This window comes from Dermacentor silvarum, chromosome 11 (assembly GCF_013339745.2).
Source record: "Dermacentor silvarum isolate Dsil-2018 chromosome 11, BIME_Dsil_1.4, whole genome shotgun sequence".
NCBI lineage: Eukaryota > Metazoa > Arthropoda > Arachnida > Ixodida > Ixodidae > Dermacentor > Dermacentor silvarum.
This window is the reverse complement of record NC_051164.1, coordinates 74,018,358-74,306,715: the sequence shown is the minus strand read 5'-3', so window position 1 is coordinate 74,306,715 and position 288,358 is coordinate 74,018,358. Positions and strand designations below refer to the sequence as shown.

General features: G+C 47.8%; 1 protein-coding gene, 3 long non-coding RNA genes and 1 other non-coding gene across 5 annotated transcripts; 3 read left to right on the top strand and 2 right to left on the bottom strand.

Moving 5' to 3' along the window:
* Positions 1 to 13,765: 13,765 nt before the first annotated feature.
* Positions 13,766 to 19,965, bottom strand: LOC125941475 (uncharacterized). The gene is made up of 2 exons (XR_007464360.1): positions 19,630 to 19,965; positions 13,766 to 16,076 (listed from the first exon to the last, which is right to left on the bottom strand). It is a non-coding gene; the product is annotated as an uncharacterized LOC125941475 (long non-coding RNA).
* Positions 19,966 to 25,423: 5,458 nt separating this feature from the next.
* Positions 25,424 to 30,278, top strand: LOC119433456 (multidrug resistance-associated protein 1). The gene is given in 2 exon segments (XM_037700665.2): positions 25,424 to 25,760; positions 25,762 to 30,278. Coding segments are annotated over 2 exon segments (4,389 nt in total). The 5' UTR covers positions 25,424 to 25,547; the 3' UTR covers positions 29,938 to 30,278.
* A 49,779-nt stretch (positions 30,279 to 80,057) lies between these two features.
* On the top strand, positions 80,058 to 176,296 carry LOC125941393 (uncharacterized). Its single transcript, XR_007464233.1, has 4 exons — positions 80,058 to 80,103; positions 99,941 to 100,062; positions 175,336 to 175,417; positions 176,235 to 176,296. It is a non-coding gene; the product is annotated as an uncharacterized LOC125941393 (long non-coding RNA).
* Trnat-cgu (transfer RNA threonine (anticodon CGU)) lies at positions 106,362 to 106,433 on the top strand. The gene has a single exon. It is a non-coding gene; the product is annotated as a tRNA-Thr (tRNA).
* On the bottom strand, positions 116,488 to 286,111 carry LOC119433166 (uncharacterized). Its single transcript, XR_005188290.2, has 3 exons — positions 285,183 to 286,111; positions 175,359 to 175,448; positions 116,488 to 116,863 (listed from the first exon to the last, which is right to left on the bottom strand). It is a non-coding gene; the product is annotated as an uncharacterized LOC119433166 (long non-coding RNA).
* Between the last annotated feature and the right edge of the window lie 2,247 nt (positions 286,112 to 288,358).

The window sequence follows — 288,358 nt, the reverse complement described above, 5'->3', positions numbered from 1 at the left end:
GAAATAAAAAGAATCTAACAAGCCTCTAGCTTATTCAAAGAAAATATAATTCCTAATTATATTTAAATATATGTGAAGGATGATTGGATATATTTTCAGTATCAATAAGCATATATTTTTATTAGCGCCGCGTGAAGGAAAAAGGGGGCGTTCACGCCGCTGTAGAAAAGCACGCTTGTAAAGTTGGTGTACTACGATACGCCCCCTTCAAGTGTGTTGTTGTGTTACTCCTCCGTGTGGTTGCTGAATTCCAGTGGCGCGAGTTTTTACGCTTGCTGAGCGCGGTGTTCTCGAGGTGCGTTACATCGTGAGCCACAGTGCTCCGGGAAATGTTTTCACGTGAAGTGAGAAATGAACATCCGGGGAAGTGTCGGCTTCAGCGGTCTTCGTGCGACTTCTGTGACCGGCCGGCTCGCACTTGCGTTTATCCAGGGTATACGCAAGGGGTTCGTAAGAGAAGTAAGGGATTCGTAAGAGAAGTAAGGGGATCGTAAGAGAAGGACTTCAGCTGATTTGTGAAAGGTTGGTTGTTTCCACGTACGGCTCCGTATTTTCCCTCCTCATCATGACATGCTTCATGCAACTGATTATTTAATTGATTGATCAAGTAATTCAACGATCTTATTTATTTATTTACTTATTTATTTATTTATTTATATTTGTTTATTTGTCGCAGCCACATTGTCACTCTGCACTAGAAAGCTTTCGAAAGCACAACAGGTTGTGTAGTGCGTACAACGCCAGATAAATTAGTGCTGAGATATATCGGCGCCAAGTTTCGCGCGCCCGCATCTTTCGTGCGATCCTGAAAATTGACGGAATATATAACCAGTTTTTAGTTGTTCGAAGCAAACGTCACTTCTGTTTGAACAAGCTGTGGAAGCTAACTGAATCAACCGGAATATAAACATCGACTCTAAAGATGAATCTAGACCACTCCCACCGGCCTGCCGATCAAAACTAAATGAAAATGAAAAAAAAAGGGAATAAAGGTGTGTATATTTATGAAAGATACGCAAGGCAAGAATCAACTTCTGAGGTTTGAACAAAAGCTGCATTTATGTTCTGGTTGTTACGCGGTAGTTACGGTGTGTCCAACCTCGCAATTGTTTAAGAAATAATCTCGAGCGAGCGTTGATCGCACAGTGTTTAAGTGGCCTTATAGCGGCGCGGGGCAGGGGGTTTGGCAACAGTGTGCGCGAGTGCGCAAGGCGATTTCTATTTTGAATGCCCTCTACTGTCCTGCTTGCTTCAGGAAGGTCCCACGCCGCTGCCAGGCCGCTGACACGCCATGCCGCATACCCTCGCGCGATAAACATTCTAAGGATGCACGTACGTTCTCTAGTCAATCTAGTACTGACGCAGTTATGCATCAATGTTGATCGCGCATTGCTATCGTTATGCGCAAAGTTTCTTGTTGATGCAGATATTGTTGATGTGCGGTTTTTTCCCGTTGTCACAATTGGTGCGGACAGCATCCCACGCAGTAAAATTTTTCTGCTATTGTTTTCAGCCAATAAAAGAACTCAGTTGTTGAGAAAAATTAGGGCATAAATAGGAATAACTTTGTTTCGACGCGAACTCGCTGGTATACGTGGAGCATCGCTCTGCGCTTTCAATGAGTCCCCTACATACCTGACAAGCAATGAAATAATACAAAGACATATGGTACGTTGCCGTGTGAGCTCAGCCGGCTGAGAAATAAATATTAATCAAGGGCCAAGTTAATCCCATGGTCACGAACACACAGAGTACTTATTCTCACAGCGAAACCAAAGAGGAGCGGCAGTATGTCTAAATTTAATTGACTTGCCAGTAGACATGACTCCAATACGTCCACAGTTCGACCAGGTTTTAGAGAGAGAGAGAGAGAGAGAGAGAGGAAAGGCAGGGGGGTTAGCCAGATTCGAGTTTTAGGTTTGCTACCCTGTACTGGGGGAAGGGAAAAATGGGTTGGAAATAGGGTAAAGAACAGGTAACAGGAAAGGAATTGCAGTTACATGCGTTCACACAGGCCGGTTGATCTCTAGAAGCGCAGTAGCGTTTTGCATGGCCTTCTGAAGCGATGCCAAGTCCCGTCGATGTTGTAACATTCTTTCTTCCGATAGAGGCTGATCGTCCAACCGGTTCAGCACCACGAAAAGCGGTTGTCTCTGCACGCTGTATTGTGGGCACTGACAAAGAACATGCCGAATAGTTTCCGCGTCCCTGCAATCGCCACATGCTGCGCTGTCGCCCATCCCTTTAAGGAATGCGTAGGCTTTGGTAAACGCGACGCTCAACCATGGCCTGCACAAAAGGGTCGCGCTTGTTCAGGAGAGTCTCGGTGGAAGTCGAAGACATAAGGTTGGATCCAAGGTGTACAATCGGGCGTGCATAAAAACTGGTTCATTCCTCTCTGATGCAGTGAATTGACGTGAAAATAGGTGAAGTATCCTTGCAGCATCTGTCCTATAGATAGCGGGATCGATAGGCGGTTGTCTTCTACATGAGCTAAAGGAGCAGCTTGGTCAGCATTTTCATTGACTATATTCTAACAGTTACTTGGTAGCTGTTGAAAAAAAATCGATTTTGCGTCCTTTCTCTGTCAGATGTTGTACGGCCTCTGTAATTTCGAACAGCATGCGGACCGCGCTGTAAGGCAGACAGTAAACACTGCAGTGTCGTCTTCCAGTCGAAAAAAAGAAAAGAAATGGTCTATGTGGGCGTTGGTTCGTCATTAATAAAGTGTAGCTCGACACGAAGCGCCGCGAGTTATGCTGACGCCGACGTTGTGAAGTGAGACGTTTTGATCTTGATAATGGTGGCTTTTGCGGGAGTGACGACAGCTGCGGTAGAGCTGTTCGGCAGTCATAGACCTAAAGCGCCCATCAAATGGAGTTTGAAATTTAACAATGCATAGTCCACAGTGTACTCGTGTCGAGTTGTAGGGTGTTTAAAAATGCCTCCCTCATCGCAAAAAAGAAAAGAAAAAAAAGATAAATTACAAAAAGACATCACTCCTTTTCTTACCAAATATGGCGTCACTTCCGCTTTATTGTTTCTTCCGCTGGAACTGTCCCTCCTTCCCCACATCGATGGCACTAAGCCCGATAAGCCGTTGATGAACCGCCATTTTCTGAACGAATGGGGTTCTATGAAAGCTTCGCTACCATGTACGCATTTAACTTTGTTAACCTTGCTGGTATGAGCTAGTTGGCTAGCTTTGCCGGCATTAGAGCACTTGCCGATTGCACCACCAAATTTAACGGTTCCCATTCTTTGCAGTGACCAAGCATTATGATAATATCTGAGGGGGGTTTACTTTTTACAACCCTACTGGGTACTACGTAAGCTATTTCCGACAAAATGACGGCAATCTGGCACGATTTTACGTCGTAAGGAAGCCGGCGTTGTGAGACGTCCTATAGAAAAAAAGCCTGGAGTAATAATAATAATTTCATTCTCACACTGATATTGGCGAAAAAAAATAAAAACAAAATGAAATTAACAGGGGGAACAATACAGAAGCTAAATATGCCGAAGCCAGTAGGGACAACGAGCGAACTGCGCTGGTCATGATAAGCAAGAAATGGTAGCGCCCTTGGCGACAGCGAGCCTGCCGACCCCCCAACTGCAACCCCGCATCCTTCCTATTTTTTTTTGTCCGCCCCGTTTATCTTCAGCTGAAAACGAACTGCGTGGCCTCACAGAGCCGGAACAGCTCTCTTCTCCGGCTGTAGTGCTTCTTGGAACACGCGGATGTATCTCAAGAAGAGGGAGAGAGTTGGGGGCGAACGGGCCACAAACTAATTGTCGAATGGTTTCGAGTTTCACCAATTACGCCCGCCGGAGATTGCCCGCCCCCGGAGGCCTCTTGGGTCACAAAAAGACCGCACTCGGCTTCCGGACTTGGTTGAAGGTCCCAGAAAGCCGCGTCTACCGCCGCCGTCGAAACTGAAAGCTCCTCATCGGCGCGGAAAGGCGGTGGTATACCGTCAACCGGAAAAGTTTGCAGGACACGGTTTTCCCTGCAAATCTGAATTCCTGCTCTGCTAAGGCATGGTGCTTCTAATTGAATTAATTACTGTGTAGGTGGCGAAGGCCACCTACACAGTAACATTTGGAACATGCTGGAACACTTGGAACATGCTGGGACATTTAATTTGAGGCTGTGTGACCGCCCGTGGCGAGAATTCAGCTTCATGGCAGATCCTGTGTCCCGCAAGCTTTTGCGGTTGCGTGGCCATTGTCTCGCGAACGCGTGTCTTCATTGCGCACGCGCCGACTGCTTGCGTAGCTTTGAGACATGCAGTTGCAGTGACGTCCCGTATAGACTGGTTTACAAGGAGAACTAACCGCCGTGTTCTCAAACGATCCTCGGCTCGCAGTTCTTCCACCACTCCACCTATAGGGTGCCTCGATGCGCGCCCTACCCACCGAGTTGAGCGCAGCGCCGCCCCTCGACTGAAGAAGCCACTACGCATCTCAAGGATGGCCGCGGAGTGTCAATGAAGCGCAGTAACCAATTCTGTCGAAGGGCGGCGCAGCCAGCAACGCAGGCTTCGCCCCGAAACTCCGAAGCGGATTGGTGATGTCGCACAGCCGGACGCCGGTGTCGGTAGAGACGGCGCAGTATGCAGAAACGCGCCCCGGATACAGCGGAAAATGTAGAAGCATTAGGCTCGGTTATAGCGAAGCACTTGAAAAGGCTCAGTTATAGCGAAGGCATTGCACTGGCTTTAGTGAAGCGTTTGCAAGATCTTGGGTAGATTTCGGGCTGCGCGAAACATACCTCTAACACTTCCGAAGGGTGCGAGAACTATCTCGTGCAGCTCCGCTCTCTTTAAAGTACGGGTAGCTTGGATTAGCGTACATCTGCAAAGTCTTTATTCTTCATTTCGACTATGATTCGGCCATACGCGTGCGAAAGGCGTCCTACCGAACGATTTGCGACTATATCCGCGTCACTCGCGCACTTTCGTCGCGCGCGCTCAGAAGTTCCTTACGTCGAAAGAACGAAAACAAGAACGATGGGAATAAGAAAGGCACACTGCGAAAGGCGTGGGAAATATTTCTGATTCCCGACACTTTTTAAAGAATTTCCTCTATAGTAGGCGAAGTAACACCCGCCTTTATGTTTTTTTTTAAACTTTGGTTCTTCGATTCTTACTCTCGAAAGGCGCCCACCGAGCGCGGAAGCGAGGGCCTTGTAAGACGCTCGAAACACTCCGTCATGTTAGAGCGGGCGCCCACAGGCTCGCCCAGCCGCGTCGCCGAAATTCTTCATCTCGTCGCGCCATATAGATATCTACCCGCTCCCTTCGCACTGGTGCGTTTCCTCCCCCACGCCGTCCCGCCCGCCCGCCCCTGGCCGCAGGAGTTTCTCGCGTCGCGCCCGATCTATTTGTCCGGTAACATGGTTCGGCGCTTCGTCTCCATAATTGAACGGCGCGCCGTTCCTTCTCCCCTTTCGCGTCATTTACCCACCCACTCAGCAACTTCCGCGGCGGCATACGGCGCTCGCTGGCGAAGCGCCATTTTTTCCCCAGCCTTTTTGTTTCGTTTTAGGTACGTCGCTGAACGCGCACTGTAGGATTACGTAATCCCATCGAAGCCGCCTTCCGTATCCCCGAACCCCCCCCTTCCCTTGTCCCGATGGTGGTCCCTCCGCTTATCACTACGTGTGTATGCGTGGTGCGGTTGAGAAAAGCTTGTCCGAGAAGGTTTTTTTTCCCCCTAAATCCTCTCTCCATATGGGTAGCGCGCGGTGTATTGAAGGGGGCTCAGCCGGCGAGAGGAGCAGGGCGAGGAAGTGGAGGAGGAGCGTCGCGCTCCAAGACGGCGGCGGCGGATGCTACGACGACGCCGACGACGACGGGGTGATGCGGAGGGGCGCGGCAGCACTTGGCGCAACATGGGAAACCCATATCGCCGTCGTAGATTGATCCGCCGGCCGTGTGTGCCAAGCGCTTTAAGTCCACCGTTTCATCCTTTTAAAGAGTTTCCAGTATAACGTCGCCCCCTTTGACATGCGCGCCTAGCTTCTACAAACTGAAGAGCACCAGCAGTGTCTGCGTTCGGGGTGTGCCGTGTATTGAGGTAGTGCATTTTTATAGTAACATTTTTTTTTTTTTGGGGGGGGGGGGGAGCAGGATTTCTTATTTCTCGGGGTCTTTGAAAGGAGTGATGATATCACAGATCCTGCGAGCTTCAGTCACCCTGTATACTATTTGCGACACCATAAACGGCGTTTTAGGTAGGTTATGAGGGATCTAGTGTCGAAACCCGTTTCTTCCTTACGTGCATTCTATCGAACCAGCGCAGCTGTCTTTGCTCGGTGGCAAAGCAGGAATTTAATACAAGCTGCGTCTAGAAAACAGGACTGTACATCCCCTCCGTGCGGCCGTGCTCCAAAACTCAGCTCCACAAATATTCTGGTATTGAAAAAAGGCTCGCCTCCACGTTGAGCGATCACAACTGGCTGACAATGGTTCGTTTGCCGCTATATTCTAACGATGGTGCCGTGGCATCTTGAATTCCATCGCAAGCGGCCGACCACTGATAGATTATACGGCGACCATCACGTTTGTTCGAGAGGCTTTCGACACTGTCTGAACCATTGGAAACCGAGGAGGTCGTCCCGTCGTTTCATATTTCTTGCCCCTTTTTTTCTGCTATTCGCTTCAACTCTTAAGCAACGGGGTATAACCTAAATGATTCGCTGCTCAAGCATTTCATGTAGCACGCTTATCGTGCACTGCTCGGTTGCTAGACCTTGACATTTTTATGTCGAAGCATTCTTTGCCTCATGCCGGGCAGATGGTGATAGTGCGGTAGGTAGGTTTCTCAGGGGAAGCAGCGTTGACCAGGAGGAACTACGGCACTTTGAATCTGCTACTGAACTTTGCTCACACGGTCCGGATTGGTAACCACGAAGATGACAGGACACGTTTAACGATAACAGACACGTGCCTGCCTCAACGCTTGCTTTAGCCCGACGCATCCAGCCAAGCTCTGTCGATGACCATGCGCGCTGTGAGCAGCACATGCGCGACCACGTTTTGGAACGTCGGTGCCCAGTCGGGACAAAAGGTGGACACATGTGGCACAAGATGAGCAGTGAATTTGCCGATGCAAAATCGTAGTATATATGCACTCTGTGAACTGTGTACACCGCTCGCTAGGCTGCGCGTTACGGCGCTGATGTTGGCGAGGGAGGTCTCCGCGCTGGTTGCCTGTTGGACACCTCGTTTCGGGCGTCAATAATAATAATAATAATAATAATAATAATAATAATAATACAAGTTCACCGATGACTACGATACTCCTATAATGTGAAGTCTGAGCGCAGCTCCATACGTGTTTTAATTTCGCGATATATTGGCTGGCGCGGACAATCTGTCTCATGCGGCACGTTGCAAACGGAGCGAAGTGCGGCGCGAATGCCTCGCTAATTGCGATACCACGAGAGCCAGTGTGTGGGTGACGCGTGGGCGCGATTCACAGCAGTCGCCGCCGCCGACAGACCTCCCAGACGACGAGCGCTACTCTGGCGCCATCTTGTAGCCCTCGTCGCCGCACTACGCTTACTTCTCACCCTTTCGCCATACCCTCCTCCTCCTCTTTCCTCCTCGCGCCTTTTATCACCCCCCCCCCCCCCTGCGCTTCGCGTTCGCTTTTTCGTCTTTCGCTGTGCTCGTTCGCTCGGTTACGCCGACGCCGACGCTCGCCCCAGGAGCGGGCGCCCAAGAGCTGCGCTCTGAAAGATCACGTCTGTGATGACGGGATTGAGCGAGTGAACCAGGGTCCCCCAGCGCCCCATTCCGATGCTCCGGGGTGCTCTGCGCCATTGTGCCGTCTGCGGGACCAGCGCATGTTATGAAGGAACAGGTTGTAGCGTTTCTTCAGCGGAGTACTATAAATCGTTCGTCATGCCATTGACATCATACTGTCGTCGTCGCCTTGCTGCTGTTGTCACACACGCATTCTCCTGTAACACGCATGGTTGTTTGCCTTACACAAATATGTGAGAGAGCTTTAGTGTAGCGTAAGAGCACCTGCGTTAGCATTCGCTTGCGACGCAACGCTAACGCTAAGATAGGATGCACTGCGCCTGTCTTCCATCATCTTTTAGAATAGCGGAACGGAGCGAAACGCTAAAGCGAACAAGTACGGCGTAATTTAGATGTCTGTTCGAATGGAATTATGGCATACACCTCCTTCAGGATGTTGGTGTCTTATGTCGTGAAGCGCAGACACATCGTGCCCAGAGCAGCGACCGCACTTCGCATTGTTTTGGCGCGGAAAACGTGACACGTCTCGGCTTGACTTGTGGCCGTGCCCATTGAAACGGCCGAACGAACGAAAAGCTAGATACAGGCTTTGGCGCGATCGCGACGCGGCTACAGCAGACACGAGCAAACTCTCTCGTTAGACCTAGAACGTATCTGGAAAAAAGCACAAATTTTTCAGCAGTACGCCACTGCCGAAGCATAATTACTTATATCTAAAGCAAATACGAGCGTTAGTCGGGAATGAATGAGCCGAACAGCCAAGGACGACGACTCGATAGATCTAAAGCGGGCGGCTCTCATTTCGACGGGCTCCGCCATGTTGCCCTAAGTAAAGCTCCCCTTGCGTGATGATGATGATGACGACGATGATGATGATGATGATATGTGTTGTTTTATGGCGCAAGGGCCAGTGATGGCCAATCCCCTTGAGTAAATTAGCGTTGAACGCTAAACACTGAAAATAGCGTACATACGTAAGAACCCCAGCACCGTTTATGTACAGCGCACGCGCAGTGTGGAGCCCGCAATGCTAACGCTAACTCTTTGCAATTGCTGGTATACGCTATACTAAAGACTCTCTGTTAGTCTATCTGGCAACACGTTGCCCACCGCGGTAGCTCAGTGCTCGTGCGTTCAGATTTAGGTGCACGTTTCAGTACAGTCCATAACAAAATTTTACGGGCCACGGGATCTCAGAAAACGTTCAATTTCCGAGCAGCCTGTAGCACCAGTCAGTAGAACCGAACATCACTATCTCGTTCGCATATACTGGTAGAGGCTGTAAATATAAATACCAGGCTGCGTTGCGAGGGTGCGCACATATTCAGCGTTTTCTCAGATCTCGTGTTCCGTAAAGTTTTGTGGTTGACTGTACTACCTGCAAAACGCTTCGCGTAACATCGATTCCCCGCAGTGCGTGTGATCTGCAAAAGTTCTTGGTATTTCAGTTTTCGTAATCCTTTCATTAATCATTTTTGGGCACCCTGGGGCTTAGTGACACTCAATGAAATTAATGGCTGGCGAAATTAGAAGACCCTATAGCACGCCGAGGGGCGGCCGGGGATTCGAACGCGCGACCTGCGCTCGGCAACAGAACGCCGTAGCAACAGAGCTATTTATTGCAGCGGGTCAAGTTTGTTTGTGCCGCACTTGCGCCTTTCAGTGTCTCATTTTTCTTTTCGCGCCGTTGCTAATAATGGATGAGCAACGGCTCGCCAAGTTCTCTGTCCTCGAAAGAATATTAAAAGCCGCAATACGGCGAGGATCAAGGGATGACATCGACGAAAAAAAAATACGAGAGGACGGTGGAACAAGAGCGTTAGATAGTCCGAGTTTAAGCGCCCGACAGCGACGCGGAACCGCCGTGTGAGGGCCTGCAGCACTTGCGGTGTAGAACCAATCCCGTTTGTGTACAAGACCTAAATCGCTTGTCCCCTTTCGAAGGCTTAGCGCACGGCAGCGAAGGGGCGGGACATAAGATTGTCGGTACAGCGCCTTCGTACTTTCTTCGAGGGAAGGCTTTGAGCGCGTGGTCCCTTTAGATCTCAGGACAGCCGAGTTTGATGCACCATCGTTTGTCTTTGGGAAGGTGACGAAGAGAGAGAAAGAGGTTAGCTGTAGCCCGTCAAAAAAAAAAAAAAAAATATTCGGTGGCGTGGATAACTTCAATGCGTGGTCAGGCCGACAAGAGATAGTGCGCCGGAGAAAGTATTTCGGTGCTTTGACGACGTCTGTGCTGTAGTATACATTCCACTCTAGAAAGAAAGAGACAGAGAAAAAAAAAGTACATTCTTGCAATAATGTTCTTTGATGCTTATCTAAGACCATGGCGATATCATTTATTGAGCGCTTCGGTGCATTATGACGCGATTTATAACTTTCGATACCGACGTTTACGGGGGTTCTATCTCAGATGATTCACTGCCCATGGCAGCGAGTAACGGACACCGGTGTTTGATACACATCTTCTCAATTTAAAGGTGTGTAAACTTGTTCAGAAGAAGTAATCAGTTACACTTCCAGACCTTGCGTGGTAGGCATAAAGTCCGAGGTTAGATTTAGATTACGTTAGAAGAGATTTCATACGCAACATTGAATGGTGACCAGTCGGAGCAATTTTATCGACCACCAGAGTACCTTTACGACACAGCTTTTCTTTTTTTCCGGGCAATGCAGTGCGATGGCAGAGCGTTAGTGTCACAGGTGTGTGTTTCTATGATGATGGTGGTGACCATGACTGTGACGACGACGATGATGATAAGCCGTAACGCGTTTTCTGCTGCTCGCAGGTATACCGAAAGCTTTACACGTCTCCACTTGCGACCGGCTCGCGAGAGCCTGCGGCTTCTATAACGCTGTACAGCATTACCGTGAGTGCAGCCGCTCCTGCGATCACAAGTGCGGGTTTCTTTTACCCGGCGTCATCGCCGTGAGCAAAGGGCGCATGGGAGGGGGGCAGAGATGGAGCAGCAGGAATGTGAAGGGGAAGCGAGGCGGAGTGGAAGGAGAGGAGGAAATCCCGCCGCACGCCCTGTGTCTATCGCCGGCGCTGCCTGCTTCGAGCGCCGAATCGAAGGCTTAAGGCACGGGTTACCGCTTGACGCGACGTGCTGAGGCGCAGCCGCTGGCCAAGGCCCAGGGGGGGGCTAAAGGTTTTTCGGTCGCGGCGCGAGGAACGACGATGAGAGGGCAGCAGTCCATCAATCGGCGCGCGGGCGCCCGAGCGCGGCCCAACGCCTAATCCCGCCGCCGGCGCACACGTGTACCCACGTATACGCGCGCACACAGGCACGCGGACGTAGCGGAGACATCTGCCGCTCGCCGCGGTAACCCCCTTCTTCGCCTGTGGGGGTTTTGAGTTTCCCGAAAGAAGCTTGCTCTTTGGTTGTTCTTCCTTTAAGCAAAAGTATCGGCGGCGGTGGTCGTGGTGGTGGTGGCGGTGTCACGCTGAAAAGTGGGCCGATCCTGGCGATGTGCAGAAAGGGTCCAAGCTCATGGGCACATACCAGGGACGAAAAAGAAAGAGTGAAAGAGAGGGAGAAAGAGAGAGACACAGAGACAGAGAGAAAGAGAGAAAGAAAGATAGAAAATCACCACGAAGGTCAGAGAAAGAAAGAGAAGGAGAGAGAGAAAGAAATATATAGAGAAAGAAAGGCAGACAGAGACAGAAAGAGAGAGAGAAATAAACAGAGAGAGAAAGAAAATTACCACGAAGGTCACAGAAACAAAGAAAGAGAGAAAGGAAGAAAGAGATATGGAAAGAGAGAAAGGAAGAAAGAAGTAGAGAGAGAGAGAAAGAACAAAAATCACCACGAAGGTCAGAAAAACAAAGCTAGAGAGAAAGGAAGAAAGATATATAGAGAGAAAGAAATAGAGAGAAAGAAAGAAAATCACCACGAAGGTCAGGTACACACACGACAAGCTTCGCTTACCGCCATTTTCTCGACAGGTGAAGGACTAGTAATTTTTTTCTTTAATCTTCGTTGCTCTTTTGTGGCTGGATAATCAGTGTTGAAGTGACGCGCATTATAATGCTCAGCAGAGCACGTCGCCGGCTCCGGAAAAAAAAAATTTTGCTGCTTTACGTAGTACAATCATCATGCGATTATGAGGCATGCGCCGTTGTGGGAGACTATGAATTAATTTGAACCAACTGTGGTTTTACCCGCCGTGGTAATGGTGTTGAGCTGCTAAGCACGAGGTCACGAGATCAAATGCCGGTCACGGCAGCGGCATTTCGATGGGTGCGAAATGCAAAAAAAAAAAAAAAAAGAACCAACCCGTGTACTTAGATTTAGGTGCGCGTTGAAGAGCCTCATAATCAGATGGGGGTTGCGACACCTAAAACCGGATACTTTTTTACGCTATGGTTCTTTGACGTGCATCCGATGCAGGCTACATGAGCGGCTTTTCGTTTCTTTGTTTTTATTTAGCCCCCATGAGACAGCGGCCGCTGTGGACGTCATCGAACCCGCTACCTTATGCTAGCGTCACAACGCCACTGAGCTACCGCGGCTGTTATACGTCACCTATGTGACTGCCACTAAGGGAGAGAGTGTAAAAGTGAGAAGGAGTTGCCACTGGGCTCGTTGAGATATCCGCGCGAAGCAGGGACACAATAGAGCCATCGAACAGAGGACGGGTATGTTCTGTCTACGTCACAATGATGATGACTTGAACATCCCAAAGGTGCACGCTGAGGGACGCCGTACAAGTGGACGGCTCCGGATCAACTTAAGCCAGCTTTGCGTATTCAGCATGCGCTTAGGTTTAAGTACGTGTTACCAAAGCTAACACGTGTCCGAGCAAATTCTTTTAGCATTGGCTGTGCATCGCATTCCTGGAAACAAAGCGCAGTGCTTTGACTTGTGACTCGTTACCTTTGCGCAATTTTTGGTTTAACCAGAGCTTGGCCACCTGTAAGACCCGAAAAGCCGCGTGAGGTCAATGGTGTGGACCGACGGGCGGGTAGATAGAGCACTAGAACTAAATATTTGTAAGCATAATGTAGAATCAGTGGTTTTGGGCAGATGCAAACAAAGCATGTGTACTTTTCGTTAGCCACATTACTCCATTGTTTGTACGATTGCCGATTGCCGATTAATGATTGCCGAGGAAGAAAGATGCTATTGGTGGCGGCAAATGATAATGGTGATGATAATGATATATGTGGTTCTTTTTCGGCAGCAAAGACATCTAATTAAGGCCATTTTGTGCCAGACACAAGAGAGTGACGAATGGTTAGGTAGGTTCATGAGATTAGAAAATTTTCACGCAGTGCTTGGGGTGGTTTGATGTATCAAGCCATAATTTGGGATCATTTTTCATATTATTATTTCTTTATGCTTTTTCTGCACAACACTGAGGAATAGAACAGCCGAATATCTCCTTAAAGCAACCGATCTATAACAAAACAACAGGATTTCTGGGATAGACTTACGAGTTGCAGTGGCCTCAAGATAGGCGGATGGCTTTGAAACATGGTCGAAATGCGAACGGTTGGATTTTGGCTTCGACCAGCAACAATGTGGGACATGAGTCAACCAGGAGAACGGCACTACGGCATGCCAAAAGTCAAAGTTTATTATTGTCAAGAAAAGTAATACATGTAATTATAATGTAGATCATAAATTGTGAGAGCGAGCATAGAAAGCATCGACAATACTCATATGTCACAAGAACGAATCCACGGCAGTTGACAGAAACTGCATTCACGCAGTCGCAGCGTAATTGCCACCGGTGTTTCTGCGAAAAAATAAATCCGTATCGCTGTCGCGTAAGCAAATTTGTTGCGCGACAGCTTGTTTCCTGACAACAAAGAACTGACCAACTCCGTAAATATGTCGTTTCACGATGCGTTTGTGTACCTGATCAAGGAAATCATGTGTCACGGTTGACAAATCGCCAAGCGGGCTGAATAGAAATCATTTTTTTTTACGAATACTCGGTGACGCGTTTTCGTAGAAGTCGTAGGGTGTGCCGACGGAGCATTTAGCGTATACACTTATCCTCCAACGTGCGCAAACGCAAATGACTCAGGAACGCTAGGTTACGCCCAGGTTCGCGTTGTTCTATAAATACGTAGGCTGTGAAGAGGCTTTCAGATGCAGGCAAAATTGAAATGTAATAAGTAGGCTTGCCTGGCATTTGTACGTACACAGGTCCGTTACGAACGTCTTGCACAAGAAAAAGAAAACAATACAGGCGCCGATAACGCTCAACAAGAATATGTCGCAATATTTATTTGCGCAATCTGCCTACGTAAGCTAGACAGATTGCGGGGGAAAAGGACGCGATCGCGCAAAATACGTGAAACTATTAGGCCACGTACAGCTTTCAACTGGTCAGTAGGATATACAGGCATAAATAAAGGAGCAAGATTAGATTTTGAGCCATGAAATACACGAACTTTGCGAGAACAAGCGGGAAAGGCATGCACGAAGAAATTGAGAAACCTTACGTGCAAGAAACGCTCGAACTCACGCTAACTGGCGTGTACCACGCTATATTTAAACAGTTGAAACGATTAGTCGGGTTAATGGTCGTTCATTAACTTGCGTTTAAACTTTCGATCAAGCGGTTTGTGTGGTCCGCGCTAACCAGTTAGGTGCCTGCAGTGCTTTACCTAAGGATGGCTGAGCAATGTTTGAAGGAAACAACGCGTGCGGACAAAACGAGTCAAAACGGAGCTCCCATAGTTTAGTATGTTCTGATTGTAAAGTGATACACTATGGCAGTGAGTTCATTTCCCCTTTGAGGCTTTCGAGATCTAAATATTTCACTTGACAAGTAGCAATCAATCAGCAGGTGCCAGTGGAGGGAGTGCATTCACGGAAGACACAAGATATTAATTGAGTAATTATTGAACCACTTTTATAAAACTGTGTGCTTTCAGTGAAAGGTAACCTTTCATGAAGCCCAAGTACAGAAAAGAACCGACTACACAAAATAACTCAACGTTGGCTCTAAAATTTGCGTCTCTATTATTGCTTTATGGTGAAGTAACATCGCACTTCGTGGCGCCACATTACCGTCCAGAAAAGAAACATAAACCTCCCTTTATTATAAAAGGCACTTGAAATGTGTGAGAGATATAGTATTATTTTGAGTTTGTTTGATTAATTGATTGGTTGATTGATTGATTGATTGATTTATGTGTATTTTTTATAAAAACAAATTTTGCAAACACTGAGGGGATCCATAGGCTTGTTTTGGGCCCAATGAAATATTTTTTTGCAATGGCGATTCGGACAGGCTTAACAACCTTGCGCAACTTCAAATATACAATAAACTATCAAATCAACACTTCATCAATTCATCAGCAACCAAATATCCAATCAACTATGCGTTCTGTGCATGTGCAATACACGCACACACAAAAATAAATAATAATTTTGAGAAGAGAAAATTATTAGGCAGGCGAGGAATCCAAATGAGTCACATATCTTGGTACTTTGTTTACATCAGAGACATGGTTAGAGGTGAGTTTTTTTTCTTTTTCTTTCATTTGCCCAGAAGGCATATCGGGCATTACAGCATTCGTCAAACGCTGACCGGCATCTGAGCTCTCGATGATGGTTGCAGTGTCCGTGGGTGTGTCGTACTGCGGTAAGCGAGACGCGGATTCCTCGACGAGAATTTGGAGACATTCGCTCCCGGTGCTCGCGGTATCGCTTCCTTCGCAATCGCGATATTCTTCGACACTTTTAGTGTCCGGATATGTTTGCCGCGATGTTTCGTTACCGGCGTCCAGAGGAGACGAATTTTCTTCAGTCCAGCAGCAAGTGCACCAGCAGCAGTGACAAGCGGCCCTTCCCAGAGGCACCAGCAATTGGTGAGCCAGCCAAGTCGCGGGTCGTTGGACCAGTTTCGCAATCCCATACACAGATAAGAACACAATCCCGCCGACGATCGCGCAGCAAGCAAGCAAGCATCCAATCAAGGAATACGCGAGAAATTCACTCAGCGACTCCCACGTCCTTACAAAGTCATGCCATAAACGCGCAGAAATTGTATCGCACAGCTTGAGGCATACTGCCACCATCCAGAAGAACGCGCATAAAATCTGCAGCACAAACGCACGCGCCTTAGGAACCACGAGCAACATTAACAGAAGAAACAGTACGCTCTTGATAACGTGCGGTATCGCTGCCGGTAGAAGCAGCAGAAGTGCCAAATATGGCGCATCTGTCGGGTCGGATGGCACGGTCATCGACGCCCACGACGGGAGTGGTAGTGAAGACGAGGTCGGCACAGTGAAAGGGCAGACACCGGATGTCAGGGCCGCAGCTCGAGACGGTCCTGCATTGGTCAGGGTTTGTTTGTTACATACGGTGGCGTTGACAGAAACGTGCGCTCATTAGAGCTGTAATGCAGGCTGGGAACGTTTCGTCGGCCACACGTATTTTACACTGAAGATGGCAAAGAGGAGACATGAAGTGACACACACACACACGTGGCAGAGATCACGAATTCTTTAGTGCACATAAACACGCGCACGTGACAATAACTGTGGTGTCTCGTTAAGGCTATGTGCTGAGATCTTTGATTTGATCCCAGCGAGACGACATACGCAGCTGGTAGAAATATTTCGGGGAGCATTCCCATCGACTATGCTCCGGTGTACCAGAATGAGCACCCGCTGTGGTGGCTTAGCGGCTATGGCACTGCGCTGCTAAACACGAGGTCGCGGGTTTGTATCCCGACCACGGCGGCCGCATTTCGACGGGGACGAACTGCAAAAGCGCCCGTGTACCGTGCTTTGGGTGCGCTTTAAGGAACCCCAGGTGGTCAAAAATGTATCCGCAGTTCCCCACTATAGGGCGTGCCTCATAATCAGATCGTGGTTTTGGAACGTAAAACGGCGGAATCTGAATTTCTTTTTACCAGAATGAGCTCAGTGACGTCAGTCCCTAGTTTGAGTACAGGAGACAAAGAAATAAATAAAGAGTTATTTTAAGAATCAAATAAAAAAACGACATGTCGCGTATACCCTGTTGTACCGTACACGCCGAGGGAGTCTCCAAGCGTTAGCACTTTACAAAGCGTAAGCGTCGACGCGTGATGCCAAGACGAACCTCGTTCTCCTCTTTTTCAGTCCTTTGGTCTGCCACACCATGTGGCAATATTACAATAGAAAAGTACGCGTTTTGGTGCTACCTATACGAGTCGCGGATTTTCGCTTAATTTCCAGGCGTTCGTGTACACCGAACAGTATTCGACCTTCGTTGGTGGGCAGTACGTTTCTTATCCTTTTTTTGCCCTATTGCGTTTGTTCTTTGTGTATTGTTTCTTTGGTGGGTCTCTCTATTCATCCGTATCACCCCAAACCAACCTCCCCTGAGATAATAGCAATGCCTGTAAGCGTCTCGTTTGATATCGGCAGTTTGTATACGGGGTGATTATTCTTAAAGGGACACTAAAGCAAAACAATAAATCAACTTAGACTGATAAAGTATTCTTCGAAAACTTTGTTGTCGTTCATTACAATGCATGCAATAGGTCAATTATTAGAAGAGAAAATGAAGCTCAAAGTAATTTTTTTTGGAAACCCCGATGTCAGCACTTGAGTGTGACGTCATGACTTCTACAGTAATTTTTCGTATTTGGGCCACGTTGACTCAGTAAAAGGTCGTGAAACTTGCCTTATTCAGTCTTGGGTTCCTTTAGAACACAATGTAGTCAATCGTTACCGCTAAAGAATTAACTGGGATCTAGAAGATGGTGTCAAAATTCATGACGTCATGGTGAGCTGGTGCGGGAACTTCAAGGTGGCGTTGCCACTCGCCTTCAGTCTTTTTCGTTTCTTTCTGGCTTACCAAGCGGCTTCTCGCGATTAGAGTGGTGTTTTTGGTATCGTGGAAGGGTAATCTACTGAAACAGAAGAAATCATTTTTCCCTTTAGTGTCTCTTTAAGCTTTACGGAATTTTCAAAATGCGCCTGTGGCAGATAGCATAATTCTTGTCCTCAAGCTGGATTATTTGAAGAGGCCCACATTACTAGCAGAAGAAATTGAAACGCATATCGAACTAACTGACGAAAATAAATTAACTTCTTAAGCAATTACTTTACGGCACATATGGCAATTTACGAATTGTGGCCGGCGAGTTTCTTTGTGCGACCTTCTTCGTGGGCGTCAGGAGCCGGTTGCGGGGTGTGGGAAGCTTGCTTTTGAATCGCTGCTCGTACGGAGGCAACCACCACCCGATGTACCGCAGCCGACATTGCCGGGACCTAGAGTCACTGTACAATACGGTACCAAAGGTACCACTTTTGGTAACACGTACAGTAACTCTGCCGGGATCTTCTTACGCGCGCCACCTGGCTCAGCGCAGGCAATACGCGAGAATCGGAGGCGAGAGTCGGATGACGGAGTTCAAATGACGACGATGCCGCCACCAAGCCGGCAACGTGAACGCGAGCATATTCCCAGCAGCTCAAGTTGGTAGGCATCGGCAGCCCCGGCCGCTAGCTAGCGAGAGATAGATAGATAGATAGATAGATAGATAGATAGATAGATAGATAGATACCGTAGATTCGATTTGCCTGATTTGGCAAAGAATGCTTCGAATCAAAGGTGCGAATACGACCTTTAACAAAGTGATCTCTGCTTCACCTTGCGCGCGAGACTAGGGCTGGCATTCACAGAGGATTTAATCCTCAAGACTGATAAGTACGTTCTTAATCTTGCTCCACATAGCTTCTGGCAACTAAGTGTAACATATTTGCCGAATGTATTCCACCTACTAAGCCGAAACTTTATGGAACGAATGCATTAGAGCTTAGGCTCTTCCTTCGGTTAAGCTTCTTGCTGATGTTTCACTTCTAATATCGTTGCACATCAGTTTCAGCGAGTAAAAAATTGGCACATACTAACGCCCTTCCACGTAGGTTCAAACGACTAAGTAAAACTTATTTGCGAGAATGCTACACTATACTGAGTGGAGCTCGTGGAACTAGATTAAAAGCGTAAGAACAGGCACTGAGCAATCTTAATGGCAAGTTTGATTAACAGCGCAGGGAGGGACATCACAGGGTACAGAAGAGAGCGTTGAACACCGAGTGCTCTGTTGTTTCTGTCCCCTCTGACGTCTCTGCGCTGGTAATCAAACTCGAAAGCATGTTTTACCAACAAGCGCCCAGTCTTTTTGCATCCTTCTTAATGGCGAGCATGTCAGAGATGGCGACGGACCGCTTGAGAGTTTAGCCCTATCTGTACATAGGTATCTGGAATACCGGAACATCAAAGAAGTGGACGATAGTGGTGATGATGATGGCCACGATGATATGAGCATCCCCTTTCAAACTGCGTGGTGACACATGACACCAAGCTCGTTCATATCACTTTCTTTTTTAGTGCATCTAAATATTCGATTATTTTGTGCACATAGCTGCTACATTGCTGGGAAAGCGAAAAGAAATGCAGATTCAACGCACATGTAGGAAGAACTTGTGAGGCGAAGCTTTATACTGAAGCGGTTAATTAAATGCTAAAGAACTAACGGCGATGCATGCAATTGTGTGTTTAGTTTCATTTTATGCACACTACTGATTGATGCATGCACGCGATGAATGTCAGGGAAGAAAAATTACGCATGTAATATGTCATGCGCACGTGCACCCACACTAACAGCAACAGCAATAACAACAACGACGACCGATGACGACAACGACAACAACAATAATAACACTGATTATAACCACCCCATTCATGGCCAATCCCACACTGTGGGTGTGCGCAACAACAACAACAACAACAACAACAACAACAACAACAACAACAACAACAACAACAACAACAACAACAACAACAACAACAACAACAACAACAACAACAACAACAACAACAAATACCTCCTTCTACGCGCAGCAGAATTTCTCAAGAGAGCTCATGGCTGCAGCGCCGCTGTAACTCCAGTCAAGCCAGCTAGAGAGGTGTCGTTCAGGAGGTGCAGTTCGCTTTCCGTTTTGTCGTCGCTCTTTCGAGTTGGGACCCTGTAATGCCGCAATGGCACGTTGTTGCCGAAGGCGCTCTGTCGCACAGCTGAGCACTTAAGGGTGCCACTCACAAATTTCCGTAGCCACGAATAAGCTTGCGCCGAGCAGTCTCTGGGTCGAGTGCACGCAACAAAGACTGGAAGTGCTTCGCGGAGGAGCGGCTCGGGAATGAGAGCAGAGATGGCGCGTCGAGACGCGCCCCGATGCGAACTGCCGCATTGTGTGTGACGCGGACCGAAGCTGACGCATGTGTGTCTCCTATTTCGCGATCCGCGGCTGGCCGGTTTCTGCGGCGGCGCAACTGCACGTAGCATGGCACAACAAAGTGCGTGCGATTCGGTTGCGCGGGCTCGCTCGCAGACAAAACAAACAAGCGCTGGTTGCATGTTCGGGGCACTCGTCGGTGCTATTCGAGCACGCTCAGTGAGAGAAAGCCTAGACGAAATTTCCATGGTATTTGAGCGTGAGTTCATCTCGGCAGTAGAATAATGAAGATGAAGACATAGTGAAGTATACACATTTAAAGTTATCGGCCGTCGCGCAAGCAGAGGACGCCCGTCATTTGCTGTGGCTGTGTTCAGGGACAAGGGCCACGCGAGAGAAAGTGATTAGAAGGGCCTGGATACGGACAGGCAAGTAAACAGAATGCGAGCGGTTAATTATGGAGAATGAGTTCTAAAGGACCGTTACGCAGCTGCGAAAAGCGCCTGCCCGCATTCGTTTAGGTATCTTCCGTCGTGTGGCAACCCTTGCGAGAAAAACAACGAAATATGCTCAATCTGTGAGCATAAATGTTCGCGGGCTACGTACAAGCACGTACAGCTTGCCATGCGTGCTTCATGTAGAGGCGGGGCGGCAGGCTTGCTGAAAATAGCATTGCTAACGAAGTAGAATAGCAAGGAAGACACAACTACAGGTGCTTACCTACAGCTAAACATGCGTACTCTTCAGTGCTTGCCAGGGAAGGGCGCAGTGCGCGATGAGAAGACACACAAAGGCGCAGACGGTCACATGGATGTTAATTCGCGTGCGAAGGTATTATAGGGTTGCAACGTATGTATAATGGGTGGATGCGTTTCTCGCGACTATACGCTATATTTATAGAAGAATAAGGAGAGCATTGATATCACTGCATAAGGAAGAAGGGGCAATAACAAAATTGGTTGATCCTTCTTTCAGGGGAATCGGTCATAACACGAAAGTGAAACGTGTATTCTAAGAAGCAGTGGCAGCTTTGAGAAGAAGAGAAAAGTGCCTGTGAGTGACGTCATAATGGAGGGAGTGGGGACAAGGGGCGGCGCGTTCATTTGGACTGCCGGTTGTCGTCGTGTGCCCAATGCGCGGCGCATGTGAAAATAAGACTGTAGAGTGTGTCCCGCATTTGTGCAGCCACGCGTACGCACTATTTAGATGACGAATGGACTCTTACGCCACCGCAGCCATAAATGTTCTGGGCCCGAATCCACAAAAGCTTACGCTAGAATTTTTCATAAGAAAGAATTTCAGCAAATCCGGATACAAGACATATTATTATCTAGGGCGAGCGGCCAATGGCAAGGAACACTTACGAAAGAAAAGCTTTGTGAATTTGCCCCCTGATTCTTAACTTTTCAAATGCGTTATCTTTCTTGCAACGATCCAATCCTTCAGTCAACGAGTGGTCGGTTGGTTTCTGAACGCGGACGCTACAAGACAGAATGTGGTGCACATATAACGAATCGACTTATACGCGCAGATGTGCTGGTGACTAGTTCCGTTATCTACGAAATTTCGCAAAAAAAGTAATAAAGCAATCGGTACCTAAATATCTTCAGTTCAGCAAATATACGCCTTCAGGTGTGTGATTCCTCTATTAAAGCGAAAGTTTCCCTACCTTCTTCCCCGGCGCGTCTGCTCAGTCGATTTCTCGACTTGTAAAGCGGCTCGATCCCTGAGGCCTGCAGTATAATTAACAACTGGGCTGATCCAGGAGATGATGTAATGAAAACTGCGCTGATTTCGGAGGCAGTATAATCCTGCGGTAGCATGGGTCACGTGGTAAAGTCACTGCGTATCGCGCCACTCTCTACGTGTGCTCGCCCTTGCACTCACAGTTGCCATTGCTTCGTCCCTAAGGCGGTTTATATATGAACCACATCTCAACGTATTTCCAGCGGGTTTTAAAGAAGCTGGCGCTGTCCTTGATAATCATAATCTATGGTTTCATAGTCTTCTCCCTGTAGAACAGAGCGAAGTATAAGGTAGCCGAGGTGTCTTGTTCCTCGGTCTCCCGACAGCAACCTAGTTATAACAGAACACAAAAGAAAGGAGAAAAAAATATCTTAGTGTAGGAAGAGTAGCACGTTTTCTGTCTGCTACAAGACATGCGGTGATGGCTTTTATTTTTTCAATTTCGTTTTTGTTCGTACTTCCGCGCCAAGTGAAGCCCAACACTGAAAACGGTTGCGAGAGCTGCACGCAGTTGCACTCGGCGCGCTATCTGGCACTCAATACGGAAACAGGACGCACATTCTCTTGTAGCCCACGGCGAACGCGGCGACCGCGTGCAGTTCCTTATCGTCGGGCGAGCCACGCACGTCCCTCGTACGCGCGTAAACATATCAAAGGCTGCGCGTGCAATCATCACATCTGCGCGAGGGTCGCACTGAGGCCCGGCGCTGAATTCGGCGAGGACGTCACCGGTCATTGGACTCTTCCCATGGATAACTCTTTCCGCTGCATTTGATGATGCCTCTTGAACATTTTGCTTTAACATCTTTCTTAGTTATTTAGCGTTAACAACCCTTTAAGCTGTTACAAATAGGGATAAGGCACTTCCGAAAGGCTGGCCTACGGTTCGACAGGTGGGCCTATTTTTGTCAAAGGCGGCCTTGTCATCCTCGGGCAGGTTAGAACTGAGGGGGCCTTACCCCTGTTTTTGTAACTTTTACACCACAACGTGCTACTCCATCTGTCGCCCCCCCCCCCCCCCCCCACGTCATTTTGGAACCATTTAACTGGTATCTTAGTCACCATTTATATGGATCAATACTGTGAGTTGCGCGATGAACTCACGGACAAGAAAGGAGTGTCCGGATGACCCACCCACAGTAGCAATTAATACCAACATGCCCAACTTTCAGATCTCCTGTTAAGTAATCTAGACCCCGTAATAAGGTCTACACAACACTAATATCTAAACGAGTAGAGATATGCGTCTCAATTTGTTTTCTCTTGGAGCTCTCTCAGAGATGCCGCCTACGTGGATTGAGGATTGTGCAGGAGACGCTTGATAATTGCGACGCGCGCTAAACACGGCGTGCGTCGCAACTAACTAATTCAGCGGCACGCCTTCGCAGACCATGTTGAATTGAATGTTGTATGCAATATATTGTAAGTGTCATTCATTTCAATTGTTCTTGCAATTATTTAAGCGTTCTCGTCGTGTACAAATTGTAGTCGCAACGCCTGCAGGCGACACCAGAAGCCGGGCGTACTTTGAGCCATGACGTCACGCGGGCTGTGCAGAGCTCACATATTTCAATGAGAGAGACGAGGGATATTTAGAGCGCTAATATTATCTAAATACATTAGTTGCAATTAGAGCGTTGATCTTCCGAGATCGCATAGCATTTAATGAACGCAAGCCTTTGGTTATCCAGGAGGGGTGGGGATCATGTGTGCGTACAATCAGCGGGATCGAAAACTGATTGTACGCTGTCATGAGGGCGTCAGTCGTGAACTGGTTTCGTTAGCGGAGGCCAATCGCTATAGCCGGAACGTCACTATAACGTCACTATAGCCCTCGTGACAACTTGCCCTAATGATGCCCTAATAAACATGCAGTTTTAGCAGACCGTTTTCTAGCACCGCTAAAATTTGGTTATACGGGAACAGGCATTTTCTAACAGCATTGTTGAATGGAGAGGAAATCCATGTTTGCAGTGCCATATGACATGTGAAAAACAAAACAAAACACACACACTCGGACAAACAAGAATGATCTGTTTTGGTTATATCCATTCGAATAATTGACTGAGACAATATAGCAATGGGACACATTAAATCAGATTTATGCTTATAAATTGCAAGCTGTGGCTCAGAAATACTTTCGAAAGACGGTAGTGTTTATCTGATCATCTGAAAATAAAAGCATAGCATCCGTTGCTCATCTGCCACACGACGGTTGGGTATGGGTAAGGTGAACTTTCGAAAGTGTCTCAAAAGTTGGATTTAGAATGATGAGCCACATAATGGCTCCGAAATGCTTACTGACGCTCACAAAAAATATTTTCCGGCTTTTTTTATGATTGCTCAACATCCCAAAACGAGCGGCAGGAGGTAGAAGTGGACCTGATTACCTTGAATAATGGGCGATTAGTGAAGCTTGATCTACGCCCTGATATAAGCGAGCCGAAACAAAAGGCAGGAACTCGATAACGTTCACAATTGCGCTCGCAAACACCACGGGGAAGGAAACAAAGCGAGACGCTTTGATCTGATAACACACTATATCTACTGGCGTACACAGTCTGCACTCGATGGCAGCGAACACTGCGTGCGGCATGGACTCGCACAGCCCAAACGTACCGATGCTTATCAATCATGGCATGCCTATTGTAGGTGGCTGAGTTGGCACTTGTCCATGCGGATGGACGCCGCTTCTGTTTTCTTTCGACCAGCGCCATAGCACGGGTGCGATAGTCGAAATTATCGAAGGTGTGTTTGGTAACCTTAAACAAGTGCGTGCGAACGCACGCCGAGTGACGGTACTTGCGTCATTACTCAGGTTGGTTATCAGCACAGTGGGAAGAACTGGGACAGTGTGCCACGCATTGTATTCCAAGGGTGCACCCTCAGGTCTAAGCGCGCCACAGCCACACAAACCAGTGCAGGTCATCTACAGATGTTAGACCTCTGGCGTAATCTGCGACTCTGATTACGCGCGGACATATCCCTGAAACAAATATTTTTGCGAGTAAATTGATTAAAATACTTCCAATAGCAAGCTAAGGATTGCGATATAAGTCACGACACAGGCATAAGGGACCTCTATCAAAATAACTGCAATAAAGAGAACATCGGCAAGTCATGTTAGCTCAGCCGCTGCGGCTAGCTGGCGTGAAACATAACGGAGTGTGGCGGATTGGGGTTAGTTTTCTTTTCACAGTGGGAGGAGGGAGGGGGTCTTTATTGCGCCTGATTATTGGCATCTCTGCTCATGCGCATGATTAAACTATGGCCGTTGATAAGTATTGTATGAAGCCTATCGCTACTGCGTGCCTCAAATAAATGAGTTATTTAGCATCTCCTACTGATTATCAACAACGGCTTACAACTTCTTACAACAAAATTGCTGGGTCCATAGCAAGACGTCATGACAAATTTCAAGACCAGCTTGGAACATTAATATCAAGCAGTCATCAGTACTGACGTCTTAAGGCTGAAAAAACAAAGCAGCACGGGTGTTTGGCGCCACGGCTACTGGAAAAGTCGTTTGGGACGCTATCGACAGTCTCGCCTATAGACAACAGCGGGAACGGAACAGCTGATAAGGTGCACCCGCATGTCCTCACCAAATGTCGTGAGAAGCGTAAAGAAGAAAAAAAAGAGAGAGTGTCACTAGGAGTTGTCTTATCTGCGCGTCGGGGGGTGGTCTCTTCTCGTCAATTGTCTACGGTCCGCCCGTGCGATTGCCGCGCTGTGTTCTATCTGAGAGTGCCCTACGAACAGCACGATCCGCGGCTGCGCCCGCCGGTGACCGTTCCATCCTCGTCGGGCATCGGGCGGGCAGCATGGGGTCTTTTTTCTGCCTGACGCCCGTCTGGGACTGGGACCTGACCTGGAATTCGGCTTACCCTCGCTTTACCGGCTGCTTCGAGTCGACCGTGCTTGCCTACCTGCCGGGAAGTGTGCTGCTCCTCTTCGGATTCGTGCCATGGATTCTGTGCGACGCCGGAAGCAAGAAGTGTCCCGTGATGAGGACAAAACCCTTGTCCCTGACTCCTGTTGAGCCTCCTGCGCTTCCTGCTCAGCCTCCTGCTGGCCCTCGTGTACGGATTCTCCTTCATCTGCAAGCTGACCATGGACGTGCCGTACTCCTCTTGGGCGTCGCTGACGGCAGACCTGGTTCGCTGCGTCACGTTCGCGATCACGCTGATCATGCAGGAGCACAACCGCCGGCAAGGCGCCGGGTCTTCGAACTTGATGATGTTCTTCTGGTTCGTGGCGGCGTTCTTTCAGCTTCCCGAGTACTTCCACTACCTCGAGGACGTCTTCCGAGACGACGTGGACCTGCCGGATGTGTTCCCCATTGAATTTGCTGTCAGCATGTCGGCCTACCCGATTGTGGTGGTGCAGTTCGTTCTTTCCTGTCTAACCGACGTCCGTCCTGACACCAAAAGGCCGTATCTGACCGCCGGGCCGCTTTCTTCGTTGATGTTCACGTGGATGACGCCGCTGATTGTGAGAGGTTTCCGGCGAAGCCTGGAACTTATCGACCTGTTCAAAGCGAGGCCGGAGTTAGTGACGCGGGTGAAACATGACGAATGGAGTGTCTACTGGAATAAGGAGCTGGATTCAGCGGGCTACAAGGCGCAAGACGGCTCTTGCGAGTATGAGAAGCCGACACCATCGCTCTTCAGAACCATGCGAAAAGCCTTCTGGAAGCCGGTTCTACTTGGTTGTACCCTGGCTATGATTCGGACACTTGTGAGGACTGCTCCTGCGTTGCTGCTTCACCTCATTACGGGCTACATGGCTAGCGACGAGCCCACGTGGAAAGGTGTCATGTATGCGGTCGGAATAGTAACCGCCAACTTCATAACAGCCATGTTCGTGCGCCACATTGACTGTACACTTTCCCTGACTGGTCTCGGCATGAAAGCTGCTGTCATTGGTGCTGTTTACAGGAAGGCGTTGAAGATTTCTAGCGAGGGGCAGCAAGATTACACAGTCGGTGAAATGGTGAATTTGGTTTCTGTGGACGCTGACCGTGTCTTTAGACTGGCAGCGTCTTTTGGTTTTGTTGCCTCCGCACCACTGCTAATCATTATCTCCGTAGTGCTTCTATGGCAGTACTTGGGCGTCGCCTGCCTGGCTGGGATTGGCGTCATGGTCGTTATCATGCCTCTTGTTCTTGTCGTGATGAGCCTTGGTCACAAGTACCAGGCAGCACAGATGAAGCTCAAGGACAAGAGAATCAAGAGCATGTCGGAAATACTAAACAGCATTAAGATCCTGAAGTTGTTCGCCTGGGAAAACCCATTCATGGGCAAAATCGAAAGTCTACGTTCGCAAGAGGTTTCTTTGCTTAAAAAGTACTCGTACCTTACCGCCTTCAGTTGCTTTTGCATGACTTGCTCTTCCGTGCTCGTTGCCTTGTCGAGTTTTGTGACATACGTGCTGATCAGCGACAAGAACATTCTGAACCCAACCGTGACGTTTGTTTCTCTGACGCTCTTCAATCAGATGCGCTACTCTATGTTCTTAATCCCGGACTTCATTTCGAACGCAATACAAACCAACGTGGCTTTTGGCAGGATAAGAAAATTCCTGATGTCATCTGAAATAGACCGGTGCGCGGTGTCCCGAAGACCGAAAGATGGCGAAGACATCACAATAAAAGGTGCGACAATGTCTTGGTCGTGGGACAAAGAATGTGTTCTTCACGACATCAACTTATCTGTGAAAACTGGCGAGCTTCTTGCAATTGTCGGTCCCGTCGGGAGTGGGAAGTCATCACTTCTCTCCGCTCTGCTCGGAGATCTTAGGATCCGGTCTGGATCAGTGGACTGCATTGAAGACGTAGCCTACGTTCCCCAGTGCCCCTGGATTCAAAACAAAACAGTGAGAGACAATATTCTGTTTACAAAGAGCTACGATGGTAAACTCTACGAAAAAGTTCTGAGAGCATGCTGCCTTGAAAAAGACCTCGAAATATTGCCGGGTGGTGATCTGACGGAGATAGGCGAGAAGGGCATCAACCTCAGTGGTGGCCAGAAGCAGAGAGTAAGCTTAGCGCGAGCCGCTTATCAACGCAAAGGCCTTTATCTTTTCGATGATCCTTTAAGTGCCGTTGATGCTCATGTTGGCGCGGCCATATTCAAGGACCTTATGGGTCCGCGAGGCCTTCTGAAAGGCGTGACGAGAGTCCTGGTTACTCATAATCTTTCAGTCCTGCCTGACGTTGATCGAATTGTCGTTATGAGAGGAGGTTCGATAGTCGAGAGTGGCACCTACCAAGAGCTTAAGGAGGAAGGCAGCGTTCTGTCAGAACTGCTCAAGGAATTCGTAAAGAAGAAGAAGAAGCGTAAGCAGTCAGAACACGGAGAGGATTCTGGCCCCGAAACGGACGCCAAGTCGGAAGGAAAACCTGAGAAGGAGGAGATGAATATTATCCAGAAAGAGATAGTGGAGGAGGGCTCTATCAAGATGAGAGTGTACCTGAACTATATCAAACACGCAGGCCCGCTCCTCGTTTTCACGCTTCTTTTCTACGCCGCCTTCAGGGCCATCGACATCTACACTGGCATCTGGCTCAGTGAGTGGAGCACAGATCCTCCGCTTCCAGATGGAACTCAGAACATTCCTTTGAGAAACTACAGAATAATGGTCTACGCCATCTTGTGTGTCTGCCAGAGTCTGACGGGCTTCGTTGGTGTGGCGCTGCTATGGAGGGTCGCTCTTTCGGCGTCAACGAGGCTGCATGGCTTGATGCTTTCCGGAGTCATGAGAGCTCCTCTATCTTTCTTTGACGCCACTCCGTCGGGTCGCATTTTGAACCGGTTTGGCAAAGATGTCGACCAGCTCGACGTCCAACTTCCCATGGTGGGCAACTTTTTTCTGGAGTTTCTCATCCAAATTGTCGGCATGATAGTGCTGATTTCCATAAACCTTCCAATATTCATTCTTATTGCCATACCGGTCATCGTGTCATTCGTTCTGCTGCGACAAGTGTATGTCAAGTCTCTACGCCAAGTCAAACGACTTGAGTCAGTGACCCGATCGCCCGTGAACAACCATCTTGCCGAGACCGTGACCGGCCTATCGAGCGTACGGAGTTACGGCGTGCAACGGATCTTCGTCGACGACAATGACCGCAAGGTCGACGTGACGCAAAACTGCACCGTCAACAGCCTGCACTGCAACTACTGGATGCAGATACGGCTCGAAATAATCGGCGACATTCTGCTCATCACAATGCTCCTGCTTCTAGTTACCAACAGGGACAACATCGATGCCGGCATGGCTGGCCTTATGGTATCTTACTCGCTTAACACGATTGCGCCATTTAACTACCTCATTTACTTCTCGACCGAACTGGAGGCAAACCTGGTCTCTGCCGAGCGCCTGGACGAGTACAGGAGGCTCACCCCAGAAGCTCCTTGGTGTCTCGGCTGGAGTCCTGATCCTGCGTGGCCGCGAGACGGAGCCGTGTGCTTCAGGTCTTATTCCACTCGTTACAGAGAGGGCTTGGATCTAGCGTTGAATAATATAAACCTCGACATACGAGCAGGCGAAAAGATTGGAGTCGTTGGCCGAACAGGAGCCGGGAAATCGACCATGACCCTCAGTCTCTTCCGGATTGTGGAGAGGTGCGAGGGCCAAATTGTTGTGGACGGCATCGACATCTCGACGCTCGGTTTGCACGACCTACGCTCCCGGATTACAATCATTCCGCAGGATCCAGTGCTGTTCCACGGCACGCTCCGTTACAACCTGGATCCTACCGGCACCCATGGCAGCGAAGAACTGTGGATCGCTCTGGAAAGGGCACACCTCAAAGACGCCTTCGAGGAAGCAGGCCTCGACTTCCAAGTGACCGAAGGTGGACTGAATCTGAGCGTGGGACAGAGACAGTTGGTGTGCCTAGCCCGCGCCGTCCTAAGAAAGACAAAGATTCTGGTTCTGGACGAAGCCACGGCCTCGGTGGACATGGAGACCGACATGCTGGTGCAGCAGACGCTGCGCGAGCACATGGTGGACTGTACTGTCATCACGATCGCGCACAGGCTACACACGGTGCTTCACTCGGACCGGGTCGTAGTCATGGAACAGGGCTGCATCGTGGAGGTAGGCGAACCGGCCAAGTTGCTCGCCGACGGCCACACCTCGTTCCATTCGATGGCTCGGGAGGCGGGACTCGTGTCGGACGGAAGGTCCGCCAGTGAACCCGAAGCTTGAACCTCCGTTTGCCGCGCGTGCGGAGGTGCCTCACATTTTGCGGTGCGTTTTTGCCACACCTTGACTATTTATGACACTTGTCGCTGACCTGTCTTCAGTGGGCTTCAACGACGACTCATCTGTGTATTAGTTGCGACTCGTCTCCAAGCTGACCTGTTGAATCTGGTGACGGTGAAATACTCTTATGTGCCTGTTTCCCTCACGGCGTGTGTACTTATACTCAGTGCCGCAGTAATATCGATGCGTGTGTGCAAAGTCTAAATCTAGGGTTCGCCTCTTGTTCGGCGCCTTGACACAACGACTTCTGAAGCACTGTATAAAATACCATCACAACTAAGTTCCATTTGACTTCATGTGTTCATTTTCACGTAGGCTGACCATGATGCACACTGCTGCAAACTGTGCATCATGTACTTATTGATGTACGTCGTTACGTCTCAGGGCTGATGAATGAAATCGAGTCCTCAGCAGTGGCTTTTATCTCATTTATCTACTGCTGCTCATAAATGTTTCGGCAACCCAGGCTACATAAAAGCAGCAGATTTCTTGAGGGATTTGGCGCACAGTCTGCAATGCAAGAGTTATTTTTTAAAGATTGCTCAATGCAGCGCAAAACGGCATGCTCTTAGTTCATTTAGAAAAAAAAAATGTCGTGTCACGAAATTCGTCCTACTCGTGGGTTAATCTTTGGAAAGCTTCACTAATAAGAACAATGTTTTATTTCGAAATCTAGCGTTACGAATGACTGCTTCAAAAGTGTCGAATCGTTTTTATCAATGCAGGCATTAATTGGTTCGTATCCTTTAACCATGCAGTTCTTCACGTGCTCAGGACAACACTGGATTCTGCCTTACACGTAGCGTGTAATTCGTTCGATTACCGTTCGATTCGCATCTACACTAGGTTCGAGAAACAGACGACTCATCTAGGATTCGCCTTTGGTAAGTTTCACATGAAGCAGTTCTACATTAAGTTTGCGTCATTCGTATGACTAAGCCTTACTTTGTCGAGGCAACCTCGCTTCATATTGGAGCACGGGAGCGACGATGCTATAAAGTGCGACGCGTGCTGCCATTATAGAAGTAGCATTTGGTGGCAAACAGTTAACTGCTGAAAGGACCAGCAGTGGTCGAACAATTATAAATAACACATGTCGCTGGGACCATGATTCATTGTTCGGTCACTGTGGGCTCCTTCAAGACTCCATTAAAGAAATCGAATTCTAGGGCGTTACTTCTAATACTGCGATATGATTATGAACCAAGCTATAGTAGGGAACTCCGGATTAGTTCTGACCACCTGGGATTTTTTATTGTGCACTTAACTCTAAGTACTCGAGTGTTCTTGCCCTTCGCTCCCATCGAAATAGAGCCGCCGCGCCCATGTTGTAGCCCGCGATCTCAAGCTCAGCAGTGCAATTCTATTGCCACTGATATACGATGCGACGGGTTTCAAGTCTCCACCTTTCTTTGGATACCCGCCTTATTTACCCGATGAACAGGCACTTCCCGTGCTAGACTGAGTAGCAGTGCCGAAAAACAGTCGTGAAACATGCGCATTGTGATGTCTCAGCATCTACTATCACCGAATGAAGAAGAGTATGAGAACCGTTCTCATAGGGACGGGGTGGCTCAGTGGTCATGGCCTTGCGCTGTTAAGCTCGAGGTGACGGGTTCGATTCTCACCCGTGGCAGCCGCATTTAGGAGGAGACGAAATGCAAAAAAGCTCGTATACTTAGATTTAGGCGCACACTAATGAAAACCACAGGTGGTCAAAATTAATCCGGGGCCCTCATAGCCCACCATGTTCATCATCATCGTCAGCCTATTGTTATGTCCACTGGCAAGGACGAAGCGCAACACATCGATCACCGCTGTGTTGCGCTAGCTGTTTTCAGGTAGCTTCTGCGAATTTTCTAATTTCGTCACCACACCTAATTTTCTGCCATCCTCGAACGTTCTGTTACGGGTCGTTAAACCCCACAATTTAATTAGTTTTTACGAACATTTTTACTCTTCTCGCGTGTGGTACCTGCGATCATGTGTCGCTGCTGCTTAACTGCTTTTGTATACGTATGTATAGGTCTTAATGCATAACGTTGCTTATATGCTCGTTGAAGGTGTATTTTTCTGTACGAAAAAGGCCATTTTGAGCATTTGAAGAGCCATGCCTCAAAAAATAAAAAGAATACATTAATGTTGGCATTTCATTCGCATGTATTGTGCTGCAAGCTGCGACACACTGCGCCTCGCGTGATAGGCGCTGATATGAAAGGTTACACCGTCGTCTCGTATCGGGCTCTGCCGAACGACCGGAGAAGCCCTTGGGGCACTCTTTCGTATCAATTAATTTCATTTTCTATTCTTCTCGGCCGTCGTGACCGACTCGTACGATGCCATGCTGACACTATCGTCGGGACGGGCCATTCGGTGCGACTGGTGATACGAAATGAAAATAATCTCGGGAAATTAATCCTTACCAAATGTGCCGTATTTGCTAATTATACATCTCTATTTCCATTCTTAACCCCCTGTGATCAGTGATTTGAATACCGCCGCACCACTTTTGTCGATGGGATCGGCCACTCGGCATAACGTATGATAAGCGAAGAACAGAAGTAAAATGAAAAGGAAGGCTACAAAAATACGGACGCACGTGTTATGCTGGCAAATTTGCCAGCGGAAATGGGTACAGGAAAGTGTCTGTTTGTGCAAACTCTTTAACCATCGATCAGGAACTACTCAATGGCGTCCGTCTTTCGTTATCGTCTAAGTTTTGAGAAATGGGCAATGCCAGTTTCGTAAGCACAACTGCCAGTGCAAGGCATTAAAAGCCATAATCTCTCGCCGTCGCTTCAAAACGTAAATGGCATCATGATTGACCGATCGATGACCTGCATCGTACCGAAACAACGTCTGCGTTATGATGGACGGGTATTGGAAGCCGCCGGATTAATTTCGGCCGCCCGGGTTTCCCTAACGTGCACTTAGATGTAAGTACACGACGAACGTTTTCGCATTGCGCCAGCATAAGCGTAAAAATCGACAACCATTGTCTATCCTGTGCAGATAGCTCCACGAACGTGGCAATGGAGGGGGGGGGGGGGGGGCGTCCACCATTGGTGCGAAGTTGGCCATAGCTGGCTCCGGCCAGTGCGGACCGTGTAGGGAGCTTCCGTGTTGGCGGCCACATCCACCGGATGAGCCGATAGTCACGAACGGCCGCTCGACAGAATGTGGACCATTTCTCTCCCCGCTCCTTTGCTAAGCGTGCTTTCCTCCTCCCCCCATCGAAGCTTCGCCTGAAGAGAGCTGAGGCATGGAGCGGCGAGGAGAGCGGTTGGGGGAAAGGATATATTGAGAAAGTGAGCGTCACGCTCGGCGGCTATGATGACGGGGAGGGAAATCTTTCGTTGGCAGAAACGTTTGTTTCAAAATGCCGCCGGGAGCGGAATCCCGGACAAGTACGCCTGTATGGACACGGCGGCTTATCGGCGAGGAATGAAAGGGCGAGGGGGGGGGGGGGGTTGTGACGAGCGGTAGCGGTGGGAGGAACGTCGGGCCAGGCCGCGACGACAGACAAAACGCTTTTCTAATCTGCGTCGAGCACGGCGAATAACGGCGCTCTCTGTACACGGAGGAAAGAGCGTCGGTTGCCGGCTTCTTCCTACTTAAAGCTTCACCTTTTTTTTTTTCTTACCTAAATTTTTGTCGCGTGGTACAAAAGCAGCTTTCGGCCTGCGTTGAAACACGGTAGTGAGCTACCAGCGGCGTCCTGGTAAACGCCGTGTTCTAGTAAACTGTCAAAATCGAGAATAGATTGGCTTGAGTGTAGAGCATGGTGTAAGATATATATATATATCTTACACCTTGGTGTAGAGTCAACTGAACCTCAGCGAGTTACTACGATGTTGTGGATAGTACCTTTATGTGAGGAACTACACAGGCTGTTCTTTGCTTGAGGTCGATCTGGCGTGCATATAGTGCCAGAGGTTCTGAGGCCTACCTTGGCTTGCCACATCGGCTATTGTATATCACGAGTTTTTTGAGCGTGAACTGGTGACGGTGACAAGAACTTTTATTGGTCCTGAGAAACTGGCCAGGGGGATCCGAAGGTTCCCTTAGGTCAAGTCGGTGGCTCCGCCCACGATGGCACCGGGAGGCGAAATCCCGTTGCGATGTCGTGGGCCCTCTGGACAGCCTGGAGTTGGATGTGGTGGTGGTCGCTTCTTAGGAACGCCCCCCCACTGTTCCTTTGTGGAAAGTATAGAGTTTTCTATGGCTGGGCACAGCCAGAGCATATGATCGAAGGAGCATGAATCGGCCCCGCACGTACCCCACTCCGCGGTCCCTTAGCGTGAACTGGTTTCGTCTGAGTATTTGCGTGTTCCTTCTTATTAGAAAGAGCATAGTACCCCAGGTGGTCAATGCTAATCCGGAGCCTTCCACTAGCTGCGCCTCTGAAGGGCAAATTGTGGCGCACCTAAAATAGCACGAAACTTCAATGCGATCTCTACACGTTCCATTATAGCTTACGAGTGTATCTACACAATAGTGGATTGCTGTGCTAGTTGGTGCTATATTTTGGGCTAAAGGGAGCCCTAAAGTGTTAAGGAAGGGAAGAAGAATGCATGAACAGGAACGACGGTCTTCCTGTACTCTTCTCTTACGTTCCACTTTTGCACTTCCCTTGTATAAAATGTATCTACAGAGCTTATTTGCTTAAACCAGGGACGCAGTAAAGTGCATCTCATACTACTTTTCTCTCAACGTTCTACTGACGTCTAGGTTTAAGAACATATGCCTAATTAGACAACTATCGTAAATGAGCGGGAAAACGTTAAAAAAAGAAGTGCGCCTAATTATTGAAGCTCGGCAGATTTAACTACACGTGCGTACAGGCTATGTTTGGACAAGTAACAAAGCTGGAATGGCACGCACGTATTTCGCACGAGAGGAGGAAATCCAGAAATACGAAAAGGCGGTTATTTGCGGCACAATACGAGAGGACGGCGTGGCACTTATTTATTTATTTATTCTTGAAACACCCCGCCCCTTTAGTTATATTTGGTTTTATTGTACCATAAGTGTTCTTTTTTGTGCCTGTGATTTCGCATAAGATTTTATTGCGTACATTGTCTATGAATTACCACTTGCAGGTAGTTTCCCAGTGACATGTATCATTTTCCTTTTGCGTTGATTTGGGGCGCTTGCAGCAGTTTGTCATTACGACTTCTCTTATCATTACTGCAATTTTGATAACTGTTGTTATTGTTGTATCATGCTTTGTATTCTTTCTGCTGCTTGGGTCCTCTGTCCTGCATTGTTAAATAAATAAATAAATAAATAAATAAATAAATAAATAAATAAATAAATGTGCTGGTGGTTTGCGTAAAGGAATTAGACTTCGTTGTCCGGGTTGACCAGGCTTCTGAAGCGGTGAAAGACGATAAGCGGCAACGGAACTGAGATCAGTGCGTCTCCCTCTGCTGATTATTCGGCCAACAAAGACAGAGATAACAGGTGCCACGCGCTCTCTTGAGCAACACTTCGTTATTGTTTCTGTAAGCGCGAGAAAGCGGTTTCCTTGCTCGTATACAACCGACGACTGGAGGAAATGGCAATGAGAATAAAGAGATAGTCTGTGCTGTGGAAATGTGGAATAAAATATCAGCAAGCCTATGGTAAAGCCGACCTGCGGCCGTGTAGCCCAATCGCCATTGGCAGTTACGTCATGGCGACGACTCTTACCGCCTTCTTATCGTCTCCCGTTCGCACCCCTTTTTCGCGTCTCTTGAGAATATCCATCCAGCTGGACGCTCTTGTCTTGCCACTTCAGGTAGACGCGAACAATGATATCAACCAGCGCGACATGCCACAGAGAGAGAGCAAACATGCATGCACAATGCGCAATTAATAGATATCGCTTCTTCGCGCAGTTGCCACTGGCTCGCTCTGTTCCATCTAGGTCAGTGCCAAATATAACGAGCTCGCGCTGCATTTCGCCAACAAGATTCTTCTGCACCCACATTTCTCTGCTGAGCTTCAACTTCGCTTATCTGTGGTCGTAAGCACGCATTCGCACTGCCTCTCGTCAGTTTGAAAAGAGTTGAGCGTTCGCAAACCCTGGAGACACGAACCTTGCTCTTACGTGTACCGCCGGTTTTCTTAAGGCTGTTTACGATACATTTGTGTAAACTATTCCCAACGCCCAAAGGGAACTCGTAACCGATAATTAAATCAGGATAATTGTCAAAAATGACAACGATGGAACGACCATGACGGCATCACGACCACGAGTACACGCCTAGTGGTCGAAGCTATTAGACAACTGGACCCACTGGGTCGGCGTAGAAGGCGTGACGTCACAATGACGGCATGACGAGAGTCGGATGAAAAGCTGGAATGACGACGATTGAACGACCACGACGGCATCACGACCACGAGTACATACCTAGCGGCCCAAGCTGATAAAAAACTTGTGCCACTGAATCGGCCTAAGAGGCTAGATAAGTAGATAGGACAGATGGACAGGCTAAAATGACTGAAGTAGGTAAAGCATGCTAATCGCATTCATATGATAGGCCTTCATGGCAAATCGCAGCCGTAATACATGGCGGAATATACCAGTTTGGCGTTCTCTTTAAGAGTTATCCATAGTGCAATAAAAGAAATCGGGTCATGAGACCCGATTTATATTATTGCCGATTTATATTACTGCCGGTTCTCGGGTCATAGGACCCGAGAATTGGGTCACGCACTCAAAGCCGTGCAAATAATCAAGCTTGTTTTCGGCTCATCTGTGCAGTCTCGAAATTAGTCTCGCTGTGTGTTGGTAGCGCCCAAACAAACCTAATGTACCAGTCACAGTACCAGTTAGAGCGCTCGCAAGTTATCATCGTTATGTTCAAGTGAGCTTCGTTTTTTTCACGTTTACTGAATACTGTAAGCATTTGCGATCGTTGAACAAAATAAGAGAAGATAATTTACTAACTTCAAAAGGGTTTGGAGCTTCAAAAATTGCTGGCATTTACCAAGCCAGGATAAACCGAAACGAAACGGGAACAGTAAAACAAATAAAGCGTGACACTTCGCACGTGTAATTATTTCAAAATTTCATGTGCCATTTTAGCGTAACCATTCGTTAAGCATGTCACAGTCATAAACACGTTCATCTAATAATGGGACCTCGCTATTAGTGTATTCCCTTGTGCTAGCACGTGTATGTGACGGGATCCCGGCCGTACTGCATAGATAAGTGGCGCTTGGTGGAGTAAATGCGGGCAACTTTTGCAGGAAGAAGCACTCTTCCTCCTGCTCCTCCCCCTCCTCATCATCGTAACCCCCCCTCGGCAACCTCACCAGCGATGAAGGCACTTATGTATTCGCGTTTCAGTGCTGAGAGCCGCTCCTTTAGTTTTGCTGGCGTCAGCCTTCTAATATGCATATGCACAGTACCTTCAGTTCAGTCCTGTCTCTTAAATAGTCTGGGCACGGATTGCGCTAAGAGATACTGCAGAACTTATCCCGCAACACCACTCTCAAATGATGGCTTTTATCAATTACGCGAACGTCAATAAAGTTTTAGCGAATGTGAAAGTTGCAGTAGTTCGAACGTGTATGGAAAAGGCGCAACATTCTTTAAGCAACCGAATAATAAATACTGTAAAATCGTGTAAACGTATGATCGAGCGAATCGTCTGCAGAAATGGGCTTTTCTGGAATCCTTGCGGCATTATGGACCCTCGGCTTCGAGCCGCCAGACGTGCTTCAGGAGTTCGTCAACAGGGCATCGCTACTGATATTTTAAACAGCGAAGACAATTTAGAAAGAAATGTTTCTCAGGCGCGTATGCTGAATTAACAGAGTTTTAAAAAACTAATTCAGAACCGTAGAAACAGGTCGAGTGAAAACGTTTTTTTTAATGCGATAAAGACTTGCCCTTAAGGCATAATTCTTGATGTGTATATGTATTATATGTGTTCTGTGAGGCTTGTGTTGTTTATGAATTGAAGCAGTGTTTTGTGGAATCTGTTATGTTTCCAGCGGTAATAGTGGGTTGTGACACTGTAGCGGAGGCCGGTTTGCTTTCAGTAGGAGACGCGAGCGTTCCGATTGTAAGCCTGCACATGTCCCCATTAAGGTGGTACGCATCTGCCTCCATCACTGGGACGGAGCAGTATGGACACGTAACACCCAGTGGTGAATGCGTCCAGTTCCACCTTGAGATTACAGCCGGTGTCAGGGCAGGCCCGGCCCGAAGCCTCCTAAGCACAACTTCCTCCGCCCTAGTAAGCTGAAGGGGAAGGGAGCAGACACACGGTGGGATAAGAGTGCGTGTGTCCGGCCGTAGGAAAATTTTACGGGCACGGATAAGGGGTTGAGGTGGGAGGGGGAATAGGCGGAAGATCTGGATTAGGTGCTCGTGTCTAAGTACTTCTCTTCACTGCACCCGAATTTGTCTAGAATTGTGCTCTTTGGTTTTGTTTGGTTACTTGTTTACGGGAGGGGGGATTGATTGAGTGATTTCTTGTCATCTCGATTTATGCAGGGTGATGGTAAGTTCGCCGTAAATGTAATTTATAGAGAATAACTTACTGCACTGCAATTGCACAATTTGGTAGCCAATACCACTTATTAGCGTTGGTGCCTTTATGTTTGAACAAATTCGGCCAGGTTACAGCCCAAAAATACATCATTTTTAGCGAAAGGTTGCTAAGTGATTATGATAATGATGATTTGCTCAGAATTTGTAATTTTTGCATTTTAAATGTTCCGCCTCGACGTCTTACATAATTTTTTTCAGCTGTGGCTTTGAATAAGCTCTCGCCATGGTGAGTCAATGGAAAAACAGCTCCCGATTTTTAAAACGGTATCACATCTCAAGAGTTCGGTTTTCCTAGAAAAGCTATCTGACGCACCTAGATAGCTTAGTAATGAGCTCTTCAGTATATTTTAGGAGTAGGGAGAAATTGAGGCGCATACATCCCCCTTGGGACACGTTCTTATTGGTCGGCGCGAAAACAACTGAGGACACAGAGGTAGAAGGACAGAGGACGAGCGCTGTCTTAGGATAGAATGGGGGTGAAGTAATAAAATAGCACGGCTAGAGTTCCTTGAGAAATTCTACCACGGCAATTTCCAGGAAATATACGTCACCAAGGCAGTGCCTGTAAATAGCGCTAAGACGCCAAAAATGCAAGAGAGAGAGAGAGAGAGATAGAGAGAGAGAAACGAGAGTGAAAAGGTAGGGAAGTTAACCAAGGACGTGCCCGCTTGGCTACCCTATATATATGCTTGGGGAGAAGGAATGGGGAAGAATAGATGAGGAGCGAGAATATAAAAAAATAATAAAGAGTAAGTCATTCACACAGGCAGTCGCAGAGGAAGGTCCACTGTCACAAGCGCTCATACAGTCCAGTCTCCTTCAAGAAGTGAAGAAGAGCTTTTGTGACCTTTCGCATGCAAGAATGCGTAGGCCATGGTCCCAGAATCTTTTCCTCTGAGAGCGCTCTGCTATCTAACATGCTGAGTTGAGCTTGAAGAATCCGTCGCTGAGCGTCAAAAGCTGGGCAATGACACAGACGGTGCTCTAGCGTCTCATCGCACCCGCACGAATTCCAAAAGGCGTCAGCTACCCAAAAATGAAAAGTTGCCGTTAAGGAGAATACAAGCTCTGTAAATTTAGCAACTTCCTCGTTAAACTACCAACATTGCTAATGCCTATATCCTCCGTGCAGCCTATTCCAGAGGCCGGTTAGGAAGATGAATTACTTCTCTGGACTGTGCAGTAGTGCAGTATTGAAGTAGCGCATGCCACTGGTATGGCAGAGGCTAGTGATCACAATGGCCGCCACTTGAAAACGTCGGCAAGTCAGAGATTGCAGTTGAAAGGATCATCTCTTGCAACCAGGGTATCGAACCGGAACTGGACCGAATGCCGGTAAAAACTGTTATTTTTGCTGCAACCGGAACTGAACCGGAACTTTACGAATTTTTTCACTCCGGAGCGAAACCGAAAGAAAAGTATAACGGTAAATAAACAGCATGTTTAGGTGATTTTAAAAGTAGCAACACCGTTAGTACAGTTTTGAGCGTATTGTGTCAGGGGACAGACTAGGTGTTGTGTTAACGCGGCAATACTTGCATCGCATCAGACGTGCAGATTTGCCAAACTTTGATGCGTGCAAAGTATCTCAGACAGTGGCGCGCATATACTTGTTGCTTGTCCCAAATATGGCTGTGAACGGATCTCTTCGTTTGCGAAAATTAAGCGGCCGTTAAGCGAAAAAAATATTACTGGACCATTGACCGGATATATCAATGACGCGAGCCACCAAAGCTCTCTTAGAATTTTTAGTTAACGCAAGCCTAGTACACGAACGTGCATATAATCGCCAACTTACTGCTTGTCCTCATCACTACTCCTCAGTCTCCTTCATTTCTAATCTTCCCTTTTCCTCTGAGCAGAATAGCACACTGGGGTACTCCCTGCATTTCCTCTATATATTCGCCTCTCTGTCGTCCTGAATAAAGCTTCGCTTCAGATAGACTCTAGCATTGGTGTTGGATCTACATGATTCTTATGTAACTACGTGCGACCTGAAGAACAAACAACTGGAGTAATCTTTCAGTGCAACTAAGTAGCAGCGTCGAGTATTGCAAAAAAAAAAAAAACACGTTTCTGCTGTTTTCCTGTAATTATTCTTCGTTTATGCAAATGTACCTTAGCCGGTTTGAACCGGTTTGAACCCTTATTTTTTCGCTCCGGAGTTGAACCAGAACTGAACCGTTTTTTGGAGAACCGAAATAAAAACCGGCACGAAAAACGTTTCGGTTCCACATTCTGCTTGCAACCCACACGCACGCACGCACTCACACGGACGGACGGACGAACAGAAGGAAAGAAAGAAATCTGGAAAAGCAGGTTAGCTGGGGCGGATATATTGAAACGGGCGTTTGTTAAAACGAAACATTATGGCAGAAAAGACACCCAGATATTTGCATACAACCTAAAAAAAAAGAACAATCAAATTTTCTGAGGCCACCATTTCGGGACCGACAAGTTTTTCTGCCTGCCCCCTTTGCGTTGGGGTCGTCAGGCGACAGATGGCGCTCGGTGCCGGGTGGGTGCGCCGCGTGCCTCGAACTGCGAGTGGAACGCACAAGACCGCAGATGGAGCCCGTGTATGTGCTCTTGTGTGTACACCTACTCTACCACCGCGCGGTCTCGCAAGCGTCCAGTCATGGAAGAGCACAGGCCGCGACAAGGGTCGGCATCGCTATTGTGACCAATGAGTGTTTGACACGAGCCACTTTGGCTTAACGAGCCAGGCTTTCTCCCTCGTCGACTCGTGCCTCCTTTGTCTTCACGTTGTGGCCAGAGTGCCGTGGCATGCGAGACCCCGTAACGTTTCCCGCGGGGTTAGCCGGGCAGCACCAGTTTGTCAGCGATGATGCTTAGCATGTGCGCCGGCGCCGTCGGCTCGAGAGCTGCCGCGTTCTGGGCCTCGCAGACGCCAGTGCGCGGCTTGCCCCTCGAACAGCATCGATCCGGAAACGCCACCGGACAACCATGGCTTGCGCGTGCTTGACTCGTATTTCTCTTGTCCTTTTATCCCGTGTCACGCGACCAACAGTTTCGCGGGGACGAAGAACGGGAAAATGGTGCTGCCTTGAAAGAACCGTTTGCGACAGAGTGTACTGGGGCCCACATTACGTGAGCTAACTGAGGCAGCTGAAACTAGAGTTGCTATTTTTTTCAAATTGCGCCGTATTTTCATTTCGTCTTATGAGAGAATGCAATCGATGGAGCGGTGAAGTGTGGTTCGTGCCACTTTTTGCAATGTCACACAATGCACTAGCTTGCTTAGTATCTGGGCTGCGTCAGCCGTCGATAAACGTACGGAAACAAGGTTTGTTCCTTCATGTTCTTTTCTAGCTGATCCGTTGGTGAGGTCATTGCCGGAGATGCTAAATGACCTGGCAGCCACTGATACACGAAGCTGTGTACCTTCGCGATCACCCGGTGGTACGTTTCTCGTACCTGCGACTTGAGTCGTTCACAGGAATAGCTGACAAAAGACACTCTAGGGCCGCCGTTGAATCGCAAGATATTTTCTGATTAGCCGGCTGTTGGTTAATATAATCAGTGGTACCTCGGAGGATAATGAGCTCTGAAACCGTCGATGTGGTGATGTGAGAAATATTGTATCTGATACTTATTGATCGTGATGGGATCACCACTGCGCCGGTGAAGCTGGTTTGTGTTAAAGAACCATACGTGTATGTGTAGACTCGGCCAAAGCAGAAAGTGTGCAAATAATGCGGAGTTGCTTGCTTGAAGTCCAAGGTAGACGACTGAGTGTGGTCTATGTGGTCTATGGTGAAATAAAGATGGAATTCGCACTCCGGCGAATAAACTTTAAATCCTGTTCGACCTGGGCGCATCGTGAAAGCGGTACATTTTGCATAGCTTCTACGAAGCTTTAGCGGCTATAACGAAAGGGCAGAGGAACGTGGACCGATCGCGAAGGTGGTGAAATATAACAGCGTCTGAAAGCGCTAGTTGTCACGAGACAAGGATGCTAGAAACTGGCATGTGGCGCACGCACCAAACGTCTGAAAGAGCTAGTTGGCTTTGGCACGAAACAAGTGTGCGTGTGGCTTTGACCTAATGGTGCGTGCATCGGGTTGCTGTGCTGGAATAAAGAAGTTACCCCAGCATCGAACATATGAATTCTTTTACAGCGAAGCTCTTAAGGGCTAGTTGCCCCAGGATCGTGTCCGCGTGTAGAAAAGCCACGTGACCTAGCGGGAGAGGAGAGGAAAATAAGAGCTCAACCCTGTGAGAATACTGTGAGAGGGTGTTGGAGGGGGAGAGTGTGAGGCGCGCCAACCAATCTCGGAGTACGAAAAAAGTAGGTCAACGGAAGAGAGGGGTGTGAGAGGAGTTCGCGTTAGCGTTGGTTGTATATACGGAGCTTTGGTCAAGGACTCTTGTCTGGGAGCGTCGTAGAAAAGCGTGAGGATCGTGCTAGGAACGCCGTCACCCGTGGATGCCGACGTGTCCCATCGCCCACAACACGCTAGGAACGCCATCGCCCGTGGACGCCGAGCCAGTTCTTTCAGAGCCGGGCATTGTATAGCCATCGTCTAGGTATTAAAAATAACCCGTTGTGCTACTCGGAGCCGGCACGGAAGCCTCTTTCCCGAGTACCTAGCGAAGGGTTTGGTTTATAATTTTGTAGCCAAATTCAACATAGCAAAGCCCCAATATGGCTAAACTCCAAGATAGCAAATCCCACTAGAGCGCCAGCTTCGCTCGACTTCCCTCTTCACAGGGCGGAAGGGCTCACACTTTTTTTTTAATTGAAGCTAGGATGAGCCAAACAATCGTTATCATCATCATCATAATTCTTTGGCGCATTCTAGCTTCAATAAAAAGAATGCTTCTCATTAAAAAAAAAGGGGGGGGGGTAATGTTTGCCTCCATAAGCACTTATCGTAGATACTTCGAGTTATTCAATGCATTAGGCTATACCGTGTGCCCCAGCTAGCGTTAGCCAGGCTGGTCAACGAAAAAAAAACGAGGAAAACAGTCCAAGATAGAATTATAAAACTTACTGTGTTTGGTCATCGTAGGTTTGACGACCAAGTACTGTAGGCCTTACGATTGTATATTGCATCGTGTTTCAATCTTCCATTTTTATTTTTTTTCGGTTGCTGGGATACCTTATATAAATGTTCTGAGTAATCGAAACCGCACTGTTAATCGAAAGTTTAGTGGCATCTGGTACCGTTATATTGATGTGTGACTGCATTTACTTTAATGCATTTAGCATTCCTTGGGAATTAGCTGCGATTTCTTGACTTCAATTTTAGTGGGCCGATTGCGAACGAAGATGGTGCAGTCTAACACAGCGATAAAAAATCCAAGGATGGCTAAGAACTTCTTAAGAGTTGTGAATGCGAAAGCATTAATGTCCAATTGAGCGCCTTTGAGCGGTCCTTGGAATTAGGAACTCCTCGCGGGCAAGCGAGCGCGTTGAGACGCTCGACGCGTTTTGATTTGGCCTTGCCGAGGCGCACTTAGGGTACAGTGTACTAGAATGTGTTCAATTCTAGCCAGCATCGGGGGGAGACTGTCTACGTTTCAAAGTGAGCCTCTTGGATTATCTGTCCCTGACTGTCCCGTACTGCCCAAGGCGGTGCTTTCCGCCAAGGAGCGTTGCTTATACAGTGCCTCGGGCATGTCCTAGACAGTCCTGGACGAATTATCTAAGAGGTCAAGAATTTTTTTATTTTTATTTTTTTATATTAGGAACGGGCTCGTGGTTCAGCAAAAGTTCTTGAAACTTGTGATGCTCAATGTTTGGGCCTTTAAGAATAGAATGCAGTTGATCTGTACCGATAAAAAGCTTACCTAGGTCCCAGCAGACGCCGTCAAAATCCATGACGTCACAGCTGAATGGTGCGCGAACTTCAAGGTGGCGGCACCACCTGTCTAGCTTTTTGTGTCTTCTTTAGCATACGAAGCCTCTTTTCACGGTAATAGTGTTTTTTTCTAATATTTCAGAGGCATACTTTAGCAAAACCGGTCGAATAATTTTCCTCCTTAGTATCCTTCTAACTTCAAGTTCAAACACGGTGAAACTTCAGCTCCCTCTCGGGCCTCCCTTTTCTCAGCGCGGCGCCTCGTTTGCTAAAGTCTCTTCGAATGTAGACTTGCGCGCACGAGAGCTATAGCAACTCCAACGTGTCCTGCTACACTGTGCTGGGCCAATGGCAATGCCGAGGACGCTGTTGCCAGTTCCGTGGCATCTGCAAGCTCGCAGGGTCGGCTGTTTACCGTTCCCGTTAGGGAGGCTGCCTGAGGAAAAAAAAAAACCGGGACGTCCTCTCCTGGGAAGGGAGAGCTTGGCCCGAACGGAAATGAATGGACGGCCGGCAGCGCACCGATGGTGTACTTAATGCCTCACTTGTCGGGTCCCTCACGGCTGTGTACAGAGCACGTCGTTTGTCTTAAACACTTCTAGTGCAAGTCCAGGAGACACGCTGACACTGGACGCGTTTTAATAATACAGATGAGGTAGTCATGCGAAAAAAAATAGGCTACTCTACATTCAGTCTGAGGTTACTCTAAAGCTAATATATTGTCATTTTTATATATTTTTTGGTGTGCCTGCTTTCTGGCGTACTTTCCGGTCATATTTATTTATTTAGAAATACCTTACAAGCCCTTTACGGGATACTGAGTAAGAGGGACGTCAAAGAACGAAAAAAAGAAAAGACACAACTGGAGAACAATCAAAGCAAAGTATAAGTTAATATACCGGTGTACAGATAGTCGATAACCATAAAAATGTGTGGAAAACATTATTTCAAAACATGGTAGTGAAGAAATTAAAATAAGTATATACTATGAATAACCAGATAACAAAAACACACTGTTGAGGGAAACGTACAAAACATCGGATCATTTACACGCATATTGCTCGCGCACATAATCAAACATCGTATAAGAAAAATTGGCCTTTCAGAGCTTGGGAAAAAATGTTAGGCTGTTGAGGGTTTTTCAAGCTGTTTCCTTGCGCCTGTATATGCTACGTGGGGACCAATAAACAAAAATGAACAAATTGTACCGACATATTCTCTGTATCGACCCTACTTTGTCTACGGCAGCATGCGGACTTATGCCTGTACGCCTTTTGTCGACCAATGGCCATAAACCTTCCGCAGGCAACCCACTCGGGGATTCTGAAAACCACAATAGACGAACTAAAATACTTGTTAACTACGTTTGCCTAGAGAGCTTAGTATATGGCCGTTATACGATGAAAACGGCAAATCTATAAAAAAGCGGCATGGTCGACAAGAAGTGTATGTCCATTAGAGGCGGGAACTTAAGGCAAAATGCCTTTTTTTTCTCTTGTCCTTGTCGTCCCTATTTAACATTTAAGCACGAACTGTGGGTCTAGAAACATTTTAGAGGTATTTTTATTGTGGCTATAAATGACTACTTCTACATTTGTGCCAATGTCGTACTTTCGTAGCCTAGAAATGCCTTTTCCCGTGTTTTGCTTTAATTTTATTGTATTTGCAATGTTTCCAACCACTGGGGAAGGCCAAAGGCAGCTGATTCTTACGACAAGCACTTTTCCGGGGCAAATGTTGTTATTAACAGCTTTGCAGCAGACGAGAGCATCAATGTGAGAAGAGCTCAAACGGCGCTACTTTACTATACGCTTAAAGAAGACTTAGCCCATTTGTGTGCACACTTCATGTTTTTGAGCCGGCATCACCAAGGAACTTGAGTGCTCGGGCGTAACTCTAACCCCGAATGTGGGGCTCATTTCCTCGTTCAGGAAAGGGTCGGCACCATCCACAATGGACCTGTTGGTGATAGAGTGAGTTTAAGACTTCACTCTGCCTCGGACGATTATGCCGGGTTTTCGCTACTGAAAGAACTGCCAAAGGTCCTAACCAGCGAACATTCTAGAATTCCGGAGGGCGTTGGATCATCGAACGTTTCGAAGTACAAGTTTGCGCTGTACAAAAGCCTTCCTTTTTCTGTATACAAACCATAACTCTGCGAAATGACCCCAACACGGAACCCGAAAATCTTGAGATGGACCTTGTTTGTCACTGCATTCGAAATTTTTTTCCTTGTGTCTAGCAACACTAATGTCCGATAAATCTCGTAAATAATGGTGACGTTAAGAGCATTGACCAACGTCAGCAGCATCCCTCTTTTGAGGGGAGACCAGCGAGAAAGCGCTCTGCCATGACGAACGTCGGTGACTCGACGGTAACGGGATGGTGACGTGACGGTACGGGATGGAATATGTGACAGTGCTCTTAATCAGGGTTAAGTGTGTCAGCGTTTGCTTATCTTTGCGGCCGACACCATAACACTGCCTCTCACCGCCTAGACCACTGAGTCCTCCAACTGACTACAGTCCATTCTTTCTCCCCCATTGGGCTCACGAAACCGCTGTAACCCTCTTCAGAGTAAAAAAAGAAAAAAATTACCCCCTAATAGTGTATAAGAGCGTAAATCAGTCTATAACCCACACTCTTACACCCTTTTGGGTGTAAGGTTGGAGTTATAAAGCCGATTTACACCCTTATTCACTTTTAAGAGTGTTTAATATTTTACAGTGCTGAATGTCAATTTTAGGGTTCTCTACTACATTGCTCACGGTAGTGCAGCGCTCAATGAATGAAAAGTGATAAACCGGGCGTGCTCCCTCCTGATTGGGCCGTCTTGAACCGCCCAAACATAGAACAGCTTCATATTGCAAGTTGGACTGCGAGGATATAGGCGAGCAAGACACACAAGTCAACACACAGGAACAGCGCCTGTCTTGTGGGCACTATAATTTCGTGCTGTTTAACTTGCAGTACGCCGCACCAACTTGTTAAAACGGAAGTACTCTCTCAGCCAAATTGGAACGGCGGTATGAACTCGCGATTACCCCCTTCACCTTCGTGACCGTTTCTTCTCGAGATACGAAACGCGGTTTAAACTGTGGCTAAGGTCGCGCCCCTTTCGCACCGCGAGAACTGTGAGCATACGTGGATGCGTGCGAGCAAGGTGACTAGCCAACGGGATCGGCCTCGTACGCGTTGAAGCTTAGGGCGCATGCGGGAACAAGGGGGAGGGGAGGGGGGGGTGGGGGGTGAACGGAGGTGGCGAGACAGTGGCTGCCGATTGACTGTCTCATGCTTCCGCGAGGCGCACGCTGTTAGCGATGCAGCGTGTTCTCCCCTCCGAGCAGAGCGACGCGGGCCGTAATTGTGTCGCCTGATTGGCTTGGACTCCCCCTGTGACCTCTATAGATGGGGGGCACTGTTCCTCCCCTTGTGCGCCGTCTCCCTCATGCCATTGTTGTTGGCGTCTTGTTTGGCCGGCGCTGGACCCCCTGCCACGTTGCTGTCTTGTTTTCATTTCCTTTTTTTTATTCTGCCGTCTATAGAAGATTGAAGGGCCGCAGCTACCCGCTGTGGTGAGTCAGTGGTTCTGGCGTTCTGCTGCCTATAACCCGAAGTCACGGGATCGATTCCCGACTGCATTCCGATAAGGGCGGAATGCGAGAACGCTGCTGTACCGAACGTTCAGTGCTCATTAAGGAACCCCGTGCGTTCAAAGTTAATCAGGAGTTCGTCCTTTACTTTCCCTGTGATAGCACCTTTGTTGCTTTCCGGCAAAGCCCAGTTGGTTTGTTGATCAGGCAGGCAGGCAGGCAGGCAGGCAGGCAGGCAGGCAGGCAGGCAGGCAGGCAGGCAGGCAGGCAGGCAGGCAGGCGGGCACTCACTCACTCACTCACTCACTCACTCACTCACTCACTCACTCACTCACTTCACTTCACTTCACTTCACTTCACTTCACTTCACTTCACTCACTCACTCACTCACTCACTCACTCACTCACTCACTCACTCACTCACTCACTCACTCACTCACTCACTCACTCACTCACTCACTCACTCACTCACTCACTCACTCACTCACTCACTCACTCACTCACTCACTCACTCACTCACTCACTCACTCACTCAATCAATCAATCAATCAATCAATCAAATCTGTCCGAATCTATTCTTTTGTGTACAGCAGGCGCACTAGCATGAAGATCTGGTTCCTCGTCTCTTGTAAGTCGTGTGAGTTTGAATTCATTTCACGGAAAGACGTGCAGTCACTGTTGCATTATCGATAATATGCAGGGAAGAACGTTTAATAGAAATGAATAAAAGGGAGCCATTGTTGTGGTTCCGGTGAGGTGCCTTGATTATGTCGATTATTTTACTCCTCAGCAAGCGGTCGTAGGTGATGTTTCGGTGTGCAGAGGGGCCCCTCTTAGAACGATCCATTCGTTTAAAATAACAACTGAGCTCTGTAGCCCGGCAAGACATTTTTTCCGCACTGAGTATAGGCCTGGATACGCCCACAGCAGGTCGTGTCCATTGCAGGTCATCCGAGCAGGCTAGGACAACAGTGTATGCGTTGACCCAGCCACCACTCGCTGCGAATGAAAAGCGGTGCCTCAGTTGCCATGGCCTTCTGACAGCGTGAACAAGGTTGCGGGTTGGCCTACCGGCATCGGCGGCCGCATGTATATTAAGTCGAAAAAAAATAATGAGCTAGTGTGCTTATATTTAGTTCCAGGTTACAGAACCAAAGTTAATGCGAAGCCTTATATTGCGGCGTCGCTCATATCCACACTGTATAGCTTTGTCCCGTGAAACCACGTTGATCGCTGAACCAGTTTGATCATCCACTCGCCCGCAAAAGAGGCAGCAACATTGTGTACATTACTTGCAAATTCAATAAATTTGCGGTAGTGTCCAGATATTAAGCAGAGAATGCATTGTATAATGGCTATTCATAAAACATAATTGGACCAAAATCGTATAGGTTACAAAACATTTTGCAATATACACTCAGATAAATGTTCGCGTTCGTGGGAGATTGAGTGCGTTCGCTCTCCGTGATAGCGCGCGTCCCCGCACGCTTCCGCTCGGGCATATGGCGCGCGGCGAAGATTTTATCTATAGGGAACCTCACGGCGACGGCGACGGCGACGGCGATGACGCCGCCGACGGCAGACATCTGGTTGAAGTGTCCATATAATTGCTATCGCAATAAAACAAATAGGGACAAGCAACGGTGCTAGTCGCAAGCACTGTCCGTACTCTTCCCAACTCCTGCGTGTTCTGTTTCACACCCATCACACCACGATGAATCTCTACCAACTATCCCCAATTCCAGTTCTTTGTCTCAAGAACAACTTCTTTGAGAGGCACACAGCGTCGTCATCGTTATGTTCACTGCAAGCCTGCTGCACTATTGCTTGTTGCGGCCTACCAAATGTATGTACACAGACGCCACCACTAAAAGGATCCTTCAATCGGTCTTTAAACATTCTCAAATGATGCCTTACCCAAAGCTCTTCCACCCTTCATGGATGGATAGATATTGCATGGATATTACGAGCGCCCCTTTAGAATATGGTGGTGGCGGTTGCCACCACGCTCGTCACGCTGAGAATTTTTGTCTGAAAAAATAATAAAAATAACATAGTTAAGACATTAGGCAAAATAAGAAAAATGTTGCGCAATCCACAACCGATTTCAGAGGGGATGCTCATAGCATTCATCCATCCAGTGAGGCGAGATGAAGTTACGGAAGCAATGTTGTAGAATACGGAGGTTACAATCTGCGTGGAACTTAAGGCACCGCACAAATTATCGATAGACAAAACACTGCATCGCGTTTTCGCCACGTCTTATTGGAGTTAACACTGTGAATCCGTGGGACTTGCTAGCAATGGCACATTCTTCAACAAGCGGCTGGCATAACAATCGCATCAATGAATGCCGAAGTGTGCACTAACAGCTTTAGAAATGTTCTAATGACGCGCTCTTCAAATATTCTTCAAGGATCTTCGGGTCTGTCCAATGTACCAATGGCTGCAATATACTGGGAATGAATACACAACACCCTCTGATGACAAAAAGCATCTGTGGCAACATCTGATGACAACCTCTCTGGCCAAACTTCTTCCGCGGTTGTTTTCAGAACCAAGTTTTTGAGTGTCACGAGGATTTAAGTCCTTACTTATAGCCGAAACTTGCCCGTGAGCAGTTAAATTGCTGTTTCGCCCCCTAACGCTTCGCAAACTGCGCGATTGTTTGTATATACGGTGCCACAGCTGTCTTGTCACGCCTGCTTGGACTGCAGGGCTCCTGCAAAAGCGGCGATTGGGTGGTCCTCATTTGCTTGAGCAAACAGTGTCTCGCAGATACCAATGCTTAAACTGCAGGGCTCCTACATAAGCGACGATTGAGTGGCCCTGATTTGCTTGAGCAAAGATTGTGCCACAGATACCAATGCTTGGACAGCAGGGCGCCTGCATAGGTGACGAGTGCGTGGTCTTGATTTGCTCGAGTAAAGAATATGCAAGAGATACCAGTGCTTGGACTGCAGGACTCCTGCAAATGCGATGAGTTGGTGGTCATGATTTCCTTGAAAAATAATTATGCAACAGATACCAATGCTTGAGACTGCCGGGATCCTGCAAATGCGATGATTGGGTGGTCCGGATTTGCTTGAGCAAAGATTGTGCCAAAGATACTGATGCCTAAACTGCAGGACGCCTAAATAGGTGACGATTGCGTGGTCCTGATTTGCTTGAGCAAAGATTGCATCACAGATACCAATGCATAATCTGCAGGGCGCCTGCATAGGTGACGATTGGGTGGTCCTGATTTGCTTGAGCAAAAATTTTGCCTCAGATACTAATGCTTGAACTGCTAGGCACCTCCAACTGTGATGATTGGCGGGTCCTGATTTGCTTGAGCAAAGATTGTGCCATAGATAACAATGCTTGGACTGCCGGCCTCCTGCAAATGCGATGATTGGGTGGTCCAGATTTGCTTGAGCAAAGATTGTGCCAAAGATACCAATGCTTAAACTTCAGGACGCCTGAAACTGCGACGATTACGTGTTCTTGATCTGCTTGAGCAAAGATTGCGCGACAGATACCAATGCTTGGACAGCAGGGCGCCTGCATAGGCGACGAGTGCGTGGTCTTGATTTGCTCGAGCAAAGACTATGCAACAGATACCAATTCTTGGACGGCAGGGCTCCTCCAAATGCGACGATTGCATGATCCTGATTGTCATGAGCAATGATTGCGCCAATGACACAAATGCTTGGACTGCAGGGCTCCTGCAAATGCCATGATTGCATGGTCCTGATTTGCTTGAGCAAAGGTTGTGCCACTTATACTATTGCTTAAACTGCAGGGCGCCTATATAGGGGACGATTAGGCGGTCCTCATTTGCTTGAGAAAAGATTGTGCCATAGATACCAATGCTTGACTGCAGGGATCCTCCAAATGCGGTGATCGGGTGGTCCTGATTTGCTTGAGGGAAGATTGTGCTAAAGATACAAATGCTTTAACTTCAAAACGCTTGCATAGGCGACGATTACGTGGTCGGGATTCGCTTGAGCAAATATTGCGCCACAGATACCAATGCTTAAACTGTTGGGCGCCTGCAACTATGATGATTGGGTGGTCCAGATTTGCTTGAGCAAAGATTGTGCCACAGACACCAATGCTTAAATTGCTGGGGGCCTGCAATTGTGACGATTGCATGGTCTTCATTTGCTTGAGCAAAAATTGCGCCACCGATACCAAAGCCTAAACTGCAGAACGCCCACATATCGACGATTGCGTGCTCCTGATCTGCTTGAGTAAAGATTGTGCCACAGATACTAATGCCTGGACTGCAGGGTGGATGTAAAGTCGACGATTGGATGGTTTAATTAGCTTGAGAAAAGATTGTGCAACAGATACTAATGCTTAAACTGCTAGGCGCCTGCAACTATGATGATTAGGTGGTCCAGATTTGCTTGAGCAAAGATTGTGCCACAGATACTAATGCTTAAACAGCAATACGCCTGCAGAAGCGATGACTGCATAGTCCTGATTTTCTTGAACAAAAATTGCGCCACAGATACCAATGCTTAAACTGCAGGGCGCCTGCATAGGGGACAATTGGTTGGTCCTGATTTGCTTGAGTAAAGATTGTGCCATAGATACCAATGCTTGGACTGCAGGGATCCCGCAAATGCGATAATTTGGTGGTCTGAATTTTCTTGAGCAAAGATTGTGCCAAAGAGACTAATGCTTAAACTGCAGTGCGCCTGCACAGACGACGACTACGTGGTTCAGATTTGCTTGAGCAACGATTGTGCCATAGATACCAATGCCTAAACTGCTTAACACCTGCATATCGACGATTGCGGGGTCCTGATTTGCTTGAGTAAAGATGTGCCACAGATACTAATGCTTGGACTGCAGGGTGGCTGCAAATGCGACGATTACATGGTTCTAATTAGCTTGAGAAAAGATTATGCAATAAATACCAATGCTTAAACTGCCGAACGCCTGCAAACCGACGATTGCGTGTTCCTGATTTGCTTGAGCAAAGATTGCGCCTCAGATCCCAATGCTTCGACTGCACGGCGCCTGCATATGCGACAATTGGATGATCCTGATTTGTTTGAGCAAAGATTGTGGTACATACACTAATGCTTAAACTGTTGGGCACCTGCAACTACGATGATTGGGTGGCCATATTTGCTTTAGCAAAGGTTGCGCCACAGACACTAATGATTAAACAGCAGGACGCCTGCATACGCGATGACTGCATAGTCCTGATTTTCTTGAGCAAAAATTACGCCACAGATGCCAATGCTTAAACTGCAGGGCGCCTGCATAGGCGACGATTGGTTGGTCCTGATTTGCTTGAGTAAAGATTGTGCTATGGATACCGATGCTTGAACTGCAGGGCTCCTGCAAATGCGATGATTCGGTGGTCCTGATTTGTTTGATAAAAGATTATGCAACAGATACTAATGATTAGACTGCAGGGCTCCTGCAAATATGATGATTGGGTGGTCCTGATTTGCTTGAGAAAACAATATGCAACAGATACCAATGATTGAGACTGCAGGGATCCCGCAAATGCAACGATTGGGTGGTCCGGATTTTCTTGAGCAAAGATTGCACCACAGATACCGATGCTTAAACTGCAGGGCGCCTGCATAGACGATGACTGCGTGGTCCTGATTTGCTTGAGCAACGATTGTGCCAAAGATACCAATGCTTAAGGTGCTGGGCGCCTGCAACTGCGACGATTGCATGATCCTGATTTGCTTGAGAAATGATTTCGCCAATGATACATATGGGTGGACTGCAGGGCTCCTACAAATGCGATGATTGCATGGTCCTGATTTGCTTGAGCAAAGATTGTGCCACATATACTTTTGCTAAAACTACAGGACGCCTGTATAGGCGACGATTGGGTGGCCCTAATTTGCTTTAGAAAATATTGCGCCACAGATACCAATGCTTAAATTGCAGAACGCCTGCATAGGTGACAATTGGGTGGCCCTCATTTGCTTGAGAAAAGATTGTGCCATAGATACCAATGCTATTACTGCAGGGCGCTCGCATATGTGAGGATTGGGTGGTCCTGATTTGCTTGATGAAAGAATATGCAACGGATACCAATGCTTGACTGCTGGGATCCTGCAAATGCGGTGATTGAGTGGTCCTGAATTGGTTGAACAAAGATTGTGCCAAAGATACTAATCCTTTAACTTCAGGACGCCTGCAAAGGCGATGACTGCATGATCCTCATTTTGTTGAGCAAAGATTGTGCTACAGATACCAATGCTTAAATTGCTGGGCGCCTGCAATTGCGACGATTGCACGGTCCTCATTTGCTTGAGCAGAGATTTCGCCACAGATACCAAAGCTTAAACTGCAGAACGCCCGCATATCGAGGATTGGTTGGTCCTGATTTGCTTGAGTAAAGATTGTGCCATAGATACCAATGCTTGGACTACAGGGGTCCTGCAAATGCGATGATTGGGTGGTCCTGATTTGCTTGAGAAAAGATTGCGCAACATATACTAATGATTGGACTGCAGGGCTTCTGCAAATATGATGATTGGTTGGTCCTGATTTGCTTGAGAAAAGAATATGCAACAGATACCAATGATTGAGACTGCAGGGATCCCGAAAATGCGATGATTGGGTGGTCAAATTTTTTTGAGCAAAGATTGTGCCAAAGAGACTAATGCTTGAACTGCAGGGCGCCTGCATAGACGACGACGGCGTGGTTCTGATTTGCTTGAGAGCAACGATTGTGCCATGGATACCAATGCCTAAACTGCTGGGCGCCTGCAACTGCGACGATTGCATGATCCTGATTTGCTTGAACAATGATTGAGCCAATGATACAACTGCACGGCTCCTGCAAATGCGATGATTGGGTGGTCCTGATTTGCTTGCACAAAGATTACACCACCGATACCAATGCTTAAACGGCAGAGCGTCTGCAACTGTGATGATTGGGTGGTCCTGATTTGCTTGCACAAAGATTACACCACCGATACCAATGCTTAAACGGCAGAGCGTCTGCAACTGTGATGATTGGGTGCTTGAGAAAAGATTGTGCCATAGATACCAATGCTTGACTGCAGGGATCCTCCAAATGCGGTGATCGGGTGGTCCTGATTTGCTTGAGGGAAGATTGTGCTAAAGATACAAATGCTTTAACTTCAAAACGCTTGCATAGGCGACGATTACGTGGTCGGGATTCGCTTGAGCAAATATTGCGCCACAGATACCAATGCTTAAACTGTTGGGCGCCTGCAACTATGATGATTGGGTGGTCCAGGTTTGCTTGAGCAAAGATTGTGCCACAGACACCAATGCTTAAATTGGTGGGGGCCTGCAATTGTGACGATTGCATGGTCTTCATTTGCTTGAGCAAAAATTGCGCCACCGATACCAAAGCCTAAACTGCAGAACGCCCACATATCGACGATTGCGTGCTCCTGATCTGCTTGAGTAAAGATTGTGCCACAGATACTAATGCCTGGACTGCAGGGTGGATGTAAAGTCGACGATTGGATGGTTTAATTAGCTTGAGAAAAGATTGCGCCACATATACCAATGCTTAAACTGTTGGGCGCCTGCAACTACGATGATTGGGTGGTCCAGATTTGCTTGAGCAAAGATTGTGCCACAGATACCAATGCTTAAACAGCAATACGCCTGCAGAAGCGATGACTGCATAGTCCTGATTTTCTTGAACAAAAATTGCGCCACAGATACCAATGCTTAAACTGCAGGGCGCCTGCATAGGGGACAATTGGTTGGTCCTGATTTGCTTGAGTAAAGATTGTGCCATAGATACCAATGCTTGGACTGCAGGGATCCCGCAAATGCGATAATTTGGTGGTCTGAATTTTCTTGAGCAAAGATTGTGCCAAAGAGACTAATGCTTAAACTGCAGTGCGCCTGCACAGACGACGACTACGTGGTTCAGATTTGCTTGAGCAACGATTGTGCCATAGATACCAATGCCTAAACTGCTGAACACCTGCATATCGACGATTGCGGGGTCCTGATTTGCTTGAGTAAAGATTGTGCCACAGATACTAATGCTTGGACTGCAGGGTGGCTGCAAATGCGACGATTACATGGTTCTAATTAGCTTGAGAAAAGATTATGCAATAAATACCAATGCTTAAACTGCCGAACGCCTGCAAACCGACGATTGCGTGTTCCTGATTTGCTTGAGCAAAGATTGCGCCTCAGATCCCAATGCTTCGACTGCACGGCGCCTGCATATGCGACAATTGGATGATCCTGATTTGTTTGAGCAAAGATTGTGGTACATACACTAATGCTTAAACTGTTGGGCACCTGCAACTACGATGATTGGGTGGCCATATTTGCTTTAGCAAAGCTTGCGCCACAGACACTAATGATTAAACAGCAGGACGCCTGCATACGCGATGACTGCATAGTCCTGATTTTCTTGAGCAAAAATTACGCCACAGATGCCAATGCTTAAACTGCAGGGCGCCTGCATAGGCGACGATTGGTTGGTCCTGATTTGCTTGAGTAAAGATTGTGCTATGGATACCGATGCTTGAACTGCAGGGCTCCTGCAAATGCGATGATTCGGTGGTCCTGATTTGCTTGATAAAAGATTATGCAACAGATACTAATGATTAGACTGCAGGGCTCCTGCAAATATGATGATTGGGTGGTCCTGATTTGCTTGAGAAAACAATATGCAACAGATACCAATGATTGAGACTGCAGGGATCCCGCAAATGCAACGATTGGGTGGTCCGGATTTTTTTGAGCAAAGATTGTGCCAAAGAGACTAATGCTTGAACTGCAGGGCGCCTGCATAGACGACGACGGCGTGGTTCTGATTTGCTTGAGAGCAACGATTGTGCCATGGATACCAATGCCTAAACTGCTGGGCGCCTGCAACTGCGACGATTGCATGATCCTGATTTGCTTGAACAATGATTGAGCCAATGATACAACTGCACGGCTCCTGCAAATGCGATGATTGGGTGGTCCTGATTTGCTTGCACAAAGATTACACCACCGATACCAATGCTTAAACGGCAGAGCGTCTGCAACTGTGATGATTGGGTGGTCCTGATTTGCTTGCACAAAGATTACACCACCGATACCAATGCTTAAACGGCAGAGCGTCTGCAACTGTGATGATTGGGTGGTCCTGATTTGCTTGCACAAAGATTACACCACCGATACCAATGCTTAAACGGCAGAGCGTCTGCAACTGTGATGATAGGGTGGTCCTGATTTGCTTGAGCAAACAGTGTGCCACATATACTAATGATTGGACTGCAGGGTCCTTCAAATATGATGATTGGGTGGTCTTGATTTTCTTGAGCAAAGAATATGCAACAGATACCAATTCTTAAACTGCAGAGCACCTGCAACTGTGATGACTGGGTGGTCGTGATTTGCTTGAGCAAACAGTGTGCCACATATACTAATGCCTAAACTGCAGGACGCCTTTATCGGCGACAATAATTTGGTCCTAATTTGCTTGAGCAAATATTGCGCCAAAGATACGAATGCTTAACTGCAGAACGCCTGCGTATCCACGATTGGGTGGTGCTGATTTACTTGAGCAATGATTGTGCCATAGATACCAATGCTTAAACAGCAGAACGCCTGCATAGGAGACGACTGCATGGTCCTGATTTGCTAAAGCAACGATTGTGCCATAGATACTAATGCTCAAACTGCTGGGCGCCTGCAACTACGACCACTGGGTGGTCCTAATTTGCTTGAGGAAATAATGCGCCACAGATACCAATGCTTAAACTGCAGAACGCCTTCATAGGTGATGATTCGGTGGTACTTATTTGCTTGAGCAAAGATTGTGCCATAGAAATCAATGCTGAAACTGCTGGGCGCATGCAACTGCGATGATTGTGTGGTCCTGATTTGCTTGAGTGAAGATTGTGCCACAAATACTAATGCTTGGACTACAGGGCGTATTCAAAGGCGATGATTGGATGGTTCTTATTAGCTTGAGTAAAGATTGTGCCACAAATAGTAATGCTTAAACTGGAGGGCGCCTACATAGCCGACGATTGCGTGGTCCTGATATGCTTGAGCAAAGATTGCACCAGAGATACCAATGCTTGGACAGCAGGGCGCCTGCATAGGCAACGAGTGCGTGGTCTTGATATTCTCGAGCAACGATTATGCAGCAGATACCAATGCTTGGACTGCAGGGGGCCTGCAAATGTTATTATTGGGTGGTCATGATTTGCTTGAGAAATAATTATGCAACATATACTAATGCTTAAATTGCAGCACGCCTGCATAGGCGATGATTGGGTGGTCCTGATTTGCTTTAGCAAAGATTGTGCCACAGACAATAATGCTTGGACTGCAGGGTTCCTGTAAGTGCGATGATTGGGTGGTCCTGATTTACTTGAGAAATAATTATGCAACAGATACTAATGCTTAAAGCGCAGAACGCCTGCATAGGCGACGATTGGGTGGTCCGGATTTGCTTGAGAAAAAATAAGGCAACAGATACAAATGATTGAGACTGCAGGGATCCTGCAAATGCGATGATTGGGTGATCCGGATTTTCTTGAGCAAAGATTGCGCCAACGATACTAATGATTAAACTGCAGTGCGCCTGCATAGATGACGATTGGGTGTCCTTGATTTGCTTGAGAAAAGATTGTGCCATAGATATCAATGCTTGGACTGCAGGGCTCCTGCAAATGCGATGATTGGGTGGTCCGGATTTTCTTGAGCAAGGAATATGCAACAGATAACAATGCTTGGACTGCAGGGCTCCTGCCAATGCGATGATTGCGTGGTCTTGATTTGCATGAGAAAAACTTATCCGACAGATACCAATGATTGAGACTACAGAAATCCTGCAAATGCGATGATTGGGTGGTGCTTAAACTGCAGAATGCCTGCATATTAACGATTGGATGGTGCTGATTTACTTGAGCAAATATTGTGCCATAGATACCAATGCTTAATCAGCAGGACGCCTGCGTAGGCGACGACTGCATGGTCCTGATTTGCTAGAGCAAGGATTGTGCCAAAGATACCAATGCTTAAACTGCTGGGCGCCTGCAACTGCGACAATTTGGTGGTCCTAATTTGCTTGAGAAAATAATGCGCCACAGATACCAATGTTAAACTGCAGAACGCCTGCATAGGCGACGATTTGGTGGTCCTGATTTGCTTGAGCAAAGATTGTGCCATAGATACCAATGCTGAAACTGCTGGGTGCATGCAAATTCGATGATTGCGTGGTCCTGATATGCTTGAGTAAAGATTGTGCCTCAGATATCAATGCTTAATATGCAGGGCGCCTGCACAGGCGACGATTGGGTGATCCTAATTTGCTTGAGCAAATATTGCGCTACAGATACCATTGCTTAAACTGCAGAGCACCTGCATATCGACGATTGGGTGGTCCTGATTTGCTTGAGCAAAGATTGTACCACAGACACCAACGCTTAAAATCTGCTGGGCGCCTGCAACTGCGATGATTGGGTGGTCCTGATTTGCTTGAGTAAAGATTGTAGCACAAATACTAATGCTTACACAGCAGGACGCCTGCATTGGCGATGATTGGGTGGTTCTTATTTCCTTGCGCAAAGATTGCGCCACAGATACCAGAGCGTTCGGAGCAAAACCAGCTGCCACGAGCCGATGTGATTATTCTTGGCAGCTGGAAGCGGTGCTATTGATAAGGAGATTTACTGACTGCAAGCGGCAGGCGAAAAACCAGCACAGTCACAAGAGAGCAACGGTCTCGGCGCCAACAGCTTGTGATCTGCACTCATGCCCGATGGGAGAGGTAGTGACTTCTTACAACGAACTCACCAACCTATACAAAGAGAACAGGAGGATATACCCAATACCACACAGCAACCTTACAAGAGCGCAGGCCACTGTCCTCCGCCGAATTCAAACTAACAGCCTTATCACTCCTCATCGCTTAGCGATCTTCACAGATGGGGAGGTTGACCCAATATGCCAAAACTGCGACAAAAATGCCATAGCAAACCAAAGACACATCCTCTGGGAATGCGAGGATCTTCCCCCACCCAGAGAGCTTCTGCCAGCTCCATCTGAAACGACATGGGAGACCCTAATACGGTCTCCTGAAGAAAAGCTACAAAAAGGAATCGTTGCCTGGGCGGAAGAGGTCGCCGCAGACAAGCGGCCACCTACAACGCCCTGAAATTTTTTTTATAAAGTTGTTTCCTCCTCCTCATGCCCTACATCTATGCCTACATCTAAGCAGTGCCCCACTACTTCACGCTCCATGTTCTTCTGCATTACAATAACCCCGGCGGCGAAGGGCATCCATTCTGGAGACTAAAGGCGACGAAAGGATGAGAGGGTCGTGATGCGGCTTGAGGTGGCCGACGTGGACCGTGTCGCGACCTAGACGGCACTTGTCCGTGGGGGGTTGACCGTCTCAATGACATAAGTTTCGGGAGACTGGCGCTCTATGACGCAGTATGGCCTGTAGTACTTGGCAGTAAACTTGGGAGTGAGGCCAGGAGAGTTGAAACGTATTTGGAGCAAACGAGGGATCCAACTGCAAAACTCTGCACATGCTGATCGGGTGTCGCGGCGATCTTTCTGTAGGGGTTGGCTGTCGGACGCGAACGAGCGGGCCAGCTGACAACACTCTTCTGCATGCTGGGCGACCTCAGAAATTGGACTGAATTCGGAGGCGTCCAGGCAATACGGGAAAATTGTGGCAAGTGTGGAGGATGGTTCACGGTCATATAAAAGAAAAAATGGGGAAAAGCCTGTCGTAGACTGTCGCGGTGTTATAGGCATACGTCACGAAGGGGAGAACGACGTCCCAATTGAAATGATCAGAATCAATGTACATCGACAGCATGTCACCGAGCGTGCGGTTGAAACGTTCGGTGAGCCCAGGGTGATAGGCAGTAGATGTACGATGAAAAATGCGGCACGAGCGGAGGAGCCCTTGTAGGACGTTGGACAAAAACACACGACCTCTGTCGCTCAGCAGTTCCCGTGGTGCACCATGACGGAGTATGAAATGGTGCAATATGAAAGAAGCGACGTCACAAGCACCAGCCGCATGGAGTGGAGCTGTTTCTGCGTATCGCGTGAGATGGTCCACCGCGCCAATTATCCAGCGATTGCGAGCAACAGAGCGCGGAAACGGTTCATAAAGGTCGATTCCAATGCGTCCAAAAGGGCAGGCAGGACATGGTAAAGGCTGCGGCTGACCGGGTGTATGGTTAAACATCTTCCGTCGTTGACATGCGGATCAAGACCGTATATATTTACGGACAAATGTGTACATCCCTCGCCAGTGCTAGAATTGGCGGAGCCGCTGATACGTTTTCAGCCCGCCAGCATGGGCATGTTGCGGATCAGTATGAAAGTATGCACATACATCGGCTCGCAAGTGTTTGAGTATGACCAGCAGCCATTTACATCCATCATCCAGGTAGTTGCGGTGGTATAAAAGTGCATCAAGTATATCGAAATGCTTGGCTTGGCGACGAATTGCACGGGGTTAGCTAGTGGGTGAAGAGGCGCAGAGAACTTTCAATAGGGATGCAATCCATGGATCCTTGCGCTGTTCCGAAGGCATGTCGGTGATTGTAAGAGCATCCAGGGAAAAGTCGACCGCTGAAGGGGGCCCTGCTTCGGATTCCACGGGCAAACGACGCGAACGTCGAATTCTTGAATTAGGAGAGCCCATCGAACGAGACCACCAGAGGGATCTTTGAGGGAAGCCAGCCAGCAGAGTACATGATGGTCAGTTACAACGTCGAAAGACCTCCCGTACAAATAGGGGCGAAATTTTCCTAACGCCCATACAATCGCGAGGCACTTTTTTTGGTGGACGAATAATTCCCTTCCGCCTTAATGAGGGCGCGGCTTGCATAGGCCATAACATGCTCAGGGGAGCCGGGCTTGCGTTGCGCGAGAACTGCACCAAGACCGATACCACTGGCATGTGTGTGCTTTTCGGTTGGCGCAGCAGGGTCATACTGGCGTAGCATGGGTGGCGAAGTAAGTAGGCGACGCAGAGTCGCAAATGCGTCGTCGCAGGCCGGTGTCCAGTAGGAAAGGTCACTGGAGCCGCCGAGGAGCTTCGTAAGCGGTGCGATGATGGAGGCCAAATTTCGGACGAAGCGAGGAAAATTGGCGGCCAAGCCGACAAAGCTTCGAAGTTCTTTGAAGGTAGAAGGCTTCAGAAACTCGGCAACAGAACGTAGTTTGTCCGGGTCAGGGAGAATGCCATCTTTGGAGACGACGTGGCCGAGGATGGTGAGCCGGCGAGCCCCAAAGTGACATTTCTTCTGGTTGAGTTGAAGGCGTGCGTTTGTAAGGCAGCATAGAATTGTGCGTAAACGAGCGAGATGTGTGGCGAAATCGGGGGAAAACACGACGACGTCATCCAGATAGCACAGACATATCTTCCCGTTTCAGACCGCTTAAAGGGCCGTCCATCATCCGTTCGAATGTAGCGGGTGCATTGCGAAGTCCGAAAGGCATCGTGGTAAATTCATACAGGCCATCCGGTGTGACGAACGCCGTCTTGGGACGATCACACTCAGTCATAGGGACTTGCCAATATCCCGATCTCAAGTCGAGGGAAGAAAAAAATTCGCCACCTAAAAGGCACTCGAGGGCGTCGTCTATTCGAGGAAGAGGATAAACCTCTTTGTGAGTAATCTTGTTGAGGCGTTGGTAGTCCACGCAGAATTTAACAGATCCATCTTTCTTTTTGACCAGTGCAACAGGATAGGACCAGGGGCTGCAAGAAGGCGTGGTGACTCCGCGTTGAAGCATGTCGTCAACTTGCTCCGTAATTACACGACGTTCCGCAGGGGACACACGGTAGAGGCGCTGTCGCAAAGGGAGCGTGAGGCCCAGTGTTAATCGTGTGAACAATTGCATTAGTTCGTCCTAGTGACGCTTACGGTAATCAAACGAAGTGCACAACTCGTTATAGAAGGGCAAGAAGCTGCATCCGTGCAGCCGGACCGAGGTCGCTGTCGATGGATAGGTGAAAAGAATCCGAGAGCCCGGCGTAGGACGCAGGTGAGGGGTCAGGGCGTTCATCTGATGCTGAGTCTCAGGTTTAGAGGGATCAAGGGGTACGATAACATCAGCGTCTACAGGCTGAACGTGGCCAAGCGTTTCATTACGGTACAAAGTCAGAGGGCCTGAGTTGAGGTTGCAAACAAGTAGTCTGGAATTGTCCTGATGAAGCGCGAGGATGGCAAAAGGCAGTGACGTATTGTGGAGGCGACGAAACATGTCAGATGGCGTGAACAGACCGGTGGCGTCGGAAAGGGCGGCACAAGAAACGGGAACAATGACGGCACTCTGATATGGCGGGTTAGTATCGGCGGTGGCGACAAGCTTTCTATTCTCTGGACCAGCCACATGGGTGGAAGGAATTTCAGAAAACACAGAGAGCTCTAGCTGAGCACGAACGCCGTCGATAACAGCGTACTTACGGGAGAAAATATCCCACCCGAGGATCAGGTCATGGGATCACGAGGCCAGCACAAGAAACTCAACACTGTAGATCACGTCTTGTATGAGCATGCTGGCCGTACATGCTGTAGCGGGTGGAATATATTGTGCGCTGGCAGTACAGAGAGAAAACCCTGAAGGTTGCGTCGTCACTCTACGGATGAAACGGCAAAACTTATGGCTCATTGCATAAATAGCGGCGCCAGTGTCCAGAAGCACAAGAGTGCGTACACCGTCAATAAACACTTCAAAAACGTTGGCGGGGAACAAGCGAAGACTTAGACAGGCGGACGACGGCGCAGCTCGTGCCTCAGAAGCTGCGGCAGTCATTTTCCGCCTCACCAGCAGTGGACCGGCGACGCATGGGCGAAAGAGAACGGCGGCGTGGTGAGGGTGACCAACGAGCAGCAAAAGGTTATGCATCGGAAGTGGGCTGGGGATCACGGTCATATGCTTCAGGCTCTCGTTCTGGCTGCGTGCGATAGGGATGTCGGAAGGAGTAGCCAGAATATCTCGGTGTACCCGTGGTCGCCGCGAAACGTTGGCGACAGAAGCGCGCAACATGACCCGGAATTCCGCAAGCGTAGCAGATCGGGCGGTTGTCTGCAGTGCGACAATGATTTGCGTACTGTGGCTGCGCCCCGAAAAGCGGCGTCGCTGGTGGTCGAAGAGGACGTGGCTTCATGACGGCATCCGCTTACGTCAGAGGCGCGGCGACAGGAGTCGGCGGAGCAGCAGACAGCACTACAATTGATAGCGGCGCGGTGACAGCAGTCGGCTGACAGGCAGACGGCAAAGCCTCGTGACCTGCTCCTGTATCACCTGTCAGATTGTTGGAGTCAGACAGAGCGTAGGCACTTGCACGGTTGGAAAAAACGAAAGCTGTCGAGTGCCTTCCTCACGCACAAGTCATTGACTTCCTCAGGCACAGAAGCTACGTGTGGTCGCCACCGATGGTCAACGCAGTGATGGGAATTGACGTCTGCCGCCGAGCTAGGACGCGCTGCTTACGTAGTTCGTCGAAGCTCTGGCACAAGGTCACGAGTTCAGACACGGTGCGTGGGTCCTTGACCAGCAACATCTGAAAGGCGTCGTCATGTATGCCTTTCATGATGTGTTTCATCCTGTCTTGCTCAATCATATAAGAATTCACGCGCTTGCAGAAAGTCAATGAAGTCTTCAATATATATAGCTCGTGAAGTTCTCACCCTGCTGCTGCGCACTGCCCGCGCAGGCGCTATTCAGAGCGAAGCTTGCGCACCTGCGACTTCTGTTAGGTAAAACAGGACGTTGCGTAGTTTTGTAGCGTCAGTCCCATTTGTTGTGCGCGCTCACCCTTTCAAACGACGGATAGCCAATCTTCTACGTCATGGTCATCGGTGCCGCTAAAGAAGCGGGATCGAGCTGGCGCAGCACGCTTGACACAATGACCGACGGAGATTGGGCCGCGCCTTGCTGGGTGGCGTCATCAGGCATTGTCGAAGCGGCGGTGGGCAACGTCCGGCTTCGGAGTTCCAGGTTTGAAGAGGGTACCCAGCGCCTCCACCACTTTGATAAGGAGATTTACTGACGGTAAGCGGCAGGTCAAAAACCAGCACAGTCACAAAAAAGCAACGGTCTCGGCGCCAACAGCTCGTGATCTGCGCTCACGCCCTACATCTATGAGAGCGCCCTACTACTGCTTGCTCCCTGTTCTTCTTCTTCAGTACACTCTAATGGGCACGATTTGAATGAATTCTGGAGTTTTACGTGCCAAAACCACAATTTCATTATGAGGAACGCCATAGTGGGGGACTCCAGTTTAATTTTGACCACCTTTAACGTGCCCCCAATGCACGGGGCACAGGTGTTTTTGCATTTCACCCAATCGTAATGCGGCCGTCGCGGTTGGGATTTGATCCCGCAACCTCGTGCTTAGCAGCTCAACACCATAGCCGCTAAGCCACCGTGGTGGGTAATGGTCACAATTTGTGCAACGTATTTTTTCTAGCATGACTTAACTATTTCTATTTGCACAACTCCTGAATGTACAGATTAGAATAACGGAAGAGGCTTACTATCACGGGGCTCGTAGCACTTACGTAGGAAAATTTAATTACATCGCTCATCTGGGTGTTCATGCGCGATGAGAAGTGGTTTTAGATAATCACTGAATATGCCGTCTGCGTGTGATAAATGGGACTATAGCGTGTATTGATCAGATTCAAAGAGCGCCAAGCAGTCGTCCAAAAATCTGAAAACGCGTGCAACCCGTGAATTGCCCGCGGGCTCCTGCAGGGCTTTGTCCGGTATACATGACTAACAATCGGCGCGATACACGAGCAGATGTAACGCTTCTGCAGAAATGGTGTCCCCATTCCAGACTACGAAGGTGGACTTCACATAAATAGCGTTTCCAAGACCACTTCAACGTACACCTCTGAGTAATATTGAAGTGCTATGCTGCCATATTTGTCACTACAATGTTCAATGGAAACCAAGAGCTTTTTCTGGGGAATGGAAAAATACGTATCTTAACATCAAATATTATGCTCAATACCCCTTGCTGGTGCTTCCTTCTATGAACGTAATCAATTGTTCGAAATTTTTAATTAGAAAGGGTTATCAAGTTCAAGCAACATTGACTTGCTATGAAGCAACAAGATTGCCAGCTTCTGCCAGGTGTCTCGGTTTGTGACAACTACCCCTAACGGCAGTCTACCTTATGTGTCGTCACCGTAAAAAAAAGAAAAAGAAAAAAAAGAAAACTTATATCTGTTTTTTTTCTCCTGTAAGTAGCTGAGACTGTCTACTTTCCACTTGCTGCACATCCTCTTCGCCTCATTTTTTACAATAGAGAAACACACATGTGCCTGACACTCAAGAGTCGCCCTATGGCTTCAGCTGGCTTTTGACAAATGCAACTCATTAGGTAGCACCAAGAAACGCTCTTATTCATTATCTGCAGGGAGTAATGCTAGCGAGTGTTCTCTCAAGAAAAAAAAACACCTTTCCGACTGTACCAGAGTTCGTAGATGGCTTGCACCTCACCAAGGCGTTGATGGCTTCGGACACACATTTGTCATCTTCACTTTCGCGTGTCAACTGCCAACTTGGAGACTTGCTTGGCAAGACCCACGGGAGTCAATGCCTGAGAGCCTGAGCTGAACGGCTAACTTTAGTCCCTTCGAGGGAACATCCCGGGTGGGTTTCGAAAGTAACGCCTCGCCTTCTGTCTTGACGGGGGCCGTTGTAAGGAACACTCTTTCGTTGCGTCGATACTCTAAGCTGCGATAGCCGTCTGCATCTAAAGAAACTCTGCTGCCGCGTCCGCCAAGTTCATCAACTCACGCCAGTTCCGTCTGAAACTTTGTGAATCTGAGCCACTGCGCAGTCGTAAGAAGAAGCATTCGCTGCAAAGCCCTGTTTGCCTCTGCCATTGGGAGCGCAAGAACTTGCATACCCACAGCCCTTTTGCCTGCGATGACGCGAAGCGATCGAAGAAAAGCAGGACAGCCGCAGGAAACTGCATGTGGAAGGCCAGACTTTGAGGTGGCCGAAAGTGTATAATTTCTGGGTCGGCAGGATTTACAGGAAGACGAATAAAAAGGCCCTTGGTTGACGAGATTAAACTTATTATTGCAATAACCGCACAACGCAAAGGTGCACATGAACACAGAGAATGTTCCTTGTTTTTCCGGTATTTATAGCACAGACCTGCAAATGAGCCTCTCAGTTGCAAGTAGCGCCATGTATGTGCATGTGCCTCTTTTTTTTTTTAATGGTTATTGCACTATCTGTCGGCAATTGTGCTGTTACCTATAAAAAGCAGCATTTGACTCTTCGTTTATAAACTATGCTTGTATGTTAATGAATTTCGCTTGTTAAATGTTCGATTGCTTGACCTGTAAATAAATGTCCTATTCGACCGTCTGTGTTAAATCCAGATAGCTATCGGTTAGGATATTTCCATGTTCCTTAATGTTGATTAAATGTCCTATTCGACCGTCTGTGTTAAAGCCAGATAGCTATTGGTTAGGATATTTCCGTATTCCTTAATGTTGATTAATGAAGTTCACGTTGATCGATATATCCATCGATTGGATAGCTCCATGACAAATTGACCGAATAATTGATATACCAGCCATCTTTAAACCTACTGTTAACGAATATGGAACCCACGAAGGAGATCACTCCAGAGATGACGGGGATTGTACCCTACAGCCCTCCTTGTTCGGAAGCGCCTCTGACACAACCGTACATTCGCACTGCAATTTATGATAGACGCGTTAGGATGAAACACGCTTAGGCAACTAGCCGGACGTAAGGAGCTCACGTGACGCAACAGAGTGGCACTGGCCGGCTTCAGGCAATAGACGGCGAAGAAGCAACATTTCCCTACGCCGTCCATGGCCTCACCGAAGTCACGGAAGACGGGCGGCCGGTGGGGATTCCCGAATGGCCAGATAATAAGGAGCCAACTGGGTGACCGGCCGCGGGATATGAACTTGGTTGCGTCGGCCATTAATCGAAATTAGACCAGTGTGGCGTCGTGGGCGCGGGGAGCAACATGGTGGAGGCCACAGCCGCCGGGTAATGGGTATTAATGCGACCGTCGGCCATTAGGCGACCCCGGCCTGGCCCGGCCGAACCCGTGGCTTCTGCTGGCCGGTTGACCCGGCAGATCCAAGCCGCCGCCCGCTGCTTTTCTTTCCTTTGTCTCACACTCTGCGGGGGGGGAGGCGTGACGGTGCAGGAATTATTTCTTCTGGAGATGGAAAGGCGGTGGAGCCTATCATGGCTTCGCGGGCGCGTGTGTGTTTCACACGCGCAGCGGTCCTGCGAGACTACTAGTTTGGCTGGAGACGGAAGGCTTTAATACTGAAAGAAGGCACATCTGTCTTGCGGAGTGTTCGATAACGAGCTGCAGGCCGAGAAAGATAAGACACGACAAGGAAGAACTGCAGCGCGTCACGGGCACTACCATACATGCGTAATCACAATCGCTTGTTTCAGACACGCGGGGACAGGTAGTGGGGAGAACGGTAAGGAAGATCATGTTGTAAGCTGCTCTGGTAGCACCTAAACGTTCGTTCGGTAGACTGAAATCAATTCCTTGAGTGGATCACACAATGAGGTGTATTTAATGCGCGTAAATAACATTGACCTCCGATTTCTCAGCTTCAGTTTCTATGTCACCGCTTTCAGTGTCTAACCAAAGGTTCTTGTGTGCGAACGTGTTCGTCAAGAAATTTCTCACCGCAGGAGTATGCGAGGAGCATTTTTGGAATTCTTGGATTGCCTCATTTGGGGGCTGGCGATGACCTAAGCTCCCAGAAGTCTAGGCAGGGGCTCTGATGGACGTTCGTTAGCGCATGCGTTACCGTCATGCCACTGGCGGCTTATTATAGTGACGCACAATAATCTAATGCTAAGGAAACAAGAAACGAACAATAGAACCGACTAAGAAATGAATTATTTGTTGCGCACTAATTTTGGTACGTCTGGAAGCAATACCTACACCTATAACCACATATCGGTGGGTCCCTTTTACATCCCCCTCAGTCAGGAATTATGATCGATTGCCGATAAATGTGTGAAATTTGCGTAATTTTATGCAAAGGTGCAGGAGACGTCCATTCAAAGCAAGCCAATGTTGTAGAATGACTGCATTTTAGAAGGAATCATCATAATTGCATAGTAATTAAATCTGTAATGCGTTTATTGTACAGTCAGTCACGCTACATCTCTTGATAAAGAAAATTTAATCACTCACTCAAATTACATGCACAAGTTAATTATTGGCTCGCAGCATTACAAGAAAGGAAACAAAAAAAAATATTTCGTGATGGCGACTGAAACGTCCCACGTCAAACACCCCGTCAAACACAGTAAAAACACGCCTTCGCCGAACTGGTCGTCTGTAGTAGAGCACTGCACGGGCTCGGGCTTACGCTGCGATAGAAGTGGATTGGGCCGCATCAAGGTCGCGCCGTCGGGAACTGATGACGATACTGCTCGGCAGCGTCATTCGTACTACTTCGCGCGCTGGCATTTGTGTTCAGACCACTCAAACGGTGTTCATAATTGCATATGGCATGCATTTATGCCTTAAGAATAAATTTCTTTCAATCTCTTCTTCGTTTTTTTTAATGCCGCTCGGTGATCTTTTTCGGTCTCGAGCCGGGTTCGGGCCGGTTTCGGGCCGGGCTCGGGCCTAAGGTAAAGGGGTGGCGAGCAGGGCCGGGCGGGTAACGTAGATTATTTCGTAGACTTTTGGTCGGGCTCGCGCGGGCAGCCCAACGTAAAAACGGGCCGGGGCCGGGCCCGGGCTGTAAAAATCGGCCCGTGCAGTGCTCTATTCTGTAGCGATACATTTACGTCAGAAGTAAAATATAGGTACCTTAGGTAAGCAGAATGTTAGGGGTCTATTTCTTGCCACTACTGCACGGGAGTGGTAAAACTAAGTTCGCGTACACAAGTGTGTACACCGTGAGTGAAGGGCATAGGGATCAACAGCCAGCTTATGCTTCATGTTACAATCCTAAGTCCAGAGGCGTCGTTCATGTCAATTTCGGTAAGGCTGCAAGGCTACAAAGGCGCTGCTGCGTTTCTTGGAATGCGCCAGCCTGTATGACCGCCTGTTAGTGACTCAGTGGTGAACGCTTGTGTGTGTAACAGTGCAAAGTGTGAACTCTCTTCGTTTTCTTCATTCGATACCCTTTCCCTCCTTCCCCAGTGCGGGGTAGCCTACCGGGATCAGGCAGGTTACCGTCCCTGTCTTTCATTTTCGACCTTTCATTTTAGCGAATAAGTTTCCCATCATCGTCGTCTGCGAATCAAACCTTGAAACTACAATCAGGCTATCGGGCTCTGAAGCTTTCTCATCCGCGTCGTGTAATGTCCTCAGCAAGGTGGTCGTTTGTGTTTGGTGTGCTTACGTGCTACATTCACTTGTGCCTCACAACGACGACCAGTACATTTGTTTAACTGTAAATACAAAGAAACTTGCATTCACTCTCGTCACTGCATATAATTTCTCCAACCATTCGTTTTGACACGCAATGACTGGGCACTTTGTTATCCGCAACACCATGCCCTTGGATCCTTAGTGGAGATTTTAACGCACACCACCTGCTCTGGGAGAGTGTGAAGATGGACTCTAAGGGAATAAAACTAGTCGAATTTGCCTCGTGTGATATGACGATTTATTAGACGTCTCACGCAATCGAGGCAGTCCACGAACGCTGATGGTGCGCACAGCGACAGACGCAAGAGCACTTCTTCCTCTTCTTCACTACAATGGCCCCCGGGAGAGAAGATGAGCCATCCTGGCGACCTACGGCGTAGGTAGGATCAGGGGGTCATAGTATGGCTTAAGTCGGCTGACATGAACCGTGTCACGTCCGCGATGTCTAAGGTCGTGTGATGGCGTCACAGGCTCGACAACGTAGTTGACAGCCGAGGTACGGTCGATGACGCGGTAGGGACCATCATAGCGTGCAAGAAGTTTGGTTGAAAGGCCAGGGCTGTGAGGTGGGATCCACAACCAAACAAGGGAACCAGGCGGAAAATGTGGTGTAGGTACGTCACTGTCATGCCGCAGCTTTTGGCGACCTTGGGCGGCGGTCGTAAGGGTACGGGCGAGCTGCCGACAGTCCTCTGCGTATTTGGCGGCTTCAGACACTGGCGTGCATTCAGAAGCGTCGGGTCGGTATGGGAGCAGGGTGTCCATTGTACACGAGGGCTCGCGGCCATATAACAGAAAGAATGGCGAAAAGCCAGTGGTAGCTTGTGTGGCGGTATTATAGGCATACGTGACGAACGGCAAAACAGTGTCCCAGTTACTGTGGTCCGAGGCAACGTACATAGTCAACATGTCACCGAGTGTGCGGTTGAACCTCTCTGTCAAGCCGTTCGTTTGCGGGTGGTAGGCGGTAGACTTGCGGTGAACGATGCTGCATGCAGCGAGAAGGGCTTGTATTACTTCGGACAGGAACACACGCCCCCGGTCGCTGAGTTGGGCTTCGAGGCGGAATAGGAGGCGACACGGGAGTTGGCACTGCTTGAGGTCGCACTGTCGCAGGAAATGCGAAAGTCGGCGGCGCAGGTCGCGCTGCGACTGCGGCATAGGTCAGAGGTGCCGCCACGGGAGGACATGGTTGAGCCAAAGGTAGCGAGTCGGCAAGTTCCTCGCGAATGGCTCTCCTAATGGGAGCAGCCAGAGATGTGTCAGGCTGTAGGGGTCGATCGCTGAGAGGCAGCATAGACAGTTGGCGCGCCACCTCCTCACGAATAAAATCCTTAATCTGAACGGAGAGTGAGGATTCAGGCGAGGAGTTGGAGGGAAGCGTGAGGCCCGAGAGAGAGTGGCCGGGTGCAACAGCGCTTCGCGCAAGGACCCTCTGGCGACGCAGCTCATCGAAGCTCTGGCAAAGAGTGACGACAGCTGCGACAGATGAAGGGTTTCGCGCGAGAAGCATTTGAAATGCATCGTCCTCGATGCCCTTGAGGATGTGCTTCACCTTGTCCTCTTCACTCATGGTAGAATCGACGCGGGCGCAAATATCGACGACATCCTCTATGTAGCTGGTGTACGTCTCGCCGGGCTGTTGAGCGCGCTGGCGTAGACGCTGTTCAGCACGGAGCTTTCGTAAGGCTGGGCGGCCGAAGACTTCCGTGAATGCTGCCTTGAAAGCGGACCAGGTTTGGAGGTCCCGCTCATGATTGCGGAACCAGAGGTTCGCAACGTCAGCAAGATAGAAGATGACGGAACGTAACTTCGTCGGGTCATCCCACTTGTTGTTCTCACTGACGCGCTCATAGGTAGAGAGCCAATCTTCCACGTCAGTCTCACCGGCTCCGCTGAAGACGGGGGGGTCCCGCTGCCGCTGGACGGCACCGCAAATGATGGGCGCGGCGGAAGCTGCTGGCGGATTGTCGGTAGGCTCGAGCATGGTAGCGGCTGAAGCAGTCGGCAACGTTCGGCTGCGAAGTTCCAGGGTGAGGTCGGGGATTGCAGCACCTTCCACCAAATGTGATATGACGATTTATTAGACGTCTCACGCAATCGAGGCAGTCCACGAACGCTGATGGTGCGCACAGCGACAGACGCAAGAGCACTTCTTCCTCTTCTTCACTACACTCGGATTAAGAGCTTTGTTGTCTCAATGACGGCAGCCTGACATATTTACGAGGACTGACCAACAGCAGCTGTCTTGACTGTCGTCTCTCGGTGTCTTCGAAGCAGTATAAAGTGGTTCTCAGACATAAGAACTCACGGAAGGGATCACGTTTCTACCCATTTAAGGATCAAGGGAGTGGCCAAGTCTCTATCTACTGCCCTCCGTAGAACAGACTGGAGGAAGTTCAGATCGCTTGGAAGACGAATGGTAAGAAGGCCACCCATCATTTCTGGAGAATGAAATAAGAAATGCATTGCAAGAAGCTACGTTCACTTTTAGGCCTTCTCCAAAGTATAGTGAATATGAAGGTGAATTGAAAGGCTTCGAGCGATTCGCCGACGCGCGGAAAGAAGATACAGGCGCACCAAGTGTATTCATGATGTGAGGTAGGCGAGGCGGATCCAAACGAAAATTCAGCGCCGCATCGATGCGCTACAATCTCAGAAGTGGAAATCCATTTGCGAGTCCTTGGATCCTCGAAAGCGTCTGTCCCACATATGCAGAACTCTGCGTGGCCTACAATCGTCTCCACAACAGCGCCAAATTTAAGTCTCTTGTCCTGAATCAAGGACGACGTGAGATCGACGTCGCTGAGGATTTCTGCGCAAGAATCGCTGGCTTGCCATCACGACCTGTATCATTAGCACGTGATGTTGTGGCATCCCAAGACTCTCGCATGGATCTCTTGTTCTCTACGGAGCTAGAAGCTACGCTGGCGACTTGAAGGAAGTCATCATCGCCTAGGCCCGACGGAGTCACATACAAAGCACTTGGAAACCTTGGCCACAAAGCCCGCAGTGTACTCTTGGACAGATATAACGAATTCTGGCGCGAAGGATTGATTCCTTGTGAGTGGAAGGTCAGCCAGCTAATACCTTTTCTTAAGAGCTCTAAATCTCCATTAGATTTATCATCGTACCGTCCCATCACTTGCCAGTTGTGGAGGGAAACTAATGGAAAGGATGGTGCTGACGTGCTTTGAATGGTTCTCAGAACATAATGAGGTATATCCGAATCCAATGGCGGGCTTCTGGCAGGGTCGGTCATCGGTAGATAACGTGCTTGATTTGCTAACATCAATTCAACACCAAAAGAGCATGAAACGATTAACGGTGGCGATGTTCCTTAATGTGAAAGCCGCAAATGATAATGTAGCGCACCAAGCAATCCTCGATGTTTTGAACGATGTGGGAATTGGTGGCCGTGCACTGCGCTGGATTCGCAGCTATTTGGAGGATAGATCCTTCTTCGTACTTACGGAAGATGGAATGACATCCCACCATGTCACCAGCCAAGGTGTACCACAAGGAAGTGTTAAGCCCCTCGCTCTTTAACGTAGCACTGCTAGGCCTTGTAGGATCATTGCTAAGGACGGTCCATGTATCCATCTATGTAGATGATATCTGCATCTGGTCTGGGTGCCCGGCGTGACTCGTCCGCAGATACGAGCGAGACTGCAGGAGGCGGTCATACAAACTTCGTCTTACCTGCGCTATGAAAGGCCTAGAAATATCCTCCGAAATGTGCCGATTAGTCGCACTTACGCGCAACACAATGACTCCATATGTCATACGCACAAATGGACAAGTAATTGCTTACGAAACAAGACACCGCTTCCTTGGAGTCATCACTGACCGTGATTTGTCTTGGACACCAAATATTTCATATATAAAAAAGAGGTTGACTGCAATGGCACATGTATTCAACTTTGTCGCGGAAAGTCTTGGGGCGCATCTGTGCAATCGATGCTACAGCTGTATCATGCATTATTTATAGGCTTCCTAAGATACAGCCTGCCCGTGCTGGGAAGCACCAGTAAAACGAACCCTTGAAGACTCTATAGTATGCAAGCCCATGTTCTACGGACGTGCCTCGGCCTCCCTAGGTGTGCATCCACAGCGGCCACAATCGCCATAGCGCGTGACCTCCCTATATCAACGTACATTGCAGTCGACACTCTAAGAGTGCACATTAGACATGTTGCACGGACACCCTTTCACCATCTTGCTTGCCTGCCAACAACTAGGCCGCATACTAGTTTTAACCTGTCTCCTGACTACTCACGGAGCATCGCTACCATCGAATTACGTCCCCGCAGCATGACCTTCGTTGCCACTGTGGTCTCTGCATTCACCTCAAATATGCCTTGCCGTTCCAGGCATCAAGAGGGCACAAATGCCGTTAGCAGCATTGAAGCAGGCAGCATTATTGCTACTACATGAGGTCCGCGGTGGCCGCTTACATGTTTACACCGATGGGTTGGTCATGGACTCTAGTTCAGCAGCTGCAGTATTTGTACCAGCAAACTCTATAGTGATAAAATTCCAGACATCGCACTTGACATCGACGATGGCTTCGAACTTGCAGCTCGGCATGTAGAAATGCAATTGATCGATCAGGAGCCGCCCCAGAAATGGTCCATATTCTGCGATTCCAAGGCCGCCCTCCAGAGTTTGCTCTCTGCACTACGCCGGGACCCCACGAACAACTTGTCGCGGACATCGGCGAAATTTACCATCTGACAGTTTGCAAATGACATGACACCGTCTTTCAATGGCTGCCAAGTCACTGTGGTATCTTTGGAGACGAGCAAGCAGACACAGCCGCTCGATCTTCACATACCAGTGCCGATTGCATCGCTATCCCTGTGTCCAGAACAGACACAGCGGGAAAGCTCCATGGGCTTGCTCCGTACGTTAGCCGAATGAAATTCAACAGACTTTAAAAACCAGCGCCTCGGTTCCCTGAATCCTAATCTGAAGTCCCGCCTTCCACATGGCTTACCACAACGGGAAGTAACTCTCATTTGTTGCCTATGGCTTGGATTAGCTTTTACCAACGCGTACTCCTACCTTACCGGAATGGCCACAAGTTCAGATTGTGAAGTTTGCGGGTGCAAGAGACGACAGCACATCTGTGTGATTGTCGTAATTTTAGTGCACAAAGGAAAGTCCTCAGCAACACGCTCGACAAGATTGACAGCCGTCCCCTTACGGAAGCCAGAATTCTTGGTCCCTGGTCCCAGCCGACGTCGGCACGAATTGCTTTGAAAGCGCTAATATGCTTTTTAAAAGGAACAGGACTGATTGAAAACTATAGAATGTGCGAACTGATGCGTTTCTTTTTCTTTTGTTTGTTATATTCTCTTGTTTTCTCATTTTTTCTGCCCTTACCACATCCCCCTATGCAGCGTAGCCAACCAGACACTTAACCTGGTTAACCTCACTGCCTTTCACCTCTTATTTTTCTTCCTTCCTTCCTTCTTTCCTTCCTTCCTTCCTTCCTTCCTTCCTTCCTTACTTACTTACTTACTTACTTCCTTCCTTCCTTCCTCGCTCTCTCTTTGGTAAGGTAAGCATGCGGATGCAATTTCTATCCACTGCCAAACTGCACAAAGAGAAGTAAGGAAAACAAAAACTTAGGAACGGCCTAGAGGAAAGACATGGTGTGCATACATGCATTATCTTTTTTAATTTTGTTATTTGAACTTTTTTTATTTGCTTGTGAAGATGAATCTACTAGCCCAGCTAAACGTATTAAGTTATACTACAGATGCCGGTAATGGCGTGTCTGTGGCCGGATTCCTGATGGCGGGTAATAAGGGCAGCTCTTGGTTGATTTTCTAGTTCGCCACAAATGTAGAGGCGCAAGTTTGTGATGGATCTATTACAGTACAAGTATTTGTAGCTACGAATTTATACACCAAAATTATACACCGTGCGAAGCTCGGCCGGTTGGTTGGTGGAGATTTGTGGAGCGACAGCGTAGAAGGACGATGGCCACGCGGGTGACGCAGACAATAGAGCGGCCGTACTCATCGCGACAGCAAAGTACACTGGGAAAAGTAGCAAAGATCCTCTGTGACGCTCTATTGCAAAACACAACTTCAGGCTTGCTTCAACTTCAGGCTTTTTATGACGCGCTAGTAAGGACGGGATGCTGAAACCAGGTTCTGGAGAACATCTTGAAAAGCGGGGGACACTGCGCTACAAACCCGCACGTACCCCACTCCGCGGTCCCTTAGCAGGATAGACCTACACTTTCCGCAGTCGTGCCTCAAATGCGGAGCCGATTCATGCTCTTTGGTCATATGCTCTGGCTGTGCCCAGACATAGAAAACTCTATACTTGCCACAAAGGAACAGTGGGAGGAGTTCCTAAGAAGCGACCACCACCACATCCAACTCCAGGCAGTCCAGAGGGCCCACGACATCGCAACGGAATTTCGCCTTCCGGTGCCATCGTGGGCGGAGCCACCAACTTGACCTGAGGGAGCCTTCGGCTCCCCCTGGCCAGTTTCTCAGGACCAATAAAAGTTCTTGTCACCGTCCGTCACTGCGCTACAAAAACGCGAACAAATGAATAAGGGGAGAGGACGCGCGCATACTCACAATTGAAATTTTTTTTGGGTGAAAAGTGACGTTATATACGTCATCATGCTCAGTGGCCAACCAAAGCGCTGCCGTCACAACCTTGCGTCCAGAAATTGCACCTCACAATCGGCAAGTACCACGGAATGATCACTAACACATACACTTCTTTCCTTTTATTGCGATAGCAATTATATGGACACTCCAAAGCAGATTTCTGCCGTCGGCGTCGCCGTCTCAGCTCAGCTCCATTTCTGGCCCGCTCAGCTCCATTTCTTCCTCTTAATGTCAACTAGAATATCGGCTATCACCGTTTGCTCTCTGATCCACACCGCTCTCTTCCTGTCTCTTAACGTTAGGCCTAACAATGTGCGAGTGAAAGGGCGCGAGGGACGGGCGCTTTCACGGGGAGTGAACGCACGGCGAAGAACAAACGCGCGTTCTGCGCCGTGCTTCCTTAAGGGCTGCAGAAGTCTCTTTCCTCCTTTACAATCACCATATATGTAGAACAAACGCGCCTTCTTCCGACGCGCGAAAGGTCGTGGAGGGGAGGGGGGGAGGCGACGTTTAGCTGCGGCATCAAGTGCCTATTTATATCAGAGGCTCCGGCAACAGTCACCAACGCCATACGCATTTTGTGCGAACGCGGGCGAAACGCCGACGGCGTCGACAACAGTTCTGCGTGTTGCCGGTGCTGCTGCATGTCCAAGGGTATACACCTGATAAAGCTACTATCATTACTCCGTATAGCTCTCTACAAATTTGCTATCGCAATTGATGCTTCGCCTTTCAGGTGAAACTGCGACAACTTTTTATTGGGCACTTAATACCTTTGTGTGTGTTGGCGGCATGTGTGCGTATTTCTCAATGGTGTATTGGGATAGCCGGCTCTGATGCAGCCTACGTTCCCATCAGTGCGCAGTTATTAAACAACAAACAACTACTCTTAATGTTTGATGACGCTTAGTAAGCTGGAAAAGAGGCAAGAGCAAAAGACCAGTGGTGACGCTACATCGGAGTTCTCGCCCCAGCTGCTCTTGACGTCGTGAATTTTGACGCCGCATGCCACGACCTAGCAGATTTTTTCTCTGTCAAAATGAACTACATTGCATTCTAGAAGGGCCGAAGACTAAACTTAGCAAGTTTCAAGGACATCTACTCAGCCACAACGACCCTATTATATTGAAAAAATACTTTGAAATCTGTGACGTCTCTCTGACGGTTACACTCTGCCTTTGAATTTCTTTGCAAAATTTAAAAAAAATGAATTTCAAACTGTTTTCTCTTCTAAATAACTAACCTATTTCCACGAAATTAATGATGATAGCCTTTTGAAAGGATACCTTATCAGTCTAAATTGGTTTAGTGTTCGGGGCCTCGTTCCGATTTTGACGAAGCCGGCAGACGAGAGTGCTTCGCGAAGACCGCATCGAAGTCACAAACGATGCAGGCTACTTCGATGTCCTAACAAGATGTATAGAAATGCTTAGAAACATGACGGTAATGTAAGCTTAAGCTTAATGTAAGTTGTGTTGTGTTTTTCATTGGTTCGCACGCGCAAAGTGTTAAAGTACAGCGCTGATACGGGCTTTTCGTAGTTTTCTTTTTCTTGACGCGAGGTGGCGTCAATGGCAGAGACGTCTTCCAAGTGCATTCCATTACTTGGGCTCGAAGCTGTTTGTTCTCTTAGCAGTCAAAGGAGAGTGTCTCGGGTGCGGACCTGAATTGGAACACGCGATAAGTTGAGACAGATCTAGGCAATCAGTCGGTGGGTCGCAGTCGGTCTGTTTGTTTTAAACGTTCCTAAATTAGGCGCACAGGAAAATAATTAATTAATTAAAAAATTAATTAGAAAGAAACAAAGTTCGCACTTGGCTCTTATACCATCAGTGACGACTTGTTCCAACTATGCAGGGGCTTCATTCTCTAAAGGGCAGGGAGTTGTTCCCGGAGTCAGCCGGCGTCTCATAACAGTGAGTCCCCTTCAGTCACATTCGCGGTCAACCATAAATAGTTGCTCAGTCGATAACGCAGTCTACAAGTGGAGACGAAACGCGCCCCATAATTTTGTGTGACATATACTAGAACGAATGCGGTATGACGTGTTCTTCCTGCTAATCAGTTAATAATTAATGTGGCCGGGCTCCGAAGCAGTCAATCGCGTGAGACCTCGGGTATCTCACGCTCTAGACGAAGCCGAATGCTCGCCGGAGACTATCACGCCTTCGGCTTGCATCACTGGCGGTGCTTTAGGAAGAAGAGGTTTGCGAGCGGTGCTTGCGTGACAGGAAAGCCTCCTTTGGCGTGTCCGAGTCGTTTCGTGACCTCGCGCTGCCGTTGCATCGCGTGTGCGCCTTCAGACGTCGATCACGTAATTGGCTGCGGAGGCACTGTGACCGACTGGGGGTGCTTCTTTAGGCGAGAGTGCGTGTGACTCGCCTCGGTGGCTTGCCACGTTGTCGGGGTTTAAGTGTCGCCCTCTTGGGACAACTAAATGAAGCAAGAGGGACGCGACGGAATGAAGAGGAACACCGTGAGCGACAGACGTGGTGCTGATTTATAACTACGTCATTGTTTGTTTCGGGCGTTCCAAACAGAAATATGAACGAGACGAAGGGTTCACAGTTAGGTGGACACTAATATTTAGACAATGTTACACCACGTTTAGACAACGTTTAGACAAGTAAAGTTTCAGACGACGTGTACACAAGGTTAGAGCAACAACTTTACAGTTGTGCAGTTGTAAATTGCCTAAACAGTTGTACAGCTGACATAGCTGTACAGTTCCCTGTGCAGTTACAGTACAGTTGCAGTACACCTCTACAGTTTCGCCTGTACAAGCGCACATCTGCACAGTGGTTGCCCCGACGAAAGGAAGACCTCTTGTGGAAACATTCGTTTCCAGCCTGAGGCTTCCCTTGTTCACAAAGCAATATAGGCACTGATGCACGGCGCACTACTTTCGTTATGATCGTCACCGAAGATGTGGTGGGCTGGCTCATGCATCCATATATCAAAGATTAGCGCCAGCTTTAAGTGCGCAACCTGAGACAACGGGAAGTGCTCTTGGACAGCGTTGAATCGCGGCTTGTTTCCTTTTACTATTCAGATTTTCACACGAAATAAATGGTGCTTGCTCGCTGTTACAGCGAACCCAAACTGCAACACACGTGAGGACCGTTAAAATTCTGTGCGACGTGCGTTGTTTCCAAATGGTTGGAACACCGTGAAAATAGTTGAACTATTTCGAAATCCCAAAGTGCAAACACAGCAACGCTTTATTTGTATCCCTTTCACTGTGCTCTGGGTATTGAGCCGTTAGTAGTTTTCATTCACGGTGATTTAGAATCCGCCTAGGTAACCGCTCTTCAGCTCACTTCGGCAGTAACTGGATCTCGCTAGTGTCGAGAATCGGGCTGAAGTACGGTACTGCCTTTTTAAAAATAAACATAGAGAACATATATAGTGCACACTGTTTTAGACTTCTTGTATACGTTTTGTAGAACACGCTCTGCTTCTTATATACTTGCCATTTGGTGATTTCAAAACTGCACTCTTACCGCAAAAAAGTTCGTTAACGTTTGCATTGTCGTTGGTCCATTGCGGCGAACGGACTTTTGACCAAGTTGTTTGCAGAAAGTAAAGTGCAGTTGGTACAGGCCTCTACTTCCTGACAGTCGGATGCCTAGCATCGCGCCGCCTTTGGTGATGTTGAAGATGTGTATAATCACGCACGAACCGTGAGGAAACTCTCGCGCCACTTCTCAGCGCCGCCCCAAAACCGCGATCGACATTGACTACGACGACCGCGACAGCGTCTCTACGGACGTGACGCCGCTGGGGCGGCGGGTTCTCGCGCGCTTGTGTATCGAGGCGCATTCGGCGTGCATCGGATAACCGATACACAGCCGGCGTGGGGGTCGCTAATTCGTAGCCGTCGGTGATGCGCGCGCGCGTTCTGCCGCTGGGCCGACAGCGAGGGAAGCCAGGGAAAGGAGGGCGGGGCGCGAAGTTGCGGGGGCGCGTGGTACCGATTCTTCTCAGTTGAGTCCCCATATTGATCGGCTGATTTCCCTCTTTAATGAGCTGTCGCCATTGGGACGCCTCTAATTACTCACCGCCAGATCTCCGGCTTGCCCTTTTCTACCCCTCTCCTCCTCCCTCCCTGTCTTTCCTCTCCTTCCAGGCGTGCGTACGCTCTCCGTTCGCTATTGATGACCGCGTTGATTGCAGGCAGCTTCTTGCGAACTACCGCGCTTTTTTTTTCTTTTCTGTTTTCTTAATCCTAATTGTCGCTTTTCTGTTTGCCATGGGGACGACTAGCTCTCTCGGTCTGCTCGTTGGCTCCCCTCCCCCTCCCTCCTTTCCCTCCTCTCCTAGTGCGACGCATTCCCGCCGCGGTTATTGTCTTCCACGCTGTCCGGAGAACTGCCGTCGCTCACAGTTATAGCGTCCCTCCTCTTCAGAACTCGTCGCAGCGTGTTTGACTGAAGTGCGGGAAACTGGAGGAGAAACAAAATGCGATTGGCCTGTGAGTCTGGAAGGAGGAAGGGAGGGGGGGGGGGGACTGATATCGCAGTCGTGGTCCTGGCATATATTCGGGTAACTTATACGCAGGACATGTTTGATACGACGCGCGACGTGTCGTAAAGATGACCGAACTGACATTTCGAACCAGTTCGGTAACTTGGTTGATGCGGTTGTCGGGTTTACCACAGTTGTACGCTGGGTTCGCGTGCCGAAGCTTACATCGATGATCAAATTTATAAAAACTAAAATACAGTAGAAAAGCAAATAAAATCTTCCCATATGTATGAGAATCGGAGCAAGTCGTACATTACAAACAGAGAAGCTGTATAACACTCTCCTGAATTTCTATGGGTGTGGTTTGCCGCTTCCCGATATCTATTCCCGATACTTTGCAGACGCTTCGACTGTATGCGGTGCAATTCCTTCCCTATACCCGAAGGTTTGCAAACAAATCGCCATATCCGAACTTAATACTTGTATACTTTCACTGTATGCCACGAATGTTTCGTGTTACACTCTGTAAGAGGCGTCTGTGCGTCCTCCATATGAACCACGAGGCCGCTCGTTGAAGCCGCCGTCCCACGGAACCCGCGGTGGACTTCTCTATATAGCTTAGCTGTAAAGGGTATGCGCTGCCTGCTTTATATGGTCCAGGCTTCTTGCACGGTGGGTCTTTAGCCGACAGGCAAAAGCCCATGCACCGTATGAAACACGAGAATCATTGCCTTCAAGAACTCCTACGGGCCAAATCCTGAGTTGCCATTTTTCGCACGGCCTCCTCCTAGCGTAGGCCATCTGCGACTGGCTGACGCATGATATAGAAGTGCCTGCCTGTGATGGTAAATGCTCTGAAGCGGTTGAGTTTGTAATTCAATTTCTTTATGTATTTTTCAACTGCGCATCGCGTTGAGTTATTGAAATACTCCGCAAAACCCCAACGGTCGCTTATACAGTCTCGATCTGTCATAGCAATTGCAGTTACCGCCAAATATTTCTCGACGTGACGCAACACTGCTGTGTCGGATGTAGGTTGGAGTAGCATTCACTAATAAAGCTAGCACATTGGAATGGCTGACTCGCCCATGCGCGCTAAGTGCAGGTCTTTAGAGGCTATCGATAATCGCTTCCGCCACTGTTCTCAGCTTTGACAAGCAACGCCAGACTCTCCCCCGTGTGCATTGAGTAGAGTAGACAAACGGCCTTTTACAGAAGCAGAAGTCCTGGGGTCCTTGCGTCACAGCTCATCAGCCCAGAAAGCCACACCTGCTTTTCTACACTACATGAAAGCGAGAGACTTGAATGGCCGACTGTTGATACGCTGTACCTGGCGTAGTCCGTGTGGTTGATGTAGGCTCGTATCTTCTCTCTTTCACTTCCTCCATCCCCTCTCAATGTGTAGGGTAGTAAACTGAACAAAGAGTGGCTAACCTCTCTGCTTTCCTTCCTTCCTTCCATTTCTCTCTCACGGGCATCTTCAGGGAACCCATAAGCAGTTCTGCAGACTAATCTGTTATTTCGTTTCAGTACATGGATGAGGTGGAAATTTAGACAGTGAAATGATTTGATTGGGGGGGGGGGGGGCGCACAGAACGTTTCAGTCGGGTAGGGGGAAGAACGAGGGAGGAAAGGAAGAAAGGAAAGAAAGAGTGGAGAAGGAAAGGCAGGGAGGTTAACCAGAGAGAGGAAAAGTAGATGGTATGGTAGTAAGCATGCCAACGAAATGAGTGCTGTGAAAAACGTTCCAGAGCCAAATCAATGATAATAATGGTTGCGCTAAATTTACGTCCTCTAAGACACGTGTCGCCTCGGAGAGCTCCATCCGATGATCCATGGCGAGGGAAATGAAACTCCAACGGGAGATTCGGCTCTACTGGAAACGCCTGCTGTAGGTAACAGGCTGCCTCTCCCATTAGCAGCCTATGAATAGCTAGCGTTGTGTTCAACCTACGTATTATAGAGCGTACGAAACGTTTCCGCGAAGAGCGCCACCTGCAAGTACAAACTCATCGCTGCACAGAAAGGACTGCTATAGGTACCAGGAAGTGAGCTTCGCCGATCGTGAGCTCTCGGACAAAATGGATGAGTTTTCAAGTGTGCCGATGCGATCGAATATCGCACCCGGCTGCCGTGATCCACTTTCACTGGTAATACCTCTCGGATTCTATGAATTCAGATTTTTAAATGTTTTTTTTTATGGGGGGAGGAGGTTGGAGTGGGAAGGGGGACGAAATGTCCACTGTAGGAACTGCGTTTCTCAGCCCTTTCTTTCTTTCTTTCTTTCTTTCTTTCTTTCTTTCTTTCTTTCTTCTTTCTTTCTTTCTTTCTTTCTTTCTTTCTTTCTTTCTGTACAATCACACTAGGGGATCTAACAGCCATTACGTAATGCAACTGTTCTAAATGCAGGCGTTTGAAGATGAACCCGTGCCACTTTCATACAGCGACAGAGAGAACAGACCCGCAAGGATGGCGAGAGCGCCTGATGGTTTTCTCTTTCGGAAGTCTACATGGTAATCATCCTGCTCACTTGGAAGGCGATTCGCAAGCACATCAAGCGATGTCGCGTAGCGCGCTGCGTTCATGTGTGAACGCACTATAGGCCGCGCTGTTTATAAAATCCTGATAAAACTACCTGATTCATATTCCCCTCCTCCCCCTCACACCCAGTAAAACTTATGCACAGCTCATTGCCGAAGTTATGCCACCTAGAGGCGTGCGAATAGTGATATTTGCAACCGAACCGGATATGTTCGAAAACTTAAAGGGCCGAATCGAATATGAATGTAATATGGAATTTCTCTGAAGTTCTGAATGCGATGCAAACGTTTGAGACGTTTCTACAATTGCGCTTGCTGGCTTAATACTGTCGATCCACAACTTCGCTTCTGCGTACAGGAGAGAACACCCATTTCTTTCGGAATTATTCGTTGATAGAGAGAGAGAGAACGAGAGAGGAACAGCAGGGAGGTTAACCAGAGGTGAGTTTCGGGTTTGCTACCCTGCACTGCGGTGGGGGATATAGGGGTCTGAAAGAGGGCAAGAATAGAGAGAGAGCGAAAAAGAAAACGGGAACAGGTAAGATAAAAGGCGTTCCAATCACAGGCGTTCACACAGGCCGGTCGATCTCCAGAAGCGCAGTAGCGCTTGCATGGCCTTCTGATACATGTTAAGTCGTGTCGATGTTGCAGAATTCTTTCTTCCGATAGAGACTGGTCGTCCAACCGGTTCAGCACGACGAAAAGCGATTGTCTCTGCACACTGTATTGTGGGCACTGACAAAGAACGTGCCGAATAGTTTCCGCGTCCCCGCAATCGCCACGTGGTGCGCTGTCAGCCATCCCTATGTGGAACGCGTAGGCATTGGTAAACGCGACGCCCAACCATAGCCTACAGAGAAGCGTCGCGTCTCTTCGGGGAAGTCTTGGTGGAAGTCGAAGGCTTAAGGTTGGATCCAACGTGTATAATCGGGCGTGATAATTCTCACTCTGGTTCCGATTACTAAAAAAGTTGGAGGACGCTTAAGGTTCGCCTTAAAGGAGCACGAGGTCGCGGCATCGAATCCCGGCCACGGCGGCCGCATTTCGATGGGGGCGAAATGCGAAAACACCCGTGTACTTAGATTTAGGTGCACGTTAAGAACCCCAGGTGGTACAAATTTCCGGAGTCCCCCACTACGGCGTGCCCCATAATCAGATCGCTGTTTTGGCACGTAAAACCCCATAATTTAATTTTTTAAAGGTTCGCCTTAAAGAGTGGAAAGCGATAGCGTTATCGGGCCCCGTTCGCATCGCATTTTTCTTTATGAGTAGGCTTCACTGCAACACACAACGTGGGGAAGCCAGCTTACAAAGACCAAGCTTACAGCGATCTCTTCAAGTCGGCTTTGCTTTTAAACACAAATGTACTGCTAGGAAGATATTTTTTCATAGGGAATATAAGCCGTATTATATCAAAATGTGAAGGCCCTAAGACCTTTATTTGATTACTTTATTAATTGTTTGCTGCTGCACCGAGGCGCCCACGTGTCCAAAATGCATTAGTCAGGCTAGGTCCCAGTTTAACCTGACGAGGACGCGAGCGCCATCTGGACGGTGTTTTAGCAAGTATACTACGCGGGTGCGCCGCTGTTGTATGGTATAAATGCTGGAAAAGGGCTTTGTGTTTGCGTTTCCTCGTCACAGAATTACGTTTTCTCAAACATTCAAATTACAATCCGACGCTATCATGTCTGCAGGTTGTGGGTAAATCGTACTTTACAATTTTCTGACGAATATTACTTTGTGAAATACAATTTTTGTTCACTAATGCCTTGCGCCACACAGAGGGACTGCGTGGTCGGGGTGGTTCGGGATTATTTTTTTTGGCCGGGCAACGCCCCCGACACCGATGCCAGATTTTCCGTGTAACGCTGCCCTTAAGGCTAACGCGTTAAAACAACAGCAATAACAAAACAAAAATCTATTGGAACAGATATTTGCGAGCAACCACTCGACGACATAATCGTGCAGAAGCTGTTCGATTCGAAAACCGCAGCGAACATTGCAAGATGTTTCGATCGCTGTTTCAAATTTGACAATATTCGTACGCCCCTACAAACTTGCGGCTGCTCAAACGCTTGCACCCAACTATTGAAGTCAGAGCGGGGAGGCCTCGCACCGCTCTCCGCCGTTCAGGTGAGCGCCGAGGGACCTCGTGGCAGCGAGTCTGACGTTCGAAAGAGGCAAAGGCAAGGCGACGGCGTCGGCGCGACGTGGTCGTGTTGTCACTTTAGATTAGAAGGAACAGGGGGGGGGACACCGTTCGCGCGCATCGCGAAGCGCGGGCCAAGCTGACGCTGCGGCGGCGTTCTAAGGGCAGGAAGAAGGGGAGAGAAGGACGCGAACGGGAAACGATGATATGACAGCGCCGCTATCTTACGACGTAGCTTTCATCGTGCTTCCGAAGTGTGGTACCGAGTTTTCCCGTCTATACGGTTCGGACGTTGTCAGCACTGCTGTTAACGTATTTCGTCATTTTCACACGTACGTATAGCCGTCATCAATTCAGATCTCTTTCTTATAGCGCACGGGCTGGCGCGCCGTCGTTGGAATAAAGTGCTCAGTAGCTTGGTCCGACTCCGTCTTATATGGGATGGAGGTGCGGTGCAGTCTCATAACGCTGAATTATTGCTTTGTCGCGACCCTATAGTAATTTTGTTGTTTCTATTTTTTTTTCAATCACTTGCTGCCTTGTCTCGGTGGTTATGTCATTCTGCTGCTGAGGGCTAGGTGCCAGGTTCGATTCCCGGTGGCAGCGGCTGCAACGTACGATCCGGGTGAAACGCCATAACGATCGTGCATTTAGCTTTGTGGGCACGCGTGAAGTAATGCCCCCCCCCTCCCCGGATGGTAAAAGTACACCCTATACCTTCACTACGGCGTGTCCGATAAGCAAAGTGTTCTTTGAGATACTAAACATCAATTAATCAATCAATCAATCAATCAATCAATTTTGCTTTCAATATCCACCAGGAGCCGGTAAGGCCAACATGATACTAGCTATCGTGTAGAAGGATTCTAAGGGCACGCTTCGTGCTTTGCTACCCCAGTGGAGGTGATTGACTTTGTGTTTCAGGAAGCGAACAGCCTGCTATCTCGACTACAGAAAACATTGCTAGTTCATGATTATTCCAGAACAAAAAATAAACTAAAACAAAGAAAATGCATGCTGCCAATTATCGGCGGCTTACTTCTGCAAAACAACCGACGAACTTGTAAGTTAAGCAAGGCATTGAGGTTTTGAAGCGAAGCTTTATATGGCTAGGCGAAACGAAAAAAAGCGTCTGTTAGTCGCCTGTCCACAGAAAACTATCACCATCAGCATTGGTGCAAGCGTCGTCGTCTTCTTCCGCAGCTGGCTCGTTGACGTCGCTCGGGTTGCGCTCGTACTCGTGCTCGGCACGCGCTCGTGCCACTGCTCCCGCGTTCTTCGTCATCTTCTTCCACAGCTGGCTGCGTTGGCGCTCATCATCCCAGCGTAGAATTTCTTTTCCGTCGTCGTTATGGGGACGCCGCGTTTACGGGGGTATGAGCAATTGCTTAAGGGGGTATGAGCCATTCATTGTCTTACGTGACGGGCACATTTAATTTTGGAGGAATTTAATTTCGAATAATCGCAAGCGGCAGTGGTGGGCTAATGCTGCTAACCACGCTACCGAGCAAACTCGGGACATCGAACGCAAGCGACAACGGCGGACTGGGAGTATACCGTCAGTGACGTCGTTCTCTCCGTCGCAGCCGAACGCGTGTGTAACCTCCTTAAGAAACACAAAGACGTAACCAATAATTGAGAAATAGTTTAATGAACCATCGGGATTAACCCAGTCATAAACACCGGGGCCGCACGTTTCTGCTTCGCTGGTTAACCATCTGTGCGGAGTTTTTTTTTTTTTTTTCAACAGCGGAGCTTGTTAAGGGCGAGGTTGATCCCAACGGAGAGATGGCGTTGCACAGTTTCGAGCGAAGTGGAGAGAGTGTGAAATGAGGAGAGGAGGTGCAGAGAGAGAAAGAAAGAGATACAGAAAGAAAGCGAGAGAAATGAATATAACAAAATAAACTTTCTTGGCGAGGTGGGACTTCGAACCCGGGTACCCACGGTGCGAAGGCGAGCGTCATAACCACTAGACCTCCCGGACTGGATCAGTAAGATGGATGAACTTGCTAACTTGAGGCGTTTTAATGAGCGCTCCACCCAACGTCGGTGGGTGTTTTCTTAAAACATTTCATGTACAGTGTTGCTTCTTGGTTTTTCGCCAAGCAGGCAAATAAAGAAAGAAGAAGAAAAAAAAGAGAGAAAAAATTAGGCTATGCACTCACGCTTGGAAAACATGCATTTATGGGAACCATATGATGACGTTGTACCGACGATTGTAACACAACTTCCTATGAGCGAGAGAAATAGAAAATGAGAGCGGGAGAAAAAGAAAGAGAGAGAAATAGAGACAGAGAAGGAAAGAGAGCCAGAGAGAGACAGAGAACGGCGGGATTTGAACCCGTGTACTCACGGTCCGAAGGCAAACGTTATACTCACTACACTATGCACCCACGCTTGCAGATGCTCCGCTGTTTCATCAGATTTCACGAGCGTGGAACTGGCTTAAATTTCAAATATTATTTGAGAAAGGCAGCCCCCCCAAAAAAGAATGCCAGCAACTTATGAATGTACCCCAGCAGCATCGTCCAGCAAGTTTAGTGAGGCACTGTGATGACAGTCATCTTGAATCCACTTGCTGAAGAAGGCATGCAGGTCACTGCAGAGGCCAGACCGTGCAAGGGCTCCCGGATGTCTAGTGCGTTCGGGCAAGATTTCATCCCTGTGAACCACGTAATGGCTGCGAACCATTTATTGGATCATTGTAATATTCAGTCGAAACTTTTGCGAATGCACTGCATATACTTGAAGGTAATCATTTCGACAGAATTATCTGTCTTACGATGGATCTTTTAAAAGCTGCACACCGCCACCTCAAAGAGGAGCCGAATTGGCTCCGAAACGTCGGGCTAATAAATTCCCTTATATGGTTGAAGTCACTTTCTAAGTCTCAGTGCACTGTATACAGGGTGTTTCAGCGAACACTTTCAAAAATCCCTAAAGGTTGCCTGTGGCAGATAGTACAATTATAGTTCATGAGCTGGTCTACTCAAAGAGGCGGACATTACTTGCACAATAAATTGAGATGCATAATCAAATAATTACCAAAAATTCACTAATTGCGTTTTTAACTAATTACCTGGCAGCCCATATTGCAATTTACAAATTGTAGCCGTGGAGTTCGCAAGGTGGATCCACTTGGAACGAATTCTCGGGATGACAGCAGTTTCGAGATAATAATTCCCGAAATTTGCGGAGAAATGCATTGGCGTTCCAGTTAATTTCTTAACAAAACGTCCCTTTATTCACTGAAACAAAAAATAACTGGAACGCCAATGCATTTCTCTGCAAATTTCGGGAATTATTATCTGGAAACTGGTATCATCCTAATAATCAATTTCAAGTGGATTCGCTTTGCGAACTCCACTGCTACAATTTGTAAATTTCAATATGAGCCCTCAGGTAATTAGTTAAAAACTTCATTAGTGATTTTTTTATTAGTCGGTTATGCATTTCAATATTTTGTGCGAGTAATGTCCTCCTCTTCGAGTAGACCAGCTCATCAACTAGAACTGGGCTATCTGCCACAGGCAACCTTAAATAAATTTTGAACGTGTTCGCTGAGACACCCTGTATACACGCCGAGTGCGGACTGTAGTCGGCAAATCACGGCACTTTGTATTTTATTCCGTCGTACTTGAAAGTTATTCGTTCTTCTTGCGCTCGTGATTGCTCGTTGCTGACTAGGAAGTGTCACGCGGTGTTCTCGACAGTTTTTCTTCCGCGGCAGGTAGAACGGGGTAGGCGAACAAGAGGAGCGCGCACGGTGGGCGGAACTCGGTTATCGCTGCATCCGTGATCTCGTTCGCGCATTCGAAACGTGGGGAGCAAATTGAGTGCAACGTTCACGCTTCACGCGTCTCCCGCTGGTGGCCCTTGCCAACCCTTTCGGATGTCATTCGGGTAAACGGCACCTTAGATTGAAAAAGAAACTAACGAGAAGAAAAAAAATATTTTGGTTGGGGAAGCACAGGGAACAAGAAAATGCGAAAAGGTTGAAGCAAAATCGAGCAGCATTTTCATCCAGGCGTTCTTAATCTCCTGATGTAGGCGAGGTTACGGTTCTCTCTCTGAATGTGTTTGTGTGTGTGTGGGCGCACGCGTCCGAGTGGAGCGTCTGGGTGTTAAGGGTGAGGGGATAACTTCTTTGAAAACAGGTGATTTAGACACTGTGTAAATTTCCCATAAAGGTTACGGTTCTCTCTCTGAATGTGTTTGTGTGTGTGTGGGTGCACGCGTCTCAGTGGAGCGTCTGGGTGTTAAGGGTGAGGGGATAACTTCTTGAAAACTGATGATTTAGACACTGTATAAATTGCCCATAAACTGCTTGTAGACTGTTTGATGACAAAGCTGTCAAATGCTTTGTCATCGTTTTAATTTGAAGTGTCATTGTAGCTGCTACGCCAAACAAACCTCCCCAGTTTTTTATTAAACAGCCTTTCTCACTTCCTTGTGTTCATATAGACAGGCTAGAGCACTGCACGGGCTCGGCCTTACCCAAAAGCCCGGGCCCGGCCCGGCCCGTGGGCCGGGCCGAGCCTGGTAGAACAGTTTTTTCACGGGCTCGGGCCGGGCTCGGGCACGGCGTGTGCTTTTTGACGCGAGCCCGGGCCGGGCTCGGGCTTTCTGGTGGTGCGCATGTAACGTGCAGCGAGTTATTCTCGGGCGTCTCAACTCGGAAAAACAATATTTTTCGGTCTCGGGCCGGGTTGGGGCCGGTTTCGTGTCGGGCTCGGGCCGGGCTCAGGCCTAAGGTAAAGGCGTGGCGCGCGGGCCGGGTCGGGCGGGTAACGTAGATTATTTCGGGGCCGGGTCTCGCCATAAATGTTTTGATCGGGCTCGGGCGGGCAGCCCAACGTAAAAACGGGCCCGGTCCGGGCCCGGGCTGAAAAAATCAGCCCGTGCAGTGCTCTAAGACAGGTTCTTAAGGTTACGTAAACCGTACATACTGTATGTGTAACAAAGTCAGTTAGAAGTCTCTTTCCTCTGTTCTAATGGGGCTCACAGATTTGGAAGCGGGTTGCTGGGAGGAAGTGTAGAGACATTATTCAACGAAATGCGTGGGGCTGCTTGTAACAGCATGCCCGCAGGCGATCTTTAGATAATTTTAAAAGAACGTTCGCAGACTTTCTATAAACGGACTAAATCAACATTTTGTGTAGGACGGCGTCGAAATTTGGCTTCCTTATGGTGGTGCACCCACGTCTGTTGAGACAGCACTTCTTGGATACAATCAGGAACTGTGTCTAAGGTTGTGCAATTAAGAGGAACAACCATTGCCTGATGACTGGAAGGGACGCGTCCCATTTCATGGCAATCGCAAAAATCAATCAATCAATCAATGCAATCAATCAATTAATTATTGTATCTAGTGGTACATAGTTCGAAATTTTATATTGGTCCAGCAATAAATGAGGCATACAGCATTACGGTCCTCGTTTACTTACGCATAAGCTGCCGGTAACAACTGATTTCAAAGTATTCGTCAGCACCACTCAAGTCCCGGAGTCGTTGTGAAACCGGTTGGCTCAGCATTTCTGCTAGTGTTTTCGTTCAACTTGCATCTGTGGAGCTCTTGTATGCAGTGCGACAAAATGATGAAAGGAGAACGGGTATGGCCCCTTGAAAACGAAAGGTGGCCATTTCCGCTACCTCCACGACTGTAAAGCTTGTCTTAAGATGGAACGCCGGGAACGATACTTTGCTGCTAGGCATCGCTTCGTAGCCTTTTGACAAACAGGCAGCTCACCTATTATCGTCTCGGCCGTCATGCTGGGCTCATGTGCTTTGCAATGAAATGTTGAAATCATTAGGAAACTAGAGCGCCGCGGCAATGAAACACGAACAAGGAAGAGGGCACGCATTTGCATATGGCACATAATGTGGCAGATCAGTTCTGCGGAAATCCGCAAGGCCAGTGGAAGTTTCACGAAACTAAAATTGTCATCCGAGACGTCCAAAGCACTAAGGTACAGAGGAAACTAAATGCGCGTTTCTGGGTAAGAGACCTTCGCAGTTGAAGAAAAATTCGACCCCGGTCAGGGTGTCTAAACCCGCAAGGACGCCTTTCCAAGGTGGTCGCCCTACCCGCTGAGCTAAGCACAAAGATAGCAGATTGCAGAGTGAGACCTAATTAATCGGCTACTCGAAGGGCAAGGAGCTTCGTTTCATTCTCGGTTGGAATAATGTCTTCCAGTTATTATATAGCCACCTGTGTACTCTTAACCCTATATTCTCAAACTGTTCCCCACTCGAAGCTCTTCCTCCACTCAATGCATAGATGGATGGATGCTATGAGCGTCCCCTTTGAAACGGGGCAGCGGATTGTGCCACCAAGCACTTGTTCTTATTTTGCCTAACGTCCTAACCATCTGTTTTTTTTTTGTTTTAATGACAGAAAGAATTGCCAGCATCAAACTTACGAACCACTATTGGGAACTTTGTTTTTGTACGCCTCCGTTGTTTGTGGTCTCCCTACTTTTCTGCCACCAAACCTCCAATCGCCTCTTTCTATTGCGGGCATGTTTACTTTCCCCCTGCTATCTCTGAACCCAAAGCATCCAGGAGCCTGAGGAGCCTAAACTGGCAGGTGGGTAGACATCTTCAAATTCTAACAAAACGTGTTCTATCGTTTCCATAGCTTTACCGATGCACGTACGTGATTCTTTTCCCTTGGTGTACCTCGCTTTATAAGTACGCGTTCCAAGGCATCCTGATATCGCTTCGAAAAGAGCTTCCCTTTGAGTTACCAGAAATTGTTTCTCTTCTGATATCGTTTTTACCTCTTAAATAGTTACTCACAGCAGGTTTCTTTTCCATTGCCGCCACCCGCGAGATTGTCTTAGTCTCTATGACTTTGCGTTTGACGTTCTTTGTTGCCAACCGAATTGAACACAGCGCCGCCCCTCGGCTGAAAAAGACGCTACTCTTCGCAAGGGAGGCTGGTCTTGCAAAAAACACTGAATGACGGACAACAAGCAGAAATCACGGATGGTCATGTAGTCGAATGCCGCGAAACTGAACGGAAAGCTTGCATTACATTTCGTTTCAGCATACCTTTGAAAACCTTTTTCGTTGTTTCGCTTCTGATAACTTGCGATACTTTCTTTAGCAGACGGAGAACATTGAGCAGACGAAAAACAGCTTGTTGTTGCGAAATATTTGGTTAGATTAGAATATTCTAAAATACCGAGAAGTTCTTTTTCAAGTAGGGATGCAAATAGTAATCGTACGAATAGCTTCGTGTTACAATCTTTGAATATTTCGCAGTTAGTTCTTTTCTTTCCTATCTTTTTGTTTCGTCGTTGCCTCCGCACTCTAATTTCCCTGTGATGATATACTAAGTAGCCCAACTAGCAATCCTACTGTAATGTTGTTGCAATCTAAGCACATACAGTTAACGCAAGTCCGCTTAACATTGTTCGCTGATGTTCTCCTGTGCATTGGTGATTTATCGACAGCCCAAGGACGAATGGCACGTCGGCGGCCGCATGTGTGCGCAGCTGTGAATCGGGCGTGCTCTAAGCATTCCGACATTGCGCACGTGCGAGCTTTCATATTCGAGATTGTCCACTTATTCGTGCAGCTTATCAGTGCAAAAATATGACGTAGGAAAGACGAGCATGTCCAGAAGAGACCGTGGAACTGTAGCACGTGCAAAAAAAAAATGCAGATCCAGCGCACATGTTCAAATCTGGGCGGAGCGATGCTTTATACCAGAACGGTTGATTAAATGCTATGGAACTAAACGTGATGCGGTTAATCCTTAACAACGCGTATGTCACAAAGAAAACTTTGCAAAGAAACTATTGCTTTGTTTGACCTGCATTACACCACTGCGGGGTACACGTGCCAGGAAGTGTGCAGGCCTGCTCGCGTTGGCAGGTTTCTCTCTCTCTCTCTCTAGAGAAAAACAAGCTTCACTGAGATGCTTATGTTATTTATGATACTTATGTATCAGATACTTATGTTAGCGTGGCTGTTCACCTGACATGTGATTATTGAATTGTATTTGTATTGAATTATTGAATTGTAATTAATGCATACACCTATACGGCCACAAAACAGCACAGACGATGGGACCGCAGATACACGACCATGACAGACCTGTGGACATATCTCTGACACGGGCATCTGCGCTGTTCTGCTAGGTCGAACAAAAACAAACTAGCCTTCAGCTTCAGAATTCTCCTGCGTATTGTTGTCCAATATGCGACTAAACGCCCGTTCTTTTGACACACAAACAATCCATTAGGTAAAAAATAAAACGCTCGTTTTATATCGATACAAATCGAGCATAGCGCAGCACAAGCAACAAGCAAGCATGTTGTCGAAGTCGCTATTCGCAGCCTTTTCTTGCAGCCGCCGGGAAACGGCTCGAAAAAGACAGCGCTACACCACGCGGACTGCAGGTAAAGGCCCTGTCACCGTCTTAGCGGCGTCATGGCCAATCCACGGCACCACTCTGCCATCGCGTGGGGGCCCATTCGGGGAGGGGAGGGCGCGACCCTTCAATTACGAGCTCGCTTCGGGAATGAATGACAGCGGACGGGGACGATGGACAAGAGAGGGCGCGGTGCAGCAGGGGGCTGAAAGGAAAAGACACTCGTCCTTCAGTGTGGCGTGGAGGAAGCGCCGAAAGGGGGCACGCGCTGTGATCGAGAACAGCGATGATCAAAGCAGAAAGGAGCAAGCAGCTGGCAACGAGTGCACGCAACAAGTGCCGGGCACGCCGCGACCGTACGTGCCCCGGACGCAAACACGCCGCTGGGGAAACCTGTTGCGTTGACGGGTGCCCGCTCTTTCGCCGCGCCGTGTCACCTCACCAATACGGTGCAGCGTTGAATAAAAGCTAGACTCCGCTTCGGCTAAGAAATTTTTTTTTCGTTAAACTGGATCGAACGCGAATCGAATAGTGGTTGAACGAAATAGAGAGCGAATTGAATTGCGAGGCCACCCAGTCAGATGCAGTTTGAAAAAGTCTCGGCATTGAAGCAAAATACGAAAGAGAATGGCGCCGAGCCGGATCAGATAGTTTTGAAGTAATTTGCGCGTGATTACCGAATGTGATGAGAGCCACTGGGGTTGTTTTACAGGTACATTGTGGTTGGGAGTTGCCTTCACGAAAGCTTATTGAGCACTGACTGGAATGGCTGACAGTCCTGAATGTGACGTCTGCGGATGCGAGGTGAACATTGGCCACTTATTGTGGCGCTGTCCTCAATTTGGAGCAGAAAGACAATCTATTTTCAACGCATTCAGGAAACTAGATGATCGTCCTCTGGGTGAACAGACAATAGTAGAACAGCGTGCCCACCGATCATCGGCTCAAAAGGCAGTGAAGGCACTTTTGTGCTTTCTGAGAACGTCTCGGCCGGTATTTTGTAGCGATGCCTTTCCGGTAATAATGCCTTCTCGCACTTATCGCGCTTTGTCAGTGGTCGGAGCGATGGTCCGCTCGCGTTATCAACGGGATCAGCCGGCCGTGAGCGGTGGATGATAAGACTAGAGTAGAATAAGTCATAATGCATCGATACAACATCGCGGCCCTGGTTTGCACGAACTCCCGATACAGCTTTCTGTTGCTCAATACGTGCTACATAAAAGTGTGTTTCCGAGCGTGAAAGATGCCCGCGAATACACGCAAAACTACCGCGCGACTGGCCGCTCGAGTCAGTCTGCGTGTATTTGCGGGCATCTTTCACGCTCGGAAACACACTTCTATGTAGCACGTATTGAGCAACAGAAAGCTGTATCGGGAGTTTCTCATGTAGCTCTACAATTGAGAAGTTGATTATTTAATTAGGAGTAATTATCTAATTAGGCGGCACGCAAAATACAATCTTAGTATCTCCAAGCGACGGCAAACAACATTACTTTGGTTCTGTCCAGCTACATGGGATTTGCATATTTTTAAAGTTTGGCTGAAGTTACGTGGGGACACCTGGTAGAGGCGTGCTTCGGCGTACATGTGACGGCGCAACTCGGAAGGCATTATGTTCGCGGGCAGGGATACCTCAGTTGGATATGTTACCTTGGTCAAAGTTTGCTTTCCTGCGAAATCGGCTTCGATTTCAATGCAGCATCAATTAGAAGTAGGGAATTTGTTTGCTGTGTGGGTCTGCCCTTTTATAATTACGAAGTTGTCATCAGGTCACCTCCTCGCCCTTAGCCTCCATCTCGCCAAATGACACTGAAAAAGAGAAAGCTTTACCATTGCCCACCACCTCCAATGGAACATAAGTAGCGGCAATGTTCATTTGGAAGCCGGGAGCGAAAACTACTGTGCAGTGACGGGTATGGTGACCTCAGCAAGTGAAGTCAAGATGACCGTCATTACAGAACCTTACTGGACTTCCTGCACGATATATGTATATCTATTAAAAATAAATATTTAAAATATTTATTTTAAAATATATTTAGCCATATGCTAACGCGTGAAAGAAAGAATTGTCTACAATAGCTAGAGTCCTGAGCAGTATGAAGAGGAAACACCCGGTTCACATTTCAGCAAGGATTACTCATGACGTGTGGACTCGAATCTATTATGTTAGTATGCAGCAAGTGGCTTTTCCATCTAACAATCGGCTTGATTGAGTGCGTTCTGGCGAAGCACCTATGTTGAGCTACTAGGATGCCTTGAAATTAATTTGCTTGTCTCCCTTCATTTCGCTCGCGATGGCGCGTTTGGTCGAGTGAGGTTGACGTATAAATGCATTCGTTCTTTAGTGTCGTACTCCTGAATCGGCCTCCTCAATCTATAGCCTGGATCGAGCTCATCCAACACTTTTAGAGGCTTCTCATTCCTAGCTCTCACGCGCATTCCGTATCCCTTCCGCTGACGCCTATCGCGCGACACACTCGAGTCGCCTACCGCGTATTGCGCATGTCTGTTCATACCACTACCACCGATGAAAGTCCAACTTCGTCTTCCTCTTTGGTCCTTCCTTGCTGCTTGTCTTGCTCTTTATTTCATCTCTGAAACTATACCCACGAGCTTTATAGGCAGCCAATAAAAACTGTTGGCTTGTTATATTGGGGCGGAGAACGTCGGCAAACAGCCCACGAGCGTGATTCCTTGTTTGTAGTTAAATTTAATATACAGCCTGAGGATCCCAATAAGTCTATTGATGTCACTATTGAAGAAGTAACTACAAAACATGTGTGTATATATACAGGGTGTTTCTACGAAGACTGCAAGTGATATTTAAAAATTTCACCGACGATTACGATACTACCAAATGCGAAATTTGAGTGCAGCTGTATACGTGTTTTCATTTCGCGATATATTGGCTGGCGCGGACAACCTGTCTCTTGCGGCACATTGCAAAGGGACCGACGTGTGGCGCGACTTTCTCGTTAATCTGGCGATCACGAGAGCCAGCGCGCGGGTGACGCGTGGGCGCCATTCACAGCAGCCGCCGACGACAAATCTAACAGAGACGCGCGCTACTCTGGCGCCATCTCGTAGCCGCTGTCGCCGCACTACGTTTTTCTTCTCACGCTTTCGCCATACCCGTCCTCCTCCGCTTTCCGCCTCATGGTTCCGCCGAGCCCTCCTCTCCGCTTTCCTCCTCGCGTCTTTCATCCCCCGCTGCGCTTCGCGTTCGCTTTCATCTGTGTTACGTCGCCGCCGACGCTCGCCCCAGGAAGGGGCGCCTAGGAACTGCGCTCTAAAATATCCGTGGTGACGGGTAAATAGGGGGAAAATTAACAAAACTCTATTAATTAGACTTTAAGCTTTTGTTTTAGCGGGCTCATCGTAAGTGGGAAATTGAAGCGAGCTCTCCGTGCAACCATATCAACGTTGGGATCTAGAAAAATGCGATTACCCGCGGAGCTGTGGTCTGACGAATTTCGACTATCGTAGGAGGCGAAACCAAAACTGGGAGGCTGCAGCAAGCCTAAAGCCGCACCCCTCGAGGCGACTTTTGCTTACGTCATCGAGCAGTGAGCAGCCAACGCGCTGCAATAGCGAGGAGCAGGGAGCCGCAGCGCGCTGGCTTCCCGCTGTTGGGTGATGTAAGCAGAACTTGTGGCTTCTAAACCAAGGTACAACTCGGTGGCAGTGAGAGCAACCAGGGAAGTCTGCGCTCACCGAATATAATGACGGCCGTTTGGGTCTGGCCGCCTTTATGTACGTGCGCCATAGAGTCTTCCAGACGGGCTCGCGTCGATGAGATAACTTCTGAAACGTGCCAAACAATTGCCTATTAGCGCGTCTACAAATTGATATACGACGGGCCCCTCTTTCAGGAAAGTACTGCTGACTTCAAGAATCATGCGTTATTTGGCGTCGGAGGTTCGTTCTCACGTGACGGAAAAAAATGCTTTACGAAAGCCGCGTGGCGAGAACGAGGGAAACTGGCTAGTAATCGCTTTCGGAGCACTGCGTGACGACTTGAAGGAGGTTTTGAGGAACGTTTTCTACGACTTCCTTCATCAGCGGGACGTTCTTGGACCGTGGCAATGTTCGGTATCTCAACTGCATACCCCCCCCCCCCCCCCACCCCCACCCGCCCCGGGCCTCTAAGCGCTCATCGCATTCCTGCGAGGTGCAGGCCTCAATAAGAGACTGTAAATAACTTTCGCGATAGTGCATCTTGCGCGTGTGTGCGTGTGAGTGTGTCTGCGTGCTTGGGGTTGTATTTCTTTCTCTCTCACGCCCTTTCTTTCATCCCTAACCATCTCACCTGGAGTAGGGTGGCAGTCATGTCGCTAAGCTAACCTTTTCAGGCATTATTAAAATTTTCTTTTTATCTCCCTGTAAATGGGATTAGCGGTGACAAGATTGCTAAACGTAGTACATACACGGCGGGAGAACCGTATGATAAAGGCAAAGGTCATCACCACTATTGGCCCGTATAGCCTCGATCGAGAACGGGCGACAAAGTGATAAAAAAAAGGAGGAAAACTGCGAGACAGGACGGAGGGGAAAGATGGAACGAAGCAGGAGGCCCGGCAATGAGGAGCTCGCGGCCACTGAGCACAGCCAGGCGGAGACTGGAGCTTTCGGGAGGAGAAGTAAGGGGGGGGGGGAAGAGAAATAGAGCGTCCCTCGGAAAGGGGGAGGCCGAATAAGGAGCTACAAATGCGATTAGGGAAGACGCTGTCCTCGACTAACGCTCCCTGGGGGGAAAAACTGCTCCTGCCGGACACAATGCTTTTTGGCTCGCCGTCCGTCCGTCCCTCCCTCCCCGTCCCACACCGTCACCACTGCCATTGCTTCCCCCTTTTCCCCTCTCACGTCACTGCCTCCAGCCGCTGTTTGTCCCTCCGGAGTCCTCCTCATCTTGTTCTGTCCCGGTCAGTCCACTTCCTTCCATTGCCGGCCGCGGTATCGACGAGGAGCGTCGCCTTTTTCCCCCCGTTCTTGTTCCCTTTTCTCCATCTTTCTCCCTCGTTGCTTTTAGCACTTCTTCTTTTGCTTTCAGTTTCTGCGCTTCCTCCGACTCCCGGGTGACCTTATCCCTATTTCAACACTTCCCTGGCACTTTATTTCGGCGCAAATTATGTGGTGCTTCGCGCGTGCGTCCGTTTCTGTCGTCCATGCACGACGTCGTTCTTCTTTATTCCCCAAATTCGGCCTCCGTCTACCTTCTGCGCGTCACGCGACCCTCAGTTCGCTTGGGCAGCTTCCCTTTTTCCTTCTGCCACACCCCGGACAACCTCTTCATCCCCTTCCCGCCTTTGCACTCGCGCACATCCGTTTCTTCCTTGACCATTTCGCGGGACGGTGGACAACCGAGGCTCACTCTCAGTTGCTTCCTTCTTTGTTTTTTTTTTCTTTAGATTCGTACCATGCACGACCGGGGAGGCGTCCAACCACGCCCATGTGTAAGTGGTGCTAGGCGGCGTCACCAACTGCCGCCTCGAACAACGCGATCGCGAGCTCCTGTCGAGGTGCCGTTTTGGTAAGTTGACACTCCCACCGTTGGCACTGTGCTGCGCAGAAGGCATGAGCGGTCCAGGCGTCATCGCTTTTCGCTTTGTTATTTCGATGTTGAATGTCTGTGAGGAGTGGCGTTGTACAGACACGACGTCACCACTCCGAGCCGCAAGGTGGTTCTCGAATGCTTGGTCTTCGCGGATCCCAATTTGACCCATTCGAAGGTCGTTCGGAACCACCTTGAATATGATTCTTTTTTTTTCAATATATTTAAACAATTCCGCAGCAAATGCAGCGGTTTTTGTTTTTCTTCTCCTACGTAATCGTCCTCCTAAGACTAATGACTCAAACATATACGAGCATCATAGAAAAAAAATAATAAAAAAGTCGCTAGCAATGCTCTTCCGAAAGGCAAACCATGCCCGTTCGCCAAAGAATTGAAAATTAAAAAATATATATTTAAGGCAAAACACACTAGACAGAAGAAGAATCAAAGCATGACACCCAGTATACCTATGCCCCGTTACACACTGATTGGGGGCGACTAGCAATGGACTAACAAGGAACGCATCAGAGTAAAGAGTGACGATTCCACAAAAAAAAAAGAAAAACTATTTTCGGTATAAGGTAACCGTTCTATTCCGATGCTCTTTTTTTTTTTCGCTCTTCGTCAGTGGTCAGAGTGGCGTTCCACCCACGTTATCATCGGGATTCATCGGCTGATAATAAAGGAATAGAATTGATCCTCACCGACCTTTCTCGCTCGCGAAATTTCTGGGCCCATGGTCATCGAAAATTGCTCAGTGAAAAGCATTGAACGCACTCGAACATTTTTCTTTTTCGAAAACGCAGGCATCTTTAACAATTACTAGATGTCGCACTGAATAGCCACAAAGCGTAACTAGAACTTGCTTCTATTATTTGTAATTATCAGCACTTGTATGTCACTTGTTATACTCTTTTGTATTCCATGTAGTCAGTTTTGTATTCCCCGTTTACATGCTCATCACAGTCTACATCGCGGCCACTTGTGCATGTTTGCGACATTGTTTACAAACTCATTGTGGTGTGACTTGCATTTGACTTTTATATTTATATGCTTGTGGATGTATAGGACTGTGTGCTGTGGATTTCTGGCTCTGTGACGTTGTTTCTTTTCATTTTCTCACTACCTATATTTTTTTATATTGTTGCTTCTGTTATGCGAAAAAAGGAGTAGGCGTCACCATTATACGGTGACTACATCTCTTCATTTTATTTTCATTTCAATGATAATGGTAAAAAATAGCATTACAATATACCGGTCCAGGTTTTGAGGAGGGCAGGCTTCGACAGGACGCTAGACGAAGACAGGTCGGCGCGTGAAGAAGCGTTGACTCATACTGAGGCTTTCCGTGTTCGTCATCTGTGGATCACTTCAAGTCCCCGTGTTGATGTGAACCTATGATCCTGCTTGTATTTCTATTGATATGTAAGGTGCACTGCCGACCCCAATCAATTGGAAGCGGCCTAATACTGCGATCAATGTAAACAAACGGTGACGCATTTTTCTGCATCCGCTTCGTGATGAGCAGCAAATGTTAAAGACATAGCGTAGGGCAAGAGCGCAACAACAAAGCAAACCACATAGGCAAACATCGAACGTTCTTACGACACATGGACAAACTTCACACGTCACAAGCGCGTGTGATGCATAAACGCAAATCGCAACCGATTGTGATGTGTCTTTGTTGTTGTGCCCTTGCTCTATAGCTATGTCTTTAGGCAAACACTAACTCACCCAACCACGTGTCCTTTGGCATTATATTACCCAGATTCTACATAGAGTAGGCTCTTCCTTTCCTTTCTGCGTTCCTTCAGTCCTTCGCACTGTGGACATGCTTACTTCCAACATTGGGAAAGAGTAAAGTAAGAGTAATGTCTGTGACATGTGTGTGTGTGTGTCTGTATTAGTGGTTGGGCACTTGAACTATAATTATGTATTTAAGCAAGCGCCAAATCGGCCAACAACACATCCTTGAGCATGAAAGGTTTTCTTGTCCTTGTCATCATTGTCGGTGCAGCGATTCTATCGCGTGGATAGGTCTGACGTGTGACTTGAGTAGTATGGCCTTTGGGGGCAGTTCAAAGCTCACCTATGCATTTCTGTATAAAAAGTCGTCGGGTGCTTCGTTTCCAGATATACCGACGTGTAACCACCGATAACTGCCGATGTGCCAACCATATAATTGATGTTCTTCTCTACGATGCGATCATTTGCGCCTTCTCGATACTTCTCGAGACTTCACGCGAGAAAGGTGGGTCAGCGTTGAAACTGTACAAGCGGGTCTTACAGAAAAATAAAGAGCCCCGCAGGCATCGTCGAGAACAGTTTAGTAAAGTAATAGCTTGATATGTTTAGTGGGTCATCTTAAATGCACTTACAGCGCAATGCCTGTAAGGCCAAACACGGACCACACCGTCCTTGTTGTTTTAATGCGAAGCATTCTTGTCCGAGTGAACCCAAATTTTGTCGCGTATCAGTTCGTTTTCGCCGGTAGATCCCGAACATAGTGCAGCCTAAAAATATGTGCCACTGGGGCCACGCTGAATGTTTTTTTTTTAATTACGTGGCTTTTAATGCCAAAACCACGATCTGATTATGAGACACGCCGTGGTTGGGGGACTCCGGAATAATTTCTACAACCTGGGGTCCTTTAACCTGCACCTAAATCTATGTATACAGGTGTTTTCGTATTTCACCCCCATCTAAATGTGGCCGCCGTGGCCGGGATTCGATCCCGCGACCTCGTGCTTAGCAGCCCAACACCATAGCCACTAAACAACCACGGCGGGATGCAAAATGTTTTTTTTTAGCAGACGTGTGCACCAAGTTTGTGTTTAGAGAGCATCTCTTGTGCCCATTTTGGAGGCGACCATCGGCGTCACCTCTTCGGCGCCAACCTGGCTCACTGGGTACCGCAACAGCGAGCAAAACTGGCGTAGGGACATCTAAAACGTGATGTTTCACGTTAATTGAATGTAAACTGGTGTTGATTCTGTTTGGATTATTTTTTATTGTACACGGCCTTGAGTTCAAAATACACCTTCGATGAGAGAAACCGTAGTTGGAAACTGTGTATCAATTCCGACTACCTCAGGCACAGCGAAACATCTGGCACGATAATTTGGCAGCGATAACTATTAACCCTGAATGAGCAACGTATCATTTTTTTTGTCTGTGTCCATGTTTAGTTTTGAACTGTAAATACATTCAGGAGAAAAAACTTTCTTTGCAAATAGACATCGTTAGCTCGGCAGGTGTACTTTACCACGATATTAACGCTGAAAAGTTCCGCTGACGGCGACGAGCGTGAGGAAGGCAGCTATGAGATAGTGTAACGTTGGTCGCACTTTGCTCTTTGTGCTATAAAATGCGCCGGTGGTTTGTCGTCGTGAGCTGAAGAGTCTGCAAAAGCATTCGTGAAATCCAAATCCATAAAACACCACATATCATCATCTTGAAACCCTCGCGTACAAGATTTGTGTTAGCTAATGCAGGATTTTCAGAGCCTCAACTGCCCTTTTCTGGGGAGCACCTGGAATCATAACGTGAATCAGCAGCCTGGTGACGTTTATTGGCTCGCTCGTGATAGGCGTCTTGTCTGACATCGACAGTACCCCAAAACATGCATGTCATTTTACGAATGCGCTGATTCAGTCCTCCTCGATGGATTCTCAGACTGTTTTATGAAGACTAGGGTTCAACAGCCTCCGCCAATAACTGACGCGGTATTCTAGGTCAATCACTTTCGAAAGTACCACTTTCAGTGGACGCAGGTGGGCTAAACCACAATATCCGTCACTCCAGTGGGGCTTCGCGTGACAGATGCCACGTCACCAAAAAGGAAAGTATCCCACAAAGCGTTACATTGAGGATACGGCCCGTGTGTGGTACAATGCCTTATGAGCTGCTTGTAAGCTCGAACGAAGTCGTAGGGTTTCGTGCAAAAAAAAAAAAAAAAAAAAAAAAAAAAAAAAAAAAAAAAACAAAGCAACAACGAAAACGCGCAAGACCACACTGAACGTGGAATTACAGCCCGAAGGTCTACCCGATGTTCTTTCTTCAGATGAGCTATTAAGCGAGTTGGAAGCACTCACCAAAAGGCAAAATAAATGTCTCTCTTGACCGCATACGCGGGCCTGTAAATGTGTAATTGTTATCGTAACAATTGTTACGAACTGTGAGAAATGCGTTAGGTTTCGAAGTAGAGGTGGGCGAATATTCGAAGTTTCGAAACACGAATCGAGCATTACTCTAACTATTCGTATTAGAAAATGCACTATACGCAATTTTCGAATATCGAAACTAGTGAAAAACCAACTGTTAAAGTCGGCTCACCGTTCTTCCTTTGCTAAACAAAGTATCGCAAATTATCGGAAGTGAAACAACGACGGAAGTTTTCGAAGCAATGCAGAAACGAAATGGGCATAATGCAGACTTTCTTTGCGGTTTCACCATCTGAACCCTACATTACAACCTGTTATATATTTTTTTTAGTCTCTCATATAGTTTTATGGCAGTCTAACCATGTTTTCGCCGTTTTATTTTTACGCTATACAACAAGTGATGTTTTCCTTGCAACGTGCCCTACGCGGCTGACAGGTTTTGTCAACGGCTCACAGTTCCTTCAGCAGCTTTTTTCCCCTTTTGTTCTTTTTCCACAACTTCTGGTGTTTTTTCTACAACCATTTACGAATCGTTTTTTTTTTTTTGGAGAACTAGTCATACAGCAGCCATTCATTCTTGGACAGCTTGTTTGCTTCCCGCCTCTAAAGATGTTGAGAGGCTATTTCTACCGTTCTATAATGACAATTATTACTCTAGTGTTTCACACTGATCTTTATTGTCCTTGATAGCTAGCTGTGTCTTTTTTACTAGTAAGTACAAGCGTGGTACCTAATTATATGGAAATAAACATTCCGGCTCCAAATATATGCGTCTGCATTTGATTATTGGATACTCGATTCGATATTCGGTATTTACTATTCATATTGGAATCGTGTTCGAAAAGGTTGGCATTAGGCCGCCTCTATTTAGAACATAACGAACTTAAAGAATGCTTCTAGCTAGCATAAGTTTACGCGTGCTTACGAGCGTAGCGTACTCTGGCTAGAGGGCACTGGAGGTAGCCTGCATAAAAGTCTCGGAACTCTCGATCGAGTCCGATGCAGTATCGATCTGGCACGGTGTGTTGCTGCGGTGGCGGTTCCTACCTGAGTAACATGTCCGTATAGCGCAACGTATTTAACGCAGCAGAGCCGCAGCGTAGCCTTTCTATTCTGTCGGGTTTACTATACGGCGGCTGTAGTACACATGTGGCGCCGAACCTAGATCGGTGACGCCAAGTGCCACGAACGGGTACTTACAGCTTGCGTTGGAGAACCGCAGGTGTTGGCAAGCAACGTGTCTTTACGTGAACTTTCCGCGTTTAACGCTTGCTCGCCCGCTCCCGAGTTACTGCGGCGTATGCATAGGCTTTTTGTACTACACGTGTCGTTTAGTTAACGCGCTTCATTTACGACGCATGCGCAGAGTGACCTCTGAGCTCCGATAAAAGCAGGAAGCCCACACTCGTACGCAATCGCTCCAAGTCACAAACCGTGTTTTGGAACTCATGTCCCTATGAAAGTAACAGCGACTCTGCATAACGCCTAAATGTGTTTTGTCAATCCTTGGTACTTATCGTCGATGCATTAGGGGTACTGAGCTGACACATGTTTTTCGTGTGTGTGTGTGTGTGTGTGTGTGTGTGTGTGTGTGTGTGTGTGTGTGTGTGTGTGTGTGTGTGTGTGTGTGTGTGTGTGTGTGTGTGTGTGTGTGTGTGTGTGTGTGTGTGGTACTCTCAGAAATAGCCTTGTTGTTGTTGTTGTTGTTGTTGTTGTTTTTGTGTCAGTCATGGCTCCTCATTGCGGTGTTTCATTGTACGCCTTGATTCGAGGCGTAAACTTCCCGTCGGGGAAACTGTGTACCCAGAAGTGAGTGTTAGCTGCTCATTATTTTCCCGTCACTGTAGAGCTAGGCGGCGTTACCTACCTCCCCGATTTGTGCATGCCGTCGTTCTAGATATAAGCATGTCATAATGAGCCAACAAACAATAACACCAAGGATATATATATATATAATTGCCATCACCCAAAAAGATCACGTGCTCGTGACGTCTGCGGCAGGAAGAATGTTCCACATCCGCCCTTAGGTTTCTGAGTGGTGGCGCTGGCTAACACTCCCAGGGTGAGTTCTAGTTGTCAAACATAAATACCCCAGAAAGTGGATGGGCAAACGGCTCCGCGGTAGCTCAATGGTGAGAGCATCGCACGCGTAATGCGAAGACGTGGGTTCGTTCCCCACCTGCGGACAGTTGTTTTTTTCCTCCACTTTAATTTCTGTTAATTTATCTTTTCTTTAATTCGATTAGTAAGTACAAGTGATTTCCCCTATGTTGTCCTTGGTGTCATTGTTTGTTGGCTTCTTATGATATATACAGGGTGTTTCAGCGAACACTTTCAAAATTTATTTAAGGTTGCTTGTGGCAGATAACCCAATTCTAGTGAATGAGCTGGTCTACTCGAAGAGGCGTACATTACTTGCACAAAAAATTGAAATGCATAATCGACTAATGAACAAAAAATCACTAATTAAGTTTTTAACTAATTACCTGATGGCCCATATTGCAATTTACAAATTGTAGCCGTGGAGTTCGGAAGGCGGTACCACTTAGAATTAATTCTCGGGATGCCACCAGTTTCGAGATATTAGTTCGCGAACTTTGCGGAGAAATGCTTGGCGTTCCAGTTAATTTTGTGCTTGATTGCATAAAACGACGTTTTGTTAAAAAACGAACTGGAACGCCAATGCATTTCTCCGCAAAGTTCGGGAATTAATATCTCGAAACTGGTGTCATCCCGAGAATTCGTTCCAAGTGGATCCGCCTTGCGAACTCCACGGCTACAATTTGTAAATTGCAATATGGGCCATCAGGTAGTTAGTTAAAAACTTAATTAGTGAATTATTGGTAATTATTGGATTATGCATTTTTATTTCTTGTGCTGGTAAAGTCTGCCTCTTCGAGTAGACCAGCTCATGAACTATAATTGTGCTATCTTCCACAGGCAACCTTTAAGAATTTTTGAAAGTGTTCGCTGAAACACCCTGTATATATATATACGCTCTTTTCCCTGGCCGTGGCTCGTTCTGTCGGGAGAGAATGAGAGAATGAGCTTTGACCATCAGCACCTGGATGGCTCGGGCTGTGTTTCCGGCATCCTCAGCAACCCGTCTCCCGTCTAGTTCATCTCGCTGCCTGGCCGAATGAACGATCGACAAAATGCGCAAAAAAATAAAGAAGAAAATAAGATGAAGAAAGAAATCACGCAGGCAGAATTGGTCATGATGGCACATATTTGCCCGCTGCACCTGGGGTCGTCGTTCCGGTGGCATCCCGGGCACTTTGCTTCATTGCTCGATCCAACGTCGCTTCCTCCCCCCCCCCCCCCCCTCCCCTCCCCCAGCCTCCTCTGCTCCCAACCGATGGTCGGGCTGCCCGGGTGATCGCAGGTGCTCCGTGACGGCCATTCGCTTCTACCGTGCCATTCCGATTCGGTACATCGGGATGGTGGCCGAAGCTCAGCTCCTATATGTCTAGTACGTCCGACGCCATATACTGTTGCGTCTGTAGTGACTGTAGACGTCAGACCTTTTCAATGTCGCGTAGACGTTACCAGAAGAGGTGATGACTTGCAAGTCCAATCGCAGAAATTGAGGAACCTCCCTACTGAAACGGTCCGTATGCCACAAAAGTAATGCAATTTGTTTTCCGTATGATTATTATGGAATGTTTTGGATTCCTATACATTCTGTATAATTTACGTAAGAATTGTACGAGAAACATAGGGAATAAGTGGCGTGCTCACGGAACGTTTCAGTAGAGTTTGCTTGCTAAATCTTTGGGCTACTGGCTGTCTTGGAACTTCTTGATCCTGTTTTCAGTGGCCTGCGTCCAATCGCAGGAACTGTTCAAGTTATTGCTGCCTTGTGTTTTCGTTTTCTTTTATTTTTAAAATTCATGAGCCTTCTAAATCACCTCTGTGAGACTGCATTATTGGTTTAATGCGTTTATTTGACCTCACGTCATTAAGCATTTTTATTTGAACAATTCGTAGCTTATAGAGGAGCCTTGTGACAATGTATGCGCCGAATGTTTCGGCTAGATCGGAATAGTAGATAATTCATGCCACCAGCAGGCCACGTGTTGCGAAGCTGTTTTGAATCGTCACGAGCAACAATCTTATTCCACTGACCTCGTGGTGCCTCACTGAACTGTTTGCGCAAACAAGTCAGCAACGACATTCACTATCGCGCCCTACAACGCAATGACATTTCTATTTCAAACTCAGTGCGGTTCATCAGAACGATCGAAGTGCCGTAAGTGTAACAGTGTCGCCATTTGCGCCGCTTCTTCGAGATACGTCTCCCGGGTACGCTAGTATGTCTATACTGCGCTAGAACATTTTAGTGTGTCCTTCATTATCAGGAATGGCTAGTTGCCCTTGTTACGTGGTAATCTTGCGTTCCGTGGTGCCTCAGTCACTGCGGTGCTCTGCTTATTGAATGCAGACTTGTAGTTTAGATTATACCCGCCATATCGGCTACATTTCTGTAGAGCAAATGCAAAAAAAAAAAAAAAGAAATAGAGAGAACGGATGAAAGATAGAAAAATGACGTGGAGAATTCTGTGTCGTTAGGATTATTTCTAAGCTTTTCAACATGGGATGTTCCTCATGGTTCATGGCATTTCCTGGTGACCTAAGTGCGCTTGATTAGTCACTCAGACAGTCAGTTTGACTAAAGTGTAACAAATAGGTAAACGAAAAGTAATTGCAAGTCTTTACTAAAACAACTGGAAAAATTGTTCGAGCTTGTATTTTATTGGATGTATAGTGCTGCTCAACCGACGAAAATACAGCAAAGTTAAAAAAGAAAAAAAGAGAATACGTTGAGAACCATTGCTGATGTTTGCTGTCATTGAGCGCATAAGCTTTCGGACGAAACAATTATGCGCCGTGTCTCAGATGTGAAGAGAGTGGCTGAGGGAAGTTGCGCGTCAGAATACTTCATGGGGTTATTGACGTCACGTAGAGCAATATACTGCGTTTTTAAAGATTCTATTTCACTATCTCTATTGTGGAACAACAAAGCTGTGACTGAAGCCTACTGGGTGACCTTGACTGGCAGCGACACCTACAGAACTCCTTCGACCCAGTGCCAATCGCAAAGCCCGATCTAGGCGACAAAGGCGCAAATACATTTTAGTCTATATAATGGATCGCACCGTTGCGTACGCAGCTTTCTTCGACAGAGAAATTGAGCGTCAGCTGTAGAAGTCCTACTTTACTCTATACTCTACTCTACTCTACTCTAGAAATTAGATATTTTTTTAAATATCTGCGTTGCAGGTACTACCGTACGTAGCGTCATATACCGAGTTCCCGTGTCTGCCGTAGGCATCATAGTGATATCGGTCAACATCAAGATTAGGAAAATTTATCAACAGCGCAAATTTGCTCATTACAATCAGGATCCATTCATTTTTCTTACGCTAAGTACTGTAAGACGCAACAGGGATGAAACGAACACGGGTTACGAAGCGAACACGAAGTGTCACGGGGGAGCGCAAACTACCAACTCGTTTATTTTCAGATAAAGCTGCAGTTTATACGAACCAACTAGCCCAATTACGCAGCAATACGCACAAACTATCCCAATTCATTGCACTTGACAATCAGGATCGAGAAGCAATTAGTTATGCGATGTTCCAAAATATTTCGCGATTTCTTCGTTTGTACGTGTTTGCGGTGATTATGCGTGTGAATTTTATAGAACGCACCGACATGGACGGCATTCAACTGAAACCTGATACACTCTATACTGGTCGCTTCAAGAAACACGCGGTGGAATTTTTTACGTTTTATTCTAGGTATTGCAGAGTACGGCGCAGTTTAGCATATTCAAATTTTAGTGATCCACGAAGTTTTTCAACCACGTGTCGGATGCAGGGCTTCCGACAATATAGCCCCTAAAAAATAAAGATAAAAAAAGACGCATCGAAGGAAGAAAGACACGCGAAACAAGCGGCGCACTTCGGCAAGAAAAACAGGGAGTGTCGCAAAGGCAAAGAAACTTGTTGGGCCCGGAGGCGAGAATATGCGGAAAGCCAAGCTGGTCGTTTCCCGCATTTTCTGCGAGCATACGGTACACGAATGATTCTGGAAAAGGCGATGGGGAAACGCGTACAGGCGCAGAACAAATACTCTTGCCGTCAGATCGCCTTCCACTTGCAGATTATCCGTCTTTCCTTTGTCCTCATATTCTTTTTTTCCCCCATTCGCTAAAGCCAGCATCGGGCATGAAACGTCGCCGAAGTTGACGATGAAAAAAGAAAAAGAAATGATAGAGTGAAGGAAAGGGGAACAAAAGAACGAGAAGGAGAAGAAAGAAAGGGTTTGAATAAACAATAAACGTGTCAACGAACACGCGTACGAGCAAGCGGAAAGCTCATACATCCGTAAAAAGGCGCGAATAATAAAGAAGTACAAAAGAGAGGAAACGTTATGAAAGAACGGAAACGGAAGAAGGAGGTGGGCGAGGGGAAAAAAGTGGGAATCGGAGGAGGTGATTCGCTTCGCGACGACGAGCACTCAACAAGTGGTGGATGCATTCGCGTTGAGTTGTAAAAGAGATTGCCGCTCCACCGCTGGCCTGAGTCGTATTGATATATATATATATATATATATATGTACCACCCTTGCCGCCTCTTTTCCCCACTTTTCCCTCCGTCTTTCCTTCTACATGGTTTCTTCTTATTTTCCCTATATTGCCCTTCTGTCTTCCATGTCCTTTCCCTCGTCATTTCTCTATCATTCGCTATTCAACACCCCGTGGATAGACGGCCCTCTCTCACCCTACCGTTCTCCCGTTATTCCTCCCCTGTTATTCTTATAACTTTTTTCTCGTTTCCTTACATCCTCCTCGACAATTTCCCAGCTCTTGTGAAGCTTCTTTCGGCGGTCTGCGCCCGCCGGCTCGTTTTTATTATCCGCGACCGATTCGCTGGCATCCCCCCCCCTCTCTCTCTCTCTTTCGCGTGAGCTTTTCCCCGCAATGGAGGGCTATTTCGCCGTCTTTATTATTTCGCGATATCCGGCGTCATTCCGTTTGCTCGCTCTCGTCTCCCCAGTGTCTTCTTCCCGTTTCGTATTCTTCTTTTTTACATTTTATTCGATACTTCGCGGTCTTTACCTCGTTGCTTTCTTGCCTGCCGATTTCGTCTTTTTCTTGTTTCTCGCGCGCTACGCTTTTCGTTCGTCCCTTTTCTGCGTTACGTTGAGGGCTCGTGTATCCGTGTACATCCCGCGTACAATCGCAGCGTACACCGGAGCGTTTTGGGAGCACGGGATCGCATGTCCTTTCCGGGATTGCAGTTGGCTGCTTCCTTTTTGATTGTTATTAATTGTTTTTACGCTTTGTTTTGCGTGCGCCGTGATTGTTTTCCTACATCGCTTCTGTTTCTTCGCTGCTTGATTTCGTATTCAACTCGGTCTTTATTGTTTCGTGCTATCGGCCCATCCAGAAGGGAGTACTTGCCGCCTTCGTTTTTGTGTAACGCAGCCGAACTTAAGCATCTCGATAAATTATGTAGGGTGTAAAAGAAAAAAAAAAGCTGAAAAAGACGAGAACAAGATAGACGATCGAACGAGCGCTGACTTGCCGGCCCCTCCGACTGACTGATTTGTTCTTGCGAAATCATCAGCCGCTAAACGTCTAGAGGGAACATAAACGGAAGGCACATCAAAATAGTATTCGGAGTATAGCTTAACTACGCAAAACTTCGCTATAACGAAATGGAATTAACGAAATAATAGATATAACGAAGGAAGTGGAATTCCCCTTAAATCCCGATGGAGATTCATGTTTGCGGTACATAGATATAGATATAGTAACGAAATAATTCTGACTCCACCTTCAACTTCGTTACAAAGAGGTTTTACTGTACTCGTTGTGACATTCGTGGGTGTGAAGCCCTTTTTTTCGTGAGACAGACTCTGTGCGAATAGGCGAGAATTCGCGCAGCTTCTGATAAAAGGGTATCACATTGCTCGCAGCAATGTTTTCATTGGGCCGTCCTCCTTTCAACTGTCCGATGAAGACGTATGCTGTCTTTTTAAGCACTTTCTAATGCGATTAGCATTTTTAGCCTACTTCTCCCAGTTTGCGGTTTGTGTCGTGTTTCCAGCCTCTTTACTCCGGCGGTCTTTCTAATCAAACTTCGACACTGATCGGTGTCGGACCTGGGTCCCGGAGCCCGGCAGCCCAATGCTGTATCATCCCGGCCGCGATCACCGGCTGGGCGACGAGGGACTAATTATTTCAGTCGTTAATTTTTAAATGTGATCTACAACTTTCGTATTGACACTTTCTTCGTTAAGCCAATATATAAAAGGTTAGGCAATTAGTTTATTCTAATTAATTGACTTTGCAAAACTAAAAAAAAATACCGCAGACTAGGACACGCAATCCTCAGCGCCACTGAGCTGGTTTGAGCCTCCTAGCACACTCCATCGTTTTTAAAACATTGGCCTACTTATAGCTGGGACACCCTGTATGTGGCATGAAGCTCGTAATAAACTTTCGGTTGTCAGTCAGCGCTCGTCCTATCGTCAATTTCGTACTCGACGTTTCTCGCACATCGTATATTTATTTCATCAGGAATGGAAGTCAAGCTGGGGATATCATAACAATTCATTTCAGTGCTATTCCCTTGCGTCTTCGTCAGTGATCTGAACTGGGCGCCGCCTAACGTGCCAACAGGTTTACAAGTGTGGCTTTTTGGGTTAGTTGATTAGATAAATAAGAGGTGGTCATAGCGCTAGAAACACTCAGTTGAAAGTTAGCGCTAGTCCTGTTCTTTCGTTCTTGTCCGTGTGCTCTAGCGGTTGACCACCTTTGATGTGCCAACAGGATCGACCGGTCGTGAACGGTGGAATGACAAAGAAGGAATGGAATGGAGAGAAATGAATCCTTACATTATACTGGCCAAACTCTCAAGTTGCTCTACTGCGACTAAAACGCGCACGAGAAGACGCGGAGATCAACCAGGAACTTACGATCGGTGACGCGCACTGGAGTCTGGGGTAATTTTCGAGAAACTACGAGAAGAGAAAAACAGCGAATGAAAGAAGAAATAAAGTCGCGTGTAAGGTGTTGCGTGAAGCGTAAGCTAAATAAAGAAAAAGACCACCACCCCGGGCGACGACTGAACGAACTTGTTTGCATAACGCCTGGATGGAACGCTAAGCTGCTCCAGTGCGTCACTCTTTTCTTGCGCATGGTTTTGAAGTAACGTTGCTGTTCTCATCGTTCATTTTCGTTATTCTTTCGGACGCCGCAGCCAGCCGAAGCGCCTGATCAATGCGCAACCCGTTCATTCTCGGCTTTAGTGTATTGTAGCGGCGCCTGTCTGGCCCGGGAGATTACCATAATTGGAACGATAGCTTTAGCCGGGGAACATTTGCATTTCGTGCCCCGTCACGCACCGCACGCGGAAGCCCAAGCTTCCGTCGATAGCAATGAAGTTAAATTAAGTGCAGTCGCATTCTTGACGCTCGATTTACGATGTCGCAGTTATTCGCCGCCACGTTGACCCACGAAAGTTGTCAATCTGTTGCTGAAAATCGCAAGTAAGTGTAAGCCCTTTGCCCGGGGTAATCTTCTAACTGGTTCCTCAGTATGTGATATATCGTATCTCTCTTACGACTATCGTTCTTGCTGTGGTACTTACTCTCTGATTTCAGGTAGATTGACAGGAAATATTGCCTACTTCTTAGTAGCCGTAACGCCGAGCTGTTCGTTTAGCTCGAGGAGCCGTAGCCGTAGCGGTAGTTCAGTGCTAATGGCGTTACTGCTGAGCTCCCGGTCGCGGGTTCGAATCCAGCCAGGGCGGGCGCGTTCCGATGTTATCGGAATGCGGAAGTGTTTGTGTACTTAGATTTGGGTGCACGTTAAAGAAGCCCAGGTGGCAAAAATTAATACGGAGCCCTTCACTGCGGCGTGCCCCGTAATGAAACTGTGGCTTTGGCACGCGACACCACAAAATTAAAATGCAATTTAATTAGCTCAAAGGACCTTGACGCCGGTGTTTAAAACTGCGGGTGACTTTTCGTTGCGGCGATATTTAGCTCGAAAGATCGTGACTCGTTTCATGCGTGCTCCATACCACTCGTCAAAATTAATAATGGCCTGCAAAGGGGTTGTGGGCCGGGCTTGCTGGCACGACGACCTAATACGACAAACCGGGCAAAATAATAATGGTATCTTTAGCTTGGTGAATTGTGCGGTGGCGAGCACCCATAGATATATAGGCGAGCCCTCATAACGCGCCGCACTTTTGATGGTTGTTTGGCGCGTTCTGCATTGAATGATTTGCCGAGGTCACGTGCCATAATCGATGTCGTTGCAGGCAATGCGTCTGATGCAGGGAAAGAGAGAGAGAGAGAGTAAGAAACGGGGTGGGGAAGGCAAGGAGGTTAACCGGAAGAGATTCTGGTTTGGTACCCTGCACTGGGGGAGGGTAAGGGGAAATGAAATACGGAAGGAATAGCGGAGGCAAGAAACAAAAATAAATACAGGAAGAGGGGAACGTCCGTGAGAAATAGTCTCTCTAATAGACCACTGGAACGCAAACATTTCAAGAGTGCCTTGACCGACTTGTAGTGTGATGACTGTATATATAGACCGGCGTTTCGTGACTGTCTGCTCCGAAAGTGGCCGGTCGTGATGACGGGCCAGCGTGGTCGCGAGTGACTGTCTCTGTAGGCTGCATTGGGAACAACAATGGCAAAGAACGCGTTCAATAGTTTGCCGCAGTGGTCACACACAGCCCTATCTTCCCTTTTGATGCAGAAAGCAAACGATTTGGTAAAAGCGAGGCCAATCCACATTCGGCAAAGTACTGTACTGTCTGGTCGGGATAGTCCAAGCTGAGGATGCAGAGGCGTTTGTGCGTGTGTGACCGCGATTATCGCACGGGAAGCGAGGCTCCTTAGAGAGCAAGGGCGCACGGACCTTCGTGTGCCCTTTAAGCTGCTTTTTTTCTTTTCTCTATGGAAGCGGTTTCCCACCTTAGAGGCACAATTGTCAGCGCGTGATATACGCACGACGCTTGTCTGCTTGCAATGCCACTACCTGGTGAGGAGCCTTTAAGGCAGCCGCGGGAGGGAATTACGCGTCTGCCTTCCCAACTACTAGGACACGCACAAGGTCATCTACCTTAGAAGGCAGACCTCTTCAATATTAAAAAAAAAAAGTGGTCGCACCTGAATCTCTTATTTAGGACCCGCAGAGTTTATGAGATGTCTACATTGAGCATCACGTCAAATACGTCCTTCACATTTGTTAGACAATACGTTGAAGTTAGGATCTTCGGATTTCTAGGTTGCTTTCTCAGGAGAAAGTGACACTGAAATTCACTGTGCTGCTTGAGCATCCGAAATGCAATCCACACAGACAGCAATCGAAATCCATCTTTCAAGTCCGAATAGACTGATTTCAATATTCCATACAAATTTTGTCTGTGCTAGTCTAGAGTAGTCTGTTCAAGTCTGTTGAACTTACCAGAAGATGAAAGTATGTGGGATTCCCAATGACTTCTTAGCATCGCCAGGCGTGTTTCAGCGCTATAGTAGAACGTTGAAGTCCGCAAGTAAGCTACTATAGCTATTGCAAACGTCCCCCGGGTGAATTTGCTCAAGGCTATAGGCCGGATATGAAGCCGTGAGGTGGAAGTTGCAGTTGCAGACACTTGGCTGCTCTGAGAGTACAGACACGTCTAGCGCTGTGTTGTCCCGTGCATTCCACAAACCAGGCCAGCACCGTCGAGCGCACAGCCGTCACACGACTTTGTGTTCATGGGACCCTGCTGATCGCCTTCTGGCCTGAAAGCTATAGCGACTGATATTACATGCACCATAGTTTTGCATATTTCCATAACATGGCGCGTTTGCAATACTAATCAACTTTCCACGATCAGTCGCTTTTCGGAGAACACTGCTATCTTCGAACATTAAGTTTCGCTTTCATGCGAAGTTAAAAATGCCTTTGTCACCGTACGGCGACAACGTCCACTCCTTGCTCTCATTTCGATGAAAAATTGCTTTCTTGTAAGCTGGACACAACAAGCTATACATACACTTCTCATTTTGCCAAAAGGTATGGTCTCTTACTGCTGGACTGGTTTAGTTACTGAAAGCGGTGAAAAGGCACTGCTACATCGCTTTGCCGTTTGATTCACTGCCGCATATGTGTGAAGTACGACTGACACCCTTGCGAGTGGAAATGAAAAGTATGAACGATGTTTTATTAACGCGTCGAACCGACGTGCAGTCTCGGAGGCGCACGTTGTCCTTCTTCATGGCTTCGATCCGCAAGCCTTCGTGGCGATGTCCGCTAGTTAACTGTTGTAATCCCGCACGATTTGCAACATGGTTGGGCGAACGCGGGCACGAAATGGCTCGTGAGTTCGAGTAAATTGTTGAACGTTCCAACGGAGGCGATTTTTCTGGCAGTCCTGATGACCGAGGCGCCGTGAAAACCGCTCTTCCGGCGAGGTCGTGCCTGCATCCTCCCCGAAGAGTCATCCGTAGGCTAAGAGCCCATGGCAGGGCAGTGTGCTTTCGTGATTTCGTTGGTTCTTGCAGATGACATGACAGGGTAGGGAGTGCGCTTGTTCAGGAACCTGCGTAGAGTGTAAAGGAAGGGGGATTAGGAGAGAGGACATGTAAGCACCAAAGATGGAATGTTATTCGTTAAAGAGACACCAAAAGGAGGAGGCACAGAATCGGTTTAAACGGATAAAATGTTATTTCAAAACTACTTTCGCTGGCCCTTTGAGGGTTCTTGCCGTACATGTACGGCGTCCATCTTTTGGTTGATATTTCGCGGTTGATATTCGACACCACTGGTTGTTGAGAGGTGCTGCCATCTCCCCGGAGTCACCGAGCCGAACAGAGAGTCATTTAAAATTGCGTTTCCTCTCACCGGGACGCAGAACTCGACTTGTTCACCTCCGAGCGCTCGCACACGTGGTCGCGCGCGTCGTCTGCTACCTGCAAGGCGTGCTTGGAGGTGAGGCTATGGTTTTTCACGACCACCGCTGCCGTGTTTCCCGTTGCTTAGATTTTGCCCTTCCCGGCCGAAGATCATAGGTACTAATACGTTTTCTTTTTCTTTGCCTTCGGTTGCGGTTCCACTTTCAATTGCGGTTCGCGTACTGTCGCAGGCTGGGGAGCGCGCAGTCGCGATTATGGTACTTAATATTCTGCAATATGTATGAGTGCGGTGGTTTACATGCTATTCAGTGATGACGCGACTCCCTTGTTGATTTGCCATTCCGCGTTCTCGCGTCAGTTATAATAAAGGAAGTGGTAAAAAAAAGAAACGGAAAACGCTTATGCGTAGGAACTGTAAACGGCGTAAAAGAAATGGCGAGGATATCGAGGGGAAAGTGAATTTTTTATGCGTTGTAAAACGTGCGAACCGGTGGGAAACACGACAACATAGGAAATGGCATCGTCTCTTCACATTGGTTCGCGTCGTTTACACCGTAACCAAAGATTAGACCAAAAGTCCCACGGCAAGTCGTCATACGTTAAAGAGAACTGGATGAGGATGCAGTACAGGGTGAGTTGGGACAGATTAATCATTTAAAGTACAAGAAGACGCATACAAACAAACAATAAGGACGACACGAGCGCTGAATATATAAGATTAAAAAAAAAGAAAAAGAAAGTTGCACGACCAAATCAGCGGTCACATAGGTGTAGTTAGGCGTTATCTTGAAAAGCAAACTCCTGCTTAGTTATAGCGATAGACGGCTAGCTCACGGAAGACTGTGCACGCTTTTCTATATAGACAGCTTCCGTAACTTCACGGATACGCCAATTTACACGCAGCATAAGAATAAAGGTATTAACGAAATCCGGTATATCTCTAATCAGTTCCATGAGCGACAATGAATGAGTGTACAATTAGGCGAACTGAAACGTTCCCTCATGTGAATATTAATCCAACGGCCAGTTGGTCCGATGTACGATTTGGCGCACGACGGCGCTCGTGTCGTCCCTGCTTTTTTTCTCCCTCTATGTGCGCCGTAAATCATAAAGTTGAAGGGAACCTGAATGACAACTGGGGGGAAAGCGGGTGAATCAGAGATTTACGAAGAAAACGCAATTCTGGTCGCTGAGAACAAGGCCCGAAGCAGTTGCAGAAAAAAAAATGTCGGGCTAGCCCTATTAACCACTGGCGCTGCAACACATTCATCGCATAACTGCGCCGTTGCCTAAAGTTGCCATCATCATGAGTGCTCTGTATGGGTCGAGCCAAGAGTACGCCATGAAGAACCGTATGCTGGGCGTGTTGTAATCTATGCTCGAAACTACAGTGCGACATTACTCAGTGCGAAAAAGGAAGGCAGGATGGATTCTCTTTCTTTACGCATTGTGTAATTTCGCGCTGTAGTTTCAAATACGCCGAGTCGTCGGTTGCATTACGTAAGGTCCTTTTATCAGTTGGATCGAAGTGCCCGCCGTTTCGGCGTTGCGATCAGTTCGGTGTCAGGCTCAGAGGTTCCACACTGTATAGGTGGAGTCCAAGCTGATGCACCCTTGTTTCTTAGCTTCTACTGATGGGCCATTTATGACGCCTCATCGCTTTCATACTAATGCGGGCATGTACGCACGTGGGAACACTTTCAACATAGGAACGAAATTAAAAACGTACAACATTGCCGGAGGGGAGGTTTGCGCACAAAGCATCCTATTGCGGTGAAGTACGCATCAAAGGTTCTTCACTCAGCTTGGTACGCGACCAATCATGGACAGGTTTACTTGGCGTCGTAAGTTTGTTCGCGTGTGTGTGTGTGCTTAGTAAGGGGACACCCAAAACATAAAAGTTCAAAAGGGTCCTTCAAAGTAAAGTCTCAAATAAGATAGTAAATGTGCCGCAATAAGATAATATGTCGCTAGTTAGTGTACAATATAACACTTAAGAAAGTCATGACAATCTATTCGGTACAGCGCATGAATTACGGACGAATGCACCCACGGATAGGCGAAGCAACCTGTAACAGCCAGCACTGAAATATAACGTGTGCGCCTGTCCCCTTAACTATCTAACAACATACCAGCGAAATTGAAGTTCTCAATTTGGTTGATAATGAACGCGGTGCAGCCTACTGTCACAGCTTTCAATCTAATTTCGCCATCTAACGCGGCTGTAGAAGCTCGTCATTTCAATCACTGGACCTCTGAAGGACCAGAACGTGACAAGTACACCTTAATATTCGTCTTGTAAGCGCTCCCTATCATGGGCGCAGCAGCTTGGATAGATCCGATAGGACTTTAACCTTCGATATGACTTACGAGACAACGGCAACGGAAACACGGTACCGGTGATTGGTCCTACCACTTGGCTTTTTCAGCGAACAGCTGTCTTTTCCGCTCTTGTGCACCAATCTCACCTCATTGCTGTCCGCGTCTGGCAAACCACCCCTCCTCGTCTCCGGAGGACAAGTGTTCGGGATATCTGGTGCTCGCTCAAAGATGCAATGCAACACAACGACAGAACCACAATTAAATACACATAGACACGCGTCACGCGCGCTTGAAAACATCCGCGACCTGTGTCAGTGCGTGTTTATTTGTAGGTGTGACGGTGCGCTGCGTGATGTCCTAAGTCTCCCCGCCCCTTACAATTCGCTACTGACGAGAAATCCTTGCGAGAATCAGGCTCTCTTTCTTCAACGCTCATCGCCTTCTTTGCTACAGTCAAGGGCCTAGAGTGCGGCTCTCACTCTTCGCCACGCCATGCTGTGGTGCACGAAGCTATCGTAAATGATCACCGAGATTAGGCGTTAAGGTAAGCGTTACTAATAGCTGTTAGCTTTCTATCACATGCAGCTGCTGAGAGGTATACGTAGATCCCCTGAAATATTTTTCACGAGCACTGGGCTCTGAAGCCCATATGGGCCAGTATAATACATTATCTGCGTGGCATCTACCTAAAAAAGACATGTAGCCACGTGCAGGACAGCAGACATGACGTAATCTGAAAGTGGCCTGCTAGGTTTTAGGTATGCTACTCAGGCCTGCATGTGAATTAGAATTTCGCAATGCGCGAGCGTACTGAATTTCGAAACGTAGAAACTGAGGGGATATGCACATTCTGTTGCTGGACAGCATATACTTAGAGAGCTCTAGACAAGAAGGACCTGTGCAGCGTTCACAGAAAGCTTCCAAACCCTTGCACGATTGGCTACAATCGTCACAGTAACTTGTGAATGCGCTCTATATAGTGACACTTTCGCCGCTTCAAGGCCAACCTGAAGAAGGCTACATGAGTCTGTAAATATTCGGACAGCTGAAAGTTTCAAAAGAGCCACAGCCTGCAGCATCCACTGACATGTTCGGTCGAGTGTTCAGTCACGTAAGATCTTTTAGCTATGAATCCATATATATATATATATATATATATATATATATATATAGAGTGATGTGCAGTCCTGATGGGTTTGTTATCGCTCTGCTTTACGACAGACGCACGCGGCATCCGCGTCTCATCGATCTTTCGCGAGAGAGAAAAAAAAAACAAAAAGAGCATTGGAGGACGCTTAAGCTTCTCCTTTAAGAGTGAAACGCGGTAGGCTTCAAAGATCCCTGGCTGCTTATCAATCTTTTTTTTTTTCTCGTATATTCAGATTACAATCCGACGCTATCACATCTGTATGTTCTGGTTAGTCGTACTTTACAATTTTTCTCACGGATTTTACTTCGAGAATCTAAGTGTTTCTTCACTAACGCCTTTCGCCACGCGAAGGGCCTGCCCGGTCGGGGTGGTTCGGGATGGTGTGGTCCGGCATGATTATTTCCGCCAACGACGCCGGCGCTTACGCCGACACCGACGTCGGCACCGACGCCGGATTTTCTGCGAGACGGGGCCCTTAACACTGTCGCGTTAATAGGGGATAGTTCTCATTCGCTCTCCTTCGGTGTGGGGATTTAAAGATAAAATTATGCGAATAAACACACAGGGAAAAAAATTAAATGACGTGCAGAAAAACTCCGTGGCGCAGCACTGTGTTAAGCTATCTCGCAGGCACGCAAATAACACAGAATAGTGAAGTATTGCATTAGTGGCTTCAATAACAGCAGATGACGATTACAGCGTTGCCCTGTATCTTCTGATCGCTACCACTCCACACACGAGCCATATGTCGACCCCTCCGCGAGCGCATGCCTTAAATCGCTAACGACAGCGGAATCATGCCATTCGCAATGACTGCAACTCGTACAAGCTTCGCACTGCAAGCAAAAAAAGAAAAAGCACGCTTGATGCAATCATGACACCATACCTCACTATACTTTGAGCCAGGGCAACGCACCCGTACCTTCATTATTCAAGTTACTTTGTATAGACGAGAAAAAAAAAAAACCAGGAAAGTGCGGGAAAGAACAAAGGACACAACGTGGTTCGAAAAGGAAAAAGAATCGAGAAACCAAAGTCGAGCGGCGAGCAAACTTTGTGCAAGGAAGAGCCACGAAGAGGCACGACACCTCGCGAGCCTCATTGGATTGCCATCGCCCCGAGCAACCCGAGCGGAAGCTTTTGTTTTTCTCTCGCACTTAAAAAGAAGACAGAGAGAGACGAGAAAACGGCCCAGAGAAAGCAGGCGTTGGAACATATGATGTGAATGAACAAAAGAAAGACGGTGTGGAGAGAGATAGAGAGCTTAGAAAGCGAAAGCAATGTAAAAGAGGGGGGAATCAACGACTTAGAGAGCGCATTTTCTACCCATCGCTGGCAAAGCGCCCTTTTTTTTTTTCACTTCTTTTTTGAGACCAGAACAAGGGCCTTCATTCTATCCCACCCGGGTCTTTCTCTTTCCCCCGGAGTTGTTTTCTCGTCTCCTCGACGGAGCTGATCCCGTTTTCTTGGCGACGCCGTTTGCATTCGATGCCGCGGGCGTTGGTGCCGGTCTCTTGCTGCTTACGAGGGGGATAGCCGGGAGTGCTTCGCGCTTACGTACGCTTGACGTTTCGCAGCAAAGTTCTGGCTGCGGCGATCTGTCTTTAAGGCTTCTTCGAGGCCGGCGGTGTAGGGCGCCGACAATCGATGCGACAGCCTCAAGCAGGTGTAGAGGAGCTGTGTTCGTGCACGTGGTGGGAGGGGTCTGTGCCTTGCGGGTGGCGCGAAATATTCGAATGACGGTTCTAATATGAACGAATACGATTTAGTCTTCGAATCGAATAGTCTTTTGGTAAATATGAATATTATTTTTTCTTTCGAATGGTTTAAGAATCTTTTGAATCGGTCATCCGAGGGCGATCGAACGTTAAATTGGAGCAAACGTGCGGTAAATGTAAATTACGGTGGTCGTAGTAAACGTAAAACACGAGAAGGCACGTGGTGGAGCACGCTACGACGTCGTTCAGGGAGTAAGGATTTTTCGGTTAAAACGCAGTGTCATTCATCCTAGCCGAAGATTGAGTAAGCGAACAAGTTGCCCATGTGTGCACGATGCCCTATTGGCACTTTTCGTAAACAACGTCCAGTAATCTGAAGGATATTGACAGAAGCTTGCTAACGTTCTCAATATACTATGACGTTACAGTTTTGTAATAATGGTGATGACGGCTGTTTATCAATCTAAAACTATTCGAAATGCATTTGATATATGACTCGACTCACTCAATTGGCATTATTAGATTTGTATTTGACTCTGTTTCAAAAATAGTAATTCATACAGCCGCTGCAGTCGTTGCCGCTTGCTTATTAGATGGCCGATTTTTGCGGAAGTGTAGAAGTATTCACTCTTCGAGGGCGCGAAGCGGTGCTGATGATGTGATGAAGTAGGGGTGCTGTTGTCAAAATAAAAAAAGATGGACCCCGACCAGTGACATGCGGTGAATGAACATTAGACGTTTCAGGTTCCACACAAAACTTGAGCACTCAACAAGGTTTCCGTTGACAAAACTGATGCATGAAAGCCAAAAGCTTTTCGGTCAGCGTGGATCTCTTTATTTTGACATGAATATACTAGCGGACCAGACAGGCTGTAGCCAAACCATATATTTTAAGATTGCTTTTATTGTTGTGTTGCTGCAGGCGTATCTATATCCTTGTCTCGAGTCGGCAAACGCTCGTCCTGAGATCTCGTTTAGAGATGAGGCCTCTTCTGACAGTGCTTGCGTTACGACTGTTCCGCTAAGGCTGGATTAGTAGGTCAGCTAAGTTACCCACCACGTGCGCGGCCTTGGCTATAGTCCCAGGTCGACCACCGCACTTAACTTTGACACGTAAAAACCTCAGAATTGATTCATCCACCTAATCTAACGCGCTGGATGCATGGTGCGCCTTTGCACCCGCCACTCCTGGACTTCATTCAGGAAACAGACCTACTTCTTTTTCATTTAGTGTCCCAACCGGGGCGTCGGATACTGACGCCAATAAATAAAACAGAAGCCCCCTAAGTCTGGCAAAAGTTCGACGCAGTGGCGGAGATCGGTTGTTTTCACGTGTCACCGTGTATACTGCCAGATTGCCAAGTCGGGACACGGAAGGAGAGCCACTGGTGGCCATCACGACCGTTTTCGCTGAGGTTATGTTTGCGCGAAGCCCTTCAATTTCTTTTTTTTTATTCCAGACGGGCCTTAAACAATATACCTATATGCATGTGATACAGCTTCTATGTCGCTGTTGTATAGTGGACTGCTTTACGTGCACAAGCGGAGGTATAGGCAAGGCAAGCTTCGCGGTAATACGCTAGTGCTAGAATTTTCTTTTACGACGGACAAAGACTAAGTGCGCCACCACTCGGGGACACAATCGCCTCCTCCAAAATTTGGAGGACGCTTAAGCTTCGCCTTTAAGAGTGGAACGCGATAGTATTCAAAGACCCCCGAATGCTTGTCAGGCCTTTTCGGCCACTGCAGCTTTCTTTTTTCTCCACCTTCGCCTCGGCGCGCCGCTGCCGTTTTACGCTGCCGAGGAAGCGAACGCCATCTGGAGGGCGTTTCTTCAAGTAACCTACTTGGAAGCGCCGCTGTATTAATCGTAGAAATGCTGGAAAAGGGGGTTCGTGGTTGAGTTTCCTCGTAACAGAGTTACGTTTTCTCGTATATTGAAATTACAATCCGACGCTATCATGTTTGTAGGCTGGGGTGAAGTCGTACTTTACGATTTTTTATGACGGATTTCACTTTGAGAACTTCAGTTAGCTCACTAACGCCTCTGTGCCGTGCGGAGGGCCTGCGTGGTCGGTGTGGTTAGAGATTATTTTTTCTGCCACGCACGCCGGCGCACACGCTGACACTGACGCCGACGCCAGATATTCGGCGCCACGGGGCCCTTAACGCTGTCCGCGTTAAAACGCCAGCAGAAGGGCTTGTTGAAACAGCGCGCGCGCCTGTCGCCGCCACCACAGGCGCCGCCATTCCGCGAGAGGGCGCTCCGTTCGCACTCCTCGGCAAAGGCGCAAATTAAATATTGAAACACCGCCGCTCGGGGCTCGGGTTGAAGAGGGACGAACGTAAAGACGAAGACTCAGAAGAGGCGAGCCGGAAAGAGGGGTGCACAAATATACGGACGTTACGGTTCCAAACCGAAGAGCCCGCGCACCACGAACCGTTGCCTTACTGGCGCTACGCGATTCTTCGAGCGGCCGGTCGTAACCTTTTCTTTCGACTGGAGCCGCTCGGTTAGCGCGGTTCGCGTCGGCAATGAGGAACCGTTGTCGCAAGGTGGGGTGACGAAATTAGGGAATTTGCAGGCACAAGTTGGAATCAGCTAGCGCAAGACAGGGGAAATTGGAGATCACAGGGAGAGGCCTTCGTCCTGCAGTGGACATAAATATAGGCTGATGATATTGCATTGCAATTTACAAATGGAACGCAGATACCATGCCAAAGAAGTGCACGACCCGCGGTGACAGCCCAGTGGCTATGGCCTTGCGCTCCCGACCTCGAGGTCGGGGGTTAGATGTCGACAGCAGCGGCTGCTACGGAGGCGAAATGCGAAGACGGCCGTGTGCTTGAATTTAGGTGCACACCTTTTTTTTAGTTGCGATGTTCTCGCGGAGCGTGGCGCTGCCATGTTCGTACTAGATGATCGTCACGACCTTTTGTATACGATGCGTGTGTCAGCTTGAAATGGGTTCAGAAATGTCAGAGTCGTTTTAGGGAGCCTTTAAGGCCCTTGCACCTTTAACCATCGTGGAAAAGATGATAAAGCGTGATGCGCGCCCGCTGGATAACTTGAGAGCTGAGCTCAATGCCATCGCGGGAAAAGAAGATAGGCCAGACCAAACGACTCCTGGATAACTGCAGACCAGAGCTGTATGAGTAGTGACCTCAACGAGGCCAGACACGTGACCTACGCGGCGCTTGTATCTTTCGCCTGCTCTATTGTTCCTTTCACGTTGCTCAGGTGGCACAAAAAAGGAAAAGAACAAAGAAAGACGAGGTCAGTTTATGGGAATTAAGCGTCCCAACGCAACGCCCTGGGCTTCGAGTGACACCTTAATGGAGGGCTGCCCAATAACTGTGACCACCTAGGCACCGAGACCTCAATAGGCGGGCGTTTTTGCATTTCAGCGCCTTCGAAATTCGGCCGCCGGAGCTGGGAGTCGAACCCGATACATTCTGCTCAGCAGCAAAACGCCATGTCCACGGAACCACCACCTAATACGATAAAGTAGAGCAAGAAATTGCATATTAGAACTCGTGAATCCGCCTAATGGCCGACTTTTATTTGTCAAACATTGAGTGATCGACTGTTTGATTGAGATTCACATATATTGCGCATATGTATCTGACGTCGCGTTATGCTGTTACTGGAAAACTATACATTTTTCGGGTGTTTCTCTTTTTTTAGCTGCGGGAATTCCGAAGAATCGAAATACCTCAGCCTTCCACATCTCACATAGTGACGGTGTACGTATCAGTTAGTCAGAAATATCTTAAGAAACCAATGAAACATATTATTTTACAAAACTTCAAGTTAATTTCGATTATCTGACTAAAATTAATGCAACCCTGACCACTTCGTAGTCTTCCGTGTCTTCTGTGTTGCTTTGGGACGTTATACACAATCAATCAGGTCGAGTTTATTTAGACTAATTGATAGTTTAGTGCTTTTCTTGTCTTTATCAGGATCGTTTTATTACATTCTTGAGCTTACTGAATATGGGCTTTGTATATGAGGTGGGAAGGTGGTTGAGGCTACGTATCATGTGTATTCTCAAAAGCGATAACAACGGAATATCATAAGGTATGTATTAATTATTTAATAAGCTTTCACCGTTTTTTTTTATTTCGCCCCGAGTATACCTATGAAATGCCGTTTTATTTTTCTGAGTCTTGCTAGTGAATCCACGAGGTTAACAGTCCCTCCTGTCCCCACCCCATTCCACGCCCCCACGCCCCCTTCACCGCCTCATAGACAAAGCACATATTCACGCACGAATTGAGCCGCGGGAAATCTCTCACAGCTGCCGGAGCAATGTTCCCTTCACCGCATGGTCTCTTCGTGTCTCAACACCTTCTTTCTTTTTTGTGTATTCGTATCGTACAAACCATTTCACTCGTCTTTATGCCGGCGGCTTTCCCACGACTTCATCGCACCTCGTGTCGTTTCCTTTGTTTCGTTTTCTTCTTTCCCTACGCTCCCGATTTCGCCTTCGCTTTTTCCTCTCCGTCCCTTTTTCTTTCTGCTACGCCGCATAGCCAGCAGCATCATCATCTCGGGTCGCGCTCGCCCGTTCTATGGCAGCACGGTTCTCCACCTGCGTCACGAAGCGGTCGTCCTTTTCTTCCCTCATCGCTATTTCTTTCCCCACGGCGATCCAGCTCTCCATTACCGCTCTCTATAAAGCAGTCTCGATCTTCTCCCCCTCACGACGCTCTTCCCCTTCGCCTCTGGCCCTCCAGGCATCATCGTCCTCCATATTTTATTTGACCAGCCCCACAACCTGTCTTTTCCTCACTTCTACATGGCTGCTTTTCCCCATTTGTCCTCAGCTTGCCTTTCTTTCCCGAAGCTTCGTTTTCATTCCCTTCTTGTTTACCTCTTTTTTTTTTCTTTCTTTTCCGCCAGCGTGCATTCTCATGCTTCTCACACCCGCCGCTGCTGTCTTCGCTATTGTCTTCACTGGCCACCCTCTCACTCAACCACGCCGTCCGTTGCATTTGTCTTTGCCCCTTTGTCTTTTACCTTTGGCTGCCTCACACGGGGGAAAAGCTCGACGCCCGGGAGATAGTGCTGAGGTTGAAGAATGAGCTGTTTCCATTGATCGCCGCTCTGCACTGCTTCTGTTGCCCTGCGCCGCTTGATCTACCGGTGCCTGTGCGTTTGTGCGAACGGTGGGTGTAGGTCCGCGTGCGTGCGAGTGCGCCGGCAAAGAAGATATGTGGCGCCAGGCGGAAAGGGAAGCGGAACGCTACTACGGGACAAACAAAGGAGAGACTAAAAATTGGGGAACAAAAAAGGGAAACAAAAGGGGAGAGATACGATGACGGGACACCAGGCGTTCGCATGCCCGCGGATGATGGGATCGCGCCGGTTTTCCCTTTCGTTGCGGGCTCTTCCTTTCCTTCCCGTCTCCGTACGTTGCCGCGCGCAAACGAACGGGAAGAAGGGATCGGTTTTTCCACCTCGCGTACTCCGTTAGGCAGGTGAGGAAGCCCACGTGTCTCTCCGGTGTTTGTGAGCGTGTGTCTATATATCTGCGGAGTGCGGGTCTATATAGTATACGTATATATGTATACGACTATCTCCGTCTATATATCCGCGTGCCGAACTGGGTGGAGAACGAAAGATGGGAGGTGGGAGTGGGAGCGACAAGTTAGGGAGTATGGAAGTGGCGGACCGGGCCGTATAGCAACTACGTTGGGTCGGCGTGACGGCACAAGCCCCATAGCTGGCCTCTTTCTGCGGAGGGAGGAAAGACCTTTGCTGCCTTTGTCGTGACACGGGCGGCGGTAGTAAGATCCGAATGGGGATGGTGCGGGAAAGAAACACGAGAACGGCACCACAGGTAGGAAAGGAACGAAGGGATCGGAAAAGCAGTGAAGAGGCTGTCGAGACACCAAAGGAGGACGCAGCCTTTCGCAACCGGTCCTCTCGAGACTGCGACGCGAAGGGAAGTTTGGGTTCTTAGGGAAAGACGCGCCGAAACGGGATCGGGAGTGCTTGCCGTGGCGCCGTTTTGGTGACAGCGCAGAAAGGAAGTTTGGTAACACGGTGGCGTGTGTCATGGTTAGGTTAGACGAACCAAAGAGGTTGGTGCCTGCTTGACTGAACCGAGTGGTTAGTGGCATGGGAGCTCGGTGCGCAGTTAAGAACCGCTCGTGGGCGTCAAAACGGAAGCGTGGTCAAGAGGGTTTACACTGCTGTGCGCCGTGGGGAGATGTGCTTTGGTCTTCGTGCGTTGCCTATTTTTGGTTGAAGTTCGATGGTGGAAATGTCAACGTGTGATGAGGATGTTCTAAACGAATTTTGGAAAAATTTGTGCGCCACACTAGAAAACAATACATTCACAATTGCGTAACTAAGTGAACAAAGTTAAGGAAATGGTGCATTTCCAAACTTGCTTCTCTACATTACTAGGCTTGATTTGTTACTCCACAGTTCATATGCTTCCTTTCCATCACTTGGCTCATTGTGGGACCCCGCCATCATCAGAAAGCCATGGCAGAAATGCAGGGCAGAAAAACGGCACAGAAATTACGTCATCTTCACCTAAACGTCTAAAAAAAAAATAAACGGTGGCCACGGTGACCGATTCGATCCTCTGCCCCACGGCCACTGCTACCGCTCCGTAGACGTTGCATTGCGCCACAGTTACAACATGCGACAGCGCTGAATATCTTCGAGGATGTGCCCGCGGCCGGGCTCTGCCTGGCGGGCGATTCATCAGATGGCGCATGACAGGAGTGGCGCCACTGTTGTGAAATCTTCATCGTTCGAAGTTGAATCGCTCGCCTGTACATCATCAGGTGAGACAGAAGAGCGTGGCCCGAGTACCAATTCACTGCCGACGAAGTACGAAACCATGGCAACGCAGTGAAACGTGCGAATCGAGCTGCTGCTCCTGCAGCTGAAACGACGTTCACCGCCCAAGTGCCCGACAACGCGAAAGGCAGAGCGAGCGGCTGCGGAGCGAACACGGTGAACTGCAGTTCGGAAACATAACGTGGCAGCACTGAACTCCGAAACGTTTCGCCGCACCACTAAACTCAGCGACATAACTCAGCGACATAACTCAGCGACATAACTAAGCGACACACTCAAGGACAAGTAATGTCCTCGCATTTACGCATGATCAGAATCGCTTAGGTGCCCCCATAGTTTTTTTTTTGAAAAGATATTGTCCTCGCTAACTCGTTGCGAGCTTTCAGATGATTAGCAAAGCTTACATTGCTAACTCATCGGTGGCTACACATGCCATACCGGTGTATACGTCCCCTTGTCGAAATGTTGATTTCAGTGACATTACTTGTTAAACTACCGTTAATAACTTCATGCCGCCTTCTCTTCTTACACTAAAGTATTGTTTATTTAAAATATAAGACCACAGCTGTTCACGATCTTCTTGAAACAGACACGAGTTATCGCTTCTCACTATTAGTAATTAGGATAATTCACAAACACTGTCTTTTTTAATGCTAGGCTGAACTAAGAATTAATTATGCAACAGATATATGGTCATAAGAGGCCACTTTGGGCTTCTGTTAAATAATCTAATAATAGTTTATTCGTTGGTTGCGTTTAAGCATCTCCACAGAGGGTGTTACCTGACGCCAACTAATTCAAGAAATTCTTTCGCAGCAGTAGGGCAACTGAATCACCGCCTTCTTGCTAACAAGATTGTTTACCGGAATCGCTGTATACACAACAGGCGCGCGTGAGTGATTACACGCGAGTCTGTGTGCCCAATTTTCAAGTCACAGAATTATCAATTTCCCCAGGTATGCAGAAATATTTTAAACAACTGCGCGTCCCAGGCAGAACGAAGCCTGTTTAATCTCGCTGACGATGGTGGGCTGCTGCGTGAGCGTTTTTATGCTCTCGGTCATCGGAGGTGTGGAATCGCTTTGACGTTTCTTTAAAGCAAAACTACGATTGGCTCTGCAACAAAAGAAACTTGGGGTGTGTGAATATTCGAAATTTTGATTGGGACTCCAATATCCTTGCTATTCCGTTGGAACTAAATTCGTGAATTTACCATTCGAAATCGTCGAATATACGCTTATGCTCGAATACGAGGGACACCAACACTTATTGGATTCTTGAGGAAGAGAGACTACTGCAAGTGAGGACTACTCCGAACAGACGCAATCTTTATACATGTGTTTCGCTTAGTTAAGAAACGAGAAGGTGTTCAATATTCAATTCGCTATTCGTTGGTCGTTTCTCTCGAATATTCGCATTCGACTCGATTGCGCAATCTTCCGACTAGAAAACCGCTAGAATTAACTACATGTGATCTAGAACACCTACTAGACGGCAAAAGGTCCTATATACATGACTGAATTTAAAATAACAGAGCATCGATAGCACATCTCGGCGGAATGCTTGGCTGACCACTGTCACGGGAATGCAAAAACACAATAATTAAGCAGGCGAGGGTTCTAAATCGCTCCCTCAGACCCCCCACCCCCTTTGCACTTCCCCTGCGACAATGGGTGAAAGAAGGGCACACGCTGTCATGAGCCATCAGTATATATATGTATATATATATTGCAGTCACGACTGACAGCGTGTTGCTCCACAGTATAAAGGTGCTCGACAGGAAAAATTTGCACGAACTGTTACTTGATTGCTGTGCTTGAGACTTGTCTAAACGTTTGTGTTTTTGTGCGCGGCTGAGGTATGCGCGCCGGGAGTGTTTGTCTGTTTCAATTATAATTTCACCAGCCGGTTCGCTGAAGGTAACGAAAGAGACGGCGGTCCTCGTGGCCACCTCATTCTGGCATCTCGAGCGGAGCATATGGCGGATTCGTATCATTTGGTGTCACTTGAAAAGACAGGTGCTGCTTTAGCTAAAAGTTTACTCCTACTAGATTTTAAGTGAAAGCTTGCGGAGAGGCATTATGTATATACCGTAATGTACGTACACCTGGTATTCTGGTTTAGAGGATAACCGACTGGAAATGAAGAGAAGTGACCGGCGCAGAACAGATGATTAAAGGTATGATGGAGTAGTACAACTATCCCGAAGGTAAACGAAATACAACATACATGTATGGGGTGGTAAACGAACGCGTTAAGTGATATACAAAAAACAAAAAAAAAAAACATTGCGGCTCTAGGCTGCCTTCTGTTAATGTAGAACTCAAGTTACCTGGAGATCTCTCGGAGCAGCCTTTGTCCAGCAGTGTACTTAGGGTGATCATGATGATATCTTAGAAGCTGTACCGACAAGGTACAGCTTCTAAGATAAACTGCTGCAAAAGAAATCGCAACTTTTAAGCCAGGTGCCGGCAAGTGTGGATTGGGGGTGGATGAGATATGTGACCCGAGCCTTTTTGTTTAGACAGCGCGTGCAACATTTCGCCCTAGACGCTCTGCGCTACGCGTTTACCCTTATAGTTACATTCCGCTCCCGTGATTCCAACTCCCGAGACGTCCTCTAGGCAGATACATCGTTTCAGCGCGTGTCAGGTGCTCGCGCCTTCTCGTACAAGCGCACGCGCTGCACACGCTACGCGACGGCACCGGGCCGAATCTATTTCCGCGGTCGCTCTTCTCTTGCACAACGGGCCCCCACCGGAACCATTCCTCATTCATTTATCTTCACTCCTATCCGTGCCACCAAGCGCTCAGCGCTGCTTCGTGCTTCCTTCATTTCCCTCCATTTTTTGCTGTTTTGTTCACGGTTTCCCGCGACACCAACTTTCCCCTTTTCTCCATGTTTTTTCCCTGTTTCCCGTTTTCTTCCCCACCCTCGACCTGTATCTCGCTCGTGCAGCTCTAGATACATACTTTTTCCCCCATTGCCCACCTCCCTTTCTTCCCGACTCCAGTGACGTGTCTCGTTTGTTCTGCTTTATTATAGCTTCTATACCCCCACGGCAGGCACACACGAGCGCCGCAGCAGCGAGTGCCTGCCGCCTTCAGAGAGCAGCGCAGCGGCCATCACTGGGTGGCGGGGTCGTTGGGCACAGGACCCGACCGCAGCCGGGATGTTCGCCTGTTGCTTTCGGTCGCGCGCGCCTTCCTTCCCCCGACCGGATCCCCTTTTCCCCCTCACTTTCTCTCGTCGCCCCGCGCACTCCCGTTATCCCCGTTGAGCGCGGCGACGGCCGTCGCGCTCCCTCCTAGCTTTGACGATCAATAACTCACGCCTACCTTCCCTTCCCCACTTTTTCCCCAGGATCCCGCTTCTCCTTCTCCGCCGGCGCCACCAGCCTCCCGCTCCCTGGCGCTTCCCGCTGGCTGTCTCTCTACCGCGCCTCGAAACTAAACTGAAAGACTTGCACTGAACAAACTAATTGCGCTTAAATCCGATAGGGTGGACGAAGTTTTGTAAGAACGACGGCTTGTATCCAACTGAATGAAGAAGGAAGTTGCGTGGGAAATGCTGTAGAGTTTGTTGAAAACGGGGTAAGTTGGTCATTAGGGCGGTAAATGCAAAGTAAATGCGGTAAGTTCCAGAGTGCGCAGTCATGAGCTGGGGTGCGATGCAAGATTATGAGCCAGATAGCCGCAATCTTCCGTCAAGCAGCTTCCCCGCAATGGACGAGGTAAAAATCAGCGCCTTAGTGTAGAAAGAGAATCCTAGACACTCTCCGGGAATACCTTTCCATAAAGGCTAGACCTACGCAACTCCAACTTGGCCTCCCCAATTTCTTATGTCCTGTTCCCTTCCTCAGCAGATGGTAGCCCCAAAGCGGGAGTATAATAGACGCCGTCGAGGTATTAGAAGACACTAGAATGTCCAGCAGCCGGTCCCGATATTCGGGTTTTTTGTTTGTTCGTGTCTATCTCATTTAACGTGGCTAATATGCCCTACAAAGAGAATCTATACGAATTCATATCTAAAACAATGATTCCAAGATTTGAGCACAATTCGTTTTTTACTGACCAGGAGGGCTGCCGCGCCACGTTCCTTCCCGGTCTAGGACGAATTTTCCCCAACCGCTCAGCTGTGTCTGACAAACGCCTATGCACTTCCATATGTAGGTATATGCATGCTACTTTAATGTGAAAACCGACTTCCCTCTTTTCCGGCGACATGCGCGCTGGTGTTGCCATCTTTTCGTAGTCGTGTTGTATGCGCGCCTTCCTTCTTTACAAGAACGCTGACGGCGCGGTGGGGTTACTTGTACGTGCAGAAAAACCAAGACTTTTAGCCAGTCTTAGGTATATATATATATATCGCTATCGTGTTTACTCGTTCATTTATATCCTTATTTTATTTTTTCCGCTCTCCTGTGGAATTATAGTCCCCGTCCCTATGCAGCCATTTTCTCTCCAGTTAAATAAAGACCTTCTCTATTTCTCTCTCTCTCTCTCTTACACGTGGGAGTATTTTTCGGTTCCGCCATTTCTTTCTCTCTATCAGTCTACCATACCACGTTATGCAACCTCCGAGTGTAGGGTAGCAAACGCTGACTAACGTACCTGCCTTCCTTCACTTAATTGACTATTACATAAAGGCTGCCTCTTCTTACCTACACCAACTTTTTTAACGTTACGGCAATGAAATCACGGTAGCATTATGCTTATCACAAGCCTGATGATATTGGTCGCCTCTATATAAGGATCAGTCTGCGTAATTAAAGGTCGGCGTTAAACTACACTAAATTACTTTCAAATATTTGATATTGGACCCCTAATGCATTCGGCCAGTCAGAAGCATGTCCGTGCGTTATCTAAACGAATGAATGAATTTTCAGCAAATGTGTTCTCGTGCGAAATACACGCAGAACTACTGCACCTTCAAGGAATTTGACTGATGCGTGCACCGCGCTTCAGTATAGACAGTTTCAAGCTTTTCGTATATATGTACTACCATTCATGGAATACCGGATGCGTAAGATACGTATTCGTGAGTAGCCGTGCAGGTGACGGCATGTCTTGATGTCGACTTCGAACAGAATGCACAAAACTATAATTGCAATTACGGGCGATATGCTACCGTTTGCTGGTGTAACCACGCCGCCAACAACATAACCATGAATTTATAGCGTTCAGTTTGAATTTTTTTTCTCCTACGATAACAAAATGCCACAAAACGTTCCTGATGCTTTATGGGTGAATAAGTCGCCACACGATGCCACTGTCAGCGCTGCTGCTGCTGCCGCCCCGCCCATTGGTTGCCCAAGGTAAAGCCACAAATCAGGCAGTGCAATATGTGACGTCGCTTGGGCCTCTGCTGATGTCAGAAATGACCGTTTGTATGATTAGTGTTGAGGAAAGACTCGATATTATGGATTGTAAGAAATAGGCAACTAGCGGGCAGCTAGAGTGCTCACATACAGGGGGCCAATTTTTAAGTTTTACGCAATTCTTAGAAGTCACCTGTGCAGGTAGCATAATTATTATCACTGACCTGGGTTATTCCATGAGGCGGACATTAGTAGCACGAGGAATCGGAACACACATTCAACGAAATAACATAAATTCACTAGTTAACTTCCCAGTTAATTACTTTTCTACAGACATTACAATTTACGAATTGTAGCCGGTGAGCTTGTCAGGCGTATCCACTTGGAATGAATTTCCAGAACGACACCAGTTTGGAGATATGCGCCCTCAAAGTCGCCGTAAAAATGCACTGTTGTTCCACTTACTTCTTTTACCAGAATGCTGTTTTAAACATTGATTCACAAAAGTAAGTGGACCGCCCATGTATTTCGTCCCGTAGTTCGGGAAATACTATCTCGAAACTGGTGTCATCCTGGAAATTCATTTCAACTGGATGCGTCTTGCAAGCTCACCGGCTACAATTAGTAAATTGCAACATGTGTCGTAAAGTAATTAAGAAGTTCATTACTCAATTCTTGTTAATTAGTTGAATATGTGTTTAGATTTCTCCTGCTACTAATGTCCACCTCTTCGAATAACCAAGCTCAACAATAAGAACTACGCTACTTGCCACAGGCGATGTTTTTTAAAAAAAATGCCGCGAAGCTTAAAAATGAACACCAGGCATATGTACCTCGAAAGCGGGGACGCGGAACAGAGGAACAGGTCAAGGAAGCTAACGACCAAGTACAGAGCAACTGGAAGTACAAGTAAATAAACCGGAGACTTCAAAAAGAAAGTGAGAGAAACAGACGCGGTAAACATTGGACGCTAAAGGGATGGGAACAAAACAGATCAATGCATTTTGCATGGACGGCAAGGAAAAAATCGGGAGAGAAAGTATGTACGATAGCACATGGGGCAGTGGCTTGCTTTTTGAGACACGAGCTGGTGCACGAGAAAAAAAAAAGAAAAAAACTAAGAAAAAGAGAGAATGAGAGAGAAGCCAGTACTCGGAACAAGGTGAGGCACTTGTCTGCTGCATAAACAAACAAACAAAAAATAATCCAGAGATGACTCAGCCCATTGTAATGGTGTGCGAAAATATCCATCCAGTCAGAAACGCAGAAAACATCCACTTTGCATAAGCTCCGCGGTTCAAATCTCTTAGAGTGTTAACTGGTCAGTGATAGAGATAATCATTAGAGGAAAACAGCTTTGGTTTAAAAAAAGAGAATAAGGGGGAAAGCCAGGGAGGTTAACCGGAGGGGAAGATCCGGTTTGGCACCCTGCACTGTATTGGTGCAAAAAAAAAAAAAAAAAAAAGAAAATACAAGGAAGAGATGCGGGCGCGAATTTCAAAGGCATGGGCAACTTTAGGAGATAAAGCAGATGTGGGCAGAGTGTTATAGATAACGATACGGTAACACGTGACTAAAGGAGTCTGGCTACTCTGTACTAGAACGAATGCAATTCTGAAATAACTAAACAACTAACTAAATAAATAAATAAAATATCAGTATTCGCGAAATAGGGATTAATTTTGACTTGCCGGTTTTCGTTAAGGTATACACCTCAATCTAAACATCAAGCGCCTTTTCGTTATTGCGGTTGCGCTAAATCGAACAAAGCGATAATCAACAGGCCTCTTTTACATCTCACCCCGTTCTTCATTTCATTTTTTTTTGCTTTTTTTTTTCTTCTTCTTGCTGTTCCCGACAGATTAAAGCGTGGTTGCTGCTGCAAGAAATTGAAACAAAAAAAAGATGACTTTCGCGGCCGCCATATCAATATATGCGCGACTGCGTTTTGTGACTTCCTTTTAGCATACTGTGTTGGCGCCCAAGGCTCAGAATCCAGAGATCCCAAGACAATCTTGCCTTGCCGTCACGGTCTTGGGAACGACCCAAGTGATACAGGGACCGTATTCAAAGCCCGTTCACTTCGAAGCGTGCTTTTGCGTCCGTCGACCCGATCGGTTGCATTATTACGCCTTGTTGCGCTTACCGCAGTGGTCCGCCGTTCCACTTACTTTTAATCAAGTCTCATATCCTAAGCGTTGCGACGCGACATCGTTCAGACGAATTTGATCCTCTCCGTATAGACTTTCTCGCCAAACAGGAACAGCCGAATTCTATTCTCATTGTTTTGTTTTCTAGTTCTTGTTTTTTCTTTAGTATGTAGCTCGGTCCAATGAATCACGTGCCCTACAGAGCGTTGAACGCGGTACTCACTCACAGTGGGGAAGCTCAGCGATTAATCTACAGCATCGCACACAAGAAGCCAGCTGCGGCTGCGATGGTGGCGAACAAGGGCTTCGCTCTGAAGGGTCTTCATGTCTCTATATAGATGTATAACGGCGTATGTAAACAACACGACTCAGTGTGCGATGTACATGCGGTGCTGTCTTGGAGGCTCATCGTCTAAGAAAAGATGGAACGCCGAGGACAAGATCGGCCGTGAGGGGGGGTGATCACCGCGGCCGGAGATTTAATAAGATAATTAAATCTCGCCGGCGAGACGTGCCGGTGGGGACACGTAGCAGGTTTGATACGAGCGTTGAGGAGTATATATACACAATCGATAGATTATGCGTGTGGACAGTTCGTCACGTGTGTCCGGGGCCCGCAGGGCAAATTTTTGTTTTCTCTTCTTCTCCATGGGTACCGGACGCTCGGATGTGTGCATTTGAAAAGAGGTGAGTGGAGTGTCGAGTTGGTTCGCGGGACCAAAAGAAAAAAAGAAAAAAAAAAAACGCGAGCATGTGGTTACTCTTGGCTTCTTTTGTTCGTGGACACTCGTGTGTTTCCGCTTAAATTTATGCTTGACGTCTTGTGTGTATTTTTTTTTGAAACTTTGACGGGGCAGGGAAGTAGGGGGTGAGAAATACTGCGTAGCTGAACAATGTACTGGGCGGTGAGAATAATTATAACGCCAGAAAATTTGTAGGGGGAGAGAGAAAAAGTGTTTTATGGAATGGCCACTTTCTTTGTTCAGATACGCTTTTAATTATGCTAAAACCTCAGATATGCCGCGGTAATGTCAACACGGGCATTTGTTTAAGGGTCGGGTAGGCTGGCCCCGCGGGCACGATTTTCATGTAGGCGGCGCATTCATCGCACTGATGGTCAAAGAATGTAAATACATTAGAAAAAAGTAGCGGATGAAAATGAAAACAGAGCAAATATTCGCTTTTCCTTCTGATTTTTTTTTTGTCAGGGTAAGTGGAACATATATTGCATGATACACCCACGGCATTGGCGTGGCTGTAGCTGCAGCCGGTGTAAGTTTTAACTACATGAGCAGCCTATCGTGTTCCTGCGGTGAAGTGTGCACGTCAGGCTTCTGTGTTGCCCTAAGCTTGCGGAGGATACGAGATACCTTTGAAACCCTGCGTGCTGCGTTCAACCTTCAATGGCTCCATCAATTTGGCGCCGCGTAATCCAATTTCCCCGCGAAGCAGGCGCAGGAAATTAGCGCAAAAGCCCCGGAGGTCCCCAGATTTCGCCTCTGTGCGCGAGGTAACCAAATGATATCAGTGTGCGGCGGGTGTAAAAGTGACCAATAAGGCCACAAAGAAGCGTCGCTATAGATAGCGAGAGAGAAAAAAAGGGGAGTGTGTCACAATTTGATTAAACCTCGTTATTTGCTTGTTGGCATTCCTGTCTTCCGTTCGCCTCCCCCCGTTTTTTTTTTTTTTTTAACGAGAAAGAAAAGGGTATTATCCTCGAGGGTGGGAAAAAAGACGAAAAAAATTATTCGGGCGCATTTCATGAATAATGCTATTCGGCGTCCATTATGAGACGTTGATGGAAGACTTGGTGTCGCGTCGGTCGGTTCATTTGGGTTCGCTGATGACTTCGCGGTAACCCCCTTCCTTCAGGGCTCTTCATCGAAAGAATACGTCTGATGCACTCTCTCCATTCACGCTTTGAGAATTATGTTCTCGGCTACGCGGTGTTATAGCGGACCATTATTTCCTGTTCTTTCTACTCGTCTTGACATTGTTTTATTTTTATTCGATATAATATTATGCCTTAGAGCCATCTCTTAATAAAAACGTGTTTATCATCATCTTATTGGATTCGCGTTTTAAGTTATCAGTCACGTTGCGAGTATGCCCTACAGGCTGACACCTGCGCAACGGGAACGCTGGAAACATTGTAAGAGCGAACTGAGTGGGCAAGGACACAGCGGTCTCGATGAAAAGAGTGTCACAATTTTTTTTTTTTCAAGTATCAGAACTGAGACATGCAGCAGGCTCGTGGGAGACTGTTAAAAGAGCCTGTATGACCCATGATTCATGTGTACACTAATCCTGTATAATTATGTTTTGCCATAGGCGGTCTCATATCGAATTCATGCGCGCCGTCAGGCTATTTGTGTGTTTTGTGACCACTGCGCAAGCAATAATTTTCACCCAACGACTGGCTGGAGTAGCACTCCAGGCTATCGGCCAGGCAAACATCTTCACATTTGCTGAGTCGTAATGAAGTCAGCAGCTCTCTCTCTCTCTTTCCCTTATATTATCATATGAAAGTATTGAATAATAATTTTATGGAACTTTCTTTCTCTGATAGAAGCGGTGCAAAGGGGCAATGCAGATACAGGGCTTCCGCTATCTACTGTATGATATTTATATGATGTTTACGCTACTGCTGAACATGCATGGGCAGCAGGACCATTGTCAGGCAGTCCCTTCTGGCTTTGGCCATACCTTCCCCTGGCTTGTAATGTGGCGGAAACAATAAAAATGAAATGAAATGATATCCAGCTTCACCATTGTAAAACTCAAGCGTAGACGTTTCGCAGATATAGCGATGCATTGGCCGATCGTGTGCTAAGGAAACACGATGTAAGAATCTTAGCCCGGGTTCACAAAAAAAAAAAGAAAAAAGAAAAGAAAACATTCTCGTCCTTTAACTGTTCTTAAGAGCAGGTACCAGCCTATCTAGATGTTGGGCATATTATTATCGGACTTTGCCAATCAATGGCAAACGTCACTGAGGAACGGTACGCTTTGTGAATTCGGCCCCTTGTTCTTTCTCGCGCGTTAACGGTATCGCCTTCACCGTGATCACAGCAAGCCATGAACGTGACGCCTGCACTTGTTTGCCGGCAGCATTGCTGACATGCCTTTAGAGACGTGGCCGGTTATGACGTAGGATTCCTTTCGCTCGACTCCATTCTTTTCTTATTATCCACCATTCACGGCCGGCCGATCCCGGCGACAACGTGGGTGGAGTGCTATAGCTTGAGCCATCGGCGAAGGGTGAAACGGCCCTGCAGCAATTTTCGGAAGTCAGTAATAGTGTTGAAAAATATGTATTGTAGTTCGAATGTGTATTCTTTTCTGTTCCTGAATTGATGTGAATTGGTGATCTGACTTCACGTTCTTTTTTTTTTTTGATTGCGGATATCATTTCTTCGCATTGTCATGCCAGTTTTCTTTCCGGGCTACCTATGTAACTGTGTAACTAAAAAAAAAACGCGCGCATGTCCCGAAGATAGTGCAGTCTAAAATTGTGAGCCGATCCCGCGGGCATGTAGTAATGGGTATGTGCCACTGTGCATGTGCCGCTCTTAAGTTAACCTCTCTGACGTCAGGTGAACCATGACGTCAGGTGAACCTCTATGACGTCAGGTGAACCTCTATGACGTCAACTTGGGTATGTGCCATTGGGTATGCGCTGATTTCGTGGCGGCGCCACTAGATGACATAGTGTGTTCAGAGGGATGCGTGAGAGAGAGTGAGTGAGTGAAATAACTTCATTTCGGTCCAGAGAAGGCGCAGGGGGGACCCCGTGTCACCCGGCTAGTCCCACGTAGGGACCGTCAAGCCGAGCTTGACGGCCTGATCGCGGGCACTCTGGACGGCCAGGCTTTGGTCGTGAGAGAAAAGCCCGGTTTCAGTACACGTCTCAGGCATGGCGCGTTGCGGCTATTTGCATACTTGGATAGTCATCGTAGATGAGTTCTGCCCATTTCTTTTTTTTTTTTTGGGGGGGGGGGGTATTTAGTGTATCTATGCGACCTGATTTCACATTTATAGCGTGCTTTGTGTGAACTCTTTCGTGAATTGGAGTTGTCGTTTCGGCATTTATGAGACGACCTAATATGTTCCGATGTATCTTGTGTGATCTCTGCTGTGAGCTCTTTAGTGCACGTATGTTAGGTTTTTTTTTTTTTCAAGTCTGACTTTCTTTCTCTTCAACTCCAGTTCGTTATTTCATCTTTTTAGCGTGCATTCGTTCCACGTAAAAAAAAAAAAAAAAAAAAACGAGCAGCCGGCGCTGCTTTAAAGGTGCCAACATCTCCTAAATATCGTGTAGTAAAACAAAATCGAAAAGGAATAGCGTTGGAATAGGATTATTGCATTACACCCGGCCATGGTTTTCCAAACTGTGGGCCACGAGCTCACATGGTTCATATGTAGGCGGCGTTTAAATTCACGCCTCAGTGACAGCTGCCGAATGTAGCAGAAACGGATCTCGAAGGCCACGCTTTGAGGTGACTTACGACGCTTAGAGTGCCGCAATGTGGTCTTTCCGCCTCACCATCTTGACGCTGTCTCTCCAGACACCTTCGCTTTATCGCGTACATGTGTGCTCGATGCGCGCCATTGCAGTTACACTGGAGCCATCTCGAAGTACGTCGGAGATAACATACGAAACCAGTCGGTTACAAGCTCCCCTGGCGGCGACAGTGTCGGTGGTTTTTATTCAGGTACCGAGCGAACAAAAGAATGATTCCCAATATCAGTTGCAAATCAAAGCGAAGACCGGGCTCACTCGTTCGACAAGCGCTGACAAACAGTTTGCGAACACCGACTCGACTCCACCTGCTAGGCTGCCTGGCCAATGACCCTCTCACTCCGTAACGCAATGCACACACTGCGTATAATAAAGTGACACGCAGCAGATATTCTGTGACTTTGGCCCGTCAATCGCATCCCTCCACTCAAGCTCCCGCCACACTCGACCACCAAACACCCGGTGGCTGACTCAAGTCACCATACCTTAAGATCAAGTATGCCAGGCAGAATTAATTGGGTTGGCTTTGGCAAAATTCACCAGTAAGGCTCCGGACTGTGAACGTTTGAAAACCCAAGAACTTTAATAAATGAAGTTTTCTCTCCCCCTCAATCTGATACAAACCTTCTTCAAACGTTAATTGCATTAGAAATTGTGTAATTCTTGACGTGTGTCAGGTGCTCAGTGTATTGGGATTAATCACACCTCAAGCTCTGTATTGTTCTTCTGGCAGCTTCCTGAGTGCAGGCGTAGAAGCTAGAAGTAAGCAGGCTGGGGAGAATGCGCACATCTTTCCATCATGCTAGTTGTAGGACAACATGACCGACTCGACATTGGCTCTGCATCCTTTCTACGCGCAGCATTTATATTTTAGAGCTGTTTACTTGGCACACGTCATCAGTTGCCACGTCTTCTTCGGTGCCGCCTAACAATGGTGCCCGCAAAGTGAATACGAAAACAGATACTCCTTTACCTACTCCAAGATACCAGATTACTCACGGACATGTGTGCACAGCACAAAAAACGAGGACTGAAGGAAGAACACAACACAGGCACTGTGTTGTGATCTTCCTTCAGTAATTGTCTTTGGCGCTGTGCACACATGCCGATATTGAATCACCAACTCGCCCCAGCGAGTTGGTGATTCAAAATAACTTACAAGACAACCTTATCCATCATCATCATCATCATCATCATCATCATCATCATCATCATCATCATCATCATCATCATCATCTATGTCCACTGCAGGACGAAGACCCGTCTCTGTGACCTCCAATTACCCCTGTCTTGCGCTAGCTGATTCCAGCTTGCGCCTGCAAATTTCTCAACTTCATCCCCCCACCTAGTTTTCTGCCGTCCTCGAGTGCGCTTCCCTTCTCTTGATATCCATTCTCTAAACCTAATGGTCCACCGGTTATCCATCCTACGCATTACATGGCCTGCCCAGCTCCATTTCTTCCGCTTAATGTCAACTACAACATCGGCTATTCCCGTTTGTCCTCTGATCCACACCGCTCTCTTCCTGTCTCTTAACGTTAGGCCTAACATTTTTCGTTCCATCGCTCTCTCTGCGGTCCTTGACTTGTTCTCGAGCTTCTTTGTTAACCTCCAAGTTTCTGCCCCATATGTTAGCCCCGGTAGAATGCAATGATTGTACGCTTTTCTTTTCAACAACAGTGGTACGCTCCCAGTCAGGATTTGGCAATGCCTGCTGTATGCACTCCAACCCAATTTTATTCTTCTGCAAATTTCTTTATCCTTATCAAATAACCTTATCAAGATAACTTACACTATATAATCCGAGAACCTTAGTTATGGCCTTCGTCCCTACGCAAGTTTTGCGACAGCAAATATATGAATATAAAATGATCAACAGTGACCGAACAAGTAATGTCGCTGTGGCCAACGTTTCTACAAGCGGACTTGTGTTCGCCAGGGCTTCCATCGTCCTGTGAGTTTCTGTCGGGCTTGAATAAATACAAAAGTCGTTTGAGGCATTTACAACACGCCGATCTGGAGGCGTAGCACGAGTAATGTCGCAGCATTATGCATTTGTACACCTCGTTCTGTTCATCGTACGTTGCCGTTACCCTTTCCCCCACCCTACCGAAAAACAGAGAAGGAGGCCAGAGCAAGCTGGTTCAAGGCGGAGTTCCTCATCTTTCTGTAAATAAAAAAATCACCGAAGATTACGACACTCCCTAATGCAAAATTTGAGCGTAGCTCCATACGTGTTTTCATTTTTCGATATATTGACTATCGCAGACAATTTATCTTGTGCGGCACGTTGCAAATGCAGCAAAGTGTGGCGCGACTGCCCCACTAATGGGGAGATCGCGAGATCGAGGAAGCACGTGGGTGTCACGTGGGCGCAATTCATTGCAGCCACCGCAGAAAGACCTCCACTCATGCAGCGCTTTGTTTCCATATAGGGTATCGGATGGACGCGCTCGCCGCACGCCTTATCGATAGCGTCAGCGGTGAACAGACGACTGGCGCTACTCTGGCGCCATCTCGCAGTGATCATCGCCGCAGAACACGTTTTGCGCGGCACTACACATTCCATCTAATATGCTTTTGCCATACCGTCCTCCTCCGCCTTCCGCCTCATGGTTCCGCTGCAACTTCCTCCTCCGCTTCCCTCCTCGCGTTCTCTTCGCTATCGCCGTCTTTCATCCCCCGCTACGCTCCGCTTTCGCTCTTTTATCCTTCGCTGTGCTCGTTCGCTCGGTTACGCCAAGGGACGCCAATGTTCAACGCAGGAACTGGCGCCTAAGAGCTTCACTTTATTAGTTCCTTTCTTCATAAGGTAAACCTTTTCGTCCATTATTTACGACTTGGACATTCATTGTTTCCTGCGTGAAATTATTTCTCTAATGCGAGCTTTTCAATGTTTCCAAATCAACCTTTAGATCAATGTTTCGTTGTTCCGTTCTGCTTTGCCACAAGAGGAGCATCGTCTTACTTTTCGCAAGCATTCATTTGAAGGGGGCTTGTATGCGAGATCTTACGGAACGCGATTCCTGGCGACGTTCCTTTGTTAGAAGCCGAGTACCGTAATCTGCGCTGAGACTGGACAAAAAGCAACGATCGGCCATCGGTGAGAAGCGATTTCTTATTCACGACGACGGATCACGCCGTCGGGCGCTCTACTCACCGGAAGCAGAAAACCAAGGCAGTCGGAAACGCTCTCGGTTGAAAGCCAAGAAGATCCAGAACAGAGTCCGCAACGTGCTATATGCGCCCACGTGACAGGAGTCGAGCGCTTATACCGCAGCTGCCGAGGTTATACACCGCGAGTGTTTTGTATTTGTAAGCCTGCGGAAGTGCTATAGCTAGGACGGGTGAGCAGCACCGTTTTCGCATTGCGTTCAAAGCAAGCAAACCAGAAGGCCTTGCTGGTCGCGATCGAAGCGACGTACGGCGGCGAGGAGGGTTGTCGTGCGTGCCGAAGGAGAAAAAACAACAAAGTCGAGACAGAAAAAAAAAACGCAGAAGGAAATGAAGAAAGAAAGAAAAAACGAGAAACGAAGCGAAGGTAGCGACGACAGAGAAGTGTGGGCGGTAAGCGGGGCATGCGACGCACTATACGCGCGCACTCTGGCGTTTTCGCGCCGATCGTGGTCGCCAGCGGATCATCGGTGTTTACCTATTTATGCAGGCACGACGACGACCAGACGGTGTGGCGCGCATTGCTCGCTTCGCGTTGCGGTGTGCGATTCTGGGCGCACCGCTGCTTCATCAGTTATGGAAATCAAAACGCGCGACGCCGTTCGGCCGCCTCAGCCAGTTATAACCCGAGGCGTTCAGTTGACTGGGCGCCGCCGACGTCCCCCCTGTTGTTTTTTTCTTATTTACTCAGTGTTTCTTTTTTCACCTTAGCGCTAGCTACGATAGCGGATGCTCCTTTGAGCGCTCACCAAGGACGGGCGGCACAGAACTCCTTGCGTAATGCTGAGTCGACTGGACGATCGTCCAGTGTCCATGCCGAGGATACTGGAGAACGGTCCCCACCGTTCGTCGGCCCAGAAGGCATTGAAGGAACTTTAGTGCTTTTTTGGGGGACGGCTGATTTGTAGGAGTGCCGTGGACTGCGCGGCGCGGTCTGTGTTCGTTCACACATTCTCCTTCTCTTTGCTTCTCTTCTCGCCTCTTTCTGTTCCGCTGTTTCCCTTCCCCCAGTGCAGCGTAGCCGACCGGACGCTCTTCTGGTTAACATGCCTGACTTTGTTCTGTATTTTCTCTCTTTCTCCTGGCGTAGCAACAACAAATAACCAACCATTCTGGTGCAGTCTCTGACTTTGGAAACCCTGTCTGTATATCATTTGTATCAACTGGATTGTACCTTCGACGAGTATTAAACTAAAACTGACAACTGAAAGAAATAATAATCGCAAAAAAAAGCACTTCGAGGAGACCGCGCTGTGGGCCATGGAAGCGATAGAACGTTGGAAGTGGTCGTAAAATTTTGCACTGCGATGTTCGCGAGTGCGAAGATCTTGCAAAGAGCCCGGGGTTCGTCTCCTAGTTTGATGGACTGTGAGCAGCAGCCATCACTGCGCGCCAAATGCGGGGAAATCGAGGCTCTGGAGAAATAATGCGTAGTGAATTGCGCCGTTACGGGTCCGAGAGTGCTGCGTATTGCACACTTTTTTTAGAGACGCTTGGTCAGGCCCGTAGCCAGGAATTTATTTTGGGGAGGGGAGGGTGGAGGGGACACTTGCTGAAGGCCTTGACTATATGAAATCGCCTATTTTTCAGTAATTATTTTCGGTAAGAATCGCAGTATTTAAATTATGTAACTTTTTAATACTATTTTAATAATCGTTTTATATTTTTAGTTTGAGATGAATCTTCGTAATAGTATAATATTTTCCATTCGTCGCGATAGATTTCATTAATAAAATAAAACAGTGGTACTCAGCGCCGCTAGGACATGGGCACGGAAAGATCAATATTTCGGGGGGGGGGGGGTGCTAAGGCTCCACCCTCCCTGGCTACGGGCCTGCCTGCGGCGTAGATGCTATTTCAATAGAGACGTGCAGGTCTGTTCCTCTTCCTGCTGAAATTTCGGTAGTGGCTTAGCGAACTTAGCGTCCATGAACCAACGCCTGATCGGAGCTTGTGAGCTCTTGGACTACTTTCTCGAGTATAGCGCTCGTACCTGGGGCGGAGCCGTAACAGGTGGTGAGTGCAGAGTAGCATGCTCTCCCGCTGTGCAGAGTAGCATGCTAGAGCTCGCTAGAGCAGGCCGACCTCTGTGCCTTCTTTCAAATAAATTATCTATATGCTTGTAAATATGACTATATACGTTTGGAAGGAATTGACTACCAGCAAAGGTCTGTATTGTTACTGTTTAATGTTTACTTAAACAATTTAAAAAACAAATAAACGTTATTGAAGCGCAGATGCTGCAGTAGTCAGTGTTAGTGCGGATGTGCTGACTATGGAGGTTCTGAAACATGGCCTCCATTAGCTTTCAGTTGCAGAATTACGTAAGATAATCATTTGAGAAGTCGTACGAGGAACTGCATACTAAGCGGTTTAAACATATTCTCGCCGTCAGCTTTCCAGAGAAGCGACACCAACTTGGTCAAGACTGTGTCGTCAGAGACGACGAAAAGCACTCTGTGAAGTATGTTTTTAATACCGCGAGTTGACAGGAAAATTCAGGACGTAGCACCAATATGCCAAACCTACGAAACCATGTTAAGGCCTTCTTCGTGTTCAGGGCAAGAAAATTAGCTTCCCAGAGAAGCTTTTTTTTTTTCCCCAGCGCAACCATGGTATCACCTCCGTTTGTCGGTTAGTATTTCGCCGTATACATTGGGTGCTTTTTGGAGCTGCACTAAACTTTTAAAAATTGAATGTGGCAGTCTTGCAGTCTCCAATTTTGCAGTTTCCAACAGTATTTATTAAAAATTGACGGCCTAAATAAAAAATACATCTGCTACAGTCACTAATTTTGGCTTCCTTCTTCTAATTGCGACAGGCCTCATAAGAAATGGTGCAGTGGTTGCCGAGAAAAGCGTTTTCTCCGTACCATTGTAGTTAGGAGCTTCCGAACTAAAGCTTCCTCTTCGATGTATTTCCATGTGTCGCACTTCTCTCGTCAAAATCAAGCAGCGCGAAAGGAGCAACGGACAATAGACTCGGACAACACGGGTGCCGACTCACAAATTAGGGTTCTATTACGCTGACCAGATATACGCTATGCATAAAAACGAAGGCCGGCGGTGCATGTAAGATATCAGCAAGGCGCATGAGCAAATCATGCCACTCATGAGTAGTACTTCTTTTTTGCGCAAGGTGGTCGACATTTGGCTAACGCGTTAACCAGAATCTTTATGTATGTGATTGTCTTCGACGTTGTTTGTGTGCATGTCTCGTCAGTTTGATAAAACTTTTCGTTGTGAGTCAGCGCGCGCGTTGTGTGGGTTTATTGTCCGACGGCTCCATTCGCCTAGTTTAGATTTCGCGCAATCTATACCGTTTTGATGCCCATCTCTGTTCCACACACCTTTTCTCACCATTCTTCCGTCGACAAACGGGAATCCTCGCCTTCCGTCTCGTGACGTCACTGCGCAGACGTCTCACTTTGTGCGTCCGCATCAACTGTGCTTTGCGCTTCGGCATTGCTTGTGAATCACCTAGTGCGTAGACATCGCGTGACGTTACAGTTGCGACCTTCGCGATGCATAAACGTAAGTATTGCACGATAAAAATAAAGGTAATCTTATTCATCGCATACCATTCTATATATCTGTTAATTGACCGCTTCACTAAAGATTGGCTTCAAATAGATTCCAACATGGGGCGTTTAATCTGCACAATTATTTACAGCGACGTTGTTTATTTCTAGAGTTCCGTCGATTTTTCATGTGCGCAAGCAAACCCTCAGATACCGCGTGAACGCACTCTTGCCATTGCTCGTGCGTTAGTTGTCGCCTTCTTCCACAGTTGGCTCGTCGGCGCCCGCCGGATATGCATTTTCAGTGGATTAGTTATCAATAGGCACCATTTTCAAGATAAGTAGACTCTCAGGTAGATAATAAAGGTTTCTCAAAGATTTGCCGCTGTGCGACCCGCGTCGGCTATGTCTACGTTCGCACCGCCCTCTTTTTGTCGGCGTTCCAAGCGCTTGCGCATCTAGTTTCCTTTCCTTCCGCTTTCCCGCGGTGGCTGCATATAAACAAACCAGAAAGACAAGTTCCCATTCTCCATTTTGAATTTCACTTCTATTCTGTCGTCGTAATGGGGAGGCCGCGTATAATCAGGACTCCCGAGTAGCAACGCCCCTTTGAAGAACGAAAGCGAAGAACAGACGCGAGGGAGTGCAATCGGTGCCGGCAGGCCGCAAAAACCAGTTATCCACCGATCAAGACAAATAATGACCACCAATCAAGACAATAAACGCGTGTGCGTACCTTTGACCACGATGACCACCGATCAAGACAGTAAATGTTTTCGTACCTTTGTTCAAAATTCTTTGTCATGTCTGTGTAGTGTGCTGAACAGCTTCGTTCGCTGGTCATCCACCTTCACAGAGTGGAATGGATCAGGATTTTGTAAAAAAGTGTTACAGGGCCGCTGTAACCACATAGCAAACTAACCCTCTAAAGGGTGCACCACCGCAGTTGTACACATGCTGAGGCGAAGCCATCTTACGGTACACTTTCGCGAAATGGAGCGAGTTTGCTTGGACTAAGCAGGGTTCGCGCGAAGCCGTAGTGTCTGGAAGGCGGCTTCGCCGGTGCTCAGAAGAAGCGAGAATTAAGCGCAGGGTAGATAAAATAAACGACATGGACGTAATATTGTCAACAGAGTTGAAAATTAACCCCGTTGCACCATAGACTTCACTGTCTCCGGGTTAGGCCCACCTGGATTCTTGGTCAAACCAAGTGTCAACCAAGTGTCTACGCTGAAGAAGACAAGGCCAATCTAATTACGCGTGAAATACGATACGAATACGATACGAAATGGGTGAATAATGAGCACTAAAGTGAGACAGACAGACTAGAGAGATATAATCAACGTTTAGACATCGAATCATATTAAACCGCGAACGATGACCTTGTCTTCTTTCGCGTCGACACTTGGTTGACTCTTTCTTTTTACGACAAGCAAGGAACATGGGGAAATGTTTACTTTCTTCGTGTTTTTAGACAAAATTGGGTTTTAACTTTTGTAACGTGGCAGCCGGTAATAAAAACTGACCTGCAAAGCGATCATACCCTTGAGGTGTATTCGAGTCTGAGCAAGATCTGTTGCTTACGGGCTGCTGCTTACGGCGCGGCCGCGCGGCCGCCGTATCTTGACAGCGATCTGCGACGTGGGCAAAGTGTGCGCCCGCGTGGGCCTCATCTTCAAACCGATCTGCGGTGTGGAAAAAGTACACCCGGTGCCGGTAGCTTCGTATGTGCTGTGCTTTCGTCGTTTAGTTCGCGTTGAAGCGAGAGGCAGCACGAAGGTCGATTCGCTCGCTGCTGCTGCCGCGCTTTCTGACTGCAGCGTTTTGACAGGGAGCGTCCGCGGTCATCGAGCGAGATGTGTTCATGTTTACGTGTGCGCGTGTGACACCGTGCTTGTTAATTTTGTTAGTAAGCGAATGTTTGCAAGATTATACAGCCGATAAAACTAATATACTTAGTTCGTAGAGCTGCCTAATGATTTGCTATCGCAATGGATGCTTCGCCTTTCGGGCGAAACTGCGATTTTTTGGTATACTACTCATATACTCAGGAGGAAAACCCTGCGGAATTCGTCGAAGCTCCCACACCATCTAAGCATGATGTTTCTTGACCTTCTCCAAGCACCGAAATGAATAACAATAAAAACAATGACGTGGCTCACCCTGAAGCAGCCAATAAAGCTAGCGCGATAGCTTTCTTACATAAGTTATAGCTTCCGACGTGAAGATAGTTTCCCTGCGTCGGGAAAAAAACCTTTCCTCTCAGACGAACTTTATCAAACACGTTTCAAACACGCGAAGCGGGTTCTTTTATCCATTCGTGCACTTTATTTTTTTGGAACTTTTTCAACGAATCGGCGTTACGAGAAGAGCGAAGTTTCAAACTTCCCGCGGTCGTAGCGGATGGTGGAGAGCTAAAAAAGCAGAAAAAGAAAGGAAAACGAGGAATGACTCGAATAGGCTACAAACAAAGAAACATACAAAGACAGATGCCGAAAAAAAGAAAGGACGGAAGTGTGTGGTCGAGAAAGAGACCGGAGGAAGAGAGGGCGAAGCTCCAGCGTGCCCAAGCGCGCGCACATTATCTCAGCGCCCCACCGCTATCCCTTCTCCGTTCTACGGCAAGGATCGTCCCCCCTTCCCCCCCCCCCCCCCCCCCCCCCCCCGCACCGACCCCCAGGAACGAGCGTGATGTATGATGGGGCTAGCTCTCGTCTCTCGACGCCGCGATGAGAAGTAGGCGATATGCCGCGACGTGTGTCGTTCGCATACTTTTATCTTTCTTTCTCTCTTATTTTCTAACTGTCTCTATACTTCCCCATCGCGAGCGTGCCTATATAGTAGGGGGTGGAAGAGCAGCCTATTAAAATATAGCGATGAAAGAGAGAGAGAGAGAGAGAGACAGAGAAAGGGGCGTGCGTAGATATCGGTGTGGCCGGGGGGGGGGGGGGGGGAGGGTAGAGGGGCAAAAGAAAAATACTCGTCCATCCCTTTTCTCGTACGGCTTCCGCTTTCATATGCAGCGTGTAGTAAGTATGGAGAAATGGCGGCGCGGCCTATACGTCTTTCGCGACGCCGAGGGCTTCGGCGATATCTTTGAGCGCTTCAATCTTGAGCGGGCTCGTCTTGAAATTTGGCACCGCGAGGCCACAACGGAGAACTCTCCGATCGAGCTTCAAGAGCGCTTGCTTCGAGATTTATTATGACTCATTTTCTTTCCTCCGAAATAGTGAAATACGCACGCGGTGAAGCTTGCCTATCGCTATTTATGATTAGTATTTTTTTTTTTTTGTCGCAGGATTCTGGTAGTTAACGGCGAACCAGCGTAGGTGATTGTGGAAGCATAGCCAGGTGGTTCCTGCTGCGAGGAGGCCTTCGCTTTGGAAATTTATATGAAATCGATTCGCTATAGCTTCTGCTCTGTAGATGAGAGGTAAAAGCCGGGTGAAGGCTTCGTTGCGTTTCTCTGCAGCTGTTTTCATTTGTCGCACCCTGATATAGAAAGCTATTTGCACATATTGTTATACAGAAAAGTAGGCGGCTATGATGTGGTGTATGCTGGTTACGACACTGTGGGCGCATGCGCATATATGTATGTATGTATGTATGTATGTATGTATGTATGTATGTATGTATGTATGTATGTATGTATGTATGTATGTATGTATGTATGTATGTATGTATGTATGTATGTGTCTGTGTGTATGTATGTATGTATGTATGTAGGATGTATGTATGTATGTATGTATGTATGTATGTATGTGTGTATGTATGTATGTATGTATGTATGTGTCTGTGTGTATGTATGTATGTATTTATGTATGTATGTGTGTGTGTGTGTGTGTGTGCGTGTGTGTGTGTGTGCGTGCTTGTGTGTGTGTGTGTGTGTGTGTGTGCGTGTGTGTGTGTGTGTGTGTGTGTGCGTGTGTGCGTGTGTGCATGTGTGTGTGTGTGTGCGCGCGCGCGTATGTGTGTGTGTGTGTATGTACTCATGGAAGAACGCATTTTGGCCGCATGAAGGAGCGGAATGCAAGAGAATCTTTTTAGGCCACGAATTGATGGCAAAGAGTTGTTTATTCAACAACACTCAAGAAAGCAATAACACAGCTAGGACAAGAAGCTAACGAAATCATAAGCGGAAATCATATGGAGCCGGGTCTATTGTCAAGCTAAGTTCACCACTTCTCTCGTCTCCTCCCGTGAAGGAAATCAATTCGACTGAAATTGAAGCACCAAAGTTTCTTCAATAGGCCACTCGAACGTAGTAACTTCAATAGCACCTTGACCAACATCTGGCGTGATTGACCGTATAGGACGACACTCTAGGATTGTCTGCCTCGAAAGCTGCCGGCGGTCGTCGTGCCAAGCCAACGCGGTCGGCAAAGACCGCCAGCGTGTGCTGCATCGAGGACAACTACAAATAACATGTTCGATAGTTTTCTGGTTGCCACAACGGTTAGAAGCAGCACTGTCGGTTATGCTGATACTGAAAGCAAAGGATTTCGCGAAAGCTTTAGCAAGCGACAGAATGGTTTACGCCGTATACGATGTACGTATGCATGAGGACAAATTGAGTTCGACTGGAGTGAAAATTCGATAAATGAGAAAGCGGTGTCTTCGCTATCGTTGGGGTGGTTGTATTGTTACCATAATTACCCCAATTCCTGAAAAAAAGAGTGGTCCCCAATCTACGCTGTGAAGGTGATTGACCAGCGAAGCTGTGGTATTGCCTCATCCGATAGACCAACGTGACGTAGCCTTAAACTGGGTTTTCTGTCGACGGAGACGAAGAAATCCCGGGATCCTAGCCATATACGGCTTCGCTGTAAGATGGCAGTCTTGTTCGAAGGCGAAGCATTGAAAGTGATATCAAAGTTGAGCCTACCGCTCGAGCACCTTGCACTGGTGCTCTAACAACACTTGGAGGTGACACGGCGTGACGCGGCGCGCGAGACGTCTGCACCTCCGCAGTCAGAACAGCGCCTTGGCGATCAGTCGGCGTTTCAAAACGGTGGCGCGCTAAGGATCGCACGAGGGCAGCGGCGTTACAGGCGTCGTTTCTCGATGGTGCGTAACATAACACCGACAAAAAAGAAAAAAAAAAAACCTTCAGCGTTTGTCAGAGCACAGCGAAAGGATTAGATAGATATGTTCCCATCAAACCGGGTGTGTATGCACCAAGTGTGATTCACGCACATTTCCTCAGCAAGTAACGCTATAACGCGGGTGCGCTCGAAGCTCGTGCCAGCTCCGGAAGCCAGAACGCTTTGCCTAGCTCCGACAGAGCTGACGGAGAACAGAGTGACGGTACGTCCACTTGACTTCGCTAATTGTTGTAGCCGCCAAACGCACTGCGCCTCTCTGGAGCCTTCGAACACTCTACGGACGGACAGTGCATGCGCCATCGATACAGAGAAAGCACGCCCGTTCTGATGGCGGCGCCGCTAGGTGGCGCCGCGAGCGCTTTACCAGTCATCGTACAATTGATCGCAATAAAGTTAGAATAAATTCAGGGCTCCGTCGGCGTGTATATTAAACATCGTGTGTCATTCTTCCGCGGATTGTATTGAGCGTTGCAATGTGCTTGCGCAGTATGTTTTGCGGAACTGCAGCACACTTAGGTAAATAATGCTGCCTGGAGCTTGACTACCTTTTTGATCTCGTATTAGAAAAGAAAAGAAACAAGTAACAATTATGCAGGTCAGCCTGATCTGGCAATAAGACGGTGCTCATGTCGATTGCTTCTTCGCATGCAGAAGCACAATCAAGCGGAACACGTGCGTATCGGGAATTTTAGGCCTAAACGACCGCATAAGCGGTATGCCGAAAGTCAAAATTAGAGCTCATCCTGAGCTAAGTCCCCTCCTGCGCGAACGCGCAACACATCGCGCATAACGCAGTAGGTAATCGCGAGCTAAAAGTCGATCAGAGGGCATTGTAATACGACTGAGACTAGCACTATACGTGTTACATTATGTAACCCAATCGCAGTGGGTAACATTTTCGGGTAGTTTTACATAACGGTGGTCGAGCGAAAGCAGAAAATTATATGCAACTGCATTCGTAATCAGTTATTTCTTACTGGGACTGCTTTAGCTCGGAGAAGGCATTCCTCATCTCAAACCTGCGACGTAAGTTCGTAATGTATCTGAACGGCACCGCGGAGGCCATTACGCAATATCCCATTCCGTCGAAAGCCAAAAATAACACCACCGCAGTCACGGGAGGAGACAAGCCGATATCTCCCCCGACGGTTACGTCATGTCAATCTTTCACGCACTACAGAATTGCGTTACGCAAAACACGACTCGGTGCCGGATCTCTCAGCAGCAGTGTATTTTTGTCCTCTTAACACAGCCGCGCGAAGCGTGGCGTGATCCTCATACTGCACAACGTTGTTACGCGTACAAGAGTCGGAGCACACGTAGGTGCCAGCTGGAGCGTTTCGGTGATGGCGGAGGCCAATTTGAGAAGTGATACTTCGTCCGGATTGACAGCGAGGAAGCCGGATGTTACGGAAGTGACAGCAGCTCCGTTCTAAAGCCGACTGCCAATGCTGTGAGGGTAAGCACTCTGGCAAGTATGTTGAAAGCAGTACGCACTGGGTACCTGTGTTAAAACGAAAAATGCCGTAATTGGAAATGCATCATCGCGCGCACGACCAACTAGAGTTTACCGCAACACGTAGCTCTCTCCAACTGGACCAGTTATTCCTTTCAACCAGCAAGACCTCGAATTACCCCTCCCTGCAAATCTTTCCTGCTCTTGCCTACGTTTACTGTGCTGCAGTAGCCGCTCAACTACTCTGTTACTCCATTTGGCCACAGGATACCTGTCTTGATCACTGCATGTCCAGCCAAGTTTATCTCAGTTACGGTTAGATCATTACCTCATCTTTCTTCGTTTATCTGTGGACCTGTCCTTAACAGAACAGAAAGCGAATTAAGGTGCGTCGTCATGCTCACACCCATATTTAGCCCACCGCAGAACTAAGCTCTCCTCAAATGGTGCAGCCATCCCTGTCATGTAGCCACTTTGTCCAACTGTTAAATATTGAATTTCCTGGTGTGGTTTCTCCTTGTATTCTATCCTTCCCTAGAGTGCGTTTTATATCCTTCGGCATCTACCCAAATCCGGTGTTAGACCACTAGAAAATCGGTACCCTGTTCTGCTCCATTCCTTTACAACCCAGCTTGCTAGATCATGAACTTGTGTTAATTGATTAACCGATATTACCTTTTTTTCACAGCGAAGCTCTCTATGGCTAGGGTTCTATGCATTTTTCGTGCTCGTCAACAGATCTGCGTGTGCAGAAACTCAGCTCCCGAATTCGACGCAACATCGCTTCATTCTGTGCAAAATCTTAAACGTCTCATCACTTGGATATGCATTTTCAGTGGATTAGTTATCAATAGACACCGTTTTCAAAATCATTTGACTCTCTTGTAGATAATAAGGGTTCCTCAATGTTTTGCCGCTGTGCGACCCACGTCGGCCATGTGTACGCTCGAACCGCCCTCTCTTTGTCGTCTTACCAAGCGCATGCGTGCCTAGTTTCCATCCGCTCTCCCGGCGTGGCGGTCCCGTCGCGCGTATATAGTTTCCTCTGGCTCCCCGAGGTGGCGGTAGTCTTCCACGCGAATGTATGCCGCCGATCAAAATAAAAGGGTGTGTGCGTGTGTCTTTCTCCGGGATGACCCCCGTCGCCGCTCAAGAGATAAAATTTGCTCATACCTTTGATCTAAATTCTGTGTCACTCCTATGTCGTGTGCTGAACTGCTTCTCTAGTAATCCGCTTCACAGCAGTGGTATGGCACGTGATTTGTTTTTCATATAACAACGCATCTAATTATACTAATTTAACTTCAGTGAGCAGTTTAGTTTCGGGGCAAGCTTCTTAACGTTCAATTTCCATTTCCCATAATTAAGCACACGACTAATTAATACACTAATTAGAGTATGCTCTTTTCAGTCTAGCGATGAATTTACTCAGAGGCAATAGCCATGCCGAGGAGGAAGCACGTGTGCCCCCTATATGGAGTGTCCGAACTATCATGCATCGAGTTCAAAAGCAAAGAAACCCTTACGCTACGCGAATAAGACAAATTGCATGTTTAGTGTATTGTTGAGACACCACCAGTAGTTTAAAAAGTCCCTGATATGCAATTATATCATAAAAATAGCTTCCTATTTTTTTTTTTTTTTGTCCAGATGTCAGGCGGTTGTAGAGAATTGTAAGACACTGTCAAAAGGAGGTGTTTTCAGCAAGCACCGGCCGCGGCGGCCGCATTTCGATGTAGACAAAATGCAAGAAGGCCCGTGTACTGTGCATTAGGTGCATGTTAAAGAAACCCCAGGCGGTCAAAATTTATCTAGAGTCCCCCAGTACGGCGTGCATCATAACCAGTTATAGGGTGGTTTCGGCCCTTAAAGCCCTATAATTTAATTGATTAACTTAGTTCAGCAAGAAGCACATCGCGTGTTTGCTTTTGTTTTTTCGGTAAATACAAGAAATAGCGCGAAATATGTAAAAAAAAAAAAAACACCCGTGGGATCGCGAACTCGTGCGCACGGGATGGCAGCACCATCGAGCAGTCTGCTGGAAATGCGAGCTGTTTATCTGTTACCGGGCCGAGCGTTGGCGATAACAGCGCGCGTGCTCTTTCAACGACGCACGAATAGCTCGCGGCGATTACAGCACACCGAGATAAAGGAAATGCGTTGACGTCAACGGCGAGCCTGACATGAACAGCTTGTTTTCCCTCCTGCGACAGTTAGAGGGCGCTGCTATTCCGTGCGCTCAGACGCGCACTCTTGCGGTATATTTTAATGCGTTGGCATTAGGAATGTCAAAGTTGGAAAAGGTGTATGAGCGTCAAGCGAGAGAATCCAGTCACGTGGTAGACGTAGAGAGGAAGGGGACAGCATAGAAGAGCGTGCAGACTTTTGTTGGTGACTTAGGCTATATAATTGTTACATCATGAAGCTCCAAGAAATAATTATTATAATAGGAATGATTGTTTCTTGGCGTTTTATGAGATCACTAACAAAAATTGACCCATCGGTTTTCATCCTTCGCGTTCATCGTTCAAATACCTATATATGTGGTGCTTCCGCATCAGACCACCGGTAGTTGCACTTCGCTCCTCGAACAGGCAGGCAGGACGTGTGTCTACTGAGCTCCTGCACAACCCTTCGCAATGTGGTGAACACGGTTTGCATCATGGATCCTGGACCTCAAAAAGGTACGACGTAATGCTGAAGCTTATCAGTCGCATTTACCACTGGATCGCCACTGAATTATTTTATCCTTATTAGCGGGCTTTCTCCTATTTGCCGCAAGAAGTAAACACGCAATGCGTACATTGCTAGAAGCGCCTCATTTCGATGAATCTTACGATTATTTACAATCGGATCATTGACATCTTGGCAATTAGAACAACAATTAAAGTTAGGTAATTACGTTTACTTAAATAATTGCGTGGCAGGGATTAAAAATAATACTGGCTGTTTCTTAACGAGGCCTAAACATGCGGTTGGTCTTATTCGCGTATAGAATAATCGGTGCTTTTTTTTTTCATTCTTCAATCTTGGTGTAGAGGCTTTCGTAGGAAGCGTGTTACGATGTGATCCGGGAAATAAAAGTACGGATGGCTGAAATTGTTCTCAGAAGGCTGCACACTTCACTTCGAAGAGGAAATAATTAGCGCCAGTTTACGAAGCGCTTTTTAAAGAGCGCTTCGCAATTACGCAATAAGCGCTTCGCAATTACGGCTCGCTTAAACAGCGAAGCCAGCAGTAAGAAAAGAAACTTCCTTGCCGAGGAGGGATTCGAACCCGCGTACCCCCGGTCGCAAGGCGAGCGTCGTAACCTCTAGGCTATATACAGCCGCGCCTGCAGAGCGTACATTTATGCGAACCATATGATTGCGTTTGAGCGTCGTCGTCTTCGTGCACAGCTGGCGTGTTCGTACGCTCGTGCTCTGCGAGGTGAAGAGGTTTCGCGCGCTATGAGAGCGAGAGAGAGAGAGGCATTCACGGAGCGGGTCTCCTGGAACGCAGTGTCGGCATTGGAACCCGGTGTCGGTGTTGCAAGCCGTGCTATGCAACGCGCAGTGACAGCCGTGTGTGCAAGACACGCGAAAAGAAATTATCATCATCATGAGTAATAAAATGAAAAGTACGCGCGCACTACCGGAAAATGCTGGGCTACGATCGCCAGCTTCGCTGTTTCACCGCGTTTTGTTTCACCGTCAGTGAATTTCAGCACTATCCCAGTGCTGCTTTTAGGCCACGCGCTTCGCAGCGTCACCCGCAAGCACAGTTGGGCTCACTTCTCTGCGTGTGACGTTTTTCCGCAAGCCCTCTGCACTTTCGGCGATGACGGGGTCGGGGTTGATCCCGCCGGTAGCTCTCTGATCACGACACTGGAGTACGAAAAGAAGAGCGTCTACCCCGACCACTTGCGTCACCTCGCTTTAAAAAAACAAAAAAAAAGAGTTAAATAGCGAACAAGCGAAAGAAGACAGCGAGACGAAGTAGAGATCGAGACTTGTTCCCGTCATCGACTACGAAAGGCGGGGGGGGTGTGATCTGGCTCGAACCTTTCCGATCCGGCCGCATGCCCGCCGACTATGGAAGCCCACAGACTCCTCACTCTTCGGTGTGGTCACCGCGTCACGGTATTAACAGTCCATTTAACGCGAAACAGCCGCCTCTCTCGTCCCTCCTCGCCGGGAGTTAGCCGCTGATCCCCGAACTCTGTCACGCGGCCGCCACCGCCAGCAGTTGAGCGGGGACGCCGACACAGAGACGAGAGGGTTGCCCGCGGGCGGTTAGCCGTGCTCCAGCGGCGGCGCTCGGGGTTCGCCTTCCCGGGGTCGTGTTTAGTGCGGCCTCAGTCAACACCACCTAGACTAGGTCTAGGTGGCGTTGCCTCAGTGCCCCGACCGGGCTCGGGGCCCCTTTAGCTTATTTATCTTCAACAGGGTTGCCAGTTCAGTCCTTCAAACGACGGCGTGCTGGCTTGGTGGCTATGGCGTTGCCTTGTTGAGCACGAGGTAACGGGTTGGATTCCCGGCCACGGCGGACCCATTCCGATGGGGGCGGTGTGCAAAAGAATGCTCGTGAAACGTGCTTTGGGTATACACTTTAATGAACCCTGTAAATTAATAGGGTTCCCGAAAGTGCATGGTGGGTTACGAGGGACGCCGTGGCGGAGGGCTCCGGATTAAGGCATCATCATCATCATCAAATAGACCTATGATGATGGTGATGACGATGATTATGATGATGATGATGGAGATGATGGTTTATTATTCCGGAGCCCTCCGCTATGGCGTCCCTCATAACTCCTCGTGCAGTTTCGAGACGATGAACCGGACAATTTAATTAAGTAGTTCCCCCTTTCGCGTACAATAAACAACAAGCTTAGGGCTATGGCAGACAGAGGCCGAGCCTCCTATACCATATTGCGAGGCGCTCAGAAGCAGCCCCGGCCATCACGGCCGCATTTCGATGGGTTCCGAATGCAAAAGAAAAAAAAAATGAAACGCCCGTGTCCCTTGCACTGGGAGCACATTAAAGATTACCTGGTGGTCAAAATTAACCCGGAGTCCCCCACTACTGCTTACCTCATAATCAAATCGTGGATTTGGCAAGTAAAATCCCAGAATTCAATTCCATTCAATTCAGAAGCCGTGACGTCACGTGACGTCATGAATACGCGGTGGCACAGCGCCGAGTCAGTCAAAGTGTTTGGGAAGAAGAGATGTCCGACGTGTACTACCTATTCGCGTGAATTCCATCGAACGGTACAAGAGCAATAACTGGGAAGAGCGGCAAGGTTTACCGCTTTTGTGGCGAAGATTGTTGATGGCAATGACGAAACCAGCGCAGAGGTGGAATTCGCGCTGCGATCGTCTGCTTCTGCCGAGAATACTACCATGCGTTGGCTCTATTTTTCGCTTACGTACGTTCCGCTCAGCTATATGCAGAGCCGAAGACATGTGCTGCCACGCAGCGGGCGTTCTTGGCCTTGAAGAATTCATGTGCTCCTCTCATCATCATCGTTACTGGGCAGGACCAGGGTTTGGTCCGGCTGCGTCAAGTAAAAACAAAGCTTCTAAGTCTGAAAGCCCTCAAAGTCGTCTCTCCATATAACTCTTTGCGACATTCTAATATATTTATCTCACCTTGGCACCCAACACTGTTACTCTAGACCAGCAGTTATGTTTAAGCATAATGTATGACCTGCCTATCTCCACCTTCTTAATTTTAATTAGAATGTTATGTACTGGTGCATTCTCTGTAATAGTTAGGGCCGCGTTCTTACCTGCCCCTAATGTTATAACTCATGAGTTTCCGTATCATGGCTCGTTGGGAGCTCCCCAGATTTTTTTTTCGGGTTGGTCTGTTAGCCTAAAAGTTTCAGCATCATAAGGTTAGTGCCAGCATAATACAGTGGTTCTATATTTTCCTTTCCGATCAAATCAATTAGTGGCCATTCATGAAGCAAAGGTGTCTGCCAAGAGCGGCCAAACTCTGTATTAATCTTCAGCAGATTTTCTTCGAATACTGCGTCTCCCCTTTGCAGCTTGGCTTATGTTGTGAGGGGCGGCGAGGGCTGGCTGCTGGGCGAAACTTAATTAAGGCTCGAGCATACATGTAAACGAACTTTATTAATAAGGCGCCTCCAAAACGCGTCGATAAACCACCGCGCGCACCGCACACCCGCGCACACTCCTCACACCTAGGCTTGGCTTCGGGGCTGACTGTGTGCTGAGGCTGGTAGGTGGCGCTACTAGTCAGATTGCTTACATCCGGCCTCTCTTTGTTTGACCAAGTATCTTTGATCTAGGAAAGGGCACTGCTTGATTCCTTCACTGTGAGAATAGCGCTCGGGTGGACGTCCTGGGAGTGGCGATCACTGTATGTCTGCTGAGCTGCGGTGTCCAGGCACACAGTGACCGAAAGATGGCCCTTAGATCATAACAGCATTCGACGTCCGGGGCAGCTGTCGTTAATGGCATGGCACACTTGTGGCTGTTGGAGAATGGCGGATTTCAATTGGCAGGGGTGGCTGAAACATCAACTGTGATTGGCTTGAAGAAAACCAGTCTTCACCCAATATAAGTGGTGCAGCAGTATTATCGAGGGCGGCTGCTTTGACCAAACCGGTGATAGGACCAACAGAAATCTTGAAACAGATGGCACCAGCTGGAGTGACTCATGTTCCTCCAACGACGACTAGAGGAGGTCTAGTCCAGGGCAGGAGGGGCAATGTGCTGACCAGGCGACGTGAAACAAGCGTCACTTTAGATCCACTGTCTGGAAATGCACCCACTTGGCCAATCCCAGCAATTGTGGCGTCGACAAGGGCACACTGAACCAGTGATCCATTAAGGGTCTCGGAAGGGCTGCTGTGGAGAGCTGGCGAAAGATGCGTTGTAGACGTTGGAGCAGTAGATCTAGACGGGCACTTGGATGCGAGATGTCCCTTTTGACGGCACTGAAAACACACAGCATCTGCCAAGTTTTGGCCAGAACGGTAGGCAGGAGCACCATGCTTAGCCGAGATAGTGAGGTATCGAGCCTCTCGTTGGTCCGGTGGTAGGGCTGAAATGCGCTGTGGCTGGCCGGTTTTGTCTGACACAGCCTGGGGGTTCGTGTACTCTGTGCTACGTAGGGGTACTTGTGGGCTTGGCGTTGTTAATTTGGTGCTTGGATAGCCTTAGCGTAGGGCTCGAAGGGACGACTGGCTTAATGTTTGATCAAGCTGAGTTACAATGTCCATATATGCTGCGACTGTCTCTGGGCGCTGTCCGTGAAGCACATGACGAATATGAAAGAATCCCCGTACCATTGTCAAGAACGGACGCAGCGCGGCACCTCAGCAGTCTTGCCCATATTATAACTCTAAGAAAATGGCATACACCAGAATTTACTAACCGGCGCCTATATGCCATGGACCCACAGATGCAATTACGACTTTTACCCGGTTTTAAACGACGTGAAGAAACCTTACTGTGCCGCCTGCGATTAGGAGTTTCTTTTACGAACTCCTATTCATTCCTAATTGGAATGGCGGACAGTGCGAACTGCAGCACATGTGGTGTTGAGGAAACCACGAGACATCTCTTATGTGACTGCCCTAGATACGAAGAAGAGAGGATTGCCCTTCGGACTGCTTTGGGGCACTTAGACGACAGGCCTTTTACGGAGGAGAAGATCTTGGGCCCGTGGCCTCGTGCGTCTTCTATGTACAGGGCTACAAAGGCGCTGCTGCGCTTTTTGAAGTGCACAAGCCTACATGACCGCCTGTGATGAAACTTAGCCATGAACGCTTGACTGTATATGTGTGAGGTGTGAACTGTGAACTTCTCTCTTCCTTCTCCTCTTTCAATCCCTTCTCCCCCTTCCCCAGTGCAGGGTAGCCTACCGGGCTCAGCCTGGTTAACCTCCCTGCCTTTCCCTTATGACTTCTCTCTCTCTCTCTCTGGGCGCTGCGCTGCAATAGTAGTGGCCATGTTCGCGTCGGCGTTGCTCTGAAGGGCGTATTATATGCGCTGGCGATCGGTGAGGGTAACTGGGCATCCAGAGATCAGCTTGACTTCGCCAGAGAGTAGCTGACAAGGTTTTTCTCCGTGCGCCTGCATGCGACAAGTCACTGCTTGTTGCCACTGTATCAAGGTTTGCTTGGCACTGAATTGATCAAGGAACGCTTGTCTGAAGGTTTCCCACGTTAGGCATTGACGGCCGATGACGGCTTTCCAATCAGCGGCTGCTCCACGAAGTTTTCCCAGGGCGACGGCTAGTAGGGCTGAAGGTTCCCACGAAGCCAAGTTTCGAGTTAGTTCCAACTCTTCAACCCAGTTGGACGCTGAAATGCTGCCGTCTCCACTGTATGTAGGAAGCGACGCGGCGAGGTGTGGAAGAGTAGTGACTTGAACTGGGGCTGCAGCGCGTTGCGACACGTGAAGGAGCTGCTGAAGTAAACCCGTCAGCGACTCGGTAGTTTGGGCTGCATCGAGGCTTGGCGGGAGCGGCGTAACGTTACAGCGCTGGGTGGACGCTGCGGAGTCTGGGGAAGACAAAGGATCCATAATTACTTGTTTAGCGCAAAAACAACGGACACGTGAAAGACGACAGGACAAGGCGCCTTGTCCTGTCGTCTTTCACGTGTCCGTTGTTTTTGCGCTAAACAAGTAATTATGGATTTGCACCAACTAGCCCGCCAACGCATTGTGAAGACAAAGGAGGCGTCGTTGGGCGGTTTTGGGCCATGTCGGCGATAAGGTGATTTATTATTTCTGCCTTCGACCCAGTAGGGTCGAGGTTTCGGCGAGCCAGCTCTTCACGGAGGCAATCCGCTGCGAGATCTGCCGGTGTCACCTCACTCCAAAGTCACGAGAGACGGTAACGCAGTAGGGTGAACCGTTTGGGCACTGCGGGCAAGCTACTTCATCGGGCGGGCAGGCGTCAGCACGACGGTCGGCGAAACACGAAGGGCGAAGGCGCGAAATGGCTCGGACGACGCGGGCGAGAGGCTGCGTCGGGCGGCAGGAACTGCACAAAGGAAGGAGCGTTGGCTGGCGAGTCTGCTCTGGCGGGTCACTTCACGAGGCGGGCGAGAGGCGACGTTTCAGGCATGTTTCGGGGTCGACTGCGCCAGTTGTGAGGGGCGGCGAAGGCCGGCCGCTGGGCCAAAACGTAATTAAGGCTCGCGCATACATGTAAACGAACTTTATTAATAAGGCATGGCGCCTCCAAAACGCGTCGATAAACTACCGCGCGCACCGTACACCCGGGCACACTCCTCACGCCTAGGTGTGGCTTCGGGGCTGGCTGTGTGCTGAGGCTGGTAGGTGGCGCTACTAGTCAAATTGCTTACAATGTAAACGTGCCACATCATCAGCTCAGGTGGTGAACCGTAACCACTTATGAATTTTTACTTCCTCACCGGACTATTCAATGAATACTTTTGGCTTGCGCGGATTCTTAAGAATTTCAGGGTTTAGTTCCTTGATCGTCCGTTTTTTGTCACATGCTGCACTTTGCACTGGCCATGCTGAACAGTGCCTTAAAGAAGTGACAGTTGTTAATGTGACGTGATGGCAGTATTTGCTTGCGCCAGCGCTGTCGTCACGATATGTCGTCAGGGATAGTGTGGGCCATTGAAAATACCATACTGCTTGCGTGATCAGATCCGAGGATCTTGTGCGTGTAATTTTCGCGCTATTAATGCCAGTGTAACGGGCGACCACTCAGTTGTTATTTAAAGCTACCCCCATTAGAACTTCTTAGACTCGATTCAGAAAATGAAAAGAGAACTGCAGGAGGAAGTGGGTTACATTCCTCGTGAGCAACTCAGTGGAAATCATTTAACAGCTCGGAAGCGGGTCTGGTTGTATACAAAACAGACGCACCTCCCCAATTTCGACGATCGAAAGCCCTCAGTGGCAATTTCAAATGCATGCGGTACACATTTGTAAGGAGAACATCACTCGGAATCGTTTTGTCAAAAAGCAAGTTTTTTTTTTTTTTTACGTTCGGGCAAGGGTAAATGGAGAATTTTAATCGTATGGCCTTAGCAGGGTCAGGGTCAGTGGTGAGAATTGTAAATTATTTATGATGTTAAAAAAATGAAGCTATGGGGGCATCTAAGCAATTCTCCTGATGCGTACATTATGATGCCTAATTCGCGATCTTGTCAGCTCTGGTCGGTCCACGGGGTGGCTACGTCCTCTCTAATTGGCTCAAATTGCAAACGTTGGTGAGCAGCAGGACATAATTTAAAGTGTTCAGAATAGCTCTTCGGGTTGTTCCCAACAAGGGGAACGCAATCGCGTCGTAAAATAATAAAAAATAAAACAGCAGCAGTGGTGGTGAGATCAGTCGCGCAGCTGAGCTAACGTGATCTGTTATACGATATCTAGTACTGTTAGGGCCAAAGGGACGACTGCCCTTATGGTAGGGCACTGCTAAGCAGCCGAAAGGCGGCACAGACAAACGTAACGTCTTGCAACGGGTATTATAGTTCCTTTACAAGAAACTCGCCTCATAGTGTACACTCGCCTCAAAGCCGTGGCGTTAAATTGTAGCATTGTAATCACCGTCATCATCATCCTATATTTATGTCCACTGGAGGCCGAAGGCCCCAGTGGACAAAAATTACCCCTCCAATTACCCCTGTCTTGCGCTATAGCTGATTCCAACTTGCGCCTGCAAATTTCGTAACTCCATCACCCCACCTAGTTTTGGGCCGCCCTCGACTGCGCTTCCCTTCTCTTGGCACCCATTCTGTAACTCTAACGGTCCTCCGGTTATCCATCCTACGCATTACATGGCATTTAGTGTCTAATAGAATATCGGCTATCCCCGTTTGCTCCGTAGCACTGTACTACCACTTATTCTCGGTTTAGCTTTCGGGCTTAAAACACGATCACGTGGCATTCGCCCCGAAAGAAGGCGAATTGAACGCATGTGTCTCCCGCAAAAGAACGCCGCCATAGCAGCACGCACACAGCGGTCAGGGAAGGGGCGGCGATACAGCTGCCGCCTTCCAGCATCCTGGCTCGTCCGCGTGCGGTCTGCCGGCGTCGGCTTGCCGCTGTATTACCCCCTCCCCCTCTTGCATAGAGCCTCCCTTTCTTCCCTTTCATCCCCAAACTCCCGCCGGCGCCCTCCTTTCCCTCGTTCCCTCTGGGGTAGCGCTCGGACAGCCTGTCCTTCCCCTTCGACCCGCTTTTCCGCCAATCTATTCGGTTCGGGCTTAATTGAGTGAACCGGCCGCGCTCCCTCCCTTGCCCCCCCCCCCCCCCCCCCCGCCTCTTTCTAGCCTCGCCGGCCGACGTCGCTGGGCCCGCTCTCCTGACGACGACATATATATTCCAGCCACCGTGCATCCTACCCCCCCCCCCCCCCCCCCTTCCTAACTCTCGTGCACCGTTTTCTGGCGTCGTCGCGGTCTTCTCGTTGTCCGCCAGCCATGCTTGCTGGCGTCACCGGCGTCTGTTCGCGAGACTTCGGGAGGGAAGGGATGGGAAAACAGGGAAAAAAGGAGAGAAAAAGGCGTCGGCGCCATGCGTCTGGCATTTGCGGTCCTGCTGTTCTCCTACTCGCCGCCCCATTTTGCTCCCTTCGTTCCCTCCGCTTCTTTTCCATGTCGACGCTGGAGTTCCTTAGTTTGGTCTCACCAATGTCACTTCGAGTTCCCTACAGGCGAACACGTTGTAGAAGTACGCTCGAACTATAGTTGGAGACATAGTAGGTCCTGATTACTTTTTTAATAATGTCAAACTTGCAGTCAACGAAACGGGTCGGACGGCCAATATGCGGTGGAGCAGGTTGCGATTGCATGTTACGATGGTTCCACGTTTGTAGTGTCGTGTTGTAACCGGTAGAGTTGGCGAAAACAAGCAACCTTTGTCCACCGAAAGGTCATTTGCGACAGCTTGATGTTGTGCCTTTGTACTAAAGAGCAAGGCAACATTTTTTTATGTATATTTAGTTTTCATACATGTCTGATTTACCTTTGGCGTTTGTGCCATTTCAAACTACGGCTTTGAATGTCGATCTTGCTTCAACGTGCTATTTTCACGGCCACTTATGCCGATTGGCTCATGCATCAAGGCTGGGAATGCTCAAACCCTTACGGCATCTTTATAAAAGAGAGATCTTGTCGTACGCTTCGAGCAGGAGTCAACATGGAAGAAAGTGGAAGTCTTTCCCAGTCGTTCAGCTGCTAGAGAAACCGAAATTTGAGGAGCGGCCACGAACTCGTAAGGAAGCGAACGCGCTTCGACGTGCACCCCCATGTTGATTGACTGCATCATCTATACGTTGGTTTGGGTTACGCCGAATGGTGATTACTATTAAGAGATTTGGTCCCATATTATCTGTATCTTCTTGCTGACACAAATCCGCTTGCGGTGATGCGCTGTAGGCATTCAGCAGCGAGTGTCGCGCATGATAAACCATTATGACGTGAACGTATGCAGTGCAATACAACAATGTGATGTTCCCTGTCTCACCTTAAAGTAACTGCTTATGTCACGCTCAAGTTACGAAGGCTTTAATACATAACGAACTACGTTTACTGGGCCTGTGCTTCATTTGTGGGAACTAGTTTTATGCGTGGATACGTTAGTATCACCATCACGTGGCAAACCATGGAACATAAAGTTAGTTCCGCAAGAGGAGCGTTCACTTTTTAAAAGCGAAGCATTCTTTACTTTTATACCAGGTACTTTGCGTTAGGTTGAGGTAGGTTAGGTATGGTAGGTGAACTCCTGTCTGGTCTCGTTCCGGGCGTCTTAAAAATTGCCAGTCTGATAATGAGGATGAACCAGGATGCCGATGCTCTACCGATGTGGCACGAAAGCTTTCGAACCATCGGTTTTTATCAGGTATGTGTCCAAAGCATTATATCGGGAATTTTATTTCTATAATCTAGAATAAACGTGGAAGTTGCGCTGGTTGTGTACTAATGGAGTAATTTCTTTAAAAGTTGGAAACTGCAGCGTGACTTGCGCCTCTGTCCTGACAAATTAATGACCAGAGCCATCGATGATATATCGAAGTTGCTGATTGTTCCGCAGCGGCGCAACTCAAGCTATTGGTAAATCTCCCTCATGCTATGTTTTGTTTGCTTGCAAGATAGTAAGTAGCAGGTACTTTTTCAAAGCTGTATCTTTCCTTCTTTTCTAGAACGGCAGACAGGTTGGCCTCAATTTATGCGCTCTATAGTGCTGCTCCGCGATGGGAAAGGGCAAAAAAAAAAAACCCACGAAAGATGATCATCCTGATCACAATAATAGTGGTGCGATGGATGTTTGCCGTTAACAAAGTGGCACGTCCTTAAGTAACAGTTTCGAGTCGAATGTTACGCAAGGCATCCGCTAATATGCACCGGAACTACCACAACCCCTTTTCTGCCCGCCACCTGAGTGCATTTTTTTTTTACTCGGTGCTCCGGGGTTCCAGGCGTGTTGCTCGCCGTCGGCATGGAGAAGGGGGAGGGGGGGGGGGGACTGAGTTTGGGGGAGCCGTTCGATTTAATTCGCCGCCGCTTCTCGCACGCACCTATGCGGCTCTACGTTTTCGACAGGACGTCCAGATGGCGTGACGCGCGACCTGTCGACCCGCGCGTGGGGAGGGGAAGAAGGGGATACAGGTTGCGATCCTGCGTAGTCCACAACGGTATGCGCCACTCTGCACCGCACCGTCGTCCAATCAGCGAGGTTAATTTCCCGCCGACAGCCGGAAGCACCGGCGCGCATTAAAAGAGACCGCGCCGTCTCTGCTGGCCGACGCGTCACACGGACGTGTCTCGTATTGGGGACAGCGCTGCCGAGGGGGGAGGACGTGCGGGACGACGTGAAGTGTCACTGTGCCACCGAACGCCAGTCACAATTCAACGCGCGTCACTAGCTGCCCCTGTATCTCTCAACGCAGCGCTTGTGTTTAGATCGCTTGTTGGTTGCTCTATTATTCTTTTGATAGTTTGGGTGTGTCCGTAAGGAGGGGGGGTGGATGTGGCGTGCATTGAGGCAAACCTTCCATTTAGCGGCGTTCGAGCCTGCCATCCCTGGTACGCAACCGCATATTAGCGTGGTGACGGGACGGAAAAAAAAGAAAAAAAAAAAAAAAAAAGGCTCGCATACTCTCGGTCCACGCTGCCCTTCGTCGTTATTACGGCTTGGGCCGGCTTCGGCTGGCTCGGTGTGGCTATAAATAAGCCTTCGTTGTGGCTCGCTTCACTAAACTCTATCTTCTTGCTTATTTTTTATTCTAGCTTATCTCTCCTATTCTTCCTTCCCCTTGTTGTGTTCTGTTCTAGTTCTTTTGTCGCTTCATTTTTTTTATTTTATCTCTTTCTATCTCAACGTACATCTCATCTATACTCATACTGACGTCAAGCCCTGACCACACACACAGCGTTTAGACTTTTTTTTTTTCGTTGATGTGGGAGAGACGGAGGGAGTGTGGGAAGGAGGCGAAGGGGACTTTTCCTGTCTCGTGTGGTTCGGCGACGGCCTGACGTTTATGGAGAGTCGTAAATATGAGCGCCAAGCGACGTAGCGTCGGTCGGCCTGCGTGCGGCCCTTCGAGCTCTACATCGCTACGGCGGCCTCCTCTTCGGCATCCTCCTCTTTGCCACTCACGCTATACTGCGTCATGAGCGGCGCGCTTGCTGCACGTTTCCGATGGTTCTCAACGTATAGTTTCCTGCAAAAATTACTAGAGGGCGCTGCGATCGGTAAGATACTCTAGGAATAGTGGTTAGTACGCGGATTTGCCTGATCTTCGTTCTTGCGGCTTGAGGCGTTCGCGTAAGCTTTAATTACTGCGCTTTATCTTACACTTCTTTCCCAAATTTTCAAAGAAATCCTCATTTTCCGAGCGCAGAAGGCAATGAGACTCCGCGTACAATCGTAATCACTGCGAAATGGGTAGCGTACAAAACACGGCGTCCGTGACGTGTATCCGGATCCACAGTTGCTTCCTGCGCATGGCTGCAGGCGGCAAAAGGGCGACCTTTTTTGTTACCGAGAGAGAGAGAGAGAGAGCCGTCGCTGGCGGCGTGTATTTTGGATACCGCTTACCAATTGTCTGGTTTGTAACGCAGTAGCTTGTCGAAAATTATCAATTTGTAAAGTCAAAAAAGCTTTTCAAAGCCGGGAGAATGACCTTAAGGCAAATGCCGTAATTCCTCATTATTACCGTGACGGCTTCACCGCCATGCTCGAAGGTCCCACATGGACACTCGCCCCTGAGTTCCCGTTAGTAACCTTTGTTGGAAACTCAATGGTCCTCCACGCGTTCTCTACAGTCACCAGGCCTATTCGTGGAACAGCGGCTGGTCTTGCGTACTCCGCGGGCCTGGCTTACTTTGGTTGGCGCCTGTAATTGGCTTACCCACTTATCACTTGCGCTTTGCGGCATAGCCGCATCTGCACTGGACGTTCGCTTTCCGTGGCTGCGAAAGGCGCGTCACATCCGGCGGGAGATACCAACTTTGTGTGGCTGGGCAGATGTAGTTACGGTGACCTCCATAATTCGTTATATTGAGAGAATCGTTGGAGAAGCAATCGATGGTTATGCACTGTCTTGGTTTGAGCTGTTCGAGACGAGCACGTCGCTCGCGGAAATCATTGACTCAAGCTGCTTCTAGTGTGATGTCGTCATCTCTCCTACCTTCTGTACCAATATAACTGAAAGTTCTCGTCACAGTTAACATAGTTCTAGTTTGTGTGGCGTTCGTGTTGATGCGCGACAGTGATGATTGATTGATGATTGAGTTCTAATGGCGCAGGGGCCAGTTCTGGCCAAAGAGCGGCCAAACACATGACACTGTGAGGTAACAATGGTTCACGAAGTGAAGGATGCACGGAGTGGTACACGAAGCAGTTGGTATAAGCACTAACCAACTAGCGGGGTGTGAATATTCGCAATTTCAACTGTGGATCGAATAGTAATTGTTATTGTACTGGCTGGTGAATTCGAAGCATCACGTCTAATATTTTCACATAGTGCCTAAAAATTACTGATGCGTAATCACACAGTGTGTAATAAAATTACAAAATACTGTCGAAACAAATGTATGACGACGTATCAAAGCATAGTGGCTCTCCTGAGGATGATACGGGAACACTCGTGCGAGCAATGCGTGTGCTCGTCAAGATTATTTAATTCCTATATTGCCTCGCGTGTGAAAGCGAGCTTAAAGTACACACCGCGTTGCGATGTATCCAACGTGATACCGCCCCTCTATTTCTAAAGAGAACAAGATTTATGCCAAGAAAGCGGACTCTAATTCCCGTAAATACATCGCGCTATCTTCCGCGCATGTCTCCAGTAGTGCCTCATTTTCTCGTTCTTTCTTCTTTCTTTTTTCCCCCCTCTTTTTCTTCTGTCTTTTTCTAACTTCTCATCGACGCAGTGTTCACTCAAATCACTGACTTCTCAGGTGTTCCGAAATCATCTGAAGCGCACGGACTCGTCGAAAGGTGGCCGGCTCGTCGGCCGGCACCGTGTAATTTGAGAAACGCTCGCGCACAAATCGCGTCGCCGCCGAGCATTAAATGAGACTTCGGCCACCGCTCGCTCGAAGCGCCGGCTCGAGTCACCTTATGCCACCGCGCTCACGTGTGTGTGTGTGTACGTGTGCGCGCGCGTGTGATGGAAGTGCCGGTGAAGGGGAGGGAGCACGTGGCAAGAGATCGGTCGGTTTTAACGCAAATTGCCGCCCTCTAGAAGGACCTCGCGGCGAGACGCAGCGCCGTTAATGAGCCACCGTTGCAGATTAATTAGGCTGGCCAGCGCGGAACATCTTTTGCGCGGTTTGTCTCTCTCTCTCTCTCTGTCAACACCCACCTCCGCGTCCGCCGCCTCCGCTCCTTCCGTCGTCTGTGGGCCGATTTCTATCCTACAATGTCGTTTTCGGCCTTGTGGACTCGTGCACTTGTGGCTTGTACGTGCGGTATCAGCGCCATCACTTCTTCTTCGTCACTTCTGTGTACTTCAATGCTGTTCGCTAAATGCGTGGCATTGTTTGCTGCGGTCCATAAATCGGGCGGTAGTAGGTAAAGAGAGAGAGAGAGAGAGAGAAATAGAAGAGAGGAAAGGCAGGGAGGTTAACCAGACGCACAAAGGGGAGATACGTTAGAGGGTATATTTCAAATGAAGGAGAAGGTGTGAAATTAACAATTATGGTCAATGTCGATTTTAGAGCCACGTTATGGAATAGGTGCTATTAATATGTTTGCTATTCTTGGCTAAGAAAAAAAAAGAACAAATGCACAATGTGGTTCAATTTTGTTCCGCTTTACTTCTTTCTACCCACTCAGCTGCTAGTATTGTCAGTTTTTTTTTAGTTTTTTTTATTGTCATGACGACTTGTTTTAAGGCATTATATTTGGTGTGCAATATGTGTGGGCAAGTAAGGCACACGTGTTGTACTTGAATTCGGGCAGCGTTCGGTCGTATCGGCAAATTCGATCACTTTCTCCCCAGTAGACTTCTTCAGGTATCTGTTGTCGACTTCCCTTCTTTCCACTTGTTCTCCTTGTCTATTCGGACATCTACCAATTCCCAATTGCGCATACCCAGTGTCTCAAGATAGAGAGAGAGATAGAGAGAAGTTTAATGATACGAAATGCAGAGAGGTTGGCCTGAGCTAAATTCCTCTAGCCACCTACTCGGCAATGGGGGAAGGGGAAGTCGGAACGAAAGAGGAAAGAAAGAGGTGCATCATGGGTGACGATGACGAGAGGAGGAGGATGTGAAACATATGGCAAGCAATCTGGCATGCTCAAAGCCTACAGTCCAGGCCCGTACTTTTTAAAAAGTTCAGTAACGCCTGGATGGCCTTTAAACTGAATTGAACGTCTGGACAAGGCCCTAAAATAACGTCCTCCGACAATGGTGGGCTGTCGAGACGCGTAAGTTCATTGTTCAACTTTTGACGCTCTTCTACGTACTCAGGGCAGTCACAAAGCGCATGACCTGTAGTCTCATTCACCCTGCACAATGAGTGTCTCAGGTTGTCTGTTCGAGCACACAACCAGCGACGGTGCGGCGCACATAAAGTGTCTCAAGTTGCGTAATCGGCGAGGCAGCAGCCGGAACCCGCAAATTGGAGGGAAGAGGAAAGAAAGCACAGCTTTAAAATAGGAGGAAGAAAGAAAGGCAGGGCAGGTTAATCAGGCGCACACACTCGGTTTGCTACCCTCCACTCGGAAAAGAAGATGCAGGGACGAATACAGAGAAGGAAGTGGAGAGGAAGAGAACTAGTGCACTAGTGCGCAAGTGAAGGTGCACTTGATGAGCAGTCACTGACACCTGTCGAGTTGAGGTACACTGCAAGAATGCTCTCGGTACTCTCTACGCCAGCGACGCGCGCAGCGACGGTCCAAGGCAGAAAGAAGCGTCCCGGAGGTCCGCGGCAAAATTTCGTAGCCCTATGAACTACTTGGAATGGGTCGAAGAAATCAGAAAAAAAATGTAGCGAAGCGAGAGAGAAAGCAGAGATAAGAATACAGAAGTATGAACGATGCCGCGTCTTGTGTTCTCGTTGTGGGTAATTACTGCGATGTGTTGGGTGCTTACGTTGTTGACACTCTCAAGAGAAGGATGCGAGAAAGTTAGCAGGCCTGGACACAGACCGCAAGAAACGAACTTCTAAGATAACGACACTTTGGGTGAGACTGCGTAGGCGTATGCACCTTTACCACGACGATACTCACGAGAGACAGCTGCTGTAAGGTTCGGGGAATCGATCGATCAACGCTTTAAGCGAGATCAATTTTTAACCTCTTAATGCGTCGAGCGTACGCGATACAAATGGTTCAAGCGTGCCTGATTCAAACATCGCGTGCTCCTGCCTGGGGACAGTTTATGTGTTGAAATAACTCGCCTTTTATTGCAGCTGTGTATCGACTGCAGTTACTATTCCTTATGAGAGCGCATGCTACCTCTGAACCGCTAGCAGACTGCTTTTAGCGTAGTATATATGTTAGTGTTGTTTGTTATATATAATTATTTGACTGTCAGTCGGAGCTCGTAAAGGAATCTGTTTATTTTCGTATAATTGCGGCGTATAAAGACTTCCAAATGGATTGCTTATAGACTCCTCATTGATGGAAATAGCCAAAAAGTATAAGACCATAAATTCCCAATTTGCGTATACAATTTCTCAGCATCAGTAGAAAAAGGCGTACGTAACTTCTATGCACTGTTAGCTAACTGTTGACAAGGTGTCCTCGATCGATCACTTGTAGCTCTAAAAAAATGTAATGATGAAAACGCCAACCTAATGTGCTAGGAAAGAAGCTCAAGAAGATGCGGTTCTCGTAGGTGCTAGACTCTGTACAGCGCATTATGGCACACTGTCATAACAACTGTATCGGTAAAACCATGTAGGTACATGTTGGCAAATCTAAGTGGCGGTAACTGGATACTAGATGGAGAGCTTGGAAGCAATGCAGTTCTCTCCTCTTTATTTAAATTCTAAGAAAAAAAATGTAATCGCACAACTGCACTAACAGATTTAAAAACTGCCAAATGTTAAACGGAGGAGTTTGACCTTGAACAGAAAATACAAGACATTTCGTCTCCAATACAGGAGTCGTATGCACTATCAGATAGCGTGAAATTGGTGGTGGGCTATGGACGCGCCAATAGATGACGCAGGTAGCGCGCAAAAACGGAACGAAGGCTGCCGTCAATGCGGTTCAGCGGGGCATTAGTCGTTTTAATTAGTTCGTTCACGACGCTCTCGTATGCGAGCAGAAATGTCGCGCACTTTCTCTTCTTTGTGTGCCTGTGTCCTCCTCTTTGCCTTTGACAGTGATTAATTCCGACCAGGCTAGTATTCGGCAAGCCCATTGCTATATTAAGTCAAGCTGGAAATTCTTCATAACAAATAATGCTCGCGACATGCGCTAAAACTTTGAATCGTGTCAATCGCAGCATTTGATTACACAGTGAATGTAATGCTGGTCTTTGAACGCGATGAAAATACCGTTTAACGCAAGCCCCGGCTAGAACGCACGCCAAATCACACTGTAATTAAGAGAGCCGGTGTTTTACCTATTCATTTTGAAAACCGGAAAGCCTAAAAGTGCGGGGCCTTGGCTTCATGCCAGCGCGCTGAGAGCCCGCTATTTAAAGTGCAACTTCGGCAACAAACAGTGGCGCTTGCCACGGTAAGGTTTCCGCGACTGCGTGCTTTGCCGTGCACACGTCGACTTACTAGCGTAACGTCAGGGCTCTCGTCCTTCAAGCCTATTGTATGACGTCACTCCACCTTTCCTTAATGTCACGAATCATATGGAGGCTTTGTCACGCCGCGGAATGTGCTGAAGTCCAACAGCTCGCGTTTCACTTTCTGCCGACTGTACGTCTGCCTTTGTTACGTTGACAAATTCGTTGCGACGAATGAGAAATCAAGAGTGGTCAGATGATTCTTTGGTTGGTCGGTGACAAGTGAGAGCCTCTCGATGTTTACCGTGACTATGGATTTTTCTCTGTTTGTTCAAGCTCGCCAGGGCTAGTAAACATGCTGACACAGTACTCTCTAAACGATCACTTTCGGGTGTACGGTCGCTTTCGTGCGAGATTTTGCGTAGCTATAGGCAAATGACATGTCGGGACCTGTGGGCGACAGTGTTCTGGCACTTTGCCCCGCATGTAATCTTGTCATAGTGACACCCCGTACATGGCGACGCTTCCGGTGCCGATTCGCACGAAATCTCGCGAAAGTGATAGCATCCCGAGAGTGGTAGTTCCAGAATACCGCCCTTCGCTAACATGTGAGCTGGTGAAATGCTGATCGTTTCCTGTGCTTTCACGGTCAAGTTTTCTTGCATGGTCGACGCAGAGACTCAAAATGGCGGCGCGTCGATATGACTATCTCTGTATTTATCTAAACTACAGCAATTTTTTTTTCAGGATCAATAAAAGGATGAACTCACCTTACGCCCATTTCCTTCACCGTTCTGGTGGTTGAAGCTTCCGGTTATCTTTCAGGTGAGTGATCAAGGAGAAGACCGGTGAAGTTCCTCCTAAATGAAAATAAAAAATAAAAAGTGAAAACAAGCGGGGATTAACACATCTACAGATAACGTTGGGGATAGTACACTGGACATTTCGAAACTATAAGACAGGAAATCTGGATGCTACCAGTTAACAAATGGGTAGGTTCAGAAAAAAAAAACGAACCAGGTGTTCCGATGACAATTTTTTTGGTTTTTGTTTTGAACTAGATAGTTATATGAAATGGGACAAGTGTCTGTTCTACCTTGGTTTTATGAAATACGGCGTACAAACATGAAAAAATAAATGACGCGTCACTGAAAGTGAAAAGTTGGTTTGTTTAGATTGACCCCCTTTTGCAAATCTAGCCCCTATCACAAGAGCTAAAACATTGTACCGAGTAATATATATCATGATATTTTAACATCACTTCTCCTGAGTGTGCACGCAAGCTCGGCTCTTTATGTTGCAAGATCGAATAGAAAAATAGGAATGTGGCGAAGTTGGCTCAAAGAGAAAGCGTCTTTGAATTAGCAGAGCACAGCATGCCCGCTCCTGTGGTGGACCTCTAGGCCAAGATACACCAGCGTCAACATGCATGTATTGCAGCGTGATTCCCTTGCCTAACGGCACCGCCTTTACCTAAATAAAAACAAAACTATAAAAAACATGTGATGGAAAGCTTTTGTGAACCGGTTACCGTATTTGCCCTCAGAATGAACACATTTGCTTTCCGCAAATGTTGACGTTAATTTAGCTGTTGGGCTCAATACGAGGATTGGAACAGTACATAGCCATATTTTGCCTCATGGCAGGTTCCGGCTCATCGCCCGTGGACTCGGACGCCACTCCGAGCCCGTAACTGCGAGCGACCCGCCATCGGGACTAGCTTTGAAATTGCTCGGCTGCCACGAAACTGTCACGTGTCTAATGCGCTCACCGTCCGGACCCAACTGCTGTGAAAAGGCGCCTGCTCTATATACCGAAGTAAGCCATGTTGTTATATATACTATGTTATATGTGTGTGTATATGTTATGTGGGGTTACGTTACGAATGAAATGCGTTATATATGCTATGTTTATGCTTGTACTATGTTATATGCTATTATGTTATATGGGTTGTTATGGGCATGTTGTTATATATACCGTCGGCGCCGAATGCGGTCGACCCTGGCTGCGTTAACGATGACGACGCGTGGAGCAGTGACGTCGAGTGACGTCATATGCGGTCCGTGCTTTCCTCTGTAAAAAAAAAAAAAAGCAATTTCTCGATGACAAAAGTAGCGGGGCGGGGGGGAGGAGGTGTCATTACTTGAGTAAACGGGGCAATTAAGTAATCTAAAACGTGTTTTACAGCATAGCGATTACGCGGGTGCATGGCAAAATCAAAAAGAGTGCGGAGACCTCCACCGCGTGACCCAGATGACCCTCGCTACCGGGATGGGCCCAATTTTTCTTCACGCCATCTCCGGGATCAGCCCAGTTTACTGTTGCACTATCCCCAGGATCGGCCCACTTTGCTCGGCGAGAAACCGGCCCGATCACGTCAGCCAAACGTCGGGGAAGAAAGCATAGAAAGCTAAGCTTTAATTAAAGAATTACGAGCTTTAAGGCGTACATTTCTTGCTGTGAGGATATTTAGGTAGCGTTTGTTGTTTGATTGCGTGATTCCGTAGAGAACAGAGCTGACAACTACACATAGGGTAGTAAACATAGCTACCCGAGTTTTTTTAGACCTTATATATTTTTTTAGAAATCGTCTGTGGCACATAGCGTAATTGTTGCTCTTGAGTTCGATTACTCGAAGCGCATGAAAGGCCGTGGGTGTAGGGGAGGGAGGGAGGAAGGCGGGGCGACGCTGTGTTGCGGCGCCAAATGCGTATCTTGCAACCGGGCGAAAGGGGAACTGGCCACTCTATCTCCCACGCGAAAGCAAGAAAGCGGGAAGGCAGCGCGGGAGGGAGGGGGCTTGTACTTTGCCCTGCTGTGGCGGTCGCCCGCACCGTCTCTTAAAAGCGATCGCCACACGGCTCTGACCTTTGTACGCGCTGTGCATTCGCCGCTCAGTTTCCGGTGAAGCGATAGACCGCACGAACCTTCGATCGCTGCGGCGGCTGCGCTTGCTGCCACCGTTTTGACGGTCGTTGTGTGCGGTCATTGAGTGTGATCTATTGATGTTTGCTTGTGCGCGCTGACACCAGGCTTGTTAATTCAGTTAGTAAGCGAATGTGTCCACGTTTATGCAGCCGATAAAACTACTATCCCTACTCCGAATAGATCTCTACTCATTTGCTATCGCAATTGATGATTGGCCTTTCGGGCGAAACTGCGACATTTTTTTTGACAAGCCGCGGTTTTATGCTTTGAAGCACGGAAGTAACTAGAACGCCTACGCATTTCGTCGCACACTCTAAGAATGAATTTCTCGAAACTGGTTTTGTCCTGAAAATGTCTTCCAAGTAGATACATCGCCTTGCGAACACTCAGCTCGCAAGGCGATGCATCCATTTGGAAGACATTGCAATATGTGCGGTGAAGTTTTTATTAGAAAAAGTAACAAATGAACGTGTGTTAATTAGTCGATTGCTTTATGCATTTCAGTTTCTCGCTAAAGTATTGCTCGCCTCTTTGAGTAATCCAGCTGACTGACTAGCATTATGTCATCTGTTGCCAGTCGCCTTTCAATACAAATTCCAATTCAAATTCTTTATTTTCCCAAACAAATTTGGGGGTAGACAGGGCTAAAAGCTGCGGTCTAGAGCTTGACAGAGGCCCGGACACCATATTCAAGGCAGCGCTTGACTTCGACGTGCATTTTTTAAAAATCAAATGTAGTTAAGGAGCGGTTGGTGCCTATATGTGGCGCCGGCTACTCCTCTTCTCTTACGTGATATTTGTCCTCATAAAGTTGTCAAAAATCTCAAAACTGGACTAAGAACCACATGTACAAATATTCACGCACTAAGTCTTAACTGCAATATAAATGGATGCTCACGCAACAGAAGAGTTCACATAACATAAATACTCACAAAACCGAAGTGTTCACACGCAACACATGAGTTCACAAAGCATAAATGTTCACAAAATCAAGATGTTCACACAGAAGATGTTGGGCACTTGCAAATAGGTCCCTCTTCGAATGCCGCGCTCTAAATGCAACAGTTTTTTACGCAGGCACAAATGCTACATGAACACGAAGACACAATAAACATGTAATCAAGAGTGCCTGTTAATAATAACAATGCCAGCAATAACTGATATCTGACTTAGTAATTTTGTGATATTTTTGAGTCCTCCAAAAATTGTACTAAGGCGCGCACAGCGATGTTTTGTAGTTTTTCTGTCGGCCATGGACCCAAAATTTTTCCTATGGATAGTGGTCGTCTATCCAAGCCATGTAGTTTTTCTGAAAGCTTCTTACGGGGAGCGTCATGTTTTTTAGAGTGTAGAAGAAGGTGTTCTATGTCTTCTTCAGCCTCTCCACATAAGCATGTAGCACTATTAGTTTTTCTTATCCTATACAGGAAGCTTTTAGTATAGGCAGTGCCTAGCCAAAGCCTATGTACTGTTGTTTCAACCGATCGGTTAATTTTAAACGGAATATTGAATTCTATTCCAGGATCAATATTATATAATTGAGAGTTCTGCGCATCATTTATGAACCAAGTGTCCTTGGACAATTTACCGCATAGTTTGTTCAATAAACAACGCGCATCACTCATTGCTAGAGGAACTGGTGATAATTCATTCTTTTGATGAGCTGCACGTGCCATGTGATCAGCCGTTACATTTCCTATGATTTCACAGTGACTTGGAATCCACTGAAAAGTTATGTCGTGTTGTAGATCTTTCGCTATGGCGTACGTCTCTGTATTGCGTATGCCAATGTGCTGTTTGTTTTTCTTAAGCTGATTTCATTTAAGCTCAGCAATGAGGCTTGCGAATTACTCAGAACTACCCAGCGAAGAGGTCCTTAATGCTGACATGTGTAACGTAAAGCAGAAAGTATTGAGTAATTACCACGGCGGCTCCACGGTTCTGGCCAACGCCTCCCAAAGAAGTTTTTTTAGGAGGCGTTGTTCTGGCTGACTAGAGGTGTGTCTAGTGCGTTCTTTATTAGCACACGTCACGTCACATCTATCTGGCTGACTAAAGGCGTGGCCTAGTGCATGCGTTATTGGGCACGTCACGGTGCAGCCACTGGAGTGGAGGTGTCGCCACGTCATGAGTCTATATCATGAGCGTGTTCATCACATTCCGAGGTCTACAATCGATATAATGCTTTCGCGTTCCCACACGTAATCCGTAGTGGCTGTCTCTGCCGAATTCTTTTTCTTTTACTTGTTTCCTCTCAATCATGGAACGCTCGAGGCGCATTGCGCTGTTATTGCCGCCCGCGCCACTGTCGTGCTGTCCACCGACGGCGCATGCGCGCCTCTCGCGGCGCAGATTTAAAGGATTTTCATAGACGCAGAGTGCGCTTGGTTGCAAAAACGACGGAGTGAAGTGGACGTACCGTCAACGCTACGCTGAATCGCCTCGGTTCCGGGGCCATGGCCGCGTTCTACCTTTCCCTGCTGGCGCGAGTGTTGTGCGCACGCACAATATATATATATATATATATATATATATATATATATATATATATATATATATATATATATATATATATATATATATATATATATACTAAGCGCACTAGGTTTCGCGTCGAGCTAACGTTGCGTAATGCTTCACTCGGCGCCGACTAACGCCCACGGTTTCCCGCCGATCTTTGCTCACGCACCATTCAGGGTGTGACGCCTGCAACGCCACTGGCGACTCTCATATCGCCAATGTTGTAGGGAGCCTTAATGCAACGCAGCGTTGCATGTAAGTGTGCTGCCGTAACGTGCTGCCGTAACGCCAACGTGCCGCACCCACGTATAGTTAGAATCAAGTAAAACCTCCTTGGTTAGAACCCCTCCGAGGACTTTTAGCGCAATGCTGAGCCTTGCTACCGCATCCAACGCTTCGCCCTTCGGGCGCAACTGTAAATTTCTTTTGTCTTAGGACTATCTTCCGAACTGCCTCGGATAGCACGGCTAAAGGCGAACAGTTGCCCAACGGCACCTTGACGCCCTTACAGCTGTGGCATTAAGGCAGAAGCAGTCCATCAAGGTACAACACATGAAGCGCGTGAAACCCGTGCCGTCCTAGTGTGCGTATTTCTCGGCAGTTCTTGTGAATGCACTTTACAACAGACAATGTGCAGCAAGATTATGTCAGCTAAAACAATGAAGCAAGATCACGATATAACACATCCGCAAATACTTTTTTTTGCACGCTAATAGGAGTTCCATCAATGTGTCCTTCAGATTATTCGTTGACATCTAGCTGCTTTTAACAACTACGAGTATAGCAGCATGCGATTAACAGTTAAAAGGTAAACTTAGAGTTTAGCTTTTGTTCCCCATATCTTGTTCTCGACCATGGCTTGGATATCGTTTTTATTCTTAAGTTGTACACACTTTCCTTGGTTGCATACTTGAATACAAATAATGATCTATCTCTTTGATGTTGTCGTAATACTTCTAACATTAGCTTTTGTCCACAAGCTCTCGTTATGTTTAGTGTGTTGTCCTTGCTTTAGATAGGCGCAATGCATTCTCTATGACTTAGGCTACCTATTGCCCGCAGTGCTCGACATTGTAACGTTTCTAACGAGCCTAGGCTTCTCTGTTTTGTAGTCGAACGTACTAGAAAACAGCGTGAAAAGCGAGAGTGTATAAGTGAAAAGTATATTTGGCGCTCCACGGGGAGTTGAAGAAGGCGTCTGAACTTGTTCAGTGTGACAACAGCGCGTGATATGTCAACTTATCAGTATGATGTGACTACGATAAGCCGTCGTGGAATGTGATTTCAAGAAAGCTATCAGTTGTTACCTTTCGAGTACCACTATTATGGAAAAGTAAACGCATGTTTATGGGGGATCTAAGTAGCACCCTAGATTTGAAAAGTAAGCACTTTCGTTTATTTTTCTTAACTTCCGCTTGCAGTTATTTGGTTGTTATTAAACCACAAGGCCAGAACCAGTAGCCAGTCGTTTGCCTGTTTGTAAATAGCGCATGCATCTTTACCATAAAGAAAAAAAAAAGGGTGGCGCATTGATCTTTCGGAGATCAGTAGCGGCTTTAGTGCAATGAGCAATCTATGTTATGGCTGGTGGGTAATCGTTGATGCTACATTTCATATAATTATTATTATGAAAGCGGTACACACTCAGTGACAAATACCCAGTTACCTCTACCGAGTGGCGCATGTTCGCATCAAAGATGCTTATCGCGTTGGGGTAGAAGAGGTTCATTGTAAAGCCCTACGTATACCCATATATATATATATATATATATATATATATATATAGTTACGTACCCAGTGGCGCAAGTTGGTTGGACGATTGGTTGTGAACCCAGGTCCCACATTACAGCAGCCCCCGTGCTTCATCCATTTGACCATGGACTACCTAGTCATCGAAGTTGGTGGGCAAGAGGTTAGGCGCGGACATAGATACATAGAGACATACCGCAAACTGCAGTAAGTTGCCAAAGAATGCTAATAGCATTAACATTGCGTTTGCGTCGTCTTCGTAGAAGATTATCTTAGAGCGGTCCTGCACATGGCGGACGACATTCGTAACCAGTAGAAATAAGACCAGCCCTAATGCAGATCCTTGTTGTAGCCCATATTTAATGTATCCAGTTTCCGACTAATCTTCACTTCTGACTGTCAACTGACAACTGCTAGGAAGATACTACTTTAGTAATGTTAAAGTAACACCACGTATTCTACAAAAAAGGGAGTTTATTTTCTTTTTAAAGGATGTCATCTTGGACACTGTCTAAGGCCCTTTAAAAATGGAGAAATATTCACGAAGTTAACATTTTCTTTCTGATGCTATCAATTACTTGTTCTTTCCTCATAACATGGCATTTTCAGCTGATTTATTTTTGTGAAAGCCATATTTCTTCTGGACTATACTGTTGTGCGAGGTAAGAAACCCTGTGTGTCGCCAGTTATGGTAGTCTCAGCAATTTTTTTGCGAAAACGGAGAGACTCAAGATATGTTTTAGTTTAGATTATTTACTGAAACGCCTTTGTAAACAACCGTGACTCGAGCTACGTTGTGTTTCTTTTTTTTTGAAGATGTGGCTTGAGAGAATGAGGTTGCAATTATATCCTAATGATTACTTGGCTAACGGCATTTGGTAGCGTTACTTTAACGTCGCAAGGGCCAGAAGCACAGTTTTCCTTTACGTCCTGCGCTATACAAATACATTTCTCCATACCAGTACATTTAAAGCTCTCAGGCGCTGTCATTAAAATATTGCTGAATAAGACTTGCAGCTTTTTGCGTTAAGGAGAGAGAGAGATAGCTGCATTCTACCAATTGCAGGAAGGGGAATTTAAAATTATGGCCTCGCAGTAAAAAAAAAAAAAGGAGAAAGCAAAATCGGAAATCTAAAGTTTAAAAAATTAAACAAAAATTTCACATATTCATATCTATGCGTCAAAAAAAAAACAGATATGGCTATCGAGCGTCTACGGACCACAGCGTTCTGGCACTGTGTCAACTGCGCTGAGACAGCTTGCCGGAAACGCTGTCGGCCGTAGATGTCGACGCGTCCGGCGCTATGTCTCGTGAAACCTCGGGAAAGGGGGAGTGTCTCCGAAAGTGGTGTCCCGAGATTACTGCCCCGGCACAGCCGTGGCTTCGCGCAGTCGCAGACTCGACGTGGCAGGGTTCTGCTTTGAATTCGAGGCATAATTTTTCTCATAGAAGGCAAACCTAAAAACAATGGAGGACCCTCAAGTTTCGCCTTTCAGGGTGGGACGCGACAGCGTTCGAAGATCCCCGACTGCTTCTCACGCTTCCCGGCAACTGCAGCTTATGTAACCGCAACGTTTACCGCCAAACGCTGGCGGCGAACGCTGTGCACGCAGGCGAGCTTTCTGGTAGAAACGTGGCCGCTTACGTGGGCCGATCCCAGAGGTAGCTAGTGCGCAGCCGCGCCAAATAAATGACATCATTTTCGAGTGTCTGTTATTCTTTCCCACTTTTATAATGTCTGTATGAGAAGTTTTAACGTAAAAGGCATGCGCTGTCGGTGTTTGGTTTCTTGACGTTTGTTTGTGGGCAGTCATTCTCAAAATTCCGGGCAATAACTTTGCTAAGAATGTAAGACAAGGTACGAGCAACCTTAATGATAAAATGGTGTGGCAATATAACCCGCATATACCGCATGCCATGTAGCAAGGTGTGGCATATACATATACCTAAATATGTACGGAAATGTTCTCTCACGGGATGCCGAACCCGGACACCGACACCGGATTTTCTCCGACAAGGGGCCCTTAACGATGTCACGTTAGTAGTGGTAGGTGGGTTCCCCATATCGTCTCGTTTCGGTCCTCATGAACTTATGGTCGGATGGTGGGGATTTAACCTATGCCTCCGGGAGCAACAACCAGACTCTCTTACCGTTCGATGACAAGGTCCGCATCCACAATCGCAACCAGACAGCTTATTTTGAGCCAACGACAACGAGCTTCTCGAGAATTTAAGGGGACCGTATGCCCGTAACTCTACCGGGATTCTTGGTTGCGTCATACCGCATAGCTAACAGTTGCTTACAAAAATTAAACCCGTGCGTGAGCGCCCATTTTTATTATGTCACAGACGCAGGGAAGGAACGCGCGAATAATACTAAGCTTTTACACTGTCTATCGTGTGCGTCACGCGCATGCTCACAAAAGTGAGAGCGTATCAGTTCCTTTCCTTCTCCCTTCGTGGCAGATGGCGCTTTGAAACCGCACGGTCTTTGGAATCGGTAGCCTTTCCTCGTAGCCGATAGTGCTACATAGACGACATTGTACCGCCTTCGCGATTGGTCCAGGTCATAACAGAACACGTTGTAAGATTTCTTCGCCCGAGTAGTCGTTTCGTTAACTTGGTGTGTACCAGAATTGCCATAGTTTGACAAGAATGTATGACGAACATAAATGATGGGTTATGACATCAATGCCATGGCACGCGTTTCATGTAGGTCATGAAACAGCCGCCTACGTCTTGTTGCTCTCATGGTCGTTTCCTTAACTTGGTATACGCTCCAGGCACACTTCTTCGCATAGCATCGACTCCCACGGGGCGTGGGATCTGCCGGCTTTTTTAGATAGTCAACTTTCCTTAGCTTGTTCCTCAGTTATGCGCCACCGGTGTCGTTGGTGGCGCCGCCGTTTGCGGAGCAGAGCTTGGCAGCGCACCAAGATCGTTAAATGTCTGTGCGAAGAAATGTCTGTGTGTCCATTGGTGGACGAGCGCGCGCTTCGACCAGAGAGAGAGGAAATTTCGATTCTCTGCAACACCACTAGATGGTGTTGCCCTTAGTGCATCACGGGCGTTATTGCAGTGTCGCATTATCGACACTGCGCAGTATCGTGCAAGTTTTGTCGCCTAGCTGTCATGCCTCGCCTTTCGTTTCCTGAGTCGGTGGTGGCGTGCGCGTTTGCCGCCGCGTTGCGACACGAATATCGGGAAGGAAGCAGGGCTTTCAGACCCCAAAGCCGTTCAGCAAGTTCGAGGTCTGGAGCAAGAACACCCATCCCGCACCAGAGCTAAAGCATCGACATTCGCGTTACTGATTCACGACTGTCGCGTGAACTTGTTTTTTTGCATTTTTTTCGAGTTGACAGTGAACTTAAGTTGTCGGTTTAATCGTGTAAGAAGATCGCAGTCGGTAGTATTGAAAAAAAAAGAAGGAATAAGTAGTTCTGACGATTGCTGGTGTCCATGTGTTAACAATATTTGGCTACACGCATCATCATAAGAGCCAGCATCATCATAATCATAATCATCATCATCGTTATCAGAGCCACAAATAAAATAAAACATAATATTTGTCCTGAACGAATGCGAGCCAAATCACAGAACGTTCCAAGTACCACCAATAATCGCCCCTACTCTTTCGAACCTTTACAGTGCCAGGTTTTCTTCGGGTAGTCTTGGTATAAAACACTTCAGACGCCACCATATCAGTTTCAAGGTTATCGATTGCCGTAGCCTCGCCATGTTTGCGTTAGTCCTTTCGGGTTGATGCTTGTAACGTACGTGTCCTCAGTTACCAAGAACCTTTGCCTCGAAGCCAACTACAAGTTAGTTAGGTTAGGATACAATCGAAACGCAGAAATACTTTACGTTAGGCATAGAAATGCCATTGGCAAGTGTTGCGCCGATTTGAACAAAGTTTGTTCGATTTAAATAAAAAAAAACTTAAGAAATCAGATTGTAGCAAGCAGAAATTCGTGCTAGGGCCTTGTATTTAAAAAGGAAAACGCAACGAAAAGTTGACAAATTCGTGATTCGGAACCAAAATACTTATTGTAGTTCGGTCAATTCCACCTGTTAGAAAATCCAGCAAGGACACATTTTGATATACGAGTCCTACAGCTCGCGTAAAATTTGTAGAATGTTTACGAGGATTTTGCAGAAGTCACACTTTCAAATTAGCGGTATGTTTCAGAGCCATGTATAATGCAACAATATCGTACACTTTACACGTCTCGTTGGGAGATTTTTTGCCGAACTGTGGTATTCTTTTCTAATTGAGTTATAGATTTGTAAAGGTGATGCCGGAATTTGAAAATTTGATACCTTCAATTAAAAAGACAACAACACTGACGACCTTATTGATAAATCTACCATATATTGATAGATCTTCACTTGTTAACCCGAATAGCATTAGTGGCCTTATACTAGTTTTCCTTCAGGCAACCTAGTTATTAGTTATCTAGATATCCCGCCAAAAATGTGGCCCGATGCCGAAGGTATAGTGAAGTCTAAAAAATGGGCCGTTCACGTGGTTTACTGGCCACTAGGTATGTGGGGCTCTTCAGTAAACCTCGTTGACGCCAACGTGGGTCAACGCGTATGTGCCGCTGGGTACGCGCGTACTTCGCGGCGGCGCCACCATGTGTCGCGACGAGTCCAGGTAGACGCGCGAGGGAGAGGAGTCCGGTTGCAGTTCGCGCCTCACAGACGGTTGCGTACGCTTGGGCAGTCATCGCAGACGAGTTGTGCCCCAATGTTTTCTTTCGAAGCCAACAAACTTCGTCAAATTATGCGCGGCGGATGGTGAGCGAAACGATTTTTGTCCCCCTGTTTCCCTGTGTTTGCAGACGGGAGATGCCGCAGTGATGCTTCCTCTTAACGACGTACACAGCACGTGGCACGAATCACTCCATCCCGTTAGCGCTTTTCCGGTGGGCGGGGGCGCGTTCTCATTGTCTAGGACACAATTAACTCTCGGGCTGCGCCTCCAGGTCACATGTACAGCCAAGGCTGGCGCTTCGCAAACAATGACGCTGACGGTCCCGTATTAGGCGCCGCGAGCTCGCCATTAACATGTGGGACGTCTTTCTTCGTCGGCGAGTGTTCGGTCGCGTCCCCCTCGGTGGCCTCGGAACAATTGTGGGAAACCTAATCGCTGGCTGGGAGGATTTGTCAACAGGCGTATAGAGGCTAACTCCATACGCAGACGTGAAGCGGCCGCGCACGAAGTCGCTGAGCGTATACGAAGTGAGACGCGTGTTAAGGCAAAGAATGTGCCAACAGGAAGGTGAATTCGCCGACCAGCTTTACACTACACTACCACTGCTGTAACTATACTGGATATGCCTTTAGCACGGTGGTTTCACCGACTAGCAGGCACTAGCTACGAGAATTTCAGATTTATTACAGTAATGTATGTACATTTAAACAGGTGCAGAATAAGTAGCAAGATCGGGTGTCCTAAAACTTAAAAAAATGCTGTCGGGGGACACACTATTAAAAAATAAAAATAATGTTATATTTTAACATGCAGCAGTCAGTTGCTTAAAGACATTATACCTAATTTAAACGGAACTTTTTACACAGCCAAGCATCGGGTTGTACAGAAACATCGTTAGCAAAATAACACAGCTAAGACGAAAAAAAAGACGACGAACGAGTGAGAGAGAGAGACAGAGCAAAAAATTAAATAAAATAAATAAAACAACAAACATAACTAGAACAATAAGATGCGCAGTAATCTTAACCAGGTATATTTTCTAACAAGCTTTCTATTTGCTAAAAAAGTAAAAAAAGCAAAAAAAAAGACAACGAATGCAATGAGAAACGAGATTTGATTTCACGTGAAATGCTATTCCAGATCGATATCTCGGCACGAAATACGTTTTGCTTCACGTAGCTCTAGCTTTTCGGACTCGTAAGCTTTGTCGCTCTGCAAATCTGATTTTCTTATTATTCAGAAGATTTTAAACGGTGAAACATTCAACAGTTATCTCTTTGTGTAGAAGACGAAAAATGAAGATTGATAGCTTATGACAAAACAACTCATAGAGAGAATTTCCCAACTCATACAGAGAATTCTCCCACTCATATGAGAATGAAATATAAATGGGCTAAATTTCATAAGTCTTAGCCTGGTTTTGTGAGCCTGGAAGGGATTTGACGCGTGTTTTAAATATGTTGCCCCAGGATTTCACGCAGTAAGAAATATTACTATGAACGTTAGCTTATTAAGCGATAAAATAATGGGATGTAAGTAGAAATGTGTTATAATAATTACATAAATTCCAAACGAATCTTTCTGAAGCCGCGATGTGGAATGAAGATTAAATTTGAGGTGCCTATTAAGGTTCACACCAAGGAACTTTATACTGTTAGACAAAGGTATACAAGCCAGAGTCCTTTGTTAGACAAAGGACTCTGGCTCCATGCTCGCCGGACTGTGACGCTTATATAGCACATCACCGATGATCGTATGGCCAGAGGCATTATATATGCGCTCTTCGATAGTTCATTTAAGTTTTCGTTTTGTGTTGGTATTGGCCGTAATTCATTTCGCTGCAGAAAGCAGTAACGTAAGCTTTTTGCGTGTCTGGAAGCGGTTATCGTATGACTGAATGAATGTTTGATTTGTTTGAATGAACCTGGAATTGTTGGCAGCTATTGTACTGCCGCATGACTACTTCTGTTAAAAAGGTAATCAGTGTAGTTTTCACAATTACTTGCCTATTACTACCTCGGATCATATTATAATGCAATAAAAGCAATCACCGGAAAGTTGCTTAGTTATCCCATCTACGCACACTTTTACCCTGACCTGACAGACCCACACTGCTCATTATGTGGGTCCATAGCCTCCTTAAATTATATTCGCTGGGACTGCAGAGAAGATCCCCTCCCACCAGATCTCCTGGCCGCTCCATCGCCTGAAGCATTGGAAGCGATAGCGATACTTATGAACCCGAACCTGGAGGTTCAACTTCGGGCCATCAAAAGAGCCGAGGAGGTGGCTGTAAGGCATCACCTGGTAGCCACCCCTCACTAAGCCAAATTAACAAAGTAAAGTTGTTTCGTCCTCCTCTTATCATTAAAAAATATTCAAATTCATTTTCAATAACACTGTGTAGTGCGCTTGGGCTGTGGAGGATGTCTGGGTTTGATCGTGATCAGACCTATAGCTCCGGTGTAGATGGTTGTCTCAACGAAGCCACCAAGGAATTGACTACTTCGCGAAATTCAGGATGGTGGGTTTGCTCGCTACAAGTTCTCGCTATAAGTTTGCTCACTACAGGATTGCTCGCTACAAGTTCAGGCTTACTAATAAAAGCCTGAGCACATTCTCTAATGAGTCTTCACGGGGCATGCTATATTGAACGGGCTCTTCTTTGTTACTTGCTTTATTATTGGTTTCCCTTGGTGAAATAATTCTGTCTTACTGTTTTGTAAAAAACGTGCGTTTCGCAATGTACGCATGCTTTAAATAAATGCTAAGGATCTAAGTGCCAAAAGCATGACCTGCCTATGAGGCAAGCCGTAGTGGGGACTCCGGCATTAATTTGGTCATCAGAGATTCTTGAAGATGCACCTAAATCTAAGTATGCAAGCGTTATTGCTTGCTAGAGGGCTCAGTGCTCGAGTAAAAGGAGTCGAGTGTAACGAGGGCAGCTAGCGGTCACAGTTACCTGTATCATAAAAGCGCTGGACGTAGTGAACAGAGGGAACGGTCAAGAAAGCTGTCGACCAAGGTCAGGGTAACTAAAAGTTGAAATAGACAATCCGCAGGGATAAAACAAAAATAAAGGGAGAGGAACAGAGACGGTAAATTGGACGGGAAGGAGAGAAAAATAAAAACAAAAATCTATTGAGCTTTACAAATAGGGCACGAAAATGAGGAGAGAAAATCTGTATGATAACACAAAGTGCAGTGACTTGCTTTTTTAACACCAAAGCTGGCTGCCGGAGCACAAAAACGTACAGGAGCACATATCATCAGCAGGGTCAGGCATATGTCAACTGCACAAAAAAAATGAAGGGACGACTCAGCACAATTTAATGAAATGCGAAGACATCCATCCAGCCATAATCGCAGGGAACGTCCATCTTATAAAAGTGCTTTGACTAAAAGCTGATTGGAGTGTTAAATGATCATTGGCCGAGATAAACGAGGGACGTTTAGAGTATTGGTAACAGAAGAGCAAGGAAGAAATGGGCGTGGGATCGTCACAAATTTAGGCAAATTTTCGAAAAAAAAATGAGAGATGAAAAGCATGCTTGATTATTATATTGAAACACGTAAGTAGATCACATAGTGTAGGTGGCTACTTGTCGCCATCCCGATTCAAAGGAATGACATTAGCGGTCATTAAGCGTCCAGGAAGAGCTTCCATTCGGTGTGCGCTGGCGAATAGGCTGCATTGTAAAACTGATCTCGAGTGTCCTCTTCATGGAAAGCTACAAGAACCCCGGTGCACTTCTTAACGATGACAATGTTGTTCCAACGTCTTAGAGTGCGAAGTGAAAGCTGTCACGTGTGCGCACGCACAAATTTATGAAACCTTTCCCTTCTTTTATGCCTCACGTTGTTACCCTCTCCCAGTTTAGGGTAACAAAGGAGGAGGAACCTGGTTCGCCTCGGTGCCTTACCTTTTTCTTCTCTCTCGCTATCTTTGTTGACTAAAATATTACAACTAAAACAATGTCTGAATTCTGGGCGGCATCCGAAGCGTCCGTGAAAAGGAGAGACAAGGATAGATTGAAAGGCAGGGAGGTTAGCCAGGACTGAGCCTTGTTGTGTACGCTGCAGTGGGTGAAAGGGAATTGGAAGGAAAAGATGAAGAGAAGTTAAGTTTAGGGTTGATGTCGCCGACGTAGTGAAAGTTCTCAGCGCTGTATCATAGACGGCCACTCAGCCTGGTCGCCTTTAGGAATCGCAGCAGCGCGTTCCTGGCCGTCTGCAGCCGTCATATGCGAGTACATGGTCTCAAAATATTGCATAACCAGACTTCCTAACATGGCCCCTTCAGCTATCTGCGGAACGTGAGCGCAGTGCAGCGATGTAACTCAGTGGGGGCAGCGCTGTAAAAAAATATACACACTTCAGAAAGCCTCCCAAAGCTCAATAATTTTCAGTTAGAAACATCGAGAGGGTGCACCTTTTTATTAACATGCTTTTACGGCGATTGGTGATAACGTCTTTGCTATGTTACAGCAGTCTTCTTGCCAGGATTAAAACACTGCTTATAACACAGCATGAAAGCTAAAGAATAAGCCAGAAATAAGAACCGTAAATACGCATGTTATTAGGAGGGCGTACCTTCTCGACTTTGCTAACTGAAAGTTTTGAAATTAAACCGGCCTTTTGAAATATCATTCTTAATATTGCTGCCCATTGAGTTCGGTTGGTGTATTGCGACAGATGGAGCGCCGGGGCAATTATGCCCAAATTACCTGGGTATGCTGCACGAGAATGGTCTTCCGTTTAAAGACTATCATAGAATACTGTAGTACTTGGCGTAGTAGTGCACTATTGTAGATACATTTGCCGTCCGATCCTTGAACGCTTATTCAAAGCTGCTTAGACTTGTTAGGTACACCGTTTCACTTACACGATATCGTCTTGCCATTCGGGACTAGCTTTCACTGCAACAATTTTGTCGTAAATATGGTGGTTTTCTGCGTATTGTTGTGGCCATAGGGATTTAATGGACAGTCCAGGCGCATTTCTGCCGTCGGCGTCACCGTGGTGTTCCGTATAAAGTACAAGGGCGATAACATCGTCGCCGCGCGCCGTATGCTGTATGTGTGAGTGAAAGCACGCAGCGGTTAGCCGACGATGGTGGCTAACCCTCGGTGTTGACACCGAGCGGAGGGGAGGGATGGCTGCTGTCGCGCTTTCTCACTCCAGCGTTTTGACAGCAAGTGCGCGCGGTCACCGAGTGAGATATGTTCATGTTTGCTTGTACGCGCGTGACACCGTGCTTGTTAATTCAGTTAGTAAGCGAATGTTTACAAGTTTATACGGCTGCATAAAACTACTATCCTTTCGCCCTATAGATGTATACTAATTTGCTACCGCAATCGATGATTCGCCTTTCGGGCGAAACTGCGACTTTCTTTTATTCACGGGCATTTGCAGGTGGCGTTGAATGGTGCAGTCGTACAGCCGAAACACCTAAAGCCTACATCACTTCGAGAAAAAAACATTTATTAGACTACTGAATAACCTTGAAATAAATATGTTGCGATTAAAAGAACATTCTGAATTCTACCGACTGTAGGAAGCAGGATTTTAGAGCGAATAGTTTTACAGCGAAAGCTGTATATGGGTAGGCGAAACGAAAAACCGTTCGTCCCATGTTTCGCTAAACGTTTCCATTGGCTGCGCCGTCAGCTACGTCGTTCCTACGTTGCACCCAAGCGCGCGCGCCATTGGCAGCGCCGTTAGTGAACGTCGTTCTCTGCGTCGTACCTGATCTGCCCGCAACGCCGGCTCCTCGGCTCGCCGTTGTCGCATGCGTTCGATATCTCGAGTTAGCTCGGCGTCGTGGTTAGCACCATCCGCCTGTCACTAGCGCTTGCGTTCCACTTCGCGATTTCAACGTAGACGTTTCGTCGCAGCCGAAGCTCCCGCCGAAAACTGCCGCCGAAAGCGGGCGTTGAACCCGGCGAACGCGTTCCCGCGATTGCCACGTGCATGCTGCTTTTATTAACTATGCGCCTAATTTTCGCTTCTGGCTGGCAAGGGCGAAGTCGCCTTCAAACACTACTGCCTCGCGCGAATCCAGCTTAGTCCAAGCAATCTCGCTCCATTTCCCAAACGTGTTTCGTACGATGGCTTCGCCTCAACATGTGTATCACTGCGGTGGTGCACCTCTTTACAGGGTTATTGTGCTAAGTGGTTACCGCGGCCTTGAAACGCTTTTTGAACATAGTAAGGAAACGTTGCTCATGCGTAGAAGAGGCTCCTGTGAGCAGGTGAGCCAAATATTATTGCACTGCATGCAGCAGGGAACTAACAATCTCATGTCAAACACAGTGATAAATCGTTTGCTCTCGCCTACGCAGTGTCCTCATCGCAACCAGCAAAGTCCTCCAACAGCTACTAGCTGTTACGTGATCGCCTAGAACGTTCTACGTAATACTATTATTGCTAATGCCAGGTACATATATTGTGAGCACATTTTGGACATATCGTCGTCGTCATCTGTACATACGACTCATCATGATCTTTTGTCTCGCGCGGTGCTTCATCTGTGCTTCGGGCGGCTATATATATAGGGGTTTCAGCGAACACTTTCAAAAATTCTTAAAGGTTGCCTGTGGCAGATAGCACAATTATAGTTCATGAGCTGGTCTACTCGAAGAGGCGGACATTACTTGCACAAGAAATTGAAACGCATAATCGAATAATTAGCAGAAATTCACTAATGATGTTTTTAACTATTTAACTGATGGCCCGTATTGCAGTTTACAAATTGTAGCCGTGGAGTTCGCAAGGCGGATCCACTTGGAACGAGTTCTAAGGATTACACAAGTTTCGGTATATTAATTCCCGAACTTTGCGGAGAAATGCATTGGCGTTCCAGTTAGTTCGTTAACAAAACGCTTGTTTTATGCATTGAAGCACAAAATTAACTGGAACGCCAATGCATTTCTCCACAAAGTTCGGCAATTAATATCTCGAAACTGGTGTCATGGCGAGAATTACATTTACATGTTACAATTACTTACATTTCTTATCATTACACTCTTTTCTCTCTCTTTCTCAATTCAGCTGTCTCTATCTCTCACGAGACAAACCATTTCCTTGAGAATCTGCAAGTTTTACGGAGTTTCCGGAAAAAAAAAACAAAGGTTTTCCCCCGCCCCACACTAGCATGAAGCAACAAAGGAAATCCGAACAGGTTTCTCATAAACAAAGCTGTGCAGTTGAAGAAAAAAAATCAACATGGCCCTTTCTAGCTTCGTGTTTGTCTCGGGTGAAGCGCAACTTTTTCCCGTTTCATTAAACTTCTTCCACCCTGTGGCTTTCAGCAGAACTGGATTGCCATATTCGACATCGCTGCGCTTCGAGTTGTCCATCAATTGCCCCTCGCCCTGCGACCTGCTGTCGAGCGACTGTCCCAGACAGGCGTTGGTTCCGGGTTCCACATCCTGGCCATGACAGATTGTTTTTAAACTGCAAGGATTTCTTTCTCAGAAACCTGTCATGCATTTGCTTTGCGGCTCAGTGCTGTAGTGTGGTGGATGGCAGTTCGAACCTTTCATTGAAGATTTGAGCTCAAGTCGCCAACTATACTGAGGTTTAGAGATGGGCTATTTGGGAGATAAGATGCAGATTGACAGGACGACTGTCTCGGACAATGCTATTGCGAGCGCCGTCTAATTCCCCGGTCGGGCTTTCTCCTGTGATGTGCTCCGACGTGGGTTATATCCAACATGAGTGACTCAAATTTAAAATCGAGGCTGATTTCATGGGTTTCAAACATGTCCAGCGTGGAATTCAAGGCCGGTCTAAAGTAGCGATCCCTTCCGCTCGGTTCTAGTGGGGTGGGATATCGATCACCTCCTGCTTTTCCCGCTCAATCAATCAAAAAGTCAATCAATCAATCAATCGATCGATCGGTCAATCAATTAGCACAGTGGGTCAGACAGTTATTCAGTCGAGTCATACCAAGCCAAGCGAAACCAACCAACCAGGCGGCCAGCCAGTGAGTCAGTCAACCGACTGACTGAACAAGCGTGCATGTTTGCGGGTTAACGTGAGCAACGCCGTCTCCACTCTACCATCGCTCAAAGTCCCTGTATCTTTCTCCCAGGCTGATCAAAGCAAAATGAGACTCTCTCATCGTTGCCGGGGCTTCCCTCAAGCATGTGTGTATCCGACACCACAGTGCTGGGCTATTCCGGTGGATTCTCGAACGACGCGTCACGGTCTTCAGCTGCTCATATACTGTGTGGCCCAGCTAACGTTAGCGAAGCTGTCCAACGAAAAAAAAAGAGAGATTACAAAAACATGTTGCAAAATTCAATTATAAGACTTCGCGGTGCTTGGTCATCAGAGGTTTGGCGACCGAACAACGTAGGTCTTGAAATCGTACCTTGCACCACGTTTTTGTAATCTCTCTCACTCTCCCTGTTCTTTTTTTTATTCGTTGAAGAGCTTGGCTAACGTTAGCGCAGACACCCTATATAGCATCGTCCAAAGGAGCGTGTTTTCGTCGTATGTAGACTCTTCTCTCCGTTCCTCTTCGCACGCCGTCAGGTTGCAGGGAGAGGCTCAAACAGTAGTGCGCTGCCCAGGTGGCACTCGCAAGCTGCCGCTGACTCGTTCTGATCCGGCGACGTGTATTCTCAAGCAATAACAGCCGCGTTCGTGAGTGTTATTCGCAATGGAATACACGCCCCAGGTCAGACACCATCATTTCACCAGTTGTCCTCTTCGCAGAGCTCGTCGGCTATGTCTTGTTCTCCTCGGACGCCGCTGTCGATTTCGCAGGCGCAGCAGGTGCTGTCTTGGAGTGCTGGACGTGCTCTTATGCTCATATGCGGCACATGTTGTTTTTATTTGGGTTAACATTATTCAAAGCAAAATATACATATTGTCGAACGAAGACTCGACGCAGGTGTTCGTTCTTTCCCATTTTCTAGCCGAAATATCACGCGGCTTTTTCGCGATCAATAAATTATTTCATAAGAAATCACTGCAAACACAATTCGCGGAAGGATAATGAATTGCAAAATGTGAATTTCACTGACGGCGGTGTGCATGTTCTGAGGATGGTGGAACAGGAGGTAGTTCATCGCAACATGACAAGTTCGATTGTAAATTTTTCTTTTGTCCAATGAAAGACGAAACAAGTATGCTACTTACCGCTGGAACATTTGTCGACGTTTATGTTTCATTCATCTAAGCAAGAGTTCACCATTTTTTTCTGCTCTCCTTGTCAATACAACAAAGTGCTCGAAGATATGAGAGTCAATCGAACCAGTATATTTCCGACGCATTTCCATACATATATTTCAGTGAGCAAGATACGTAATTAAGCTGTATGTACTGTTATGTTTCGTACTAAATTGTCACGCGTTTAAGTTCGAAGCCCTTGGTGAGTAGCTATGCCGTTCATGGGGCACCCTGAGTGAGGAGAAGGGGAAGAGCCGAGAGGCTTGAAGTTTGCTTCATTACATAACTAAACACCATGTTTAGAGGAGAAAGGAAAAAAAAAAAACCTCCCTGCTATATCTTTTATTTTGTGTGTGTGTGTGTGTGTGTAGCACTGGATAAACTGCCGTGACAGCACCTAACCTCTCACTCGAAAAGTTGCATCTCTACTCACAAAAACCGTGCTACGCCTACTGAGCATACGCGCCTTTTTCAAGCGCAAGTTTCGAGCCGAACAGTAGACGCTCGTAAGGAATTCTATTGCAGCGTGAACCGGGAACACGAACTCACGACGATACAGATACACACGCGCAGATTGTGTCTTCCGTCCGCGTTCCTGCTTGCGATACTAGAATACCTTACAGTACCATTCATACCCACAAACCCACGTGGCAACTCCGCCTACGCTCTAACGGTCGGTAAACTAGTGTCTCCGCCAATCTCCCGGGCTTCGCACTTCTCGGCCATGCCATAACCCTTGCATCCGGGTTACTCGCGCTAGCACGTCGTGCAACAGGCTAAATCGATAAGGAAAAGGAAGAGGGCCGAATTAAATGGTCTCGGAGACGAGAGTCGGGGCAACTCTCGGCGACGCGGGAGAACGCAATAGCGGAGTACCGTTCTTGATCGCAAGAAAAAAAAAAACGCGGCAGATCGCGGAGTTCTACAGATAGAAGAGGCGAAGCACGGCGAATACTCCGTGCAGGCACGCCGGAAACTAATCCAAGCGATCCGCGCAAGGTGCGGAAGAGAGGATCCTCGCACGCTGCGCTTGTTTTCTTCGTCGACGAGCCTGTATAGCACCTCCTGGTTGTCAGGTGCCTCTTCCCCGCCGACTCCCCCTTTTTCTCAAACCAAAGTCGGCGTACGCGCATATAGAGGTGCGAGGCAGGCGTGGCGCCGAGGTAACTGCGGGATCGGGCGATGAGTCGATGAGTGTTGGTGGCCAAAAGGAAGAACAGGGTGGAGCGGAAGAGACGGAGAGAGCGAAAAGAGTGAGTCGCAATTCGCACGTTCGCCGCGAGAGAAAGCCATCTTCTCCGCTTCGCGCCACCGTTTGTATCTGTATTATTCGCGATCGCGCGAACCCGCCGAGTCTCGTTAAAGGGGCTTCGCGCCGAGCTTTTGCGTCGTGGTTGCCCTGCGTATGTGGTTGTCCCTGTCGTGTTTCTCGCTCTCCTAAGTTTTTTTTTTTTTTTGGTGCAGTTGCACTTGAAGAATAGCGGCTGCATAATGGGACGCCGCGGAGTCGTTGCGTTCTGCGTACACCGTAATTTTCGCGACACTTCTGAGAAAACGGCTTCGTGTCTCTGTCTTCGCTCCAGAGAAATCAAAGAATGCTTTCTGCAAGACGTATGAGGTTGTATGTATGTCATGATAACTGTGTTGCGAGATAACTAAAGCATTCGTTTCTCCCGTTGACTGTTCCTGTGCTTAATTGGTTTACTGATTGGTTAGCATTATAGCCTCGTAGCACCCTAAGATTGGTTTGAAGCATGCGCAGCGTGGCTGGCGCTTCGTTCGTGCTACGAAAGGGGATTTTCCTGAGGGAGATAAGAAAAAGAATAACAAAAACAGAAAAGATCATAAAAAAGAAAAGAAAGGAACGTCCGAATCTATGTCAACAAAGCTTTCGTGAGTGGTTAATTGAACACTAATAAACTAAATGGGATGCGTACAGTTGTCTATATTGTCACCGTATGCAACGTTTACTGTGATGCGATATCTAGGTTTGCGCACCGCACAGGTGACAACTTTAATGCCACGCAATGTTGACGTCGATCGACTACGCCGTTTGCAAGTTATGCCGAAATGCTCACACCAGTTGGTGCGAATGCAGGGTGCGAGACTTTGATGGAGTGATGTCCCGAGCACGAAGGCGACGTTTGGCATATGTCGAGGGAGACGTGGTCAATGAGTGGTGTACACGCAGAGCCACGTGCGACTCGACAGGCGCTAACTGGCTATTATTGGCTATTGTTCACCCGTTTCATTCCAGCGTCTGCAGCCAAATGGAAACCGACACACGCACGCGCTGTCGAGGGAAATTGTCTGGAAGAGCTTCTTGCCGTTGGCACGAGAGAATTGCGCGTGCGGTTGTGGTCAAATATTTGTAGAATTCCTTGCAAAGTATTCTGAGTCGGCCAATGATTGACCGATATTTTTAAATCAAGCAACACTGGAAACATGACAGGCAATATATATATATATATATATATATATATATATATATATATATATATTCTGATGAAGGCCGGACCCCGGCCGAAACGTCAATAAACCGCTTCATACGCGCGTCTACTTCACTGTGAATATTTACCCGGATCCAGAATCGCTTTTTTCTGGTATATATATATATATATATATATATGTGGCCTGCAGACAAAGCAGGCCACATAGAAAGAAAAATGTTTTGACCAAATAGTTGGAGCATCGGACACTTGTGCAGGAAGACCAAGGTTTGATCCGAACTTGGCAAGGCGCGTATTTATTTTCATTTTCGTTGTGTGCGTGATTCGGTTAGACAGTGGTACAGCAGCAGCACCCGTGGTTTGTTAGGTCCAGAATGGTTTGCTAGAAAGCTTCGCTTTAAAAATAACAACTTCGTAATAGGTTTCCAATTCTTCGAAAACAGCAAACGCGCGTACGCGCAGGACGAAAAATTCGTTTCTTTTTTTTTTTCTTTAGAACGGCCATACCGTTGAATCACGGCTGAGCGCGACGTCCCACAAGCGTTGCTCAGCAAAGTCTAATACCGACTCACAGACGCAGTCGCTTCGCGTTAAAGCACGCTTCCGATGTCTCGAGAACTTGGGCGAAAAATGTAATCTCGTGGCAACAAATGGCCGAGAATCCGTCCCTATTCGGTTCGGGGCGAACGCGATTCGCGTTCGAAGGCTTGGTGCAGGTATAACGCGATGTTCTTACCCACCCCCACCCCTCCCCCTTTTTATTTTCCTTTTTGTTTCTTTGGGTATAGAAAGTGTGTCGCGTACACTGCTTTCGCGGTGGCAATAACAAGCGAAGTAAGGAGACCAAAAAAAAAATTGTAACCGCCTACCCTAACGGCCAAGCCTAAGGCTGTGAGGAAATCACGAAGTGCTGAAAGGAGGCAAAAGGGGGAAAAAAGGAAGAACAGAGGAAAAAAAAAGAACAGCGTGGCAGCTCGTTGTTTCTGAGTTCGGTCGTCTTTACGGTCCCGTTGGGCTGAGCTTGTTCCCAGGAGCGCGCGTATCTTTGTTTGTTCGGAGACACTTTGTTAGCGCGGTCGCAGGGTGAACATGTGTCCAGCGGTGTTCCCGGCTTCGCCGGGCCTGTTTTCCTTCGTTTAATTGTCTTTCCTTTTACTCCCCCTTGTACGGTTGGTGGGGATTGAACCTTCTCCGGAACGCAGTGACTCGAATGAAAGCCGTTTAAAGGAGGATTCCTGGTGAGTCCGGGCTCTTGTTCTTCTACTTCATTGTTTTTTTTTTCTGATCTAACCACGCTCTTTTTTCATTGTTTCACTTGAATCTTGAAGCGTCATGGTCCTGACAAATGTTTTGCTTGAAGTTTTTGGTGAGGACCTGCGGTTGTTAAGATTGCAGTAATGTGTCTCGGCATTTGAGCAAGGTAATGATCCCGGAGGTGCAGGTTGGACGCGGGAGGCGTATGCGAATTGCACCTGCTTCCGCCACGTGCGAACAATGGGTTTAGATGATGAGAATAATGCATGAGAGTTTATGGCGCAAGGGCCAGCGACAGCCAAACGAGCGCCATTGTCAGTAATTCGAACGCTCTGCCCAACGGCTTTCAATGAAAGCGTTTATATATACTTCAAAATGGGACGTCAAACATCGGTAATACAATCAAATAGCCACCTCCAGGACTGCTTTAGAAAATTAAGAATATGCGAATTTGATACAAAATGGTAAATTTTGCTGATCATGCTTTATTGCAGGGGTGCACATCAGAATTTATGTTGAAATCCCTAGTTGATGTACTTATTAACGGTCAACAAAACTTTACTAAGTAACCTTATTGAGAATGATTCTAGCGGGGTACGGTTGTTTTTACAAAATTGAGGTCAGCCAATACTCCAACATAATTTTTGATATAGAATTTTTGTGCCTCTATAGACAGTTTCGATAATTAAGGATCCAACTTGGGCGTGAAATACATTGCTGTTTGAGGTAACATATTTCCGCATAGCATTTTTGTGTAGTGTGCAAACATGCGCGTGTACCGAATAAAAACGAATTTAAAAAAAAGAAACGCGGTATTCATGAGCTTGTTTTCCATCTAACTGCCCGAAATTCTGTGAAAACGTCTCCACCGTGCAAATATTGGACTCACGTCACAACGACTTCGTAGTCTGCAGCTGCCTGATTCTGATTGTGTGCATTGTGTTGATTCCCCGTCCGTCGTCTGTTACATGATAGTGGCCAGGAGACGCGAAGCTCAGCGAAGGAAAACGCACCGACGCGATGTCCCCGGTAATTGTACTCCTCAATGTCGTTTACGCTAAGCGGATTTCAGACAGAGTTTTGTTGGTTGTTCTTAACGTTTAAGGCCAGCTGGCAGTAACGTACATAGAATTGACGGACTAAACTGCGGAACTAATATCAACTTCTTTCATTCAGTCTATAGCTAATCGGTAGTACGGCGATGGCTGCCTTTATCTCCCCCTCCATTGTTTTTAAATATAAGTGATAAAAATTAATTACGGAATTATGGAACTCACATGACAATGCCATATAAAACACACTGAAAGCGTAAAGTCAGGATACATGAACTAAAGGTCGAGCACAAAAGAAAACAGTCAGGTCACAAAATGTCGCACGGAGTCAGGCCCCAGAGAAGCATAAAATCAGTTGAAATGCGGGAAACGCATACAGTAAGCTTACATCAGGTGATAGAGACTGTGCTCAATAATTACCGAGGATATTGATCTCTCCCAAAAGCTTCCGGGCGGGCACTTGCGGCCGCATTCGAAATGTATCCGTTGGCTTTTGACTTATGATTACATGCGCTGTCTTATTGTCATTATTGTCAGACGTCCTTAACTATCTGGTTGCTCTTCCTGTGGTCATGGTAGCATGCTATGCTACTCTCAATACTGCTTGTTTGTTTGATGAGGATCCTAGGGTGGCGAGGAAACGCAGGGAGGTGCGCAGAGGCTTGGCGAGGATCGCACTGTAATTTATGGGAGCAAACGCTACGCGAACACTCTCGAAAGATTAATCGATGGCGAACGTATGTTTGCGGCCGTCGGAATCATCATTCGCAACAATAAAGTTGCGTAATACCTTACCGTTGTACATTAAAGACTACAGCTTCGTTAACGTCACTGAACAGCTATAGAGTTCTTTCATTTATGCTTTCTTGTATTGCTGCATTGGCCTGCTCGTCCTCCGACTGATTTAAACCACTAAGTCATCCTTAATGAATAAGGCTTAATCATCGTCGTCTTTCCTCCGTTTATGTTCCTTGCGTTGCGATCTCTCGTAACTTTGGCCTCTTTAATGTTGCATCGCATCTTGCATTGTTCTATATTTTATGTAACTTTCCCAGAAAATCCGGCATACTCATTGGCCACTGGACCATGGTTCAATTTTCTCTTGTTTTAGGCATAACACGGATAGGATCAATAATTGATAGTCATCCTTGTGATAATTATTAACAAGATGGCGAGGCTACGGGACATCTGCACTTTCTAATGCTGTTCAAGCGGCTTTGTACCTAGTTGTCACAGTCGCCTCATTGCATGTTAACCTCCTGTTCTAGTCGCTCCATCTTATTATCTTCCACCATGAACTGTGGTTATATCACTCTAGTTTTTTTTTTCTCTCTTTTATTCTATGTAAAGAACCACGGATGGCGGAAACGCAACGGGGGGCATTTTGTGATATTTTTTACAGCGAGCAGCTGGACGCTGTCCGGCCATGACACCGGTCAGCCTGTCCAGCCGACGATGTCCAGCCATGTTCTTCCTACAACTGGCGTAGGAAGTTCTAGCCGCTGAACTGTCAGCCCAATATACGGAAGCACAACTCTAATATTTAGGGCTTGTGTTTTGCGGTCATTCCTATTGCTGATATGCCAGTCAAAGGGCATAATCAACGTTGCTGCAAAGACACATGAAAGATTCCAAATTTACTTCAGCATTCCACAACACATTAAAATTATGTGCAGGGAAAGCAGATAAAATAAGAGCCCTGCCTGGTTGGTATATCGCGGTCCGCAGTTTTATCCGCGATAGAATACTTCCACGTATTTCTGTGACAGCAATCAAAATGGGGCTTTTGAGTTTGTTCTTACGTAAGCCAGCTTCGTAAGCTGAACAGATGCTCCGAAAGAACATCGCGAGCGCCATTTCACGGAATGGGGTGAACAGCTCGCTACAGCAGGCTTCCCGGGTCATTCGACTTCACGTACGCCCAAAACGAAGCTGATGGCGCCGAGGAGGAATACAGTGACATCTATGAACGGAAACGGGACGACAGAAATGAAACCGTAGACGTGACATTACCGGCGGCTGCTCCTTCAAATTTGAGAGCGTAGAACGTAACCGCGGTTCGTGCCACAGAGGAGCGCTCAGGAAATAAGGAAGAGTGTTCCGGAAATAAAAAGAGATCTCTGTCGAGGCGGTATTCCTAACCTAAGTGAAATAAAATTTAAAGAAAAAAAAAAGACCCAAGGAAAAGGGGATGAACGAGAAGTAACACTATACGGCTGGTCATGAGAGGAGGAAGATTGCGAAAAAAAAAGCCGAAATGAAATGGGGAGAGTTGGGGGGAGCAGGGGGGTCGGGGAGGGATGGTAGTTAATAGGAAGAATAAAAAAGGTGTAATAGAAAGGTGTCATTTGGCGCACAAACGAAAAAGAAGGTAGTGCGAAATGCAAGACGCGGAGAAGGAGACGTCATAAAGAAGGAAAGATAATAAGGAGCCAGAAAGGAGTGGGAAGACGACGTAGACGACGTAAGGGAAAAGGAAAAGGAGGAGGTGCGGATGACAAGACTTTGGGGAAGCGATAGGGGGGGAAAGGTGCTAGTACCGACGAACCATCGAAATAAAGCAAGAAGCGCAAGGAAAGGAAGAGGATAAAAAGAGAGAACTCGGCGGGGTCGCCGGGACGGCGGGAGTGCAATAAAAATCAGTACTAGAAAAAAAAGAAGACCCCCCCCCCCCTTTCCAGAATGGTGCGCAAACCCTCAGCGAGAACACGCCGAGAAAGAAAAAGGGGATAAAAAAATAGGCAAGAAATGTGAAAGGAGGGAAGAACAAAGACGGAGGGGAAGAGAAGGCGGGGGCGAGGGCACCTGTTTGCACGTCGCGATCAATAGAACCTCTTGTTGCGCGGAGACGAAGCGAGCCAGGACGGCGGGACCTCGGGAGAGGTTGCTGCGGAGGGCGAGGAGCCGGCGGAATAGGGAAAGGGGGGCTAGCTGCGTAGGGAGATGAAGTAGGGAGATGAGGAAAGTAACGACGACGCGGGAGGTACGAAACGAAGGCTCGCTCGCTCGCACGCGCGTCTTCCCGACAGCGGAGAAGGGACGCCTCGCCGTACTTCCCAGGCTGTAGCTCTGGGGGATTCCGTTTCCTTATTTTTTTCTCCCTTTTTTACGCGCCTCCCCTCTTCTACATTTCGTCCCTATCTATCCGGCTGGTATATCCCCGTATGTATAAATAGATACGGACATGGACAGTAATGCGTTCTTTCTCTTTCCGCCTGCTGCTTCGCTTGATTTTGTGCCAGTCGTCCAGCAGCGTGTGTTTCTTCTTAGGCGGAGAGATGAGAGGGGTGCCGTCGTGTAGAGTTTTTCTTGCCTTTGTCTCGGCTGCCCATGTGCTCGAGGAGCGAGCGAACCAGGGGAGCCGCCGAGGCCGCGAGAAACACCAAGTGCGTAGGGAAAGACAGCTGGCTGGGAATCGCGTTTTTTCGTACGGCTTTGTCCTCGGGCTTTGTCCATGCTGTTGGTGTCGGCAGGCGCGCGGTGGATCACCCCCCCCCCCCCCCCCCCGCCGCCCCTTCTCCTCGGGACGACGGAGGAATAATAAGAAAAATGAGAGACGCCCGAACCACGACTCAGGCGCGAGAGCCACGTAGTATACGAGCTAGCTCCACTCTCCCGCTGTCGAGCGCGTGTTGTGCGATTTATTATTCGCCCTCACGCACTAGTTGTTTTATTGTTTTTTTTTTCTCGGTCTCCACCCCGTGGCCGGCTTTCTAGGCTGCTAAGAAAACAACGCCGAAAAAGAAAGAGAAAACATTCGGTGGCTTACTGCACTCTTCTTGGTTCCTGAGTGCCTTTGCTTACGCCGATCTGCGTTCGACCGGCAGCGATTGTTTTCCCGGGGTGTGGTCTTACGGGTCACGTGCTTTCTTATTTCTTTAAATCGTTGTATTGTGTTTGATTTCGTCGCAAGTGCAGCCTGAACTGGCACTGCGACGGATGTCCGTGTTGAGTGCCTCACGTTTTCTGAATAAGTTCTTGCGTAACCTCTTTGGCGAGACTTCACGGCAGCGGCTTCGTCCTGGCTCGCCTGCGCTCGGTCAAGTGCTTAGCGAGTGCAGCAACCAAGCTAAGTTTAATTACGAGGAGCACTCTTTTCGAACCATAGCTGAAACATACTGCACTGCAGAGCGGAAACCCTTTGAACTTTTTTTGCCATTTACACAGGGGTGCCAACTGTTTTTCTGGAAAAATTTCGATAACCGACAAGGTATCGACAAGTGAAGTGATGAAGCCATTGAACAGAATAAAACTGAGCTGTTGAAATGTGTTTTCTTTTCCCTTAGACTGTTAGCTAGTTCTTCAACAATTATTTTCATGAACGCGTGCGAGACGTGCTTCTGCTTTAGATAATAATCTTGGTAGGTCTTGCATCTTGGATTCAAGTTCAGCTTCACTTCAAGGTCTGCGATCATAAGTTGTCTGTATTGTTCCGCTGTTTTTCGGCATACTTTTCGTCAGGGATAAGATAAACTCTGCAAAAATGTTAGGACATCATGAACTCTAACCTTGTTCAAGCTGTAGATGCAGCAGTCCTGTGCTTCGAAGGCATAACCAGAACTAAGTAGCTGATCGAATTTGAGACAAACGCCTGTCGTGACAAGGCGAGGCCAGGAAGGGGGATTTCTATGAAACCGAGAAAAGTTTAGCGCAGTTATGAAGGAATGTGTATTAACCTCCCTATGTCAGACATGGCCTATGGCAGATGAAATGATGTGAGACGTCGAAATAACACGAAATATTTGGCTCGGATTTTGTAACGTGACAGTAAAGTGCGCAAGACGAGGTCGATATCGGACCTACGACCTCGTGCTCGGAAGCTAAACGCCACTGAATGAGGGTGCCACTGTCGCGCAGTACTCGTGACTTGTAACCGTAATTTAAACGCAGCCATGTGACGTCATGTCGAAAGCATTTTTTCGACGCTGCGTTTCGACAGCCTACTGCAATCAAGAACAATAATATCGCACATTGTGCAACTATGCACATTTAATTTCATTTAAACTAATATTTTACGAAACAGTACATTATGGACAGAGCCGTGGTGGAACCTCTGTTTCTGAAGTCCAAGACAAGGAGCAACTTAGGGCAGTTTTGAATGTTTAACAATCACATGCAATAAATTGCAAGTTAAAGTTGTCACATGCGTTTGGGCTTGGCTAGCTGTAAAGTGACTGGAGGTTGTGAATGTAGTCGGAACTCAGTAAACTCAGAATTGAGCGCTCGATAAATACAGCCCACACTCTCTCCCTTTTAATGCGTGACGTCGTCATCCCGTAGTTTAAACAATTTTCCGGGGGTAGCATCATTTCCGCAATTTAAAAGTGGGCAACTACTACCGCACAGATACTGCAAGCGGGCGACAATATACTTCGAGCTATGGCGCAACCGTCAGCTCATGCCACCGCACTGCCACCATCCAAAAATAACTCTGCCTAGCTGCTACCTGCTGCATAACCTCATCTAAGAAGAATACTGGTCATTGCAGTATAAAAGCGGAAAGGCACCTCCGCGTAGAGCGTTCCTATTTTCAAGCGAAGCTTGTATTGCGTTACAGATTTCGGTGGCGGCGTAGTCACGCAAGAAGTCACGTGTGACGCATATCCATTGGATATGCGGGTATGAGCCAGGGACAAGAAATAAAGAAAGAAGGAAAGAAAAAAAAAGAAAGAAAGAAGGAAAGAAAGAAAGAGCAGGTGCGCGGGAAGCTGCGTCGGATGACGTGACGCACGCGACTAATCAGGGTCGTTTCGTGTGTCGCGGGGAGGTAAAGGGAAGGAAAGGGGGTTGGCACGCGCTCCTAAGGGCTTCCCTCGCCTCAGATCAGTTTAGGCGTCCGGATGGGAAGGCCACGCGTGGTGCGTTCCGCCGAGGAGCAGGCTGCGTTTGAGCAACGGCGCTGCGAACTCACTCTTGAAAGGGCGCGTCGTCGACGTGCCGATTCTACCCCAGGCCAAACTTCAGCGAAGAGCCGCCGACCCTGAGTTTAGGGCAAACGAAGCGGAACTCCTGCGACAGCGTCGTCTTGCCACAAGCTTCGCTTACCCTCATTTCCTGGACAGGGGAAGGGCTCTGAAATTTTTATGCTGACAGAGCTCCATTTTGAACTCTCGACAAGCTTTCGTATCTCAAGGGTTCTTTTCATCCCTTAAATCCCTACCCCCCGTCTAGGGTAGGAAACCGGACATGCACCTGATTGATCTCCCTACCTTTCATCTTCCTTCTTCCTTTGGAGTCACCAGTGGCGTATGCTTAACATGCTACACAGACATTATTAAGCAAGGGCGCGAATATTACACAGAGTCATGCACCAAACACGAATATTCGTACTGGCACATGAAGCGCCTAGTAAACAACGACCACTTCTCGATAATATCGTACATTTTTGTTCACCTTAGGCATCAATAACATTTCGTAACACGCACTTCACATTCCTGCTTACCGTAATTTTCTAGCCGTCCTTGCAAATGCTGAAGAATTGCGCGCGAGTCGCCTGTTCTTTGGTCAACATGCATGATCTACTATACCTTGATGCATGCAACGGCTGGAAATCCACAATTACAGGAGACACGCCATTATGACCTGGCACAGCGTGACGCAAACGTGTTCGCGGCACATGTACCAGGGGGGTGCTAAACACGATTATGCACAACGCCGAAGAGCGTTTTGCGCACATCAGATTCTCCACATGACTCCCCGGATGATTCCCTGTCCCGTGGGGAACATGGTTTATTTGTGAACAGAGGTTATTATTGGTGAACATACCGACCGACCAACCAACCGATTCATTCATTCATTCATTCATTCATTCATTCATTCATTCATTCATTCATTCATTCACTCACTCATGTGTTCAACTATTGGTGACACCAACCTCATTACTCGGCCTAATGTCTCGAAACAACACTGGTGCCATTAAATATGGCTCGGCGGGGGTCCCCGGAGTAATTTTGTCTACCTGGCACTCTTTGACATGCACCTAATTTGTATAGACGAGCGTTTTTTTTGCAGTCTACCAGGTATTGAAGCTATCTGGGAGGCGTTGTAAATACAGATGGGACAGTAGAGACATCAATAGGAATTTCTTCAAGCCTTCATTCTCAAATACTGCACCGTACTACCTACGTTAAGGAATGAGGATCCCACAAGAGAATATGGCAACTATGTACTCCTTCCCCGCCTTCTTTTCCCAAGTTTTCCCCTTTTCTCAGAGGCGTCAATACTGTGCAGCCTCAATTCACGCACACCTTTCTCTCTCTTCCACGCTACACCCTCCACATTTTACCCCTCCCCCGCGCCGACGGAGCACGTACAGGGTCGTGGCTAAGCTTGGTTCGAGGGTTTCGTGCCGTTCCTTTAACCCCGTTCTTTCCTCATTTGCGTTTCTTTTAATAAATTTCTTCTCTGTCGGTCAAGTGTTCTCTCTGGCCCGACTCTTCGCGTCCAAGAATGACGGTCGGGTTCGGGGGCGCTGCGGCTGGCGGCGATGGCTCGAAATTGAATCTCCTCCGCGAGCGCGAGCAAAGGAGCGGCCGACGAGGCCACCGCGCCGGGAGTTAATCAAACAAAGGACACAGGCGCGCTCGCGGCTGCGGATCGAGTGATAATAAATGCTCGACAAAGGACTTGCCGGGAAGAACCAGAGCTCTGCCCCCCCCCCCCCTCCACTCCTCTTCCCGAGGAGGGATTGGGGAGTGGGGGCCCCCTTCCCCCTCCCCTTCCTGTGGAGGGATTGGGGAGTGGGGTCGAAGAAAGTGGCCGGAGTGCACGATGGGGAGAATAGGGAGAATGACGAAATTCCCCCGTCCCCTTCCCCCCGGCCAACAGGAGCCGGGGCAGGCCGGAGGTGGCTCATATTTTAACTCTTCCAAGACGGGAAGCTCGCGGCGGGCAGTTCTGGCGCACGCGAACCGCCGTCAGTCCGTTGGCGCGTGGCAGTAATGACCCTTTGCCGCTGTCTTTCTCGTTTTCCTCCCTTTTTTTCTATCTCTCTTGTGTTCGTTTTCCGAGGGAGAGACTAGCCTTCTACGTTATTCCTCTCTTTCCTTTTTTTCCCACTCACATTCCTTCGCTGTTTTTTTTTCTTTCTTGGCGATGTGTCACAAGCGCTATTTCCCTTCGTTCCGTACGTGCTAACCTTTCTCCCCTTCTTTCCACTTCTTCCCGAGCGCCGACTTAATGAGGATGTATGCGCGCTTATGTACGTGCGACGAATAAAAATAAAGAGGCATTCCTGTCATGTTCGCGCTAAATACGGCCGCCACGCTCGCCGAAGCTGAGTGCTGCATTTGGGAAGGGCACTGAAGAAAGCATTACGCCGAAGCTTTTTTTTCTCCGTGAGAGAGTTGGGGGAAGAGAGAGAGAGGCGGTGGAGGGTCCTCCACTGGAGCTCATAATCACGTCGGGACGTCGCATTTGCCACTTTGCCGTGCCGTGTAATTGACTGACTGCAAAATCGAAAACCGTTAAAGGACCAGGAGCTACTCTTTTCTTCGTCGCCGATGTCATGCAGCTTACTCAGCGAAAGCGTCATGATGTAATGTTAGAGAAGTGAAAGTTCATTGTTCACTATTGCATTTGTGCTCGCAAGAGGGGAGCCACAGTGGAGGAGTGAGAGGGGGCGACAGTTGCGCATCACTTGTGCGTAAAGAGCGCCAAACGTTGCGGAAGTTGCCATATTCCAAAACTTCGCTATAGCGCAGTGGGTCGCGCGGCCAGCTACCAACAGCACATTGCAGCAGGCGCGTCAGCTCGTATCCCTTTGGCGACAGGCAAAGCTTCATCCTTCTTTGCTGTACGGCGAGGTGATAACAGCGGTCTGCATTACGGAGCGCACGAGGGTAGCCGACATTCTAGTTAAGATTGCGAGAAAGAAATGCACTTGGGCAGGCCAGGTAATGCGTACGGCAGATAGCGGATAGTCTATTAGAATTACACAATGGGTGCCGAAGGGAGTGAAGTGCACATGAAGGCTGCAGAAATCTGGTTGGAGTGGTGGAATTAGGAAATTGGCAGGCATAGATTGCAGCTAGGTGCTACAAGGCAAGGATAACTGGGGATCACTGGGAGAAAGTTTCGTCATGCGTTGGACGTGCTGCTGCTGATGACGGTGATGACATTGGTGGAAACGTTGTGGGTGAGGAGGTGTCCTAACGACGTCGGGCATCGACTTCGGCATAACAGAAAGGGACGGCGTAGCAAACCCAGTTTCAAGCCCTTCCGTCAGACTTAAAATGATAACGACCTACAGCCCAGCGAGACCCAGCTATGTGATACTCTTGAAGTACTATCTGGTTTCGTGCCTTTCTGTATGTGACTCAAGAAAGCTGATTTCGCAGCTCTGATAGAGAAACGCACACTAACGCAACGCAAGTTTAGCGTTACATGCCTTCTCTACTCTATCTTGGTCGCTTTTTGTAGTTAGTTTTTAATTAAAAGTTAGTGGGAATAGATGACGACTACTTGAAGTGATTGGTTCCTTGTGCGGAAAGGGTGTGTTCGACTGCCACCGGCAGCAAGTTGCTTTTATTGCGATAACAATTATATGGACACTTCAATCGGATTTCTGCCATCGGCGTCTCCATCGCCGTCGCCGTGAGGTTCCGTATAGATAAAATCTTCGCCGCGCGCCGTATGCCCGAGCGGAAGCGTGCGGGGACGCGCGCTATCACGGAGAGCGAACGCACTCAATCTCCCACGCGCAAGCAAGGAAGCAGGAAGCCAGCGCCGGAGGGAGAGGGGGGGGGCGCCCTTCTACTCTGCCAACAACTGCGCTCGCCGCTCGCCCGCACCATCTCTTATCTCCACACGGCTCTGACCTTTATGCACTGTGCATTCGCCGCTCAGTTTCTGTTGAAGCGATAGACCGCACGTACCTTCGCCCGCTGCAGCGTATGGGCTTGCTGCCAGCGTTTTGACAGTCGTCTGCAGTCATTCAGTGTGATCTATTCATGTTTGTTTGTGCGCGCTCACACCACGCTTGTTCATTCAGTTAGTAATAGTCGGGCCACATTTTCCAACGCACGCTACACATGTAATGCTGCCCGGATCGGCAGTGCAGCACTACAGGTGTGTCCCTTCGCACGCGCGCTGCCCACGGGAAGCACTTCTCATCAACACCACCGTTTCACACGCGCCTTCTCGTGGTCATCGAGTCTCTCTTCATGTCGGTCTACTTACGCCGCAGCACACCTGCTTACTTAATCAGATCATGTTTACTACAATTCATATTGCTCCCAAAGCCGCTCACCTTACTTCGTATGACATTGCTCTGTTGCTATCGCATTCATTGCTTCGCCCCTAGGGCGAAACTGTGACATTTTTTTCGTCCACCTTTCATTTCCACAGTCCAATTAAAAGCAAACAAATAATTGCCTTATGCTTTCCGGGCTTCATTACATTATGGCTGCTAGATGGTTGTGAGTAACAAAAATCGGGCCCCTCGTTTCGCCGTCGTCTCGTCTAGTTTCTTAGTACTACTACCAACCTCTGACAGTCTATCGCTCGAAGCCATAGACAATTGTTATTTTATATTTGTATTAGTCTGTACTTTTTATTACCGTCTTCCCCAGATTTAATTTCTTTTTGGAGCCGACCAAAGAAGATTCACTCCCCTTTAGCGGAAAATAGCTGGAAGACTGACCGCTCGTGGCGCAATATGTTTTGAGATCGCTTTCTTGACCGACACCCACGCAGAGAGCTGCTGGAATTTTTTGAAGGCAAATTTATTATGTTAACAATCCTGGCGACCTTGTTCGCGTGTGCGTGTTCACTTACGTATCGTTTTCTCCCTTTCTCTGCCTCATTTACCCTTTACGGTCTTTTGAAGGTCATCTTGACTAACCAGGTGCAACCTCGTTAATTCTTCCGTCGTTCATCAGCATCTCATTCTCAGTCTCTAATCTCACGGCTCCCATAGTTAACACGTCGACTACTCGAGACCTCCCTTTCGCACCAAATGTTTCAGCTTGGCTCATTAACTTCTCTACCTTATTCTCTCCACAATTTTATTGACTTCGACGCCTGTTCTGCATCACGTATTTGTGTTTTGCTTGCCTGTAAATGTTTTTTTTTTTTGCCCAACGGTGACGCGGGCCCAGTGATTGTTTTCCTTTCCTATAAGCCAGCTACAAAAAAAAAATCCTTTGTGTCGCAATCAACCCCACGAGGCGGGGCGTTTGCTGAAAGGTCATCGAATATCATCAGGGGCTCACGCTCCGCGTCTCCGTCCCTGGAGTCTTGGCTACATGCGCGAGCTTGCTTACATGGAAAGTATCAGGTCAAATAATTCGGCGACAGCGCTCTTTTCGGGCCAAGTTCTAAGGACTTTTGCCATCGACTGGTCGGCATAACGAAAAATGCGCCACTCAATTTTCGAAGACAACTAACATTCGTGTAGCCGCGAGGCGACGCCTGGCCTCGTAGACACGTGACGTGACAAGACATTTTGAGACTATCACAAGTGTTTATTTACCATTGAGTGGTGTTAGGAATACATGGTACCGGTTCAGACACGTTGTGGAGGAAACATGTTATTTAACAAACCCAAGTTCGAGAACTACCTCCCAGAATTATACTTTCAATCCCGAAAATTGCGTATTTACGCATTGTCAACCGACGCGCAGGGTCTCAGTTATCAAAATTGACGTCTTGGAATTTAACAAAACGAAACTGCAGAGTTGATTAAGAGGAATGCCGTAGTGGAGAACCCTGACCTAATTTTGAATACCTTGGGTTCTTTAATGCGCACCCAAAAGCACGGTACACTAGGGGATTTTTTTTTTTTTTTTGCAGTCCAGCCTCGTCGGAATGTGGCCGTCACAGCCGGCATACGAGCCCATGACCTCATGTTCATGCAACGAAATGCCGTAGCTACAGGTCACTGCGTTATGTGGGTCGCCGTTCTTACGGTGTAACAGATTTTAGCATATTCCTGCTTGGTTCTCGACACAATGCCGACACAGAAAAAACAGCTACGGGGTAACAAAACGCGGGTAGGCGATGTTCTCATGGAATCTGAGAGGAAGAAATGAAGTTGGGCAGGTACGCGAACGCGTAGAATACTTGCGTGAAATCCGCAGGCTGATGCGTAATCGTGAATGACTGCACCGTATTCGTCTGGTCATTGCTGACGCAAAATGCCGTCCATGCTTAAAATTGAGTTGATATAATCGACGCAGTGTTCCTGCGTGCAACGTACGGTAGGACATCGCTGACTTAATCGCATTTTCCATCCATTTCACGCTACGAACGAGCGCGCTAATGTCTATACACTGAATGTATTTCAGGCACCATCGCCTTGAGCGTACTTGTACATTGTAACTCGTACCAACCTTGGACTTTGTGCAACGTAGGTACAGCCGAGTGAGGCACGAACTACCTTGTACCTCGAGCGTACTTGTACGAGCTTGTACATTGAAACTGTACTTCAGAGTTCACGGCTTCAGTGGTGCTTGTGCATACCGCGTGACGAAGAGGCTTTTAATTTTATTGCGATAGCAATTATATTGACACTCCAAGTACATTTTGCCGTCGCCGTCGCCGTGAGGTTCCGTATAAAGCCCAGCGAGTGAAAGCGTGCGAGGGTGAGCCGGCAACCGCAGCTTAATCTCGCACACACGAGAGAGGCGCACGGTCTTCGTTCGCGCGCGCGAGGCACGGGGAGGAGGCGACTGAGACGGTGCGAGAGAGGGGGGGGGGGGTTGCGTTCTGCTGTTGCGGCTGCTGCGCACGGAGCTGCCGCTCGGGCGCCGACCTTGAAAGCGATCTGCGATGAGTACAAAGTGCATGCGCCGAGAGCCGGCAGCTTCGTATGCGCTGCGCTTGCGACGTTTAGTTCGCGCTGAAGTGATAGCCAGCGGGAAGGTCAATTTGCTCGCTACCGCTCGCGCGCTTTCTCACTCCAGCGTTTTGACGAGTTTCCGCGGTCGTCGAGTGGGATGTGTTCATGTTTACCTGCGCGCGCGGGACACCGTGCTTGTTTATTTAGTTAGTAAGCTAATATTTACAACTTTGTACGGCCGATAAAACTACTACCCTTACTTCGTATAGCTGTCTACTAATTTGTTATCGCAATCGATGCTTCGCCTTTCGGGCGAAACTGCGACTTTTTTCTGAGACGCACTGGTGTGAACGAGAAACTGTAGTTCGGTACGCTGTGCGCCCGTGACGCTCAATGTGCGTGTCGTTTCATTTCTCGTCGTTCTCGCCTTGATTAAGATGTGATGCTTGTATGCGGGCACTCTCGGTACACCAGCTGGATTAGAAAGAGTGCGTATTGAAGGAGAGTGCACTTGATGAAGGCAGACCAACAAAGCGGAGGAGAAATATTGAAGTGTAAAGCGGGTTCAGTTGACACGCCACAATGGTATTTCTAGACGTTTGCGAGTGGCCGTTGTCCGACGGCAGACCTTGCATCTTGGCGATGGGTGCGCAGAAAACGGGTTTTAGTTTCGCGAGGTGGGGTCAGGTTGAGATATCAGCGCGCCGCAATTATTTAGCACAGGATAGATCAGCGGGCGCGAACTCATGCGAAGCGTTAGGCCTCAAGCTTAGTATGCACAATTCCATGCAACGTTGTATCGTGCATCGTGTATTTGCAACGTACATCCTAAATTTCACGCGCGGTCGTTACTGTGAGATCGTAAAGAAGAGGAGAAATCGGCAAGGCTTTATATACGCTCACAAAGACAGATGGTGTAGCTGAACGTTAACGGAAGAAGAACCGTGCGAGTTGCATGGGGCACGTGCTAGGCAATATTGAGATCCCCCAAATCACAAGGAAGAATAACTACAGAGTTAGCGCGTTGAGCATAACTTTATCGGGTTTACGCAGAATTCGCGCAGGAGACATTGGCTTAGGTAAGATGCATACGACAGTGGAACTCATCCTGCACATGCAAGGTTTTTTTGCTAGTCTAGCACTCTTCTGTAGAATATTTTCGTTATTGTCGCAGACTAGTACTTTACACCCTCACATTGTCACAGCGTTTTTCTTTCTTCTTCTTCTTCTTTTTATTTTTGGTCAGTAGAACTCTGCAATAGAGGCATCCTTCAAAGTGATGGTGATAATGATGACAATGACGATAAGGCGGACAATGTCCTGCATAGCTTCGTATAGAAACTCGGTTATCTCGTCCTATTTTGTCTCTAGATCTTTCGAATTAAGAACACAAACCGATTTGTAGGGAGGCGCCAGTTGAATGGGCCTGCATGCTCTGTGGATGTAGACAATGTTAACTCAGTAGCGAAGCCACATCGTAACCCATCTTGAAGGTCGCGGTTTCTTCCCAGTGATTAGTATTTTTTTTTTGTAGCGACCCTACGCATCTAGATAGTTCGATCCTATCGGCGTTCATGAACCTGTAGACGTTATCGTACAGCATATCGTTTATGGTGTCTTGCGCCACTATGGTTCTCTAAGACGACGACGGCAAGGAATACAAACAACGAAGACGACGATGTCGACGAAGCAGGAGCAAAGAGTGCCTGGGGAACATTCAAGCCTGCATAACAAGCCGCTTTTTTTTTTTTTTTTTGCTCTGCTGGTACAAGCTACATCTCACGAGGCAACTTATTTGCCTACGCCGACTCCTCTTGTTGCCACTCTATTTCGAGCACGCACGCACGCACGCACTCGATCCACGGCGCGAGGTTATGCGCACCAGCCGAAAGCGGAACATCTCCGACGAGAGGAAATTTGAGTTTGAGCACGCGCTCGCCGAGTCTAGGCCACTCTCGAAAGTAGCATTCCAACTTTCTCCGTGAGGAGAAGAGAAAAGAAAATCGCGAAAGGCGAGTCAGACAATGTAGTCACTCGTTTCGCCGTTGCTGCCGAGCAGGCCGAAATATAAATAAATTACAAACATTCGGAACTGAATCCAGCGCTCGCATCACCGCGCGCGCACATTCGGTCTCTTGTGTTTCCCAAAACCTCTTGTTTCTGGCAGGGGACCTTCTAGAATGGAAACGGATGGACGGTACTGAAAGAACGGCTTTCACGAATAGTAGATGGAGGGTGCGCCCCCCCCCCCCCTTTTTTTTTTCCTCTGCCTTTCTTTCTGTCTTACGTGTTATTACTCATCCCTGTTCGCGTGCGCATATTTTTTTGCAAACAAACTTAGCGCAGCGACTTATTTATTTCTATATTTTTACAAAGGATGAGCATGCTTGGCCTGTAAAACTGATTTCCCTTTTTGTGCGACACGTGTTGACAGGCAGCTGTGATAAGCTGCGGTTCGCCCTTGAGAAAATTTCCCGAACGTAGGTTTATTGTGCAAATTTTTATATAAGTGCGAAATGTAGTTTCCCTCAAACATCGTGGCGCACGCTGTACAGTGACACCTCGCTCGTTCTCCTAGATGTACTGTTTAATGTTCACTCGCTCACATTCCTCCAGATATTATTGTAGCCGCCGTGGGGGCGTAGCGGCTTTTGTGTAGCGCTCACATATGATCCCGCTCACATATGATCCCTGCACGAGCGCGTGGGATTAAATCCCGGCCACACCGGCCGCATTTAGGTTGGACCAAAATTCAAGGTCTGCCGTGTACCATGCGTTGTGTGCACATTAAAGAGTGCCATGTGGTGAAAATTAATCCGCATTGCCTCGCTATACGGTGTGCCTCATAAGCAGATCCTGGTTTTGGCACGTGAAACTCCAGAAGTTGTGATAATTTTACATATTCTTGTCTAATCCTCTCTTCTGGCCCATTGTAAAGTCGCCTGCTAAAAGCTGACCCCTTAGGGCTTTCTTGCAATTGGTACTTTATTTCTGTGTCTGTGAGTAAGTGTCCTTTTCCGGGGAAAGGAGGCTGGGAAGCCCCTCTATATTGCATGTGACTTGGGTTTCAGCGTTTTCGACTCATGATGTCTGCAGCTTCGCTTCTGAGTTCGCGTTATCTACGCGTCCACATAGCATGCTAGCCCATTGGACTGACTCCGCACTAAAGCTGATTGAACGTGGTTCTGTCGCTGAAGGATTGATGGCTCATGACATTCATTGCCTGTGCGGCTATGATGTTGGAGGTATACGGCAGAATGCGCAGATGCCAATTTATGAAAGCTGGGCGAAATATTGAATATAGCGGGCTCGCAGGGAAAACAGTAAAATCTGTTAACCTTATTAAAATGAACACTGTCTAAACCGACCACCTCGGCAACCTAGAGGCACCACGACAATATTGCCTCGCGCCCCTGAAGGCTGCATGTATATTGCTGGCGTAGCTACACGATCTCTTATAGGCTGTTGGACACTACTTATCGCTAGCCGTACCAACATCCTATCCAACAGGTTTCCAACGCGTTTCATTAGGATCTAGCCGACAGAGACCTAAAGTTTTACACGCGCCATGCGTATAGTTTCACAGGCGTCGTGCGTAGTTACGGATGCCGCATCGTGCATAATGTATGTTACCTGGCGGTCGGCAGCGGGAGACAACAGGATCGACTTAAATGGCGGCTGCATTAGCCCCACAATTTGTTTTTTTTTTTCATGTGCCTTCGTAATAAGCAACTGATCGACAATAGGAAGGGTACCAGTAATTTCAGCCCGCTGCCCGTTTTACGTACAGTGTACGTTCAAACATCTACAAAAATGTTGTTATAACGATTTATTTACCCATCACTCCGAGGGTTTGACGTGTCGTAGCCGTCTGTCTCACCTAATAAAGATTCTCATTAGATAAAAAAATGACGCGACTGATGGTGGGTTTCGAACTCAGTTCCCCATGTGCAGAAAGATGATGTTCTACCCATCACTTAGGGCTTCAGTGTGACAAAACTGCCAACAGCGCAGGGCCGCCTTACAGTGAACCTTTCTATATGGTGTCCAAAGGTTTAGATGCTGCGCTCAGAGGTGGCGCTGTGTCGCATTACCGCCGCTGCGACGCATAACGGTTACACTGCGACGCAAAATCAGCTGTGCATCTCTATCGTGGTGCACCGTTTCGTCTTCCCAGCCAACCGAAAGCTTCGCTTACAACAATTCTTACAGTGCGTGGGATCTGTACGATTCCTTTTTAAAGCGAACCTGTTATAGGCTAGGTTCCAGGAGATTGCAGTCCGTAGAAAACGGGAAGTGTAGTGTACAACAATTTCAGACCCGTCGCGGCACCTCGTGGAGTCGTATGAAAACGCCGCCAACCCGGCGTTTTCGTACATTACATACAAAAATATACTTACCATCGGCGTTAATTGAAACGCGTAGAGTAAATAACTGGTCAGAGCGTCGGTTACGCGTAATTACATTGAAATGCGACGCCTAAAAGCCTCTTTAGCCAGTCTCTAAGCACGGATTATATTCCCAAGTGTTAATCTCGGAGTCTGAATGAACAATAAACTTCAACTTTCAAACTTTACACAGTAACCGGGCGGCGCCCTGTCCTCCAAGGCAAACCCACTGTCATGGCAGAACGTGTATCGCGCTGCGACCGTCGACCGCTTCAGCCGGACGCGCACACCCTTCACGCAGGGCTCCGGGGCCCGGGCCCTAGGCTTCTTCCAGCTCGTGCAGCAGAAGCCCTCGGCCGTTTCGAGTTCTCGCTCCTTCCCAATCCACTTTCGTCGTCGTGACCGGGAGAAATCGGGCTCGCGCAGCCCTTAGCAAGGGGGGTGCTGGGTGAGTAAACAAACAGGGACGGGAATGGGGATGTGGGGAAAATGATGGGAAGGGCGCGGCGAGACAGATGGGGGAACGAAGAGCAAGCATGGGGAGAAAAGGGGGAAAGCGAGTGTGGTGAAAGAGTGGGAGGAAAACTCGGAAGCGCTTCCCCATTTCCCTCCGGCTTGCTTGGATAGTGTTTTAAAGTCGCCCTCAGGAGCGTTCGCGGTGAAGGCACGGGCGAAGGGGCGGGTCGGGGCAAACGCAAAGCAGGGACCGTAAGGAGTTTGAGGAAGGCGCAGTTTTCTGTCGAGGAATAGGAGGAAAGAAAGAAGAAAAGGGAGTAGAGCGTGGAGATTGGGGAGGGAACGGGAGAGAGGCTGCGTCGTGTCGTCTCAAGTTGACGTTGAAAGCGACGCGTATTCCTCTCGCGCTTATTTCTTATTTCTTTTGCGCTCAACTGCGCCGACATTTTGCTGCCACGGATGCTTCGTTTCGTTCTGTCTGTATTCATTTCTTGTATTTTTTATTTCGTTCTTTTCGCTGTGGGCATTCTTAATCTTTTTTTTTTCGTACTTTAGTATCTGCCTTTATGTTTTACAGTGAGCGAAAATTTATTTTTGTTTGCCACCGTGTGGAACGAGATTGAGGGGGAAAAATAAATAAACTCGCGCTGCGCGAAGTAAAACGAAACGGTGTGGTATATAGTGTACGTGTCGCCGAGAAGTTTTCTCCACTGCTTCTGTTTTTTTTGTGTTTTTTTTTTCGGAGACCTTTCTGTTTCCTCCCGGCTTCGCAAAAGTTCCCAACATTTCAATATCAGAAGAAAATACTAAAAAAAAAATAGGTGTAGGCCGAAAGTGTTGGACACTAGAATTGTCTTCTCCCCTGCTATAATTTGAAAGCAAAAGAAATAAATGTTTCCCAAACTGCCGTGGTCCTCTTCGCCCTTTGGTATAAAAAAAAGAAAGTAAGGAAAAGTAAAAGGAAAAGGCGAGACCGTGAAGGGAGAGTAACAAATAGCAGCAAATGAATAGGCAAGCGACGCCATGTAAAAGTGAAGTGCTTTTCCTTCCTCCGTATGCTCCTCCTTCTCGCCTTCGTGATGGGGTGTCGTTGGAACGAGCGAAAGTGGGAGAGGGTGAGAAGAAAGAGGGCAGGAAGTTAGGCCTAACTCATCACTTATGCAAACTGCGCGGCGGCGGTGGCGATGGCTGCGCCGTCGCGCTATGGCGGAGAAGGCCGCCGCCGCCGCCGTCTGGCCGAATGGGCGGACATTGAGCGGCGGACGTGGAGTCGGGGACAGCGTCTCGCTTCGTCTAGCCAGCAGCCCGCGCCTCTGCTCCAACACCCCGAACATTTCTACCTCCTCCTCCCCCGCCCCATCCCTTGCCTGACTACCTCCACGTGGCACATAGACTCCCCGTGGTCCCTCTAACGGGGTCGTCTTTTTCCCTTTCCCTTTCCAATTCCCAAAACGGTTCTCTTTCTTCCCCAAACCATCGCCATTTTTAGGATGGCCTTTAGCGTTGCCTAAATGCTTTCTTCCTCCCGTTCATTCTTTGTTTTTTGTTTTGTGTGTGTGTTTCAGAGGGGGGAGGGGGGGGGGGGGTTTCGAGACGGCCGTTTTTAAACTCGAGCGCGCATTCGGTCGTCACTCCTCCGGCCCCCGCTTTAAAAGTTTGACGAAGTCCAGAGACAGTTTGTTCCCTCTCCCCTCCACCGCGGCGCCGCGTAGGTAGCAATAGCACCCACCCTCGCCCTCAACGTTCGACCACGGCTTTGAAGCCGACGCGTCCTGTCCCTTCGCGTTCTACGCGGCCGCTTTGCCGGGAAGTTGGGTTCGTCGGCTGGAAAAATGCTGGGACGAACGTCGAGCATATGGTGCTTCGCTGCGATCCCAATCTGTTCCATGGTCTGTCGCGGTTCTATCGGTAGGGCGCAATGAATATGAAGGTTATATATATATATATATATATATATATATATATATATATTAGAAGAAGAAAGGAGGATGGAGTGGATGGAGGGGGGCGCTGGGCGATCATTTTTCACTGCGTGCTTACGGTTCACTTGAAGTGGCCGATATCCTAGCGTTTCTCTCATAATCGCGGTTGTTTCGCGCGTGCTATATAACCGGGACTTTTTGGTCGGAAATGACTCATAAACGCTCCGAGAGGTCAACTTGTCTTTGTTTTATTATTTAATCGGAACACTCCGTTTTAAGTGCAGCAATGTGTATCATCCCACGAGAAGTGCTCTTCAAAGTACCACGCGAGAAGTACTTGTCGTAATTCACGACACTATGGTGGGCTAGTTGGTTAGGCGTATTAGGAAACATGGTCTTACGGCGCAAATTTAGACGGGACACGGGGAGATACAAAGGACAAACGCCGTTGTCGTAAGTTCCAAACATGTGTAGGAAAAAGGGTCCATGCATTTTTTGTATTCGCGAACTACGCCTGAACCGCGAGAGACGCCGTAAGGGTGAGCTTCCAGGTACGTGAACCTCCCTGCCTTTCGCATCTCATTCAACTCGATCTCTATGTGTGTGTGCTTCTTGAGAGCGACTGGATTGTGCGAATGCATTTCATTGCATGTCGCCGCACGCGCTCACACACACGCGTTCACCGCGTATTTCTTGCCTCTCACCCGCCGTGGTAGTCCAGTCGATACGGTGCACGTGCTTCTCAGCACGAGGTTTAGGGTTCGATCCCTGCCACGATGGCTGCATTCCTATGGGGGGCCGGAATGCAAGAAACGTTTTGTGTACAGTGCATTAGGCACACGTTATTAAAGAACCCCGGATGGTCAAAATTAATCCGAAGTCCCCCACAACTACTGCGTGTCTCATTATCAGATCGCTGTCTTGGTACGCAAAACCTCAGAACTTGCTTTCATCATCCCTCATCCTTCCTTTCGTATTCCCCCTTTTCTCTTCCCCCAGTGTCAGGCAGCCAACAAGGCACTTTTGTTCCTTTATTTCTTTTTTTCCCGATAAACATGCGCAGCATCCCGCATTTTTTAACTATATCGCGCGAGCGTCCATCATGCGTCATTTAAGCGCCTTTAAACGGCGATAATCAGCGAGACCGGAAGAAGTACTCTCAAGTGCGCTAAGCACTCTCCTGTGCACGAGTCGTCTAATGCAATCTTCCCTTCAGGATGACGTACGCCCATATTATAATGTTCTCGCGTGATATAATTAAAAATGCGGGAGGCTGTACATGTCAAAAGGATACCAAGAAAAGGATTGCGTAAGCAACTTGACAATTCGTGATCATTGTACACTCCCCTCCCTCTCTCTCTCTCTGTCTCTCTCTCTGCGATTTAGAATGAAACACCCGTAGGTTCTTTATATATCGTCCTAATAAAATTTTCACAAGTGCTGCTCCGTTTCTGGCAGCCCTGCCGCCCTGGACACTTCGTTGCTGCTTCCCGTACGCTAGCAACAACAGCACGAGGCCAACCCGGGTTCGGCGGTCAGCAACCAGCGCCGAAAGAGGATTGCCTCCTGGTAGCAGGGAGGAGCCGTTTGTTGGCGGGCAAACGACAACGCGCTTGTGCGACTCGGTCGCTCGCGCCTCTCTTTTTTTTTTTTGTTATTGTTTTACTCGCTTTTTTCGCGCCCCTCTATCTATCTTTGCCGCGTTGCTTTCGGCGGGCAGGTTTGGCCCCTTCGTAAATATTGCGTGACCGAGGGGCGTGCCGTGCCTTTCCGGCGCGGAAAGGCCGGGGAGGGAGAACGGGCAGGATGAAGAGAGGGGGGGGGGGGGGGCGGTGGAAGCGGGTTCTGTCGAGCGGTTCAACGCGGAAATGTCTGTTCTGGGATTAATTTGGGGACAAGGTAGGGCCCCGGCGCTGGCGACAGGGGAGAATGGAAGCGAGGGCCTGCGAGGGTGGATGGAAGCGATGTTTGATGTGCCCCGCTCTTTCCCGCAGGTGCGTGGAGTCCTTCGGTCGTCGGATAACGTGGGGACGCGGGAGTTGGTGGCGACAGCGAAGTGCGACCGTGGCAGCTCGCCGTCGCTCGCGTTCCCTCCTGGGATGATGTTTACTTTGCCGTTCGACCTGAGCTGGGAACGGCGCCTAACTATAACCAGTAGTTTCTCGGCAGATATCTTTTACTTGAGGCGCAGTTATCATCTCGTGAATATTCGGGATATGTGCCAAGGGATAACTTCTTTCGGTATATAGCGAAACACGACGACGTGACAACGTTAAACATTGTGAAACGAGAAACAGTAAATGCGCACTCCAAAATTTTTTCCTACGCCACACTCTTGGTAGCCTGCAATTTCTTAAGTTGGCTTCGCCTCACAATGAACGTACTGAAGGAGAAGAAAGCTTTCCGTTGGGCACTGCAGCTGGTGAGAAGCTCCCGAAAAAAAAAAAAAAAAAAAGAGCCGAGCTTGTGCAATGCGGGAATCTTGCTCGAATTGTGTCGTAATAAGATTCGTCTCACATTTGTGATATCACGAGTGCCACCTTGATGATTGTATCTTTGAGATACTAGAGTTCATGACGTAGCGGAAAATAAGAGTACAACGTATTCTACCCACCCATTTCCTCAGGAAGAAAGCGGAGAACAGAAGTAGTGGGAGTAATATACACATTGTAATTCAAGTATTTGATTTGGCGTGACTGTTTGCAGTTGATTTCACTTTCGAGATTTTTCCCACATCCGGATGGAGTATCTCTACTCTTTCAGTGGAGTATAGCTCTAGAAAACGAAGCTGAATGCTTGACCAATGTATCTCCCAGCAATAGTACTTTCAAGCATTTTCTCGTTGCCTTAGGAGCTTAGTGGGGTAAGAAAAGAAGCAAGATTTCCGTAACAAATGTCACTACGCAGTTGCTGGTGATTAACATGTGGCTGGCGATTTAAGAAATATCTGGACACATGGGCCTTCTCGCAGGTGTATAGGACAAAGGGATATCTAGTTTGTGTAATATTTTGCAGATTGTTGGTTGCGCTTCATTTTGCTATGTGCATGAATATGCGCGGAACAAAGTAAAATCATGACATGTTATGTATATATATATATATATATATATATATATATATATATATATATTGTAAAGATGAAGAGATGCACTTGGGCTTGGGCGCTCGGGCATTGGGCGCTAGAGAGCGAACGAGGAGAAGACGAGGACGTAGGAGATAATAGAACAGCTGGTCCAGGAACGGGTGCTGTCCCTGTGTCTCTGTTCCTTTACAATATATATATATATATATATATATAATTCTAGCCAAGACTACACAGTTCAGTCATTAGTACCAGAATTTAATATATTCATCGTGTGCGCGGAATGCAATAGTAATAATTGATCGGTATATTGTGCTGCGGTGAGCCTTACACGCGGTTTCTAAAGTGTGGGTATACCACCATATCTCCTTAAAAATGTTAATCATACTTGTTCGTCAGATATAGGACTGACTGAATTGCAGCGTTTGCTAGTAGCGCGAATGCCTCGCAATCCCACTGAGCTAAGCGTAAGGCAACAATCAGAGAATGGGAAAGAATGTATTACGTGAAAATCGAGCGCCTTAAACAGTGAGGTTTATTTACCACAAAGTCCCCAAACTTATTAATCACCGGCCTTTCGGAGGAAAGTTGTATCTTTCATTTGATCCATGTTGTGACTGCACGCTGACACGTTTATACGCCCATCGCGTTCCCGTTTCATTTTTATATTTGAAGAGTGAAACCCAGTAGAGCTTGCGGCAGGTACTTGGATGTAAGAAGACCCGACAAAGCTCCTGCGGAATTTGGGGAGGGTTGGAGCAATTTCGGTTCGGCTGTCCTTTCTAAATTAGTCCATTTTGTTGTTGTTGTTTTCTTTTCCACTTCAAAGCAGTATATGGGCTTTGCGGGACAGTGGCGGAACATCCGGTGAGCTCCCTTGCCTTATTTATGAACACGAAACTGCGGCTGAAGAAAAGCGGAAGTTTGAACAGCCATGCGAGAAGGAGCAAACAAAATATGGAATAGAAAAAAAAAAGAATGAGCGGGCTCACTACTTATGCTCGCAGAGGAGGCGCAATTGTTATGGCCTCCCATTCAACTTCATAACCCACTCGGGCGAGCAGTGGGGTAATAATGGCGAGGAAAAAGAACCGGAAGCTGCATCGAACGAGAAGGGGGAGGTACGTAGTTCAACGTAGACAAAGAAAAAGAAAAAAAAACCCTAGCGATGTCTCAGCCAACGGACGAGCGTAACTCACTTGCGGGCATGCACTCCCGCTGCTGCTTGCGTAGTGCATAGTGTGCACGGTTGTGTGGCTGGGCGCTGCCATGGTTTTGAACCTACGAGTGTGCTCTGCGGGAAAGACTGGATGCAGAAGGCAAATTGGCAGACGGCAGAATAAAAGCCGAGTAATGCAAAGAAGTGAGGGCAAGGGAAATTCGGCAAGAAGCAAGAGGAAGAGGCATAAATAGACAAGAGCTTGTAAAAACTAAACGCAGATAGGGCATTTCGAAAAGTGTTGTTTTGTTCCTACTAGGCGTGTAGAGAAACTTGGAATTTCAATTTTGTGACATGTCAAGGCGTTTTGCGGAGTACTTTATGCAGTTCCTTGTGGAGCGTCTCTGGGGAAGTCAAATCGCCTAAGTTTGGCTGAAATGAGCGGATGAAGCAGATATTAGTTGGTTAGGGGGAGATGTGCATGTCTGCATAGTACCGCAGGTGTCTCGCAAGCACGCTTGAAATATTCAATGTTTCTTTTTTTTCGTGATCGAGTCATAACGTAATTAGTAACATCCGGGTCCTCAGGTATATTCAAGACGAAGCTTCCACTACTTCCAAAGCATGCCTCTATTCGGTCTTTGGCAACCGACATCTATTGCAAACGTACAGTCGGTAGTAACGTCTCTTGAGCATTCGGTCCATTGCTACGATACATTTCGTTGCCAAGAACAGAGCACGTTGTCTCCTTATAAACTAGTATAACGTTTGTCGTTACAGAAGCTGTACTGCCAACGTAGCCGCTGAAGCTACTGCGTCTAAAGCTACGTAAATACTCCACCACTTGCTGCCCGCACTTACAGTTATCTCGGAGCCAGTTGTGGTTGTGAGCGTGAGCATCATTACAGCGTCAGTCTTCACCTGGAATGGAAGGTGAGGCATAAGGTCAGCTAAAGTGTTTCCTTTATTGCATATTCAGAGTCCATCACAGACTACTGAGAGCCTACATTTAGCTTTTGCACGTGAGGTCAAAGAAGCCCTCTACGACGTAGGCAACCATTTCCACCTTGACCAGCTGTTGCTCCACGCCTCCCGGCAGGCTGTGGACAAGTCCTCAAGACCTCTGTAGGAGCTGTCGCTCTAAACAGAAAGGGAGCGCTGAAAACACAGTTCGCGTGAGTAATTCGCGCTGCCGGTCTCATAATCGACGCCATTTTTTTTTATACTAGCCGCACTACCTGATGGGCTATGTTCACTCTGCCTAGAGTGAGCACCTTTCTTTCTAGAGTACAAGAACTCCAAAAGATCGGGTTAAATGAAGCGCAAGCGGTTATTCCCGCGAGAGAAGTTTCCAGCGCATCATTTCTTCGTAGTCTGTAAGCCGAGGTCACCTAGCGTAGTCTCGAGAAGCATGCCCGAACTGCGGCAAAAAAAAAGAAAAAAAAAGTACACGGTGAACACGCGCGCCAGCCTCCATCTTATGGCCATTTGCCACAGCGACCACGACCGAGCAATGGGAGACGCGAAATATGGGGAGGGCGGTCGCCCGAAGAAAGGTGCCGGCGGGCGCGACAGCGCAGAGCGCGGAAGAGCAATTGAAGAAGGGCGGAAGCGGAAACGGGAGGCAGCAGCAAAAGGTGGGAGATGCAGGAGTAGGAGCGCTGTGCTCTTCGCAAAGGGCGGAAGAAGCAGCGGTCGCGCAACTAGCGCAAGAGCGATGGCTCGAGGTAAAGGGGGGGAGGAGAGGGGCTGCGCCGGTCTCGCGAAGGGTCCTCTTCCGGTGCCTTGTCAAATTTGGGAAATGGCGTCCAGTGAGCCAGCCAACGCGCACCACGCTGGTGTGTGTGTGTGTGTGTGCACCGCTGGAGCGCACGTCGCCTTGCGCCTCCAGCTCTTGCTTTTCGGTGGTCTTTCAGTGTGTGGAGTCTCGCCTCGCTTCTCCTCCCCTTGTTTTTTTTTCCTTTCTATTTTTTTTAGTTTGTGTGTTTGCGTCTGCGTGCCGAGGCCGGCCACTTTCGTCGTGCTGGGTCTGCAGGCTGCCCGCCTCTCGGCGGTCTCGGATTGCTTGAACGCAGCGCGTCGTAATGCGGTTTTGCCTGGAAACACTGCACACTGGAGGGTCTGTCCCTCTCGTTCGTGTTCTTGCGCGTGGTGTGCATGTGTGGTGAGTGAGGGGGGGGGGGAGGGGAGGAGGGTCGAGCGAATGGATGAACGCCAAAGGGGATAACAAAGCGCCTGGAACGAAGATTGCCCTCTACCTTCTGTTGTTTTCTTTCTTTCTCTCTTTCCTTTCTTTTCTTTGCTTCTTTCTCACTTTGGCTTTCTTGCTCTTTATGCATATCTACGCAATGAATGTCAACTGGGTTATCCTGGTAGTAAGTTCGGTGAGGGCAATCTCAAAGGAACCAGAGAACGGCAGCTTGAGCACGGTGAACACAATATTTAGACAACCGTCCGGACTGGCTTTTCGGTACACTGAATGCTGTGTTCTGGTCGCTGGAGAAACCTAGCAGAGAGGGGCTTTCATCCTGCACTGTGGGCCTTAAGGCCACGACGACCACGTTGATAACGGTGACGAAGAGCCTAAACTGCGTCCAGTACACAGACCCGGGGCGTTGTCTCGATCTAAGAAGTGCTAATTACACGTGAAGCTGAACCGAAATATTAAATTCATAACCACAATGTTAAAAATTAAATTCATAACCACAAATATTAAGTTCATACCTAACAAGGTATGAACTGAAAGGCTTGTAACGAAAGAGATGAAAGTGAGCCAAAAAGTGACAAATGCAAAAAGAAAGGCAAACCTCGAAGATAAAGTCTGCGGTTTTGCACTTACGTAAGCTCGCATAAGTAAAGCCGCGCGCAAGAGAGAGAATCCATCAAGTGGCTCGCGGCCCGAAAAAGAGCGCACGGCGAAAACAAAACCACAAGCCAGCAACATCAAAGCGGGTCAAATTTGCTTCTTTTGTTTCTCCCTTATTTACAGGATCGTTAATGTCCGCGCAGTACCCCTCCACATGTTCAGTCTTTAAACGAAGCCACGCGGCCGCTTGAATATTTAATCGATTTAAAACCGGAGCAACGGCTTGTGTGCATGCTGTGTATTCCGGCGCTGGGCTCGGGAGTTCCATTCGAAGGCAGGCAGTAAATGCCACACCGCTTGGGGATTTTGATCCGCTACTTGTGGATATGCGCTTGTCGGCGAGAGAATCAGAAATAAGTGCGGCAAACAAAGGGAGTAGCAGATGAGCTGGTGAAACGTCCCGCGGTTTGTGTAAAACCAGCGGCGATTACGCGCACTTTGCGTTAATCGACTGGCAGTCGCTGGGGGGCAAACGGGGTCGCCGCATTGTCGACACGATGAGGCAGTTTTTTTCGCGCGTCGAATTCTTTTAGCGCGCCGTGATTGATAATTACGCGTATGCCGTCCCGATAAGAAGGGCCGAAAAGAAGAAGAAGAAAAAAGCCCTCTGCGTGATGCATTACGACGGATGAGGATCGGAAGATGGTCAATATTTGTTTCGGATGTGGCGAGTTCGGTGTTTGTGGGATATTCGTGTGGAGCTTCGGTTGTTCTTAATTAGCACCAACGTATTCTCGCTCAAACGATCCTTTCGAATGCTGTCGGATATGTCACGCCTTTTTTTTTGGGGGGGGGGGGGTGGATGGGGGGTTAGCGTCTCGGAACAGCATAAATGGGTTACGACGGGCCACGTAGTGGAGGAGTCCTGGTTAATTTTGACCACCCGGGGTTCTTGAACGTGCCCCCAATGCACGGTGCACGCGCGTGTCTGCATTACGCTATCATCGGAATGCGGCAGCCGCGGCCGGGAACAGACCCATTGACCCGTGCTCACCAGCGCAACGCCGTATAGTTACTGAGCTATACCGTTGCAGGAAGAATCTGAAACCTGCCTCTGCATAAAAGCAGCTTTCACAAAGGTGTTCGGCTGCGCATTTCGCTGTTTACGAGCACTGGTCTAAAAAAAAAAACATGACCTGCACGTAGTTTTTATCAACTGCCTCGCGGAAGCCACCTTCACAACGCTGTAATAGTTGAGAACCGCTCGTGTGCACGTTATGGTGCATAGCCGCTTCGAAAAGCCACGGATGCTCTTAGGAGCAACACTTGATTCGACTTAAGCATCATAGCACCTTCAGGTTCTGGAGGATTGCCGAGTAAAAAAATTGCACGGAGATATATTGTTTTGGCGACTAATAAGGTGTCCTCTCTTTATAATGATAATATGTATGAAGAATGCGGACGGCAATTCTTGTGTTGGGCTCTTATACTGTAATGCCTAGCGTGTCATTTGTGATTCGCTCGTTTTGTTCTTCGATATCCTGATTTAGGCAATAAAATCTTGACTCACAGCCTATAGGAACTTCCTTTTGTATGCTATGACGAAGATTCGGCTGTGGATATTTCAGAAAAACAATTACTAATAATTCATATACTAAGTAAATTATATTCCAAGAACTTTTTATAGCTGTACCGCCCACGACCTGAAATAAATAATAATTTTTAAATTTTCGTTGATGTGGAACCGTGGCATTGCAGGCTCGAAGTGCGAGCCACCATGCCAGTAGGCGTGACCACCTCCTCTAGAGAATGGATGAAAGTGCTGTGAGATACATTTACGCGTTAAATACTCAACATATGTGACACACATGCTGCAAAATTCCACTCAGACCATCTGGTTGATTATTAAGCAAGACGTGAGAGTGGGCTGGTGCACCACATTTTGTTCAAGGAACTTTCTACTCGTACGCCATGGCTTCAGCTTGAGAAAGTCTTTCTCGCCGCTTAATCAGGATCTTTTCTGAGCACCAATGCAGTTCCTCCTGGTTACTTTAATTTCTCCATCTTGGTGTGTGTGTGTGTGTGTGTGTGTGTGTGTGTGTGTGTGTCTAGTTGCTGCTTGTGTTTATTCAACAGCTCGGCAGCGACCTTGCTCTAGTAAAGGGTGCGGTTGTCTTGTAGTGACTATTTGCGTGAAGTTTTCCATGAATATTTACTTTTTTCGACAATATTCTAAATACATTTTCTTGGTACAGTACCCGAGGATAAAATACACTTTCTTTTCTTTTTTTTACTGATAAAAATTTATGGTATTATGCAATGCCCATACAAATCTCGAGACGCCGTGCAAACATCATGAGCGTTGTCCACCCTAAAAATTAGATGTCCACTTATTCAAGAATTCTCCCACTGACATTGCCGATCAATCCCGAGTAGCCTTTAGACAACAGTTCAACAAGACGAGCATTCAGATTTTGAATAATTAAACATCTCAATGCAGTCAAGGTATTACTGCAACAAGCGTAAGATACAATATTTATTATTGTAATGAATCGAAATCTGTTTTAGAACTTTGCTCACCAATGCCGGGTCAGTTATGCGCCATAACTACACTACATTAATTATTTGATGTGTCTTCAGAACTGTGTCCGTTGCCGCGCGCAAGTTAATTCGTATTTCTGCTTGTCGTTTGCCCCGGTTACCATCACACTGATATTTCTCGGGCAAACTTGGTGTACTATTACAGTCCACTATTGTTCACGGGTCATTCAGCCTTGCCCAGAAACAGTGTGAATCCTTGATATGTGGCACTTGGAAATAAAATGTCTTCTAATGCAACGAAGACCAAACAAGGCTCAGTGGAGGCTCAAAAACAGGCACCAGTCTTGCGTGCCGTGGGCCAACTAGTCTCTAAAGTTCTGTTAAGCCGAATTGTACGCGTCGTTATTGGTACTTGCTCAGATGACGTGGATGTACAAAAAAAGTGAGTGAGGAGTGCCTTAGACACCCTGTGATTCAAGTTCAGGAGACATAAAATCGACGAATCGGTTTAGCGGAAACGGGACAATTATTACGGAAGACAGTGAGGAAGACAATTGTCACGCGAGCAAACTTAGCCGTGATTGGATGACGCTAATGAACGCAGGGTGAGCAAGCCATCAGCGATTTAATTTATGAACAACTCATTTCTTTAGGCCTATCGTGATATATGCGTCATGGTTGTATATATTGCACCATTCGAATCATTCTCGGCGTCTTGTAGGAAAACAAATTTTGCGTTGCTGTTTTTAATGTATGTCGCAACTAATCTAGAAATGGGTTATGTTTGTTTCGAGCATTTGAAGAAAAATCTATCAGTTTCTCCGCTCTCCGGATCTATACATCACCTTGCTAGTCATCAAAATCTTCTTCAGGTGAATCAGTTGCCGTGTGGCAAGTAAGCGGCAGCAGTGAATTTAATTTATGGAGCGCAACAGCATAAACTGTACGCACGTAGAAGTAATAGCATTGGATGTTGACGTTCACTCTCAAAGGCTCAGTAATGTACTGAACACTTAAAGCTGGTTTGTTGCACCCAACCCTGGCTTCTTCCAGCATCCGGAGAGATCACAAGGGACGCAACCACTGAATAAATGCCTTTCAGCGGTTCTTTAGCGAGCAATCACAACTGGCATTGTTGTAAACGAAATTCCTAGCTCCAGTAAGAGGCACCCAGAAATAGCGACCGCTAGTCCTTGATTAACAGCGGAATAGGCTGCCAGAGAAGCGACAAAATTAGCTCACCGTCGGCTGAGGTCACCCGTGGCCAGGTCTCCGTAGCTTACTCGAGTGTTCCATCGACGCTGGCCGTCGCGGCTCGAGACAGTCACCACAGATCACCGCCTCGGCACGCTCCGGCATCTTTCGCCAGAACTCGTGTCGCAGCGGCGCGAAATCAAACCTCTTATATAGGCATCGCGAGGAGCTCTTTCCTCCTTACATCCGCCGGAAAATGGTTACAGCCACTAGCTCAGAATGGTGGGGGGCGGTAGACGTGAGCGGGCAGCGGAAAGGGGGTGGGGGAGGGGGGAGGGGAGGTGAGGGAGGCAGAAATCGCATCCAAGTCCATCAGTCAGTCTCGTCTCCGCCGGAGCGAGCTCGTGGCGCGGAGCGCAGAAGTGCTGGTGGCAGCGGGAACTCGCGACTTCCACCGGCTTGGATAAGCGCACGCCGGGGAGCGCGATGGGGAGTTAGAGGGTGGGGCTGGGGGGAGGTTGGTGTAGCCTGAAGAAGACGCGAGCCGCACAGCACGTGTCGCGACAGAGCGGTCGTGCTGCGTCGCGGACGTGACGTCGAAACTAGCCGGCTGGCGACGGAAAGGATATTTCGGCGAGTGAAAGGCGAGACAGATGTACAGGCGTAGGCGATGTCCGAGGAGGCAGAAGCACCGTGGGGATTGTAGCGTGGGTGCAGGGGATGGGAAAGGAAGCCCGCGGTTAGCATGGGAAGACTTCGGCGCCGGAGGGGGGAGGAAGCGAGGAAAGAACGGGTCGGTAAGGGAGACGGGGTGTTTTGCGAGGCTGTAAGGAGCGGCGGGTCGTCTTGTCACGTGACCGAGTTGCGGGATGATGATGCGGCGCGCGCGTGAGCCGCGATGCTTCTGTTACTCTAGGGAAAGAGAGAGAGAGAAAAAAAGGGAGGCGTGTTGCCCGAAAGTTTCCTTTCCTTCGCCGAAGCGCTCGGGTTTCTGCGCGCCTGACCAGACCGCGAGATTGCATGGTCCCCCGTCAGGGGATGTTGCGGTCCCAATTCTCCTCACTTCCCCTCACCTTTTTTTTCCTTTCTAGCCCCTGCTCGGTATCCCTAATTTCGTTGACGAGTTTCTTCTTTTTTTTTTCTTGTTAGTTGTGATGGTCTTTCCCTTCTGCTTGTGGCTTTTGGAGACGTTTCTTTCTACTGCTTTGACAAGGGTTGGTACCATGGGCTTTCCGGTTAAAACCTATTTTTTGCACCATTTTTTTCGCTATGAAAGCTGAGATACTTGAAATTGTTAAATTGTTCCTGCTGTAAGCGAGCGGAAACAACCTGCACACACAAAAGGTGATGTATACAGGGTAGCTATAAGAACAGGAAAGAAGATCAGCACCGCGTGTAATTTGCATTCCACGACGTCGCAGTTTTCCTAAATATTCTTTCCGTGCATTTTCTTTTTTTCTTTAACACAGTTTCTACATGGTCGCTGCTGGCTTCGTGCGCCAAGGGCTGAATTCAGTGGGGAGCGGGAAATTGAGTTTTTAACTCGCGTTCGTCGTATAACTTTTTCCCCTTCGCCTGGCTTAAGTTCTTCGGCCACGTCGACTGAAATTTGCATAGTCACGTTCTGACGATCCAAGACGAATGGATAACACGGTCAACCTTGTTGAGAAGCTCTCTGCTGTAGCTTGGCCGTGACGTAGAAGTACGTAATAAACAAAATCCTCGTCAGGTCTTCTCGCCGACGAAGGTCCCTAGGAAGGCACGTTTGCGACTATGAGACCCCCCCCCCCCCCCCCCCCCCCCCCCAACTGCTCAAGCCGATGTCGCTTACCGACTCATAGGAAGGTACCACCATCTCGGAAAGATGAGGATACACGAGAAGCGCCTCTACCATAAGCAAAAAAAAGCTCGTTTCAATGTTATTCGAGCATAGTTTCCGCTTCTGTCATGCAGTCTTCATGACTGCTCCATGATGTTGATGTAGGCAGCGAAAAATGTGCGCTCCACAAATGATTTCTATACGAATAAATCTTCTAATGACAGATACATTCATTTATATGAAACTGCGCAGAGCCCTGAATCATGCGTGGTATTGTTGCCTAGGGAGAAATAATTGCTTGCCGACGCACCAAGCGTTTACGCAAAGATACACATGCTGTTCAGTAACTGTGGCGTTGCTCCAATCGGCAGTTACGGAAACAGGCCGCTGAGACCCAGTACGTTTTCGATGTGGTGCAACAGGTACACGAGCGACGCTGACGACGATTGGTCCAAATACGTTCACGCATATCTGTACTCTTTTGTTATTAACCGGTCACTGTGTCTATAGACTGAGGTAGAAAGTACAGAGGTTGCTCCATTTCTGTCAGTTGTATGGCGCACATACACAAAATTACCCGCCGTGGTGGCTTAGCGGCTATGATGTTGCTCTGCTAAGCAAGAGGTCGCGGGATCAAATTCCGCCTGTGGTGACCGCATTTCGACGGGGGCGAAATGCGAAGACGCCCAAGTCCTGTGCATTGGGAGCGAGTTTAAAGATCCCCCAGGTGGTCGTAATTAATACGGCGTGCCTCATAATCAGGACGTGGCTTTGGCACGTGAAACCCCCGAATTCCTTGATACACACAAAGAAATCACCAATAAATAATATTAATTCAATAAATGAAAAAAAAATGATCATGAAGATAATCATAGCGATGAGCACATAATGACTACTGCCATAAAAGTAACGTCTAAATATCGCCCCATAGACTAGCCAATCTTTCCTCTGTCGCTTCAACGTTAAGATTATCCCTTACAGTATATTATCGTTTGTCCTTAAAGGCCGGTTGCTTCCTCTTGTCTGTGGAGTCAATCTTAATTGTCATTTGGCCGATGTCGCCCTTAGTTCCGCCTTACTACGTGACCGAACCAAGTTAGTGTGTTTTTTTTTTCTTCTTCTTCTTCTTCTTCTTCTTCTTCTTCTTCTTCTTCTTCTTCTTCTTCTTCTCCTTCTTTGCAACATTGGCACTAACGTCGCGAGATTTTGACGGCTCCGCGGTCGCGCTCACCCAAACCAATTCTTTCCTTGTCACTCTGTGCATATCCGCCTCAGCTTGTTCATTTCCGGCGGCTGAGACATCTGGCCAGACCTTGTAGTGCCTAGCTGTTTTTTCTTTTCGTTTTCCACAAAATTGTTATCCATAGTGACATTGAATCTCATGTTATCTTTCTTTTTCAGTATTTTCAAAATCACTCGGCGAAGATTGCCGAGCGGCATTCCATAGGCGGTGGCCTCTTGTGGCGAGCTTCGCCGGTAAATTTGGAGTGGGTTCGTGTGTTCCACAGGTCCGTTCGGGTCATTTCGCCCTCATATAAGGCACTTTCTTGCTCAATCTTGAGGCAACTGTCAGCCGGAACTAAGTGTCAGCCGGCACGTTCAGCACGAGAAGACGGCAGAGTTGAAAGTCGGGCCGACAGCCCGACGTGAGACTCTGGTTGAACATCTGTTGTGTGCCTGTCTTTGAGGGCGCGTTGCGTCTCTTCCTTCTGCTGGGCGACCGACCTTCTCTTATATTAGCGCTTTATTTGTGCTGGCATCGATACGCAAAATTGCGACAATTTTGCATCGGCTTCATTTTTCTGTCGACGCGCGGCCCTATACTGGCCCTTGAAACACTACAGACAGCTAGTACCAGCGGCGAGACTAATACCCGTGCCTTCAGATGCACAAGAACAGATACCCACAGGAGAATCGATGTCGTTTTCAAAAGCGGCTGCACGTGGTAACTTTTGTAGCGTTGCAGAGCTGATATCACTTCGTTGTACCTGGAATATTTTGATGTGGGAACTCCAAGCGCTTTCCAGACGATTTACACGCTTTCTCAGAATTTACCGCCGAAATTAACTCTTAGGTGTCGCGGTAAACAGTTCTGTGTATCGGAATGAAGTTTGTCGCACCCAAACACCCATTCGTGTTAGACCCCGTTTCTTCGGAGCAGTTGTATTTTTCTTTTCTTTGTGTGTGTGTGTGTGTGTGTGTGTGTGTGTGTGTGTGTGTGTGTGTGTGTGTGTGTGTGTGTGTGTGTGTGTGTGTGTGTGTGTGTGTGTGTGTGTGTGTGTGTGTGTGTGCGCGCGCGCGCGCGCGCGTGCTCAAAATAAGAACACAGGCGTCACCCATTCCGAGCACTATGATGGAGCCACCGCGTCTGCGAGCCACCGTGGATCTGATTGGCCGATAATTGGCACTGTTTCGTAGTTTCGCAACGCATCCTGAGAGCGCCAGTAATCGAGCCCTCCTTGGATGACGCGTATCGCCCTCTAGCGCGCACTGATAGTCTCTTGTGAAATTCTCTCGCAGCTCTATATAGCAGAACCAAGGATAAGGCCAAGGCTGGTCCCGTCACTTACGCTCCCTTTCCTTGCACCCAATTAGCGTGTCGCTACAGAAACGTGACGATGTGAACGCTAGAAAGGGAGGCGACAGGTGAGTCTGATCATGTCCTAGAAGGAGAAACCCTACACAGAAAGCTCGCTACTTTCGTTCCATTTATTTTTCCATCAGTGAGGTCGCAAACGAAACACAGACGGCAGGTTCTTAACCTTTGCTAACTGTATACCAAGTGTGGAAGCGACGATGCTTGGGCAACGTTGGTTCTTTGATTCCCCGACTGCAGAGGGCTTCGATTTCAAGAGGACTTGCCGGCAAAGGTCACGCGCCATTTCGATTGCGTGTTCCTGCTCTTGTTGGACACCCTCCGTGGTGGCGTAGCGACTTTACCGGTACGTTGGTAAGCCCGAGGGCGCAGAATCATATCCCGGCCCCCACGCGGTGGTCGCAGTTCAATGGGTGCGAAATGAAAAAAAAAAAAAAAAACTCCGTGTACCGCGCACTGGATGCACGTCAAAGAGCCCCAGGTGGTGAAAATTAAGCCGGAGCCCCCCACTACCGCATGCCTCATAATCATGTCTTGATTTTTGGCACGTAAAACCCCCTCTTAGTTAGTTTTTTTCTTGTTAGATTGACATCAGTGTAAATTTCGAATTGCGTTGGCATCACATACGTGTATATGGCTCTTCAGCTTCTTATGACTCAATGCATAGCGTGTAGTGGATCCTGTTCTCGCATTATTGTCATAAATGCGTTCCTAATTTCAAACAGAATTGGGATCTCGGTTACTCTTCTTACCGCGTACCGATTCTGCAGTATTAAATAAATATAATTTTTTCAATACTTTTTCAATATTGGTGTTTGGGACGCCCTCCCAAACACTAATCTGAGCCCCGACCGTGTGACTCTATCACCCTACGCCTTCAAGATGGCAGTCCTATACCACACGTCCCTAGTGTCCGGGTCCTGGGTTTCACCATCTCTACCAACGGCTCTAATGCCTTGGCTCTCAACAAGGTCTGCGCCCAATCTCAAAACACCCTACGGCTTCTTAAACGCATCTCCAACCGACGAGGGGGACTCAAAGAAGAAAGCCTTCTCCGCCTCGTGCAGTCCTTTGTCATATGCCACATTACCTACGTTGCTGCGTACGTCAACTGGTACCGGGCTGATCAAAACAAGCTCGACACACTCATACGAGGGGTCTACAAGCAAGCACTTGGCCTCCCGCATTACACCAGTACTGAACTCTTCAACCAACTAGGAGTTCACAACACCCTTGCCGAACCGATTGAAGCACAACAACGCTCTCAGCTTGAACGGCTCACCCCTACTGAAACGGGACGCATTATTCTATCCACGCTTGGCTTCACTTACCATCAGCAACAGGGCCCCAAACAATCGATCCCGACTGACATCCGTAGCTGGATCCACACAGACCGTATCCCTAGAAATATGCGCCCTGAATATAACAGGGCCCGGCGCCAAGCTCGGGCCGGAGCTATCATAAAAGCCCTTGCTCATGTACCTGGTGTCACATTTGTTGAAGCAGCCCAATATTCTCATGGCAAACTATTTGTGGCCGTCGCCACATGCGATGGAGTCCTACACCGCGCCTCCAGCGTCACTACGCCCACTGCCGAAACGGCTGAAGAAGTGGCCATCGCCCTGGCCACTCTAGATCCCACCTGTCACACCATCGTGTGTGACTCTCGCTCAGCTGTCACTAACTTCAGTAAAGGCCGTATTTCTCCTCAAGCTCTTCGTATCCTCCGGCCAGGCACCACAGTCTAAAGAAAGCATGATCTCCCTGACATGGATCCCGGCCCCCGCGGGCACTGTCCACCCACACCTCCCCAACCTCAACGAGGTCACCCACTCCATTGCGCGAGGCGTAGTCAACCGCACCGGAGACACTGGAGACGAGTTGGACACCAGGGACAATCTGACTATTTATAACGATCTCGTTAAGGCATTTTACCTTAGTCGCCGAACCTTCCCTCCACCTCACCCCAAGTTCAGCCGGGTGCAGGCTACCACCCTGCGTCTGCTACAAACAAATACGTACCCTTCACCCGCCCGCCTCCACCTTATATATTCCCTTAAGTTTACAGTACCCCCAACTGCCGGCGCTGTGGCACTCACCCGGCTACGCTTCCGCATACGCTGTGGGAGTGCCCAGCACAGTACACACAAATTAACACCACGACCCTCTCGTTGAGGTTGCTTGAGGCTCTGCGGAGCTCCGCCCTTGACGATCAAACCTGGGCGACCCAGCACGCCCGTGAGGCGGCGGCGAGGCAAGCCCTCGACGTCCCCTAGGCTTAGGCCCGGCCATCTTAAAGTTCTGGTTACACAACAAAAGTTTATTCCTCCTCCTCAATACTTCTTTGTAAAAGGAGCGGCCTTCATCTTGGTAAGGCGATTAGGTTAAAATTTTCTTTAACTTTGGCGAGAATTTAACTTGTGCGGAAACCATCGACGATGATTGTTAATGTAAGCAAAACGCGGAACGCGCCTCGAAAGCTAGCTATTCGCTTTATTGAAGGAATGATGGGTTCGAAGGCGTGTAATTGATGCACTGAGGGATGTTAATGAGGCGCTTGTAGTTTTGTGGCGTAATTCCGCAGACGATTGACTCGTCAACTAGCACATTTGTAGTGGTATAGTATAGGTGGCCATGCATATATAGGCCAGTTAATCATACGTGCGTTAAGCATATAATCGGCGCGAAGCATCTCCTGTAGCCGCCACAAAGGGTGAGGACGGCGTAGGAGATAGAAACAATTATTTGTTATGAGGATAGAAATATATATGGAAAGTAACTATTTCTTGTGCAAGAAGGGTGAATCTGTATAGGGGGGCGAGGCGAACTCCGCAAGAGAAGCCGCGCTTATTTTCACGTCCCTGTAGCAAAACAATCTTTTCAGTATTTTCGCGGTTCATGTTTTCGAGAAAGCACGTTTCTTACGCCTCACCACTGTGTCCAAATGTCACGAAGATACATTACAGCAAGTGCCTAACTTCATTCCTTTTGTGTTCCTCGCGTTTTGTTTACCAGATTGCATAGTCCTAATTGATAGTTCGTCTTTTATTTACAAATGGCTCTGTTAATTGTGATCTAAAAGCGCACTCCTCCCTTGAAGATTTGGGATTGAGTGACGCGGGGACGCAAGTGGAAGTCCGCGAAAGATTTCAGCTGCGTGGCCGTTGTTTTCTTGTTTCTTGTTTTTAATTTAGTTGCTGTGCCCGGGAAGGAGGGGAGATTTTACAGGGGCCGAAAAACGTACTACAGGACGTGCTGCAGAAAGGACGTGGTAGCTGAAAGTGGCGACACTCGAATTTGGGACGCGCTTGTAACCGCTGAACAGCGCCGGCTGCCCCTGGCTACTAAGCCACGGCGCAGTACGCCGCAGATCCTCTCGACTCTCGGACCAGGGTTCCCCCAATACGCGTGTCACCGTTCTGCGGCCAACAGAAAAAAACTTGGTCCGTACGTGACCGCCTTCTGGTTCTCTTCACACGGTGATTGCTACGCGTCGCGGTTCATCGAAGCGTTTAACGACTTTGCTTCGCCTTCGGTAGGCGAGGGAAAACGAAGCTACTCCACGCCACGCCGCAGAAGTTTGGGGGTCCACAGGCAGCTCGCACGTGCGCGTAGTCCGCGTAGTTCGAGAACACGCTAATACGCGATGAACTCTACTCCCTCCCTTGCAAGCCGTAGCCCGAGGACTGTGATGCTCGTCTGCGCGCTGTTCATGCTCGCTACGTAAGCATGAACGAGCCTTTGTCTGTGTGTGTGTGTGTGTGTTTTTTTTCTTTTTTTTACCGCCACTCCCTGGTTCCCGATGGTCTACGCGATCCCTTGGGACCTTGGGGACAGAAAGTTGTTCATCGGGCTTATGTGTCGCACGTGGTCACTAATGCCACGGTCGCCAAATGGCGTCGGCTTCTTCATGCCGCCAAGGAGCATCCCTGGAGTTTTGCGCAGCCGCCTTCTCCTCCTCTCGTGCTGTTGACGCACGTAGTGGTACCGGCATCAATGGTTTGGTGGTCTGGGAGCTGCTCCTGAGATTCTGATGATTTCCGTGACGCGTGATTCTCGCAGCTGGTCGTTTTATTTTCTGTTTTTTTTTAATTTAATTTTTCGTGCGAGTTGTGTCGGTATAGTGTTGAACGCTGGATAGCGTGTATGCGTCGTGTATCCTCTGTGTGTCAACTGCATCGACCGACGTGGAACCGAGCTTGCACTCGTAAGGTTGGGTTGGCGTGACTCGATTCACGCGTAATTGAAGACTCCCGGAATTGGTGTCACTCCGGCAGTGGACCTAATCATGATGGAACGCCGTCGAAACAAGGGAATATCGTGGTTATGGCGAGCGTATGCCTTCGTGCCCGATATCTTTCCTCGGAGTTTTGATTTTTTTGTAGCCCATTTTTCTGGCGTGTTTCCTATTGTTCTCAGAATATGTCAATCTTCACGATGAAATGGCGGGAATATGCGAGTCCAGGCGGTCACGTCCGTGCTGGACCTGGAACTGTATTTTGCGATGATTCTTTTTATTCTTCATTTTGTCCTTCGTCGATGCCTCGCACAATGCCCTGTGCCCAGTGCAATCTCTATACCTCGTGCAACGGCCATTTGGCGTGGCCGACCATAAGAAATCAAGTCAGTAGGAATCAAGGCAAATTTTACAAAATATCGAGTCCTTGTTTTATGTTTTGAGAACGCGAATGCAAACGAAAAAAAAAAAGAACCGTTTTCGTTGTGTGTTGTGTGTTTGTGTGTTTCCTGTTTTCGTTGTGTGTTTTTCTCAAGCAGCCCCCGGGGACTTGTTATTGCCTTATCTCCGCCGCTTCGTGGCGTATTAAGAAGTTTTCCTACCTGTTTATGTGAACGCTTGTGGCGAACACATGCAACGAAGAACGCTTCATTCCGTACGTGCGCGAGCATAATGTGAACTTATCTCATTGTCAGCGTTCAATGCCCTTTCCCACTTCCTCGGCGTAGGGTAGCCTGTTAGACTCAGCCTAGTTAACCTCCCTGCTATTCCCGCTATCCCTCCTATCTCTCTCTCTGTCCTTCATTTCACTATCGATGACAAGCAACCTCTGTCGGTTGCACACGTCAGCCTGACGGCATGGGAAACAACTGCCTCATTTCACACTTGTTGTGTCAGATCGGCGAAATTGGGAGGAGTAACAAAATTTTACTCGACTTCACTGCCGACGACGCATCAATCATTTTTCCAAGTTGCTACGTGTTCGCCCGAAGCAGCGTGTAGTGGACACATGCCTTGTAGACGTTCTCCTGCTGTATGTGCGCATGCGCGCGCCATTTTCGAACAACTATAGAAACACCTTGCAGCTGAAACAAACAAAACAGTCGCACTTCTTTTGCAGTGACGAAATTGAATTCAGAATAAGGGTGAGGCATGTTTCTTTCGGTGTTCTTCTGTTCGGAGCAGAAAACTTGCAGCGCGCCAGCCTGCTTAGCTGTTCCTAGCGTAGTTATTTGTTTTCTTATCCTTCTCGGTCCATCCAGTGCAGAGAAACTAAAGCAGTATAGCTTGGAAAAGTCGGAGCGAAGCCGAGCTGTACAGTAAAGCCCAGTCGGGCGGTCCACATTTGCAATCTCTAAGCCGGCCTGTCTGCCTCGCAGAGGCTTCCGGGGAAGTCCCGAGCTTGAAACCTTGAGCCCGTTGGAAGCGGGCGGCCTGGGAAGCGGTTGCGCGATGCAGAGAAGCTGGGCAAGTGCAGGCTCGTTAAAAAAAAAAGAAAAAAAAAAGACCACCCCGGCTCGACCTTGTCTAATTCCAGTGACCGCGTTGCTGCAGTTTGCGCCGGGGACTAAGGGAGAGAGAGATAAAAGGAGGCAGAGAGCGGCGTACGGAAAACCTAGAGCGATGGTTGAAAATGCCGGGGTCGGGCCGAGTTTCTGCGTTCCGCCGAGGGCGTTGGGGTGGCGAGCGTCGTAGGCCACGGTGAAGTTAACTGTTTGTTCATTAGGATGAGTATATAAACAGAAGCAAAGATAATTATATATGTATATGTATATATCATCGTCATCAGCCTATATTTATGTCCACTGCCGGACGCAGGCCTCTCCCTGCGATCTCCAATTACCCCTGTGTTGCGCTAGCTGATTCCAACTTTTCCCTGCAAATTTCCTAACTTTATCACCCCACCTAGTTCTCCACTGTCCTCGACAGCGGTTCCCTTCTCTTGGCATATATATATATATATATATATATATATATATATATATAATGAAGAAAAGAGAGTACGACGTACGTTGTATTTGCACAGTATATTTTTCTAACGTTTCGGCTGGTGGACCAGCCTTCATCAAAGCTATATATATATATATATATATATATATATATATATATATATATATATACAAGCCTCTGATATAAATAGGCACTTGTTGCCGCAGCTAAACGTCGCCTCCCTTCCCTCCCCCTCCCCCTCTCGCGCGTCGGAAGAAGGCGCGTTTGCTCTACATATATGGTGATTGTAAAGGAGAAAAGAGACGCCTACTTCTGCAGCCCTTAAGGAAGCACGGCGCAGAACGCGCGTTTGTTCTCCGCCGTGCGTTCACTCCCCGTGAAAGACGCGCCCCTCGCGCCCTTTCACTCGCACATACAGCGTTCGGCGCGCGGCGACGATTTCTTCTCCAAATGACGTCATACGGAACCTCACGGCGACGGCGACGGCGACGCCGACGCCGACGGCAGAAATCTGCTTTTGAGTGTCCATATAATTGCTATCGCAATAAAAAAAAATGCTGGGACCTCGATCTAGACTAGCGTCCCAGTTGAAGTCACGCACTAGCGTTCCACTTGACTCACGATGCACACTGACAAGCTCACGCAGGCAAACACGAATTAACTGCGCCTCGCGCATGCTTTCACAGGTAGCTGGCGACAGGCATACCACCTATCCCGAAGACACCAGCCAGCCAAGGACGTGTCCAGAGCACTAACGTGGGGGAGAAGAGACGTAAAGACTACGGTACGAAAAGAAAAAAAAACAGAAATGAAGAGAGACAGTCACGAAAAAAAAATAAAATCCTGCTAGCCAATGTCTCCACGTCGTCTCCACAAGGGCCCACACGCTGCACCAGCCACGAGTGCCAACGAAAAGATAACAAACAAAGAAGGGCGAAATTGGGAGGAAGTGGGTGTTGGTATGCGTGCGATGGCGCACGTAGGAGAGACATTTGAGACTAAATGAGAAGGAATGAAATGGTTCGGAGGTGTTTTGGGGGCAGGGGAAAGCGGGCTAGAGGAAAGGGGTGTGGACGGAGCGGCGAGCCAGCGGGCGCGCTTGGATGAAATGAAAATGGAGGAGCGTGATATCCCTCGCCGTTTCCCTCCCTTCTCCTACCCTTACTCCTTTTTTTATCTCTAATTTGCGCCGTGAAGAGGCGAATGGGACTCGGCTAGGGAAAGGCTATTGCAGCGTGTAAAAAAAAAAAGTTGGGCGGGGAGAAAACGGTTAAGGGCTTTACGACTCATCGTAAAATGTGCGGCGACCCTCCTGACGCTCGCTTCGTCCTTTTTTCGCTCCCTCTTTTCCGTTCTGGCTAGGCGGCGTTAGCGTCCCTAAAATGCTGTCGCAGGAAAAGCGTGCAGCGTTTACGAAGGTATGGGGCTAGCGATAGCCAATCAGCGGAGCTCACGTGACAAGTGGAACGCGATCCTCCGTGACGTACAGGCATCCACGAGAACACGCGTTTGTTGCCACCTGCCGCAGAGGAAAAATGGCTAGAAGACGACAGTGAAAAACGCGTCTCAGAACACGGTAACGCTTCTGCGTTGGGGGTGGCGCGCGCGTGGAACGTTGCGCATGCGCTGTGCAAGCGTTTTCTTGAAACTCGGCACTACTTTCTCGTGCGCGTTGGTGACCGGGGGATTGCGCCATAGCTTCCAAGCCAATGCACGCCTTCAATATCACAAGCCCTGTTTTATGTTTTCTCTAGTATCCTATACCTGCACTTTTCCTCTTGCTCGCTCATATTCACAAATGCAATTTGTGTTTTTCAGGCTTCTCGACTCAGTTATATGCCCACTTTGCTCGTCTGCCCGATGTCAGCCCCTCCTAGACACCGTCCACAAGGCTATAAATGGCAGTTGTTGAGGCAGAGGGAAGAGGGGGCAGAATACGGTCCGAAAACGGACTCCCGAATATTAGACTCGGTACGACGAGTTTGACGACAGCGATATGAGGAAACGGTCCTGTAGTGAGGACGGGGCAGGGATAAGCGCCGTGCGACATCGTTTTCGCAACTCGCGCATTCCGGCTTCCATGAGCTTAAGCGCCGATCGTGCTCGAATGCCTGCAGCCGTAAATTCGAAGCGTTCTCGTCGTATATGCGGGATCGTCCGGAGCGGATAGGCTTCCAACTGTTTCGTGCGGGCAGGTTTCTGAAATGTATTGTTTCGCGTTGACTTTGCGCTGCTTGCTTAATCTCAGTGTTTCCAATTATGGGGCTGGAAATGTGGAGCCCGAATGCTTCGGTTACAGAAGTTCGACTTTTGGGACACTGCGTGCTTAGTTACGGTGATGTTGGGGAGGAAACGTATGAAGGAAAGATAGGCAGGTTAGACAGGTGCCCCTCCGATTTGCTACCCTGCACTGGGGGAGAGGGGACGAAACGAGAGATGGGAGAGAGAGTGCGCACACGTGATGATGCGCACCGAGCCTATAAACAGTCGCAGCCGAAAGAAGCGCCTGCGGCGCTTTTGTCAGTTTTTTTTTTTTTTAGCTGATGACCACATGACTCAAAGTCAAATGTTGGGAAGGGAAGACGTAATTTTTCTCATCGGGTACCCGTTCTCAATGACCGTCTCTGCTTGAGTAGCGATGCCTGAGTTAGAGTGCCTTTGATGTTAAGCGTATACCAGCTCGGCACAACGCTGTCGCGAACCGATGAAAACATCGAAGGTTGTATCCATTACTCCACGCGAGAACTGTTACCCTGAGCCGTTGATTCTCGATCACATGCTGCGTGGCATATTTCAATGTGTAATGTTTTCGTCGAAATGTAGGCTAGAGCGTCACCGCGGTGACGGCAAGGGCACATCCAGCAAATCCGCTTAGTACGCTTTCTCGGCTATTACGTTGCGGTAACGTGGAAAACCTATTAGAGAGACTCTGTTGTTATACCACTCTTGAACTGCATCCTTCTTGTTTGCTTTTTTTTTTTCAAATCTCAAAACGAGTTCTCCGTTTCACCACATTATTTTACTTATCTGCGTAAAAGAGGTCACGATACACAGAAGAAAAGAAACGGAGAGACGCGTTGTAAGTAATTTTGTAGTACTGTATTTTTTTTCTTTGATGTGTTCGACGAAAGCAACGCATTTAACCTGTCTGGGTCAACCGCCGCTTTCTTCGCCTTCACGCCGACCTCGTAATGCACCACAGCGACGTAAAATAAGGACACGAAAGCGGTAAAACAAAAGAGAGAAAAGAAGAGACAGGAAAAAAAAAGAAAACCCAACAAAACCTCTAAAGCAGATAGACGACGTGCGTATAAGTACGAGTATATACCTTGATGGAAATCAATTATGTACACGATCGCGGAGCGCCGGTATTGCGGGGCCAGCGACGCTTCCTCGTGGTTTCCGTTTTTACGGTAAACCGCGGTCTCCTTGCACCGGCTGTATAGTAGGCCACGCGAAGCGATCGCTGCCGTGGCACTCCCATCCGCAACAGCCCGACATAAAACGCGCTGCTGGAGCCGGCGCTCCGAAGACGCGGCAGTCGAACGCCGCATGTACTATAGTGCGGCTTAAATAATTGACGCCACCAGACTCGACGCTTGCCCCGTTCTTCCTACATTTTCCCTCTTTTCTTTTTTAACAACTTCTCCTCTTCTTTCCTTTTTTTTCTTTAATTTTTTTCCCTTCTCGTTCACTTTCCTCTTTATTTCTCGCGCGTACGATCCGAAATCGATAGTCGAGGTGGCGAGAAAAAAAAAGAGAGAGAGAGAGAGATGGAACGTTTGCTCTCAGCCGAGCTGTAATACGTGATGGGCCTTTCATCGGCCGCGCGCGTCATAATGCGACGTCGCCGTTCGTCGAAACGGACGTTTGATACTATTCGCCCCCGAGTCACGCGATCCGGGAGCATCAGAGCGGTAGAAGCGCCGGGCTAGTGGTGGTGTGTGGATCGGCCCGAAGTGGAGCTTGTCGACGCGGCGCGATTACTTTAGCGCTCCCCGTATTTCTCTCATCTCCCTCTCTCGACGAGCTTCCCGAGTCGCTCGTTCGTTCGCCGGTTGACTGCGCCGTGCGTGAAGCCGAACGTCGTCATCGTCGCGGTGTTAAGCACGCGATCGCTCTCTCTTTTCTTTCTTTTGTGGGTTGCGGTTTCGAGTTCTGATTCATCGCCTCGCGAAGCCGGTTGTCGTAGAGCGCGAAGGCTGCGTGTCGATTCGGCGTGCGAATTCTACCAGTCTGTTTTGGTTGCCTACTTCATGAGCGCGCGAGGACAGCGAATAAGGCGGAAAAGAATTGTCAGCTTCCTTGCTTTTTGTTCCTTCGCGTGCATGTGTGTGTGTGGGTGTGTGTGTCTGTGCGCGCGCTCTGGCTGACTGAATGCCAGTGCCTCTGATTGAGTGATTGCCTGACGAGCCAGTGCGCTCTGGCTCGTCTCTGGCTGTTTGATTGGCGCCATTAATTGTCACATTGGTGTGCCTTTCCCATGACAGAACGCGGAGTCGGCGGCTGTAAATTGATCTTGCTGTGCATTACTCAGTCTAACTCGCTTAGCCTTGAATTTAAGCGAGTGACAGAAGCAAGCATCACGCGCGCCTCCCAGCGGCGGAAAGTTCTCTTTTAACAGCGAAGCTGTTTAAGCCAGCCCAGATTTGTGGTTCGTATCAAGAAACTAGGCTATACAGCCACGCTTGCAGAACGTGCATTTATGCGAACCATACGATTGCGTTCGAGCGTCGTCGTCTTCGTCCACAGCGGGCGCGTTCGCACGCTCGCGCTCTGCGAGGCGAAGAAGAGGTTTTGCGTGCTTTGCTCGGGAGAGAGAGAGATTGTGATTGTGAAGAGAGATAAAAAAAACGAGAGCGAGAGAGAGAGAGAGAGACGCATTCACGGAGCGGGTCTGCTAGAACGCGTTGTCGGCATTGCAACGCGGTGGAACGCGGTGTCTGCGTTGCAAGCTAGCTGCGCTATGCAACGCGCCGTGACGGACGTAAGTCCGAGACGCGCGAAAAGAAATTATCATCATCATGGGTAATAGGTTGAAAAGTTCGCGCGTACTTCCGGAAAATTCTGGGCTACGATCGCCCAGCTTCGCTGTTTCAAGCGTTGCGCGGCGGAGTGCAAGGTTTTACTCCGCTTTTATTTCCATTCACCTCATTATTTCTATATTTAAATTAAAGAAAACTTTATTTCCCCTATGCTTTCTATGCTTTCATTGTTTGTTTGCCTCATATGGTTTTGTGTAGCGAGAATCGAGGCCTTCGGCTCGCCCTCTTCTTGATCATGTGTTGCCTTAATGTGGCACGCTTGTCGCAAAAACACAAGCTCAATTCCTGTCAAATGTTGTCACACTGTTATAACACAATTCGCTCTAATCAGCCTTCTTTATTGCCACCATCAGAACAAAATACCGTACAATGTAGTTTTATTTTTATATAGCTTCATGGCTTTGTATACATGTTGCCGATAAAATAACCAAGGGAAAAAAAAACTATGGTGGTGAATGATGAGTCAATCACCGGTTTCTGTGGTTTCTCAAGAAGGGCGTAGACAAACGGAAGTTTATACTGCAAAAAGTATGCCTAGACTGAGCGGCATAGCGTTCACGCGGAAGGTATAACGTCCCTACCGGCGGCTTTGAATGTGCTGGTTGTGAGGCTAAGTTTGGAATGTTTTAACGCGACAGCGTTAAGGGCCCCGTGTCGCAGGAAATCCGGCGTCGGTGTCGGCTTCGGCGTAAGCATTGGTGTCCGAAGCATCCGTGGCGGAGAAATTCATCCCGAACCACCCCGACCACACAGGCTCTCTGCGTGGCGCAAGGGTATAGCGAACAAAAATTGTAAAATCCGTCAAAAAATCGTAAAATCTCATTTAACTACAAACTAAAGACAAGATAGCGTCGGTTTGTAATTTGAATATACGAGAAAAAATGTGGTTGATCCCTCTTATATAGGAATCGGTATAGAACACGAAAGTGAAACGTGTCTTCACAGAAGTAGTGTAATGTTTATTGCACATTGATATATAACGTCTATTGGTGTTTTGTGGCTAAAGCGCCCTTAGGCGTTGATGCACCCACGCTGACGCCTGATGGCACGTCTCCTCCATCACGACTACCAACGTCGATGACCATGAGCAACCGTCGTGCATATGGAAGCTGCACTACGCTGCACACGCTAGCACAACGCGAAAGACGAAGCACGTAACTGACACACTAATACAACGCGCAAGACAAAGCACGTAACTGAATCGTCACCGAGTCAAATCAGCGCGTACAGCGCGTCGTAATTGCAGCCTCCGCGATCAACTTCAGAAACATTTTCAGAGCTAATTGCGGAGGCCACGCTCCGCTGTGCTGAGTACGGTGAACGCCACCTAGGTGGTGTTGGTAGTGCTTCTTGATGCCAGCGTCCCTTCGAATGCTGGCATCGAGGCGTCGTAGTGCTGAGACCACCGAAGCGTTCACTGTCGGTGCGCGTTAGTGTCATAATGCAGTACTTCTCTTTTCTGCTCGTAGGCGGCGGCACCGCCCCGAGCAAGAGCGCAGGTACACGGAGGAGTGTTAGATATATAAGGCGCGTCTGTGTAGCTCTCTGCAAATGCGTTTGTGGCGCAATGGGTTAAACGCTCGGCGATCTATCGTCGCGGACCGAGAGGTCGTGGGTTCGATTTCCAAATTTTGCATGTTTGTGGAACTTTTTCTTCTGGTTTCTTTCTTTGTATTATGTTCTATGACGTATTTCCGTGACGGAAATACGTCAGTGAAGTCTTGGTGGACCCCGGCATAAAACACTTTCGTGTTAAAAAGCCTGATAAGCAGCCAGGGATCTTTGAATGCTATTGCGTTCCACTCTGCAAAGGTGAATTAAGCTTTAAGCGCCCTCGATCTAATTCTGATGGCGTTGGATGAGTCACCCACTGCTCGAGTTTTTTCATATCCTCATCATATTGACATGAAAAAGTCCATGCCAGTATGGGCACCTTTAGAAACATGACTTTACTTGCGCCTATGTTGGTGTTGCTGCTTGCTCGTGTAGAGCTATGCCAGAAATACAGGAGAGAAGCGCACAAACGCACAGATAGAATGGTTCATGTTTATCATTTCATGACTCCTAATTGCTTTAAGAACAAGCCCTATGATAAAAAAAACAATGAGATTATTTTTTTTTTCTTCTTTGTGTAATAACGGAACTCCACAAATGAAAGAACGCGATCAATGACGTTAAGAAAACCGGTGAAAGAGTCTAATTAGGTTAAGAAACTGGAATGGAGACGGAAAAGCGGAACCGTGCAGCGAATTGACACGCTTGAAAAACGAAGCAGAGGCATGTGCGGATTAAAAGTCGTAATAAAAGTCACGAAGAAAAAAAAAAGGAGGGGGGGGGGGTGGCTTCTTTGTTAATAATCCCAGCACTGGAGCTATCCAGCGAGTGTGTTTGCACTAGATTATTCAGGAGTTGAGCGTGGTGGACATTTTGAATTCTGTGATTAAACGTGTCATATTGTGGCTGTGGCTTCTTGATAATTTGGTGCAGCTAATATATGTTTTGTAGACAATGCATATTTGAAATGCAAAATTCGTTTTTTTTTTCTTTCTTGTAAGTGTTCGTGCGCGTGTTCAAATTTACGTGTGGCCTGTGTGTGCTGCTTATTGTTAGTATTATTGTACGCACCGAGTTACATTCGTTATGCCAAAGATTTTCTCTTGTTATTCTTTAGAGGCGTCTTAACGACTACGCACTTTGATAAGCGGTTCATATCTCATTTTTGTTATATTCACTTTATCCTTGTTTTTATAGAAGGTGGTCCTGCCATTTTTGTTTTCTAAACGCTGGGACTTTTTCCTGTGTCGTATGTTATCATGCGTAGATTTTAGAATCTCGTATTTCTTTTACAAAAAAAAAAAAAATAACGTCAACGAATCAATAAACGTAGGTTTAGCGGCTAAGCGACAGATGAAACTGATATCTTAAGTATAACTGCCTACGCGCGGTCTCTTCGCATCAAGATAAAAAGCCAGATAAGCGAGAAAAGCCTGACATTGATAGAATACCTCCACTCGAAAGGTGCGATAACGGCGATGCCAGAGACTGATCAAGGTGAAACATCCCAAATCTATAGTTAAGATATGAGTGAAGCCGCATAGCGGAAGATCTCCGGTTGTTCTTTCAACACCTGCCCCGAACCAAAATCCCCAAACCACAACACCAACCGAAATCCCCAGTGGGGATTGCAGTATTGATAAATAAATAAAAGTTAATTACTGTACGAAACATAATGCAATTTACGAATTGTAGCCGGTGAGCTTGTCAGGCGTATCCACTTAGAATGAATTTCTAGAATGACACCAGTCAGTTGGAGATATATATGCGCCATCAAACTCACCGTAAAAATGCACTGTTCTTCGTTATTCTTTTTTACCAAAATGCTGTTTTATACATTGAAGCACAAGAGTAACTGGAACGCCCATGTTTTTCGTCCCAAACTTTGGGAAATAATATCTCGAAACTGGTGTCATCCCGGATATTAATTTCAACTGGATGAGTCTTGCAAGCTCACCGGCTACGATTCGTAAATTGCAATTTGTCGTAAAGTAATTAACTAAAAAGTAGTTCATTAGTCAATTTTTGCTACTTAGTTGAATATGTGTTTTGATTTCTCGTGCTGCTAATGTCCGCCTCTTCGAATAACCCAGCTCAACGATAAGAATTATGCTACCTGCCACACGCGACTTTTAAAAATTCCGTAAAACTTAAAAATGAACACCCTGCATATTCCAACAATCGTATCAGCATCTCGCCGCCGACGCACTGCTGCCTCGGAGATCAGAGCCGCAACATCGCGTAACGTGACCGGGCTCCTGAACCGCAACAATTACGGCGCGAATAGTAAGCCTACCTGAAACAATTCCTTTCCGGGTTTCGAAACCAACCATCGTACACACAAGAACCTACTTACCCACCGACCAACCGACCGAATAGTGCCCGATAAGTGGCAAAGAATGCAGTACTCTTTTTGTCGTAGAATGTTCAACGCTAGGCTAGACGCGCCATCTGGTGTACACGGGAGAAGTGGGGGTTATGACGTCACTGCGAAATGCTACAGGTTGATGCAAAGACCCCCGACGACGTCAGAAACCCAAGGAGATAGTAAAGAGTGCCTCGCGTTGAAGTACCTTGCCGCAAAGCACTGGTTATATTGAGCGTTCCGGGTGCTTGGATGAGTGTGGGAGCAACGCTTTGCCGAGGGAAAAAGAGAGGGAGAGAGAGAGAATGCGTTGCTGCTTTCGCGTTTCTTGAGAAGCTTCATATTCGCGGCCATTTCGACGCGCTGCTTCCACTTCTGAGGGCGATGTGCTGCTCGGCTGCGAAGGCGTTAATCACCAAACTGCCTCGGCACCCCCTCCCCCCCCCCCCGCCCCCCTCTCTCATTCACCGCTCCCTTTTCATAACCAGAGTCTCCTCAGAACCAACCCAGCCACTGCTGCGCACCGTCCTTCGCTTAGCCACCTTTGCTATCTACCCTTGAAGTCTCGCAGGCTTCCTTCTTCCCCACGGCGCCTTTTTTTTTCTCTCTCTCTCGCTTACTCACTCAGTGGTGACCGTCACGGTTTGCCCTTCTGCCTTCGTTTCCCCAAGCCTTCTCCCCATACAGCTCTCTTCTCTTCCCTTACCCGCGCAATCTTTCTTGTATCGTTCCCACGTACTTCTCTCGCCCGTGTTTTTGTTTTTGTCCTCAGCAGCGCGCGAGCGAGGAGAAAAACAAACGAAAACGTATAACCAAAAAAATTACGAGTGGGTTTATTCTGCGGCGATTGTCCAAACATTAATATCGCGCGCTCCATCGCCGCCACGAAGTCCTCCGGAAAGAACCCAGAACCCAGGCGCAGAACGCGCGTTTCGCGTTCTGCGCCTTCCCCCCCCCCCCCCCCCCCCCTCCATCCTCCATCCCCCAACCTCCGGCGGGCAGATGCTGCTGGTCACCAACTATAGAGGGGCCACTCGCGTACACGGTGACGCCCCCTCGCGTCGCGTTTGGACTGTTTGGATTATTCCCAGTGAGAGGAAGGTTTGAAAAAGGCGCGAAAAAGGGTTGAAAAAAAAGGGTTGAAAAAGGCGCGAAAGACGCTGAGCCATATCGAAGCAGCCATTCCCGGCTTACGAGCTGGAAACTGGGACCGTTTACGCGAGATGCTCAACCACTCAATACAAAAGCGTTTCTAAAGCGAATTTCTTTGCAGCGAAACTGTCTGTGGCTAGGGTTCTGTGCATTTTTTCGTGTCCGTCAACAGACCTGCGTGTGAGAAAAAAAACTAATCTCCCGAATTTGATGAAGATCGCTTCATTCTATGCAAAAGCTTATACGCCTCATCACTTGGATATGTATTTTCAGTATATTGGTTATAAATAGGCACCATTTTTTAAAATCGGTAGACTCTCACGTAGATAATAAGGGTTTCTCAAAGATTTTCCGCTGTGCGACCCGCGTTGGCCATGTGCGCGCTCGCACCGCCCTCTCTTTGTAGTCATTCCAAGCGCTTGCGTGCCTAGTTTCCTTCCGCTCTCCCGGCGTGGCGGTCCCGTCGCGCGTGTCTAGTTTCCTCCCTCGCCCCGAGGGGGCGGAAGTCTTCCACGCGAATGTATGCCGCCGGTAAAGACCGCCGATCAAAATAAAAGTGTGTGTGCGTGTGTCTTTCTTCGGGATGACCGCCGTCGCCTCTCAAGAGGAATAAAATTCGCTCATACCTCTGATCTAAATTCTGTGTCACCTCTATATCGTGTGCTGAACTGCTTCGCTTGATAATCCACCTTCACAGCAGTAGAATGGCGCGTTATTTTTTTTTTTTTTTTTTGCGAACACTTCAGGAATTCGCTGAGCATCGCTATTCCAGCTGCTTGCTGTCTTGCCGAATAGCTGGCACACGCGAGACAGCACGCCTATAACGAATCGATGTCATATATTGCCATATGTCCCGCAGACCCACTGAAGAGTAGGTCGATCGCTTGAGTCAGCGTAATCGACAGTGGTGTTGGTCACGTGAGTCGTGTAGTGGGGGAGTCCGCATCTAGTCATCTTAAGGGGGCGCGCATCGTAATTACAATGCTGCAAAACGTGCATCAGAAAGTGGAACAGTTTGATAGCATTTAGTTAACCGCTTCTCGAAAGCTTAGCTTCATATAGATCCCAAGATGTGCGTCGGATCTGTGTTATTCATCCTGCAGGCAAAATACTTGCCTAGTGGCCACACCCCATGCTAAGCAATGATCTGCATATCCGAAACACCACAGCCAGTTAGCTACCGCTGCGTGTTTTCCCATCGCGTTATATAAAAGTAAGTGGCTAACTTTTTTTTCCTGAGCGCACTACGGCAGTGTCCTCGTATGCACCGACTGTCGCTTTCGAACGCAAAACCGCATAGCTTGTCTGAAGCTTATTGGATTTATATGATGATGGTGGAAAATGCTGGTGAGTGTAGTCGTCGGTCTTTACGTAAACGTTTGATTTTATAGTGAATATACTGAATGGGCATAAAGAAATGAGCGAATCAAAAAAATACACACACGCACACACGCACGCGCAATGACGAGTGCTTAGTTTAGCCACAGCGCGCTTGAATCGATGAGCCAGGCGTTAACACTAAACGTTTGGTACGATGTGCAGATAAGTGTTCAGGCAAGCAAAAGGGGCAGTTCAAGAAAACAGTGGAATATACAAAGCATGATTCAATGTCATAATGTAGGCACACTGACGATATCCAGGGCTGGTTCACTGGCCCAATAAAAATTTAGAGGACACCCAAGTACTTCTTATGAGCTGTGAATGCGAAGTTCGATTGAAACTTATTAAAGCTTTCAGAGCTCTAGTTGGCGCTTCTTAGTCATTCCACGGTCCAAGCACATTTTCTACAGTAAAACGCAGAGACTCTTACGCGTTGAGCTCAAGACATTCCTTTGTTTTTCGTGGTTTATTTTGTTTTATCTCTACTGAACACTAATCGGGAGCTCGTTTCAGGGCCGGGAGACAGCCTCCGTGTTTGCGAATGACAAGAGAACGTAACCCTGGAGTATCCCAGAATAATTTCCAATTGTGACACTGATTGTAACGCCACCAGAAAGCGGACACGCATGTGGTGTGGATGGATGCCGTGCGTGCACGTGTAAAGCACACACGGAGCGCCACCTTCTAGTTTACAGAAAAGCAGAGAGGCACTTAAACGCGTGTTATTATATACAGCACTTTTGTAGGCAGGTACCAACAGACGTTTCGCATCTTAAGGCATTCGGTGTGCCATGCGATGGCAAGCTATTACGCATGCATTTTGAGGGAGCTGACAGTTTTTTTTTTTTTTTTGCCTTAACGTACCCTTACTTTTCGCCCTGACATACTGGCTGAACATCACCAGATGTAAAAAAAAAAAAGACAGGGAGAGAGACAGACAGAGAGAGACAGACAGAGCCATCTATTCTCGTAGCTGTAGATATAAATTAGAAGCGAAGATTATGTGGACATTGCCGCCAAACAGAAGGGACGTGTAAATGAAGAACGTACAAGGGAAGCGCAGGTGAACTTGTTTATGAGGTTTCTAAATAAATTAGTATTCCGTGTACACGTCGCGCGGAGGTCCGTCGTCGTCCGGCTGACTGTCTTATCTTCTTATCTTTCTTATTTTTTTTCGTTTTTCTCGGTCATTTCAATATTCTACTTCTGAAACTCGATGGTGTGGACCTCCAGTATTACTTTTTTTCTTCTTTTTTTTAAATCTCGTGCACGCGTGTTGTTAAGGCTGTGAATATTTACTGTGCCGAAGAACAAAATACTACGCCCACTTTTATCGTATCTCCAGTCACGATAAAAACGGGAGTAGTATTTTGTTCTTCAGCACAGTTTTTATTGTATCTCCAGTCATGGCGTGCCTCATCATCACACCTGGTTTTGGCTCGTAAAATCCTAGAAAGAAGAAGTATCATCTCGAGTCCCAGGTCACGTAGAAGGCTTAGAAGGGTGTACGCTTTACGTCGAAACTGTTAATTATAAGAGAATCAGTTACAAGTCTGCAGAAGAAAAGAAAAAGCGTTCCCGCAAGAAAAAAAATTTTCGACGAAAAAAAAAAAGACATTGGCGTTTGGTGCAAGAAAACTAAGACTTCAATAAGAACTAAAACTTGGGTAAACACGCAAGGCATTGTATATGGCACCAAGCGAAAGTATGAAGATTAATAGTTTGCATAGTTTGCATAGTGGCAACAAGCCCTGGGAAAATACGTAACAATCACACGTTACATAAATTTTATATGAAAACAAAACGTGCAATGTAGCTGTAGCCGCGCCAGATTACGCACATATGTGATGTAGTAGTTCTTTTTTTTTTTTTTCAGTAGCGGCACGCCAGAATTCAAGCTCAACCCTCGTGAATGGGACACAAGCCACTTTTAGTCTTGTGGAAATGTTTGGTGACCCAGGGGCCGGCGCGGCCGCGACCGCAGTTGAACGAAAGTTAATACGGCTGTTTTACCAATCTCGGAACAATCTTATGGGAATAGCTTTTTCTCTCCACATCGTGTAATGATTCCTTTTCTTAAAACGACGTCTTCTGTCTCGCGCTCATCGCCGAGACAGGCGGACACCTGATCTGGCAGACGGCAATGTTAAGAAACGCCGAACCGTTGTTCATACCACACGAAGCGCAATACAAACAGCGATACGCGAAACAGCGGGGACAGTGGTCGCCAAAATGGACAAATGGAGCGAAGGATTACAAATTTAGAGTTGTTAAAATAATGACGATGATAATATAGAGAGGACGGACACAACCGTTATATAGTTTCTTCATCAGTTCATCCTGCGAGTCGGTGGGCCGTGCAATGCGAACCGAATTGGACACTGGTATGGTTTTTATTTATTGTTCCTAGGCTCATTTTCTCACTCCTCTCCTTCTCGTCTGTCTCGAGTGCATTTAAATTTGTAATGGCCCCGTCCCTCACATCTCGTTTCCTGGCTCCTGACGTGCTCACTTCAGTCCATCTGCTACGTTTACGCTTGGCTACGAAGCGGCGCGGAATCTCAAGGCGCACTTTGTATGAATTATTTGTATGTGCTTCTCTGTGTTTTTTTTTCTTTGACGAGTAACGCAATTAGAAGAAAAGAAAAAAAAAAACTGTGTACACCACAGCTTTTGTTCAGCTATAGCTATTTCTTATCAGTATTGGTCAATTTTCTTTTCATGTTTCTTTTTTCATGTTTTCTTTCTTTTCACTCCGAAGGAAGAAGCTTTCAGATTAGTACAAGGGAAAGAAAGATCCAGAGAGGGCGTATTTCCCTGCTCGTTAACCTTTATTTCCAACAACAGTTGATTAAAATTAAGTTTCTTTTGCCCTGTCGTATTTGTTCACTGCTCATTTTAAGTTCCGTCGTATTGCTCGCGCGATCTTTTTCAGTACTGCTAACAATAAAAGCAATACAAGCCGCAATGGTATTTTAAAAAAAGCTTGCCGAGGTGTTCTCTCTCTCTGAAATTGGACTTTGGCTTAGTTTTCTTCTTTCGAGGAATGAATTTTCATCGTCCCATATATCTTTTGAAGCGCGCGTATAAGAACTCCTATTTCAATCCATGCTGTTCTTTTTTTTATTGTATCTGTGCCTAAAGGACGCGTATCATAAAACCGCACGATTGAAGTGTGCAGAAAACAAGGTTTAAGGAAACAATTTCGCGAAGAGCCACTGTGTGTCTTTATATATATATATATATATATATATATATATATATATATATATATATATATATATATTGGTCATTGTTGCCTCTGTAAGAGCCTTTGATGGTTACGTTTTCTATTTCTGCCTGTATGAAACTATTATGCGCGTCATCCAGGCTATTAGTGCCTGTCTTTCTCGTGGAACCAGCTTCACATGTTTTCTTTTTTTTTATCCTAGTCGTATGGATACATATTTTATGTTCGCTGTAATTTTAGGCTGACGAAAGAAATTTATACTTATCTCTATGCGACAAAGACAGAGCTACAGTGTTTCCCAACCAGAAGAACTTAGAAAACGGGTATCAGCCTTCTGAGGTTCAAGCTGCCGGCTTACAGTTCTTTTCACTGTGCAGTGAGTGCGTGTGTTCGAACTTTAATTCCATTCGTTCTTATTTACTTTTTTTCAGTCTAGCGTCAAAGTGCGACATCACATCATTCCACAATTTCATTACTCTTCATTTTTCGTGTTCATCACTATTTTTCGATTTTTTATCATCGATAGCGTCTTAGCTCGTATATGCATACAAGTTAAATGGAGTAGAACCTATCTATCTATCTATCTATCTATCTATCTATCTATCTATCTATCTATCTATCTATCTATCTATCTATCTATCTATCTATCTATCTATCTATCTATCTATCTATCTATCTATCTATCTATCTATCTATCATCTATCTATCTATCTATCTATCTATCTATCTATCTATCTATCTATCTATCTATCCAATCACTAAAAGGCGTCTGTCTGAGCTAATACATGTATATAGAACCCTTCTACGGACAACAGACGCGAAGAGATGTCTAATGGGCCGCATCAAAAGCGTTGCCGTGACCCCACGTTAGTTTGTAGGCGGCGGTGATTCGCAGGCGACAGCGAAAGATAGGGCAGTCGACTTGCAGTAAGTGGACGCTAAAGAAAAACACTTATTCAGTTTAAGGTGATGAAGCATTCTTTCAACAGTCAATTTTCGTTAAGGTCATGGTAAAAGGTTCGCTCAAAAAATCAAGATCAAAATGATTATTTTTTTGAATTTTGCATATACGTATACGTCAATGTGACGTCATTGATTTCATAGTAATTGCTTCGTATTTGGGCCAATGTCGCTTAGTAAAATTTTTGAAAGTCGCTAAACACAGTCCTTGGTTCTATTAGAATGCAGTGTAGTTTGATCTTTACCGATGAAAATATTAACTATGCCCGAGAAGACTCTGAATATACGTGGCGCCACGGCGAGCTCGTGCGGGAGCTTAAAAGGCGGCCCACCATCTATCTTTCGCTTTTACAGACCCAGGAATTTTCGACACTGCCCCTGAGGCTATCTGTCAAACTTCGCCGCAATGCGCCAGCGTAGCTCATTGGGCCGCATTTTTAAAAATGATATTTCAAAAGGTGGCGCAACCTTAAACGACTTTCGGTTAGCGACACCAAGATCTTATTCGCAACTTTCCTGCTGCGGTATGGCATCCAGCCCGAAATTGTGCTGTAACGCAGCAAGGGCCACGAATGCGCGTGTGAATAAAAGACCGTACCATCTCGACGTTGATAACAAGTTGAACTTCGGGCTGCCTTCTGAATCATCGATATCTAAAAAATGCTGCCCATTGAGTTGCGCTGGTGGTCTGCGGTGAAGCTCGGCAGTTATCTGAAAGGGCAATGTCCAGCATTTCTGGAAATGATCTTTCCTGACTTGGCAAGCTTCCCATCACGGCAGGAGTGGCGTTTTTGTTACATTTTAGAAAGCAGTTTACTAATACATCCCAACCTAATTTTGTTTTTACTGTTCCTTAAAACAATGAAATGTGGGTCCTTGTGCCGACTCTACGCCGGTCTGCTTTTTTTTTTTTTTTTCGCTCAATGTCGGCCGAGTAAACGTAATTGTAAAGTAGCCGACTCTTGGATATCTATGGGCACATTGACACAATCAGGCCTCCGTTTCAGTGGCCTTGATACAGGCAAGAAGAAGATGTACGTATTTGAAAGTACGGCTGCTGCTGCTGCTTTACTTTATCAATACGAAAAATCAGAAAAGAGGGAAATGAAGGTATCGCGCTGAGCACCGCACCAGGCGCTGGCGAGTGGCAGAAAAAAAAAATTTCCCGCACATCGCGAAGATAGGAAGCCATAAAATTTGAGCTCGACGGACTGTGCAAAGCAATGCGTGGCGTATATATAGACGATGTCGAGCTATTGCCATAGCCGTTACGCTAACGACTGCTGCCGTTCGCCGCCTTCCATCGGTGCGAAACATTCCTCGAGCGACCGTGCACGAGGACTCGACTACGCTCGGTTAGAAATATCCTGCTTTTACGGATGTCCCGCTGCTTCGCAGTGACAACCATCGCCGAAACGTGCGGCGTGCGTCATCGCGATTACGTCGAGTGTGCGCAAGAGCAAGTCACGAAAGAGCAGCGAGCTTATCTCGACTTTCTGGACACCAAAGAAATTTTTAGAAAAATTGAATAGATACAGAAAGACTTAAAAAAAGAAGAGCAAAGCAGAAAGGAACTTCGTGTCGCAGTTCCATCCACATAATCCTCGGCTCCATTCTGAAACAAAAAGGGTTACATAGTTCTCCTACGAGCTGATGTATGCAGCGACGCCACTCAATTCGCCGATATGGAAAACAGATTTGACACCCGATGGAGGATGCGTCGACTCGGATTCGTTTTTCTTTTTCCTTCCCCGAAATTTTATTTCAACTCGTCTCTCGCTGCCGCGTCGTTGAATACCCGCGATTTTTTTTTCGGCTCCTTGTTCTTTCTTACATCGGAAACGCGATGCAAGAACGAGCTATCTGTGATGTGAGTGCATTATGCACAACTCGCGAATCCTGTACTCGGGTTGCTCTTTGTTCGGTCGACTTCACCGTGCCTTTTTTTTTTCATTGCCCTGCCGTTCATTACGGTTAATTTTATTTCTTTGTTCATATATTCTGTCTCTTCGCTATCCATATTTCAGGTTGCGTCTCTCTCACTGTCACCCTCTCTCTCTATCCAACGCGTCTCGGTGAAACAGTGTTATGCTGTCATGCGCCCCGAGCCAGTCATTCTATTATTGCTTAATTATATTCATTTCTCTCTGTCTGAGCGTCTCTCGGATTCTAATATAATGAGATTGCCCATTTGCATAATGAGATGAAAAAGGGGGGGGGATATTTTTATGATAGTCGCGCTCGTTCCTTCTAGCTCCCCTCCCCCTCAAGTCTTCCCTATTTCCTTCACACGCGCCACGACTCCCTTCTCCATTATATTGATGTAGCAAGTGCAACCCTCTCCCCCCCCCCCCCACCCCCCGTCCTCCGCCTTCACCCATGCGAAACTACTACCGCCTCCTTGCAGTGTCTTAGCGCCCCGAGGCAGTCCTCTGTCCGTTGTGTAAGTCAGAAGACGATGCTCTCTCCCTACAGGCTGTATGAGAGCGATGACCAAGTTTAGGGATACAGAGAAGGGTGTCGGTGGGGGAGGTTGGAGGAAAGGGACGGTTGGTTATTACGATAACTTTTTTTTTCTAACCGTCTCTGCCCGCCTGCTAGAGTGTACGTTATAATCTAGCGCGCGCGTTGCGATCCTTATTTAACGCTTGCCTTTATTTTTTTCCCATGCGCCACGGCTCGCCTTCCCGGGCTGTCAGCACCAATTTAAGACGTGCGGAAACAGAGCGTGAATCATTATTTTTGCTTCGCCGTCTTGGTCGTCCTTTTTTTTGCTTGCGCTTGTCTGCCGTTACGTATCGCGATATTCTGACTCCTTCATTGTTCCTCTGTAGAGAGATTGTATCTTTTCTGGCCAGTTCCCTGGCTTCCGTTCCGCACGCGTTCACTGCCGCGTGGGTTTCTCTTCTTCTGACCATTTTTTTTTCTCGAAGCTGAGCCGCGCCGCTTGTTGAGGTACTTTGTGTAAGGTGAGCTCTCGGCGCCAGGTTAATCAACGGCCGTCGAAATGTTCGAGAAAGGCGGGCTTCTTCGGAGGCCATTTTCTGGGAGGTCGATTTCTGGCTTCCTCAGCAAGGGTCGAACGTGCTCATTTTTCCCGCGTAACGGCGCAAAGAGAGAGTGTTCTGCTCGGCGCAATGGGCTCTGATACCGGCGAGCACATTCTCGCTCTTACCTTGACTTCGTTTAAGTAACGTCGCGTTTGAAGCGCACGTTATTTTGAACTGTTCTACAATTAGAATGCTACGCTTCGCATCGCTCCCACCGAGAAGCCGGTGTTAGACATCCGCGTAACTTGGCTCGCGCTCTTGAGCCCTCTGTGGGTTCTGATCGCGGCTAACTATGAACACGGTGTAGCTCTCGGCAACGAGCTCATCAGCGCTTTATTCGGCTAAAATATTTGCTGTCTTCATTTTATAATAGTTAATGCGATTAACATTAAAATGTAGTTAGCATTGGCACGGTAGAAGTGCTCGTGCGATTATGGCCCAATGGTTATAAGAGTAGGCATAGAAAACACGGATCGGTGCCTTTTAATAAAGAAATTGTTCTCTTGGTGACGTATATTTGTTGCAATGCGCATAATCAGGTATTTATTTTGTCACTGAGTAATTCCGTAGAAAACAAGGCAGTGTTGTCCTTCGTGTGAGCTATCCCGCAAGACAGCAGCAGCAGCATCCATCCAGCCAGCAGCCATGGTCAGAAAAGTCAGAAAAGTCCGGGAAGGTTCGCCAAGGAAGCTTCGCTTTAATATTCCTGAGTCACGTTTGAATGGTTCAATATCAGGAGTAGTACAAGTTACCAGTTGATTGACCGACATATATTCCATTTATTTATTTATTTATTTATTTATTTACTCACGACCTCAAGCTTCCTGCTGACATTCAGGCGCCTTCGCCACATTACGCATCACTATGTAGAGAAGCCAGCTCTACAAGCTACGTTTATCTGAAGAATGGCGCCGGCTGCCGACAGGCGTCCCGTAATCAGTTGTGTGATCTTTGCAGCATTATTTGTCACTACGTACAGAAGCAGGTTTTGCAAAGCACCTTTTAGCTGAGCAACGTGGTCCTGACTGATTCTAGCATGAGTGAGCTTGAGTGAGCGACTGTGGATGAATGAGAGTATGAGTGAATGCGAGTGAGATGGTGAGTGAGCGAGTGAGTGAGTGAGGCTTGTACAGGTTGGCATAGCCTACTTATTTTTCTCGGCGCGGTTTGCTACGGGGCATATTATGTGAAGGAAGCTTAAAACATCAAGGCCTGTATTAGACAGGACACCGTCTTACAGACACCAGTATTAGACACTGACCTACGAAATGTGGTGACCGTTGGATATTGCTCATGGTAGTGAAGTTGACCCTTTTGTAACCTAACATGTCCTGACTGCGTTTTCCTTGACATCCTTTTGCCATGAGGACCGTCGAGTGTAGATAATGCTTCTTACCACGCATCCAGCACACCCTTTGCGTTCTAGTCATGGGCTTCTCCTCACTAAATATACAATTGCAGTGATGCACGCTTTACAGGAAACTTCATTCAGTGGCACCGACGAAGATTTTTAATGGACGGCAAGGGTGGCGAATACATCAAATTATTTCTATGTCTCACTACATACGGCGCTTTATTCGCCAGTTAAGCTTTATCTTACAACGTTCTGCGGATTCAACATGTGCCATACCGAAACACTGTAACTGCTTGAGTTACGTTTGATTTATGCTTTGTGTATGTATTTCAGTGTTTCGCTGCTTTCTGTATTGAAGAAAATGATTTTCCAGTGCTTTGCCTGTTGTACTTATATTTGAACTTGCTAATGTTGTAAGATTCTTTGTTCAGTTTCACTTAATTTTTGTTCACCCCTGTATTAACCCACTCCTGCAATAGCCCTGCTATAGGGCTGCAGCATGTATAAATAAATAAATAAATAAATAAATAAATAAATAAATAAATAAATAAATAAATAAATAAATAAATAAATAAATAAATAAATAAATAAATAAATAAAAGTGTAAGCCGTGATATCACCAGTGACAAACACTGCTGGATTTTTCAAATAACGTCAATCCCATGAAATCACAGGCCTCCAGGTCATGTTTACATGGTGTGTACACAAGGAACGTAAAATACTGAGAGCACTCCTAACACTATTTTAATGAAGATGGTGGGAGCTTGTCGCATGCAATTCTGAAAAAAGTCTGTAGCATCAAGGATTGGGATAGTTGTGTTCTTTGTGTGTTTTTTTTTTTAGTTTTGGTCTCGTTCAAGAAGTATCTCGTTATTCTTTGAATCTGAAAAAGTTGTTTGTCTCAGTGTCACTGTGACAATAAAATTCTGTAATCTAGAATTAACTTGCACGACGTTATGCGCGCCTGCCACTCTCCCTGGCATAATATCTTGTTTTTCCACATTTCTTATCTCCGCATAATATAGCTACGCGTATAGATCCACGAGTAAACATACAATGCATTAGACAAAGGATACCAAGGATAACGACACCATCCTAATGACGGATAATTATAAGGTGTACTTCAAAAACAGCTGTACTTTTAAGAAAAAATATCTGTCGGAATTTAGAGGAATGTTATGGCTGATCTATGTATACGCTGATGTTCAATACAGTGAAGCTAATTTTTGATTACGCAATCTTTGTGTATTGTCCAATGACGTGTGCATAACTGAACATTGATACCGAAGCACTGTTTATCAACTGAAATAATTACTGAATTATTGAGCCAATTCTACTTCGACAAAAACGATTGGCTCATAACTGTTGAAGTAGACCATAGTATATTGGAATGAGGTGTTTGTTACTTTTCTGCCAAATTTTCTGCACACGTTCAGGATAATGGCATTTTGGACAACCGTTGTCCAGTCGAACAGATATTTTACAGCTGTTACTACAGTAAATTTCAGTAAAAATACAAGCTTCATTTTTTTATTACTGATGGTAACGAACGTCCAGCAAAGAAAAAACAAAACATCTAATGGGCAGCAGGAATAGAGAGCGTGTAGATTTTTATGTTTATATATACATCCTTATTACGCGCAAGTGAGCATATTAAAATTGAGAGACAGGACAAAAACACAAAGGTAGCGGTCTTCCATATATTCATGCGTAGTTAATACCGTATAATGGCCTGAAGAGTTCTCACTTACCAGAAATTACGGATGGTAATGATATTAAGCCCTTATTCTGTTTAAGCTATTACTTTCCTTCCCGGTAAAGGCGGAATAAAATATTCCACGAGGGCCCCTAGATTCGGTAAGATAGATCGCTCTAACCAACCCCAAACCAACCATTACCATCAGGCGCGTTAACTACTTTCTTACGTAGCAACGATCACCGAACGGTGATCGATTCCTTAAGACAATGAACGCGACGAGCAATCAGTCGACGCACCTCTGCTACTGGAGCGGGCGACAGCGCTTCGTCGAATGACTATATCAGCGCACAGGTATACACGCAAATACATGCTTGCACACACGCCTCCGGAACCAAGAGCATTGACACGAATAAGAGAGCCCTTCTCGCATACTGCAAGCCCACGCGTCGCTACCACGATACCAGCGTCAAACCACTCCACACCTGCGCCCAGACGCACGTAGCAAATGCGTTTCCGATGAGAGTGAGCTGGAGGGTTGGCTTAAGAGAGGAAGGGAGGGGGGGTCAGGGGGAGAGGTCAGGAAGGCCATCGAAGAGCGCGTCGCTTTGTCCGGTTTGACCATGTTCGCTAAGGCCGCGAAAGCAAGCATCAACTCGCCTAGCGTTGCGGCCCCTTTTGTTGCGTGGGCGCTCCAGACGCCACCTCTCTTGTGCGCGCGATCGAATCGCCCACGCCTCTTGCCTTATTCTTCGAGCACCTGACTCGGAGGGTGTTGCGTACTCTCCTTTCATTTTGTCCGCGGTGCCGACACTTGTGGGTCTTCTTTCTGTTCACGCGACTGAATGGACGGTGAGGGACTCGACGCCGACATTGCCACTTTCCCTACCTTCGTCCCCTACCCTCGTCCCTCCCCCCCCCCCCTCACTGCTTTCGTACCTCCGATCCCTCCCCCCCCCCCTCCCCTCGGGATTTCGTGCTCCGCTATTATGTGCTCGAGCATGCTTTATATTTATCGAACGTCTCTGGTGTCGCGCCGAAGAGAGGAACAAAAAGGAAAGGTTTCCCGCGCTATTCGGCGCCTGTGTCCTGAGAGACTATTGAACTCGGCATCCTTATTTGGCAAGCACACGAGAGCTGCTGTTTGTCTTCAGTCGGGTGCTTTGATTTGTAGCGGGCCTTCCGCCGTGACACTGTTTTGTGTCTGCCTGTTATTCTAAATATACTCAATTTATACTGACCTGGCCTGGCTTGCCTACTGCACGAAGGGTTGTCTACGGGTAATCCGGTGGTCAGAGTGATTTAGTACAAAGCCAAGGAGTTCTTACGCTGACGAAGTTCTCGCAGGATATTAAAAGGCAGAATCTTGCTGACGAACCTTCTAGTACCAGTATCCGCCAGTGAACTCGGATGATGTATTATGTAACGTGTTCGGAAATCTTGTTATAGCATGAGCATCCCTATAACGCTGTTGTGCAGGAGGACGCCCGTGTCTTTATATATATCATCATCATCAGCCTATTTTTATGTCCCCTGCAGGACGAAGGCCTCTCCCTGCCATCTCCAATTACCCCCGTCTTGCGCTAGCTGATTCCAACTTGCGCCTGCAAATTTCCTAACTTAATCACCCCACCCAGTTTCCTGCCGTCCTCGACTGCGCTTCTCTTCTCTTGTTATCCATTCTGTAACTCTAATGGTCCACCGGTTATCCATCCTACGCATTACATGGCCTGCCCAGCTTCATCCTTTTCTCTTAATGTCAACCAGAATATCGGCTATCCCTGTTTTCTCTCTGATCCACACCGCTCTCTTCCACACGGCTCTCTGATCAACACCCAGCTTTATATTTATCTGCACAGTAAATAACCCAACCTGGTTAACAGCAGTCTGAGGCACTTCACTATAACGCAGATTTTGATAGACTATGCTCAACTAAGGAAAGAAAAACCGCTTCAGTTATTGCTGCATTACTGTAGGCATAACTGAGAAGTGTGATGAGCGTTTTGACTTGAAGAAAATAAATAATTCCGTTAGTCATTTACCCCCTTCTTTCTGCTCTCCACGCTTACCCGGTCCTTTAAGTCGATTCATCTTGTTACCGCAACAGAGGAAAACGAGAGTTAGGAAAGGCCAGGTGGTTTATTACAGGTGGCCACGTGTACGGCATGCTCTTCGGCGTTCGAAGCGACCAGATGAAACTTTGAACCTGGGCTCAATCTTCTGTTACTATCACCGCTCTACTAAATCGCGCTTATCTATCGCGGTAGATGGCACCTAAGTGCGCGCAGGGTTCTATATGCTTTCCTAGCTTGCTTGTTTAAGATTCCAACCAATCTTTACCACGCGTCGAGACCGAAAGCATGGAACTTTCAGTAGCGCCGCGGCAGGCCTAAAGAAGGCTCCACGCGCACCTCCCCATACCTCCCCCCCCCCCCCCCCCTCGAACCTCGCTTTCCGCCGCTCATGCATTCGCAAGCTGAGCGGCGACACGCGAAGATTTTCGAAGATTTAGCGGGCGACAATATTGGCCGGGGTAAAGTTGCTCGGAGGCGCGAGTAGCGAAATCCATATATACGCCTATGTGGAGAAATATATATAAATTCACGGCAGTGTATGAAAGTGCCAAGATTGATGCATCGACCGTCGGTGTTAAAAAGCAAACCGGAACGCCGGAACGCTGCGGCTTGGGAGCCTCTCCAGATCGCGTGGTGCGTGCGGTTACAATCAATCTTCCTACCTACTTTTGCATTTTTGCTGCCCGCTCGCAATTTTGGATTACTGTTCTTTTCGAGAGCTTCAGCCTTCAATAACGCAAAGAAAAAAAAAACTAGAGAGATGAGAACTCCAATTTTTAAAAAAAGTATAGAGCGATGAGAACGTCCTCCAACCCCGTTCTCATTTTCCTTAACCCGAACCCACAGCTCCTTCTTCTCGCAGATGCAACGCAATATTCTTCCTCTTCTTTCCTTTTCGTAGGACGCACTTTCTACTTATAGATGAGGCGCAATATTTCCTTTTCTTTTTCTTCGAACAATTTGTTTTTGGTTATGTAATCTCGCGGTTCTACGTTGCATCTGCAGGTAAGGACTGTATGAGAGCCCCATGCCTGTTGAAGGCACAGGAGTTCTACCAAAGGAACGCTACTTCTGGGTTCTTCTTCGCTTTCAATTTCCCCGGAAGCAACAGCGTCCGTTTTCTCACAACGCGCGCTAAGTGCAGCATGATTTTCTCTATTTCGTACCTGCATAGCCGTAGCACGCTTGGATTCTTCGACCTATACTGCTCGATGCACTGTGTTTGTGTCCACGTTTCACGCTGTAGAGATCAAACGGAGAACTGAACAAAGTGGTAAACGTACAGATAGAAGCAATAGGTTACGGACCATGCAATCACGAGCCAGAGGGCGACTCTGCGAAATTTCCCACATTTCCGATGCGTCAGCTCAACTGACGTTTAAGCTGAAGTCGAGAGCAGCGATAGGCCGGAGATGTGTCGTCTTGTTCTTCGCCAACGTGTCAACTTTTGCTGCTCAGCATGGGCTGGTTGCTTAATGACAAAAACACACCGCAGCAAATATTCTCAACTAGATGAGGCATGTGTATGGCGCAGGAAAACTGCGGAGAACACTCAGCACATCCTAATGAAATGCGAACGGATTCACCCAGTCAGATCCGCAGGTAACGTGCACCTCGCAGAAGCACTTGGATTTAAAGTGGACGAAAGCATCAACCGGTCAGCAGTCGAGATAAGCAAGAGACGTTAGAGTATTGGTGGGAAAAAAAGGAGGGAAGAGATTGATACGACCGGATCCGTTACATGCACATGTAGCGGTATAAGATACGTTTTCAGAAAGAGAAAAAACATTAAAGAGATGTATACAAAAATGCTAGAATGAAAAGCATCTATAGCATACCTGATTAACTCAAGCACGCTAGGTGATTCGCTGACGACAGTTCAGTTGACGAACATGTGCATGCACATGTTCATTCAGTGGCGGTGGCTTAGTGGCTGTGTCGTTTTACTGCTCAGCATAAGGCCGCGTTTTTGACTCCCGGCCGCAGAAGCCATATTCAAATATTTGTTTGGCGATGGAATGCAACAACATCAAGGTACGCTGCTTTGTCGGCGCATTCAAGAAGCCTCAAGTGATCTAATTTAATCTGAAGCTCTCCGCTAGATTCTCTTAGAACTTATACTATAGATTCATGTTCCTGCGTCGTGCACCCATCCGCTTGACATGCAGCGCGGTTTACTCAGCTTCAAACATTGCCTCGAGGAAAAGACCACGTCTCAGATGTTGCTCTCCAACGTTCTATTCGGAAGCATCGTACAAGTGCAGCTTAACCTCGTGAGACCGGGCGTCCACCTGGGCGGACATTTGTTGAATATTTTTAGAAACCAATCGGAGTTTCCAAGCACCCTGAACGCTGGTTCATTGCTGTTGGCAAGTCCTTGCTACCATCTGCCTGAGTTCGGGTCAGGACGTAACTTAACGGCCTGACATCGTTCCGAAGTGGCAACATTGAGGGTAAACGCGTTTTGCGGCGGTAGCCCACGTGAGGATTCTTCATTACATTCTTCGCACGAGTTGCAGATCAACCAAACGTGTTGGAACGTGTTCTCGAAGGAACTGAAGCAAACGCGAACAGTTTGTTTGGTAGATGTCGCAAAACCGTCTTTTTAATACCACGAAGATATCATTGTCCACGACTGTGGACACTGGGATTCGGGAGTAGTGCCCCTGAACTTGAATTTATGCTCATGACTTTAGTTTTGGCGATCATAGTTGAATTTAACTTCCGTGCGTAAAACTGTGTGGCTGCTCACTCCGCCGCTCGAAACGGGAACATACTGCGGTGAAGATGATAGTCCAGGCGTCCCAAGAAATAATACAAAGCCGCTCTCAAGTACAACAGGCCGACCATTGAAAGCGGTAAATTTCTTGCCGCAAGCCTGGTTACTCCAAGAATACTGGACACCGCATATTTTGTTAAGTGCATCTCTGTATTAAGGTTGATCACAGTTGTTTCCGCCAACTTCACAGAAGTAAGGTCCATAATGTTTCCATTTGGAATCTATCGAGAACTTGTGATTGCAGCGTCACGCCACATCCACATTAAAAGTGTTTTCGACACACTCTCGACGTCGCTTTGCGGCATCAGTGTCACGCCGCGCAATTATCGATCTGTTTTCTCTGCAAGATAACGTCTCATGCAGCAGTGTATTTCAAAGCGATGATAACGTAGAGCGAGTTACAATTCTCATCAGAGCGCTGGTACTCCTTGGCTTACTTATACATAGACAATAACGCCAAGAAATATACCGGTAGTATAGCTCTATGCGGTCCCCGCTTCAAGTGCGGCGCAAATCCATGTTTTCGACTCAGCACAGCAGCCATAGGAAATAGAATAGTGCGCGCTCGCCCTCACACTCTGTAGAGTGCTATCGAGCGACCACGTTACTTGCCTGGCAAAAGGAGTAGCTTAGCAATAGGGCGCCGTAGCCTGTGAACTATACCGCTAAGGGCATCGTATATACGAAGATTTTGAAACTGAACGTGGCCGCGTTTTTCGTTCTCTGTGTGGAGACGCACGAGCAAGTTCTCTGGTAACTACGGCTCAGTAGCAACGTCTTAGACCCACTGCGGTAGCCTAGCTGGCTGTGACAGTGCACTGCCGACGTTGCCGATTCAAACCAGGCCGTGGCGACCGCATCTCGATGGGGGCGAAATGCAAAAAAAAAAGAAACTCTCGCGTACGAATTTTCTCGGGACCAATAAAAGTTCTTGTCACCGCCTCGCGTACGAATTTGACCCGGAGGGTCAAAATTAATCCAGATTCTCCCACTACGGCGTGCCTCGTAATCATATCGTGATTGCGGCACGTTGAGCTCCAGAATTCAATTTTACGGATGCAGAATTTCCTGCTTCGTCGCATCAGTTTTGTGACTAACACAGATTTAGAAGCAGCGCCTCCGCCAGCTTAACAATTTATCGCAAGCACCGTTTTCGTTACTACGAATCAAGCGTGCGCATTCTACTGAAAATATACATGCATATTTATATATTTCTGTGTCGACGGCTCTCGGTAAACCTCCAGCGCCGTTTACTTGGACTAACGCATTTCACACGATTGCCGCGAGTACGCCCGCCAGTACGAGTCTCCCTCCAAACGCGGCCGGTGGCTGCATTGTTGGAACCTCTCTCATTAAACTCCCCCGAGCTACGCTTGCATCTTAGACCTGCGCTACACGAAACGGGGCACACGCCTTCCAAGACCGCCGCGCCGGCATATATATAGCTAGGTGGCGAAAAAGGCCCGCGCCCGTTAAAAATTTCAAGGAAGAGAGGCGCTCGAGTTTTGTTTTCAATTTCGCACTCGCAGCTGCTAAAGGACACTCGCGTTTCTACGTCGAGTGCGCATAGCGCATACGGGTTGAAGAAAGAAAGAAAGAAACAAACAAACAAAACGAAGAGAGCCCGCGAAATACACTTCCACGAATGCTTCGACCGAGGCCCGTACGTGTTTGTGGCCTGCGCTTCTCTAATTTGTTTTTTTTTATTCTAAATCCACGTTACGCAAGTGCGATTAAATGGTGTGGTGCGGCATCGCTCCTCTTTACCGGAAGTGCGCCGACGTGGCCTCGACGGTTTCTGCACGGTGTGGGGCGCTCACGCTAAGCCGAAAGCTCGGGGATATCTTTCTTTCTTTCTTTCTTTCTTTCTTTCTTTCTTTCTTTCTTTCTTTCTTTCTTTCTTTCTTTCTTTCTTTCTTTCTTTTCAAACCCCACGCACCCTAGCGTGTTTACACATGCTGTCTCGATTCGCGCGCGCTCCGCTACTTCTGTACAGCCTCGATATGTGGGTGTAGTTCGGAAATGGTGCGTGGGTGCAGAATGAAATTGCGTGGCATTCTGTTATGGTGACTTCTTATGACTTACTGAAAGATGTATTCTTCCTCATGTGCTTGCGGGCGTGCGTGCGTCTCTTTTTCTTTACTTCTTCTCATGTTTGAGCACAATTTACCCTTCCTCGAGGCAGGGGCTCAGCCCGGTTAACCTCTCTGCCCTTTCCCTTATCAAGTTTCTGCCTCTCTCTCTCTCTTTGCTCTAATTGGAATATTGCTCGCCGTTACGAGATTGCTATCGAATGATCGGAGAAAGGAAGCTGGTTCGTTCAAATGGCAGATGACCTTTTGGTGAGGCGTGTCAGCCATTACATGCAACGATGTAAATCCAAGGCCGTGAATGAGAGAAAGCTACGTACGAAGCAGAACTGAACAAACAAAAAAACAGAAAAAGAAAGAAAGAAAAGTGATGTGTGACCATGAGGGTTTATATAGACAGATAGAAGTTCTGCTTTGAACAGTTAATTCGTTTCTTTAGGTTTCCAATGCCCCGTTCACACCCCGTCGCGCTGACCTTTAGAGATTCGCTGGCGTAATGCAACAACCATGTTGCAGTTCTTTTACAAACCGAGTTTTGTCGTCCATCGCCAAAGGTTTGGGCGGCGCACCGCCCACGGCCGCATCACCATAATCGGCTAGTCTGTGCGAATCACGGTGGAAAATTATATAAGAATCTGACAATTGATAAAAAACTACATTAACAATGAGCAATAGTAATAAGCATATACGTAAAAGCATTGAAGGAGGTCTTTGTACTGTGCCTCAGAAGGAGGTTCTGCAAAGACTCTCGCCTCCGTAGTTGTGCTTGTTATTTACGTACACTACCGTCCCTGTAACCTGAACCTCTCACTGCAAATGTGCCTGTCGTGACTCTCCTATCGATGACGCAATGGAAGGACTACCGCCGAAGCAGCGGAAATCACGAGAGGTCTTGAAGGACTAAAATGAAGGAAAGATTGAAGAAGTTTCTGGCGTGGCCCCCTCAGCAGTTTCGTCATGCAAAGAAAAAAGAAATGAGAACGAAAAAAAAATGTTTCGATTCTTTCTTTTTTTTTTTGGAATGTTAGAGCTGGCAATAAAGTGCCAGTGAAAATGTATATATAGAGATTACCTAATAGGGTATACTCGAGGCTGGATAGTTGAGACCGCCGAGTCAAGTTAGCTACACTTTGTGTGTGTGTGTGTGTGTGTGTGTGTGTGTGTGTGTGTGTGTGTGTGTGTGTGTGTGTGTGTGTGTGTGTGTGTGTGTGTGTGTGAGGCAGATACTCTAACACAGAATGTGTGCTTCCACGTAACGTAAATAGTATTGGAGCTTTGATATTTTCATGCAACCGTTGATAAATATTTTTTTTTCTTTCAGCATCATCAACTGTTTCGTTTTGCTAATGCGGGCGCACGATAGCCGGCATTACGGGTCTCTAACCATCAGAAAAGGTTCTTATCGCAAGCCTGTGGAGAAAGATAAATGTTTACTTATATCTACAATGGCCGAACAATAACCGGACATGTGCTCCGACAGGTGTTATAGATGTTATAACTTATCGCACTTCTAAATGGTATAAATTTTCCGCCTCAACTAAGTGTCACATGTTAACACTCGCACATAAACACCAAAGGGTCCTGTGTACGCAAGACCTGTGTATGTTTCGTGATCAGGTGTCCGTGTTCTTGTCTTTGTCATTCGCGCAGTAAAATTTGTACCACCGAGGCATATATATACAGCTGACAAATAGTATGGCAAGGAAGGCCAACTGCAGTGGGGCAAAGAGGGGAAAAATGTCACGAAATGGAGATTTGGTGCGCCAACTACCGTGCATCGAAGTGTTACGACGGAGGAGGTCGAGTACAAGTTTGATATAAATTAAGAGGGCCTAGAAGCCAACTAAGCGTAATCAAGGAGTACAGAAGGCATACGTAATATCTTGGCAAATATCAACAAGGATTCCCTAGCTACCTTGGTTTCTACAAGAAAAGTAGAAAGTTACCTATCAAGACAGGGGTCAGGCAAGGAGACACAATCTCTCCAATGCTATTGACTGCATGCTTAGAAGAAGCATTCATGCTCTTAGTCTGGGAAGGCTTAGGAGTGAGGATCAACGGCGAATATCTTAGCAACGTTCGGTTTGCAGATGACATTGTCCTATTGAGCAACAATGGAGACGAATTACAACAAATGATTGAGGACCTTAACCGAGAAAGTGTAAGAGTGGGGTTGAAGATTAATATGCAGAAGACAAAGATAATGTTCAAAGGCCTAGCAAGGAACAAGAATTCAGGATCGCCATTCAGCCTCTAGAGTCTGTAAAATAGTACGTTTATCTAGGTCAATTAGTCACAGGGGACCCTGATCATGAGAAAGAAATTCATAGAAGAATAAAATTGGGCTGAACTGCATACGGCAGGCATTACCAAATCCTGGCTGGGAGATTACCACTGTCGTCGAAAACAAAAGTGTACAGTGATTACACTCTACCGGTGCTAACATATGGGGCAGAAACCTGGAGGTTAGCAAAGAATCTCGAGAACCACTTACGGACCACACAAAGAGCGATGGAACGAAAAATGTTAGGCCTAACGTTAATAGACAGGAAGAGAGCGGTGTGGATCAGAGAGCAAGCGGGGATAGCCGATATTCTAGCTGACATTAAGAGGAAAAAATGGAGCTGGGCAGGCCATGTAATGCGTAGGATGGATAACCGGTGGACCATATTAGGGTTACAGAATGGATACCAAGAGAAGGGAAGCGCAGTCGAGAACGGCAGAAAACTAGGTGGGGTGATGAAGTTAAGAAATTTGCAGGCGCAAGTGGGAATCAGCTAGCGCAGGACAGGGGTAATTGGAGATCGCAGGGAGAGGTCTTCGCCCTGCAGTGGACATAAATATAGGCTGGTGATGATGATGAGAAGCCAACTACACCCCGTAGAAAATACTGCGCAAAACAGTTATGTCCTTTTAATAGTATGCCTCCACCATAGGAGAGTATTAACAAAAGAAGTAGACATAAACAGTTGCCTGGGCGCCATAATTGTAGTGTATATCGTTAATGTGTGGCGAACGCTACTAAACAGTAGCGCAAAAACTAACGCAAGACGCTGACCGTGGAAGGGTGCAGAAATTGAAGACAACTCGAAGCCACAATCTCGTATAACCAGTCCATTTACAACGACGCGGTCAGCAGACTTGACAGCAGAACCCAATGCACCGAAAAAACGTAATCAACGTCTTTCCTTTGTGTAATGGCGTTTTCGAGACGAACAAAAAAAGAAACAGTCGCGAGGCACAACGCCTACAACTCAATACAAGCACTGCGTTGTTCGTGCACGTGTCGACAGACTCGAGTATAAATAAACAACAACAACGGTACGCGCCAGCGGTGATAGCCGTTTTATTTGTCTCTTAGCGCTCGTCGACGTCTCGATCTGGGGATCGCCCGCTCGAGCTGAATCTTTTATCGACGCCATTTCGTTCGCTTTTCGTTGTGCGCCCGCACAACGCACTACACTGGTAATGGTCCGTGCAGCCACCTCCTCTGGTTTTGCTCGAGAGGCTCCTTTTTCCTAGCTTTCCTCGCGATATTACTTTCCTTCTCGTTGATGTTTACCCTTCGTTGTTTAAGCCGAAAAAAAGGGGGATGCCTCGGCGGCACAAAACACACCGTCCTCCCTATTCACCGGCCTTCTCCATTCCACTCGCATTCCTTCTCCAGGCTCCTAAGCTCGCACAAAGGCTGCCGAGAGGAAGCGGGGAAGTGGAGAAAGCCGGGAGGGAGCCCGTACAACCTACGTAGGGAACCACCACCACCGCCGCGACTGGCGAGGCATTGTCCCCACTCCCTATTGCTTTCCCTTGTGACCCCCCCCCCTTTTTTTTCCCTCGAGCAACTAAGCTTGGGAATCTTTGACGCCGCCTAGTGGGGAAGTGGGGAACAATGCAGGAGGATAGTATGGGGAAAGATGGGGAGCGAGAGTTGGGTTGGATAAAGGGGAAAATGGGGAAGGGGCCCGCATTGTACTGCGCTGCCAACCGATCAAGGTGGCTTCCGACATCTAGACCCGGATGGTCGGGAGACACGTACGACACGCGAGGTTGTTCCGACTTCTCTGCCGAGGAAGCGGGATTGAGGGTTGATGGGGGGGCGGTTCGTGTCTTGACGCCTGCCTGACTTGCCGACATGGAGCCACGCGGGACGGACGCCAAATAACGTATACCTGCCTCCGCGCGCGCCTGGCGTAAGGGAAGCGACGCGAGGCTCGCGTCTCGGGGCCGAAGTCGTGAGATAAGACTTGTTTGTCGGTTCGGGTCTGCGTACCTGTCTTGCTTCGACGGGCGCGAAAGGAAAGCAACGAATCGGAGAAGTTCTGCCCGTGCCAGTTTGTTTGTTTGCTTGCCTGATCTTTTATGCGGGCGCGGGTCTTGCCTTTTGTCATTTCCTGCGTTTGTGTTTGTCCCTGTATATTTGGGAGACGAAACGAAAATGCATCGGAGTCGGGAGGCAACAGGCTGCGCGCGTCCTTTTCTCACCTGTTTTGTCACGGGTTAGAGCCTGTTTATTTCCCGCGTTTGACATTCTTCAACGTCTCGCTTTCAATGTAGGCTTCGGCGTGCTCCCGACATCCTTGCAATATTGCCTTACACATTCAAGAACCAAACCATCAATATATTGCTCTACCTTCTACCTTAGGGCATCGGCCGGGCTTGATCACGTTCATTAGCTTACGATTAATTACCCCCCTCGTTCCGCTTTCACGGCCGGAAAACACTGAGCGATGTGGTTTCGAGTTTACTAATCTATGCCGTTTGAGCCCCTTCCACCATAATTACAAAACATTTTTTCTTTTACTATTCTAACGTGAAAACTGTGCGGTAATTTAGCCCGAAGGTATTGAAGTCTTGGTAAATAATACTCATAAATAAAAGCGCTCCGAATAACAAAACGTGATCTCGGATGCTGTGCTTTTGGTAGCTCCATGCGCCCGAAACGATTACAGCAGTCGGAAACATTTCGCAGTCGCCATGTTTTGGACGTCGTCTATTATGCCAATTTGCCTTGTTTTGCATCCCCACACAGACCCTGAGAGTGGTGGTACCTCTTTGAATGCAATTTAGAGGTCACAACAGGTAGTACAGATGATGCGTTCGTGTGTATCGTACGCAGTTCTTAAGAAGATTGTTTCCGCTGTCGGAGCCTTCAGCTCTCGCACTAAAAAGATTTCACAACCAGAGAAATTGCGGAAGTCGCTCACTTTTTTTCCCCTCCAACCACTTTCCTATGCACGCAGATTTTTTTTTTTTTTTGTAGCACTAAAAAATCGTGTGCAAAATATTGAGGAAAAGCTAACACTATCTGCGGGCTCAGCTCTCTGCTCTGATTGGCTAAGAGAGTGGCTAAACCGCTTGCGATTGGCTCAAAACGTCAACAAGATGGCGGAATTTGAGAGTGTCCAGAATAGCACGTCAACATTGTTTCTGAAAGCGTTCTGTGCCGTGAGGCTGGCTTAACGCGGTCTGAATATCGCGTTCAATGCAAAAGCTGGTGGTGCGCTTCGCCGCTACATCTAGTTTGACCTAACCCAGAGGGCGTACCTTAGCCTAGAAATCCAATGAAGATGTCAACGCTCCTGATTGAGGACGTCATTTCTACCGCCATTTGCACTCCGCAGCATCGCACGTTTTTAAAACGTGTCTCGGAGCTTAATAGTGCTACTAGCGGGAACGCGGCCTTCTTGGTTAAGTCAAGCAAGGTGTGTCAGAAAGCCTGCTTACGGATTTTTGCATATCGCCGATTGTATATTGGACTTGTTAAGGATATCATATACCAGGGATAATAAATTTGGAGCACGCTTAGGCTTCGCCTTTATGAGTGGAACGCAATAGCATTCAAAGATCCCTGAATGGTTGTCAGGCTTCCCGGCAACTGCAGCTTTCTTTCTTCTCCACCTTCGCCTCTTCGCGCCGCTACCGTTTTACGCAGCCGAGGAGGCGAGCGGCATCTGGATGGGGTTTTTGCAAGTAACCTACCCGGGCGCGCCGCTGTTGGTATGGTAGAAATGCTGGAAAAGGGGTTTGTGTTTGAGTTTCCTCGTAACAAAATCATCATTTCTCGTACATTTAAATTACAATCCGACGCTATCATGTCTGTAGGTTGTAGTTAAGTCGTACCTTAGGATGTTTCTAAGGGATCTTACTTTGAGAAATTCAATTTTTGTTCACTAACGCCTTGCGCCACGCGGAGAGCCTGTGTGGTCGGGGTGGTTCGGGATGTATTTCTTCGCCACGGATGCCACCGACGCCGATGCTTTCGCCGAAGCCGACACCGACGCCGGATTTTCTGCGACACGGGGCCCTTAACGCTCTCGCGTTATAAACCCACGTTGCGTTTGATTGTCTCCAACTATGTTCTGCGTCTATGGAGCTGCTGGTGTGTACTTGGTGGTATCGACCTGTAATATTCACAAATGAATTTTTCGCTATATATATATTATTTTCCCAATAACAGATTCCATCACTGGCATAGTTGGCGAATAGCCATTACGGAAGTAGTGCGAAAATTGGAAGGAACACATGAGGCCGACAAGACAGAACTATACATTCTCAACTAGTCATTCTTTTCAGGCCGTCTTTATTTTTTGAATTCTCGCCTATTTCAATTATGTTTTTATTTACCGGATTGCGAGCGGCGTGCAGTGCCACAACGTTGCTGTCTCACTATGGTTAAAGGCACCGTAAAAAGATGCCGCCAACAGCGCTGCCAATTTTATCTACGTAACCGGTATTCCGCAGTCATTATTAGGCATGCGCGGGGAGCAATAATCTTTGTTGCTCGTTACTAGGGATACGTAAGCGCAAAATTTATACCGCAATAAGTCGCTGAGGTAACCCTTAACAAGGACCTTTGGTGCCTACACTGACGCTACTTGTGCAGGCTTGTCCCTACCGCGACATTCCCGATGTGACAATCCCTCCCATGGTCCCATCATCTGTGCAACCTTATGTTGCCGAGCTGAAATTGAACAAAAGCGTACTAATGAGTATTTTCCCGGCAGCGTTACGCTCTTACAGTCTGGAGTCAGGTATAATAACTTGGTATACACAACCTTCGGCCAAGTGTGCGGCTTTCGCCTTCTGAATCTGTGTCACTGATGCCGAATCCGAGGAAGTTTAAAATGTATTGGGAGAGGGAAGGAGCGCAGAAGGGGGATGCGGAGGGCAACTCCCCCACCCGAGCGTTTCCCGCTGTGTGACTGGGGTATTTACCACCTGTCGAACAGATCAGCGCACGTCTCTTTCGAATGCAATAAAAAGAAGGGAGGCATTCCACGCGGGCTGTAACAGACCTTTTCAGTCCCTCAAGGTGTTGCAGACACGATTCCTAAAGGGAGTGTCGGTTTGATCACGGCAGCTTGGGTGCGACCGCAGAAAATGTTCTACTATTAGTTTCTCGTCGCACACGCAGTACAATTTGTAGAATCAATACGCCGAGTTCAATATTCATGCGCGATTGGTTGAAGTCGGGACTACGGCACGAAATAAGGCGACAACGTGAACGGCCTACTTCGCGACGACGGTAACAAAAAAACTTTTCCTCTCCAGTTAATCCGGCTTCGTCGCGTTTCCTTATTTCCACATCGCCGAACTTCACCTGTAGCCTTCGATGCGGCGAACTGAAGAGGGGTGCTCCACTCCGAAGGAACAGCAACAAAGAAAAAAAAAAAGGTTTGGTGGGGCTTTCGGTCCCACTTAGAAGGCTTCCGTTACGAAGAAGAAAGGATTCCAGAAAGGAACTCCTTTTGTGAATCGTAGTGCCGCCGGGGTTATCACGCGCGGTGTTATTCGTTGCTCGCCCCGAGGATGATGCCGGCTGTTTGAGCGAGAACGCGCACGCGCAGCGAGCGCTCGCTCTCATCTCGCTGCTTCTCGCGGTTTCGCGGTAATTAGGGTGGCAACCGTATACATTTCGCCGCAATACTGCGGCCGCCATCGTGACGATACCTTTCTGTTTAACGTTAGCCGAGCGCAGGTGAGGGGGGCCAACGATGCCCGCGGGGGGGGGGGGGGGGATCAGTCCACCCCACCCCCTTCTATCCACCCTTCCTTCCTCCCTCCCCCTGCACATCGCCCGGGGATTCGTGGCTCAAGTTAACCGAGCAGAGCGCCGCTCGTGAATAATCTACAGGCGTCGACACCTTCGCGACGCGCAGCGAACGGCAGCGCCTGCACTACGGTACACGTTGTAGCACGAGGAAAACTCGGTCCACGCGCGCGTCTAATTCCGATCACCAGTCGGGTCCCTTTCGGTTCCCCCAGCGGCAATACTTTCCGGCGGCGTGCGTTGTTCATTAAAGGTTTGCGAAGGAACGTGTTCGGCAAAAAATTAGTGTTACTGTCTGCGCAGGTGGAGCGTCGCAGTTTGCGGCCGGGGGAAAGGCCTAGGTGCTCAACGTGGGGGAAAAGCGGAGGCGCAGCGTTCGTTCTCGTTCCTAATTGTTCATCGGAGCAAAGGGAGCCCTGCTGGGCTCGGGAGAAACCGAACGTGCACGGCGGGACTAGCGGGGCAAGCCGATATCGCGCGACGTTCGCGCATTGGGCGGGGGAGCGTGAGTGCGCGAGTAAAGATTGATTCTCGTATTCAAAATAGCGAACGAGGTTCACGAGGGGAGAGCTGCGCACGGTTGCACAAAGATTGTTGGGAGGGGAGGTGACGTTGACAACCCGAGATCTGACTTTCGTGCGGTGTCACCTTTCGCAACGTTCGATTCTCGAGAACGTCGTTGCGCCGAGGCTGCTCTGTGCGGTGACCTGGCGTTGAGATTGAATTGTCGCTGTAGCCATTCAGAATGTTGTACGCGCCTTTGGAAAGCGTCTAAGCGAAGCGAAGCGTAGGCAGCAGCCATTCTTCTTGCCGATTAGGGGCTCTCTTGTTTTTTAAACGGAGTGTTGGTGTGCGCTGAGAGGCTCCGGAGCATCAAGGTATCTAAAGCGACGTCGTCTATAGTTTCGTTTTTAGGGGAAATGTGGTACCGCCCCCTAGGCACGATTGCTTTCTTTAGTTATTTTGTTTATCCTGTGGCTGCGGAAACTTGAATCGCAAAGTAATCCGTTCTGTGTGGCTCTTGAATGAACGCCCGTGAGCTTTCGGTATAAGCACGCTAACAAGAACAATGACTAAAGGTGCGCTCTTGTTTCTCTCGGTGTTCCACGTGCAAAAGCTGATGTCATCGAATTCAATTAGCGTCCGTAGATTTCACAGAGAACGAGAACGCACTATGCACAAACTTGGCCGCGAAGACGCGCCTGCGTGAATCTACCACCCGCATAAACAGAAACTTAGAACTTTTGTTACTTACCTAATGAGTTCTTACAAATAAGAAATTGAACAATAATAAAGCGACTTGTGCCTTATAGCTGAGAAAATTGTCCAAATATGTCAGGCTCGTGTATCCGCATTAATTAAATGACGCGAGTACTCAAGCAGTAAGAATTCACTATTGATTCCAAGAAAATTCTGCGGTCGGTACGTTAGAACTGGAGATTACTGAAAGCAGATTTTACCTTACTGGGCACATAAATTAGGTTGATCTCTATAGTTTTAGAAGCCAGTACACTGTGAGAAAATAGTGCAAAATTATTCATTCCTTCGTGTGAAAGCTCTTGTGACCTGGTAGCAGTGCTGTTATATCAAAATGCAAATGAAGAAATTTTACACTTCCGATGAGAAGAATACCATATGGTGCTTTTACGAAGCAGACGTGAGAAAATATACAGCACCCTTATAAGGATTACTATAAAACAGACGTTCTTTATCTAGCAAGTCTGAACTGCTCTTTAAGTGCAGTGGGGGGGGGGGGGGGGGGGGGTGCAAGCGCGTCAATGGCGTGTTCAAAATAAGGCAACAAAACTTATCTGAAGTTTTTCAGGGAACATACCAAGACGCAATGTGTAGATTAGAGGTAAAGGTACTTATGAAGGTAAATTACTTCTTAGCATATCCACCGCAGACAACAAAGCGTTGACGAATACTTAACAAACACAAACTATGTCAAAAGTTCTCATGACGCAGACAACTCATTTGCTTGTAAAGGGCAGATAAGCAGCGCACGCTCATTGCAATGCGGGCATTGTACCCACATTATAATTGTTACGCGATACAGGAGAACAATTTATAAAGCAAGCATTCCTGCACATTTCATTCATATCAATTTCTTGCTCTTGTTGATGAATACGTCGCTACCACCGTAAGCCATCAGCCAGTCAAGCGTGTTCCGACGTTTTTGGCCGCGCTCCAAACATCTCATGGGCTTTGAATAAAGTTAAATTGTACTGAATTAGTTCTTTTCGCGAATGTCCCAAAAAGCTGGCATTCTGCTTGAGCAAATTATGTCGAACTTGTGCAGGCGTCACATGTGCTATCAGGGATTCGAATTTTAAAGCGCAGTTGTCATACACTTGCGCGTGAGTTGACTGAGGCTTATTTCATCAAGAAACGAGGTGAATCGTGTGTGTGTAAGCTATCTATTATGCTCCACAGTAATGTGGTTATCTATCTTCCTGAGAGGTCACATTTCACTACATTTTGGCGGATGCTCACATTACTGCTCTCTACGCATCTGCTAGATCCATGTTACGTATTCATTATTTTTCCGTAGAATTATGTTAGTTGCAAGCGTTCGCCTCTCAGGGTTGTTTGTATTGTCCTCAGAACGACGCAACCGTCGTCGGCATAACGCGGCAATTCCTTTCGCTCGATTCGATGCCTTTCTTACCATCAATCGCTCACGACAAAACTATACCGATGATAACGTGGGCATAGCTCTGCTAATGCCGTGGGTAAATATTATAGTGGATATGAAAAGGAAAAACATAGAAACACACCTCAACGCTCCGACGCCGTGTACATACAAAAAAGGGAAACACTGTGAGCTCTTTCTCCGTATATCTCGCTCTCAAACTCCAATCCTCTCTGCCGCAACGTACATGTGTGAGTATCACCGCGTCTTGGCGAACTAAATCTACCAAGCGCATGTTTTACCAACCCTTTTCCAGTTACACAACGTCTGCGATGCGGCCAGTTACGAAACTAAGCGACCACGTTGGCCAGTCTTGACGACCGGCCGCTACCGAAGGAGACAATCCTGAAATACCGGCCTATACCGTCAATCAAACCAAATGTCGGTCAAGGCACTGTTAAACTTTTCACGTTCGAGGGGCCTTTAAGAGAGGCTTTGATACTCCCGGGCGTTACCCGCCCCCTCTTTAGAGTTTTCGCGCGTTTGCTTTCTTTCTCCACTATTTTTACCGCCTTTGTTGCCACCCTTACCCCTCGCCCAGTGTAGGGTAGCAAACCGGTAGTATTGCTTCCGGTTAACCACACTGCGTTCCGCGTTTCAACTATCTCTCTGAGCGCCGCAGCTTCTGTGCAGCCACGCTGAACGCCGGCTTGCGTGTATCAAGCAGTGCACCATACTCTCGACCTCTCTCAGTCCGGGTACACTTTGTGCCAGCTCTCGGTAGCGCGGTGTAGACCCCAGCACAACGCACTCGAAGCCTCTGCGAACGAGACTCGCGTCACGAAGAGCTGTGCTGTTCTCGCGGTCTTCTTGTTGATCGAATTCGCACGCAGTTAATGGGATATCTCCTGAACTCATCGATACCAAATGCCACCGTTCCTGCTCGCTCGCGTATAGCAGTATTTACCAACTCCGTAGTCTCTAAATCCCTAAAACAACCAAGCGTGCACGAAGATCCCTGTGCAAATAGGCCAACTTCCGCGCCGCCTGCTGTTTCGACGTGCCTTTCGTGCGCGCCTATACGTTAAATACCACGTCTGCTGCCGGATGATACAGCGACGGTGCTCGAGCCCTTGCTGTAGGCAGGGCGATTTGATTTGCTTTCGTAGAAAAGAAGCAGAAAAGTAATTAGCCCATTAGACTTCTGCGGGCAGTCGAGCAATGTGCGTGCTCAAGAACGTGCGACAGAGTGCACTTTAGCCTCTAAGTAGCGGCCCGCATGATTTGTTTTCGAATACAGCAAACACAGTTCCATTTACTTTCCCGCTGTCTCAAAGATTCCATACGCTGCAACCACCGAAAAACCCGATTTTCCCCCGCATTGCCAACAAACTGTGCCTTTACGAAAGGTGTTACTAGTGTTTAAGGGAGCTAATTTTACCAGTGCCAGCGCTGACATAAAATAGGTTCCACGAGGTAGATTTTTTTTTTCAACACACTAAATTGCATAAAAATAGGGAATATGAGATGAATAAATGGCTTACGCTGGATTGTTCTTACGACAGAGTCGTACATCTGAAAGTGACGAAACCTAATAATTGAACAGGTACTTATGCAAATTAGACTTATTATCTTTTTACCCAAAAGAGCTAAATGAGGAGCTTGTAATCGTTTCCAGAAAAGCGACAAGTCGACGCTCTTAAACTTTACAGCGTGCGTTTTCAGGAATTGCTGCTCAACTTGAATGAAGTGTTAATATTGCCGTCGGATTGGCACAGTACGCCCGGCGTACATTTCGTACTTTGCGGCGTCTTGCCACATAGGTATGTTGTCGCTATAGATAAGCTGCGAACGCGGTGCAGAAGACGAACAGTTTTATGGCATTTAATTAACCGCTTCCCCATCAACCTTCGCTTCACGTAGATTTCAAAAGGTGCACTAGATCTCGAATTTTCCTTTCTTTTTTATGCCGGCACACTTTTGAGGCCAGACGGATAGCCAGGTTCAAGAAAGCGAGCGGAGGCGCGCAAAGAAATGACATCCCATGTAAAAGAAATAGTGTGGAAACATCACCATTAGGACTTGTGAAACTCGGCAGGTGTCGCAACATTACTAAAGATACCGAAAAGATCAGAAGTATACGTCAAGAATCTCGCGCGCGGATGCGCAACAATTTGCAACATCAAGCGTTCGTCTTGAGGTAGGTTGCATCGTTATCGTCTTGCGGATGTCGATGACTGGAGGTACTGTATAATCTCACACTTTCGGATGACAGAAACGGCAACATCCGCGAAGGACTTGTAATGATTAGATAGCAAACGTGCCTCTGCGTTCACTGCATCGGTTCCCCTGGCACTCAGCTGGGACAAGTGATTATGCCACTGGTTAACGTTTCAGAAGGCTACGTCTTTTTTTTTTCAAACCCGGAAAAGCATCAAGTTTTCCACGCGGAAATGCGTCTAATCCGTGCGGCGACAGAGTCTTGCGTAGTTATCCTAGTTTCGATAAAATACATTGTTCGTACTACTAATTCCGCAAATCGCGCGTTCGCTGTACGTCACAATGGAGGCAAGAAAGCAAAATCCAACCTCCATAAGCATCAGTATAAAGTTATTATTAGCTTAGCAGTGATCTACCTTACAAAAGCCAAGTTATAAATAGCACTTTTAAAAATCGCATAGACGGCTCAGTTAGTTAAATGGGGTTTAATGACCCAAAAGTCACTTAGGCGATGCTGCGCCTTACAGATGGCTCATTTAACAATCTGGTAATTATTGCCCATCACACTCAGTGGGGTGAACATGGGCCGCCTATTGTTTATCAGCTATGTGCGATTAATGTTGCCTAGCTGTTCTTTTTTCTTTTCTGCTTCTCTGACTGCGTCAGACAAGAAAAAAAACTTGCAGAGTATTTAGATACCGAAATGTTGTGACTCAAGGTGTTCGAACGCATCTCTCCTCTAAGCGAGTAAGGAACCTTCCCGAAAGATTTTTCTAAATTGCTATAGCTCTTCTAGAACGCGAGTTGCAATTGATTGAGGTCGTTGCCACTTTTTTTCCCGGTATAGAGAAAGTTGCAGTACTGCTCAACGTTGATACTCCCCGCAGCGCTTTTTGAGGTGTCACAATTACGTGAAACCTGTCGCGCTTTCAGTTTTTATCGATCACCTCATCAGACTATTCGCGGTTTTGGGCGCGCCCCATAGGTTACGAGTGTTTTCTCTTTGCCACTCTCGAAACACGTAACTAAATATCGCGCTTTCCATGCTATCGGTAGTTGCTTCGTTGCTTCCAAAACCGTTGCGCTAATAAACCGTTTGCATAGTGGAATCAGAAGCACCATCGGCACGGATACTGAGTCAATGACAACGCAAGCGACTGGTTTTCAGGTAGCACTGATACCAGTGTATCTTCTGCTAGGCCCAAAAGTACGCGCACTCGACCGAGATAGTTTTGGTAGTCACGTAAGTAGCATCCGGGTTATGTTAAGTCAAAGGGAAATAATTTGAGCGGGAACTTTTATAGCGGTTTTGTGGAGTGGCCAGAGGCAATGTTCCAACGAGGTACACCACTGCCAGGAATCACTACAGTCACCGCGTGCCACCTCGTATGCCTTCTGGGTCTGTGTCGTTGTGCCTCTGCAACAACAAATTAGAAGTTGGCCATCCTACAAACCCATATAGCGGCCTTCATTACGGTTGTACCTCCACGAAAACTATTCATCTGACAAATGCAGGACTATCTCAATGCGAATCAAGTGATTTGTTATCTAGTTATACCCGGTATTGCGTTCACACGCTGCAGAAGGTCATATCGCTCAGCAGCGTCTGCTGAGATAAAGAAAAAGAAGAAAGAGGATGACTTCGAGTACAAACGCGTGAGTCAAAACCCACCGCGGCAAAAGTAAACACACATAGCCGATCGGCTTTCTTCGAAGCGTTTTGCCACCAGAAAGGCACAAAATAAACGACGCGACGCGTCCGCCCTTTTCACCCTTAGCAATCGGAACAAGTAGCGGCGACCACGGTGCAAAGAAAGCGTTTTCTTTTCGTTCCCTGGCGTCCGTTAGAAATGAGAAAAAAAGAAAGAGTTTCGGGTCGGCGACGACAACGAAAAGGGGCTTAGCGCTGAACGTCGATGATTGCGGCGACGGCAATAGCAGGACCGGCGAAACACTCTGCTCGGGGAAAAAAAAAGGCCAAACGCCACTTCAGAGACAGCGAAAGCCACTGGCGGCCGGTCACGCCAAGAATTAAAAATAAAAACGGGAAAGACGAGCAGAGAACGCGAAAAAGCAGAAAACGAGGAAATATAAAAAATCGCCCTACGTGGTGCTCTTCACTGCAACGACAGGCGCGGCGGCCGCAGCGAGAAAAAGACCGGAGAATCCAGTTACCTGTTGCTGCAGGCTCACGAAGCGGAGGGGAGCGTCGAACGCCTGTTGCTTCACTGCCGCCGCCGCCGACGAAGACGACGTTCTCGCTCGCTGGCTGGCCGGGCAAGGAGACTCCTACTCGGAGGGGGCAACGGGGCGCCGGGCGTTGGAGGGGGTGTCCTCCGTCGGACTTCGATCGATGCCTTTCTGCCGCGCGCCCGCCCGCACCGGCGGCCTGCGCGCGTATTACGAGCAGTTCGTCTTTCTCGCACAGGCAGCGGCATGGTCTCTGTTCGAGCCGAGCGGGGCTTGCGGGAGGTGACAGGCCTGTACGACGTGTCGCCGTGTCACCCAGGCCTACGCTCGACGCTAACGACACAAGTTCTGCCGTCCAGTGGGAAGGACACTTCGATGAAACGGGAGTGAGTCGCTGCGCAGTTGTTCACCGCGCTAGGACCCACGAGGGGCTCGAATGTCTGGTGGAAGTTCGTGCGACGCTGCTGCCGGTGTGCACTTTTTCTTGAGCAGGCTTAGTGCGAGAGTCACCTTCGCCTCTCCCCCGTTTTCTCTTCTTCGCTGAGGTGGCCTTTCTCTCCGGTGTTCTCAACTGAAGCAAGCCGGTTTTCTTCCGGGCTCCCAGAGCTACACGGTGCGGTTTCGCTTTGGCGAAGAGTGCAGGACGACTTACGGGGAAGTTGCCGCAAAATTCGGGTCGTCTGGTCACTTCTCCCCATTTTTTCCTTTCTCTTCCTCGCTCAATTCGGTCTCTCTTCTTCAAGTCCTCTTCTCCGCGCGCCGGGGTGCGATGCGGTGAAGTGCGTGCGCGTGTGCGACGCGGCTCGCACTCTCTTCCCCGAGTCTCGTCGGTTGGTGCCGCTGCCGCGCACGGACTCAGACGCGACGCAAGGAGGGGCGTGCACACTGCGCACGACGGCCGAGCGGGCGGCGGGTGGCGGCGTTGAGGTGCTGGCCCCGACTCGCGTTCTGTTGCCGGGAAGGCGAGGCCGCTGCGAAGTGCGCCCTCTACCCGCCAGGGGGCGCTCACGCGTGGGGGGGTTCTGCGCGGGAGAGGAGGACGACAGGGGGCAGAACACGCACGCACGCGGCACGCACCCCTGATCTCACTTGCCTGCCCGGGAGGAGAGGGCGACGAGCGCGAGAAGTTAGGGAAAGGAGCTGCTGGTGGGGTCTCGGCCGCCACTGCGGGAGAGAGCTGCCGGGGAAAAGAGGGAGCGCGCACACACTTACTGTGGACGAAACAGCGATGACGTCACGACGACGCCGAGTCAGTCGACGGTGACCATTGGTTGCTTCGTCGAGGGGTTCCGAAGGAGCCGAGAAACGATGGGAGAGAGTCGAACGTGCACTAGAGTGCATGGGTTTCTTTCGGGCTGAGGGAAGCCGATCTTTTTAGGGTCGCCGCTGCTCTGGCAGGGAAAGGGATAGCGCCGCCACCGCTGCTGCTGCTGCTGCTGCGAGCGATGATCCAAAAAGCTCCGCTTTGAAGCGAGAGTGCGACGTGTACGTCGGTTCCGTGGTGAAACATCCAGGGATTCCTGCTCTTGCCCACTGGGTTCGGCTTCACCACCCATCCTTATACTTCTTGTTTACTTCGTTTCTTTTTCTTTGATTGGTTAGGCCTTTCATAATCTTCCCGCGTGTCGCTTTAGAGGAAACTTGAACAGGGTTCGTTTGTGATCATCACGAAAAAAAAAAGAGGATAACGGTTCTTTTAAACCTGTTATTTTTAGCTCCTACTCAGTGGTTATCTTGTTTTCAAGCTTCAGTCGGTCTTGCCTTTCTCTCCTGCAAAACATTAACCGTGAAAAGAAGCTTCGCTCCAATGGAACATCTCGCGGTCAGTCCCCATTCTTGCGGACGGTCTCTCTATGGACTCGTGTCCCCACGCACGAAAGGGGATACGCGGCTGTGAGCTGCTGCACGGGTCTCTTTTCAGCAAACGAGCACAATTCAAAGCGCTCGCTTCGTGGCTGCATTGCGGCGAGTGCAGGCGGTGCTGCTTTTGGGTTCCTGAACAAAGACGCTGAATTCGCGCAAAGTGCAGCGCAAGATCGGGCCCGCGGTGACGCTGCTGTCAACGAAAACTCGGGAGATACTTGCCTGCAATCAAGTGGCACTGAGTGTAATGAAAAAGCCACATGATCGGTTTCTGTTGCTGTTACATGGTCATCCTTAGCTTGTGCTCTCGAAACATTGTGCCTAACATAGTGCTTTGCCTGAACCGAACCTTGCCATAGGTTACCTTTTCAATGCTTACACTCCTTGGTGGTTGTAGCTACCACTAAATTGGAATAAGGTACTCCAGCCGCAGAAAGGGCCGCAGCATACTTTCAAAACTAGAACTGTCATTTTTTTCTGTAGCAACTAAACAGGTACTGTCAAAGTAAGCACAGTTTCACAACACTCAAGGGAGTATCAGGTGATGATGTCATTAGTTATAATTTCAGAGGGCCTTGTTTCGTTTCTAGGCGCTGCTAGCAACGCCCACCAAATTTTTTTTTTTTACTTTCAGGTGGTGTTTACTGACTCACAGGAGTACAGCAATTTCCTTTATACTATCATGTTATCCTCCATTTTCGTTTTCAAAGGATGGGTTTGTTTTAATTCAAACTATTCGCGGGGCCTGCTTCCATGTCCGGGAAATCTTGGGTGCCCTTTTCTTTCTCTCTCTCTCTTTTTTCTTTAAAGAAATGTATGTGCAGGAGAGGTTGGCATTATGGGTGATTCCGTCTGCTTCTTCGCACTCAGCCAAACAGCACTCATCAAAAATAGGCTTCCTCAAACATAAAGAGACAGAGAGAAGGAAAGGCAGGGGGGTTACTCCGGTTACGCTCGGTTAGCTACCCTACACTGGGAGAGGGCCAAGCGAGTAGAAAAGAAATAAAAAGTGATTCGCGCGCACACGCAACGGCATTCACCGTGCATTCAAAGGGGATCGGAAAGACCTGTCGTTTAAGGAAAAAACAAAGGCGACTCAACAGCGGTTGACACTGAAGAAAGACAAGGTCTTCCATGGCGCATTAATCTACTATGTGGTGTGATTAGACTGCACCACTTTCGGAATCGGCCCGCGTTTTTAGAGTGCCCTCCAGGATCACCCTATCTAGGTTTTATATCGGCCTTTTTGCGCTAATTACACCTTATTATTGTTCAGCACAAAGCTATATGGTCACTTG